Raw genomic sequence first — 288,358 nt, 5'->3', positions numbered from 1 at the left:
CCAAACAGATTGTCCTCCAGCAAGCTAAATCCCAGTCGGGACCTTGGCAACTTCCGTCGACTGACTTTATTGTTGACCTACCTCCCTCAGGGGGTACACTGCCATCATGGTCATGATTGATTCATTTAGCAAGATGGCCTACATTTCCCTCCAGAGAGGTCCTCCTTCAGCTGTGTTTTTAAGGGATATTGTTAGGCTACATGGCCTCCCTCTCACCATCGTGTCCGACCGAGGCATGCAATTTACCTGTTTTTTGGTCCACGCTTTGTAAACGGCTAGCCATCCATCGGGCACTGTCATTGGGATATCATACCCAAAGCTACAAACAGAGAGACTGAATGCCACACTGAGCAGTGCCAAGATGCTTAAGCAACCAGGAACAAGAAAACTGGGCTGACCTTCTCCCCATGGCAGAATTTGCTTACACCACCACCAATACATATAGCCATTGGGATGAGTCCCTTCTTCTCTACTTACGGTTATGACCCTAAACATATACCCGACCCTGGGTTTTCTCCTTCAAAGATACCCTCTGTCGACCGACTCCTAGAAACTTTAACGTGCACCCTCAAGGAGGCTCTTCAGAACCTAGAGACAAGAAAGAAAAACTACAAGACGTGACCGGACAAAAGAAGAAGACAAAATCCCCCTTGGGACATAGGGACTAGGGTCTGGTTGTCTACAAAGTACCTCCACAGATGGGTCCACGCTGGAAAATTCTCCCCTCGCTTTATTGGTCCTTTTCCCATCGTATCCAGGGTGGACCCAGTGGCCTTTTGGCTGAAGTTAACACACACAGATTAAGGAGAATGCACCAGGTATTCCATACCTCCCTTCTCAAGGCAGTACACCTGATCCTTACTCACGTAAGATAACAAGACAAGGAATTCCCAGGAACAGGGAACCTGAAGAATACGAAGTGTCACGACTTGTTGATTCCAGATATAGGAGAGGAACTTTACAGTACCTCGAACATTGGAAGGGATACTCCACTGCAGAAAGAACCTGGGAACCCATTCATAATGTTCATTGCCCCTGGCTTATACATCAGTTCTACAGGCAACATCCCGGCAAGCCGGGGGGACAACTGATGAGGAGGGGTCATACTGTCATGCACCATCCGTGGAGATTGTGGAAACGCTGGCGGCTCCATGGATTGTGCCGCGACGCTTCTTCCTGCAGCTCCTTCTAGCCATCCAGCTTATTTCCAAGATGGCCGCCACTACTACAAACCGGCTTCCTACCTGCCGGTCGGAGCGTTGCAGCCTGTCATTCAGGCTAGACGCTCATAGTTTGCTTCCTTGTTTCCTTTGCTCTTCCTCTGTGCATGTCTTTTCCCCCCCTCTGCGTTCTGTCCTTCACAGAGACGCCACCTGCTGTATCCGTTCTGCTGCTGGCAGTCAGAGTGTCTTTCCTTTCTTGCTTACCTTGTGATTTCGCCGTTTCCCCCTCTCTCCGGTTCCCTCTTCTGGATAGTTTACTCTTGTACTTCGGAAGGCTCTCTGGGCGGTTGTGTATGCCCACATCTGCTTGGGCAATCCTCTTACTCGCTTCCCGGGAGATCTCTTCCATTGCTTTACCTGTGTATGTGTGTCGTTCCATTGGGGGCAGACCTATGGCTCTTCCCACACTACCTGGTTGGACTTCCTCTCCCCGTTTTCTCAAGTGAACACAGGTGCTTCTTCCATCCGGTTTTCGCCTACTGAAGGATCCACACAGCCTCAACAGAATCCCATGTTATTTTCCGCCGAAGGCTTTTTCCATGGTAGGGTTTGGCTCCTCGGAGTCCCCACTGCCTGGCGTGTTATACATCCAGGCAAAGTGGCCTCTGGAGGAGCTCACGCTCATCTCTTCGATAAAAAGGAAAAGAAGGTAAAGAACCCTGAAAAAAGGAGGAGAAAGAAGAAGAGTGAGACTTGAGAGAGTTCTTCAGATCAAGGTGAGGAGGAACAGAGAGAAGGATCCCTTGATTTTGAGAACTGGTGACGCCCGGGACTAGACTTAATTCCCCCCATCTGGACTGGATTTACTAAGTGCTACAGACCTTGTCTTAGGCTCATCTGTAGGTGTACTACCTACATTTCCTACCTGCGTTTACTGGTACTGAAATTGTAAATGGAGATGCACTATTTAATATTCACCAAGGTGATTGTGCATACATCAGAACTGGGTCTAATGGTTGATGCACGCATCTTTCAGTGGGCCTCAGAGTGCAGCAAGGACACCTTCTTGCCCCTGTCTTGTTCTCACTTTATATCAATGGCCTTCTCAATGCCACACTAGCGACTGGCGCTGATGCCCCCAAAACCAGCAATTGCTTTTTTTCTGACTCTGGTTTATGCCGATGACACTGATCTTCGCAAGAACCCCTCATACCTAGCAGTAACTTGTTACGGCATATACCCTATTTATGAATTATCTAGTGTTAATGATCAATGCTGACAAATCGGCCTTAGTGCTCTGCCAAACAGGCAAAAGAGTCAAACGTCCTACAATTTACACCAGTAATTACAAAATTCCTTGGTTATCGGAATTCAACTATCTCAGTGTCCAATTCACATCGAGGCTGAGCAGTAATGCTCACATGGCAAAACAGTGTGCGTAAATGCAACAAACCATTGAAGTTTTCCAATTTATAAAAATCTGCAGGGTTGAAGTAAGGAGGGGCAAATCGAAATGACTTAAGTATTTATTAATTAGCTTTCATAAAGGTATATTTATGTAGTTATTATAAATAAACAGGGGACAAGAAATGTGCGTCTTCACTGCTTTGCTTCTCCTCCAACTGTCCTTTCCCCACGTTCCATGCTCGTCACTCCCATTCTCCTGCACGAGCATCCTCTCGTGCAGATGCACGGCCATTTCACATGTGAAGATACTACAAGGGTCCAACCTGAAAATATTACTTTGGAAGTGAATAGACTCAATGGCATTTGCAAGATTTGGGCTGGATTTATGAAGAATTTCAGATCCTACCCAGCTTAGAATTATGAAGAAAAAGAATTCGGCCGGTCACAATCAACATCAAACTTTGCTGCACAGTTAGAACTAAATAACCATTTTCTTGAAGACAACCGTTCCCTATAACGAGTTTAACAATGGATGCAATTGTGGGACAATGATAAGGCAACTCTGACCCACTTTCGAATTATTCGTTTAGTAAAATCCTTCAACAAGGAGATCCAGTGGATTAAATATATAAGCAGTCTGTTTTTAAGAATAAATGCACGTTAGACATCTTACTAAGGAATGGATTTTACAAAAATGTTAAACATTTTAATCAAGCCCTGAGAGAGACTAACAAACTAAGGAAACAATCTATCTGTATGTTTATAATATTGTCAACTAAGGGGGGCGTGGCCTGCGTGCATGCAGTGAAGTCTGCAATCACCCATGCTCCTGCCCATGATCCTGCTACATCAGATATAATGGCGTTTGACCAGAAAGACCGAAGATATAAATATATGTGAATATAGATGAGCACTTCTGCCGCACTCGACTGCATTTTCAGAAAGAATCGGCACTTGCAACGCAGTAAACGGAGTGTTTGAAAAAGCTCCCTGTGACACTAAGAATGGCAGCCTCCACCGCGACTGTTAGCTGAACACTGCGACAGTGGAACATACAGAGAGCCGTTGGACCTGCTGGATGGGACCGCGCCCTGGAGCCCTTCCGTGAGCTGCCGAGACGCAGCACAGTCGACGCCTCTCCGATCGGAGCACAACGCTGCGTCGGGGCCCCGGTACAGACGAGAACGGGGAGAGAAACCCCGAGCCGCGAACCGGCGGCAGGGAACCACAGCGTAGCGCGGGAGCGTCGGAGGAGCAGCTCGCTCATCAACCACTCCGGCAGTGTAATACACAGAAACGCTGACGCCCGATAAGGGGACCGTTGGGGTCAGTGGAGCTGTGTCACTTGGTCGGGAGACCGTGAACACAGGCAGCGTCCACCCCCAAGAGACACCCATTTGCCGGCTTAAGGGCAGGAGGCAAACCTGTACGAAGGAACAAGCAGGTACCGTGATACGCCGCATGAACCTCTGAGCTTGGCAACTGGGACCGGATCAGTCTAATTCGATCCACGGCAGTGCACCACTCCGGGGCCACCCCGAAATCAGCCTTAATTTGAAAAACGGTGAGTGACTGCGCCTCTTTACACTGAACACTGCCCCTCAGTGCTGGCCATTACAGACTTCATCAGGGCAGTTCACAACTCCGGCCGGATGGGACCACATGAAGCGTGCATTGGCCCGGGAATACTGGGTAGTCACACTTATGCCCAGTGGTAATGCTCCCGCCCCACATACCTGAATCAAATTGCGGAACACTGAAACTCACGCTGGTAGGCAAGAGGCCCATGACGGATCATATAGCCCGTAGGTAAAGACCCCAGATTGGCACTGGAATCTACTTCACAATCACATTGTCCCAGCAGGGGCCTTCCACTGCAGTCCTCTAGTCTCCTACTCTGATCATGACCTAAAGCTTGAGGCTCACTACATAAACCTGGAACTACCATACGGGGCCATGTCACCTCCAAAAAACAGATCAAAAATTGCGACTATGGATGCTTTCCCGACAGCCATGCCGAAGCTGCAATCACAGCAGGAAGTCTCGCCAACGATGGAGCCACCGACCCTAGATACTGCAGGCAATTGCAGCCCTATGAACGTCGATGGAAGATAAAATAGGTGAAATCAGATCAGACATACAGCTAATGAGGCAAGATGCCCGCAACCTGTCGGAAAGGGTGACCAAGACTGAGGCTTCCCTACAAGAAACTGGTGAGGACACGCGCGAGCTGAAAGCAAAAGTTCAAGAACTGGAATCAACTATGGTCAGACTAGTAGCTCGCTCCGAAGATGCAGAAGGACGTGCTCGCCGCAACAATGTCCGAATTCTCGGGATGCCGGAGGAGATGGAGGGCCCGAACCCCACTGAGTTTATTGAAATGATGCTACTTCAAGAAATCGGCGCAGGTAAACTCACCCAAGGGTTCTCGGTGGAACGTGCTCATAGATCTCTCCAGAAACGGCCACCGCCTGGGTCATATCCACGTCCAATAATAGCTAAAATCTTGAACTTCCGCGACAGGGAGGTAATATTGCGGTTCTCAAGAGAAGGCGGAGAGATTAAGAAGAACGATGCTACAATAGTCATATACCCTGACTATACCCCGTGGTACAACGTGCGCGGAACTCCTTCATACCAATAAAAGCGAGATTACGGAAACTCAACCTTAAGTATATGCTATTGTACCCGGCGAGACTTAAAATACTGTACAAAGGGAAGGCAATCTTCCTTGAGACCCCAGCTGCTGCAAATATGTGGCTTGAACACAATAACCTTGCTGATGACACTGAAGAACCCAGGAAAGGAAATAACCGATAAAAGAATAATTGGAACAGCAAAAGAGAGTGACCACGGTATTAAGTAATCATGACATTGTCTGAGAAACCCTACCTAATGCCGCAATGAACAGACATCGCAATTGGGCAGGAGCACAACGGCCCAGGTGCGAGACCATCAACGACCCACCCCACCCGGCACAGTGCAGGCTGAATGCCTTCACACCACCCGTACCGAAAGGCCTGGAGAGGCCCCAGAGGCTCGGGAGCCCCCGAGCGTTGTGAGTTTGAATCAACTGCTGGGGGCAGTTACTTGTTGTTTTCTTTGGTTAAAACATCCGATGAGATGAAAGTTGATAAAGTTGGTAAGTCTCCGAACGATAAAATAAAGATAAGGGATGGGTGGGTTAAATCAGCGACCTTGATGGGTCTGTACTTACAACTGAGGGGACGTTGTGGGGACTTAACCACGTCTACTGAAGGTCCTTATGAGAGGTGGATGGGTCTCAGGCCCCCTGTGAAACCGCCATGGCTGTACAAATCAAGATAATAACATAGAATGTGCGAGGCCTGGGCACCTATCTCCGCAGAAATAGAATTAAATCTTACCTGCACAGGAAAAAAGTAGATATAGCTCTGCTACAGGAGACGCACTGCACAGTCGAATCAGAGGTGAAACTTAAGGAACACTGGGTGGGACAAGGTTTTGGGGCACCCTATTCCAGATTTGCAAGAGGGGTCTACACCTGGATCAACCCCCACGTACCGTTTCAACTCACCAAGGTGGAAAAAGATCCGGGAGGCAGATATGTGGTATTATGGGGGACCTTTGAACAAATGGAAATGTGCATTGTGAACTCGTACTTCCCCAATAATAATATCCCAACGCACTTGAAGGAGCTAAGCACTGAAAAGCTACAATATAGGAACGGCTTCTTTATATGGGGGGGTGATTTCAATTGTGTCCACAACCCGATACTAGATAGGTCCTGGCCTCCATCAAAGGGCCCCTCAACGGCCACCACGTCTCTGAAAGCCATGACCGATGGACTGGACCTAGCAGATGTTTGGCGGGAGCTACACCCAGAGGAAAGAGGTTATTGGTACTTCTCGTCACCACACGCCCTAGTCACTAGGCTAGATTATTTCTTCTTGGGAAGGGAGCACTTATCTCAGGTAGGGGATGCGCTATCTCGGACCATTCTCCACTCCTAATAAAATGGAACCATACTGGCCCAAAGCCTCCCATCCCCATATGGAGGATGCCTGTGGAAACCCTGAGAGACCCGGCATTTAGAGGGGAGTTGCATGAATCCATAGATAACTATATAACAGAGAATACCGGGAGTGTGGAGCTTGTTAGTACACTATGGGATGCCCTAAAAGTAGTAGCACGGGGGGGAAGTCATTGCAAAGGCAGGTGGTATCAGGAAACTATTGCAAAGCGAATTAGACAAGAAGGAACAGGAAATTATGAGAAATGGAAGCAGCCCCCGCAGACACCCCCAAGAGGGAGGAGGAACTCAGAACCCTCAGGGAGAATTGCACTGAAGCATGGAGCAGATTAGCAAAATTCGATTTGGTCACCAGAACTAACAGAGCACACGCAGAAGCAGACAAGCCTGGCCGGCTACTAGCTTGGCTTTGCAAAAAAGAACATCCCAGACACATAACCACTATATTGCGAGATGAGTTTGACAAAACGTATAGTACTCAACAGGGTGTTAACGATACTTTTAAGTGTTACTATGCACAATTATACTCCCACGCAGACCGAGTCCCCCAAGATCGAATATTAGATACACTCGAAGAGATTGGCCTGCCCAAATTAACTCCAACGCATTCCGAAGCACTAGACATGGGCATCACACCGGAGGACATAACTGAAGCTATTAAATCCCTGGTGACAGGTAAGGCTCCTGGCAGTGATGGGCTGCCTCCGGAATTTTACAAAACATATGAACCCTCCCTAACACCCCTATTACTCGAAGTCTTTCTGGAGTTTTATGAAAGAGGGACCCTACCTGATGGCATGAGGGAAACTCTAGTGGTTCCAATGCTCAAGCCTAATAAACCCGCAGATAGATGCAACTCTTACCCCCGCTGGCTATGCTCAACTATGATGTTAAAATACTCACAACAATCCTGGCCAAGAGGCTGTCCAGAGTAATAGGAGACATAATACACACGGACCAAAACGGCTTCATGCCTGGTCGTAACACGACCATGAATCCGCACAGGTTTCAGCATATAATAGCCCAAACTAACACAAGCCAGGAACGCTACGCACTATTGTCCTTGGACGCCATCAAGGCGTGTGATTCTATATATTGGGAGTGGCTAGTGGCAGTTTTGGAAGGCTTCGGCTTTGGCCAGGGGTTCATTAGATGGATTAAAATCCTCTACAACAAACCAAGAGCATGGCTGAAGTCCGGAAGATATGTGTCAGTCATGGGACATCTGCAAGGGAACCAGGCAGGGCTGCCCACTTTCACCCATGCTTTATATATTGGGGCTAGAGCCCAATGCCATTTACTTTAGGCAGCAATTTCTTGACTCAGGCATAAGGATTGGTGGGGTGGATCATATCATTTCGTTGTACGCTGATGACGTGCTGATATATGTCAACAACCCTCTACTTAATATACCAACTATGCTGGAAGTCCTTGACAATTATGCTAAGGTCTCAGGCATACAATTTAGTAAAACCAAGTCCGGTTTGTTTCCCCTAGCAGGCCTGAAAGGTAAGACTGCGGAGGAACTCCCTTCGGTGGGCGTGAAATGGCAGACTTCTTCATTCCGATATCTTGGGATTCAGATAATGCATACCCCAGAGCTGATGCATGAACATAACACAAGGGCGGCGCTACTGGCACTGCGCAAATCCATGGGATTCTGGGCTAAGCTACCTCTATCTATGATGGGCCGGGCTTCCGTAGTTAAAATGATTGTTCTTCCTAGGTTTCTATATGGGTTCCAAAATGTGCTCTTCTATATTACTAAACCCTTCTTTCGATTACTTGACACAATAATCCGGGACTTTTTATGGGGAAGTGGCAGACACTGGGTGGCCCTCTCCACACTGGTTTTACCATACAAACTAGGTGGTATCCAACTACCGGATTTTGAGAAATATTACCTCGCTGCCCAGCTAGGGTGCGTAGCCAAATGGCTAGCAGATGAGACCACTTCAGAGACTCCCCTATTACAGACCATGATCTCTCCGATACGATTAAAAGAACTGATTTGGGCCCCCCTAAACCTGTTAAGCAATGCACCCTTTCTGGCGACTATAGGCAGGAAAATATGGCACAGGACCAACATGGTCATGCAACTGAAGCAACCGTACTCCCCAGGAAATACCATTAATTTCTGGGCTGGATAAGGCTGATACCGATCTAGAGAATATCAGGCTTTGGTAAAGGAAAGGGGTATATACATGGGGTGACCTATATGCGGAAGGAACCTTCCGGGAGTTCTCTATGCTACAGGTGGAAGATAGTATTCCATCTGGCCAATATAAGAAAATTCGAAAAATAGCACAAACAAAATGGGATTCCCGGCCTGAAGAACCGGACACAGACCCCTTCCTAACATTACTCATTTATAATCTGGGTGAAGGCGGGAGGGTGGTGTCCCAATTATACAGCCACCTAATTGACACTCCCAACCCTCGAAGTGCAGAATTAAGGTCTAAATGGGAAATAGTCATGGGGCAGGAGGTGACGGATAAGGAATGGGATAGAGCACTGTCGTTCCCCAGAGAGGTCTCTAGAAACCACAGATTCCGTTTGATACAGATAAATGTATTATACCGCACCTACCTCACCCCGAGCAAACTGGCTAAATTCAATGTCTCAATACAACCAAACTGCACCTGGTGCGGGGCTGATAGCGCTGACCTAATCCACATGTTATGGAACTGTAACAAAACTCAGACCCTCTGGTCAAAAATGAAGCAAACATGCGAAGAGGCGGGTGTGACCAGGTATAATTGGACTCCATCAGAATGCCTTCTGGGAACATACCCCAGACTAGCTAAACTCAAGTACTCAGTTAGACTGATGGACTTAGTGTGCATTATAGCTAAAAGAACTATGGCTATGTCATGGAAAAGTTCACAGGCCCGAGCTCCATGGTGTGGCGTAGAGAACTTGAAAAATGGGCGAGTGCTGAAACAAGACCCTGGGAGGAAAGTGTAGCCAGATCCACTGAGGACTCGAGCATGGCACTAGTTGCATTGGAAAGACACCATGGCTAAACTGTTCCACTCACCGGATGACAAACCCCATTGAACAATTTACCTGGACAGAACCTCTGTTCCACGAAGCGAACTAAGCCACTTGGAACGGGGCCATCAAGAACCCAGATGACTTCAGATCTGGTTTTGCCTCTTCCTCTGCCCCCTTTTTCTTTTCTTTTTTGTCACCACCCAGACACCCACCTTGTCGGTAAATCTGTAGAGCATTATGCATGATAACTCAGGAGACAGTTAATGTTCATTTGTTGTTTAAAAGTTACTGTTTAAATGCTGCGATATAATTGCGAGAAAATCTGTTAATTTGAACTGGCGGAAATAACCACCAGAGCTGGTGTTTTTGTAATCCTAACTAAATGCCAATAAACAAATTTGAAAATAAATAAATAATATTGTCAACTAACTGTATTCAAGGATACTTGACATGGAGTAACTTCGCCCCTGATCTTGCTAACTCTTTATGGACAATCTAGAGGCCAACTCCATTTATCATCCAGAGAATCCATACAAAAACATCTTTTGTTGGTATCGTTATATTGACGATGTTTTTATGGTGTGGAGAGGCTCCATCGCGCATTTGGCCTCCTTTATTGAATGGCTAATCAACAAAATTCACATATCCAATTCACTGGCACCCACAATAAGAATTCCATCGCTTTCCGACTACCATTGCGTTACTTCTTGCACTGGCCTACACTCCTTTTTGACTCCTGTTGTAATTTTTATTGGTGAGTTCTGAGGCGACCCCCAACACATTTTTGGAGGCCCCATCAAGATAACTCAGCCTTTCAACCGAGGTGTCGGAATGCCAGCTGTGCTCCGGCGAAGCACAGGAGTGTCCGCTGGCCAGAACAAAGAGCTCAGGTACAAGGAGGTCCATGGATGCCGAGTTCCCAAAGGTCCACCTGGTCTGACGCTGCCTTCCCTCCGATGGAGTGGTGGTCTTTAAAGGTAGACTCCAAGGTCGAGAAATGGGCATAGGATGCCCCTTCATTATTGGTGGAGGGTGATTGGCCATAGTAGTCTTAAAAGTTAGGTCTGCCGTCCAATAGGGAGCAGGAAGACAGTGGCACACCTGCATTAGAGCAGAGGGTTGTGTAGTAAGTGGCAGACCTTGTTAGACAAGAGTTGCACGTAGTGCAGGCAATTGGTATAGTTGCATCGTTTTCTTTGGGGAAGAATTATTTTAAGGGACATATGCGCACATGTTTTGTCAGAAGCAACAGTTTGCTTTAGTGCTGTGGAAAGTGTTTGTTTTATGTTGCTGTGGAAGAAACAGAATAGCCAGAGCCAAAATAACTTGGAAATAGTTGCAGAGTTGCGTACAACAAGTAAATGATGCAGTCAATTGAGGGGGAAGAGTAACCGCTTTCTCCAACATACTGACATTGGGCATCATTGTTAAGGTGGTGGGCCTGGGGAGAAGGCCATTTCTTAATGAATACAATATAACAAAGCAGGCCTGGGGAGAAGGCCAGTGAGTAAGCTTTGAGTGCAAGGTGAGAAAGGCCGGGGCCTGTGGAGAAGGCCAGAGTGAATGAAAATAGGATGATTGAGTGAAGTGGCAAGTATAAAAATGAGTGAGTGGGACTGAGTGAGAGTGTTACGTTTTAAAATAATAGAGGGAAAGGGGAGAGAAGAATATTTCAATAAAAAGGATTAAGGTGGGGACAATGACGTCCGATTGGATGGATCTCCCACTTAATCACATGTGCAGAAAATTGCACCAATATCATGATAAAATATCCAAGTACCATTTTGAGTGGATACGTGACACATTGGGAAAGTGTTTTAAAGAATGGAAGGGGAGGGTAAGCTTGATAAAGATATTATAGACCGTATGTATTCATACATGTCGGCTACATACAAAGTTGCAAAGCTGAAATAGAGACAGGATATTTTAGGGCTTTGGAAATAGTACAAAGAAAAGGCAAAAGAGACAGAGAAAGGGAAAGAGGAGGAGCAGGGAATTGCACTGCCCCCTCCCTATATGATAAACCCATTACTAAAACCAGCTACTTGTTATACAAAACCTAAACAAATGCCTTAAGACAAGGAAGGAACGCATTAAAAGAAAGAGGAGGGTGACACAAGCGCTATTAACAAGGATAAGAAAGGGAGGAGGAAATATTTAAATGATATAATAAAGAGCGCACTGTAATAACCTGACAGTGTGTTAAAGGAAACAGAAAAGAAAAGGAGAGGATAAAGGAAAACCAGCTGCTGGTTATACAAATCCTAAACGAATGCCTCAAGACAAGGAAGGAACACATATAAAGAAAGAGGAGGGTGACAAGCGCTATTAGCAAGGATAAGAAAGGGAGGAGGAAATATTTAAATGATATAAGAAAAAGCGCGCTGCAACAACTTGACAGTGTGTTAAAGGAAACAGAAAAAGCTATGGAAAAGGAAATAGAGATAGGAAAGGTACATGAGAAGGGAGCCAACAAACGGGGCGGACAGCAGGGCGCATAAAGTTTAAAATGGACAATTGGGGACAGGATTCAGACAATAATGAAACTAATACAGCAGACAAAGGGCACATCATATCAGACTGGGAAGACAGCGGTAACAGTGATTATGGGGATGACCAAACAGACACACGCAATTTGACAGACAGCAGAATGGAAAGGAGAAGAAATGAGAGTGAAGAGGAGGAAAGAGAAGAGTCATTGGATGACTGGGGAAATAGCCTTTGGAGTAGGCAAACGAGAATAGCAGTAGCCAAGAGACTGCAATGTGGCATAAAACGCAGAGCCCGCACACAGATGCCCCTTTTGCAGAAAGCGAGGGGCGAGGCTCACTACATACCATGTCAGACAATGGATAGGGACAATCTGGTTTACAGTTAGCATTCATTAATAGCAGAAGCAAGCAAGTGGATTTATGTTTTTGAAAAAGAGACAGCAGGAATTCCATTGGCTATAGGAGATATAAGAGGTTTATTGGCAGTGTTGGTTGGGGAGAGAAGTGGCAACATATGGCAATAGGCATGATACTGTGTGGTAAAATTGAGCACTAATATACGTGATGGATAACCCTTTAACAACTATCGAGCACATGTATGGAAGGCTCAAAGGCAGCTTTATCCAGATACATCAGATATGGGCTCAATATTAGCTCTCAAAATGAAGCATGATGAGGATCCCGCAGAATACATATGATCCATACAAGAAATGTGGACACAGAAAAATAAAAAGTAATGAGATGAAAAAATACCCTTATTTTACCACATCTAAGTGAGGGGGCTCCCCATAGATGTGCATACTTCATTAGAATATAGTGTAGGAATTGAGGCAAAAGGGTGGCCGCAGATACAGGCAACTATTGTACACTTTTGGAAAATGAAGCAGGACAAGGATAAAGTGACAGTCGATAATGCAACAAAAGCAGAAAACAAATTAGTTCAGATAAAACTGGCAAAAATACATATGGAGGGAGCAGTACTCACAGGGCCAGTTGTCATTCCACAGGCTCAGTAAGGAGGACTTCCAGCGGTCACAGTAATGCCACCAGGAGGTTACATTCAGCAATTACAGATACAGCCAAACACAAGTAGCCTCATTATAAGGCTGCCGGTCCGGAAACAACTTTACCGGTAAGCTTGCCAGTACCATTGTTTCCGGACCAGCAAACTACCGAGTCTGCAAGCGGGTGCATTTCCTGTCAGACGGAAAGGCACCCGCTCGCAGACCTTGACGGATGCACCGGCACTGTTATTAACAGTGCCGGTGCATCCGTCCTCCCCATTCCCATTTGAGTCCTACAGGACTCATATGTAAATGGGGACTAATATTTTCCGGCACCCAGGAATGGGCAATTAACGGGTCTGCCGGGGCTGTAATGCCCTGATAATTGGCCATTCCCAGGCACTGGAAAATTCATGACTCCTGCAGCAGCCGTGCTGGTATTTACCGGCATGGCTACCGCCAGAGTCGTAATGACCCCCAAGGTATTTCCACCCAGGGACAAGTGCAGGTATAAGGTGGGGAAGTGGCAGGAACTAAAGTACAGTGTGCGCACTTCAGGCACCAGTGCCGACACAAATACCAGAAGGGGTAACAATATTGGGACAGAATACTGTGCTCAAATACACAGGAGTGACAGTGGTGGGCGGTAACCCATTTACGTCATCCACAAACACATTTTCCCAATAGGGGTGCCCATGGGGAGTGAGCCTGTGTCCTGTTCTAGCAGTAACTGAAGACCCAGTGGAGGAACCGGAGGTAGCAGTTCAGCTAGGACAGAGGATTTTCCTTTCTTATAGATACTGGAGCAACCAGATCATGCATCAAGGAAGAATGGTTTCCATTATCTAATAAAAGTTTGGACACACAAGGCTTTTCAGGGACAATTTTGAAAGTTCCTCTGACCAAAGATTTACTTACCCTTGGCAATAGGGATACAACATATTGTGGCACCATTGCTGTATTCAAAAGACACTCCCATCAATATTCTGGGGAGGGACCTACTCAGCAAATTGAATGCCACAATTTTCATTTTCAGAGAAAGGGATTGTGTGCACAACACCCGGAATGTATCCAGCCCGGGTGGCAGTACTGACTCAGGCATACTATGCACACAGCACAATGAGAGAGATACCACACAAATGGAGGTGTTTCGGTATGGGGTACATGTGTTGTTGGGATGGTTGCCAGAGATTGAGGGGAAGGTGTTTTGGCTGTCCAACAAATGTTTGTTCAGGCCCCAGTGTTCCTCCTCTGTTAGTTCAGGCACATACACTCTACTATACCTGGAGGAAGTAGTGGTACGGAAAGATAGGATTACACTGGTTGCTACTGATCAGAACAACTTGGAATGGCGCTCAAATTATATATTGATCCCACATTGACAGGAGTACGAGTTGTTTTGTTTGCAACAAAAGACAATGAAGGATAGGTAGTGTTCGAGCTGAGCATATCTTGTCCAGTACACATAAAAGAAAGGGCAGTGCCCCAGATGACTTGGATAACAAAACAGAAAGCACAATATGTGCAGGAAGATTTGGAGAAGGTGACCAAAAGCTTGTGGACAACAGGACCCCATGATGTTATGTTACTTGGCATTTATATAGTGCTCTGTACATCATTGGTATGACCTCAAAGCGCTGGTAGGTTGAACGCCCTCAGGAACCGTATTTCTGGTCAGTTGAGAGAGATAGTGTCATAGGGTGCGTGGGTGCACCAGATGTGTGCAGCTGATGTAATTGCCAGATGGTAGCTGCATCCTAGCGTTAGGTGTTGTGCTGAAGATATCAGTTGGATGTGTGTAGACTGGTGGGTGGACACCCAGACTGGGCTCTGGCTGTGTTAGGCCTGAAAGGATGCATATGTGAGCAACTAGGCCGGAATGTGCTTGGCTAGCTGCGTTCTATTAGGGTGATGAGGTGTTCATGGGGTCGTATTTGTATGTGAACAGCTAAGCCGAATTAATCAGGGGTATAGCTGTGTTCTAGTTGAATGATGGTGTATAGTAGAGAGTAAGCATAGTGAGGTGATATGACGGTTATCTTTAAAGCGCCTGAGATCAGGCACGTGAACAGGATGGCAGGGAACAGAGCGACACACAGAGACAAGGGGGCTGGGCTTAGAGCGACAGGAGGGGGATATGGATATATAGCAACAGCATGGGGAACAGGAAAGCAGGGTACACATTGATACACGTGTGGGGCATGTTACCATTTACATTCGCATTTCTATCCAGCTGCAAATCAGGCTAATGCTCACAGCTCCACTCAAGTGTGGGATATGCCAACGCATGCATTTCGATCTAGAAGCGACTCAGGCTAACCTTCACAATCCTGTCACGGTCTGGTGCAGGCTAATGTTCATAATTCTAATTGAGTGCAGCATTGCCAATATTCATGATCTTGTCCAGGTCTGGCGCAGGCTAATGTTCGCAATTTGGTATACTTAAAGGGGCTGTGGCAGTACGCTTCAAGTTAAAAGAAGGAGCACAATTGCCACGAGTAAAGCAGTACTCATTTTAGCGAGAAGCAGACAAGGGCATTATACGAGACACTGCATTCCCTAGGGCAGCAAGGTATAATATAGGTGAGTTCATCACCTTGCAACACAGCTATCTATCGTTGAAGAAAGCAAATGGAGGGGCATGGTGTTTCATACAGGATTTATCCCCTCTGAACATTATTATTGAGGCAGAGTATCCATTGGGCCCCAACCTCGCAACAATTTTTTACATCATTCTCGCGGAGGCACACTATTTCACAGTGGTAGATTTGAAGAAACCATTTTTCTCCATTGCAAAACATCCAGACTCCAGGTATCTCACCACTTTCACATATTGTGGGACCAGATACGAACAAAAGGGTACTGGGAGGGTCGTAGCATTCTTTACAGAGTAATACAAATGGATTTGAACAATGTACAGTTTGCAAGCACAGTGATACAGTATGTTGACGACTTGCTGGTATGTAGCACAACAGAAGAGGAGTGTAGAAAGGACACTACTGACTTTGCTCTCTGACAAAGTTTACAAAGTGGACAGAGACAAATTACAGTACTGTCAAAAAGAGGGTGTACTTGGGCTGGATTGTGTCGGCAGACAGTAGAAAGATAACACCAGAAAGAGTAGAGTCTATACACAAAACTCCATGATCAAAAACAGTGAAAGAGATGCAGCAGTTTTTGGCCTTGCGCAATTACTCCAGAACTTGGGTTTTTGATTATTCCATATACACGTGACTATTGTTGCAAGCACTAAAAGAAGCACAGAAAAACAAAACACAGAAATTGGAAAGCTGAAATGGGCAAAAGCTTTGATGAGCTAAAACACGAATTAGCACATGCAGCAGTGTTAGCAACACCAAATTACAAAGAAAGGTTTCACCTGTTCTCACATTCAGATGAAAAAGTAATGACAGCAGTACTGACACAGAAAAAAGTAAGGCACACAAGCCACTTGCCTATAAAAGTGGGTAACTGTATGCAGTGATGCAGGGACATTTCCGATGTGAGCAGGATTTGCTGGTGCAGCATTTGCCATTAAGAAGGCTTCCATGATAACTAGGGAGTGCCCAGTAGTTTTGTACATGGAACATGCATTATGTGCAATACTGGACTAAACAAAAGCAACACTGACAACTCAGAGATCTTCAGGGTATGAGGTAATACTACAAAAAAACAGCAATAGAAGTGGTGAGATGCAGGACCATAAACCCACTAGAGTTCATTGCAGAGAAAATAGAGGAAGGGGGATTATGCCCATGACTGCATAGCATGCATAGACAGGAGTGAAGGTAACTCCCTGGTTAAGGAAGAAGTGATCAAAGGGCGGGGGACATTATTTTCATTGACAGAAGTTCCAGCATTGACCAGACCACATGGCATTCAGGTTGCACAGTGGTGGGGCATAGACAAGGAGTACACAAAGGGGAGGCGTTATTAGTATACTCACTGACGAGACTACCAAATCATTACTCTGCACAAGCAGCAGAGCTTGTGGCCTTGATTGAAGCACTAAATGTGTTAGTGGGCCAGGCAGTAAACATCTTTTCTGATTCGGCCTATGCTATTTCCATAATGTACTCAGGGTTAGCAAGATGGCAAATGAGAGGGTTTAAAAGAAGTGATGGCACTCCCATTCAGCATGCAGAAATACTGAGTAAACTACTACAAATGTTACCGCTTCCAGTAGAATTAGCATTAATAAAGTGCAAAGCCCATACAGGAGGGCAAGACTTTATCTCACTAGGAAGAAAAAGAAGCAGCATATCTGCCAGAGGGGTCACCTGTGCTGTCCCATGGCAAAAAAGAAAATCTCTCTCTAATAGCAGTATTAAAAGTGAGCAACCAAAAAGATGCATTGCCAGAAAACTTTAATGCAACCCCAATATTGCAGATAATGGAGTTGCAGGGAGAATCTTCAGATGCTGAGAAAGAATTATGGAAGAGGCAAGGATGTTCTTTGTCCCCCACTGATTTGGTGACATGATAGCACGGGAAAGGTTGCCAATGCTGAGAGAACTCTAACAATTAGTATTGGAACAGCTGCACTACCCTGGCCACGTATCGAAAGAGCATGTGGCTGCAGGGATAAGTGAAGACTGGTTTGTGCCAAAATTGTATGAGTATGTCGCAAAGTTCGGAAATAACTGGATGACTTTCCAGAAATGTCTGCTGCATCACACATTGAGAGTTGTACAGAGAACGCTGCCAGTCACCGGAACACCCCTTTACGGCACTTGCATATCAACTATGTTGATATGCAAGAGAGATGTACGTCTTACAAGTACCTGCTTGTAGTTGCGTGTCCATTCTCACGTTGGCTTGAGGCAGGTCCCTGTACCCATAATGAGGCCCGCTGTGCAGCAAAATTTCTTGTGAGGTGTTCCCGAGGTGGGGGATTCAGATGAAATTTGTTCAGACAATGGTCCACACTTTGCTAATGACTTAATAAAGGAAGTACAACACTCCTCAGTATAAACCATAAACTATGCATGGTTTACCATCCACAAGCCAACTGTTTGGTAGAAAAGATGAATGGGCTGCTTAAGTTGCGATTGGCAAAGATTATGCAAACGCTTGAAAAATCATGAGTGCACCGCTTGTCTCTTGCTTTGTTTGCGCTGAGAAATTTTCCTGGAGGAGATCACCACCTGACTTCTCATGGGATTGTTACAGGGTGGAGAATGCCTACGCCTATTCCGCCGTCACGTTCAATCTCTGATGTACACTCTTCTTCTATTCTGGGGGGGGCTGGTGGGAATTTGATATCTATCTCAAAGAACTTACCAAATCCCTTCAATATATATATTCTTTCAGAGAAGGCCTAAAAACCAATCTGGACAATCATGTGATCCAAAAGGACACTCCACAAGCAGCACTTCTTTATCAACCAAGTTCTTGTAAGAAACCACGTCCAAAAGTGGAAAGAGGAGCGCTTCACTGGCCCACATACTGTCATCTATTCAACACCAACTGCTGTCAAGACTGAAGGTCGGTGAGGATGGGTTCATATCACTGATGTTCGCAAAGACAAGAGCACCGTCTCCCAAAGCACAACAGAATGGGGAGAATCAATGAGCTTTCTTTCAATTTCTATTACAGACATCAGACTAAAATAAAAAAAAAACAACAAAAGAGGGCAATGAAGAAGTCTTTAATGGAAAATATGTAGCAGAGAAAATGAAATGTTCCATTTTTTGAGTCGTGATGTTCAAATGTTTTAGTATAGTATTAAGGCTTTTGCTCTGGTTGATTTTTAAAGAAAAAAGTGAAACACTAAGGAATAAAAAAGAAACAGTGGAGAAAAGAAGTATGGTGAATGTGGAGGGCTTCCACCATGGCACTGAAGAGGAGCATAGTTTATTAACTGGATATGTTTAGTATGATGAGATGATGCGTGTGGAACGAGAGTAAATGGCACATGCTATGTCTGCTCTCTCATTCCACACATAGTGGGAGCGCCCAAGCTCTTCCAACCCCAAGCTGTGTCCTATGAGGAGGCAGGATGGCTAATGCACCTATCACTCTGTAGAAGTAGCAATTTATTCCAGGAGGAAAACGGTAGCTGTTCACTGGGTGGATGAAGGGGAAAACGTGTACCAAGACAATTTTGTGAAATTAACAAAAATGCTTCAAAATAAGGAAACCTGGCATAAAGTAGTGGAGTATGTCACTGAGGGTCCAAAAGAATGGGAATTACAAATGAGTGACCACAAGAGAATATGGTGCACAAGTGGGGAGGGGCAAAGCATACCCTGGTGTCAAACAAGGCCACTGATGAGAATAGTGGGAATAGTATTTTATAAGGACAAGTGGGAGCGGGGGGGATAATGCAGTGTCATGCTGAAGGATTTTGGGGTTTTGAACAAAACGTGGCAGCCAAGGTTAATGATAGCTGCCGAACAATTTGGGGAAAATATGTGCATGCCTTAACCTGGCTACATGAAAAACATCAACCATTTGACATAAAGAGCTTTACACGATTCTCTGTGTTTCAGGTCAAGTGGGTCCATTTGCCTGGGGACTAATTCGGGCTGTTGCAAGGTGGTGAAGAATGCAGCGCTGACACAGGGAACAGCAGCAGTGAAGGATATAAGGTGGGCTGCCGGAACCAAAGCATATGCTCAGCCCTGCACTAGTGGTACCTCGAAATAGCACTACCATGAAGATTGCACTGCAGGGAAAAATGGCGCAGCAAAAAAGAATGAGAAGGAAACAAGAGTGCAGAGAACCTGGCTGCTATCCCGGATGATTTTAGTTTGTTCTCCACGGCTGCTTCCTTCTTTAATTCATTGTTTCTTCCAGGAGTATAGGCTGCAGCAAATTCGAAATGGTTGCAGCTGACTTGATATGAGTTATTACAGCTGGAAAATTCAACAACAAAAGGTGTGAATGCAAATAAAGAAGAGATGAGGGCTTTGCGCTTGGTGGCCCTTCTAAAATCGTTTTTTTGCTAAACCTCCTAACAGCCATCGAAGGAGGTGTTTGCCCCAAACTTGGGACAAGTTGATGTACAGCCATACCTGATGGTGATCCCTCAGATGGAAAATTAAAAGCAGCCATACAAAAGATATGGAAACTCCAGGAAAAAAAATGACACGCAAGGTTAATGGAGTGCAGGGAAAAGACTGGCTAGACAGCATCTATACATGGGTATCCACCTGGCTTTCCAGATTGTTTCGAGTGACTGTCCCTGTGTTGGTTCTCATTCTCATCACCTTCTGTGTCATTAAGAACATTCTTAAAACATATTTTAATATGAAAAAAGGACAGTTGATGTTACCCTTGAGTACTGACAAAAAACAAGAGTAGGAACAAAATAATGGGGAGGAATGAAGAGGAGGATCCTGATGGATGGGTTTTTATGTACCCTGCTGACGTAGAAAATTATAAAGAGTTCTCAATTTAATGTCTAAAGGATGGGGTGTGTATTGGTGGAGGGAGATTTAAAAGGTTGGGAGGGGCTGGGGGAGACATGACAAGATTGGAAAGAATTTGGATAGATAAGGAATTAGTTGCTAAAAAGTAATGGGAGCCCAAAAAAGATGTCGTTATTAATAAATTAATAAAAGGGGAGAATGTAATAAAGATGCAAGTTCAACATGGCATAAAGGATCGCACTTAGCTGCGAGAGTAGCACTGTAAAAGGGAAGGGGGCTCATTCTGAGGCTTGTGAAACAAAACCCTTAAAACAAATTCATAAATACAGGGGCACAGGTAAGTATAATCACACTTAGTGGTGGAACGAAATGGTGTAAATAAGCCTTAAAGGTTTGCTTTTGCAGAACACGTGCGTTAGCTTTTGTGTGCGGAAAAGGCCGCTGTGGCTACTGACTTAACACAGTATGCAATCCCAGGCCAGAACCGAAAGAAGTATAAAATGGTTGTTGTTTTTCGAGGTCATAGATTAGAGCTTGCAGGTTCCACCGACAAGTAATGAATGCATGACCATTCTAGAATTCAAAAATCACTTGTAAAATATGATTTTCTAAAGGAGTCGAAAAGAACCACAGCGGTTTCAAATTTCCCTGTAGTGCATTTTCTCTTGGAAAATGGTTAGAGTGTCCCTGATCTGCAACATTTATGAATCAGTACGACTGTGGTTCAAGGCTCAGAGTACATGGTGGTAAGCGCTTCTCCTGTGAACTGAGATTATGAGTCCAGGGCAGATTATTAAAGTTCTGCTGGTCGTCTCAAGTGTTTGTGCTGTGGGAATTGGGGGTGGATTGTGATGTCACATGTTGTAATTGACAGCGATGTGGGAAGGTTTGTGCACCGAATTACAAAATATAATGTATGTTTTTCTATAAGGTTCTGATGTGCAAGCGCCAATCAGCTCGGTGTGGGGAGATTTGTTGCAATGTTACTGTCATTCAGCTTGATTATTATAAAAGTGTTAGATTTAGGAGTGTTTCTTTGACAGCGCCTTTTCATGCAGTTCTGTTCCACGATCTGTTCGAATAGAACTGTCCGAGCTGCCTAACTGTGTTACTTCTTACACTAGCATACACTCCTTTTTAACTACTTTTGTAATTTTTATTGATAAGTTCCGAGGTGACCACCGACACATTTTTGAGGCCCCAGCAAGATAACTCAGCCTTTCGACCTAGGTGTGGGAATTCCAGCCGACACACGGCTATCATGACAGTAAGTGTTAAGTGGTACCACTGCTGTTACAGGATGTAAGCATGGGTGATGGAAGTCCGTGGGTTCCTATGAACAACCTAAGCACACTTGATGTAAGAGCAATAAAGGAAGCTGTGTAGTAACTTACCTTAAACGTCACAAAGTATCCTTTATAACAAGAAGCCTGATAGGGAGAATTTCCTACCAGAATGTACCCAAGAGGGATGCCAATATCTACCGCATTTGTCACAAAGAAACCCCCAGGGCAAGAAGGGTCCAATACAGGGCTTACCATGGTTATAATTGAGACTGCAGCCCCATCATGTGATCCAGTGCCAAGACAGAGGTCAAGATCAAGACAGGGTTTAAGACAAGCACAGCAAGGTCACTGTTACATAAGTGTGCTGGGAAACTTTTAAACCCGTGAGTGATTTACTGAACACCGTCCTTGATGGATGCCTAGTAGTTTGATACCTAATATAGCAAAATGGACTTGAGACCATAAGTCCTTGACATTAAGCCCTTCCACTGCACTTCCCTCCTGGTGCTTCGATAGACCTGTGTTTTGAGTTTAATACTCTCCCACAGGCCATGCTCCAACCCAATCCGGTTACATTCCAAAATAAGTGTTGAAGCCTAGCTGTTGTGTGCGTCTCTTGTGGTCACCATCTATGGCATCTTATAGGATCACCTATGACCGCAATTTCCATTTCCAGCCTGTTGAGGCTTGCATTCTATTTGTAGTTAATTTCTCTCTTTCTGTAGTTGGTTGTAGTGATCATCCATTTCAGCCTTCAGTGAGAGCAGCTGGAACAGATTGGCACAAAGAAGGAACATTGGCTTTCACCACCACCCTTGCTCAGTTTTTGGAAATAGAACATACACTAATGCATATCTTGATGAGGATTAAAAAAAGAATACATTTCAAAAGTGGAGAAAAAAAATCTTTTTAGTCTAGAATCTAGATTAGATTAAAAAAAAAAAAAAACATTGTTCACATTTCTTTTTTCCAGACTCTGGGTGCGCGACCCCCTGAGGCCGCAGCTCCCCACTTGGAATACCGTTGCTCTAAAAGCAGTTACAGCTGCATGGTCAGGTCAGGTCAAGTGACGTCAGGTCAAGTGGCACAGCGAGTAGAGGGGTTCTAATCCCGGCAGGGCCAAACTCAGCCTTTCATCCTTCCGAGGTCGATAAATGAGCACCACACACCATGGGTAATAATAAGCAGCGCTCAGATACCCAAGGGTTCGCAGCGATATATAAATGTGAAATTATTATTATGGTCCGGATAGGATAGAGTGCCCAATTGCCTGCTATGTAAGGCGGAAAGGCTGCTTCATCCTGAGCCAATAACGCCTTTCTGAATGCCATGAAACAGTTGCAACTAGTGCAACAAGTTGCGGACCCTACCCATGTTAAAGGTCAAACTTTGGACCTCATATTTGTTTCTCCTTCATTCGTGAGAGTTTATTCCATCCTTTAACCTTGTCTGACTATCGGGTGGTTCCCTTTACTATCCAGGCTGCAGGGAGACCAATGCAAGCCTCAAATCACAAAGAAATAATACTACCAAGAAACTGGGTATGAGTGGACCCTGGTTTTGTGTTTTCAGAAACCACACGCCATTACTTTTTGTCACCCCCTGATCCAGGTCCAGCTTTCTCTGCCATATCCAGATCAGCCCTTGCCATGGAATCAGTGACAAATGAGTTAGCCCTTCTTCAGATTTCATCCCACCCACCCCCCCCCTGCCCCTTGGTTTATGCCAGAACTCTGCTTGCTTCCATTGGAGACCCGCCAAGCAGAACACAAATGGAGAAAGCATTACGATGCCTGTTAGGGATAGTTCTCAAAAATGTGCTCATTCCCTTCTACCTTAGAGACCCTTAGCTCTTTTTGCTGGACTTCAGGACTTTTAATTTCTAACCTGGAGAGAGTGAGCCTTTTTTCTCACTCTCTCATGTATTTTTTTATGTTTTTTATGTGATCTGGACTCTGTGTTTCGTTTAACTTTGGAGTCTGACAAACTCCATAGGCATCTTTTACATTGTGACACACAGCACCTTCAGTGCCATGGCACAGGGAAGTCTCTTAGATTTCCCAAAGGTTTAAATTCCTTCTCTTGATGAAACTACTGTTTCCAAGAGCAGTAAAGTGAAATTGACTGTACTTACATTTGTATCTTTCTGGACCCAGCAGACACTATTTTATAATGGGGTGCTGCAGGGGTTACTTAGTATCCCCTTTGTCTAGTTTCTGATGTTATGTTACCCTTTCTACAATTAATGGCTGGTGGCAATGGTTTACTTTTTACTACCATTGTGTGCTTTTACCGCAGGCTGCGTTCGCAGTCACAGTAAGGCACTCATGGGTGCCCATTTAGTCAAAATGGCCCCGGTCTTTTTTTGCCATTTCTTGCTGGAAAGGTCCTTCTTGAGATTTACTCTGCGTGCCAAACTAGGTTTGGTCCCTTTGTTCATTTTGTCTTTGGCAGGATTCACGAGTAAAGCCTGCCTCTGGATCCAGTATGTCTGGCAGGGGCAGGAAGTGAGGCAGGTGCCCGAAACTCCCTGTGCTTAATCCCCTTGGTTAAGGGATGCAACCAAAAGGTGATTGGCTGGCTGGCTGTCCGGCAAGGACAGCGACTCTGCTGTGCAATTGACAACTAGGCGGGAATGAATGGGAGAAACCTGCATAAAAGGTGAGGCTTTTGGCTTGGAAGGCAGAGTCGACCACTGGCTGAAAAAATCCGAAGAAGAACTTGGAAGAGACGCCTGCTGCAACTCCTGGACCGTTGGTTTGCCGGTGAAGCCCTGCTGCTGTACTGAAACGCCAAATCTGTCTCGACTAGAGAAGCCCTGCAAGGACGACTTCTCCCTTAGAGTAGGTGGGGCCAATCAGCTCCAAAGTAAGCCCGTCTGGACATGCTCTCGGAGCTGGCTGTACTTCCACTGCTGCTGGAACCGAAGTGCCAGGGAGAGAAACACCAGATTGTGTGCGTTGCTTTTAAGTCAGACCCGAGCGCCAGGAAGATCCTCTGGACTTCCCTGAAGCAAGACTGACCAAGCCTAAACCACCTCAACAGAGTGCTGGACTCCAGATGTGAGGAAAGTCCAGATTGGTATCCGAGAACCACAGTGTTGCTATTTGTTGTGAAACGCAAGGAGCTGATGAACCGAAGAACCGCTGAATTGAAGTTTGCCATTTGCTGCCACTGACCTTCCAATTGCAGAGCAGGAGTTCCCAGACCTCCTTCCTTTTGTCCCCACAACTGATGCTCAGGAACAACAGGATCTGCAGAGCTGTACAGGAACACAAGCCAGCTGGAACCATTTCTTCTAACCAGAGCTACTCTAAAGTCTAAGAGAACTTACCTGCTGAGTGGCCTTACTTGCTCTCAGTTGAGACCTGTCTTGGTTACCTTGCAGAGTTGCTAAAGTCCATCCAACTGGCTGTGAACGCTCCCCAAAAACGTTTTGAAATAGTAACAAACTTAACCAAGCCTAATGTGAATCCTGGGACGCTCAGCTCACAGCCACTTTGCAACGATCTGTTTTTTTCACTGACAAAATCAGGGGGATTAGGAAAGACATTATGGACAAAGGGATAACTGAACCTAATACTGCTGCATCCTGCAAGATTGGCGGTCCTATATCATCAACCATAAAGGAGACTGTCACCCCTTTTACTGTTTTTACTGCCACCAATGGGACCAAGACGAGCAGGACAGTTGCCAGCCTGAAGTCAGCCTCCCTCTAGATGATATCTCCTTGCACCTGTTAAAGCTAGCTCCACAGAGTCTCTTTGCAATTCTAGCCAAAGCCGTGAATTCTTCTCTGGCTTTCGGTCGAATTCCTGTTAAGTTAAAAGAAGCATTGGTGATCCCTTTGCTGAAAAAGCCATATCTGGACACTTCTGTCTCATCTATCGCCCCATCTCCCTGCTGCATTTCCTCATGAAAGTGTTGGAAGCAGTGTTCACCCCACAGTTGAAGGTGTTTCTGGACTGCTGCCAAATGGGTTTTGGCCCCTTGATGGGGACTGAATCCGATTTGGTGTCAGTGCTTGATGATCTCACTATGATTAAGGATTAAGGCAGCACGGCAGCCCTTATATTAATGGACCTGTCGGACGCTTTCAACACTATTGATCATGAGATCCTATTATCTAGACTAAAAGAGGCACGGTTCTCCGGACCAGTTTTGGACTGATGCTGTGCTTTCCTGACCTTTTTTCAAATGGTTTCTCTCTCCCCCATGGATCGTTCCCAGTCGCTCAGTCCCTCAGGGGTGCCTCAGGGGTCAGCTTGGTCTCCGCTACTGTTCAACCTATATATCCTATCCTTAATGACACTTATTCAGTCATTTGGGTTTTCTCCTATGCATATGATGCACAAATTCTGTTGATCAGGTTGATGTGGGAGCAAGATTAAAAACTTGTCTTGGCGCTATCCGGGGCTGGATGGAAGCCAACTGGCTTAAGTTAAATGGTGGGAAGACTGAGGTCTTGATAGTTGGTCCGACGACGAGCTGGACCTCTGAATTCTGGCCGCCTTCACTTGGACCTCTGCCAGAACCCACCAAAGTGATCCGGAACCCATGCATCAAAATACCCACTTCGTTGACCATGGAGACCCAGATAAACTCAGTATGTGGGCTAGGCTTCCTTAAACTGAAGCAGCTAAAGAAAGTTCTCCCTTTTATTCCTGAGAATGTCCATGCCCCGGTAGTTGCAGCCTGCCTTAATGCAAGCATCGACTGCAACGCCATTTATCTGGCACAAGCATAATTTCTTATCCAAGTCTTCAAGTGCTGCAAAATGCAGTGAAGCAGATTACCTTTGATCAGCATGTCTCTAAGGCATGTCGATCTCTGCACTGGCTGCCAGTTGCAGCCCGATTCAAGGTTAAAGCATCCTGCATGATTCACCAAGCTCTGAGTGGGAAAGGTTGTTTGGCCATTCAGGAGAAGCTACTGAGCTATACTCCGGGTCGCCCCCTGCATCCACAGATGCTGCACTCCTGTGTGTTCCTAAGTACCGAAAGGAGCGAATCAGCAGCATGGCCTTCTCTATTGCAGGGCCTAGGCTCTGGAATCAACAACCACTCCAGCTGCGGCGCACCATGGATTTCGCACTTTAAGCAAAATTTAAAAACCTTTCTATTCTTGTGATTCTCCGCCCTAGTCTCTCCAGTATCTCTCAAATGCGCCATGATGCCTTCAGTGACAGTGAGCTACAGAAGTACTTATTAACCAAAGGGGGACCTACTGCACTTTTTACTATTCTCCCCCGGGCAGTACACCATTAGGCAGAACACTAAGAATAATTCTAGGAGAGTCCGATATCCACCAATGTCGACCAGAACTTTATTTCCTATTGATGCACTGGCCGGGCATGTTGTCTTACTTGTGATGTGTTCTCAAGATTAAATAATCATATGGGAACCCTTTGAATAAAAATAATCCTTTTGGCTGTTAGACAATATTTCAAGTGACGAGGTGCAAATCAATGTCAAATCATAATTTCATATTTTTGGTTTTTATGTATGGTTTTAATGGTATCCAGTAATTTTATTGCAAAACAGAATGGTACATAACAGAGCGGACAAAAACACAGAAAAGATTAAATTTATACAGCGTAGTGGGGTAATGAGTTAAAATGGTTTGGGATGGGTTAGGTTGCTTTAAAGGGGTGGACAAAAGGGGGACTTGGGCAGAGACCCTCCCCACCCCCAAACTAATTTTTAAAAAAATAATCTGTGACTCTGTGTTTTGTTCATAATGAAATTTACCACTAATTGTGGTCAGTAAGATAACATAACCGTTTGTGTCAGTGTTTATTGTGTGTTTTAGGATTACATTTATTACAGTTGAATAAACATGTTTGATATTCTTTCTGTTTCTCACTTACTTTGCTGCTCACAGTTATGGAGTGTTGCATCTGCTACAATTGCATACTGTTTCTAAAATTAAAAGTATTGATGTTCTGTTAGAAGAACCCCACAAGTTGAAGGCATATACGTATTGGATCATAGTTGTGTGATAATACTTACCTAGCGTGCTCAATTGCTAAGAGTATCTTAAAAGCCTAATAAATAACTGTATATTTTGTACTCTTCTGTCTAATTGGAATTATTGGAGTGCTCTCTGTGCGTCTAATAGTAGCCCTAGACCACTCCAACACCCTCCTGAGCGTAAGCCTTACTGCTCTGCTACCCTGTCTTGATTGGATTTGGCTAGACACCAGTGTCTTTCCTGTTCATCATAATAGGTTGGCCTCTCAGAATCCACCACCGGGGTTGATTCTGAAAATCCATCTTAAAAGCAACAAAAACCATTTTGGATGTTCTGCCCAAGTGAGTTCAGACGCAAAAGCTCCTTTGTGTTATGTTATTGTGAATTTGTATAGCACCTTTATAGCATTGGTATGATCTCAAAGCGCTGTGGGTTGAACGCCCTGGGAGGATCTCATTCCAGGTCAGTGGATAAAGTACGGTAGTATATAGTGCATGGGTGCACTCGGTATGTGTGCAGCCAGTGCAGCGTGTAGCTGCATTCTAATGCTAGGCGTGGTGCAGTGGTTATGTGAGGTCAGTGAAATTTGTGCAACAAGACCCTTGACCTCAGGGTCTGCATTCTGGCGGTGGTGGCGCTTGTGTATGAGATTATATGTGCAGCAAGGCCAATCATTTCATGGGGCATAGCTTTCATGGAGGAGAGTAAGTATGTGTGCAGCTAGGCCGAATTGACTGAGGGGTATAGATGCATTCTATTTGTTGGTATAGCGGCAAGAGTGAGCATATTGGTATGTAGGAGTGCCTGTTCCCGATTTCCTTCCAGTGCTCACTGAGCTGACTGTCTATTCTAGAAGAGCATTGGTTCTCAAAGATAAATTCTCTGTCAAATTCCTTGCCTGCTTCGGAGAGTCTACTCATGAGGTGGAACAGTCAGTCTGTTTCAGAAATTCGGCTATATGTGCTAGTGGGCCCATTTTCCAGGTCCTGGGTAGTAGTTTGTGGCAGGTGGAAGCGTATTCCTGTCATAGATTATGGTTTGAGCTGTGGAATCTTATCACATTGTTGTCCCTTCCGACAGTGTTCGAGAGCTCCTCGGATTAGACGGTATAGTGAATTTCTGCAGGAGATAGCAAATCTAACCAAGCATGCGCTGCAGGTGAAGGAGTTAATAGCATCAGTTCTTAGGCATATCCTTATGGTAACCTGGCTTGATCAGAGACCACCCTGTAGACCAGGTGGATTATATGATCTGGCCCAGTTGTAACATTTGATCCCAAGTGCTGTAAGGCTCTGGGCTTGTAGTTCTGTGCATTAATTCCCAGATGTGTCACACACAGGTTGTATTGTATTTTTAGTGTATTTATTTAGTTTATATAACGCTTTACTCCAAAGCGCTGCACATTTTAACAGGATACATAAAACAATTAACATTGTAACAGTAGAAGCAATTTACAATTGTTAATCAGACCAACAAAACAGTAAGTAGAGCAATTAAACTGAAGGGGAGAGTAGTGCAGTAGAACAGAGGGAGCGGGAGGTTAGCCAGGGCAGGTCCAATCCTATTGTTTAAAACATAAGTGCAATTACGCTCTGGACTTGTAGTTCTGCGCATTGATTCATGGATAAGTAAGAGACAGAGGCTGACATCTCCTGGACTGATACACCGTGCATACTGGGAGGAAGATAATGATCAGGCTCAGTCAGGTGGAGTATAAGTGCTGTTAGGACTCACATTGAGATAGGGTACTAGTTTCAAGAGATAGACATCTCATGGTCTTAGAGCGTGGTGCATCTATGGGTGAGGACATTGAGCGAGCCCAATCATAGCCTAAGAGCATAGGTGTTATGCCTAGGGTTTGGAGTTGTGGGGATTAAGATTGTAGCAAAGTTAGGGGTGGCACGGTCAGCATTGTTCTTGCAGTGAAGAGGCATGGTCCCCATCTTGATACAGTTCTGGCCAAATCTGGCCCTTGCTGGTGGGTTGATTGGCCCCCAAAGCAGACCCTTATATGATTCAGAGGAAAGGCCAGGTTTTGAGTGCTTTCCGGAAATCCATGTGGTCTTGGCTGTGTCGAATGTGGGGAGGCAGTGCATTTCAAGGTTTTGGCGCCAGGGTTGAGTAGGCAGATTCTCCGATCCTGGCTGAATTGGAGGTGGGGACCACTAGGAGGAGGGCCGTTCTTGACCTTAGGGTGTGGGTTGGGTGAGAAGGCATAATCCTTTCTTGTAGGTATAAGGGGCTGGCTTTGTGCACTGCTCGGTGAGTAATAAGATTTTGAAGGTAGCCATAGGTCCAATTGGTAGCCAGGCCAGTGTAAAGTACGGTGAGCAGGAGACGTGCGATTCACTTCATCCCAGTGCAAGAAGCAGCCTGGCAGCCACAATTTGGACTCTTTGGAGTTGGTATGCTGGTGTACCCAGGTAGACCGAGTTTGCACAGTCAAGTCTGGACATAACAATGGACATGATTGCAGCTAATCTCTGGTATGCAGTGATTGTATCGAATGCAAAATGAATTAAAAAAATAAATTAAAAAAAAACAATACCAAAATAACTAATCCTGGAAATAACTAAAATTGGGGTTGTGAGAGGAAATAGTGGTTTTGGGGTTGGGAGAAAAGTATTATTAAAAAAGGGGGGCACCTTGGGGGCAGAAGCCCCCCCCCTCAAAAACAACAAAAAAGAAATGATTGCAATTAGTTATTATTTCATTAGTTATAATTGCATGTAACCCAATCTGTTAGGGTAGGAGGGGTAAGGGAAGATGCACACCTTAGAAGTCTTATGGTGGTAGTGAGAGGATTTGGATACATTATTGATGTGGTGAGACAGGGTTAGGTCCGCGTCCATTGTGCACCGAAGGTTTTTGACGGTGGTGGAAGGGGCGGGGGGAGAAGATCAGGGGAAATGCAGAGGGAGGGTGGCCATGGGGAATGTGGTGGGAATAGGGCCGTATTGCCACACACCATCTCTAGTTTTCCTGGGTTCAGAAGGAGATGGTTACTTGTAATCCCATTGGTCAACATCTGCGAGACATGCTGCTAAATCAGGGTTTGATTTGGATATTCTCAGGATGATTTGTGCATCATCGGCATAGTTATAGCAGATGAGGTTGCGAGAGCGGATGATCCCTGGCAGAGGGGGTCATGTAAGGGTGAAGCAATGAGAGGTAGGCACCTGGGGGCACTACAGTGTTCACTGAGTGAGCAGCGGGGAGGAAAGTGATTTGCTGTCTGTTATTGAGGAAAGAGGCAGTCCAGTTGAGTGCTGAATCTCGGATTCCTAGACAGTACAGTCTGTCAAGGAGGATCAAATGGTTAATGGTGTCAAATGTTGCTGAGAGGCACATCCTTCAGAGTCTGCAGAGACTTTGAGGTCATCCCAACTCGAGAAGTGTGGTTTCTGTTCCATGGCACGGATGGAAGCCTGATTGCGCAGGGTCTAGGAGGTTGTTGGATTCTACTAAACAGTTGAGCTGTGAGTGAGGTTGATGAGCTTTGCCAAGAGTAGTTGATTGGTTAGAGAGGGCTGAGGGATGCTTTCTTTAGAAGGGGGGGTCATCAGGCACTGTTTTGAAGGGTTCTGGGAAGATGCCAGAGGTGAGGGAGTTAATTATGGACCTCAACAGTTCTCCTGCACAAGTTGTGGTGAAGATTTCTTTGAGGAGAGGCGGTACACAGCTCTATGTGGGAGCCGGAGGGTCAGCTTCTGGTTAATAGTTTGATGAATTCTTCGCTAGAGATGGGGTTGAACGAGCAGAATGAAGGGATGGAGGATTCTTGAAGTGCCAGTGTTGGGCAGGGGAGGTTGGAAAATTTGGCATTAAGGGTGGCCGTTGTGTGTAGGGCTTTATTGAGGAATTGTTCCAAGAGGGAGATGCAGAGCATTTTTGAAGAGGTGATCAGGGCAGAAGTGCAAGAAGGATTCAGGAATTCCACAACAATTCTTTGGAGCCCTTTGGTGTTGCTGCAGCAGCACATGATTCTTTTATTGTAATATGCTTTTTTGGCCATTCAGATCTCTGATTTGTAGTTTCGGTGATGGTGGACAAACACTGACTTGCTTATAGGGGTTCTGGAGGCTCACCATTTGCGCTCAAGAGAGTGATTTTTGGTTTTGACCGCCTTCAGGTGAGGGGTGAACCATTTGGGGGTTGGTCCTTTGCAGGAGAGAGCGGGGGTCAGGGTAAGCAGTGAGTTATTTAGCCAGGAGCCAAAGGATTTGATGGGTACAGGTCTATCTGTGGCCAGGAATCCAGGGAGGGTGCATAGCATGGCTTCGGTCAGGTAGTATCATAACCCTGAGGGTGGGTCCTCTGGTATCCTGGGTAAAGTTGAGTGTCTACCAGGGGCTGGGTCGTCAAGTTGGTGGGCATGTCAAACCAGATATTCAAATCTCCCAGTAGGGCGAGTGCTGGGTGGTTAACCTGTGTGGTTGCAAGTGAGGCGCAGAGGCTGTTGGCAAAATGTCTGCCATATCCCAGTGGCCTGCAGGTGAGTAAGAAGCAGTGTGAGAGATTGGGCAGCAAATACCGTTGGACTAGAAGGGATTCATTTAGCTGTGCAGGGCTGAATTTCAGTGAGTGATGAAAATGTGAGGTATGTGGAGGATGGCTAGTCTGTTGTGGTAGATGAGCAAGTCGTTGGGAGGGAATGCTTTGTGCGCAATTGGTTTGAAATCGTCTGAGAACCATGTTTCTGTGATGAAGAGGAGATCTGGATTGTCAGAGGTTAGGAGATCAAAGATGCTGTATCTGTTTTTGGACAAGGAGCAGGCACTGAAAAGGAGGCAGGTGACTTTATGGGCAGAAGGGGGCAGGGTTTCCAGGGTTAGGACGACTAGGTTGTTCAGGGTTGCCGGCAGGTGTCATGGCCACTTGCCCAGGATTACAGGAGCTGCACCATCAGGTTGTGGGAGGCAGGAGGGTAGCATGGTTCATGCACATCCCTTTGGGATGTGCATACACAGGGGGCCTGGTTGGACGCAGTCCTGGCGCTTTGGCACCATGCTCATGGAGAAACATAAGCAAGATGCTTTATTATGAGCAGGAGTGCTTTTCAGGAACTTTCCACGTGTGTGCAGTCAGTCCGGGTGTGGCTTTCCATCTTGAGCCGCACGTGCAACTTTCCATCTATAAGCTGGAGTGGCAGAGTGTGGCAAGCAGAACAGAACTAGCGGACGTGGCCTTAAGAGCTCAGCTATAAAAGCCAACCCAACCCCAAGGCGCACGCTTCACGTTAATCTACATTCGCATGCAGCGTAACGCTCACCGCCGCCTGGGATAAAGCAGCACTTATCTTTGGGAATCCAGTCTCCTGCCCAAGCGCTTACCTCCTGCAGTCAGCATTCACCAGCATTCTTCACCGCTGAGCCTGGTGTCCATTCTTCATCCTCCGGCACGCAGGACTTCAGCTCCGGGCACCACAGCACGACATCTTCATCCACAAAGGCGGATCCTGTAAAAGGACAAAAGGCAAGGTTAGACATTACGAACTTTGTTTGAGCTCGCGCTTATCCTTAAAATCTCACTTACCTGCTGCCAGACCGCTGAGGGATCCTCTGCTCCTCATCTGGAGCGGCCTCGTGCTCTGTAGCTTTGCTGGGCCACAATCACACCTATTTGGGGAAAAGATGGGCATTATTACAGAGCTGACAACAGGCTGTGAGAAAGACCATACAAATACTTCAAGACAAAGGGAAACCTGAAAGACACTTACCAGAAAGGCGTGGAATAGTCGCAGCTTGACTGGACACCACGTATGAAGGACCAGTGAAGGAACTCGGTCCTCATCCTAAATTCACCCCTGCCAAAAGTAGCAGGACGGAGAGCTCACCATTAATAATCTACAGGTGAGCCTTAATGGGTCGATGCATGCTCACGCAAACCACACTATGGGAAGAAGGGTTTGAGAGGGAATTCACTCACAGGCCAGCAAACTTACATCCTCTCATATCTACGCAGGAGCAGTGTTCCAATTAATCGCAGCAGCCCACAGCCTATTTGCAGCAGGAGAAAGCAGACAGGAGAATTCTACTTCCTGGGAGGGCTGCAACCGTGCCCCAATGTCCCCGCAGAGACCAGGTGAGTGTAACAGTAGGTTGGCGTAGGCCACAGGGGAGGACGGTGTGGATGGTAGGACCAGGTCAGTCGGAGTGACTGGAAGGGTTGAGGGATTCAGTAGGTGTGAGCGGTGAGGTGGGGGGGGATTGGGAGAGGCAACAGGCAGTGGCCGGCCTTCTCGGGAGAGGCATCAGAACTGAAGTTGGAGGGGGGCGAAGAGTGGAGCGGTTGCAGTGGATGGTGCTGGACTTGGTGCTGTAGGGGATTTGTGCCAAGGAGGCGGTGTGGATGTAATGGGGGAAAGAAAGTGTACAAAGAGTCAAGAGGGGGGGCATGGGTAACTGGGAGGTCCCGACAGAGGGGCCAGCAGAAGTGAGGCGGTTGGAGCATTGCAGGGGTTGTGAGGCATGGATAGTAGAGGGTGAGTGGCAGTCTCTGCCTCTGGAGTTGTGTGTGTTTGGGTGCAAGTAGTATTGGGGGGGCAAAAGGGTACGAGAGATGATTCTGGAAAGGGCAAGACACACCATACTGAGTGGGGGCAGAGGGTTGGGGTGGTGAGGATAAAAGGCAAGGGCATGTTAGTAAGATGGGCTAGTGAGACAGATGTTCAGTTGGTTGGGGTAGAGGTGAAGAGTGGTGCATGTGGGTTGTGGCTGTCAAAATATCACCAGGACTTCTTGGATGTGGGTTTGGGAAGGGAGTGGGACACCTCAGGGATGCAGGCGAGAGATGGCAAGAGTTTAGGGGTGGAGGAAGTGAGTGTGGGTTTATGGTATGGATTCGGGCTGCCCTCTTAAGCATGTTTGACGGAGTGAGATATGCATGGATATCCAACTATGGTGGAGAGGCATGGGAGCAGATTGACTGAGGTGGAGGCAGGGTGGTCGTGATGTTTGGAATGCCAGAGGGCTTCTCTGGTCTGAGCGTTTGAAGCTGGGCAGTGCGGGGAGGTGGGAGCATGAGGGGCAGGGGAGGGGTGACACTTGGTGGACCAGAGAGCTCCTCTGGTCTGAGAGTTGGAGGTTGTGTGGTTAGATGAGGTAGGGTTAGTCATAGAGTAGGTTTTGGGCAGAGGGGTTGGATATAGAGAGGTTGCTCAGCATGCAAGGAGGGTCCATGAACGAGGGTGCAAGAGTAAAGGAGGTAGAGCAGACGGAGCGGATGTGGTGCTGCTTGGTTTGCCAGCGAGTTCCCTCTTGTTCGCAGGTTTGAAAGTCTGTGGTGAGTGGGAGTGTGACTCGGGGCAAGTGTGGTGCTGATGGGCCAGAATTGTGGGGGTGCAGAGGGGTGGTGGTCTTGGTTGTAGTGGTGTCCAGCTCAAGTTTAGATTGGCAGGCATAGTCATGTAAAGGAGCATCGGAGCAAGTGGGAAAGCAGTAGGTAAAATAGTTAGATTTGAAGTATTCAGCTATTGGACAAAGACGTCCCAGCCTAAGACACAGAAGCAAGTAAAGACAGCTAGGTTCGAGTCACCTGTTCAGTGGGGGAAGATGCCAAGACACAGTAGAAGGTAAGAAACAGCTAGATCTGAGACATGTGGCTAGCGACAGAAAACACCCAAATCTAGGGCAAAGCAGCAGATGAAAAGCAGAATGGAGGTATCTGGCTAGTAGGAGATAAAACCCACATTTGACACAGCAGTAGCAAGCAGCTAGAATTCAGATACCTGCATAGTTGGAAAACGCCCAGCTTTAAGACAACAACAGCAGCAGGTATTAAGCAGCTAAATGTGCGATACAAAAGATGGCTGAAAACCTGTGTGTATCAGCACTGGACCCATGAATGATATTTACATCTGGTTGATTCCAATAAATCAAAGGTCAGCATCTCAGTTGAATATTGAGTCTTGATTTAATCAAAGATCATATGAGGAAAGCTTTCCTCAAATGATCTTTCATTAAACCAAGACGTAATATACAACCGACATTCTGGTCTTTGATTTATCCAAGATATATTTTCCTTTAACATATTGTGAACTCCGTCTGTTATGTGTGTAGCTGACCTTTATGACCAGCCCTCTACCCTCCAAAGAATGAAGCCAGACTGATCGGTTACACTATAATTGGAATGTTCAAGCATCAAAAGCCGCAGGAAAATCTAACAGCAGAAAAGCACACTACAATGCCAGTTGAGGGTTATCCAAAATGAAAATTACTGTTTGCATGAGGGAAAATCCTGCCTGGTAAGTGTTGAAGTGATGGTGCTCTCTATAATCCTGTAGCTGCTGGAACTATACCTACCTTTCTTGGAGTTTGACAGGGAAAAATACATTAGATAGTGGTCTGTAGTTTGCCATCTACAGGGGGTCTGCCTGCAAACTCTTTAGAGTGTGGTTACAGATGCAATTTTAAAGAAGCTGGCAGCGATCCCAAAGCAAATTATACATTTAATAAATCTCTAGGCCAATCCAACAGTTGCTGGGACAGGACTACTTGTTTGAAAGTAACCGCTGGATAGAAATGCTTGCAAGGAGCCAGGGCACAGTGTTTTAAAACAGGAAGAGACAAGGTGGACGCTTGAGGGGATGGGAAGTACACATATATTCTGAGGATGTACCCACTGATTACTCACTTACTCAATCTGAATATCTTAACATAAGCTAAATTAACAATCACTGTCCTCTGGGTCATACTGTCCTCATCCAATGACAGTCCTCTCCCTAAGTCCCTCCTCTGGCAGCCATCTTCAGATTTGGTAAGCACATAAAGTGGCAGTAGGACCAAGAAGAGCCACAGAGGGGTCGGATGGAGGGTTAGCATGTGAATCCATGCCAGACCCATGCTGGAGAACAGTAACTTGTTCCTTCTCCAGCATGGGGTCCGGCATAGATTCACATGCTCATGAATAACAAATACATAGCAGTACAATATTACAGAACCACGGGAGGAGGCAATGCTCAACAGAAGCAAACTCTTACCTCTGGAACAGACTTGCCTCAAGCGAACAGGTTGCATAGCACTGCCTGGCCGACTCTGGACTCCTCCCTGGAATCCCAGTTGACGCAGTAGAATCTCGTGAAGGTCTGCGTGGACCTCCACACAGCCGCCCTGCCGATGTCCAGCAGGGGTACACCAGACAGGAACACCATTGTCGCAGCGATCGCTCTGGTGGAGTGGCTCTCAGACAGCAGGGCAGCTGTTGGTTCGCCAACCGATGACAGTGCATGATGCAGCCCGTGAGCCACCTTGAGAGGAAAGCCTTGGACAAGGCTTTCCCATGGTTCACAGGAGCCCTTTGTGCGGGTTACGTAGAACCTCAGGGCACAAGCAACATCCAGCAAGTGCATGACACTTTCAGCCGGTGATTAAGGTTTTGGGGGAAAAAAAACAGGTAACATCAAAGGTTCATTGAGGTGGAATTCCAACCGAACCTTTGGCATGAAAGAGGGGTTCATCTGCAGCACCACCCTAGATTCGGGGAAAGCTCGTCTCTCACCCACCCTTCTGGCGAGGTGATGGCCACAAGGAAAGCGGTTTTCCACCAGAGGGGCCTGATGCATAGGCTCAAAGGGGGCCCCCCCCATGAGCCTCGTCAGAACCACGATGAGTTCCCACACCAGGGCAGGAGCCTTCACTGGCAGGAAGGATCAAAAAAGTTCTTTGAGGCACTCCTTGATGAGACCAGAGTGACAATCTTCCTGGAGACCTGGTGTAACGGGAGATAAGCTGCCAGATGAACATTGATAGAAGCATGTGCCAGCCCGTCCTTGGCCAAGGAGAGCAGGAATAGGAGAACCGCAGGGCCGTGACCCTCAACGGGGTATTCTTCTGCGACCGACGCCATGTAGCAAAGTGCTTCCACTTGTGACTGTAGCACTTCAAAGTCGACAATGGCCTGGCAATGAACTGTGCAGTCTGCAGGTAACGCTTATCCACCAAACTCTATGGCTGCAGGAGCCAAGCCCTCCGTTTCAGCGACCCTGGGTATTGATGCATGATAGCACCTCCTTCTCTGGTGAGCAAATCCGTAACTACTGGCAGCTTGACTGGGATAGACGCTGACATGCTGAAAAGGTCCAGATGACAAATCTGCCACAGCCAAGCTGCGGTGATGAGGATCATCCTGCATCGGCACTGTTCTAGTGTGTTGATGACACATAGCAGGAGAGGCGACGGGGGAAACGCATACAGAAAAGCACCCTCCCCACAGGAAAGGGAACACGTCCCTCATGCTCCATGGTTGGTGGAACTTGCAGGCAAACATCTGGCATTTGCCGACATCACACAGAGGTTGATCTGGGACCTGCCCCACTTGACGATGCGGTCCACCTGGTCCTCCCGAAGTCCTGTGCTTACCTGGAGTGTGGGGGATTGAGTGCCCCTCTGTTTCCTGATGTAGAACATTGTGGTGGTGGTGGTGTCTGGAAAGATCCTCACCACATTGCCCCTCAGAGGCAGAAGGAACGACTTGAGGACCCAGAACACTGCTCGTAGTTCCAGGATGTTGATATGGAGTTTCTCCTACCCCCAAGATAGCAACAGGCCTCTGGCGTGTAGCCATCCTTTGTGGACTCCCCAGCCCTCTAGAGAAGTATCTGGGATGACCATCTCCTGGTATGGAGGGGGTTTGAAATCCTGGGCAATATTGGAGCGAACGCCCCACCACCTTATCACCCGATAGAACTCCTGATCGAGCTGGATCTTGTCTGCAAAGCTTTCGTATGCCTGTACCCAATGAGCGTCCATGAACTCCTGAAGAAGTCTCATCTGTGACCTGCTGAGCCGGATGAGGCAGATGCAGCACGACATCATGCCAAGCAACGACTTGATGGTTCACGCTGTGGCATTCTTCATCGACAACAGCCGCTGCACCTTCCCCTGAATGGCCGCTATCCTCTGCTTCAAGGGCACCTCCAGGCAGGACACTATTATTGAGTCTGGCTCGTAGGAACAGCACGTTCTTGAATGGTGTCAAGCAGGACTTTGGATAAATGATGGAGCATTCTAGATCCATCAGCAGCTGGACAGTCACCTACGTATGACCGATGGCCAACTCTCACGAGCAGGCCATGCATCGAGGTACGGTATACATGTAATCCTCATAGACACAGATGGGCCAACACCGGTGCCAGGCATTTCATGTACCCTCTGGGGGCTGACTTCAAGCCAAAGGGTAGGGCCTTGAATTGATAGTACTGTCTCTGCACTACGAAGCGTAGAAGACTTCGGCTTGTCCTGTGAATGGGGATGTGGAAGAAGGAGTCCTCCAGGTCCAGCAACGTCAAGAAATCCCCTTTTTCCAGTTGGCCGAGCACGTGCTGCAACGTTACCATTCTGAATTTCAGAGACTTGAGGTACTTGTTTAGATGTCGTAGGTCCAGAATGGGCCTGAAGCCCCCCTCCTTTTTCTGACCAAAAACTATCTGGAATAGACTCCAGAGCCCCGAGTCGATGGGGGACTAGCTCTGTCGCCCCTTTTCACAGCATGGCCCACACTTCCTCCAAGAGCTGAGAGATGTGCTGCTCCTGATGGGCCACTGGAGGGATCTGCAGACAACTGTGCAGAAACTTTAAGGTAGGTCCTTGGGCGAGAGTGTCCAGCACCCATCTGTCAGTGGAGATCTTTCCCCACTTGCTGACGAACCTAGTCAGCCAGTCTCCCACCAAGGTGCATGGGTGGGGGCCCGGCGTCCTGGCTGGTTCGTGCTTGCTTCGGCACCAGTGTCCTGCCTTGCGGGTGACAGCAGCGCCATCCCCCTCCACCGTAAGCATAGGAGTGGCCTCTGTAGGCTTCCAGAGTCGTAGATCTGGAAGACTGATGGTAATATTGGGGAGAGACCTTTGGGCGACCTGCTCAACTTTCCTCTGGAGGAGTGACAAGAACAGCAGTGCTGCTGGAGTGTGCTCAGGGAACAGGTCATCTCTGTATCTGCTTTGATGGTCTATAGGGACTCATCGACGACCTTCCCAAAAAGGTTATCCACGTCAAAAGGCATGTCCAGCACCTTCGTCTGGATCTCCTGGTGGAAATGTATGGCCTTCATCCAGCCCTAGCGACAAAGGTAGACACTCTTCCCCATCTGTCAGAACCCTGTGTCGGCAATGTATAGTGCCACAGTGATGATCCAATGCTACCTCCCCCTCCTGGAAAAGAGCGATTGCCTCCATCCACTTGTTGTCAGGGAGGAACTTCAAAATCGGACCCAGCTTGTACCACAGCTCCATGTCGTACCTGGCTAGGATCGTCAGTGCATTGGCCCCCTTGATGGTGGATGTTGCAGTGTAAATCACCTTCCTTCCCATGGTGTCCATTTTCATCCCCTCGCTGTTCAGAGGAACTGAAGACGACAAGGACGGGGTAGACAATGGTTTCCTCACGGCTGCTGAAGCCACCGAATTCGGTGATGGTTGCAAACTCAGGCACTTGGTTCTGATTCCAGCACCCGGTACTTCTTCTCCAGCCTATCCCGTTTGGACAGAGTCATGCAAGGATTCTTCAAGAGGGCCAGGCTCTCCTCCCACACGTCATCCAGAAGGGGCACAGCCATGATTGTTTTCCTCTTGGCCTCACACCTCTGGTACAAGAAACCCTCCTTGGTTTCTTCGGACACAAGCTGGAACAGCTTTGAGGCTCATGCAATGAAACTACCCCAACCTCATCTGGTGGGGACACCCTAGGCTGCAGAGACCCACCACCCTTTGAGACAAGATCGTCATCACTGTGGCCTTATCCGTCCACAACCCTGTGTCTGGGTCTACTGGGGGAGGGCCCAACATGGATGTGGAGGCTGCAATTGGGTCATCAGATGATGCTGCCTCCTCTTTGCTGGCAGCTGATTGGGGCCTGCGAGACCATTGGGACAAGGTCTTGTGGCATCCTCTTCTGAATCTGACACCAAGGTGCGGAGGGTTGACAGAATGTCCAGAGACATCCCTCAGGTGAGATGGTGTGATCAGAACACTAGGCCCAGCGTCATCCATGTCCTCGTGGACCATGTGTAAGGACGCCAGGTCCTCGTCCGTGGACAAAACGTGCCTGGGGCTGATCCAGGGCCCCCGCCTCCCTTTTCCCACACTAAAGGGTCAGAACCGGACCCAGAGACGACATCACCTTCTCCAGCATGCCAGCAGACTTCGCCAAAGTCACATCAGCGGTTTCACACCTCGAGGGCAAGGACACCTTCTGCGCCACAGGGGCTACCTTCACGAGTCGGCCCCCTTCGCCTTGGTAAGAGCAGCCGTCACCAGCTCTATCGTCGAGGAAGACTTATTCTGCGCCAATTGAGTCTTCTTGGGCAGTTTGGCCTTCTCTTCCGTTCGTGGCTTTTTTGGCTTCTCTCACAGTTTAGCCAGGTTGGACGATTTCCTTTTTGAGGAGGAGCTCAATTGCTGCCTGGTAATGGAGGCAGATGATGAGAGCAGCCTGGCCACCGTGGGACCCACTTCCGCAGAGAACCCAGTGGAACCAGACTTGCAGTTATTAGTCTTGTTTTGGGCCCCCACAGATGAGGCACCTTCAAAAGGACTTGGAAGTCTGCTCCTCGGACCGGCGGGTCCTGGGTGAGGCATGACCCTGCTCGGAGCAGAGGACAGAGGCCTTCGCATTCAGCCACAATGCCAGTCTACTGTGCCTTTTCTTCGTTGTCTTCTTGAAGCCCAAGCATATCTCACATTCTCCTTCCTTGTGGTTTGGAATCAGAGGCATTGCAGGTGTTTGTCTTCAACAAACACATTCTCTAGCCTGTACTTGGTGCAGGGCCTGAAGAGGGAATCTTCCTTCCTTCTCCATCATGGTCAGTAGGCCCGATGGCCTTATGGCAAGACAATCTTCGCCATGAGGGGCGCTGCAATACACAGACAACAGTTCCCTGCTGTCAGCAAATGGAGAAAACAGCACACAGGCTCTTTTCGAACAAAAATAGAATCTTTTGCTGAGAAAAACACAAAAAAAAACATAGAAGTAGCTCACAGAGCAAACTCGAGGAAATCCAACACTGAAGTGTGCAGTAGAAATCTAAAGAGGGCTGCAGGAGGAGGGGCTCAGGGAGAGGACTGTCATTGGATGGGGGCAGTATAACGCAGAGGACAGTGATTGGTTTATGGGAGAACAAGTTACATTCTTTCGATGGGATGTTCCTCCGACATATTCCTTATCTTTGATGTTATCCATTCCAGCTTGCTGGCCTCGGAAACATTTTTCAGTAGAGGGTGCTGCGCGTCGACGTCCCTCGAGCTGGTGTCCCTCGACAGCATCCGTATCGGCGCCGACGTCATCGTGCGTATCGATAGACTCACGCAGCGTCCGTTGCTCAGCTCCGTTTTGAAGCTTAAAATTAGCTGTGCATGAATTGGTGCAACTACAAGGGAAGTTTTACTGCGGGGATGGATGGGAGGGGCGATAAGGAATACGTCGGAGGAACATCCCATCGAAAGAACATTACAAGGTAAGAAGTAACTTGTTCTTCGAAGTGATTGTGTCCTCCTACGTATTCCTCATCTTTGATAGACTCCCATAGCAGTGGTGTAAAAGAGGAGGTGGGGGTAAAATTGGAATATTTCCCTTTAAGAATGTACAGAATGTAACAGCTTTCCCAAATCTTGTCTCCTGGCTAGAGGCGGAATCTAAGCTGTAAAGTTTTGTAAAGGTATGTGCGGACGACCATGTGGCAGCCGCAGAAATGTCTCGAATCGGAACCCCTCTTTGGAGAGCCGAAGAGGCTGCAATACCTCTGGTTGAATGAGCCCTAAAACGTTGAGGGGGTTCTTTCCCTGCCAATTTGTAGCATTCTAAAATGGTTAAAATAATCCATCTTGAAATGGTTTGTTTCGCGATTGGCAATCCTAATTTGAGTCCTGCATAACCTACAAACAGTTGGTCTGCTTGCCTTATCCTAGCAAGTCTGCTGATATAAAAACTCACGGCACACCTTGGATCCAGCCTATGTAACCTCTCTTCTTCTTTCCCCGGGTGGGGAGGAGGATAGAATGAAGGTAAAGTTATTTTCTGCGTAATGTGGAATTCAGAAACTACCTTTGGGAGAAAATTAGGCTTCACTTGTAAAACAACCTTGTCTTTATGAAAGGTTGTATGAGGAGGTTTGCAAGATAGAGCTTGTAATTCGCTAACTCTTCTGGCAGATGTTAGAGCAACTAGGAATACTGTTTTAAGAGTGCGAAACCTTAATGAACAAGAATGGAGTGGTTCAAAAGAAGTACCCATCAGAACATTTAAGACTAGATTTAGGTCCCGCAATGGAACTTGCAAAGGCTTGTGGGAGGGGGGGGGGGAGACAGTTAACCCTTTCAGGAATTGGATTACCTGGAGTAATTTGAAATATGAAGGCTCCTCCGCAGTGTGCTTAAAGATTGACAGCGCTGCGAGGTAACCCTTGATCATAGCAACTTGAAGACCTGAATTTGCTAAGTAACACCATTGGTGTACTGCATGAGAAGGGTTTGATATTATTTTCTCTACACCAGCTGCATAATTTGTTCCAACGGCAGCAGTATAAAGTCTTTATTGCTGGCCTTCTAGCTGAAAGCAACACCTCCATGACATCATTCGGGAGATCCCAATCCTTGTATCTCAACCTTTCAGAAACCAAGCGTGAAGGTTGGGGGTTCCGATTTCTGGATGGAAAACCTGACCTCCCTTCTACGAGAGAAGATCCTCCCTTTGCGGAAGACGCATTGGAGGGCAGATGGACATGTCCAGAAGGTCCGGGTACCACGTTCTCCTGGCCCAATCCGGGGCAATTAGGATCATAGTTTTCCGGAATCTTCTCAACCTCCTGATTATTTGAGGAATGAGAGGGACTGGAGGAAATGCGTATAGAAGTGGAATCACCGAGTCTACTACAAACGCGTCCCCTAGAGCACCTCTCAGGGGAAATTCCCTTGAACAGAACTGATTGCACTTCCTGTTGATGCTGGTGGCGCACAGATCCACTTGAGGGGTTCCCCAAAGGGAAAAGATCTCTTGAAGGACTTCCTGAGCTAGCTCCCACTCGTAGGAGTCTGTGCTCTGCCTGCTCAGAGCGTCCGCCGTCAAGTTCTTCTCTCCGGCTAGGTGAACTGCCGATAGAGAGATCCCTCCTTGAATTGCCTAAAACCAGAGCTGCATTGCCTCTCTGCACAGTGGCAGTGACCCTACACCACCTCTTTTGTTGAGGTAGTGCATGGCCAGTGTGTTGTCTGTCATTATCAGGAAATGTTTCCCCTGTACTGATGGCAGAAAGCTTTCAGCGCTAGTCTGTTTATTCTCAGCTCCAACAGGTTGATACATAGTCTGGACTCCAATAGAGACCAACGACCGCTGATGGTCAAGTCATTGGCATGGGCTCCCCACCCTGTGAGTGAGGCATCCGTGACTACTGTTATCTCTGGCCATGGTTGCCAAAACTGTTCTCCTTTCAAAATGTTCTCCCGACAGGCCCACCACTGAAGGTCTTAAGCCACTGTCTGGGACTTGAAGGAGATTTGACATTCTTCCTGAGAATTGCAACCATTGGGTTCTTAGTGCCCACTGGAGGGATCTCATTCTCAAGCGAGCCTCTGGCACTAGGAAGATGCAGGATGCCATGAGGCCTCGCAACCTCAAAAAGTCGAAGGCTGGAAGACGTTGGGCATTTTGAAACTTGGTGACCATCTGCAGAACAACTTAAGTCCTCATCTCTGGTGGCAAGGCTTTCCCCAGGGAAGTGTCCAGGACCGCTCCAATGAACTGGAGTCTCTGTGATGGTATCATCTCTGACTTCTTTAAGTTGAGGGAGAAGCCCAGCTTGTGAAGGAAGTGGCAGACCTAATCTAGCTGGATCTGAGCTTGTTCCGAAGATACTGCTCTGATCAACCAATCGTCCGGGTAGGGGTAGGCGTGGATCCCTTCCCTCCTTAGACTTGACGAAACTACAGACATTAGCTTGGTGAATACCCTTGGGGCAGAGGTCAGCCCAAATGGCAGAACTCGAAATTGATAGTGAGAGTTGCCAATTGCGAACCTCAGGTATTTGCTGTGTTTGAGATGGATTGGCACATGGAAATAAGCATCCTGAAGGTCTAGAGATACCAACCAGTCCTGAAGCTGGAGGGCCTGGAGGATCTGAGAAAGTAAGCATCTTGAACTCGTCTTTCCTAAGGAATTTGTTCAATTCTCTCAAGTCCAAGATGGGCCTCAGTCCTCCGTCCTTCTTTGGTACTAGGAAGTAGGGGGAATACCAACCCTTGTTCCTCTCCGCTACAGGTACCGGCTCTATGGCACCCTTCTCTAGCAGGTCTACAATCTCCTGCATAAGGAGCAGGTCTGGAAACTTCAAAGAGTTGTTACCTGGTGGATGACTGAGGGGTGTGTAGGAAGGGCAGGCAGTAACCTTGGGCAACTGTTTCCAATGCCCAAGCATCTGACGTAATAGCCTGCCATTCTGCCAGATGTTGAGTTAACCTGCCCCCTACAGGTGTCTTGTGAGGGGAGACCTCAGAGGGGTTTATAAGTGGCTGACACAGATGCCGAGGGTAAAGTGGCACCTGCTGCTGCGGCTTTTGTACCTTTGACCTGTCCACCAAGGGTGAATAGTTTCTGGCCCCTTTGAGCTGGCTGTCCTCTGCCTTTTCCGAATGTGGAGTAAAAGCGAAAGGACTTACTCCTCCAGGGGGGATCCTGAGGGACGATTCGGAGTCTGCCGGATTGCAGCTCCAAGAGATTTTGCTGCTGCCTTGGAAGTTTGTAATCTCTCCAGGCTGTCATCAGCCTTCTTACCAAATAAAGAAGTGCCGTCAAAGGTCATGTTCAAAAGTCTGGCTTGTACATATGGAGCAAAACCAGACTTCTGCAACCACGCAAATCTGCAGATTTTGGCACTTGCCGCCACGGCCCTGCTGATACAGTCAGCAGAATCAAAGCCTTGTTGAAGGGATTCGACATTGCATCCTTTCCTTCGCCGATGATGGATAAGAATGCTTCCCTTTCCTCTCCTTCCGGGAGACAGTCAGCCGCAGATGAAGCACACTCCCAAAGTGTATGGCTGAATCTTGCTACCGTGCAAGTGGTGTTAATAGATTTAAGCAGCATGCTATATGCCGAAAAGACCTTCTTCGACATTGCATAAAATCTTTTATCATCAATGTCCTATGGAATAGTAGGGTATGCAGACCTACTATTTGATAAAGGTGCTGCCTGTACAACTAAACTCTATAGAGGTGGATGCTTGCTCAAATATTCTGGATCTGAAGCAGATTCCCTGCATTGCATCGATGTAACCGATTAATGCGTCTAAGGGCCCTTCGACAAAGGCGTCGATGACGCAGATATGTGCGTCGAAGTAACCTTCGATGATGATGACACGGACTTACTGCCTTTACTCGAGGGTTCATGACACCCTGGGGCAGTTTCTCTCGCCGGGTTCAACGACTCGGAGCGTTTTGATTTTTCGGTCTTTTTACCCAGGGTATCACCTTTAGACGTCTGAGGGGGTCGAGGCCACTTTCTCAAAGACGCTAAGCATTTTCTTACGGAATTCCTCCCACTTAGCTGGAGAGCTGTGTTTCGTGGGGCAGGTGACCCTTTCTGGGGAGGTAGAGGAAGAAGAAGAGGGAGATTTACAACGCCTCTTAGAGTGTTCTCGAAGACTGATGGGAACCGCTTCCGAGACCTTGAACGGGAATGTTTCTTGCGACGATGAGGAGACGAATGTCTCGACTCTGCCGAAGAAACTTTCGAGGGAGTAGAAGTTTTAAGAGTCGTACCTCTTTCTAGCTTCCCCTTAAGCTCCTTCAAGGCTTTCGCCGTCATGGACATACAGTCCTCGCATTCCGAACAGTGATGCTGCGATCCCAAGCACCACAAACAGATCCTGTGAGAATCCGTCAACGACATTTTCTTCCCACAGTCACGACACTTTTTGAAACTGGACCATGGGGTCGATGGTTCGGATGAAGAAGCCATCGAATTTAGATGATATCTTCCAAGAATAAGCAGAATCTTCCTGAAGAAAGGAACTGAGCGACACGTTTCCGAGGCCCACGAAGCGCGGAAAAATGGAACTGAGCAATGGACGCTGCACGAGTCTATTTATGCGCACGGCGTCGGTGCCGATCCGAAGGCTGTCGAGGGACACCAACTCGAGGGACGTCGACACGCGCTGCACCCTCTACTGAAAAAATGTCCAAGGCCAGCAAGCTTGGATGGATAACATCAAAGATAAGGAATACGTCGGAGGACACAATCCCTTCGAAATGCAGTTTGTGTAAATAAAGTGAAATTCCTTTTACAGAGGATTCCCAGCTAGACAACAGGGAATATTCCTGAGCATGTGAATCCATGCCAGAAACCATGCTGTAGAACATCACCTTTGCTTTGACTTTTGGCTGATATAATCACATTTCTATAAAATAGGCCGTCTGAGTCATCCCCGGTATGGGGTTCAAGTCCATGGGTGACTGGATCCTGTAAAAGATGGTGTACTTACTGGGTTGCTTTTTCCTTCCTGAATCATCTTTTTGGGAACCATGATGTGACTACCTACACCTCTGAACACGTGACGGGGGGTGGTGGGGTTATTATAGCTACTTCAATCCCCCCCCTCGCCCCTCCACCACCCAGTGGTCAGTCTTACCGGGGGGGCACTAGAGCTCTTTAAGGGGGTTGCCTCTGGCGTTCCCTGGGTGAGTTGAGGTATTCTCTGTGGCATAGAAGTAGTACTTTCTTTTCCCTCCCTATAACTGCAGCTGTGCCCATTTACTTTGTCCTGTTTATTCCTATAAAAAAAAATCTTTGGAACTTCTTTGGAGCCCTGAAATTGAAGCATGTGCCACCAATTGTATGTTTAAAAAAAAAAAATGTTTAAGTCTTACATTCCACTTTTGTCAATGATAAATACTTGGCTACAATGTAGAACGGCAAAGCTTTACAGTACCTATTTTCCATAGTTCCATAGGCATGTAATGTGTTGATAATATCAGATGAATTGTACTGTGAATTTTGTTGGCCTGTGGCATTGTGTTCTGAAGTGCTATCCCCCTAGCTCCTATATTTAGTGCATGATTTGCATTATGTACAATACCATGCCGTGAGGGTTAGATATACAGTGATTGGTTTTATATTGGTACACAGCGCTCTGAATAGAACTACATTATTCTACTGTGTCCAACACCCATCTTTCTTGCCCCCTCCTTACCCTATTTGTATTGTGTCTGTCACCATTTTAGTGTGATGAGTGGGTTAGGGCTCAACTGACCACTATTGTTTTTGATATGTACTTTGTTTATGACTGTGTTCCATTTCACTTCTAGTTCTTGGTTTTACCTAATAGAGATTGTATGTGCCATTTGTTATTAAAGTGTATATTTTCTGTTTGGTTAACTCTGTGAACTAACTATACTTCCCTACCAACCTCCTGGAGTTAAAGGAGTTACTTTGGACTGCTCTGCCACAGCTACCTACTGCAAAAAGGTTCGAATACCGGCCCATCATTAGGTTAGATAGTTACACAGTCAACAGAGGGTTGTGCAAAAATCTCTCAAATACTGAATTTTTACTAATAGAGGCTACAAAACAGGAATTAATAAATGCATTTACCCGAACCCTTCAGTTGGATTTCCAGTATTATGCATTTTATAGAGAAAAGGATGCCAAGCATGCAAGAGGAATGTCAAAAATAGTATTTATATTATTGTGGGCGTGCCCAAGAGCGCACTAAAAGGACCAATGGAGCTGGCAGTGGAAGAGCTACTGAGAGACCTACTGGGAGACCCAGGCTGGTCGGCAATATCCGTGGTCAGGCGAGCACACAGATCATTGGCCCCTCCCCCGTCCCAAGCCAGGTGCCTATCCTAGACCGATCATAGCAAGGCTTATGAACTACAGGGACAGGGATCTGGTACTACAAGAGAAACGAGAACTCAAGATGGGATCCAGCGTGATACAGATATTCCCTCATCTACACCATGGCGGTGCAGCAGGAAAGAAGAACATTTACAGGAGTCAAAAAGATGTTGAGGGAGCAAAAGATCCGCTATGCCATGTGCTACCCAGCTAAAGCGCGGATGCAATATAACAGCAAGACATACTTTTTTACATCCCCCAAAGAAGCAACAACTTTCGTCGAAACAAACATCCCGCTATCTGACAAACAAGCCCCAAGCTGCAGCGGAGGAAATTAGTGACACCACACAAACTCAATCGCAGGCAGAACCGCATTAAGGTCCATGGGTACTATCTTCCCTTCAGCACAGAAAACAACGAACTATGGATATTGCCACCCACCAATGAACAATCCGTAGAGGACCACTAGGACTAAATACACAGACGGAATTCATTATGTACACTTACACTGGTAACGTAACATGTGGTCAGAAGCTAGGGTAGATAGGTGAACGACTTGCTGCCCAGACCCTGGTCCCCACTGAGGTGGCCACTCCCAAATGAGAGTGCATAGTTTAGTGGAATGGGGTAGGGAGGAGAGAAGAGGAGGAACAGGTGTGTAAACATAGTTGAAATTTGGGGAACTATGAGGAGGGGGAGGAATACGGGGGAAAATCTTGGGGAGTTCATGTTAAAACACTGCACAAACAAGCTACAAGTTAGTACAATAATGACATGGAAACTTGGTGTGCAAGAAGGCAATGTGTATGCCTGATAAATAATGGCTGATGGCAAGGTAACATAAAATTACTGAGCTGGAATGAGGGCTAAGCATACCTGTGAAGATGAGGAAGAAAATGGCGTACATGAACAGACAAGGGGCGCAGATCTTATACCTACAAAAAATATTTATTGGAACACCAAGCCCTCGCACTGGGGTGGCTAGAACACCCCTATTACACGTCATACTCCACCAGAGCTCAGGGAGTCATGATTTTAATACATCGATCATTACCATTCACCCACTATAGCACAGATAGTAACCCAGGTGGCAGATGTGGTCATTCACGGTAAGCTAGGCAATGCGGAAATATTATTGCTCAATAGCACACAGCGCATCAGGCATGTGCACTACAGGGAACTAATTGAAGCACTTTACGCTAAATTAAATCATTGGAACCAGCTCCCTATATCACTAAATGGGCCGGCTGGCACTGATCAAAATGATTATACTTCCCAAGTTGTTCATTTCTTTAGCACAGTGCCAGTATGGCCAGGAAGATCCAATCTCACGAAAATACAAGGGGGATTCTCAATGTTTGCGTGGAGGGCACGGGCTAGTTGGAAACGCCTCACCATATGAAAAAGGGGGATTATTGGCCCCCGATTTTGAATTGTACGTGTTATCAGCCCAGACCTCCTATAACACCCTGTACTGGGCTGACGGGGCTCCCACAGCAGCTCATGTGACGCTAGAAACAAATGAGAAAATCCAGCAAACCTTCTACACAAACTAGCCGAAGGGAAAGTGAAGAGTGACAATTAAATGGATCCTTCCCTGGTCACGTGCAGAGCATGGACAAGGTTAAAAGGCTAGCCCAGTTACACTGTGATGCATGACCCGAACATGCCAATATGGGACGCACCCTACCTAAACAGACAAGATGTAAGCCTGGCAGGGCACTGGCAGACAGATGTATGCCTATTCAGGGATTTATTCCATGAACTTAACTTTGTGAGCTGGGAAGACATCTAAGTACCAGTAGGTAATACCTAATTGCAGAAGTTGCAGTACCTGAGACTGCGCTTGGCAATGCAGCAGCATGGGACGGTTTCCCAGAGGAACCCTTAGCACATCCGTCCTTGGGTTATATACTAACAAATAGCGAAATTAAGAAGTCACCCTCGACACTGCATAACTTTTTTTTTTTTTTAAATCACACTGTCTGCCAGGGAAGCCCAAACACCCAATGTGAAAAAGGAATGGGAAAAGGACATGGGGGAACCACACAGACATGCACTGTACACAGATATGCAAGCTGTCAAAACAGATATCCGTTAATTCGAGATATCGTCTAATCCATTATAAAATAATAAACCAGGTACACCTCACCCCCGTCTGTCTCAAATGCATGTATACTGCTGTATCAGGGAAGTGCCCCATATGTGACAGTGAGGAGGCGGGTATATTGAATATTTTGTGGTCATGCCGCAGGCTTGGTGAATATTGGGCGGATGTATGCTCAGCTCTGGAAGAAATGGTAGGACAACCAATAGATTGGAGTCCAGGGATCTGTGCGTTAGGTTTTGTGAGCAAAATGCACCCAATTAAGCAGAAACTGTTAAATATTGGCCTACTCCTAGCTAAGAGGGCACTACTGATGCATTGGAAAAGCAAAGACCCTCCTCTGAAAGATGAACGGATGAGAGCTATGACTTGGGCTAACGATAATGAGGAAGTGTACTCCAGCCTGTTACTGCAAGCAAACCAAAAGACATTTGGGGCAGCTTCAGACAATATCTATTCGATAAAAATGCACATGTAGGTGACCAAGAAGAAATGTCATAAAACATGTATGATAAAAGAAGAGATAACTATCTGTACAACTATGTTATTGAATAATGTAACTGTATACGACAATGTGTGATATCTGTGCAAGTTAAAATAAAAGTTAAAAAAAGAAATTGTATTTATACTGACTTTGCTGTGAAACCAAAGACATGACAGATCTGATGGGGTGGTTTATGTAGCCAAATGGGTCTTTGAACAAAAACATTTTTATTAAAAAAACATTTCCAACAATAAACAATAGGATGATCTAAGTGTTAGTTTGGCACGTTAGCCAAATAACATACTGCAATGAAAAGACTACCTACAAGTATTACCTACAGAATTTCAATTCCCTAATGAATGCTTCATTACAGTCGTTTTCACTCTATACAATTTTACTTTTAACACAAGTACAAGCAAGCCAGTATACTTTGGAATTCAAGACTTTTAACTGGGAATGTCAAACACTGCTTTGTACATAGCTCCATCTGTTGATTTGTTGAGAATGCATTTTCCTGCCATCACACACACATTGCGCAAAAGTGAGAATTGAAAAGAAAGCGTTCATTGTCTACACATTTTGCAATTTCTGTAGGAGAAATGGATTAAAGAAACAGGCAATGAAAATGACACCAAAAGAAAACGTTTACCAAAACCCCCCATGTAAAACAGATATGTAACTAGGTTAAAAATAATTAAACATACCTAATAATATTCAATATGTTTTTTCAAACTCAATAAGATTGGTTTATATTTGACAACAAAGTTTTCATATGCTTTCAAAAGCAGCATCCAAAGACATTGCACATGTAACATTGCACATCTAAGAAAATACTTTTTTCTTTCTAAAAATCAACAATGTTAGGATCAGAACTTGAAGCAGAATTCAAAATGTGCATCGTTTTAACCAGGCTTGATTTTAATCCAGAAAAGATACAGAATTCTTATGAACCACTAGATTTAACAAACATCATTTTGTAATTTCCTTTTTTGTCTTTTGATTTGTCATCTTCACTCAGCTTGCTGGGTCTCTTTTTGTCTGCAGGTTCCTCTTCCTCGGAGTCGGATTCAGACGATGACAAAGACCCACTGTCAGAGTCCTGCGAACTATGTGAGCTTGGAGGGTGTACAGCTTTAACAGCTTCTTCTGGGTGGTCCTCAGACTAAAATGAAAAATTGGATTAGCTTTGGCCAATTCATACAAACAGTGTAAGATCAATAACAGACCACCAAACCCCACACCCAAAATTATCTTTTACAAGAGACCAATTTGTGGTTCTCCCTGAAGGAATGAAATATGTGCTTTTGAAAACAGATTACAATTAATCAAATAAATAGCTTGGATTTGTAAATGTTCTTCTAGGGGAAAAATGTTCACTACTAAAAACGATAACCTTCAAATCCCCACCACACCAAGACCACCAATTAAGCACCCTTTAATCCTAGATTGTAAGTTATAAATAAACACACATCTAAGAACTGTAGGACCCAATATTACATAAAGGGTTATTGTATGGAATACTTTTCACAACAACATGTATTCAATTATGGACAGATTCAATGCAATACCATTTTCAATTATGGAACAAGTCAATCATGTTATATAACTTATGTTAAAGCAGCAGAATTGTCATTTACAAGCAAAAGCATATTTATGGTGACAAAGATTTCTCCTGGTTAACATTTTAGAATTCTTGGTAAAATACAATTGAGACAGGAAAACCTGATAAACATTGACACAATTAACAAACTGGTTCACAGCAGCACCTAATGGGAAACTTAGTTGTACAATTATGCAAACAAGATCGAAATCGAATAATTGTCCACAATTTTTTCATATGCTTTCAAAAGCAGCATCCAAAGACATTGTACATCTAAGAAAATACTTTTTTCTTTCTAAAAATCAACAATGTTAGCATCAGAACTTGAAGCAGAATTCAAAATGTGCATCGTTTTAACCAGGCTTGATTTTAATCGAGAAAAGATACAGAATTCTTATGAACCACTAGATTTAACAAACATCATTTGTGATGGGCGCCATAAGGTGAAAATCTGAATTTCACCTGCAACTGGTTTTACCATTGTTGGAAAGTAGTCAACTACATGGGTTATTGGATTTTATGTCAAAACACAAAGCTCTCATTACACAATAATTATTTCCAACAGCAACAAATTAGCTTCACAATGAAAAGGAAAGCAATATGAGACAAAGAAAAGGCAGTTGAGACATATCTGATGGACACATACGCCTCTTTAAATGCCTCGGTCGATAGTTTCCTAAGAATCTCTGGTTCAGTCCGACTTAAAAAGGTCAAAATTACACGACCCAGGTAATCATTTAAATCTATCTCAAGGAAAATCAATTTCACTGGTTTGTGGGGAGAATTAAAGGAAACTGAATAAGTGCCACCTTTTGCAATGAACACCTAAAAACGTAATATGGAGATTAAGTTAAAGCCCCAAAGGCCTTGGATTAGATTACATTGCAAGACTGTTTTTACCAATGCCAAGGAAAGCAGGTGATGCAAAAAGCACAATTTGAAAATGGGACACCAGCTCTAAAAGTGCAGAGGTTCAGATATAATGGGAATATTATTCAGCTTGAGTGCCAAGAAAAAAACCCAGAGAAAAGCGAGAACATTTAATCACGTGATTTGATAGGAAGTTGCTATGTTATCAGATGCCATACAAATGCACATGTGATTCTCTAAATCTTCCAGAAACTTAGTGCGTGCCATGTAGAACTGCAGAGCAAGCGCCACGTCCAGCCTGCGACGAAAAAACATAGGCAACACCAAAGGTTCTTTGAGGTGGAATACCAACTGAAACTTTGGCATGAAGGAGGGGTGCATCCGCGGCACCACCCTCGTCTTGTGGAAAGTCAGATAAAACTACTTGCAGGACAGGGCCTGGATCTCACCTACCCTCCTGGCAGAAGTCATGAGAAAAATTTTCCACTAAAGAAACTTGAGGGGCTTGATGCATAGGCACAAAGGGCACCTCCGCCCCCATGAGCCTCGTCAGTACCACGTGGAGTTTCCACACCAGGGTGGGTGCCTTCACCGGCGGGAATGATCAAAACAGTCCTTTGAGGAACTCCTTGACTGGACGGTGTGACCAAAGAGAAGACTGTCCCCGAGACCTGGTGTAGCGGGAGATAGCCGTCATATGCACTTCGGCCAAGGCAGAGCTGGCGCACGCCTCCATCAAAGACAAGTACAGATGCAGAAGATCAACCCACTGAGGGTCACAGCCCCTCAGGGGGTTGATCTTCTGCGCCCGGCACCAAGTTGTGAAATGCTTCCACTTGTGCCCGGAGCACTTGTCGACAACGATCTGGCCCTGACCAGGACCTCCCTGCATTCCACCGGTAGCTCATATCCACCGGACTCTAAGGCTGCAGGAGCCAGGCCTTCAGGTTCATCGATATGATCGATTTTTTTTATAACACACTCAATACCCAGAAGTTTCCAAGTGCGGGCCCTGGGAAACGAACCTGTGCATCTCAGTGTTGTCTTGCTTCCAAGGCGAGCACGTTGCCCCTAAGCTATCCTCCCGAGATGTTCCTGGGTCGTGATGGAGGATTGCCCCCCCCCCCACCTTCTCTGGAGAGCAGATCTGCGACCACTGGCAGCTTGACTGGAGGCGACAGGCTGAGAAGGTCTGGGTCCCAAATCTGCCTCTGCCATGCCGGGGCGACGAGGATCATACTGCATCAGCACCATGAGAGTCGATTATGATACGAAGCAGGGGTGGTAACGTGTACAGAACAGGCCTTCCCACAGGAAGGAGAAACTGCCCCCCATGCTCCCTGGCTGGAAAATCTCTGGCATTTGGAGTTTGTCGCCGTCGCAAACAGATCGATCTGGGGTCTACCACACCTGAGGAAGAGGCTGTCCACTTGATCCTGCCGAAGTTCCCACTTGTGGCAATTGCGATTGAATTCTTGACTCCGGCCAGGTGAAAAGGCATGAGTAACATCCCCTAGGCAACAGCCCAGTGCCACAATTACTGCGCTTCTCCGGAGAGCGCTGGGGATCTGGTACCCTCCTGCTTCCCGATGTAGAACATTGCGGTGGTATTGTCCATGAAGACCCTCACCACCTTGCCCTTGAGGGACAGAAGGAACAACTTGAGGGCCCAAAACACTGCTCGCAGTTCCAGGACATTGATTTGGAGATCCCTCTCCTCGGTAGCCACAGGCCTTTGGCGTGGTGACATCCGATGTGGGCTCCCTAGCCCTCCAGGGAAGCGTCTGTGGTGACGTCTCTTGGTATTGTTACTCTAGAAATCCATGCCCCCGGCGATGTTGGCGCGCACTCCTCACCACCTTATCGCTCGACATAACTCCTCATCGAGCACAGTCCTGTCTGCGAAGCTTCCGGACACCTGGACCCACCGAGTGTCCAGGAATTCCTGAAGGGGCCGTATCCCCAACTTCAGAGGCGGATCAGATAGATTCATGACATGGCTAGCAGCGACTTGATGGTCCGTACCGTCTTCAGTGCCAGCTGCCTTTGCCCCTTGCCCATAATGGCTGCTATTCTCTCCTCCGAGGGGGCCACCAGTCAGGAGACCGTGTTGAGCATGGATCACAGGAACAGCATGTCCTGCGATGCAATCTAGCATGACTTTGGATAGTTCACTTAGAATCCCAGATCCGTCAGCAGTCGGATGGTCCTGTGTGTGGTCGATGGCAATTTCCCCTCGACTTGGCCCGGATGAGCCAGTCGAGGTATGGGTACACATGAACCCCTTGCAGAAGTAGATAGGACACCATTGGTGCCAGGCACTTCGTAAACTCCCTGGGCGCCAACTTCAGTCCGAAGGGGAGAGCCTTGAATTGGTAGTGCTATCCTTGTACGAAGCGCAGGAACTTCCGAAGCTTCTCGTAAATGGGGGCGTGGAAGTAGGCGTCTTCTAGATCCAGCAACATCAGGAAATCCCCTTCCTCCAGTTGGCCGAGCACATGTTGCAACGTGACCATCCTGAATTTCCAGGACTTGAGAAAGGAACTTGTTTAGACGCTGCAGGTCGAGAATGGGCCTCCAGCTTTTTTGTTTTTACTAAGAATTATCTGGGGTAGACTCCAGAGCCTTGGAGGCGGTTTGGAACCTTCTCTATCGCCCCTTTTCTTAGCATGGCCCGTACTTCCTGCAGGAGCTGTGGGATGTGCTGCTCCTGCTGGGCCACCAGTGGTATTCGCTGACACCTCTGTTGGAACTCTAGATTGTGTCCGTGGGCGACAGCGTTCAGCACCCATCGGTCGTTCTCCCACTCACGGACAAAGCCCACCAGCCGGCCACCCACTGAGGTGCATGGGTGGCGGCCCGACATCCTGGCCTGTTCAATCCTGCTACGGGGCATGCGTGCCGCCTTGGGAGTGACAATGGCGGCAGGTACCACCTAACTCCTTGCAACGACCTCTATAGACCTTTGGGTCATGGAACGGGAGGGTTGGTGGTAAGAGGATGATCCCCTGCCAAAACCCTTCCACGATATTCTGGATTTCCCTCCTGAGGCACGAAAGGAAGGCCGATGCTACTGAAGCGTGCCTAGGGGCCTGGGCCGTGTCCGACTTGATAGCCTGCAACAACTCTGACAGCCTTCACAAAGAGATTGTCTCCACTGAGCGGCATGTCCAGGACCCTGGTCTGAACTTTGATGAAAATTAGTGACTTTCAACCAGCCACGAAACCGTTCACAGTCTGCTGGAACCCTGTGTCCGTGATATTCAGGGCCACTGATGGCATGGTCCGATGCCACCTCACCCTCCTGGAGAATTTCCAGCGCATCTACCGGCTTGTCATCAGGGAGTAATTCCGGCAGCAGGGCCATCTTGTACCACAGCTCCCTGTCGTACCTGGCCAGGATCGTAAGAGCATTCGCTGCCTTGATCGTCAAGTAGCTAACCTTTCTACCCATGGCACCAACTTCTTCCCCTCGCTGTCCGGAAGAACCAAGGCCGGCGATGGATTTGGGAACTTCTTCCTCGCAGCCGCCGAAACCACCGAGTCCTGGGAGAGCTGCGAACGCAGGCACTTGGGTGCAGACTCCTGCCCTCATCCTAAACGTCATCCAGGAGAGACACTGCTAAAATGGTCTTCCTCTTGACCTCTCGGTGCTGGTAAAGGAAACCCTCCTTTGTCTCTTCTGGCATCAGCTGGAAGAGCTCGGACGTGCTGGCGACCATGGAGTGGAACAATCCCACTTCGTCCGGTGGATAGGTCTTGGTGGCAGGGAGACAGCTGTCGTCCGTGTTAGTCGTCGCTGTGTCTGTCCCCGTATCTCGAGGGGTGGGGGGGGCATGCAAGGCTGTTGATGAGGGGGTGTGGGATGCAGTTTCCTCTTCGCCATCGGGGGGGGCACAGTGCCACACTTGGGGTGCCGTCAGCATCCTTCTCTGGATCTCAGGCACCAGCATTTCGAGAGTGGACAGGCTGTCCAGCGACACGTCCCTACATGTGGGGGGGTGTGGGGTCCGGGGGAGTAGGCTTGCTGGTCCCAACACAGTCAGCTCAGTCGTAGTCACCCCCGCTTGACAATTGCGCTGTCATTGTCCTCAGCGCTTCCGCCGTAGTCGTTCTCCATGTCCTCCAGGACCGTGTGAATGGACACCATGTCCTCTTCTTCCAAAGAAGAAAATATCCATGCCCTGGAGCATGGTAGAGGCCTCCACTGCACCCCACCCCTTTTTGCCTCCTGAGGGATCGGGCTCAGGACTGGTATCCTTTTCTCCGGTGTCTTCTCCACTGACTTGGCTGAAGCCTCCCACCTGGGAGGAAGGTCCACTCTGGGCGTTGCAGGGGCCCCCTGGGTGTTAGCCCCTTTTGCCTTCAAGAGGGCAGCCGCCACCAGCTCGATTGTCAAGGACGACTTCTCCTGGACTACCTAGGCCTTCAGGGGTAGGTCAGCCACCTTACCCTGCGCCTTTGGCTTCTCCAGCTTCTCCTGCAATTTCCCGGGGTTAGCCGCCTTCCTCTTCGAGGAGGAGCTTTAGCGATGGATGCAGATTGTGATGAGTGCGCCCTGCTAGTCGCGGGACCCGCTTGTGCAACAACCCCTACTGAAACAGAATAGCGGTGCTTGGCCTCGTCTTGGGCCCCCATGGATGGAGCGCCCTCAAAGTGCTTACAAGGCCGCTCCTCGGACCGTCCAGTCCTTGGTGAGGCATGCCCCTGCTTGCCGCACAGGCTAGAGGCCTTGGCATTGAGCCACACCGCCAATCTATTATGCCGATCCTTGATGGTGCGTTTGGTGAATCCCAGGCAAATTTCGCAATGCGCTTCCTTGTGGTCCGGATGGAGATAGTAGAGGCCCTGGGAATGTTTGTCCTCCACAAACACATTCCTCAAGCTGCAGCTGGATCAGAGTTTGAAGCGAGAACCTCTGTCCTTCCCCCTCAGACATGGTCCGGCGTGCGGTGTAGGCCCGATGGCCTTCTGGAATCTTCGATGAAAAACTCTTCTTGCCCTTGAGGGGCAGTGGGACGCCGACAAATGGATCCCCGCTTGCCGGTCAAAGGAGTGGAAGAGCACATGGGATCTATTTCACAAAAATAAAAAACTTTTTACCGAAAAAGCGCAAAATGTCAGATAAGCTCACGGACAAAAAAATGAGGACTCCTAATACATGAACACGCAGGAAAAATCTGAAGATGGCTGCCAGAGGAGGGGCTTACGGAGAGGGCAGTCATTGGCTGGGGGCAGTATGACCCAGAGCCCAGTGATTGGTTTAGAGGAGAAAGACCGTTTGTAAGTGAAACTTCCTTTTACAGAGGATTGCCGGCCTGATTGGAAATATTCATGAGCATGTGAATCCAAGCCAGACCTCATGCTGGAGAACTAATTTTCACATAAGATGCAAATGTATAATTTTGTCCATCGTTTGACCCCTTATGCTTTAAATGTCTTCTAGATTCCCATCTGTCAGAACCCTGTGTCTGCGATATCCAAAGCCACTGTGATGGCATGGTCTGATGCCACCCCGCCCTCAGGCATTGGGTCCGCGTAGTGGCTCAGATACACGCATGCGACGGAGCACTCTACAGAATCACCTTTAGTCACAGCCCATCCAGGTCTGCTGGACTACAGCAACTGCCGTACTTTCTGGGCATACCCGGACTAAAACCAGATCATCAGTTACTATCAGAAATCAAGTAATAATACACCACTGCATAAACAGCAGCTTTGGAAACTCTACCCAAGACACAGAGAAGGAATATTAGATCTGATGAAACATCCATCCACAAGGTTTCATCAACGACATCACATTGCTCTTAGCACCAGTGTCCTGAAGAAAGTGCAGAGGACAATACAAACACAAACCAGAATCTTTCCGAGTTAGCCCCGAACAGGAAACACGCAAAAGTGTCGACAGATGAAATATGCTGTCATTGTTTGCAGTACATATCACTTTTTAGCTACCAACATCACTTGTTTAGAGTCAAAATTGTTAGTTCTTTGTGTTGCAAATTAATTTTTCAGTCATGTCTTCTGGCATTTGTTTATATGTTATTTTAATACATAATTAATTTAGAATAAACTTGGTTTTAACAGTGTTCAAAATTGTTAGCCTGTTCATAGATGGCTGAGGAAAATCCAGCTTAGCCTTCTGTGGGCCCTTATCATTACCGGTGTGTTTACCTAGTTTTCCAATTGCTATGGTGAGTTAAAGATTTCATTGTGTTCCAGGTTGAGGGAGATTATATTTACAAAAGTGCATTGTCTGTTGTGAGCCCAATGTAAAAAAGGAACATTTCCCTGCGCTGACAGTGCATTGTAATGTGAATACGTGATATTTCAAAAAAGTACCTTAAGCTCCATCACAGATCTAGTTGACAGAGGTTATAGGTTATAGTATCGAATCAAAAGGGTCGAATGACAAAAGGATCGAGGCAATTCGACTGAAAAAAAGCATTGACTTTTTTGGGGGGGTTCCTCCCCCCCGCCCCTCCCCCCCAAACACCTGTTTTTGGTGTAAAAACACATTTAAGCTAAACTAGAGCAAAAAAAAAAAAAGGATACATTTTCAAAAAAACGGCAATCCTTTTGTTTTCGGTCGAATGCACTCTCACCTTTGGCATTCGATCCTTTTGTTTTTCTAAACTTTAACTGGACACAGACATTAGACCATGGTTCAGAGCGCCCATTTCATGGCCTAATGAGGATATGTTTGATAATGTGTACTCTGTGAAAGCTGTAGTTCTTTAATAAGAAACGTGAGCAAGTTTAATAGTCCTTTCCATTCCCCCTAGAACAGTGCAAAATGGGTGAATGAGTCAAAACAGTGTGCACTCTGAATATATTACTCCTCCAACATAAAACATGCAGAATTCAAATGTAAGCTATTGCAAGCCTATTTTTTTCCAAACTTTATTTTCGGCTTCAGCCATAAAAGCATACACATGAAACTTTAGGACTATACAGGATTCAAGTCAAGACAAAAAAAAAAAAGTTTATTTTCGGTAATACAAAACATACCATAAAAACCACAACAATAATCCACAATTACAGTCATAATTACAAATAAACTACCAACAACATTAAAACCATAAAAACATTGCCAAGATACTCTGTGCATTGTCTCCGAGGAAGTTTTTAATAAGGTTTGTTTGAACCACTGTCAAAAGGACAAAAGTGCCCAACCCACAAACCAAGTCCACCCATAACAAATAATGCAAAGCAGTCTCATAACGACGTCGTCCTTGGCCCTGTAAAACTGGTTTTAACGTATGCTCTCTAATGGATGAGAATACGGGACAAAAGAATAAAATAATTTTAAAAAATGCTAAATCTTCTTTAGCCACCTCACATAACACACGATTGGTTCCATTTCCCCTTGGACCAGGTCACCCACCACCTGTGCTCTCAAGTAAATGCAATTAAAAACACCCTTGTGACAAGTATAAACGGAGAAGGATGCTGAGCCCAAAAACATACTTCTGGAGACATAGGGCCATAATAATCATGCATCTCCTTTTAGCAGGCCTCATGATCTCCAATTACTCTTCGCTCAACACTGCCTTTCATGGTTTTTACGTCATTAGAAGATGTAGGATCTACCGTGTAAAAGCATTGAATCGCACCCACTGCCACCAGTGAGGCTTTAACATACTTGAGCCAGGAGATCTTCAAATGGGTGTTCCTAGGCACCAGATATTTAATTAGCTCATGAGTCAAAATTGCTTTACTATTCACCCAAATTCTCAGCCAGTGACTTACAGGCTGGGATGCGATAAGGTCACTAAGAAACTAGCACCCCAGTTCCTGGTGCACCGCAAAACAGTATTCAAATAATTATCCTTTAATTAACCATCTAACCTACTTCTAAAACTTTCGAAAAGTATCACTCTGGAATGTGATATTCGATACAACACCTAAGCAAAAGCATAAACAGTGACAAATGGCATGCAACATCTTGTCGCCTAGGACGTGTCCACATTATACAGTCATAATTAAACTAACTGGCCTCTAAATGTACATACAACATGCTTTAAAATATACCTTAAAATACCAGACCTACAAAAAATACATAACCCGCGATAAAAATGTCGAACACCAAATTACATAAGGAAAACTTTGCATCCTAGATAACCAACACCCCAGACATGTGGATAAAAGTGGACAATATTCCCACTGTATCTTAACCCCTAATGTTTAAGGTGATAGACCCCCTGTATTTTAGACCCGACTGATACATTATTCCATCACTCCAGGAACTAAAATTGACAACATCATTCAAATTATTAAAAATCTTTCCAATAATTTATACGGAAAGATGCTATATGCAAACATTTAACATATCTTGGGCTCCAGTAATACATACTTCAGGCAATAAAAAAAGCAGTCATTCGATTTACTAATTATTGCATTATAACCCTCAACAGTAAGAAAATAGCAAAATAGATTAGATTACTGTCAATGCAGTTTGTGCATCAATGAAAGATCATATGGGGTAACTGCCTTCTTGTTGAAGCCCCAATACTACACCAAAGAGATCATCATCCACTTGGAGTCTTGCACCCCCTAAAAACACAGAAGCCGGTTGCATCATCAGGCAGTATTTCAACAGATTATGCCATTCTGAGGATAAACACCTGCAACATTTTTTTTTTTATTACCCAATGATTAGAGGCCATACAGAAACGTAATGCTTCACGAGCATTCCTTATTCCCTTGTTCATCAACATTGTATAAAACATCTAGGATGCAATGGTTGGCGTCAGAGGGTAAAATAATGCAAAAATTATTCAAATTGGTAACTACAGTAGGGGCATTTCATGGAACACCCACCCTGGCAGACACAGTAAATGATCGAAAAGGCAAGACCCCCAGCAAATTTTCAGTAACAAGGCCTGGTCATTTGCTCCCAAGTCTGTCCAGGTAAGGCTCAAACCCCATTTCAATTTTCTACTCCAGATATTCTTTCAGTAAATTCCCCCCATTGCAACCCCCCAAGGGGTACCCCTTACCCAATCGCGGTATGCATCTTTTCGCAAACCGTAGCAGCAGGGATTGCTCCAAAAATCAGACAGATGCAAGTTAGTGTTAAGTTGGACTTCTAAAATCAACACCTGTGGGAGGATTTTAGGAGGCCACGCCATTTTTGGTAAGCAGGTAAGACACTAAAAGGCAAGCCAAAACCCAATTAAGGTAGGTGAACGAGCAGTCAAGGCCTAGTCTCAGGAAAATTGAGAGAATGGTCTAGGGCTACAGCGAGTCCACACAGAACAAGAGCAATACATTAAGTTAGTAAGTATATAAAAATACAATTATTTATTATGCCTAGAGGAGCAAACTAGGCATATAAAGAAATTGCAGGTAAGTAATATAAATCAAAAACCATATACAACACACAGTTTAAAGTGCAGAGCCATACGAGCGCCTGGAAACTGCCCCTGGGTGGTAGCGGTGTGTTGTATAAGTAAACATAACATCTGTCCTTTGAGGTTGATATGCATGAACCTATATTCTGAAGATTTTCCCTGTGGACTTGGCTCACTTGTGAGGCATGGGGCTCGTATCGTACAGGGGATAGTGGCATATTCAAATCAATTAACCTTGGCGGGGGGGTGGGGGGTAGATTTCTGTATTAGATGGCCAGCAGTCATTCTGCCAAATACTAATCTACAAAGTTAATTTAACAACTTCCCAGTTTTCATGTGAACTATCAGGGAGTCTTGCAACTGCCACGGTGCCTGTGCAAATTACTGACAAGCAACACTTCCTAGGCCTCAACCAGTGTGAGCATTCATTTTTTAGTTAATGTTCCACTTCCTTGGTTGATGGATTGAGTTGGGAGGAGAAGGGCGGGGGGGCTTTTGTCATACAGACTATGTATTTCCTTAACCCTTCCGTGATTTCTATGCCCCCTTTTTCCCCAAACATTTTCAGGGATATGGAGATCCTGTACAATTCCCATCATGAGGTAAATGTGTGCTTTGTGCAATGGGGATAGCACCAGCTCCCAGAGATGCATCACGGTCTCAAAATCTTTTTTCTGATTGGCTCACTATTTGCACCGTTCAGTGGTGTGTTAATGTGGTGCGAGACATGCATGGTATCAAGAGAGACTCTAATGTTCCTGGGTTGGTACAATGCCTGACTGGCCCCAATTCTAAAGGGATGGTTCCCTTAACTGATGTTTCTAATGGCCGTCGGTGTCCAAAATAAAAGTGTGTCTAAACCTATGCTTGCCCTCACTCTTTACAAAAACGTGACAGGAAGTCTTTAAAAAGTAAAACAGTGGTTCAACAGAAAATTGGAAAGCAAAGTTGCTTTCAGGTGGTCTTCTCACCAGGTGTAGTTTGGTCAATGTCACAAAAACGAGTTCAATCAAAAAGGGCTGTTCATAAGATCTTCTCCACAGAGCCGTTGTAGTGGTTTCAAATACCTTTAGTGTCTTTGGGTTCATTGGGGCTCCCCTTCCCCAAGCTTCAACTTGTTCAAGTTCCAAACACCACAAAAGACATATATAACACCGTTCCTTTTGAAAATTCTCAAGGTTCCCTTTGAACACTCCAAAAAAAACAATAAGTCTCCAACTTGGTTGGGATTCTCTGGGTTCACTTCCCCAAAGCTCAAGCCCCTTTTTCCGACAGTTGAACTTGTCAGGAAGTTATTTATTGATATACATTTGGTTGCACGCCCAAACCCTGGCGTATTTTTACAGGTATTCTTAGAATCTTAGTAGTTGCATATAACATGTACAGGCTTAACAGTCTTAAAGATTACATAGAAATACTTTGTCACAAGGTGGAATGGGTGACCAGTGGTACAGCTTAGAGTTACAAGCATACTTGCATTCTTAGTAGCTGCAGGGTAAAAAAGCAGTTTTTCAGTGAACAGTGGTTCAGTCTTAGTGCGATAGGTGTGGGAGTGACTGTGGGTGAAGGTGCATAGGATTAGGCTGGGTCAGGGGCCAGCCTATGTCAATATGTGCGTCAGTGGTAGGATCAGAATTTGTTAAAGAGACAGGTTTTAAGTACTTACTTGAATTTCAGATGGGATGGCTCACTGCAGATGGATACAAATAAATACAAATAAGCAGGGAGAGAGTTCCAGATCCTGGGGGCTGCTACTGGGAAACTTGAGCTACCTGTTCTTACGTTCTTGAAATGGGGGATGCGTAGGGGCGTATCGGCATTGGATCCGAGTGTTCTGGTTGTGGTTTTGCGGGTGAGACATTGGCTGAGATATATGGGAGCATTACCCGAGATACATTTGTGTGTAAGGGTTTTATGAAGTATTCTGGTTTGTATGGGTAACCAGTGTACCTCTCTCCTGTTTTGTGAAATTTGGTGTCTTTTTTATGCTGAATGCTGAGCGCTTTACTCTGTAGTAGTTGCATTTTATTTATATTTTTCTTTTTAGGTCTCTAGTAGGAGTATATTACAGTAGTCAATTTTGGTCAAAATGAGAGCTCTGGCAAGCATGACAGTTTTGGGGCGAAAGGAACAGTCAGCTCAGTGCAATAAGTTTGGCTGTGTATGCTGTTGATGAGGAAAGGGCACTGATGTGTTTGCACATGGTATGGCTCGAGTCCAGGTAGACTCCTAATGTTTTGACCTGCGATATGGTAATTGGAGTACCATCTATAACTATAGCTGTATATTGCGGGTGGAGTTTGTTTAATCGGGTGGGAGAACCGACTATGAGGATCTCTGTTTTTTCTCCGTTAAGACATAGGCTGTTGGCCGCCATCCAATTCTGGATAATAGAGTACATTTTGTTAATGCTGATGGTATCTTGTTCCAGATTCCCTGTGATTGGGATAAATATTTGTGCATCATCTGTGAAGGTGGTGTATATTACTCTCATTGCGTCTAGTGCTGGAAAAGGGAGTTTTGTGTAGGTATTATAGAGCATTGGGGAGAGACAGGATCCTTGCAGAACTCCCAGTGGGACTGTTCTAGGATCTGCTGCTACATCGCCTATACATTCACCATCATCCTGAATGTGCGGTTGGTGAAAAATGATTTAATCCAAGTGGTTGCTTCCTTTGAAAAGTGAAAGTGATTTGCTAGGTTTAGGCATAATTTATCATGGTCCACTAAATCAAACGCTGCAGAGAGGTGGAGTAGGATGCAAAGCTTTCCTGAGTCTCGGATTGTGTCCATCTGGTTTTTAAAAGCCAGCACGGCTGTCTCCGTGCTGTGTCTGGGGCGAAAGCCCTATTGTCTTTGACCCAGTAGCAGATTATTTTCGAGGTGGCAATGGATTTGGCTATATGCAATTTTGTCGATTTTGAGGAGGAAGGGGACTGTCGTGATTTTTGAGGAGGGGGTTGTTAGGCAGAATTGCATGCAGTACCCTCTGGGACCACCACATACAATTAAGACTACAGGTGTTTGAAAGTTGCATTTAGCCTGCCTTGATAGCTGCATTTAGCCTGCCACTACACAGTATTTTTGAAAATTGCATTTAGCCTGCCACGCCACTGTATTTTTGAAAGTTGCACTGTATTTTTGAAAGTTTTATTTAGCCTGCCACTACACTGTATTTTTGAAAGTTGCATTTAGCCTGCCACTACACTATTTTTGAAAGTTGCATTTAGCCTGCCACTACACAGTATTTTTAAAAATTGTATTTAGCCTGCCACGCCACTGTATTTTTGAAAGTTGCATTTAGCCTGCCACTACACAGTATTTTTGAAAATTGTATTTAGCCTGCCACGCCACTGTATTTTTGAAAGTTGCATTTAGCCTGCCTTGATAACTGCATTTAGCCTGCCACTACACGGCATCTTGATATTGCAACGTGTTTGTCATATTCAGCTATCTACGCGGTATCTAGCTTCTGACTGCTGCAAACTTATCCTAGTTCAGCCCCCCCCCACCTGACCTCCACACACTACCTACAATTAACAAATTGTACCTACCAGGCATCTACTCAGTACTGTTGAGAGTCATTCTCTCCCTTATCAATTCCCTCATTGATCTAAGTTTTACCATTCGTGTGGCCCCCATAGGCATTACTTCTACATCATCCACTATGTCTCACCTCACAACTACTTTGCCCCACCTGTCCAAACCATGCAGCCTCCCGGCCAGAAATACCAGACTACGTGCCAGACTACCTAAATTATACGAGCCTCGAGCCAGAGACACCACCCAGTCTATACTTACTAGCCGCTCCCCAACTATGTTCACGACCACCCTCACTAAGCCTCCTCCTGAAAGACCTAAGCACAATCAAACTAACACCAGGTCCAAGCATAAGGTGCACAACACAGATTCTAATCCCACTCACACTAAAAGTACTGTCTCGCCCATAAGAGGTGCCCTAATCAATGCACGCTCTATAGTAGCCCATGCCACAGATTTAGCAGATCTCATTCTAGCAGAAGACTTAGACTTCATAGCCATTACCGAGTCCTGGCTCCATGCAGCCGCAGGCCCAGCCCTCTCGCTAGCCATCCCTAACGACTACACCATCCTCCGAGCGGATAGAACACAATCTAGAGGTGGCGGCCTGGCCATAAGTGCCAAAACGTACCTCAACATTAGACTTGACTCCTCCAACCACCTCCCATCTTGTGAATCACTCACAGCTAAGTTGCCTACTGCAACCCCCAAACTATATCCATTCATTTGTTCTACAGACCTCCTGGACCCATAGGTTCTTTCGAGGAAGACCTCTCCACTATCTTTACCAACAACCTAAAAAACTCCTCCCAGTGCCTCATCCTAGGGGACTTCAACTTAGGCCTAAACGACCCCAAAGACTATCAGGCCACCTTCATCAATAATACAATATCAGAACTAGGCTTTACCCAAAGAGTGCTCACCCCTACCCACATTAAAGGGAGAACCCTTGACTGGGTAGCTGACTATAACTGTGTAGCCTCCATTTCAGCTAACTCCCCACAACCATGGTCTGACCACCATCTCCTCTCCCTTGCCCTTGAAGCCCAAAGTGTCATCATCAACAATGTGCTAGCCTCAGCTATCCCCACGAGAAGAAAAATATCACAGTGGAAAAATTAATCCCACTCATCTTACCGACTCTGAACCAACTCCCAGCCACCTCCCCCCTTATGACCTTGTAGAATGTTACAACAAAATCATGACCTCAATCCTTGACTCCATTGCACCGTTACAGATTAGAAAATGTAAGCCGAAAAAACACCTGAACTCCTGGTTCTCCCCTCACCTTAAAGCTCTTAGATTCGAGAAACGCAAAAAGGAACAAGTCTGGAGACAATCTCCCACAGACAACAAGTTCACTCTCAATAAAATAACATCCACCTACAAAAAAGAAATCGTAGCCGCCAAACAAGAATCCTACAACCAGAGAATAACAAGCCAACTCCAGCACCAAAGAATTATTCACTATCATTAAAGAACTGGAAACACCTATTCGAACTCCGGACACATGCGTTAAAGACAAACAATGGTGCACCAGTGTCCAAAACGCCCTGTCTAATAAAGTAGCAGGCCTCCAAATTAAAATCAACAAAAAGAAAGATTCCCTAACCAAATTGACAAATTCCTCTAAAACTGCATCTAGGCCCACATCCCAACACTCGAGGCCCAACAACCCTCTTATCCGCTTCAGCTTCTCCAAAGTCTCCACCTTAGAAGTGGAAAAAATAATTCTCAGCCTTAAACCATCAAACTGCAAGGGTGACCCCCCCCCTGCCCTTCACAAATCATCAATGAACCTAAGGCTACTACTGAACTTAAGTATCTATCCTGGAAGGTGGCTTTTTTGATTGCGGTAACCTCTGCAAGACGCTTGGTGAGCTTCAGGCTCTCTGCAGAACATCCGTTCCTACCTTTCCGTAAGGATACAGTGGTGCCTCACACCCACCCTTTGTTCCTTCCAAAAGTGGTTTCGGAATTCCATTTAAACCAGTCTATATCTCTGCCGGTCTTCTTCCGGAATCCGGTCTCTGATGCTGAAAGGGCTCTGCACAACTTAGATGTCAGACAAGCTCTGAAGTTCTACCTCGATAGGACTAGCAAACTGAGACGCTCTTAACTTTTCGTCACATTTGGTGATCCAAATGGGAAAACCTGCCTCAAAGGCATCCATCTCCCGCTGGGTTGCTTCATGTGTTTCCGAGGCCTACAAGGTTCAAGGCCTTAAAACACCTAAAGGCATTCATGCACATCTCATTGATGCAAACTCATTGACCAAGCCGCCTACTCCCAACTAAATGCCTTTGTCGAAGCCAACAATCTCCTAGACCCCGCACAATCAGGTTTCAGAGCCCGTCACGGAACCAAAGCCACCTTAACCTCAATCTGGGATGACCTTAAAATGACAGCAAACTCCTCGGGATGTGCTGCACTAATCCTTCTTGACCTATCTGCCACCTTTGACACAATCAATCACTCAATCCTCCTAGACCGCCTCCACTCCCTAGGAATTTGTGGAACCGCTCTTAAATGGATAGCTTCATTCCTCAAAGATAGGTACCAAATAACGATACTCTCCACCTATACCTCCCAAGCCCGACCAGTCGACACTGGAGTCCCACAAGGAGCATGCCTATCTGCCCTCCTGTTCAATCTCTACCTGATCACCCTCCCTCCAATAATTCCTGTGTTACAACTACGCCGACGACACTCAACTAATTCTAAAACTAATGAACTCAAATCCCAACCTAACCTGGCCTCCTCGACATAGAACTCTGGATGACCCAAAGCCATCTCTTACTAAACCCCTCCAAAACGGAAATCATGGTATGTGGGAACTCCAAGCTTATTCCACATCCACTACCATGGCCATCCGCCATGGGCAGCTCACCAACCTCCTGCAACTCAGTGAAAAATCTTGGATGCACCCTTGACTATGACCCAACACTCTCGCGCCAAGTCAACGTCTCAAAATCCTGCTACTACCACCTTAAAACCCTTCGGTGCATCTTTCCATATTTCTCCTTTCCTAACAGACTCTCTGCGGTCCAATCAATTGTTATATCAAGACTGGACTATGCAAACCCCCTATACCTCGGAATCCACGCCTGCCAACTGAATAAACTTCAAAGGGCACAAAACACAGCAGCCAAAATGCTACTTGCGCTCGGCCCAAGAGACCACATCTCCCCAGCCCTTAAGACGCTGAACTGGCTTCCAGTAGCCCGAAGGTTGACTTTCAAAACCATATGCATCTCCCATGGAGCACTGCATAAAACAGGACCTCAATATCTTCAAGACAAACAAAAACCCTACCACCCCCCCCCCCTCGCACCCTAAACTCAAGCTCAGCTGGCCTCCTAGTCATCAGTGAGGTGAGCTTCACCTCACTGATGATGCCCAACAAGGCTGAAACACGTGTATGGGGTTGCTGATGATACTTGTTCAGAGAGGAATTGCCATAGCATTTCGGTGCTGGACTGCCCTTGTGGGCGGGACAAAGACTGATATGCAAATGGATATTTCCCATCTGTGAAGGTACAGTGAGCAAAAAGCAATGGCTGCAAACTCTCAATGTGGTTAATAACCACTGAACAGGTTATCATGCCTTGTTCTTTCGAGAGAGCGGCGCCTGCTACCTTTTTTTGTATTGGCCTCCTAGTCATACCTAAGACAAACTCAGTCAGATTAGGTGGATCATCATTCTCAGCCTTGGCCCCCACCCTGTGGAACTCACTCCCACCCCACATCCGCCAAACTGAGGATTTAACATCTTTCCGCAAACTGCTGAAAACCTGGCTCTTCCCCTAAAACCAACCGGTACCAAACTAACCCAAACAGACAAACAACACCTCAACGACACCAACCCAACAAACTACCTGATGCGAGAAATTGAAAGCCAATAACCCCAAATATACACTAGAAAGATAAATAGAATTAAACAAGTAAAGTAGATCAAAATAGTGAAGTGGATAATCAGAATAAATCATAGGGAAACAGTAAGGAGATGTAAACTGCTGAAAGGCACATAATGCATGAGGAGGGAACGAAGTGAATGGCGTGGATGAAACAGTTAGAATGGATGAAGCGTGTTGAACAGATGAATGCACTGAGTGAAAGAATGCATGAGTAGAAGAACAGATGACTACATAGATCGAATGAGTGTAAATCGAATGAGTATGTAGATCGGATGAGGGTATAGAATGGATGAACATGTTATGCGGATGAGCTTATAGAGTGGTTGAGTGTGTAGAGCGGATGAGCGTGTAGAACAGATGAATGCACAGTGCGGACGAGTATGGAAGTGCGGACGAGTATGGAAGTGCGGACGAGAGTAGAGAGCAAATGAATTTATGGAACAGGATTACTGCGTAGCGAATGACTAAGGGCCTGATGAGTGCATATTAATGTTGAATGCGGGGAAAGCGCGAATGCATAGAGCGGATGAGTGCGGGGCGCGGATGAGTTGAATGCGTGGAAAGCACGAGTGCATAGAGCGGATGAGTGCGGGGAGCGGATGAGTGCGTAAGGTGGGTGAATGCGAAATACAGGGGCAGACAGGAGTGCATGCGTGGGGCAGACTGGAGCGTGCGGGGCGGACGTGAGCGCGCGGGGCGGACTCGAGTGCATGAGTGCCACGAGCAGACCGGAGTGTGTAGCAGACGGGGACGCATGGAATAAATAAAAGTCCATAGAACGGACTGGAGCGCATAGAACTGCGCGACGTAAATAGTATGGTCTGGAATGCAGGGAACGTTCGAAAGAGCATGTAACCCATCATATCACACCCCACGCTTACTCTCTTCTTGCCAGAACGAACACATACCCCTGATCTCAACCACCACACCTACCGCTAAGAAGCAGCTATTACACAAATACCACACCAGCTGCACACATAACCGGTGCGCACACATGCCGTTGAATCTACCTACTCTCTCTACTGACCTGAACTTCGGTTCCCAAGGGCGTTCAACCTACCAGCGCCTTCAGACCATACCAATGGTATATAAGGCACTATATAAGTGCAAAATAACATAATATCAAAGATGCGGCTAGAGACCTTTCTCCATTCATTATCAAACTTAACACTTCCTTCTCTTCAGGTACCATCCCCAGCAACCTTAAAGAGTCCTGGGTTCTCCCCCTTCTCAAAAAACCCTCTCTTGACCCCTCTATACCCACCAAATATAGGCCTATTACCACGGTGCCTTTCTTGCTCAAAATTCTAGACAAGATAGCATACCTACAAATACAAAAATACCTTGAACAAAACCATCTCCTGGGCATCTGGCAATCAGGCTTTAGACCTCAACATGGGACAGAAACGGCCCTTATCGATCTGAAGGCCCAAATTAACACAGAGACAATGGGAAAGCTGCCTTACTGCTCCTCCTAGACCTCTCGGCAGCATTTGATCTCATAGATCATAAAACTCTATGCAACCATCTGGACTCAGCGGCCCACTTCTCCCATGAAGACATCGGTTGGATCGGGTCATTCCTAAGCAATAGATCTATGCGTGTCTTCTCCACCTCTGCCGCCGCAGACCCCATCCCTATCACTTGTGGAGTCCCTCAGGGATCTTGTGTCTCCCCCACAATGTACAAACGAAGCCCCTGGTTGATGAGCTCGATGGCCTGGGTTTCACCTATACCAACTATGCCGATGATACCCAGATCCTCATCCTGTGGACGGGAGATTATAACCATGATTTGGCCTTGGTGAACAGGGTGTACCTCATCATCATCCAGGCATGGATGGCCTCTTATAGTCTGTGCCTGAATGATGACAAGACTGAACTCCTCATCCTCGGCTCCACTCCCAACATCACCAAACTGGACCACATACACTAGCTTCATCATTGACGGGGACCTAATCACGGTAGCCAAAGAAGTGAAAACTCTAGGAATATACATTGACTCCTCCCTCTCCTTCCACAAACAGGTCAGCTCCATGGCATCTTCCACGGCATACACCTGCAAGTTAAGAGCAGCTAAACCATTCCTATCCTCAGAGCTGCATCACTCTAGCTAGAGCCCTTGTACTATCAAAATTGGACTACTGTAACGCCCTCTACGTAGGAGTCAACAAACAGGTCACCAACAAAATCCATACGTTGCAAAACAATGCTCTCAGAGCAGCACTTAGTATCTCTAAGAGAGAACATATTTCCAATATCACGAGAACTCATAACTGGCTCACCTCTACAGACAAAATCCTGCTAAAAGTAGCCTCCTTAACCCATAAATGCCTCAACAATGCTGCCCCCCGCTACCTAATCGACAGAATTCATAGATACACACCTAACAGACCCACTAGATCCTCAAATGCAAATGTTCTCAGTTCCCAGGTTCAAACGAACCAAAATGGGTTGCAACAGTTTTCAGGTGAAAGCAGCCCGACATTGGAACTCCCTACCGCCCTCCTTAAGGATTTCTCAATCTTATACCCAATTCAGACATAACTACATCCAGTGGTTAAAACTTAACGACTGCTAATTGACCGCCCAACCTACCATGCCACTGTAAACCATGTAAATATGTATATTCTTAAACTGTATATCACTGCCTCTATTGTAACTGATTTTACCTATGTACTCACAGTAAATACTGTACAGCACTGTAACTAAGCTGAGAATATCCTTGTCTGCTCCTGCGCCCTCTTACCCTCGGGTCTGGCGCGCAATATAAATGAATAAACAAACAAGGTGTAAGCAAAACCGACCTTTGGTACAAGTCTGTACTAAACAATTTTTGTTAGGGAGCTGAGCAGCCAGGCTTATCTCAAGAGGGAATGTGAGCAGTAAAAGGATGTTACACAGGGGTATTACAATCAAAGTGATTCAAATAGACACTTACACTCAAGGTTTCTTGGTAAAACACTTATTAATTTATTACAGTCATTTAGAAAACATTCACTAGAAGGAGGTAACTTAATATCATACACAAATACACTTCAATACCAAACCAATAAGTTTGAGTAAATCAGGCTCCGCTGAAATAGGAGCAAAATGGCATTTCAGTTACTTTAAATGGGAATAAAATGGCACAAGTTAATAAAATAGACCACAAATACTTTTTTAGGCAGTGCAAATAGTTTCAGTTCATTAGAGGACTCGATTCAATTCAATAGGACTAGGCCAAAGTCAATGGGCTAGTGTCTTGGATTGGAAAGAGCAGTTCTTGTAGTAAACGGTAAAGTCTTTGTCAAAGTTCTCAGAAGTAGTTTGTACGAAAAAGAATCATATGTTGGGTCACAGGCTGATTAGGCCTGCAAGTTGGGAAAAATTCACGAACTTTCACCGCGAAAGGCAAGTTCTCTCAATCGGGTTGGCACAGTACCTTAATATGAAGAAAAAGATGCAGCCGAAGACGTTGGTTCCTGGCAGTTCCTGCAGATCTCGCTGTTCCGGAGACTCAGTCGTGGGGACAAGAGGGAGGACGTCAGGGGACTACACAGGGACTGGTCAAAAAAACTGGCAAAATGGAAGATCTTCAGTTCGAGTAGCTGTCGTCAAGCACAGAAGCTGGTGTCCTTCCCCCTGGTTAATCCTAACCAGCTCTGAGAATGGTATCCAGGTGGCTTACAAGTCGATTGGTCCCACCAACTCAAAAGGAGGACGTTGTCCTTGAAGGGGCTTCCCTTTCGAGATGAACTTGGCAATTCAGACCTGCAGCAGGGCTTCACCGGGCAAACCAACGGTCCCGGAGTTGCAGCAGCAGTCCTCTTCAAGCTCGTCTTCGGTTCCTTCATTCCAGTGGTCGGCTCTGCTTTCCAGTCCAGGAGACTCGCCTTTTAAAACAGTTTTCTCCCTTTCATTCAAGCCTAGCTGACATTCACCCAGCAGGGTGGCTGTCCTTGCTGAACAGTCAGCGAGCCAATCACACCAGAGTGCATTTGGGTCTCCTAGGAGACAAAGCACAGTGAGTTTCGGGCACCTCCCTCACTTCCTGCCCACCCCAGACACTCAGACGCCAGAGGCGGTCTTCAGTCCTGAAGCCCGCCAAAGGCATGGAAATAAAGGGACCAAACCTGGTTTGGTGCGCAGAGACAAACTTAGAAGGACCTTTCCAAAAAGAACTGGCGAAAAAAGAAGACCAGGACCTGTTTAAACAAAGGGGTTTAAGGAGCCATCTTGAAAAACATGGCTCCTGCGATTTTTAGCTACCGGTGTTCGCGGTCAGGAAAAATCATGGTAGATTGTTCTAAAACCACTGCCATTTCGATAGAAAAGGGTAGCATTTGACTGCTACATGAGTTTCTAGACAAAGGGGATACTAGGTAACCCCTCCAGCAATCTATAGGAAGATAGTGTGAGCTGGGTCTAGGAATTTAAAGAGACTACAGTCAATTTAACCTTACATTTTCTGGGAAACAGTTTATCCTGGAGAAGGTATTTAAACCTTTGCGAAGTCTAAAAAAAACAACAACAAAAAAAAAGACATCCCTGTGTCACTGTACTCATGGTGCTGTGTGACACACATGAAAAGATGCCTATTGAGTTATCTTAAAACTCAAAAATCAAAGAACACAAGAGCAAAACACAAATCAAAATACATGAGAGTGGGAAAGAAGGCTCACACTCTTTCCAGATAATAAATCAAGTCCTCAAAATCCAGCAAAGTTGCTGGGGGTCTCTTAGGTGGAGAGAATTAGAACATTTATAAGAATTCTCCCTAACAGCTGTCACAAAGATAAATATGGGCAATGCCCCATTTGTCGAATAGGTAGTCCACTTGGCTGTGCCGAAGCTTCCACTCGTAGCAAAAGTCAGCAACAGTGCTCTTTACTCCTGCCAGATCAAACAGAATGAGAACATCCCCTGGGCGACGGCCCAGTGCCACAAGTACTGCGCCTCCCTGGAGAGCACCAGGGCTCTGGTACCCCCCCTGCTTCCGGATGTAAAACATTGTGGTGGTATTGTCTGAAGACCCTTACCACTTTGGCCTTGAGGGACAGCAGAAACGACTTGACGGCCCAAAACACCGCCAATAGCTCCAGTAAGTTTATGTGTAGCGCCTTCACTTCCGGTAGCCACAGGCCTCTGGCATGAAGATGTCCGGTGTGGGGTCTGCATCCTTCCAGGGACGCATTAATCGTAACCGTCTCTTGGTATGGGGGGGCTCTGGAAATCCATGCTCATTCGGTGGGGAGGTGACGGGAGGTCCCCCAGCCTGCCGTCATCATCAACCATACCTGCTGTCGCTGTGTCTGCCTCCCTCGGGGTAGAGGGGTCGATGGAGAAGGGGGTGAAGGGTGGCATGGGGGCGTAGGGTGGCTCCTCTTCTTGACCGGCGGTTCCCCATGTGTCAATGGGGCAGCCGGAACTGGAGCCGCGGCAGGAGCTGGAGTCGCAGGAATCCTCTTCTGTATCTCTGACATCAGAGTGTGGAGTGTGGAGAGAATGTCCACTGAAATGTCGCTAGGCGGAATCTGGGGTGCAGGAACGTTGGGCGCTGGGATCTTGTCACCTCCGTGGATGGTATTCCTTTCGTCACCCCGTTAGGCAAAGTTTGTATGCAGTACCCTTTGGGACCACTATACACAACTAGGACTACAGGTGAAAGCAAAACCAACCTTTGGAATAAGTCTGTACTACAAAGTTTTGTGGTAGCACTGCTGAGCAGCCAGGCTTATCTCAAGAGGGAATGTGAGCTGCAAGGGTGTGACACAGAGGTCTATAATTACAAGTATTCAAATAGACTCTTATACTCAAGGTTTATTGGTCAAACACTTATTAAATGATTTCGCAGTCAGTTATAAAACATTCACTAGAAGGAGTCCATCTACATCACACAAAAATATACTTCAGTACTTCACTATATCAGGTTCCGAGGCATTTAAACTACTTTGGAGGAGCAAAATGAAATTCAGAGGATTTGAAGTAGGAGTAAAAAAGAATAAGTTGATAAAAATAATATTACAGTTACTCTTAAACAGTGCTAATAGTTTGAGTTCCCCAGAGGAGTTGATTCAATGCAAAAGGTTAGGCCAAAGTCAATGGGCTAAAGTCTTGTATAGGATAAAGCAGTTCTGGGAGTTAAATGGAAAAGTCTTTGCCAAAGTTCTCAGAAATAGTTAGTAAAAGAAAGATCCATATGTTGGGTCAAACGCTGATTAGGCCTGCAAGTTGCCAAAGTTTCAAGCACATTTGCAGTGAGAGGTAAGTTCTGTTGGTCGGGTTTTCACAGTACCTTACAATGAAGAAAAAGATGCAGCTGAAGACGTCTGTTGGTGGCAGTTCCTGCAGATCTCGCTGTTCCTGAGCCTCAGTCATAGGGACAAGAGGGAGGACGTCCTCCTGCTCTGCAAGGGGACTGGTCGAAAAAGCTGGCAAAAGCAAATCTTCAATTCCGGTAGCTGTAGTCAAGCACAGAAACTGGTGTCCTTCTCCCTGGCTATTCGGTTTCCTGCAGCACTCTGAGGAAAATACAACCAGCTCAGAGAATGGTATCCAGGTGACTTACGAGTTGATCGGTCCCACCAACTCAAAAGGAAGAAGTCGTCCCTGAAGGGGCTTTCCTTTCGAGATGAACTTGGCGATTCAGACCTGCAGCAGGGCTTCACCAGGCAAACCAACGGTCCAGGAGTTGCAGCAGCCGTCCTCTTCGTTTGTCTTCGGTTCTTTCGTTCCAATGGTCGACTCTGCCTTCCAAGCCAAGAGACTCGCCTTTAAACTTTTCTCCCACTCATTCCAGCCTAGATGCCACTCACCCAGAAGGGTGGCTGTCCTTGCCAGACAGGCAGCCTAGCCAATCGCACCAGAGTGCATTTGGGTCTGATAGGAGATTAAGCACAGGGAGTTTCGGGCACCCCCTTCACTTCCTGCCTACCCCAGACACTCGGGCGCCAGAGGCGGTCTTCAGTCCTGAAGCCCACCAAAGGCGTAGGAACAAAGGGACCAAATCTGATTTGGCGCACAGAGAAACTCTAGAAGGACCTTTCCATAAAGAAATGGCGACAAAACAAGAGCGGGACCCGTTTAAACAAAGGAGGCTCAGATGCCATCTTGAATAACATGGCTCACGCAATTTAACACTATACGGTGTTCGCGGTCGGGAAAAATCAAGGTAGTTCGTTGTAAACCACTGTCACCAGCCATTTCGAGAGGAAAGGGTAGTATTTGACTGCTACAGGAGTTTCTAGACATAGGGGATACTAAGTAACCCCTCCAGCACTCTATTGTAAGATAGTGTGTGCTAGGTCTAGGAATTTGGAAAGACTAGTAAGGTCAATTTCACTTTACTTTCTCTGGGAAACAGTAGTTTACGGTTCCATGTGTTAATATCCCCATATGTACGGCAATATTTTTGGTGGGGATAATATGTAGGGATACCATAGTTTATCCCAGAGAAGGCATTTAAACCATGGGACTGCCCTGAGGATGCTGTGTGGCATATGAAAAGATGATGCCTATGGAGTGTTCTAAAACTCCACAATCAAAGAACACAGGAGTAAAACATCAAAATACATGGGAGTGGGGAAAAAAAGGCTCTCACTCTCCTGGTAAAAAAAAAAATCAAGTACTCTAAATCCAGCAAAGTTGCTGGGGGTCTAAGGTGAAGGGAATTAGCACATTTATGAGAATTTACCCCAACACTCCCCCATCGTGGGGCGAGTCTCCGGCATCACCCTCGTTGTCATCGCCCTCCTGAACGGTGTGGACGGAGATGACCTCATCAGCCAAATAAATGTCCGTACCCTGCAGGATTTTGACACCTTCACCGTTCTTCAGGTCCAGAGGAGTCAGTCTTGGGCTGAGGTCTGGCATCCCCTTCTCTGGGGTCTTCTCAGTAGGCATGCTTGAAGCCTCCCCCTCCTGGGAGGAAGCAATACCCCGGCCGTCGCCTGAGCACCCTGCGGGTCCACCGCTATGGCCTACTAAAGCAACGCTACCACCACCTCGAGGGAGGGTGACTGCTTTGCATGATGCACTTGGGCCTTCACGGAAAGGCTTGTCCCTTTATCCGGTTTTTCCTTTTCCTTCCTGGCCATGTCGGACACCTTGTCCTGCTTGGCCTTTTCCTTCGGGGCTTTGTCAGGCCCCTTGTCCACCTTGGCCTTCTTCGCAGGCGGGTGGGACACAGCACTCTGCCTGGCCTTCTACTTCCTTCTCAACTTCCCCAGGGGAGTGGACTTCCTCTTGGACGACGATCCAGAGTGGTGGCTGGAGAGTGATGGAGGTCGCGCACTGCCCGTCGCGGGACCCGCAGTAGCAGCGACCCCTACTGAAGCACTCGCAGAGCTTGGCATTGTGTTGAGCCCCCACGGATGGGGCGCCCTCAAACGACTTAGCAGCCCGCTCAGACTTGCCAGATCTGGGAGAGGCATGACCTTGGGTGGTAACTGGGGTAGAGGCCTTGCACTGCAACAACGTTTGCACCCGCTGGTGTCGATCCCTCAACATGCGCTTCGAGAAGCCACAGCAAAATGCACAGTCTTCCTCCTTGTGCGTCGGGTGCAAAGAATTCCATGTACACATTCCGCAAACTGCACTCAGCAGAGCTTGAAGAGGGATGTGCTGTCCTTCTCGCCCGACTTGATCCATGTGGTGTAAGCTTGAAGAATCTTCTGTTAGCCTCCAAGTAGTAAACTCGACTGAAAAATAGAGTTTGACTTTCAAAAAACGAAACAATGCAGCAAAAGCGCAAAGAGCAAAGCACAAGGACTCCTGAACGTGCAGTAAAAATTTGGCAATGGCTGCCAGAGGAGGGGCTTAGGTAGAGGGCAGTCATTGCCTGTGGGCAGTATGACCGAGAGCTCAGCGATTAGTTCATAGGAAAAAGACAGTTTAGAAACAAAACTGAAACTGTTTTTTCTTTCACAGAGGATTCCCAGCCTGACAACAGGAAATATTCATGAGCATGTGAATCCAAGCCAAACCCCATGCTGGAGAAGAACAAAGATCCACTTGTGGGGTCCCCCAAAGGGCGAAGATCTCCAGGAGAATCTCCTGAGCCAGCTCCCACTCGTGAGCGATCGTGCGCTGCCTGCTCAGTCCGCCATCTCGTTTGTCTCCAGCCAGATGAACTGCCGAGATAGAAACTTCCTGCTGGATGGCCCAGAACCAGAGCTGCATCGTCTCCCTGCACAGAGGAAGTTACCCTGCCCCCCCCCCCCCCCCTTTTGTTGAGGTAGTGAATGGCCACTGTATTGTCCGTCAGAATCAGGACACTCTTCCCTCGCACAGTCGGCAGAAAAGCCTTCAGGGCAAGCTGGATGGCCCTCAGCTCCAACAGATTGATATGGAATCTGTACTCCCGTGAGGGATGAGTCCGTCACGATGGTCACCTCCGGCCAGGGTAGACAAAATGGAGCCCCCCCCCGCATCAGATTGCCTTCAACGGCCCACCACAGAAGGTCCTGGGCGACCGAGGGCGGCACCTGAACAGGGTCAGACATCCTGCCGGAGGACTGCGACCACTGCATCTTGCCCATTGCAGAGATCTCATCCGCAACCTGGCCTCCGGCACCAGAAGCATGCAGGATGCCATGAGGCCGAGCAACCTCAAGAATTCGAACGTCGGGAGACTCTGGGCATGTTGAAACTTGTGCACCATCTGCTGAATGTGATGAGCCCTCACCTGGGGAGGGAAACACTGCCCCAGGGACGTGTCGAGCACTTCTCCGATGTACTGAGCCGCTGAGTTGGCGTCAAGTGGGACTTTAGTTGAGGGAGAAGCCCAGCTTGTGAAGGGGGTGGCAGGTGACCGACAGATGATCCAAGACTTGCTCAGGAGAGCGTGCCCTGATCAACCAATCGTCCAGGTAGGGGTACATGTGAATCCCCCTTTTCTGAGATACGCTGCCACCACCACCATTAGCTTGGTGAAAACCCTTGGGGCGGAGGTCAATCCGAATGGCAGGACCCGAAACTGAAAGTGCGAGTCGCCAATCGCGAACCTCAGGTACCTCCTGTGCTTGGGATGGATCGGCACATGAAAGTAAGCGTCCTTGAGGTCGAGACACCAGCCAGTCCTGCAGTTGAAGGGCCTGGAGGACTTGAGAAAGAGTAACCATCTTGAACTGTCCTTCCTGAGGAGCTGGTTCAAACCGCACAAGTCCATGATGGGTCTCAATCCCCCGTCCTTCTTGGAAATAAAAAAATAAGGGGAATACCATCCCCAGTTCTATGGCACCTTTCTCCAGCATGGATTGTATTTCCTGCGCAAGGAGCGGATCCGGACTCTTCAAAGAGATTCCCTGGTGGATTGTCGCGAGGCCTCTGCCGTAAAGGAAGACAGTAGCCGTGGGCTATGATCTCCAGAACCCACACATCTGAAGTAATGGCACGCCATTCTACAAGATGCTGCGCCAGCCTTCCGCCCGCCCCAACCGGCGAACCATGCTACATGGCCTCATGACTGAGCTGAAGCGACATTGCCCGAGGGTAACGAGGCAACTGCCCGAGCGGCCTTGGCACCTCGATTACCTTGTTTTCCACCTCTGGTAATCCGACGGTTGCCCCTTTGACTTGCAGCTCCCCTCGATCTAGCAAAAGATGAGTAATATCGAAAGGAACCTCCCCTCCATTTTTGTCCCCTATGACGAAAAGGCAGAGGTTGGCGAACTGCAGTGCTCAACGACTTTGCTGCAACTTTGGAGGTCTGCAACCTCTCAAGGCTCTCGTCAGCCTTGCTGCCAAAAAGATGTTCATCAAAGGGCATATTGAGGAGCCGGGCTTGTACATCAGGAGCAAACCCCCAACTTCCGCAACCACGCAAATCTGCGCATTACGGTGCTCGCCGACATGGACCGGCTGACGCAATCTTCCACGTCCAGACCCGACCGAACGGATTCACACATGGCATCCTTGCCATCCTGAACAAGAGCAAGAAAGCCATCCCTTTCCTCCCCTTCAGGAATGTGTTCAGCCGCCAACGAGACAATTCCACAGAGTATGAGTGATACATGCTAAGGCACACAGAGTTGGCTGCCTGTAAAGCCATACCCCCTGAAGAAAACTCTTCACCCAGCCATCAAAAGTTTGTCATCCCTATCAGGAGGGATGGTAGGGTACGACGCCTGTTTTGCCAGGGCCGTAGCCGCCTGCACCACCAAACTCTCCGGAGTGGGGTGCGTAGTCAAGTAGCTGGGGTCGCTACTGGCTGGACGATATTACTTCGGCAAAGACTTGCTCACTGCCGGGAGACACTCCAAAGCAGTCCAAGCCGCTGCCACCCTTCTCTGCAAGGCATATGGAATGGCAGTACCGGGTCAGTTGGTGGAACTTGGTCAAGGATATCCGTCAGGTCATCCTGCAGAAAATCCACTGGTGGCGCAGACCACCCAAAGTATTCCGTTACCCTCGACATAAGGCGCCGGTACGAGGACTCAGCGTGGGTGCCAGGCTCAGGCCTACCGAACTCCACCTCCGGAGAGGTGTCCAAACCACTGGTGTCGTGCAAGGACTGACGCAAGTCTTCAAGCTGGCTATGACCAGACAAAATCTCGTCAGGTACCTCAACAGGAACCAAACCTTCTTCCTCAGACCCTTCTTCCACCTCAGAAATATAATCCAGAGGCTGGAATGGGGGCCCAGAAAAAGGGACAAAGACATTTTTAGACTTCGCCACAGCCTTTCTAGGGGGTTCCACCGTCGATGTTTAGCGTGGCGCCGAAAAAGTCCTCAAGGGCGGAGCCCCGAGCGTGTCCTTAGACCGCCTAGGCGCCGATGGCGTCAACGGCTTCCTCGGAGGCAAAGCCTTGAGAAGAGTCCCTGGACGCCGATGTCTTCTTCGAAGACCTCACAGGCTCCGACGGTCTCGAGGACGTTGAGGACCGGGACCTGGAGCAGGCATGTCTAGAGCGTCCACCTTGTCCGATCGAGCCCTCGAAGGTGCCCGATGATCGCGCTGACCACCCGAGCCCGAAGGCGTGCGAGTGGCGGCTCTAGCACGGTCACAGCCAGCGTCTTTCGATGGTGTGGACGGAAAAATCGCCATCATCTCCTGTCGAAATGAATCCCATTCCGCAGGAGTGGAATGCTTGTTGGGACAAGCAACCCCGCCAATGGGCAGAGCCCTCAGACGGGCAAGGCAACCGATGACGGTGCTTCCGTGAGTGCCTCGAAGAGGCAGAGGAATGGCAGGACCTACTCCGGGACCGAGACCCCCCCCCGGACCGACTACGATGTGGAGAGTCGCCCCTCGAATCGATAGTCGAAAGCCCCGTGGATCTCGACATCGAGGCTTGGCCACCTTACCGACAGAAAGCTTCTTACGCTCCCGCAAGGCCTTCAACACAAGCGACTGGCAGTCAACGCAACCATCCGTGTCGTGGCCCTCACCGAGGCACCGTGGGGTGGAAGAAGCCGAAGACGACATGGATAATCTGCACAACGAACAGGTTTGAAGAACCAAAAGAACAGAACTCCGAAGAACCGAGATCTCCGAAGCGAACACGTTCGTGGAAAAAACGTAACCGAGGCTACGGGCGTCCTACATATAACATCCGGTGACGTCGGCTCGACGGAGGCCCTCGAGGACAGTGTATCGATGTCATCGACGCAGGACGCCAAAAGATTTTCCGAAGCAGCACAGCTGTGGTGATTACCTTTCATAGATATGGAATACGTTGGAGGACCCAATCCCCTCGAACTTCTTGTTCATTCTGCCTGTAACCAGAAGTAGTTACAGCACAGAGATCAGTAAAGTTAAGGTGGTTACAGGAGTTAGGTTACAGGCAGGAACAAACAGAAGGTAATTACATCACGATATTGCAATATAATTCAGGTGGGAACAATGGAGTAGCCTGGCCCCATGTTGTAAGGCGGCAATGTCACAAGGTGTAGTAAGGTCCAGGTGGGCACGTTCGAGGAGTCTAACCCTATGTTGCAGGGCAGCTGTGACACTAAGATGCAGTAAAGAAAAGTGGGCATGGCGGGGCAGCTACATATAGGGATCTGGCACACAGGCACATGCATACAGCAGGGTGGGGGACAGCTGGATACAGGGTTCAGGCACACCGGCACATGCATACAGCAGGGGGACAGCTGGAGACAAGGTTCAGGCATACAGACACATGCATACAGCAGGGGGGAGCAGCTGGATACAGGGTTCAGGCACATGCATACAACAGGGGGACAGCTGGATACAGGGTTCAGGTAGAAGGGGCAGCTGGATACAGGCACATGCATACAGCAGGGGGGAAAGCTGGGTACAGGGTTCAGGCACATGCCTACAGCAGGGGGCAGCTGGCTACAGGGTTCAGGCACATGCCTACAGCAGGGGAGCAGCTGGGTACAGGGTTCAGGCACATGCCTACAGCAGGGGGGCAGCTGGGTACAGGGTTCAGGCACATGCCTACAGCAGGGGGGCAGCTGGGTACAGGGTTCAGGCACATGCCTACAGCAGGGGGGCAGCTGGATACAGGGTTACGCCTAGGAGTGTCCAGGCAGCGGACAGGTGGCAGACAATGGGCCTCATTGTGGGCCTTCAGCGTTTATGGCGGCTCCCGCCTCCCAGTTGGTCCCACTAACCCAAGGGAAGTCGTCCCTTCCGGAGCTTCTCTTGTCAATCAGAAAAAGGAGTTTCCTCACAGAGGCAGGGCTTCCCCTGACAATTCAGAGATCCAGGAGGATGCAGCAAGCTTCGTTCACGGTTTCTTAGTTGGGTGTTCTTCCCAGTGGTCGACTGCCTCTAGTCCCAAAACCCTTGCCCTTTAAGCAGGTTTCTCCCATTCATGCACAGCCTAGGCTGTCAATCACACAGCAGGGTGGCTGTCCTAAAAAGGACAGCCAGCCAATGAAGACTGGTTGCATCCAGGCACTCCTAGAGACAAAGGACAGGGGAGTTTCGGGACACTCCCTCACTTCCTGCCCTTCCAGACACACTGGAGCCAGAGGCAGGTTTCAGGACTGAAGCCCTCCACAAGGCACTCACTCCAGAGTTAAAATTAAAAAAGTCCTAAAGTCCAGCAAGAGAGATGGGGTTCTCCAAGGTTGAAGGGAATTAGCACAAAAATGAGAATTCTCCCCAACACCCTCCAGAACAGGTTCTTTCTTGATCGGATAACAGTCATGGAGTGGGCGGGTGTGCAAAAACTGCGCCTTCTTGCTGCACATATTTACTCTCCCATGAGGAGGTGAATGCAACCCCCACAGAGGCCATACCCACCTTAACAGAACACACACAAATGGTGGAGAAGGTGGAAGGGATCGAAAATGATGACTTGTTTAGCTACCGGTTCACCTGGATACCCACCTGGCTAGCTAATGCATTCAAAATATTAATAGCCATAGTAGTACGGATACTACCGGCTTTCTGCATTCTTAGAATAGCAATAAACAGTTGCAAAAAGGCTGCCAAAGGGGCAGCTGGAATGAAAATAGTAGTAAATGTGGATGCTCACATGTGTAAGTATACCCAAAGAGATGACATAACCCCTGCCCAAGCAATGGAAAGCCCTATCACCCCTCCAGGATCAAAGTGCACTTGTCCTCAGGACCCTCACAATTACACAGAGCACTGGGAATATTGCAATTCCAATGGGGACTGCCATTGAATAACCTGGAGAGTGGACGAATATGTCAGACATGCAGGCACCGTGACGGGGGGGTGGCTAAAGTATGGGTACCCAAAGAAGAAAATGTGGGGGGTTGGAGGGAGAGTACAAGAAGGAGAATGTGATTAAGGGCTAGACCAGAGGGGGAAATGTTGGGAGACAGCTGAACAAGTCATCAATAGCTGCTGCCCCTCACCTGGCCCAATACTGTATAGGTGAAAAACGCTACTAAGGCAACCATACCGCCCATATCCCAGGCAGGTACAACAGGAGATGGATACGATCAAAGGTAAAGATGGCAGGAATAAACAAACGGACAATGAAACAATACAAGTGCATGCATTAGACACAAAGCAAATGTACACTCAAAATGAAGAACGCAAACACTAGGTAATATATTCATTTATATGTGAAGAATATTAACATGGAATCCATACGACAAGAACACTAACCTAAGTAATGTATAAGCTGAACGCAACAAATGACAACTATAGCTCACTAGCACACGCTTCTTAGCAAATAAAATGTTTCAAGGCTTCATGAGAACTCAAAGTGCTGAAATAACAAATCTACAGATCCGTGCAGAGCTTAGACAGTAGCTAGCAACCCAAGCCAAGGTTACCATGAAAAAGGGATAAGAACGTTGCAGTGAAACAGAAGATAACTATTCCCAAGATGCAAGACACATTCTTAGATTAAAAGAACCACCAGCCTTTGTAAGCCAGGTGAAAGCGAAACCTAAGACGACCCTACAATGAATAACTAAGTTTATCCCCAGTGGTAAAAGGAACAATAACGCTCACACTAGCAATATTAGCTAAAATCCCAACGCCGGGTCCTGCTGGTTCAAATGTGTTGAACAGTTAATGAAACAGTCCAATGGAAAAAATACTAGGATTCTGGCTGTCTTGTCTGTTGGGGTGCAGTGAGTCCCAATCCAGGGGCTCGGGGACAAGAGGAGTCCTTTGCTCATACTCCCTAACATGGGTGAGGCAAGCACACAACTTCTGGGGTCCTTACACATGGTGAGGCCCTAGCTACTGCCGTGAATGGCAGAGAGGTATTCTTGCTCTAGCAGCATGTCACTTCTTAGGTTGCTGCAGGTCCCATTCAAGGGACTCGCAAACAAGATGGGTCATGTTCTCGGGCTCCCAAACACAAGGGAAGCTTGCACACAACTGCATGAATCCTTTAACATGCTAATGCCTTGGGTACCAATGTGGATGGCAGTGAGGCAGGTCCTGTTCCAGCAGATCACGCCCAATGGTCCCTGGGGATGGTTAGGGGACAGAGCTTGCCTCTGCCTTTGGAACACCTGCCTTCACCTCACCACTGAAGGACTTTAGAAAAGACTGCTCTTTCAGCAGGTCCAACAACATCTTAAGTGATGATCCAAAGGTGCTTTTAGATGATTCAAAGAAGTGGTGGGAGACCCCTTCTTGTAAAGGCACAAGTCTTCAGGCGATAGAACTAAAGCTAGCCTGCTTTAGGGATACTTTCCCTGCCCTTGAAATGAGTGGACTTTGCTCTTCTGATGTCACACTCAAAGTGCTTTTCTCCAGAGGAAGTGTAGAGGGCAGAAAGGAGAAGGGCACAGGAAAGAGAAAGAGGCAGAGAGATTCAAAATGGTGGAAGTCTCCATCCCTTGAACAGAATTCCCTTGACTTCTTCTCCAACTCTGCCCCCTTCCCTTCTCTGCAAGAACAAAGGCCTTTAGAAATGCAGCACCCTGTGGTGAGGCCTGGCTCTGTGAATGGGTGTGCCTCTTGGTTTCTGTATCCAGGCCAGTTTTCTGTGCAGTGGCTGTCCTAGCGGAAAGGGTGCTACCTGCTCATACAAAGGCACAGCGTGAAGCAATCCCCCCACATCCCCACTACACTTCCAAGGCTACAGTCCGGTCATTGAAAATTTGGGAGGGGGGGGGTTGGGGGGGGTGTTTGGGGCACTTGTCTGGGAGGAATACACAATCCTTCCACAAAGGGTTGGCACGTGCAAAATCAATGTAATGGGACATATCTCAGATGCTGGTCACCATACCCTAACTCAGGCATGGCCTTAGATGTAGTGCCACCAGGACAGGTTTTCCAGCGTTGTGAAGTTTTTAGAACAGGGGTGCATATTTTAAATGCAGCCCCTGCGCTCCAGAGACGTGGATGTCACTGCAGCTGTCAAAAGGGTGCCTGTGACCTCTGAACCTGCTCTGTGCCACTGGTAGAGCAGGTGCTGTGAATCAGAATATTGATGCAGCGGGGTACAAGTATACATTACGCCTCTGGCATGAAGCTTATGACAGGGGACCAGATTATCAGATTTCCCTTTCAGAGAAGGAATTACCCTCCACATGGTATTACTTAGTACCTAGAGCTTTGACACGCTATTTCATAACAGCCACCCTATTCTTGTGAATAGATATAGACACCAGTGTCTCGGCAAACTGAGCCTTTCTTCAGTCACACTCTCCAGTTAAACTAAAGAAGTTTAAGAGTGGTGAAGGGGTCAGCTAAACACACAGAGTACTCTTAATACAAGTTAGGCAGAATGCATTAAAAGAAATCATTTACGCCTTAGAAAAAACCGTAGCAATGTAAAACCACAAGTAAGTTACATACTAATACATTCACAAGCATTATACACACATTCACTTTGGTGTGCTCTGGTAAGGGAACCAACACTTTACTTTTAGAATATAGTTAGATCAGTTTCAGATTACTGTAGGATAGCAAAACAAGTTAAGAACCAGGCAAGTATCATCAGTTAGGGAACGAATATGCTGAAAATATAGTAGCTAGAAACACCATCCAAAGACTTACAAATTAAAGACCTACACCTTAAAAAGTCCTTTCGTAGCTAGAAAAGGGGGGGGGGGGGTGGCACTCTAACAAGTCCCAATGCAGTTCTTTTCAGAATGCTAGGAGTCATTTTAAGAGTCTGAACAAGAGTTGGCAAAGCCAACAGTTTGTAAGGGTCTCAAAGTTAAAAAACACTTTAATATAAAGGCTTAGCAGACAGGGGAAGCCCTAGGGAGGATAATTGACCAGGACTCCTCCACGCACAGTAATGGGAAGTAGGGGTAATGTCTTTATGCTCAGTAAACCCTAAGGGAGGTTACAAAGTTATGTTTACTCACCCCCTGTTTTTCTCGTGCCTTGGTTCAGATAAAGGAAGCACAGGGGTCTTGGCCAAGAGAGATAATTTTTGGCATCAGCTTTTGGGTCTGGCTAGTCAGTGGTTTTATGCTCTGATGGACTGGTTCTTGACACGGGACACCTCTACTGGACTGAAGAAAGGACCACAACTACGGCAACAACCTCAGAACACACCTAGGGTACGAGGCAAGCAGCGATCAGCAATGGCAATTTCGACGAAATGGCAGAAGTCAACCCTTGTGGTGGAAACAAAGAAATTGGTCCTGCTCAACCTCTTCATAGTGGAGAGCTGCAACTGCAGGGGGGTGTTTCTTATTTCGCATAGGTGTCGATCTGCGGCATCCCAAAGCTATACTCTGGATGGTCACCAATACAGCAAGGAAGCCCAAGGAGAAGCTGGACAGCCTTCAAAATCGTCCCGGGACACTTAGAAATGCTTCCAAGTGCAAGGTCCTCAAGCAGCGGGTCAAGACAGGTTTCCATTGGTCCAGGGGTCTAAGCACCTAGGAAAGCCTTCTGGAGATCAGCAAAGGACCAGGGCTTATGGCGGGTTTCCATCGAAGAGCTCCAGGTCTTCAGCTGGGTGCACCTCTCTGTGGGGGTCTTGGATCCTACAATCATCTGAAGAGGGGCTGCAGGAGTCCTCCTTTTCTCCTGGATTCAAGCTGGAGTCACACCCAACCCCACCAATGGTATGGATTTGCAACATTCAAACAGGCAGTGTCTGACCAATTCTGGACAGCCTCTGGTCAACACATCTGCCCATCAACAAACACTTTGGCATTGATGCAGACAGACCAGAAAGTCCCAGCTCCCACATACGGCCACACACACAAACACTATGCTCAGGAAAAGTTTGAGCTTTCCCCGGGAAAGGGCATAACTTACCACCTATGGGAAATCAGACCCAGAAAGCCGGAAGAATGCCAAATAAGATGGTCAAGAGGACAGGTGAACATCTAGTAGAACAGCCATTTTAGAGTTAATGTTACATTATTTGCCATTAAGCTGTAAAATACAAATGTGCAGGAGACTAAACAGAAATGGTAGAAGTATCCGCTGCCACCAGCCCATACTGGACACATCATGTTAGTAACCATAAAGTTACAAGAACAAAGCTACAGGGACACAGTGACCCTACTGCACTTCACTGTAAGGCGATGTGTGCAGGGGAAAAAAACAGAATTTTATAATGCAGAACAGGGTTCTCCTGCACACATCACCATATGGGCTGATAGTTGCATATAAAACAGATGAGCTCAGCAAAGCAAGTGAAGTAAAAAGGCTTCACCTGTCTCTAAAAGTTCAGTACAGGTTAGAGACCATGGCAAAATGTTGGGGTGTCCCATTGACGGCTATGGAAAGAAAGCAGCAAAGAAAATATTTCCTAATAGAGGTCGATTACAAAGTTCGGATATACCTTTCCAGTGGGCAAGAGAAACCAGATAAAGAAATTTAAAAAAAATAAAAAACCACACAAGCATTCAACTTATTTATTTATCTGGGGGCAAGGTGGAAGACTTGGCTTCTGCAGTGGATGCCGAAACCACCAATTCCTCTCCTCAGAAGTAGAGTAGTTGGAAGGTGCGACAAGGCCGAGTGTATGGGTTTGGCCATATTTAGTGGTATGAACAATGGGCAGTGGTCTGCTTGAACTAGGTTGATGATGTACCCAGATTTTGTGGGGGGAGGGAGGTAAGTATGGGAGGATGCCCTGGTCAACATCCACTTAGTCCACGTTGCATGTCTGGAGACAGTCGGATGAGCTAGACTAGGACACAGTCTCTAAACTACAGGTCTTGCAATTAGGGAACTGAGAACGTGTAATCTGGGATACAAAGAATCCATCTCTTCAGAGAACTGGCAACATTATTTACAATGCCTTTAAGGTTGTGGATCTTTGAGATTGAAAAAGAATCTCTGCTGAGAAATTGGATCTCTCAGAAGTCTGTACGAGACACACACTGAATTGTTACAAATGCTCCGGGTTACTTGAACAGAGAGCTTGCACAGTCTGAGGAAAAATGAAATGTCATACACTGATCACAGTGAGCAGAGACCCATTTGAATGTTCAACAGCGTGCAAAACCACCAGATGCAGTGTTAGTTTCCCCACATTGTGCTCAGAAAGAGCTTCTCAGAGGGAACCGGTGCCCAATTAGAACATTCATTTTGTTTGTCCCAAAAGCCGGAAGCCAATATAAACAAACATGGCGTTCATAATATTCTTCTAGAAATTCACTTATTTCCTCATATTCGAGCAGCTCCTGCCCAAAAGGGAAGGTGCATACTTTTCATTGAAAGTATGTTGAAATTTGCAAAGGTACTTTGATCCTGAAGAAGGGGTACATTTTAATGCCTGCTTCTCTCCTTCAGAAGAAGCATTTTGGAAAGGTGATGAAGCCAGCATTGGGGCACCTGGTGTTGCGGCCACTAAGCAAGAAGGTAGTGTAGCAAAATAAATAATGCTCTGCAGGAGTACAGTATGAGTGGTGGCTAGACATCCTATGCACCCCACTCTACTATTAAACCAGCTGTGATCCCAATCAAAGGTGAAAGGGGCACAGCCTGAGATGTGGACCACCTTCACCTCTTTTTGTAACGTTTGCGGAGGACGGACTAAAAAGTTCAGTAGGGGTGCAAGCTTAGAACAGCAGCAACCCAAACAACTTAAAACAAAGAAGATAGAATTATAAGGGGCACTTTGGGAAGATGATCAAGGGGGTTAAGGTAATCAGAATAGGCAACGTCAATGTTCTTGGAAGAAAAAGGTAGAGAACAATGCTTAAGTCACGTTTGCCCTTTAAAAAAAGACCGGGGGGACAGGGCCTCTACACATACTTATTTTATCTTGTTCTTGCAGCTCAACATAATCAAGCCAGGCTTCAAGAAGCTTACAGAGGTGATTTGGCATTCGGTTGGGGAACCGAGTGTCTCGGACCAACACATTTACAAGCAAGGTAGCATGTAGCAGCTTGGGACAGGCAGGCAATGTCTGTGTCAGTATATATGGCAAGCAGTTTGATGCAGGAATTCGGGCCCAGAACTCTTCCTTGACTTCTGGGGAGGTCAAATCCTGGGTCTCCACAGTCCCAGTGAGTCCTTCAGTTATGCACCCACTTCAGGGAGCTTGGAACGCACCTGCAAGGGTTCTTTAACCTCTAGTGAACATGATCCCGGTTCCAATGCAACCAGCAGAGTGGCAGGCCTTGGCCTACATGAGTTCACCCCCATTGTTCCCGGGTGGATGATTAGGAGACCTAGCTTTCCTCTCCCTTGGATGCCTTCTGTCTTTACCTCAAAAAGGTGGAGGATTTTGGAATGGACTCCGCTCCAAATAGAGATCAGTGCAGCCTCCTTCTGGTAATGGCCTGAAGATGAATTCATGGAATAGAGGAATTCCTCTCCTTAAAAAGGCAAAATGTTACAGCGGATTGGTTCAAAGCAAGCTGGAATGTTGTAAACAAGTGTTCTTTGCCTCATGATGCCAGACCCACAGTGCAAGGACTGCAGGAAATGGCAAGTGTGTGGAACCGAAGGAGGTAGAGCGCACCAACATTCATCAAGATGGTCAAACCCCTTTCAGGCTGCCTTTGATTCCTAGCTTCTCCAACTGTCCACTTCACATTGCCTGCTGACTTCAAAAGTACTCCAGTAGTCAGCAAACGGATGCGAGAGTGACGTTTGTAATGCCAGGGCTGCCTTTGAAGCACTAGTTCCAAAGAGATAGCCATTGGGGGAAATTCCTGTGCACTGAAGGAAGGTGTTGGCCTTCTATTGAGGAATCAAATAGGGAGCCTCCTGGCCAGTGTGCCACATGTTCGTGGTGGAGACAGTCAGACCAGACACCAACACACACCAGTCCCGTTTTAGCTGGACCTGCTCAGAGTTGACACTAGTAGGAGAACAAATTGCGGTGGCTGTAGAATTGTGTGCTCTTATCAGTCTCAATACCACAACTAGGCATTCATTTTATGCAAAGATGTACATGCCACCAGACTGACTAAGGCAAACTATTATACTCTGATCAGAGGTGCAGAATATTAAAAAGCCAACTAGTCCTGCAGGAACTGAGGTTCCGTTCCAGCACCTGTTAAGGAAGCACAGGTGACTGACATGCCCTGTGCCACTACAAAAGCTGGGGCTGTGGGTGCCTGCCGGTTGTCTCAGCAATGGCACAGGTGTGCCATTAATTTTGTCATGGAGCATTTATGAAAGGGAGTCTGATAAGCAGCCCTCCACCTCAGCAACAGATTTACCCATATTAGGTTATATTAATAATAATCAAAAAAAGGTAGAGCTTCCACACCCTCCCAGATGGCAATCCGTCACGCAGAGCTGCACAGCAAAGAGGGGTAGCATTACTCTCTGCACCAAAGGTTCACACAGGACACATGGTGACTAGCCAAAGAGGGTTCCTTACAAAGGCACAGCGAGTCCTTGACCAACTCCTGGGCCTTGGCAAAGATGTACAACAATCTGCAGTTTTTCACATTTTTATTGGTTTGTGCTTCATGGGTTTACTTGGATTTTTTGGTGGGTTGGGCTATCTTTCCATTAGAGGCAAAAGGACTTCTACCGCGCTTTTGCAGAGAGGTAAAAACCATGGCGACCCGCTCCCTAACGTGCATAGAGTGGCTTGGCTGGTAGAATCCACAATCATTGGTATCATCATATGGCCCCAATCTTCAAACAGTGCTCAAGAGGGTCAAATACCGACTTGAGCTTCCTCAAATGTTTGCAGAGTTTAAAGCCCAAAATCTTCAGGGGAGACAAATCGCAGATTAAAAAATAAATAAATAAATAAAAAAAATAAAAAAAAAAATAGCTGGTTGAGGTGTTGCAAAGCACAGCATCTGAGCGAATGTAAAAAAGGAAACAGTTCCATGTATACAAACCATGACATTACACCAGGAGTCATGAGGGCCAAAGACACGGAGGGTAGCTGGACAGCGCTCCTTGGAGATTGAACAAGTTTCCAAACCAGACTTTTACAGTCGGGACACTACTAAGCAAACCAAGGAAACCTATTAGAAGTCAATCTGTTTCTGGTTTCAATGAGGACAAAGCGCAGAAAATCTAATTCACAGGGTTGACAAACATGTACATATGTAATCTTCAACCTCTTTTTCCAAGTAACTTTTAAAATTACAGGGTGGTAAATTGTTTCAAGGCGTTAAAAGATGGGCCAGTTTCTTCCCATACTTAAAAGAGAGGTGCTAAGGGGGACGGGGAGGGGGGACATATGCTAGTTGGAGTAGTATGTTTGAGAATTAGTGTGTGAGAAGATGCAAAGGGTTTCAAGCTTTTTCTTCCAGTTCCAGTTCAAGTTTAGAAGGAATTTTAAATAGACAAATGCTTTATGTGGAGATCTGTTCAACCAGTTTGAAATGAAGAAAATGTAATGTACTCCCCCTTCTGACCAATTTGCTCACTTATTGTGAATCAAAACCACTATTTTTATGCTCTGCTCTGGAACCTCAATCACATTTCTAGTACAAGATTAAGTGGTATTGCACTCCTTTTTTCTGCAAGTGGATTACAATTTATGCATCAAAGAAACAAGAACTTTAACAATGGCTGGAGGATTAAGGTAATACCCTTAGCTACTACTTGGACTGTTAGGTCCAAATTTGAACACTAATTGTGGTTACAGTTCACTTTTCTTTGTTTCTTTGCAGTTTTAAAAAGAAATGGAGAAAAGACAGCAAAGTATTTGCTTCAGTGTCTTGAAGCATCAAAATTATAGAGCACAATAGAAAAGTACCCATTTAACCTTACATAAGGTTTCAAGATTGACTAACACCAAACCAAAAAAAAGACAGCATGTGTTAATATATTTATAAGTTTTAGAATCCAAGTTATTACCTCACTGAAACCCAGTCCACAATGTCGGCGATTTCTTCCAGATAATTTGCTGTCCATGCCTTGATGAAACTGATTCTCTAGTTCATCACAAATTTTCTTATCTTCTTCACCTGGAAGTCCAGAGAATTAAGGTAAGGTTGCACTTCATAAACTTTACTGGACAAAATAATCATGTCATTTTGTTCATGAACAAATTCCTTCAATATTTTCTCAAGACAAACGTTGGAATACAGATCCAAACGCGTGTGGGTGTATTACCAACACTTGTATAGCTTAGGACTACGTGGAAACAGCTACATAAGTGGGCAGGACATTACATCCCTTGAACTACCTTAATTTACCACCCACCAGGCACCACCAATCTCCTCTGTTCTTTTACTTTAAATGCTCCCACCAGATATTCCTGCCCCCAAATTGGGCAACCTCACCCTCTGCAATAGGACTTAAGCCCAACTTCACTCCAGTCCCACTACTGATCCCACATAACATTCCAACCCACACCTGAGGCAACTTTCTCAATCTCATTCTTATCTTCCACCCCAGTCTCTTCTGCTCCCATAATTGACCCTTCGCCCACCGACCACTCATGCACATCTAGCTCATGAGCAGCAGAGCACTGTACAGGCTGTGGATAGCCAGCCAGCTTTTGGGCCGACATCTTTTAACAGTAGCGCCAGTGGTGGCTGGTGAATTGTTTAATCGGAGGGGCATAAATATTTCCCCCAATGCTTGGGCATATTTTCCCCCAAATATGCCCAAGCATAGCAAGGGAGCCCAAACGAGGGGGGGGGGGGGGGGGGGGGGGGGGGAAGAGAGGCGGGAAGGCCACTCCCCCGTCCCCCCCCGTGAAGGTTTTTTGAATAATGGGTTAAAATGGTGCATTTTACAACACACAGAGTGAAAAGTTGGGTAAAAAGCAAGACAGTTTCAAATTTGTTTTGTAGGCTACTTCATGAAACAATCCAACATATGCAAGTCAACAACGGTGTACAGGAGCATTTCCCAATACAAGTGTACAGGAGCATTTCCTAATACATTTTCATGAGGCCTTCAACAACAAACCATGCCAGTACAAAAACATGTTTAGGCTGGCTGTGCCTCACACCAGTAATGACACTTCAGGAAAACATGTAAACGCCGATTCTGCCAATATATGGCATTAGTGCCACCTAAAAACATAACCCAGTTGGCGTTGCCATTAAAATTGCCAATTCACAAAATGAAACGTCCAAACTGGATGCACCAAAATGCCAGTTTGGGCATGTAACATACTTGCTTTATCATAGATGCCCAGTAAATAAGGTCATGCCAAAGAAATGGCTAGACTGGCTGCACCAAAATGCTAGTCTAGCCAGGTAATAACAATTCTCATGCCTGCTTTAGCAAAGATGGCAAATAACAAATGTGTGTGAATGCCAGCAGGGCAGGTGGGGGACTGAAGCTGAATAATGGGTACAGCTCCGACAGTCAGAGCCGGTGGGGGACTGAGGCTGAGTGCATGTGTGAGTGGTACGTATGCGAGTGTCGGGGTGGATGGGGGCTGATGCTAAGTGCATGCATGAATGCGAGTGCGCGTGTTAGGGCAGGTGAGGGTCTGAGGCCGAGTATACTGCTTACATCCGTTATATATTCATTATCCTTAAAGACGGCGGTGGAATCTTCTCCAGATTTACGAATAATAAATATAACACTAATGCAAGAACAGTCCTCCCTCACAGAAGGGTCATTCCATACACCCTCAAGACTAGTCCCATAAAACCTTTTGAAATAAATAACCCTAAACAACCGAGCCAATTACTAGCCCACTACAAATCTGCCTGGGTGGGTGAGCCCTTGCCTCACAAGAGACGGATTGTTTGTAGGCCCCCTTTGTGAAAGAGATGCGATTTGAGCCAGTTGGTCAATTTGCCTTGCGAGGAGCATGTGCCACCAGATTTGTGGTGCTTAGCCGCCAGGCAGGCTGGTGTGCTACTCGTGACTGCTTTGACGATATATACAGCTGATATCTTGCCCTGGAGAGGCAGCCAATATAGCCTGCATAGGAAAGGGGGGGGTTGTCACATTTCTGAACACCCGTAAGATTTGTAACAGCATGGTGGACTGCGTTCAAGGGAGCCAAGTGTGTGGCTAGGAGTTCCATCAGGAGGACACCCCCCCCCCTCCACCCCCAACAATCGATGTGCGAGACCACAAGGGCCTGCACTATGATCAGAAGTTCTGCAGCAAGATGAAGGGTTTGATTTTGCAAAGGGTGGAGATTTGGAGCCAGGCCGTTTGGGCCTTCTTGGCTATGTGTTTCTGGAAGGACAGACTTCCGTCAACGGTGAAGGCTTAAGATTTTGCTGACTCATAAGGCGAGGAAGAAATCCTTCTAGGCACATATCATGGAGCTATTGTTGAACAACCTGTTTAGCGGGGGGAATCGATGAGGACAAATTCAGTCTTTGATGGGTTAAGTTTGAGGTAGGCAGACATCAGGACTGAATGATGGCTAGGTAAACAGAGACTGATGGACTTTTACTCATGTAAACAGGTATTAACTGTGTTATTAGCTAGCACATTTGCTATAATTCTTGTTGAATAGAATTTATTTCTGTGTTTTTCTATGTTTTTGTAATGTTTGACTCTCCCCAAACCATGATCTTTGTATGCATTTATAATTTTTTAATTTTAAATGTTGCTGTCAAACATTGTTACAGTTAATGTCATTAATACTGTCCAATTAACAGCCTTGAGAAATACCTTTTCGGCGAAACACGTGTCGGCTGTGATCGGAAGAAAGCAAATAATAAATCCAAGTTTTGAATATGTGCTTAGTGTACTGACATTTGAATATGACGTCAATTTTATAGGCAAGCGCAATTCGCTAGTATGATTAGTTAACAGTTTACTACATACGAGGTCAGATTTAGAGCCTCATAATACGAGCGTTGCAGCACGCCACATCAGATATTTAGTGGTCCCAGAGCACCATTAAGCGGTCTTAACCTATTTTGCATTACAACGGAGTATCATCTGCGTATTGGTGGATGGCTATATTGGGCTCATTAATGAATGCGTCCAGAGGCTCCATCCAACGGTTGAAATGGATCAGTGAGAGGATAGAGACTTGGGGGACTCCGCAGGAGCCAGTTAGAACACAACGCGTTCAGCCGGATGGCCTGATGTCTGCCTAAGAAGTCGGAAGTAAACCAATTTAGGACAGTGCCAGAAAATCCCATCCTATCCGTGAGGAGAATGTATGGTGGACCGTGTCCAATGCAGCCAAGATGTCAAGGAGGATGAGTGGGCAGGGGTCACCCGTATCCATGATTTGAAGGGCATCTGATACCCTCCAGTTGGAGGGATGACAGTGTCAGAAAGCGTGGGTGCAGAGTAGTTGCAGGCATTGTGGGGGCCATTTCATGCAGTGGGGGCCATTTCATGCAGCAGATGGCATCCCTTCCCCCAATGCAGATGTGACTGGTGTGGCAGATGGACACCTGTTGGGAGGAAGCCCAAGAAACCCACAGAGAACAGGACCAGGAAAAGACTACATCTCCCAGCAAGCTTAGCCCCAAGAATTACAGCGCCAGCAGCCCAGGAAACTTTTAAAGAACAATCAGGCACACATGGCCTGCAAACATGCGGGCCAACACCCAAGCCAACGCGCATGCGTGCGCCTCGCAAATCTGTTTGTGCTCGTTCCATCCTTCGAGCTGACTTGATTCGGAAGAGCTCCAGTCTCTGAACCTTATGCGAGGCCAGCCCTCGCCTGAAGCACTTCCTCCAGTCCTGCAGGACAAAAGATAAGTGCTTGTTTAACTCGCATGAGAAAGCGAAGCCTGATTGCATGAAAACGAACCCACATGGGAGGGACCCCGGTGCTTTTCCTGCAGTGACAGTTCAGAGAGCCCCGAGAACCCACAAGCACAATTGTTATTCTCACGTTACTGAAAATTATTTCATGGTGTTAAAAGTGCGGGCTGGGCAACAGCACTGAGTTACCTTGTGGACACTCCTTACCAACAGAAGAACAAGTTACTTCTTACCTTGTAACGTTCTTTCGACGGGATGTTCCTCCGACGTATTCCTCATCTTAGATATATCCTTCCAGCTCTGCTGGCCTCGGAAAAATTTTTCTGTAGAGGGCGCTGCGCGTCGACGTCCCTCGAGTCGATGTCCCTCGACAGCCGCCGTATCGACGCTCGACGTCATCCTGCCCATAAAGGCCGCGCGCAGCGTCCGTTGCTCAGTTCCGTTTTGAAGCCCACAGTATTACTGTCTGGACTAGACTAATCACCCTGAAGGAGCGTAAGCTGCAACAACAAGGGAAGTAGAACTGCAGGGATGGATGGGAGGGTCGATGAGGAATACGTCGGAGGAACATCCCGTCGAAAGAACGTTACAAGGTAAGAAGTAACTTGTTCTTCGAAGGGATTGTGTCCTCCGACGTATTCCTCATCTTAGATAGGCTCCCATAGCAGTATTCTATATTCGGAGGAGGGAGTACTGACTTCACGCTGTCTTCTATTGATGAATAGAATGTAGTACAGCCCTTCCAAACCTAGTCTCTTGACTAGAGGAGGAATCCAGATTGTAAAAACGTGAAAAGGTATGGACAGACGACCATGTGGCGGCCGCACAGATGTCTTTAACCGGCACGCCTCTTTTGAGGGCCGATGAAGCTGCAATACCTCTGGCCGAATGAGCCCTAAGGTTTTGAGGGGGCTCTTTCCCTGCCAGTTTATAACATTCCAGAATGGCTAGAATGATCCATCTGGAAATGGTCTGTTTAGTTATAGGTAACCCCAGCTTGTGACCTGCGTAACCTACAAATAGCTGGTCTGCCTGTCTTATCCTGGTTAGTCTACTAATGTAAAAACTTAAAGCCCTCCTAGGGTCTAGTCTGTGTAACCTCTCTTCCTCTTTCCCCGGGTGAGGAGGAGGATAGAAAGATGGCAGGGTAATCTTCTGAGAGATATGGAACTCAGAAACTACCTTTGGGAGGAAATTAGGCTTCACTTGTAGGACAACCTTGTCTTTGTGAAAGATTGTATGAGGGGGTTTACAAGAAAGAGCTTGTAATTCGCTCACCCTTCTAGCAGATGTAAGTGCTGTTAATAAAACAGTCTTAAGGGTAAGGAATCTTAACGAACAAGAATGGAGAGGTTCGAAAGGTGTACCCATCAGGAAAGTTAGTACTAAGTTTAAATCCCATAGGGGAACTTGGAATGGTCTTGGGGGATAAACATTGGTTAACCCCTTTAGAAACTGTATTACCAAGGGTAATTTGAAATAGGATGGTTCCTCCGCAGTCCGCTTAAAGATAGATAGCGCTGCGAGATAGCCCTTAATGGTACCAACTTGAAGGCCTGAATTTGCCAAATATAGTAAGAAGGACAAAACCATTGGAGTACCACATGAAAATGGGTCGATATTCTGTTCTCTACACCAGCTGCAAAATCTGTTCCAACGGCAGCGGTATAAAGACTTAGTTGCTGGCCTCCTTGCCGAAAGCAACACCTCCATAACATCATCAGGGAGGTCCCAATCCTTGTACCTCAGCCGTTCAGAAGCCAAGCGTGAAGGTTGAGGGTTTTGATGTCCGGATGGAGAACCTGACCTCCCTTCTGAGAGAGAAGATTCTCTCTGAGCGGAAGTCGAATTGGAGGGCAGATGGACAAGTCTAGAAGGTCCGGGTACCACGTTCTCCTGGCCCAATCCGGGGCAATTAGGATCATGGTTCGCCGGAATCTTCTCAACCTCCTGATCATTTGAGGAATGACAGGGACCGGTGGGAACGCGTACAGAAGCGGAAACTCCCAGTCCACTATGAATGCGTCTCCCAGAGCTCCTCTCGGAGGAAATTCCCTTGAGCAGAACAGGTCGCATTTCCTGTTTAGGCTGGTGGCGAACAGGTCTACCTGAGGGGTTCCCCAAAGGGCGAAGATCTCTTGAAGGACTTCCCTGAGCTAGCTCCCACTCGTGGGAGACTGTGTTCTGCCTGCTCAGAGCGTCCGCTGTCAAGTTCTTCTCTCCGGCTAGGTGAACTGCCGATAGAGAGATTCCTTCTTCGATTGCCCAAAACCAGAGCAGCATCGCCTCTCTGCACAGGGGTAGTGATCCTACGCCTCCTCTTTTGTTGAGGTAGTGCATGGCCACCATGTTGTCTGTCATTATCAGGACGTTTTTCCCCTGTACAACCGGCAGGAAAGCCTTCAACGCAAGTCTGATGGCTCTCAGCTCTAACAGGTTGATGTGTAGTCTGGACTCCGATGGAGACCAACGACCGCTGATGGTCAAGTCGTTGGCGTGGGCTCCCCACCCCGTGAGTGAGGCATCCGTGACTACTGTTATCTCCGGCCAGGGTTGCCAAAACTGTTGTCCTGTCAGAATGTTCTCCTGACAGGCCCACCACTGAAGGTCTCGAGCCACCCTGCCGGGAACCTGAAGAAGATCCGTCATTCTCCCTGAGAATTGTGACCACTGAGTCCTCAGTGCCCACTGGAGGGATCTCATTCTCAGGCGAGCCTCTGGCACAAGGAAAATGCAGGATGCCATGAGGCCCAGCAACCTCAAAAAGTCGAAGGCTGGGAGATGTTGGGCATGTTGGAACTTGGTAACCATCTGTAGAATATCTTGAGCCCTCACCTCTGGTGGCGAGGCTTTTCCCAGGGAAGTGTCCAGGATCGCTCCTATGAACTGGAGTCTCTGCGATGGTATCATTTGAGACTTCTTTAAATTGAGGGAGAAGCCCAGTTTGTGAAGGGAGTAGCACACGTGATTTAGCTGGATCTGAGCTTGCTCCGGAGAAACAGCCCTGATCAGCCAATCGTCCAGGTAGGGGTAGACGTGAATCCCTTCCCTCCTTAGACTTGCAGCCACTACCGACATTAACTTGGTGAAAACCCTCGGGGCGGAGGTCAGCCCAAATGGCAGTACTCGAAATTGATAGTGAGAGTTGCCAATTGCGAACCTCAGGTATTTCCTGTGTTTGAGATGGATAGGCACATGGAAATAAGCGTCCTGAAGGTCCAGAGATACCAACCAGTCCTGGAACTGAAGGGCCTGGAGGATCTGAGAAAGAGTGACCATCTTGAATTTGTCTTTTCTGAGGAATTTGTTCAATTCTCGCAAATCCAAGATGGGTCTCAGTCCTCCGTCTTTCTTCGGAATGAGAAAGTAAGGGGAATACCAGCCCTTGTTCCTCTCCGCTACAGGTACCGGTTCTATGGCACCTTTCTCTAGCAGGTCTGAAATTTCCTGCAAGAGGAGCGGATCTGGAACTTTCTGAGAGCTGATCCCCGGTGGATGACTCTGAGGTGTACGTAGGAAAGGCAGGCAGTAACCTTGGCCGACTGTTTCCAATGCCCAAGCATCTGACGCGATAGCCTGCCATACCGTCATATGTTGAGTCAACCTGCCTCCTACAGGTGTCCTGTGAGGGGAGTCCTCAGAGTGGTTTTGGGGCGGCTGATGCAGATGCCGATGGTAAAGAGGCCCCTGCTGTTGCTGCGGCTTTAGAGTATCTACCCCGTCCACCTCGGGTAGTTCTTCTTTGACCCCTTTGAGTCGGTCGTCCTCTACCTCTTCCGAAAGAGGAGCAGAAGCGAAAGGACTTGCCCCTCGCAGAGGTTCCCGTGGGACGAAAAGGAGTCTGTCGGATTGCAGCTCCTAGGGATTTTGCTGCTGCTTTTGAAGTTTGCAGTTTCTCTAAACTGTCATCCGCCTTTTTCCCGAACAAAGAAGAGCCATCAAATGGCATGTTCAAGAGCCTGGCTTGCACATCTGGGGCAAAACCCGACTTTTTCAACCAAGCGAACCGCCTGGTTGATGTACTTGCCGCCATTGCTCTGCTGATACTGTCAGCCGAATCAATGCCCGTCTGGAGGGATTCGCACATAGCGTCTTTGCCGTCCTGTATAATATTCAGGAACGCATCCCTTTCTTCTCCCTCCGGGATGCAGTCAGCCGCTGTAGAAGCACACTCCCAAAGTGTATGGCTGAACCTAGCAAGGGTGCAAGTAGCATTAACAGACTTTAACGCCATGCTACATGCTGAAAAGACTTTCTTTGCCATAGCATCATACTTTTTATCGTCCCTATCCTGTGGGACTGTAGGATAAGCCGTCTTGACATCGGTAGAGGATGCTGCTTGTGCCACCAGACTTTCTGGGGATGGATGTTTAGACAAGAACTCTGGGTCTGTGGAAGATACCCTGTATTTTGCAGACAGTTTTTTATTTACTGCTGGTATTACATCTGGGGTTTCCCAGTTTGTCATGATCTTTCTCTGAAGAGCTTTATGAAAGGGCACCACTGGATCTTCTTGTGGGCCTTTATCAAGAATATCCGTGAGGTCATCTTGCTGAAAAGATTGTGAAGGTGTAGACCACCCCATGAACTCCGTAATCCTGGCCATTAAGGCTCTGTAGGGAGTTTCAGCATGCTCCCCCGGGTCTGGTTTAGCAAAATCCACCTCAGGGGAAGTGTCTAACCCACTTGCCTCATTTAAAGAATCATGAAGATCCTTTAATCTGCGCTCTTCAGAGGAAAATTCCTCTCTAACCGGGGTTACAGGTCCCTGTAACTCAAATGTGTCTTGTTCAGACAAATCACCCTCTTCTAAAATTGAGGATATAGTTCTCAATTGTTCTGAACTCATAAAGGGAGTAAATCCCATTTCCAAGGCAGAGGGTGCCGACGTTGTCATAATTGGCCTCGAGAGTGTCGATGTCGTCGACGTCGAAGGCTTCGAGCGTGGCGTCGAAAACCGAGGTGGAGGCCTCGACAGAATTGGAATTCTACTCGACACTATCGACGCCATCGACGTCGAGGGCCTGGGGATCGTCACTGGATGTGTGGACACCGTGACTTTTCTCGGCGTCGACGCCGGTGTCGAGGCCGGCGTCGAGTCGACAGACCCGTGTGTCGAAGGTCTCCTCGACAACGGCGTCGAAGCCATCGACGGAACCGTCGTCGACTGCGTCGACGGAACCTTCGAGGAAGGTTTGGAGGTCATAGTCCTACTCGAGGGTTCGAGACGCACTCGAGAGGTTTCTTTCGCCGGGTACTGCGACTCGCGGCGTTTTTGACCTTCGGGTCTTTCGACCAGAGCATCGCTCTCGGCAGTCTTCGAGGGGGTCAAGGCCGCGTTCTCGAAGACGCTCATCATATTTTTTCTGAATTCCTCCCATTCAGCCCGGGAACTATGTTTCGTGGGGCAAGGGATTCTTTTTGGCGAAACAGAGGAAGAGGAAGACGGAGAAGGAGATCTTAGACGTCTCCTCTTCGAGTGTTTCGATCTCGAGGAGTGAAGAGACCCACTCCGAGACCTGGAGCGTGAATGGTGACGAGGAGACGAATGTCTCGACTTCGTCGACGAAGAAGAAGCTTTAAAAGTCTTACCTTTCTCCAGCTTCCCCCTACTCTCCTTCAGGGCCTTAGCTGTCATGGACATACAGTCCTCGCACTCCGAACAATGGTGTTCGGCTCCCAAACACCACAGACAATTTCTGTGAGGATCGGTCAACGACATCTTTTTTCCACAATCTCGACATTTTTTGAAGCCGGATCGAGGAGTTGTCGGTTCCGACGAGGAAGCCATCGAGTACGGTATCGAATAACTCGAGGTAAATAGTATTTATTAAACTAAGAACTGAGCAACGGTATTCCGAGGCACCGAGTAGCGCGGAAAAACGGAACTGAGCAACGGACGCTGCGCGCGGCCTTTATGGGCAGGATGACGTCGAGCGTCGATCCGGCGGCTGTCGAGGGACATCGACTCGAGGGACGTCGACGCGCAGCGCCCTCTACAGAAAAAAATTTCCGAGGCCAGCAGAGCTGGAAGGATATATCTAAGATGAGGAATACGTCGGAGGACACAATCCCTTCGAAGGGGCATAACTCAGTGCAGGTTCTTAACGGAGTGCAGCGCCTCAGCAGAAAAATAGTGTGGTATGCAAGTGTGAGTGAGTGTGACTACTGAGTTGCCGAATAGTAAGCAACACAGCAACCAGCAAGAGAGGCTCACAGGACAAGAGCCAAGGAGCACGACTTCCCTTTAACCCCCTTCCCATCCATTGCCTCTCCCTAACCCTCTACCCGGTTTACCCAATTCCCCCAACCTATCCAATCCGTGGACCCTAACCCTCTTTCCAGGTCGCGGCAGCCTGCGTTTTATACAATCCAGGTGCCAAGACCGCCAAGGGGAGGTAGGAGTTAGTGCTGCTTCTGCGCTGGAGAAGCTGAACCGTGACACAGTTTAGGTGTAGTAGTTCAATTTTGTTGAGTACTTGTGCATCAACTACTTTTTCCAAGATTTTTGCAATAAAGGGGAGGTTTGTAGTGGGCTGGTAATTGGCTAGATTGTTTAGGGTCAGTTATTTCAAAAGGTTTTATGGGACCAGCCTTGAGGGTGTATGGGAATGCCCCTTCTGTGAGGGAGGCATCAATGATGCCGAGTAGTGCGTTCAATTTGGGGCCCATCAACTGTTTAATAATGGAGGCTAAGATGATATTGGTAGACTAGGAAGACCATTGTTTTAGGAGATCTTTGGGAGAGGAGAGGATTTGGTCCAGAGGGGCAGTATGCGTGCTGGCGTGCGGGGTGAATGCTGGTTTGTTCTGTCAATTTTCCAGAGTCGCTGGCACCTCGGGGAAGAGGGTGTGGGGGTCGGGTGAGGGTTTGGTACAATGCTTCACTACTTCAAAGAGGGCTTTGTGCCGGTTAGAGGCTGCTGCGATGGAGTACTAAGCAACTTTGGCCTCGGTAATCAGAATCCTACAGTTGGCGCCAAGAGATTTAAGGTTGGTGAGATCTCCACAGTTGTGTTTTTTTTTACACCACTGTTTCTCTAAGGCTAATTGAGAGTTTGTTGGAGGTGAGCTTGGGGGTGTTCCAAGGGATCGATTATTTGGGCTTTAGAGCAACTGTTTTTTGGGGGGGCTCGAGTGTCCACCAGTTTCACAGAGGGAGTTGTTGAACAATTCTAGAAGGACAGAGGCATTCCCTGTAGTGGGTAAGTGTGCTAGTTCATAGACCAGGAAGATTTTTGAATGAGCAGTGTCGAGTGAGGGAGAGTTTAGCTGTATTGTGTGGGTCGTGGTCCATCGACAGTGGAATGGCGGCTTGGTCGGACCAGTCAAACGGGATAGGGTCTGGGCAGGCAATGATGGGGAATGATGTAAAGACTAATTCTACAGAGTTGCCTTTGTTGTGCGTGATTGCACAATTTGCTTAAGGTGCATGGATCAGTTCAGTGTGAAAAGCCGGCTTCAGATGTGGTTGTCGTGAGAGACATTAATCTCAGAAGAACAAGTTACTTTCTTACCTGGTAAAGTTCTTTCGATGAGGTGTTCCTCCGACGTATTCCACATCTATGACAGTAATCACCACAGCTGTGCTGCTTCTGAAAATTTGTCGGCGTATGCGTCCTGCGTTGATGACGTTGATACGCTGTCCCTCGAGGGCCTCCGTCGAGCGCCAACGTCACCGGATGTTATATGTAGGACGCATGACACCCGTAGCCTCAGTTGTAGTTTTTTCCCCCCCGAGAACGTGTGGCACCAATCTTCTGCCAGTATGACTACAGAAAGCCTTGCGGAAACGTAAGCTGCAATCGCATAAGAAATTCTGCAGAGGGGCAGAACCTTCGGAAGAAAAAGACAAACCCCAAGGACAACCCTGTCCTTATGGAACACCGTGAAAGGTGGCTTGGCGGAGAGTGCCTGCAACTCACTCACACTGCGAGCGGAAGTAACCGCAACTAAAAATACAGTCTTAAAGGACAACAGTCTCAATGGACATGAATGTGAGGGCTCAAACGGAGCTCCCATTAGGAACTTTAGAACTAAGTTCCAATCCCATCCCGGCACCTGGAAAGGCGACGGTGGAAACACATTAGCTAGCTCTTTTAGGAACTGAGAAATCAAAGGAATCTTAAAACAAGAACACTCCTCAGACGAGCGCTTAAATATGGACAGCGCCGCCAGGTAACCCTTAATGGTACCCACTTGCAGGCCCTTGTGGGCTAATGAAAGCAAAAAAGACAGAACCACAGGAATTGAACACTGAAAAGGATCCACATTCTGTACCCTGCACCAGTCGCAGAACTTTCTCCAACGGCAACGGTACAGGGATTTTGTTGCGGGCCTTCTGGCCGAAATAAACAGCTCCATCACGTCTTCAGGGAGGTCCCAATCCCTATAACTCAGCCTTTCAGATGCCAAGCATGAAGGCTGAGAGACTTGACCTCTGGATAGAGAACCCGACCCCCCCTCCCATGAGAGCAGATAGTCGCGGTAGGGAAGACTGTGTGGAGGGCAGATGGACATGTCAAGAAGGTCCGGATACTAGTACTACACTCTCCTGGCCCATGCCGGAGCAATGAGGATACTTCGGGAACCGAACCTCTGCAACCTCCGCAACACTTGCGGAATGACGGGGACTGGAGGAAACGCGTACAGCAGTGGAAGGACCACTCCACTACGAACGCGTCCCCTAAGGCTCCTCTTGGAGGAAATTCCCGCAAGCAGAATTTTTCGCACTTCCGGTTTTCACTGGTGGCGAAGCGATCCACTTGTGGGGTCCCCCAAAGCGCTGAAGATCTCCAAAAGAACTTCCTGAGCCAGCTCCCACTCGTGAGAGCCCATGCTCTGCCTGCTCAGAGCGTCCGCCGCCGCGTTTTCGTCTCCAGCCAGATGAACTGCAGAGATTGAAATTTCCTGCTGGATGGCCCAGAACCAGAGCTACATCGCCTCTCTGCACAGTGGGAGAGACCCTGCCAGCCCCCCCTTTTTGTTGAGGTAGTGCATGGCCACTGTATTGTCCGTCATAATCAGGACACTCTTCCGCCACACAGACGGCAGAAAAACCTTCAGGGCTAACCTGACAGCCCTCAGCTCCAACAGATTGATATGGAGTCTGGACTCCGACGGAGACCAACGACCGCTGACTGTCAACTCGTTGGCATGAGCACCCCATCCCGTGAGGGATGCGTCCGTCACGATCGTTACCTCCGGCCAGGGTAGCCAAAATGGAGCCCCCCCTTCATCAGATTGCCTTCGACGGCCCACCACAGAAGATCCTGGGTGACTGATGGCGGCACCTGAACGGGATCTGTCATCCTGTCGGAGGACTGCAACCACTGCATCTTGAGAGCCCACTGCAGAGATCTCATCCGCAGCCTGGCCTCTCAACAAGCGACCTCAAGAACTCTAACGCTGGGAGACTCTGGGCATGTTGAAACTTGTCCACATCTGCAGAATGTGATGAGCCCTCACCTGAGGAGGCGAACACTCCCCCAGGAATGTGTCAAGCACTGCTCCGATGTACTGGAGCCGCTGGGTAGGTGTCAAATGAGACTTCTTTAAGTTGAGGGAGAAGCCCAACTTGTGAAGGGAGTGGCAGGTGACCGACAGATCCAGGGCTTGCTCGGGCGAGCACGCCCTGATCAACCAATCGTCCAGGTAGGGGTAGACGTGAATCCCCCCTTTCCTGAGATACGCTGCCAACACCACCATTAGCTTGGTGAAGACCCTCGGGCGAAGGTCAATCCGAACGGCAGGACCCGAAACTGAAAATGTGAGTCACCAACCGCGAACCTCAGGTACTTCCTGTGCTTGGGATGGCACATGAAAGTAAGCATCCTTGAGGTCGAGACACACCAACCAGTCCTGAAATTGAAGGGCCTGGAGGACTTGAGAGAGAGTAACCATCTTGAACTTGTCTTCCCTGAGGAGCTTGTTCAAACCACCCAAGTCCATGATGGGTCTCAATCCCCAGTCTTTTTTCGGGATCAAAAAATATGGGGGAATACCATCCCTTGTTCCTCTACGCTACAGGCACCAGTTCTATGGCGCCTTCCTCCAGCAGGGATTTGATTTCCTGCGCAAGAAGCGGATCCGGACTCTTCAAAGAGCTTCCCCGGTGGATTGTCATGAGGCCTCTGCCTTAAAGGAAAACAGTAGTCGTGGGCTATGATCTCCAGAACCCACACATCTGAAGTAATAGCACACCATTCTACAAGATGCTGAGCCAGCCTTCCCCCAACCGGCAAACCATGGGACATGGCCTCATGACTGAGCGGAAGCGGCTGCGGCAGTGCCGGAGGGCAAAGAGGCAACTGCCCGAGCGGCTTTGGCACATCGAGTGCCTTGCTTTCCACCTCTGGTACTCCTACGTTGGCCCCTTTGACTGGCAGCTCCCCTCGATCTACCAAAGGAAGAGTAGTATCGAAAGGAACCTCCCCTCCATTGCTGTCCCTAGGACAAAAAGGCGGAGGTTGACGCACTGCAGCGCTCAACTATGTCGCTGCAGCTTTGGAGGTCTGCAACCTCTCAAGGCTCTCGTCAGCCTTGCTGCCAAAAAGATGGTCACCATCAAAGGGCATGTTGAGAAGCCGGGACTGTACATCAGGAGCAAACCCCGAATTCCGCAACCACGCAAACCTGCGCATCACAGTGCTTGCCGCCATGGACCGGCTGACACATTCTGCCACGTCCAGATCCGACTGAACACATTCACACATGGCATCCTTGCCATCCTGCACGAGGGCAAGAAAACTATCCCGTTCCTCCCCTTTGGGAATATGTTCAGCTGCCAAAGATACACAATGCCACAGAGTGTGAGTGAATCTTGCCAAGGCACAAATGGAGTTGGTTGCCTTTAAAGCCATATCCCCAGATGAAAACCCCTTCTTCGCCCAACCATCAAAGCGCTTGTCGTCCCTATCTGGAGGGATCGTAGGGTATGCAGCCTGCTTAGCTGGGGCCGTAGCCGCCTGCACCAAACTCTCCGGAGTGGGTTGCGTAGACAAGTAGATGGGGTCACCACTGGCTGGATGGTATTTTTTCGGTAGCGACTTATTCAATGCCGGGAGACTCTCCGGAGCAGTCCAAGCCGCCGCCGCCCTTCTCTGTAAGGCCATATGAAATGGCAGCACCGGGTCAGTGGGTGGACCCTGGTCCAATATATCTGTCAGGTCATCCTGCAGAAAATCCACAGGTGGAGCAGACCACCCAAGTACTCCGTCACCCTACTCAACGTGCGTACCAGGCTCCGGCCTGCAAAACTCAACCTCTGGGGAGGTGTCCAGACCACTGGCGCCATGCAGGGAGTGATGCCGTCTTCCATCTGGCTATGACCAGACAACAGGTCATCAGGAACCTCAGGAGGTACAAGCCCCTCCTCATCTGACCCTTCTTCCCCCTCCGAGATGTAATCCAAAGGCTGGAATAAATCCCTGGATAAAGGTATAGAAAAAGGCTCAAACAGGCCTCAGTGACTTACTCAGGGCCTTCCTCTGAGGTTCCACGGCCCTCTGGGGCACCTCCGGTACAGCCTCTTCAAAAGGCATCTAGGGCGTCAATGGAATCGGTGTCGAAGTCGAGCGAGGCACCGACGACTTCGACAACGGCTTCGAGGCTGGAGCCCCAAGCGTGTACTTACACGGCCTTGGCACTGATGGCTTCGACTGCTTCCTCAGAGCCAGAGCCTCGAGAGAGTCCCTCAACGGGCACGGCGCCGATGCCTTCTTAGAAGGTCTCACAGGCTCCAACGGTCTCGAGGGCGTCGAGGACTGGGACCTGTACCTGGAACGGCTATGGCGATCAACCTTGTTCGATCTGGACCTCGACAGCTCCCGATGATCGTGCTGACCGCCCAAGCCCGAAGGCGTGCGAGCAGTGGCTTCTCTCGAAGGCGCGGACGGAACGGTGCCCTGCGATTCAAAAATCACCATCATCTCCTTGCGAAACGCATCCCATTCCGCCGGTGATGAATGCTTGTTGGGACAAGCCACCTGCCGTCTGGCGGAGTCCTCGGATGAGGAAGGCGACGCGGTGACAGCGCTTCTGAGGCAGTGGAATGTCGGGACCCACTCTGACAACGAGACCCCCTGGACTTATGACAACGCGGAGAGTCGCCCCTCGAATCGTCAGTTGAAAACCCCGCGGATTTCGACTTCCGGGGCTTGGAAACCCTACCTACAGACAAATTCTTCATCCGCTCCCGCAAGGCCTTCGACATCAAGGACTCGCATTCATTGCAGTTATCGGTGGCGTGGCTCTCGCCGAGGCACCAAAGGCAGACGTTGTGTGGGTCCGTCAAGGACATCTTGGAACCGCAGTCCCGACACTTCTTGAAGCCCGACCGCGGGGTAGAAGTAGACGAAGACATTATTTCACAATACCAAGTTAGAAGAACCGATTCAATAGGAGAAGAACCGAGGCGCACTGAGATTCCGGAGCGAACACGTTCACGGAAAAAACGTAACTGAGGCTACGGGTGTCGTGCGTCCTACATATAACATCCGGTGATGTTGGCGCTCGACGGAGGCCCTCGAGGGACAGCGTATCAACATCATCGACGCAGGAGTCGAAACATTTTCGGTAGCAGCACAGCTGTGGTGATTACTGTCATAGATGTGGAATACGTCGGAGGACACAATCCCCTCGAAAGACATTTTTAGTGTGTGCTAATTTGGCAGGGGAGAGTAAGTTAGAGATGTGGACAATCAAAGTCGCTTCTGTGAGATGATCTGTGGATGAGGTCGAAGGGGAGTAGTTCCTTGTGAGATAAGGGAACCGTCAGGCAGGTGTTTTGTACAAGCTTGTTCTGGAGAGAGGAGATGGAGAATGGCTAATCGTTCCTATGGATGACTGACACTCTGCCTCCATCCCTTCATGACCGGTCAACATGTTAGATGCAGAAGCATTGAGGGAGTACGATGTCTAAAACATGGGGAAAAGGTGTCTGTGGCGTGAGAGACTGCTAAGCGAGTATTGATCAGCAGGAGGGTGAGTGCGCTTGTATGGTCTGTGGGTGTTGGATGGGGCTACAACGATATTGATGAGGTTTGCTAAGGTAGCTTGCCAGGGCTCTCCGGGGCACTTGGCTATTCGAACCCTTGAGAGTAATCTTGCAAATTCCAGCAGTGTTCTTGTAAAAACTGTTGTTCAGTCGCCAAAGCAGGCTATACTGTAAAAAAATGTAAACGCCCATCAGACTGGAGTCCCTTCCTTACGTTTATGAATCACTAAGTCAACATGTCACTCAAACTGACTACCAAGTACCCAGTTTACATGGCATCTGGCCACATTTATTACTTCTGTTCCTAATAGTTTGAGTATGAAGTCAATTACCATACAACTGCTCTGCTCTTATAGTAAGTATGCTAGCCTAAAGAATCCCTGTGGGCTTACCCCTCAATGATACCTTCAATGTATCCATCTGTACACCAACTGGTATATTATTGCAGCTTCTATACTGTGTCCTAACAACCATGTACCAGAGAACTGTGTCCTACATGTACCAGAGAACTGTGTCCTAACAACTATGTACCAGATACATTCTACTTACTAATCAATCAGAGAAATGTAGGTCGCCAGAATCTGTGTGGGAGTAAACTCTCGAGAATCCTATACGGTTTCTGAATTATGCCTCATGTTATTGAAAAATTAAATTGGATTGATAACTGGATTATTTATGGCAATGTGTTTATTCGCAGGATGTTTTTGTGAAGGATTTTCCCTTTGCGGGCTTACCAGACTGATATTTACCATAGTCTGAAGTAGGCATATATATTAACTTGGTCAGTACCAATATATACTCTATTGTTTTTATGGGATAAATCAACAGCATTATTAATAGCGGTTTAGCATGTGTTTTTGTGATGTATGGAACGACACTGGACAATACTGTTGCAGTCTATTTGAGATCAGCAGATTCTATTGATGGTCTCTAGCTGAGATCCGTCTCGATATTATATAGACTAATTCGATATATATGAAAAACAGTCAGTTGTCAGCCTAGAAGACCACTTTTTTACATCTTTACCCCTGAAGAATTTCACAAGAATAAATCAAATATGTTGGAGGAATGAAAGATGTTGGGTTTTGTACGATTGTCTGTGCAGTGTGTCAAACTGTGGCATTGAGAGTCATGTATTATTGTGGGCTCTATCAGTTTTCGAGTTAAGAAGACTGCATTTAGTGACTTACATTGTTCTATTTTTTGTATGTGTCTTAAATGTGGTGGATGTTTTTTGAACGTCATTCATTGCATTAAGTAACAGTATATGTACATCATTTTTGTTGGATTTTAAAGTTGCACGAGTCACTAAGTGTAGAGTTGAAAGTATAACAATTGCTCACTTATGGTTTAGAGTGAGGTGTTTTAAGGCTATAAATATCTAAACTAATAGGGTGATTCTATTCTTTACCCTAGTCATTTGGGTGATCCTTTCTACATCACAAAGGATTTACGTAGCACATACATGACCATGGTGTGTTTGATGAAGTGTACAGTGTAACAGGAATGACCTTGTGGCTTTGTTTCCTGGAGTCCCCCCTTTTTTGTTTGAAATGTATTTTTGTTCAACACACATTTCTGCTTACTCTAGTAAATACAAAACAAATATAAATGTAAAAAGATCTGCTTGGGAAGCATGATCAGGCAACTTAAAGAATGCATCTTGGGGGTAAAAAAACATCTGAACTGACACAAAAGAACCTATGGTAGCATGTGTCCGTGCACATCTCCAACTGAATCAGCTCAAACTTCATTCTAATCTTCGCTCTATTCATCCAGCTGATCACACGCTATCCGTGCACATCTCTAACTAAATCAGCTGTTCCCAAGCCCTCGGCAGCGATCCTGCAGCAACGCTCAGATACATAGGTAAGCCATGTGGCCCCCATCCTCTGCCAGAGGCCCCTTTGCATCGCGTTTGAGTTAGCAAAGCTCATTTTCTTTTCAGTGCACTTAAAATGCAGCCGCATTTTCGAAAAAGCAGGTGTGTTGAAGCATGTGTTTTTTGCAAGCATTTAGCTGCTAACAATTTGTTCAATTTGCAAGACTTTCGTTTACAACTTCAGTAGCCCTCTACCCCTTTCAAGATGGCTGCTGGCTTAGGATTCAGTCTGTGTAGCCTGCCCTGGACCCCGACCAATGGCTACCTCCGATTCATCTGCCAATCGTTGGGACCGGGAAGTAGGAGCCGGCCTATTGTTCAAAGGCCCACTTCTAAGGCCCCAGTCTGCTCCTAGGACGCCCTTTGGGGCCTCCCTGCACCCTAGCACCTTAACTACAATGATGCTGCCACCTCCTGAACCACGGGTTAGTTCCCTCGTTCTGGAATCACTCCTACCACCTTTGACTATCACTGTTCTTTCTGATTGTTTCTCCCATGGTGTCATTGTGATCCGTAGTGCTTCTTAAAACCCTTGCTGACATCTAAATCCCTAGTTGGAAAGTCAAATTTTGCTTTTTGCTTGAAAGTCACATTTTGCTGGCCATTGTGAACTTCACTGTACTTTGCTTGTAAACTGCTGCTTCTCTGTAACTGGTTGGCCCAGGGACCGCACTACTCTTTTGTTCCACACCTACCCGCCTTAGCCCTCCCTGCTTCTCCCTCCTTTCCTCGCTCCACTGTCATGGCGCTTTCTGGTTCTTCTGTCTTTTCCAACTGCTTCTCCATGGACTATCCTTCCCTTCTCACCAAGTCTGGCAGGAAGAAGTTCAAAAAGGATATCTTGGCCTCCAACCCTGGTCTTTCCATCGCCAACACTTACTCCAATGCTTCCTCCAGACAGACTCACCGACATCCTCAGTCGTTCCTTCACCAGATCTATGGACTCTTAACATGATCTCTGTGCTCTGTCCCATCTCCTCCTCTCCCATTAATGGTGGTACTCGCTGGGAAGTACTCATGGCTTCCTTCAAATCCTCCAAAGTCATCATTAAGGTCTACCTTAATGGCACTGTCATGGTCCAGGGCCCTCAGGCCAGTCTCCTCCTCTTTGATAGGTGCTTCCCTTGCCTCACCAATTTCCTCATTTCCTGCTGTTCCCTCTTCCCCCATGGCTACCTTGCCCTCTCTCCTCCTCCGCCCCCTCCTAGGGCTCCTTCTCAGCAGGGCGTACCTCTGATCTGTACCCCTCCGCAGAATGTCTTTAAGACTGGCAACTTTCTTCATCTTGCCACTCTCAACAATCGCTCTGCTGTCAAACACTCCTCCGACATCTGCCACCTCCTTGAAGATCTAGACATTGATGTCCTCAGTCTTACCGAGACATGGTTCACGGCTAGCTCTGCCACAAGCTTTGGCACTCTCCTCTCTGATGGTTACAAGATCCTCTCCGCACCCAGATCCACCCATTTCAGAGAGGGTGCAGACCTGATCTTTCCTGCCCATCATTCCCACTCAGACCTATTCCTCTTTTGAATGCCTTGTCTGTAGGCTCTCTCCCTCTCCTAGCCATTCTCTTACCGCTGCTATCTACCGGCCTCCTGGTCAGGTCACCTAATTTCTCCGAGTGGGCGGACCTCTCCTCCTCCCTCTTGGCCTCCACGACTAACTTCTCCTCAGTGACCTCAATATCCATGTAGACTCTCCTTGTTCCTCCTCTTTACTCTTCCGTGACCTCTGCGACTCCATCTACCCGTCCATCCTCCCCTCTGGCCCACTCACACTGCAGGGCACACTCAATGTTTTGATCCCCTCTGATCTCCCCCTTTCCATCCCTCTGACTACTCCTCTCTCCTGGAGCTATCATTCCCTCCTCTCATCTCATCCTCCCTTCCCCAGGCCACGCCTACCCCAACATTGCCACCTACCTTCTCAGACATCCGGCCCATGAAGTGTATGCCAGTTGAGGCTTTCACCACCATCTTCTCTGCCCCCCCACCCCCCCCACTCTGGCTGACTCACATCCTGACACAGCCCTGTCTCTGCTCTACTCTTCTATTTCTGATACTCTTGATGCTCTTTCCCCGGTCATGAAGATCTTAAGTCCAAAACCAAGTGCAATTCCTGGTATGACTCTGACCTAGCTACACAAACGCAAGAGTAGGGCGGCTGAGAGGAAATGGAGGGCTTCTTGTTGATCCTCTGACAAACTGGCCTGTCGCCTGCTCCAAAGGCAATACCAAGACTCTGTCCTCACCAAGAAGAGAGTCCACATTCAAGCCCATGTCTCTGCGGCTTCTAACAACTCGGCTGAACTCTTTAAAATCTGCAAATAGCTGGCAAACCCGGCTGCGGTCTCTACCCCTCCTGTTGCCTCCCAGGCTCTTTGCAATGCCATTGCCTCTCACTTTATCTCAAAAACCCAGGACATACTGTCCACCCTCTCCTACCCTCATCTCCCCCCTCTCTGTCTGTGCATGCTGACACTCCTTCCGCAACCCCACCGCCCACCGTCTTTCTCTTCCTTTCCTTTTTTCTCCCCTGATGAGGTCTCTAGACGAGTCTGATCTATGAAGGCCTCGTCAAAACAGGTTCATTCCTGTTCCTCTAAAACCATCAAGGACCACATTGATACCCTCGCTCCGGCCCTTGCAGATTTCTGCAACCTCTCCTTTGCCTCAGAATCCTTGCCCTCCTCTCTGAAGCACTCCCTTGTGCATCCTCTTAAGAAACCCACAGATGATCCTGCTTGTCGGGCTAACTATCGCCCAATTTCCATTACTCTTTTCTGGGCAAACTCCTGGAAAAGATGCCCATCTCTCAGCTCAACCTTCATTCGGATTCTGTTGGCTGTCTCCACGACCACCAGTCTGGCTTCAGAGCTGCCAGAAGCTCAGAAACTGCTCTCCTGAACATCCGTGAAGATCTGCTCTCCAACCTTGACTCTAACATTCCCTCTGTCCTCATCCTACTCGATCTCTCTTCTGCATTTAACACAGTCAACCACACCATCCTGCTTAACTGTCTCTGTGATAACCTGAGTATAACCAATCAGGTTCTGGACTGATCGACCCTTCCAGGCGCAACTTGGGTCTTTCCCATCATCTATCTTCCTCTCTACCTGTGGTGTTCCCCAGGGGTCTAACCTCTCGCCCTGTCTTCTCAACCAATGCCTGGCAACTCTTGCCCACTGCATTGCCATTTTCTGCTCCAATTTCAAGTGCTATGCTGACACACATTTTCAGGCTGCCATCGGCCACCTCCACTCCTTCTCACATCTCTCATCACCGATTGCCTAACTGCCATTCAAGTTTGGTGTGCCACCAACGATCTTTGTCTGAATGCCAGCAGGACAGAGGTCCTACTCATCGGCACACCTTCACCCTCCTTTTCCCTGACTCTGGCCAGCCGCCCTTGGCCCTCCTCCTACCCCCAACTGCAAGGCAAAGAATCTGGGGTCATCTTTGACTCCACACTTTCCTTCTCTGCCCACATCTCTGATGGCTCTAAAAAGTCAAACTTCCTACTGCACCTCCTCAGAGGTACTCTGCCTTTCCTCTCCTTCCACCAGAAGATCGCCGTCTCCCAAGCTCTGGTTCTCTCTAGTTTGGACTATTGTAACAGCCTCTTTCTAGTTCTACCTGTCTCTACTCTCCGCCCTCTGCAACTAATCCAGAACAAGACTACGAGACTCGTCCTCTGCCTCAAGCCATGGGATCATCTCTCTCCAGTTCTGAAATCTCTCCATTCGCTCCCAATTGATGCAAGGATTAAATTCAAAACCCTCTCCATCGTCCAAAAGGCTTTCTGGGGCCTGGATCTAAAATACCTTCAGCTATCCCTCTGCAAATACCTCCCCCTTTCGAGCGCTTCGCTACTCTACCTCCAACTCCCTCATGGTCAGTTGTTTTTCAAACAAACAAGCTTGGTGTAGATCTCTGACTTTGGCTGGGGCTTCCCTCTGGAACAGCCTCCCTGCCACTTTGAAACTTCTCTTTTGAGAACCATCTCTGATTCCCGAAGCACCTCAAGACCTTCCTCTTTGCTTCTGCCATGACTCCACCCCTCTCCTCTGCTGATCTGTTCTGTCTCGGCACCGTGCACCTGGTCTACCCTCAGTCTTCCGGGCCCAGGTACCTGCTCACCCTGCCACCCCCCTGCACTGCCTCTGGGCCACCCCTTGCACGGGGTTCTGTATCTGTACCCATACAGTCCCCCCTCCCCTTTTTTGTCTTTCCTGCACTTATCAGACATACCCTGTCTGCTGCCCTAAACCCAGCACTTGCCACTTGCTGGCTGCACTACCACTGTTTACTGTCTTTATTTATTTATAATAAATGCTACGCACTTTACAATTCTACCCCCCATGCACTTGAACGTTCGAGGTCACTGGGAAGAATAAGATCATTGTTTTGTCTACCCTGTCGCCCTCCCTTTCCTGGTCGTGCTCTGCAAAACTTGTGTACGAGCGCAATAGAAATAAAATATCAAGATTAATGTTGGAAAACCCCTCTTAGCAAGAAATTAGAAGAGCTAAAGGCATTGACTTAATATTTCAACAAACATGAGGCAGTAATAGAATGTATCATTACAGAAATTATGTTAGATACATAATTTCTGTGCAACAGTAGATGTTCGAAAATGAATGTGGAGGTTCAGGTGTTCCTTTAGAATTGTATTCATAGTCACAAAATGCAATTTGAAGGCACAGGTTATTGAGCATTATCACGTAAAGTACAGAAGAACTAGTTACTCTTACCTTGTAACGTTCTTTCGATGGGATGTTCCTCCGACGTATTCCTTATCTTAGATAGATATAAATCCTTCAGCTTTGCTGGCCTCGGAAAATTTTTTCGCCAGAGGGCGCTGCGCGTCGATGATCGCCGAGTCGATGACCCTCGACGGCCTCCGTGCCGACGTCGACGTCATCCTGCCTATAAAGGCCGCGCGCAGCGTCCGTTGCTCAGTTCCGTTTTGTAGTCCCCAGTAATGTTTTTGGATTAGACTAATCACCTTGAAGGAGCATAGGCTGCAAACCCACAGGAAGTCATACTGCGGGGATGGATGGGAGGGTCGATAAGGAATACGTCGGAGGAACATCCCATCGAAAGAACGTTACAAGGTAAGAGTAACTAGTTCTTCGAAGGGATTGTGTCCTCCGACGTATTCCTTATCTTAGATAGACTCCCATAGCAGTGGTATTGTGACTGGAGGCGGGAGTAATAAAAGTTATGTTACCCTTCCAGAATGGACCGAGTGTAACACAGCCTTGCCGAATCTAGTTTCTTGACTAGAGGAGGAATCCAGGCTATAGAATTTGGTAAATGTATGTGCGGACGACCATGTGGCAGCCGCACATATATCTCGAATTGGCACCCCTCTTTGAAGGGCTGAGGATGTTGCGATACCCCTGGTAGAATGAGCCCTTAGATTTTGAGGAGGCTCCTTTCCTGCCAATTTGTAGCACTCCAGAATGGCTAAAATAATCCATCTGGAGATGGTTTGTTTTGTTATTGGAAGGCCCAACTTATGTCCTGCATAACCTACAAAGAGTTGGTCTGCTTGTCTGATCTTAGCCAATCTGCTGATATAGAAGCTCAAGGCTCGCTTAGGGTCCAGCCTGTGCAGTCTCTCTTCCTCCTTCCCCGGATGAGGAGGAGGGTAGAAAGAAGGTAATATAATCTTCTGAGTGATGTGAAACTCCGAGACTACCTTCGGGAGGAAGTTAGGCTTCACCTGAAGAACAACTTTGTCCTTGTAAAAGATTGTATGTGGAGGTTTACACGATAAGGCTTGCAACTCGCTAACCCTTCTAGCAGATGTCAATGCTATTAGCAAAACAGTTTTGAGGGTGAGAAGCTTCAATGAACAAGAGTGTAGTGGTTCAAAAGGGGCACCCTTTAGGAAGTTTAAAATTAGGTTTAAATCCCATAAGGGAACTTGAAAAGGTTTCGGGGGATAAACATTAGTTAATCCTTTTAGGTATTGTATTACCAATGGAATTTTGAAGTATGAAGGCTCCTCTGCAGTGCGCTTAAAGATTGATAGCGCTGCGAGATAGCCCTTAATTGTGCCAACCTGTAGGCCTGAATTAGCCAGGTAAAGTAAGAATGACAACACCATAGGTGTACCACAAGAAAAGGGTTCAATATTCTTTTCTCTGCACCAGCTGCAAAATTTGTTCCAACGGCAGCGGTATAGAGTTTTAGTTGCCGGCCTTCTGGCCGAAAGCAACACCTCCATAACATCATCCGGAAGGTCCCAATCCTTGTACCTCAACCTTTCAGACACCAAGCGTGAAGGTTGAGGGTCTTGATGGCTGGATGGAGAACCTGACCTTCCTTCTGCGAGAGAAGATCCTCTCTGTATGGCAGTCGAATTGGAGGGCAGATGGACATGTCTAGAAGGTCCGGGTACCACGTTCTCCTGGCCCAATCCGGGGCAATTAGGATCATGGTCTTCCGAAACCTTCTCAACCTCCTGATCATTTGAGGAATGACAGGGACCGGAGGGAACGCGTACAGAAGTGGGAACTCCCAGTCCACTACGAACGCATCTCCTAGAGCTCCTCTCGGGGGAAATTCCCTTGAGCAAAATCTGTCGCACTTCCTGTTGATACTGGTGGCGAACAGATCCACTTGAGGGGTTCCCCAAAGGGCGAAGATCTCTTGAAGGACTTCCTGAGCTATCTCCCACTCGTGAGAGACTGTGCTCTGCCTGCTCAGAGCGTCCGCTGTCAAGTTCTTCTCTCCGGCTAGGTGAATTGCCGATAGAGAGATTCCTTCCTGAATTGCCCAAAACCAGAGCTGCATCGCCTCTCTGCACAGTGGTAGTGAGCCTACGCCTCCTCTTTTGTTGAGGTAGTGCATGGCCACTGTATTGTCCGTCATTATTAGGACGTTTCTTCCCCGTACAGACGGCAGAAAAGCCTTCAGCGCTAGTCTGATGGCTCTCAGCTCCAACAGGTTGATATGTAGTCTGGACTCCGATGGAGACCAACGACCGCTGATGGTCAAGTCGTTGGCGTGAGCTCCCCACCCCGTGAGTGAGGCATCCGTGACTACTGTTATCTCCGGCCATGGTTGCCAAAACATTTCTCCTTTCAGGATGTTCTCCCGACAGGCCCACCACTGAAGGTCTCGGGCTACTTTGACCGGGATCCGAAGGAGATCTGTCATCCTTCCTGAGAACTGTGACCACTGAGTTCTCAGTGCCCACTGGAGGGATCTCATTCTCAGGCGAGCCTCCGGCACGAGGAATATACAGGATGCCATGAGGCCTAGCAACCTCAGAAAGTCGTAGGCTGGGAGATATTGGGCATTCTGAAATCTGATGACCATCTGCAGAATATCTCGAGCCCTCACCTCTGGTGGCAAGGCTTTTCCCAGGGAAGTGTCCAGGACTGCTCCAATGAATTGGAGTCTCTGTGATGGTATCATCTGTGACTTCTTTAAATTGAGGGAGAAGCCCAGCTTGTGAAGGAAGTGGCAAACATAATCTAGTTGTCTCTGAGCCTGTTCCGAAGATACAGCTCTGATCAACCAATCGTCTAGGTAAGGGTAGACATGAATCCCTTCCCTCCTTAGACTTGCAGCCACAACCGACATTAGCTTGGTAAAGACCCTCGGGGCGGAGGTTAGCCCAAATGGCAGAACTCGAAATTGATAATGAGAGCTGCCAATTGCGAACCTCAGGTATCTCCTGTGCCTGGGATGGATCGGCACATGGAAATAAGCGTCCTGGAGGTCTAGAGATACCAACCAGTCCTGAAGCTGGAGGGCCTGAAGGATCTGAGAGAGAGTCACCATCTTGAACTTGTCCTTTCGGAGGAATTTGTTCAATTCCCGTAAGTCTAAGATGGGTCTCAGTCCTCCGTCCTTCTTCGGTATTATGAAGTAGGGGGAGTACCAACCCTTGTTCCTTTCCGCTACAGGTACCAGTTCTATGGCACCTTTCTCTAGCAGGTCTAAAACCTCCTGCAAGAGGAGCGGATCTGGAAGCTTCAAAGGGTTGTTCCCCGGTGGATGACTCTGAGGGATATGTAGGAAGGGCAGGCAGTAACCTTGGGCTACTGTCTCCAGAGCCCAAGCATCTGACGTAATAGCCTGCCATTCCGTCAGATGGTGAGTTAACCTGCCCCCTACTGGTGTTCTGTGAGGGGAGACCTCAGAGTGGTTTTGAAGCGGCTGATGCAGTTGCCGAAGGTAAAGTGGCTCCTGCTCCTGCGGGTGCGGCTTTCTTTCCCCTACCCCGTCCACCACGGGTAAATCTTCCTTGGCCTCTTTGAGCCGGTCGTCCCCTGCCCCTTCCATATGAGGAATAGTAACGAAAGGACCGTCCTCTCCACGATGATCCCGAAGGACGAAAGGTATTCTGACGGATAGCAGCTCCCAATGACTTGGCTGCTGCCTTGGACGTTTGCAGTTTCTCCAAACTGTCATCCGCCTTCTTTCCAAAGAGGGTAGAACCGTCAAAGGGCATATTCAAAAGCCTGGTCTGCACGTCAGAGGCAAAACCAGACTTCCTCAACCACGCATGCCTGCGGATTGTGGTACTTGCCGCCATGGCCCTGCTGATACTGTCAGCAGAATCTAGGCCAGTTTGTAGGGTCTCGCACATCGCATCTTTACCATCCCTGATGATGTTTAAAAATGCGTCCCTTTCCTCTCCTTCTTGGAGGCAGTCAGCCGCTGATGAAGCGCACTCCCAAAGGGTGTGGCTGAACCTAGCGAGCGTACAGGTCGCGTTAATAGACTTTAACGCCATGCTACAGGCAGAAAAAACCTTCTTAGCCATGGCATCATATTTTTTGTCATCCCTATCCTGCGGAGCAGTGGGGTATGCAGATGTGCTGCCTGATGAGGTTGCAGCCTGTACAACCAAGCTCTCAGGAGTAGGGTGTTTTGACAAATATTCAGGGTCAGAACTAGCCACCCTGTATTTTGTTGACAGTTTTTTATTTACTGCCGGGATAATTTCTGGCGTTTCCCAGTTTGTCAAAATCCTTCTCTGTAGAGCAGAGTGAAATGGAACCACAGGATCCTCCTGTGGGCCCTTGTCCAGTATGTCAGTGAGGTCATCCTGCTGAAAGGCAGGAGAAGGTGCAGACCAACCCATAAATTCTATGATTCTAGACATCAGAGCTCTATATGGAGTCTCCGCATGTTCTCCTGGGTCTGGTTTGATAAATTCTGCTTCAGGAGAAGTGTCCAAGCCACTAGCTTCCTGAAGTGCATCCTGAAGATTTTTTAATCTTCCTTCCTCAGAGGCGAAAGTCTCTGGCTCTGGTGATGTGGTCCTCTGTAAATCAATATCTTGGTCTGAATCCTCCCTTTCCTCAAAAATCGAGGTTAAAGGGGGATACATTGGTTTTTGGAATGGTATAAACCCCATTTCCAATGCAGAAGGAGCCATCATCACAGGCCTTGAAAACGTCGATGTCGTCGACACCGACGTGAAAGTACTCGAAGGCGCCGTGAAAAGCGTCGAGAAATGTGTACTAGGCCTCGAAGAACTCGAAAGGATCGGAGTCTTGCTCGAGAACGACGTCGACGTTCTCGGCGTCGAGTCGGAGGTCTTTTGTCTAACCGTTGGCTGTGGAGTAGCCGTGGTTCTTTCCTTCACCGGCGTCGATATCGGCGTCGACGTCGGCGTCGACTCGATCGACTGATGCGCCGATGAATCCTTCGACAACGGCGTCGATGGCGCCGACCTCTGTTTCGAAGGAGTTTTCGACGATGGCGTCGATGATGCTTTATCTCCCGATGGCTCGAGGCGCTTTCGGGTTGACTTTTCCGCCGGGTACTGCGACTCGCGGCGTTTAGATTTTTTGGGTTTTTTACCCGGGGTATCACCCTCAGCTGTCTTCGAGGGGGACGAGGCCGCTTTCTCGAAGACGCTTAGCATCTTTTTCCTGAATTCCTCCCACTCAGCTTGCGAGCTGCGTTTTGTGGGGCAATGAACTCTCTCAGGAGAACTCGACGAAGATGACGAAGGGGATCTCCTACGTCTCTTCTTCGAGTGTCTCGATGTCGACGAGTGGTGGGAGCCACTTCGTGATCTAGATCGAGAGTGTTTTTTATGGTGAGGAGACGAACGTCTCGACTCTACCGAAGAAGCTTTCGAGGAAGTTAAAGTTGACCTACCTCTCTCGAGCTTCCCCCTACGCTCCTTCAAGGCTTTCGCCGTCATGGAAAGGCATTCCTCACACTCCGAACTCTGGTGCGTGATTCCCAGACACCACAAACAGACCCTGTGAGGGTCCGTCAACGACATTTTCTTCCCGCAGTCTCGGCACTTTTTGAAACCGGACCGAGGGGTCGTCGGGTCGGAGGAGGATGCCATCGATATCGAGGTAAATAGTAGTTATTATATACGTTATCTTGACGAGAACTGAGCAACGGTGTTCCGAGGCACAACGAAGCGCGGAAAAACGGAACTGAGCAACGGACGCTGCGCGCGGCCTTTATAGGCAGGATGACGTCGACGTCGGCACGGAGGCCGTCGAGGGTCATCGACTCGGCGATCATCGACGCGCAGCGCCCTCTGGCGAAAAAATTTTCCGAGGCCAGCAAAGCTGAAGGATTTATATCTATCTAAGATAAGGAATACGTCGGAGGACACAATCCCTTCGAATAATGCTTCTGATGGATCTTTAGGTCCAGAGAATTTGGACTATTAAGTTTTTCCATTGTTGATCTGTTAGCAGTGGCTAATCATCAGTAAGTCTTTTGATTGTTACCAGATGTTTACAATGTTGAAGAGGATCGACCTTGAAAGAATTGCACCATAACCAAAGATAACCAAAAGCTATAATTAGACATAATTTGCCCAGAAGTTAAACCAGAATGTAATTCTTTGGATGGACAATACTGACAATGTGGAGCCTAGAAAGGGCACGAACTGGAAGAAAATAAACGGTTTCACTTTCACTTAAAAACTGTATTTCTCCTCTAAACCAATCACTGTCCTCTGGGTCATACTGCCCCCATCCAATGACAGTCCTCTTCCTAAGCCCTGCCTCTGGCAGTAATCTTCAGATTTGGTAAGCGAGTAAAGTGGCAGTATGACCAAGAAGCGCCGCAGAGGGGCCAGAGAGAGGGTTCGCATCTGAATCCCTGCCAGACCCATGCTGGAGAACAATAGTTACAGGTAGGTAACTTAAACCTTCTCCAGCATGGGGTCTGGCATGGATTCACAGGATCATGAATAACAAATACACCGCAGTACAACATTACACAACCACAGGCGGTGGCAAGGCTCAACAGAAGCAATTGACTCTTACCTCTGGAACAGAATCACCTCAAGCAAACGGGTTGCATAGCACTGTTTGGCCGACTCTGTACTCCTCCCTAGAATCCATGTTGACGCAGTAGAACATCGTGAAGGTGTGCATGGTCCTCCACCTAGCAGCCCTGCAGATGTCTAGCAGGGTAACACCAGACAGGAATGCCGTTGTTGCAGCGATCGCTCTGGTGGAGTAGGCTCTCGGACGGCCGGGCAGCCGTCGGTTCGACAACCGATGACAGTGCGTGATGCAGCCGGAGAGCCACCTTGAGATGGAAGCCTTGGACAGGGCCTTCCCATGGTTCACAGGACCAAAGTTCATTAACAGTTGCGACGTCTTCCGAAAACTCTTCGTGTGTCACGTAGAACTTCAGGACACAAGCAACGTCCAGCGAGTGCAAGGCCCTTCGCTTGTGAAGGTTTCGGGAAGAAAACAGGTGTTAGGGAGAATTTTCATTTTAGTACCTCTCACCTTAGAGACCCCCAGCTCTGTTGCTGAACTTTGGTACTTTGCACTTTTAATCCTATGTGTTTTCTGTGTTTCTTTTGGTTTTGGAGTCTGAAACTCCATAGGCATCATCTTTTTACATTGCGACACAGGGAAGTCCTTTAGATCACCCAAATATTTAAATACCTTCTCTTGGATAAACTGTTTCCAAGAACAGTGAAGTGAAATTGAGTTTACTTACATTTGTAACTGTCTAGACCCAGCACACACTATTTTACAATAGGGTGCTGGAGGGGTTACGGAGTATCCCCTTTGTCTGGGTTCTCATGTAACATTTTAGGTTACCCTTTCTACAATCAGTGGCTGGTGGCAGTTTACTTTTTTCTACCATTGAGTGTTCATACCGCAGGCTGCAATTGCAGCTGCAGTAAAGCACCCCTGGGTGCCCATTTTGTCAAAATGGCCCTGGTCTTTTTTCACCTATTTATTGTTGGAAAAATCCTTCTTGAGATTTACTCTGGGCGCCAAACCTGGTCTGGTCCCTTTTTTAGTTTTCTCTTTGGCTGGATTCACTGGTGAAGCCCACTTCTGGCTCCAGCGTGTCTGGCAGGGCAGGAAGCAAGGGAGGTTCCCGAAACTCCAGGTGCTTAGTCTCCTTGGAATGCACCCAGAGGTGATGGGCTGGCTGGCTTGCTGTCCTTGGAGGACAGCTACCCTGCTGTGTGAGTGACAGCTAGGCTGCAAATGAATGGAAGAGATTTTCATAAAATGCTAGGTCTTTTGCAAGAAAGACAGTCGACCACAGGACGAAGGAATCCAAAGAACAACTTGGAAGAGAAGCTTACTGCAACTCCTGGACTGGTTTGCCCGGTGATGCCCTGCTGCAGCTCCGAATTCGCCTCGACTAGAGAAGCCCTGCAAAGGACGACTTCTCCCCTTGGGTTGGTGGGACCAATCGACCCCCAAAATGAACTCATCTGGAAATCCTCGTTACTAGCTGTAATTCCATTTGCAGCTGCAGGAACAGAGTCTCAGGGAGAGGAACACCGGAATAGAGTGCATCATTTTTAAGTCTGACCCGAGCTCCAGGAATATCCTCCGGACTCCCTCGAAGCAGGACTAACCAAGCCTGAGCCACCTCAACAGAGTGCTGGACCCCAGAAGCAGAAAAAGCCCGCAAGGTAGCAGAGAACCGCAGTGGTGCTATTCGCAAGAAGCTGATGCCACTGATCTGAAGTTTGCCCTTTGCTGCCGCTGACCTTCGAATCATAGTGCAGGAGTCCCCCGACGTCCTCCCTCTTGTCCCCATGAAAGAGGCCCAGGAACAAAAGGATCTGCCATACTACAACAGGAACAGAAGCCAGATGGAACCAATTTCTTCAGACCTAAGGTACTGTAAACTAAGGGGCACTTACCTCTTGTTTTGTACCTTGCTAGCTCTCAGTTCAGACTTTCAAACTTCTGGCATTTGGAGTTTGCCACCATCGCAAACAGACAGATATGAGGTCTGCTGCAATTGACGAACAGGAGGTCCACCTGATCCTGATGAAGCTCCAGCTCCTGGCAGGAGCGCAGTTCCCTGCAGAGGTAGTCTGTGATGTGTTCTGGACTCCTGGCAGGTGAAGAGAGACGAGGAACATCCCCTGTCTGACGGCCCAGTGCCACAAGACCTGCACTTCCTTGGAGAGCGCTGGGGATTGAGGGCACCCTTGCTTCGTGATATAGAACATGGTGGTGGCGTTGTTCATGACGATCCTCAGCACGGTAGAAACAACTTGAGGGCCCAGAACACTGCCCGTAGGTCCAGAATGTTGATATGCAGACCTCCGGTATGCACTCCCCAACCCTCCAGGGAGGCGTCCGTGGTGTCCGTCTCCCTGTAGGAGGGGTTTGGAAATACCATGCCTTTTGCGATGTTGGAGCAGACGCCACACCATCGCCCATTGACACTCTTCGTTGAGAGGGATCTCGTCCGTGAAGCCTCCGGACACCTGTATACGAGTGTCCAGGAATTCCTGTAGGGGTCGCATCTGCAACCTGCACGGACGATGTAGCTGCAGGACGACATCATGCCCAGCAGCAACTTGATGGCCCGCACCGTGGCTGTCTTGGTCGACGACAGCCGTTACACCTTCTCTTGAAGGTCTGCTAGCCTCTCCTCCGAGGGCAACACCACCTGTACAGCATAGAGAACCCTTCTGAAAACCTGCTCCAGTTTCCCCTGGAGGAGCAAAAAGACTAGCAGTGCTGTTAAGAGTGCCGCCGGAACGGGCCTTCTCCATCTTGATGGCCTGGAGGGACTTGTCAACTGCCTTCCCAAACAGATTTTCCCCATCGAAGGGCATGTCCAGCACCTTTGCTTTGCTTTGACATCCTGACAGAAATGAGTGGCCTTCATCCATCCATGTCAACAAAAGGCAGAAACTGTTCCCCATTTGACGGAACCCTGTGTCGGTGATGTCCACTGTTACTGAGATGGCGTAATCCGACAACACCTTCCCTTCCTGGAAGAGCGCTAGGGCTTAAATCTTCTTATCGTCATAGAGGAACTCCAGAATCGGACCTAGCTTATACCACAATTCCTTGTCATACCTGGCCAGGATTGCCAGCGCATTGACTGCCTTGATTGTGGACGATGCTGCATAAAATCACCTTTTTCCCCATGGCGTCCTTCCGGAGGGACCGAAGAAGAGGCTGGGTCAGCCGACTGTTTCATCGCAGCCGCTGACACCGAGTCCGCGATGGTTGCAATCTCAGGCACTTGGGTGCAGAGTCCGGCACTCTATACTTCTTCTGCAGCCTATCCCGCTTAAATGGAGCAGTGCAAGGGTTTGTCTTGGGGGCCAGTCCCTCTTCCCAAATATATTCCAGAAAGGGTACCAACATGATAGTCTTCCTCTTGGCCTCACATCTTTAATACAAGAAGCCCGCTTTGTTTCCTTGGGCACAAGCTGAAATAGCTCGGAGGCCCTATCGATCATGGAGTGGAACAAACCCACCTCATCCGGTTAGGACACCCTATGTGGGGGATGAGGTGGGTTAGCTCACGCACAGAGACAGGCATTCTCTGTGCGTGAGCTACGCTGCCACGGCACCCAAAGTGGGATGAGCCCCCACTAGTGGTCCCCCATCCCCCGTGGTAATAAATTGGAGTAATGCTGTCGGAAGGCCCCCCCCCACCCAGTGGGGAAAATCAGCAGAGAATTCACAGAGAAATCATCTTTTGAAGATACGGGCCACCGAACCCGGCAAACCGAAACCAATCTGCTTGCCCTCACCGCAGTCTGAAGGGGGGAGCGGAGCAGACTCTGCCAGCCGCGGTCACCGTTGGACACAGGAGGGCTGAGGCGGGTGGCGCACGGTGGCCTGCCGCGGCTGCCGCACTCGGCCTCTGCTCACTGCGGTGCTTGTAGGAAGCGCACCTTGAAGAGGGACCCAACCGCCCCCAGCCCCATTGGAGCCAGGGACACAGAATTCAAAACAGAGCACTGCAGAGAGCACACTGTGAAGACCCATAGCCCTCACCCAATAGGCATCAGAGCACGCGGCCTCCCCTATCCCACAAAATTCACAGGCAATAGCACAGAGCCCTCAGCGCCCCGCTGTAACGTGAACTAAAAGGGGAAACAGCTGTCTCTTGTGGAGCAGAATGTCCCAAAGCAGGTGGGGAACCCCGAAAACAAGAGTAAAAATCCTTCCGTACTACTCCCTACCTCACACTTACCTACCTGACCCTGCTGCTTCCCAGGAAGCCCATCAACGATAGTGTACCCAGACACACCATCACAGAGACAAAATCCCATAAACAAGGTGAAGGGCTACTGAGGATATAGCTGCTTCAAAACCAAGTGCGGGGGAAGGCCGCTACAGCCATATATGAAGCTGAACAATATAGTCTAAACCACCAAACACCAACAGCTACATCACATGCCGAGAGAAAACACCCATACACTCTAACAGCACCTATCCTAGCTTTGGAGCCCAGGTAACACGCAGCAATGCATAACGCAAAGCAACTTTCTATAGACATTCCAACCCCATCTGAATCACAGGTGAAGATGTCCAGTTAAAGATCCCGAGCCATAACTAGGCCCTGGAATCAATCCGAAATCACCTTTTGATAAGCCCATCCAACACAACCTCGCAATCTAGCTTCGCCTAGTGCAAGTGGAATTGAATGTGGGTCCTGAGATCAAAGAGACACTAGGTACTGTTCCTGCCTCCAGGCATTTGAGCACATAATGGAACACCTCCCAAATAAATACTGCTGTGCACAAAGCAGAGCGGAACCAAGGGACCAAGCCAGCAGAATGCGGGGAGACACGACGCTTCCCCTGCAAGACCCATAATACTGGCCCAGATCCTAACACCCATCTTTGGCCCACCCCATAGCACCAACGTCACCCCCCGAGGTCACATGAGCGTAAAACAGAAACTAGCTCCATTCGCCCACACCTCTTTGCCTACCGAGACCAGTGACCTCAACATGGCAACCACGGACACTATGGCAAGTGAATCAGCGGCCACCAAAGGGGACATTTCTGCTCTACTAGTAGAAATAAAGAATATGTGGGGCCAGCATTGGAAGTAAAATAGACAAATCACACCGCCTGGATAGCGTGGAAAAAAGGCTTGAAGGTCTAGAGAATAACCAAGCTTCTATAGACACCCTGGAGGCACTCGATGACGGAACTAGAATAACGCGAAGACGACTTCAAACTTCAAGCTCGACGACTTGGAAAACCAGGAAAGACGGAACACTACAAATTTTCGGGATCCCGGAACGAGAAGGGGAGAGAGAGCGACCTGAGGAAACCCTACATGACATTATCAAACTCCTAGTTGCCGACGATGCAATTGATGAACCCAAAACGCAGAAAATACACAGAGCTGGAGGCCCCCCGGGTGGACCAAGATCTGTACTCGCCTGATTCCACTGCTTTCAGAATAAAACCAGGGTCTTTGAAAGCTAGAAGCAGCGAGACGATCACTCTGGGAGGTGCCCAGATCTCAATATACCAAAATCTATCTTTTATGACACTTGCACTCCGGCGGATGTGCGGACCTCTTACAAAGCATCTGAAAGAAAGAATATACGATACAGGTGAAGCTATCCCTTCTTCCTCTCCTTTGATTACGAAGGCAACAAAATGAAGTTGAGTTCGGAAAAAGAAATCAAGGCATGCATCTCCGACCTAATGACCCTGCACAGAAGACGACAACCGGGAAGAACCAAGACGAGAAGACAGAGGATGGCGCATACATTGTCCCAGGAGAAAACATGTGAAAGGCTTGCGGAAATACCGAAGAGGTAACGCCTCCCTGGAGGGAGACAACTGACCATCCACAAACTTGGTAAGATGGCAATTATTCCAATGTAAAAGAAAGTGGCCTGATTGGAGAAACATGTTTAGAACCACAACAAGGTCAGGACACTGACATGAGGGGGGAGGGCAGATGGGGCTCAATTAAGATGTTATATTAAGTAAAGGGGCGTGAAGTAAGGTCCCCACAAGTGGTTCGATGCAGGACCAGTGTTACCATCTGGGTTCGATCGAACGCCACCAACTTGGGAAGGGAGGGGGGGACAGAAGAAGGGAAAAGGTTGCAGCAACATCTGTGATAGTTCGAAACACTGGGACTCAATGAGCAAACAATCTACTGGTCATGAAATATAAATTATTACCCAACAAGAACTAATTATGGCATCATCTGATGATCGAATGGGAAGGGACTACTTTAGGGTAGGGACACTTAATGTGAAAGGCCTGAACTCACCAACCAAGAGGTCACTGGTAGCTAGAGAGTTCCGATGATCCAAAACTGATATCCTACGTCTACAGGAGACAAAGTATGGTGAGGGGGAGGCACAACACATCGGGAAACGGGTAGGAATAGAGTTCTGGGGCTCTTGGCCACTTAGGAAAGGAGGTGTGGGAATCCTGATTAAGAAAGGAATTAACTTTGAGGTGGACAAGATGTGGTCCGATGAAGGAGGGCGCGTTCTACTGTTAACGGGAAAGATTGCAAAAGTAAATGGAACGATTGCTGCAATATACTCCCTCAAAACCAGACAGCCCAGATTTCTTGAGAAAACAATTCCCAAAAATAATGTTAGAAGCATCAGGACACATTCTAAGAGGTGATTTTAACAGACCCGCCCAAAGATTGGAAACCTATAGAGGCGACCGCACTGAATTATTAGACAAGATGGACATGTACGAAATGAAGGATGTGTGGAGGATCATGTACCCCAACGATAGAGGCTACACTTTCTACTCTAGCCCGCACAACACATTCACCCGAATCGACTACATATACCTGACAAAAGATCTCCTTGATACCGCAACGCACTCAGGAATAATCCCGATAACATGGTCAGATCACGATATGGTCCTGGTAGACGTTAAATGGGAAGACCTACCTGTCACGGGAGGGAAATGGCGGTGTAACGAGAGTCTCTGGAAAGATGCAGTTTTTAAGACAGAAATGGAGACTGAAATTAATGAATATCTCGAACTGAACAATAATGGTGAGGTATCCAAGCAAATAATCTGGTAAACTGGGAAAGCCACTTGGAGGAGCATATTAATACGATAAGGGTCCTCTAAGAAAAGGGAGCAACAGATCATCGAACACAGACTCAGAACTGAAATATGTCAGTTCGAAAGGGATACAAGAACGAACCCGGGGGTAGATTCTGATAAAATGAACAAAGCACAGCAGGAAAAGGAGGAATTACGACTGCTGAAACATGAACAAAGAATGTGTAAGCTTCACAGAAATTTTACGAAAAAGGGGACAAAGCCGACGCACTTAGCCGCCAGACTTCGAGAACAGAGGGCAAAGCGAAAAGTAAAAGAAATAATTGAAGACAACCCCGCCACGATTCACACTCCCCACACCATCCCAGAATGTTTTGCCAACTTCGAGACCCTATATACCTCTGAAACGAACCCTGATCAATCGGACAGAGATCTCTACCTGTCCTCAATCAACATGCCCAAAATATCAACCCCAGAATCCGAGCTGCTAGACTCCCCAATATCTGAACAAGATGCAATAAAGAGGTTAACCATAGGAAAATCCCCGGGGGAAGATGGCTACACAGCACGCAGCTAACACCATTTATAACAGAACTATTTAAAAGCTACTAGAGACGGGGGAAGCCCCAGACACCTTTACAAGAGCACCGATTACGGTGATTCCCAAAGAAGGGAGACCCCAAATATTGTGGATCATACGGCCCCATCTTCCTACTCAACCTTGATGCTAAAATTTACACTAGAGTATTAGCTGCCAGACTAGAGATACTGATGCCCCATCTCATACACTTTGACCAAGTTGGGTTCATATTGGGAAGGCAGGGGGCGGACACTATGCGCAAAACACTCCACCTCGTCCATACATCTCATACTCGATGACCCTGCCCTTCCATCGATAGACGCAGAGAAAGCCTTTGACAGAGTAGAGTGGTAATTCTTGAGGGCGGTCCTGCGAAAGGTAGGAATAGGGCCGAGGTTTAGGAAAGGAATACAGGCGGTATACACAGCCCCCAAAGCGTCAATATTTGTAAACAGGGAATACTCCAGATGGTTCGAATTAGAACGCAGAACCCGGCAGGGTTGCCCCCTCTAAGCAATTCTCTTTGCACTTTCTCTAGAATCCCTGGCCCAAAAAATGAGAACAGACCCCATTGTAGAAGGTATACGGCTGGGAGCAACGGAATATAAAATGGCACCCTACGCAGATTATATACTGCTACACATAACTAATCCTTCCGTATCCATCCCCTGTGCCCTTCATCTATTAGAAGAATATGGTCAACTTTCTGGGTATAAGGTGAACAGAACTAAATCTATACTATTCCCCCTACAGGGATCGAAAGAGGAAAACAAAAGCAAATTCCTCCCACTCGGGCTAAAGACTGAGCATTCCACATTGAAATATTTAGGCATACAGATCACCAAAACCCTGGCTGACCTATATGAAGCTAACTTCCCTCCCCTCCTCCAACGATTCTCTGCTGACCTGAACAGGTGGAACAAGCTCACGATCCCCTGGTTAGGACAAATCAACGCTATTAAAATGGTATGTCTCCCCGGTTCCTGTACCCCTTTCAAATGCTACCTCTTGAGATACCAAAGGGGTTTTTTCTTGAGGCCAAAAAAAATTATGGTGAGGTTCCTTTGGCAGGGGAAGAAGGCGAGAATTTCATATAACACTAACACTTCCCAAAGACAAAGGTGGAGTCGGGATCCCGGACTTAAAAAAATATTATGAAGCCACCCAATTATGCATCCTAATCCCTCACCTATGTGAGCACAAAAACCCCCAATGGATCCACATGGACAACCATTACTTATCACCAAGTACGGCATCAGAGTGGCTATGGGCCCCCGCAAAAAAAGCTTCAACGCAGACTCAAAGGCTATCCAATACTAAGCACCATATGGAGCATATGGCGAACAGGTAAAGGGATGCACAAGATAACCACCTGGCCATCCCCGCTCAGCCATTTATGGTCCCCCGGCATAAACAAACATACCCAACATAGGAAGATTCCAATCTTGGTATGAGGCAGGCCTGGAAAGGGCGGGGCAATTGCAGAAAAAAAGACTTTCATCCCACTCCCGGAACTGACCGAGGCCCTGGGAATAGGCCCACTGTCCACCTTCCAATACATACAGATAAAAGGTGTCCTAACGAAATCTGAATGGAAGGATAAACTGAAAAGAGACCTTACCCCCTTTGAAAAACTTCTAGATTCAAAGACGGAAATGAAGGGCCCGATATCAGCAATGTACAAAGAACTAATAGAAGCAGGAGATGGTTCCACAGAACTCCTGATCGTTAGATGGGAAAGAGACATAGGAGATGAGATATGCCCGGAAAAGTGAGAAACAATGTGTAAAGCGGCATCCAAGACATCCATATCGAGCCAGTATAAACTACATGCCATTAAGCTTCTACATAGATGGCAATATGATCCACTCAGGCTCTCCAAAATATTTCAAACAGTGAATCCAAGATGCTGGAGGGAATGTGAAAAGGTAGCCGAGTACTGGCACATGTGGTGGGCTTGCCCGTACATAAAGGTATTCTGGGATGGATGAGGTCCTGGGTTGGATCAAAGAAATAGATGGTATACAAAGGGTTGCCGACCCTCACTTGATTCTATTCAGATTGGAGAAAAACGAAGACGACTGGATCAGAATTAAAGGACTGCCCCCCCCCCCCCCCCCCCCCAACTAATGCTAGCGGCTCGTGCCTTACTAGTAATAAAATGGAAATCCACAACGGTCCCGAGAAAAAATGAATGGATTAATGTAGCATCCAACAACTGCACAATGGAAATGATCACAGCTTCTCTGCACAAAAAAGCATCACAATTCGAGGCCCTATGGATGGACTTCACAAATAAACACCTTTCAAACACCTCAAAGTCCCAATCCGATGAACCCCCAAGAACTTAATGTAATTCGAAGGAACAAAAGGATGAAGCAGCGAGACAATTAAGGCCTGCCAGTTAATCCCCATAACAGTAGAACTATGGCCACCTTTTCCCACACACACACAGAAAGCTCGTAGGATGTTTGCTCGACCAATGGAGGGGGGAGCTGGGAGGGGGGCGGGTGAGGGGAAAGTTATGTTAATTGTTACAACCAGAGAATGGTAGCATGTTTAATGATGTATGCAAGTATGACAAAGCTAAAAGCTCTGCTCTCATAATGTAACCATGAGCTCGTAATTACATACTATATAATGTGAATTATTGTGTTCAAAAATCAATAAAACCAAATTAAAAAAAAAAAGAATATCCAAGGAAATGTCCCTCGGCTGAGAAGGCAGAACAGGAAAACTAGGCCCTGAGCCCTAGTCGTCCTCATGGACCGTATGCAAGGACTCCTACTGTTCGTCGTTCGTGGACAAGACCTCCATAGTTTCACTGGCAACTGGGGAGATCCGTTTCGGGGCATCCTCACGCCCCCTCCTTTTTCCTCCCTGAGGGCTTTGACCTGGGACCTGGGCCGGTTTCTCCCCTTCTGGCGTGCCTGCAGACTGGACAGTCTCTGTGGTGGTGTTGCGCCTTGGGGGCAGTGACACTTTCTGCGCTGTGGAAGCTACCCTCAGATCAGCGTAGTAGTAGTAGTAGTAGTCAGAGCCGCCAACAAGGTCTTCACCTGTGCAGGTTGAGCCTGCTTGGGCTGCGCGGACTTCATCTCCACTGTCCCAAGCTTTGCTGATTTCTCCCGTAGCTTAGCCGGGGTAGACTACTTCCTCTTTGAAGAGGAGCTTGATGGAAGGCTGGCAATGGAGGCGGAAGGTGATGCTGATCGCACCCCATCCACTTTGGAACCCGATTCACTGGCCAACCCGGTGTACTCGGACTTGCGGATCTTGGCCTCATCTTGGGGCCCCAAAGATGAGGCTCCCTCAAAGGACTTAGAAGACCGCTCCTTGTACCGGCCAGTCCTGGACGAGGCATGACCCTGCTCGCAGCACAGATCAGAGGCCTTGTTTGTGTTAAGCCATGCTGCCAGCCTACTATGCTTGTCCTTTGTCTTTTTCTTATAGAAACCGAGGCACATCTCGCACTATACTTCCTTAAGTCCGGGTGCAGGCAATAGAGGCAATGTAGGTTCTTGTCCTCCACAAGCATTCCGTAGCCGGCAATTATGCAGGGCCTGAAGAGGGACCTTCCCTCTTTCTCCTCTGTCATGGTTGGAGGGCGCGAAGTAGGCCCAAGATGGGCTTCTAGAATCTTCACCCTTGAGTTGAACGGGTCCCTGCTGTCAGCAGATGCAGAAAAGAGTCACAGGCTCTTCAACACAAAAAGGAACAAGTTACTTACCTGTAACTGTTCTCTAGCATGGGTCTGGCATGGATTCACATGCTCATGAATATTCCCTGTCTTCAGGCTTGGAATCCTTGGTCAAGAAAAAATATCAGTTTCGTTTCTGATCTGTCTTTCTTAGTAGTAACCAATCACTGGTCCCTGGGTCATACTGCCCCCAGCCAATGACTGCCCTCTCCCTAAGCCCCTCCCCTGGCAGCCATCCTCAGATTTGGTAGCACGTAAAGTGGCAGTAGGACCAAGTGAAGAGCCGCAGAGGGTGTAGGAGGGAGGGTTTGCATGTGAATCTATGCTAGACCCATGCTGGAGAACAATAGTTACAGGTAAGTAACTTGTTCCTTCTCCAGCTGGGGTCTGGCATGGATTCACATGCTCATGAATATAAGAATACATAGCAGTACACACATGCACAACCACGGGAGGTGGCAAGCCTCAACATTAAGCATTACATAAACTCAAACATTAAGCAACTCTTACCTCCTCACCAGGCCCACCTTCAGGCGAACAGGTTGCGCAGCACTGCTTGGCCGACTCTGGACCCCTCCCTGGAATCCCGGTCGACGCAGTAGAATCTCGTGAAGGTGTGCGTCGACCTCCACGTAGCAGCCCTGCAGATGTCCAGCGGGGGCACACCGGACAAGAATGCTGTGGTAGCAGCGATCGCTCTGGTTGAATGGGCTCTCGGACGGCCGGGCAACGGTCGGTTTGCCAACCGATGACAGTGCATGATGCAGCCGGAGAGCCATCTTGAAATGGAAGCCTTTGAGAGGGCCTTCCCTTGATTCACAGGTCCAAAGTTCACAAAAAGCTGTGATGGCTTCCGAAAACTCTTTGTGCGGTCCACGTAGAACTTCAGCGCTCTAGCTATATCCAGCGAGTGCAAAGTCCTCTTGGCCGGCGACTAAGGCGACGGGAAGAAAGCTGGCAACACCAAGGGCTCGTTGAGGTGGAAGTCTGACGGCACCTTGGGCATGAAGGAGGGGTGCGTCCTCAGCACCACCTTCGTCTCGTGGAAAGTAAAGTATGGAGGCTTGCAGGATAGTGCCTGGATCACTCCCACTCGTCGTGCGGAGGTGATGGCCACAAGGAATGCTGTTTTCCACGACAGAAATTTCAACGGTGCCGAATGCAGCGGCTCTAATAGTGGCCCCATGAGCCTGGTGAGCACCACGTTGAGCTCCCACGCCGGGGCCGGAGCCTTCACCGACGGGAACGATCAGAAGAGTCCCTTCATAAATTCCTTCACCAGGCGATGAGACCACAGAGATGACCTTCCCGAAGTTCTGAGACCACAGAGATGACCTTCCCGAAGTTCTGGTGTAACGGAAAATAGCTGCAAGATGGATCTTGATGGAAGCGTGAGCAAGTCCCGCCTTGGCCAGTGATTGCAGGTACGGCAGCACGAGAGGCCGTAATTCGCAGAGGGTTAATCTTCTGTGCACGGCACGAGACAAAGAACCTCTTCCACTTGTGTCTGTAGCACTTTAGAGTTGAGGACGCCCTGGCCTTTGCAAGCACCTCCTTGCAGTCCGCCAGGATATTGTATCCTCCAAACTCTAGTGCTGCAGGAGCCAGGCCTGCAAGTTCAGCGAATCCGGGTCGTGATGGAGGATGGCGCCTCCTTCTCTGTAGAGAAGACCTGTGTCCGTCGACAGTCTGACTGGGGGGGAGGGGAGAGCTGACAAGTCCAGAAGGTCCGGGAACCAGATCGGTCTCGGCCACGCCGGTGCGACGAGGATCACCCTGCACCGGGACCTCTTGAGTTGGTTGAGGAGTCGGAGCAGCAACGGAGGGAACGCATACAGGAACAGGCCGTTCCAGGGGAACAAAGCATCGCCCATGCTCCTCGGCTGGGGAAACCTGTTGGCAAACCTCTGGCACTTGGGGTTCGTCGCCGTCACAAACAGGTCGATCTGGGGTTTGCCTCGTTGGAAAAGTCGATCCACTTGATCCTGATGCAGCTCCCACTCCTGGCACGAGCGCAGCTCCCTGCTGAGTGAGTCGGCGATGACGTTCTTTGTTCCTGCTAGATGGAAGGGCACCAGAAACATCCCCTAGTCGACGGCCCAGTGCCACAGATCCTGAGCCTCCTTGGACAGGGCTGAGGATCTGGTGCCTCCCTTCTTCCGGATGTAGAACATCGTGGTGGTGTTGTTGGTGAAGATCCTCACCACCTTGCCCTTGAGGGACAGGAGAAACAACCTGAGGGCATAGAACACCGCTTGGAGTTCCAGGATGTTGATGTGGAGTGACCTCTCCTCCAGGATCCAAAGGCCTCTCGCGTGCAGATCTCCGGTGTGCGCTCCCCATCCCTCCAGGGAGGCGTCAGTCGTCACCGTCTCCTGATGTACCGGGGTCTGAAAGTCCTTGTCCGCTGCGAGATGCGTGCAGGTGCCCCACCATCGAATCGCTTGGTGGAAAACCTTGAGCGGGATCCTGTCTTCGAAGCTGCCCGTCGTTTGTATCCAACGGGCGTCAAGGAACTCTTCTAGAGGACGCATCCGTAGCCTGCACAGGCGCACCAGGTAGATGCATGAGGACATAATTCCGAGCAGGGACTTGATGGATCTCACCCTGGCCACGCCCGTGGCCAGCAGGCGCTACACCTTGCCCAAGATGGCCTTCATCCTCTCCTCCGACGGTGAGGCCAATCGCGCCACTGTATCGAGCTTGGCTCCCTGAAACAGTGCGACCTGCGACGGCATCAGGTGGGATTTCGAGTAGTTGATGGAGCCCAGATCCGTGAGAAGTTGGACGGTCTCTGCTGTATGTTCGACGGCGAGTTCTCTTGTCCTTGCACGGATGAGCCAATCATCCAGGTAGGGGTAGATGTGGATCCCCCTCGCAGGCACAGCCGTGCCGCCACTGGTGCCAGGCACTTGGTAAACACCCTGGGTGCCGACTTCAGCCCGAATGGCAGGGCCTTGAATTGGTAGTGCCGCCCTTGGACTACGAATCAGAGAAACTTTCGGTGTCCTTTTAGAATGGGGATGTGGAAGTAAGCATCCTCCAAGTCCAGCGACAATAGGAAGTCGCCCTCCTCCAGCTTTCCCTGCATGTGCTGGAGGGTGACCATCCTGAACTTTTGTGCCTTGATGTATTTGTTTAGCCGCCGCAGGTCCAGGATAGGGCGCCAACTTGCCTGTCTTCTTTCTGACGAGGAAGTACCTTGAGTATGCAACAGAGCCCCGGAGCCTCTTCGGGACGAGCTCAATGGCACCCTTCTTGAGCATCGCCCTTACTTCTAACAGCAGTTGATGGACGTGATTTTCCTTCCTGGCCACGGGAGGAATGCAGGGGCACTTTCTTTGAAATTCGAGAGTGTGCCCGTGGGCCAGGGCATCCAGCACCCAACGGTCGGTGGAGATGGACTCCCACACGCTGACAAACTCCGCCAGCCAGCCTCCCACCGGGGTGCTCCGGTGGGGGCCCGACGCTACAGCCGGTGCAGTCCTGCTTGGAGGCGGCCTTGCCGCCTTGGCCTCCTTGACGACGACATCCTCCTGACTTGCCGTGTCCTCTGTAGGCCTCCTGCAACAAGCAGCGGGCCGCCTGGCGGTACCTCGAGGAGCCACCGCCGCATCCCTTGTAGACACCATGTCTGCATCCGGCATTCCGAAAGGGCGGCCGTCGTTGCTGCAACACTCCCAAAGCCCGAGCCGTCTCCGTGTTGGTCTTGATGGCCTGAAGTGACTCATCCACTGTTTTTCCAAACAGGTTGTTCCCGTCGAAGGGCATGTCTAAAACTCTGGTTTGCACGTCCTGGCGGAAATCAGTTGCCTTGACCCATCCCCGTCGTCGAAGGCAAACACTGTTGCCCAACTGGCGGAATCCGGTGTCAGCAATATCCGTGGCGGTGTGTTCCGACGCCACCTCACCTTCCTGTAGGATCTCCAGGGCTTCCGACCTCTTGTCGTCCGGTAGGAAGTCCAGCAGGGGAGCGATCTTGTACCACAGCTCCCTGTCGTAGCGGGCCACAATAGCTAGGGCGTTGGCCGCCTTAATTGTTGTCGCCACAGACAAGATGACTCGTCGTCCCATGAAGTCCAGCTTCTTTCACTCGCTGTCAGGTGGGGAGGTCGAAATTGAGGATGATGCCCCTGCCGCCGCCTTCTTGGCCGCCGCCGAGACGACCGAATCTGGGGTCGGCTGTGCCCTAAGGCACAAAGGGGTGGAATCGGGGACCCGGTACTACTTCTCGTACCGATCCCTCTAGGCAGGCGTCGTGGATGGGTTCTTCAGGAGAGCAAGTCCCTCCTCCCAGATATCGTCAATCAATGGTACCTGCGAGGACCGTCTTCCTCTTGGCCTTGCGCCTCTGATAGAGGAAACCTTCCTTCTTCTGTTCCTCAGGGCATAGCTGAAAAAGCTTGGATGCCCTGGCAATCATGGCGTGGAAGGTGCCAATTTTGTCGGGCCGCAAGGCCCGAGGGGGTGGTGATGAAAGGCCCATCCCGTCGTGGCCGTATCCGTTCGTGTCATCCCTAGGATCAGGGGAAGGAGATGAAGGCTGAGCGGGCCGCGAGGGCTGGAAGGGCGGGGGGGGGATGAACTCTCCCGATGGGCCCGGTTCTGCTGGGTCATCCGTTGGGGTGAGGGGGCAATCTTGTCCTCATCTCAGTGCATAAGGTTTGGATTGCCATCAAAATGGCCACCGAGTTGTCCCGAGTCATGGGCACTGGCTGCGACTGGCGCGATGGTTGCTGCTCCTCCACGGGAGTCTCATCGACGCCACTGTCGCCCTCTTCGTCTGCCTCCTCGAGGTTCCCCCCGTGGGATCGGACCTCCTCAAACTTCTTGTTGAGGACTTTCACGACTTCAACCAGGCCTCCGCCCCCCTCTTTTTCCACCGGGGTCTTATCGGTGGGCTGAAAAGAGGATTCCCTCCGTGGTGGCAGGGAAACTCTGGGCCCCGAGGTCGCCTCCACTGGTGTAGCCTCCACAGGCTTCGCAAGGGCAACCGCGACTCCCTCGGGTGCGCTTGAGGCCTTCACCTTGGGGGAGGGTCACCGCCTTGCTCCCCCTCTGCTGTCTTCAAGATCGACCGGGGCTTCTCCAGAAGCTTACCCGGGTTCTCAGATTTTCTCTTCCCCGAGCCAGAGCGTTGGCTCGTGGTTGATGGCGTTGGTGAAAGCGCACCCTGCCTGGCAGCCGAGGAGCCCGACCCTTTGGCGCTCCCGGTGCCCGCGGACTCGCGGTGCTTTGCCTTCTGTTGGGCCCCCGTCGCCGGAGCACCCTCAACGGACTTAGAAGACCACTCGGACCTCTTCTTCTCACCTGCTGGGCTCTTTCCTTCCAGCCAGTTGGCGAGGCGGATACGCCGATCCTTCATGGTCCGTTCCGACATGTTCTTGCAAAACGCACAGTCCTTCTCCACGTGTTTTGTCTTCATGAAGGCAGTAGAGACATCTCGAATGCTCGTCCTCCTTGAAAACATTCTGTAATCTGCATCCAGGGCAGTTCCTGAACAGCTTCAATCCGGGTGTCGAGCTTCCCTTGTCCTGGGCCATGTCCGCTGAGGTAGGCCTCAGATCTTCTGGAATCCTTCAAGAAGCGTAGCTCGACGAAACTTTGCCCTTGAGGGGTGTAGAAAATTCCGAAACGGGTCCCCGTTGATCAGAAGTGGAAACGGTGCGGCTTGAGGCTCGATTGACCGAAAAAAATGAGATTAAACTCTTTGAAAAATCGCAAAACGCAGTAAAAACTCGAGAGCTAAAGCACGGGGACTCCCAACACTTGAACGTGCGGTAAAAATCTGAGGATGGCTGCCAGGGGAGGGTAGTCTGGCTGGGGGCAGTATGACCCAGAGACCATTGATTGGTATTACTAAGAAAGATCAGAAACGAAACGGATACTGATTTTTCTTTACCGAGGATTCCCAGCCTGACGGGGAATATTCATGAGCATGTGAATCCATGCCACACCCCATGCCGGAGAATTTAACTTTTTCCTTCGAAAAACGTACAAATAGCTCAGAGAGCAACTCAAGGACTCCCAACACTGAAGCGTTAGGTAAAAATCTGAAGATGGCTGCCAGAGGTGGGGCTTAGGGAGAGGACTGTCATTGGATGGGGCAGTATGACCCCAGAGGACAGCGATTGGTTTAGAGGAGAAATACAGTTAAGTGAAACGGTTTTCTTTTACTGAGGATTCCCAGCCTGAAGACGGGGAATATTCATGAGCATGTGAATCCATGCCAGACCCCATGCTGGAGAAATGAAACTCACCTTAAATAACAATTTGAATGTACAAATAACAGAGCATACTATTAGTTTTAATGCTCAATAATGGCAACAATTCCGATTTTAATAACCCAACTTTGCGGTATATCTGCTTTTAAGCCCACGTTAAAATGATAACCTTAGGGTAATGACAATCTCACTTGGGTTAAAATACTTGCCCGCTCAGTCTTTGTCTCTTCAGCATCTTTGTATCTCGTCGATTTTGTGGTCTGTCTCGACTTCAACTCCCTTATCCAAAACCTCACAACCAACGGTAATCCACACCCTACCAGGGACTCCCAATCATCATCAAGAAATGATGTACGCAAAGCTTGGAAGTTCCCGTAGATCGAGTACTCAAAGGGTAAGTTGGTCCTGAAAGTATTGTTCTAAATCTTAGTTATTTCTTCATGACCCAAGACTTCAAACTTTTCTCACAAGTACCCTTTCTAATTCTAGGAGGTGGCAAGGGAACTGTATAATACATATTGCACCTCAAGTGTTCTACCACGCTGTAGCAAGTCTTAAAATGCATACTTGTCACTAGACATTGGCAAGTGAGAATGGTCTCTTGGCTAGTAAGGAATTGTGTGCATGTGGAGAACTGAGGGGGTGAACAACATTTTGTACATAGCTAGTCGCCTGAAATTTTAAATGGTTACTCCTGGGCTATAGGATTACAAGTGCTATGGCAGACATATGAAGGCAGTGATTACTCCAAGTAAAGACATCCTAGTGCTAAAGACATAACCCGTTGCCCTACTTTGTGAAGTGCCATCCGAAAGGCACACTTCTGTAGCAAATTACCAAAAGGCTCATCAGATGCGATGCAGCCAGTATGGCTGTCCACTCGCTAGCGAAGATCTTTCTACAACAGCCTCAAGGATCACTCAATACATGTGAAGTCATAAAGGTCCATCCATTAAGCGCTCAGCCCTGAAGATGGAGCTGTACTCTGAAATGCATTGGCTATGAGCCCTTACTGCGGAGGAAGCTGTTTGCCTCTATTTTTGACACATTCTGTTTGATTAAATATTCTTTCGTAAGACGAGCCCCAAGTACTGGATATTACTTTTACTACATTACGAGTGGTTAAGAGGAGAAGAACAATTAAGCAGAACTTTAATGAATGGTTCTCGGAATGCTTTTTCGGAAAACCTGTTGCAGCTTTGTTTACTAGAGCAGTTTGTGACCATCTGGTTTACTGGGTAGTTTCACCCAGTCCTTTTTTGCATATTTTTTGGATCCCTGTATCACCGGATTTTTTTCCACAAGATAACTCCTACAGAAAACGTGTTTACATTCAATTCAACTGGTAATTGAACAAGATCAGAATAGATTAACTATTGCGCTGCCCACCTTTTTCCTCTCAGACCAAGTGTGTGGGGATGGGGGCAGGAGGGGGGGTGGACTCACGAAAGAGAAATATAGATAACGTTATTGGGCAATAAAATGAGGGTGAAACAAGCCCAAACATGGGTTTTGATCAATGCATCCCCAGTCATTTTTTCTTATGAGAATACAAACAGCATCGTGAAGATGCAATATTTGTGCTGTTAGAGGCTGAGGATGGGTCAAAATAGAACATTGATTAGATATCTGTAAAAAGACATCCAGGGTACAGTGAATTTTAGAGAGAACAATCTGTGTGTGAAGGATTGCCATCTGGCGTTGGTAGGGAAGCCCTCCCTTTTTTGATTTGTAGTAATAAAATGCAGGTAATCCATCTCAGAAAGGATAGTCTGCTAATCAGACCCCACCCGTTTTCATCAAACAAAATGCCAAAAGCATAGAGCATACCTGTTCCCTGCTGCTTCAGTATCTTGATCTGCAGCCCATGCTCTCCCTTGGCACAGAGTAGATTCAGAGGTCAAAAGGTACCCCATTTGACGGCTGCTGAGACAGCAAAGTCACTGCAGTGCAGACACTGCATTTCAATCTGCACCTCTGCTCCAAAACCACATCATTTGAAATAATATCAACCAAGTGGCAGGATAATCTGAAAATATAGCCCATACCTAGGAGATTTTGGTATTTTTCCTGTTAGTTAACTTGAATATTAAAAGCCACAACTGATGTGTAGCATACAAACGTCAACCCTATGAGCACCAATGTGAATTGCAGACACCTGCCTGTCCGCATTCCAGTGAATTGGAGAAAAAAAAGACAGGATGCCTGCATCTGCCGATATTCGGAGAGGTTGGTTAACTGCTCCCTGCCAGGTTCGGTGACTAAACAGGAGATCTACTGGGAACCATGGCTTCAAAGGGGCATGACAAAGGGCTGGCTCACAATAGGGGGTTGCAAATCAAAGGGCAGTTGAAGTGCAGGGCTAGACAATGAGTAGGGTTTAAGGAGAAAGGATTCCTCAATCGATTTTATGTGGGCTTCTCTTTCTTCTACACTTCTTGTACAGCAAATCACTTTGGGTATGATGCAACAAGGCACTTGTTAACTTAACGAGGATCAGGTGTCTTAAAGCAGGCTTGTACTTAACCAATCCCCTTTGGCTTGTTGCCTGTATAAGGAATGGGCCTGCCCTCCTTTCTTTGATTTATTTGGGACCTTAGAACATCAAGAAGAATTCATTTGGACCTCTTTTGGGAGAGTTGACTTTCCACGCACCTCCCCCCAGTAAGGTGAAGGACTGCTCCAAAGCACAGGCAAGCTCTTCTCCCTATCCAATGCCAGGACACTCTGAGGGTGATCTGCTGCTGGAGCAAGACCTGCCACTCTGCCAGCTACACTGGTACCCAAAACCTCACTGGAGTTGAAAGAACAATAATGAGAGCATGGACTCATTTTACCCCCGAGACAATGGATTGGAACTTGCATCAACTGAAGCAACTGTATTTCTGTATTTCAACTGCGCCAGGCTGCATATAACCATTGTGGACTGTGTTCAAATGCATTCAAATCAAAAGGAACCCACGGTGCTGATTTGGCACTTCTAACTGCTGTTGCTGCCCCCTCAGACCAGTTTAACGCAGCACCACATCAGCTGAGCGCATCGATTCACCCAGCTCCAACAAGAACCTGGTTTGACCCACTCACACAAGTTAAGAAGCCTGGCTCGATGCAGTTAAACTGCCAAGGACTGAAAGGTACTGTTGACGGTCCCAGACTCCATAGTGCATTTGTTGGGAGCCCCATTCCTCCTCCACCCCCCAAAAGACCTACGTTTTTTACAACATTGAAGTGATGCATTGACCCCCCCCCCCCACACCCCCTGTTAATTATCCAGTCCTTGCATTATTAGATTCTGCAATTATCAGTCTTCATTCACAGGTGTTTTGTTGTTAGCGTTTTCTAGTACAGTTGTTACTGCTTATTAGTGTGTACTATACAGATTTGTACACACCCTTGTTTCGACATTTCTTTATTTTGGGCTGCTGGAGTATTGCTGTTAGTACTGCTACAGTCCCACATTCACACCCCTCTTATGGCATGTGCTTGGGCCACCACAAAAGGCAAAGGGCGTATATCTCTGGACTGTGCTCATTTCATCTTTATGATTGGGATCACTGTTTTGTAGACGTGGGAGGGCTGAGTAAGCAGTTTAGCGACTACTCATCCTCCTACTGTAATCTGGTCATCACACTATGGCTTACCTTGGGAAATTCTGTGTGAGCTATGCCAGCTACATAAGGCAAGAGAACCCCCTGGTTCCTTGCAAAAGAATTGTTGCACCTTTGTTCGTCATCACCTGGCTGGAGATTGCTACACATGGAGAGCGCAACAGAAGCTTGGTAAGGCAGCCCCAGGCGCAGAGTTTATACAGTTGAGAGAAACAGCTGCTAACTCGGGCTCTAGCATATTTACAATTCAATGTTTAAATCAGATAACCTTAGATACAAAAATGGCGCTTCAACTATGAAAAATTCGTGACAGTGTTATTAATCATTGCTCTAAGATTTGAGAGGGTTGCTTTTCATTGCTTAACTGCTAGTGTAAGACCAGCAAATTTCCCCACTGCCAACAATCGGGAGAAGGTATATTATATAGATCTTATTCCTGACAGACGCAGCAATGAATGGAGGTACATCCGATGTACTTCTTGGAACTGTAGACATGGCAACACCACATAGGTTTCCGAACGATCAATCCGTTTCCTAATTTGGGGTCTTAGCTTAATGTGCTCAGATCATATTTACACGAATGAAGCTTCAGATTGCCTTAATACACCGCTCTATAAATGCCACTATACCTTAGACGGCTAGCATTTTAGATCGCTGCTTTTCGGAGCAATTGAAGGACTTTAAATTGCTCAATCTCCTCAAGTCTCTTGACCACTCGGTGTCAAAGGATGTTGTAATTAGATCAAACCAGACTATGCTTGTTAAGAAAGACTAGACTTGTTCAAGTCATCGAGCCACACTTCAGATCAACTTTTATGGTGGTATTGGGAAAAGCAAAAAACTGCACCAGAAAAAACAACGTCTTTCACAATACCATTTATGGTCGGCAAAGGGAACTAGAGATACATACAGCAATGCATTGCTCCAATAAACCACTGGTACCCCCACTGTCACCCAAGACACTCCTCTAACTGAACCACCCCCAACCCATGTTGATGAAAGTTCATCCTGTGCACAATTAAGTAAAATCAAATAGAAGAAAAAAAAGGAGCAAAACAAGGGGTAACAAAAGCTTTAGTAGTTCCCTTTTCTTAATTAGATGCTGCCATCCAGTGTATACGAAATGAAGTGCAGCCGATTATGTTGGTTTTATTTTGGAGAGCATTCGGATTAAAAGAACGTTAAACAGTGCAGCGGAAGTTCTGCATTAGGTAGGGACATGCAAAATAGGTTAAATGAAGCATAGTACTCTTTATATTCTAAAAGGTGGTGCGGTGGTAGGATGGGGGAGGGCCCGCTTTAACAAAAACATTAAACCAATCCAAGCAATATGCGATTGATTTCACTGCTTTAGGGTGCATTTTTTTGTTCATACGCACACATTCAAGAAATATCACGCGCGGTAATATGTGCTGCACACCCTCCAAAACAACACAACAAGTGGAGATTGGATGCAAAGAAAGTCTCCATGGATGTTCTTAATCACGGAAGCAGGACTTAACCGCCTGGATGGATGACAGACAGACAGACTCTCTGTCTGTCACACACCCACACACACACACACACACACACACACCCACACCCACCCACCCTCTGCAGAACGCCCTGTTTCAACGTGTAGCAAGGAGAGAGTTGTTATTTTAGGGATTGTATTCCCAACTGAGAGGGGATTTCAAAATCAAGGCCATCAATGAGCTGAAGGGGGTGAGGAGAGAGTTATTAAAGACATAGATGGGTGCCAAAGAACGCGTGTATTACATGGCAGGACACATCTAGAATTTCTCAGACTTCCATAGATGCCCTTTTGGCAATTTGCTAGAGGAAATAACTAACGGTTAATGTTATGTCGCTTGTATTTATACCATGCACCATTGCCATTTACAGTCTCCATGTGCCCTGGAGGATCTGAAGAGGGGGGTCGGGGAGTGAGGTTGAGGCTAGTAGGGAAGCGGAAAAACGAAAGCTAGATTTGCAGCTGTGCAGATGCTTGCAGTTCCTAACAGGGTGCTATGTTCGGGTCTGTTTCAAGGTGACCTGTGTTGAGGGCAATGGTGTGCAAGCTGCAGCTCTCCAGAAGTCCAGCTTGCCCACCACTGGAAACGAGGGCATTTTCGTCCAGATACGAGTCTTGTGTGCCCCTCGCACATTGCCAGGGGTTTCAGCCAAAACACTTGGGGTACAAGCACAACATTCGCCAACATAGAATTTATACCATCTGCAGAATAAAGCAATGATCTCTCCCCACAGGACACAAGATAGAAACCCGGACAGTGGCCATTAAGGATTGGGACCTTCTGTCGAATATTTTCAGGCCATACAGATCAACAGACTATTTGAAAAACATGTTTATAAGTGATGAAATAATGTCATGGTTCAGAATATCTACCAAGTGATTCGGGGAAATGTCAGTAGGGAAAGATTTTGGGCATAGCTGCGATGGTCAGAACATGGTCAGCAAATAGCAAAGGGATTTCACAGATGAATGTTACTGTACAAGGTTTGTGCTAAGGGTGGGCAAGCTGAGGTGTAAGGTGTTAGGAATGATTTTCTATACTCATCCTGGTGGACAGATGTATAGAAGGCCAACCTATATTGTGACAGGAACAACTCTGGGAAGCTGTAGCCAAACCAGTTTAGCTAGCAGTGACAGGCGGTCTAGGCTGAGTTCTTGTAACGCTCACCTGATTCCCGTAGAGGCGCCGGTCTTGACTGGGCGTATACCGTATCTTAAAAGGTGATGTGCAACACACGGCTGGCTCTTTGGGCTGGACCTCTGTGCACTGTATGTCTGACTTGAAGGGTGAGATGTCTGCAGATAGAAAATATGGGATTAAGGAACTGGGTTATTGAATGTCTCTCTTCTTCCCTTTCTCTTCTCCTGTAGAACCCTAAAGGTTAACGCTCTCACCTTAGGTAAGTGAACGCCATGCTCTCCATCTGCCTCGGGGCAGGGTGCTGTAACCAGTTTCTTCACTGGATAAGGGGAGCAGGCCTCTTGACTTCAGAGGACTGCTGTCTGTCGTTTACTGCACGAACGGTAAGTTTCGAGTAACTCTAATGTCTTTAAAGTCTTTAGTAACGATGTTTCTTGTTTTGCAGGGTTCCGGCGATGGCGGATGACGGGCTGAAGTGAGTTGAAGATGGAGCCCGTGTGATGAATAGAAGCGCCTGGAAGCACGTAAGTAAGCGCTTGTTGCCTGCTTCACGATGCGCTCTGTCTTTTTATTTTGCAGGTACAAGTTCGGAGCGGCTGCCGGGTGCCGGAATACCCACTGGGTTAGATGTGGAAAGGAGTAATGGCACGCGAGTATTAAAGTTCCCCAATGTCTTTAAACGCACCTTGTTTTGTCTTTCAGATGCGGGATGCAGCGCCGAAGGCCTCCGGAGCGCACGAAGAGTAGGTAAGCCTTTGTCCTTCAGATGCCGGAATGCACCGCGAGGCGTTGGTGACAGCCGATGGACCAGGTAAGTGAAGAGCTGTCACTGAAGACCGTAATGCTAACCTGTTCTTTCTTTGTCTTTACAGGTGCTGCTGAAGACTGGATTCCAGGATGGTAAGCCTTTGTTCCCTTAGGCCCAGGATCAGAAGCAGAAGACACAATGAGCGTTCTGCTGCAGAGAATGCAGAATAACGCAAAGCAAGATTCATCCATCGGGTGTGGTTTAAATAGCCTCCTGTAGTGCTTAGGTGTCTCCTTCCACAGCCACGCCTAGTAAGAAAAGAGTTCCTGCTTTCCAGAAGAGTTGCAGTGTTCTGAATCTAGGGAGTGGCTCCTGCCCCACCCAACAGGAAAAGTAGTTCCAAACAGAAGAGGATCAGAGGCTCAACTGGCAGGCAAGTAAGCAGCATGGTCTGCTGCAGGTAAGTCCACCCAAGCATTATGAGCCCGGCGCTTCCAGCGCTGGGACTGGGTATATTTATGAGCCTGGTGCCACTGGCGCCAGGACTGGGTCCAAAAGGTCCCAATTGGGACTGGTTGGCACTTGGAACCTGGGTTATGGATCTGCTTCCAAGGGAGTTGGGAAAACCCTGACCTTTTGGAAGCAGAGATCATGACAGTTCTTCAGAGGGTGTGAGCTTGTTAAGGGTCCAGAATGAGGTCACACAATGCGAATCCCAGATTACACTGTATAAAAACACAGTTATTTAATCATGGCCAAAACACTGGGGAAAAATTACTACAAACAGTAAGATGTATCACACAACACTATCAAACTAAATACAAATATACATTCACTTGGTTATAAGGCATAATACATATCAAACTCCTGCAAAAGAAAGGTTACACAAGTATTATGCACAAAAAGGTCCACAGAGATGATCACCATCTAAAATTGTCCAGCCCAAAGTTGCCTGGGGTCTTGTGCCCAATAGTTTAGGTTATAGCTCCACAGAACTTAGGATGCAGGGGAAAAAAAGCAGGTAGTGTCTCTGGGGTCCAGTGAAGGGTTCTTGGGGTTCAAGGTAGACTAATGCCCAAAAGTAGCCCCAACAGTCGGATGTCTTGCACAAGCAAACATAGGCAAAACCAAAAGTACATACGCTTTCTTAAAAGCCCATTGACTTATAATCGGAGCATAGGGGTAGGTTAGCAACTGTAACTTAGCCCCCCCCCCCATACTCCGATTCTTCCCCAGACTTGGCAGAACAAAGGAAGAGTGTCCAAAGTTGCTATTCCCGTCAAAAGCCCCAGTCCTAGATTCCCAAGGGTTGCTGTTTCGAGCCGATCTCCGGTTGGTGTCTTACTGTTGAAAGGACTCTTGGTCAAAGAATGCAGAAAAACTCGATGCAGCACCCCTCTCAGGACTGGGCTCAGGTCAGGGATCAATTTTCAGACGGTGGTCACTGCACACAGCGACGCAAAAGGACTCGGCAGCCGTTGTCAGACTTTCCCTTCTATCTCGGGTCCCCTTGATGGTAGGACGACAACATTCCACAGGAGGAAGGTTTGCAAGGCCAGTTGAGGATCCCCCAAGTTTCAGGTCGAAACTCAGTACAGTAACACTGACAGCACGTTAGCCCAAATACAAAGATGGTCAGCCACAGGATGGTTCCAGGGCGCTTCTGAAGGCTTCCTTTGTCAGGGCACCAATCAGATGTCAGGAATGGATGGTCCCTCCACTCCAAGGCTTGTAGCTGCTTCACAGGACTACTAAAGATCAAGAGCAAGACAGGGCTCCTCATGACAGCAGCAGAAGTTGGTTGCTAGGCCTCCTTCAGTCAGGTCTCTTCGCGGGTCTCACAGTTGGATAGGATATTTGGCTCCTTCAGGTTTCTCCAGGATCTCTGAAGTATGGGTGCAGGGGCCCTCATCTTATCCTAAAAGCCAGGTAAGAGCTGTAACTCCCACTAGCAGGACTAGCGCGCGCGTGCGCACACAAACACACACATACACATACACATACACACACCACCACCACCCCCCCCACCCCCACCCTCTTAGGCCAGGAAGAATGCTAAATGACAAGATGGCAAAAGAACAGGCGAAAAATCTCGTGGCAGAGCCATGTTTGACCAGTAGCCACAGTTAGTAGCCAAACGCAGTAAATGCAGTTATAGTTAAAACGAAATTCCCCAAAAGTGGAAAAAAGTCACTGCTGCCACCAGCCTATCCTTTTAGCACACCTACAGTAACCAAAAATCAACAGTGTTAGTCTAGGGCAAAACAAAAATTCACCCAATTGTACTCCAGTGTAAGCTGCATTGTACAACCCTTGCCTTGTCATGCTCTGAAATACTTGTGTATGAGCGCGAAAGAAATAAAATATCAACATCAATGATAAAAAGTTACCACAAGTGATACAAAAGTAACCAAAGTAGTAACATAGTAACTCAACTAAGGGAAACAATGTTTCCCAGTACTGATAGCCTGAAGGACATATCAGTTTCCCCATAACACGAGCAAATGCCAGTGCAATGAAGCTTAAGGCTTCACTGTACTGCAAAAAGTATAGGTCAGAATTGAAAATAAATGCAAAAGGTTTGGGGGATCCATAAAGATGGAAGGAAAGGTGCAGTTAAGTGAAATCTTTCCTAACACACGCCCCCCCCCCTCTAAGGGACAGGGAACTAATCCACCCCTGGATGGGTCCCCTGTTCCAGACTGTTATCCCTGTTGGACAGCCCATCAACATTGCTACATTTGGGATCTGGCCTATGCCCAATATTAAAGTTCAAGGCCTACAGACTCATGAACCACCTGAGCCACTTTGGATTCTCCCCCTTAACATCCATCAACCACTTCAAAGGCTTAGGGGGGGCATACACAGTGAAGTGAGTCCCATGAAGGCAGGACATCAACATCCTAAGGCACCATACAATGGAGAAATGACTTCTCCACCTGGGGCCAACTGAGTAATCCACTAAATTGGTAGCTGATTAGACATAGGAGGTTCCTCGCCTTTGCCATTAAGCTGTGAAAGTATTCCAACTATCCCAGTGTCATAGGCATCTGTCTGCACTATGAAAGGCCTCTTCCAAACAGGTGCCCTTAAATCAGGGGCCTGACCTATGGATTCTTTCAGGCCAGTACAGACCTTCTCACACTCGGGGGTCCATAAGAATTCTTTAGGTCCCCTATGAGCAGTGAGGGCAGTCAGCTATATTTCTATTAACTGTCACTTTGCTCCTGTATTTTCCAGTGAGGCACAGGAAAGTCTTCACTTGAGCTTGGGTAGTGGGGGGTTCCCAGTTCTGTAGATTAAGTACTTAACTGACAAGAGGTTGCATCTTGTCCCCACATACACCAACTTCATGCATGAGGAAGGCCAATGGCTCCTGTTCAGTTTGACACTTGGCTGTCTTCCTGTACAAGTTGGCCTGATGAAGATCCTGATGTCCAGTTTCTTGAGTCAGCCCCAGGTGTTGAATCTGCCATGTCATCCAGAACTGCATTGCCGGGATCCTTTTTCCCCATTCAGAACAGGGGCTACGCTCTGTTGACAGGTGCCAGTTGCAGCCACAAATCCAGAAGTCCATACAATGAAGTAGGGCACTGAAAAGGCAGAAACTGCTGTCTCCTCCTCAGCACAGACTGCAAGGGATATGTTGCCATACCCTGCAGAGAGATCAGAACAGCAACTGCACTTTTCAATATAGATCTGATTCACTAAGGGGTTACCTCTCCGTGAAGAGTGTGCTTCTGTCCTCTAGTGTCCATACAGAATCCAAAACCGGCTTTACTTGTATACCCCCCCCCCCCAGTTCCTCCCTCACAACTAGAATGCTCATACACTTTATTCCAACACCGGGTGGATCTCACACCAACTGTCAGAACTTTCTCTTGGTTCCGAGCCACCACAACACCCAATCTTGGTGGGTTAACTTACTCCCAGAATACAGTCTGGTTTACATCATCCTGTTATAAAGGGCGTCTGTGACATCAAGTGGGCAGATTGCCTCAGCAAACTCTCCAGTTCACCTTACCGATTTGGGGTCAGGTGAGGAGACACTAAGTCACCCTCACTGAAGCCATTAGAAGGGCTGCTTTGGCACAGAGCAGGGAGACACGCATAATTCTCTGGCTCCCACTCTATAGCCATAAGCAGGGCTCCAATTGTATCCCTCAAGATAAAATTCTCCATACTATTCCCAGGAAACTGTATGGCAAACTGGCCAGGTTCACCAAAGCTTTGTGAAGAGTTTACCTCACCAAGTTGTGAAACCTGGCAAGGCCCAGACCACTGGCAGGTAGTCAGGGATTTCACAGGAGAAGGTCCAACCTCCTTCTCTGGGGCACACTGAGATCTCTCACAGACCATCCTTTGGATAACAGCTCAGTGACACTTGATGGGTCACTTCACCATCCTTCCACTGGGTCTGACCACTACTGAACCATAGCAGAGGAGCTACCTCTGTAGCCGCGTCATTCAGTAGGGTATCAATGACTGACTTGGCAGTCATTCCCTGTGGGTTAGCAGAAGGCCATATGGGATTGTGATTAGCAATCACCAATTGCAACCTATTGTCTGAGGTCTCCAGAGTCAAAGGGCTAATAAAATTAGGCCTGGTCTCTGGTAGCAAGGAGTTCACTCCTTAAAGTGAACTCTTGAGTAATTAAATTCTTGTCTCACTCATGTCAACCTGGTGACAGAGTCAGCCTCCTACAGTGGTTCCCCTCTGGGAACCATGATGGTTTCCTTGTCTGTTGGCCCATACTTCTCGGTCTCCTAGGACTCTCCTCTACCTGCATACTAGGCTGCCGAGGAGGCCCACAGGATTCAAGGTTTTCTGGGGGGCCCCTCTTCCAAATTAGGAATGGAGACACTTCCAGCTACCTCAACATCAGTTGTAGGTAAGGCAGGGGGAATATTCTCCTTCCCTCTGCCTCCGTTTCTGACTCCTCTGGCCATGGGTTTCCCCTTAGGCCTGTGCTCTTAGGCTTGGCTAAATTGAGACGGTGCTTGGAGGGTCTGGCAATGGCCTATCAGGACCTACGTTTTGAAGGCTCAATGCACCCAGCACTATTCTAGGAACCACTCTCCTCATATTGAGAGATGCTCTGACCATTCCTCTATTCACAGCTTGAATGACAGGTGCTATTGGAACATTAAGAGGGGGCCTACCAGGCAACTGAGTATCCCCCACAGGAACTCTGGCAAGAACCTGTGGGTTTACCATGAACAAAGCTACTTCAGTAGGACTGGGCCCAGTGTTCCTAACAGTAGAGGTATTTACACCTACCTGAGCACTATCCTCAACAGAATGATCACTATGCAATAGGACTAGGATGGGAGCCAATGCTCCAGCACTACTAGTTTCCAAGGAACTTTGACTAACTTCAGACTCTTCCTCTGAGGGAATGCAGTCTAAAGGGAGGGACACCCTTGCCATCTCTTCTTCCTCATATCAAGAGAAGGCCACACTGGCAGAGTGGACCCCAAATCTTACCCTTACATTTGGGGCCCCCCTTCCTGTGGTCACTTGCTCCACAAGTGTAACAAGTCCCACTGGCACTTGACACATAGGGAGGCTTAGTGTAACCACACACGTTTGGGTTAGTCCCACTACCCTGACCTGATTCTGATGACCTCCCCTTATTTAACATTTTGTGGGCCTTCTTGAACAGTTCTCAGTACCCCCACCCTCATTTCCCTCCTCCTGCTTACCTGAAGCAGTCTTGTCCTTATGGGACACTATGTGAAACCCACAAGTAAGCTGTAAGGGCTAGCCTCTTTGGATAGAACTCTGCTGAGTCAGCCAAATGCTGCTTAAGCTCTGGGGAACAAGAGGCAAAACTATGTTCAAGCATGACCAAATTGACCATGCCCTCAAAGGTGGTTACCCAATAGCCTTCTATCCAGCCACACAAGTTCTTCAAAGAATCAGCAACAAAACCTACATAAGTCATACATTCTTTTCTTTATGGTGGGATATTTTTCCTTATACCTCTGTGTGTGGGAACCTTTTTCCACATCCACAGAATCATTTACTCTTTTTATGGGTGTCATTTTTTAGAGTCTCCATAGTGTATTTTTAATGTTAAGTGCCTGTTGTTGCTGGGTTGCCCTAGGGGCTCCCCTTTTAACTTTCTCTGCCTAACTTAGAGGGAACTACAGTTCCCAAGGGTAGAACGGATCTTTGAATCCCTTTTACATTTTATTTGGTGAAATCACCACACCCAACCTTATGTGGAGTGCTGGGGAGATACAAAGTATCCCCTTTCACAATTCTGTTACAGGGATAAGCTTACCTTCAATGACTAGTGGCAATAATAGCTTGTATACATTTGGTGCACCTTTACTGCAGGCTGTGTTCAAAGCTGCAGTAAATGCACCAAAGGGGTGCTCATTTAACCAAAATGGCCCAGTCCTCCTTTTTCGCCATTTTAGTGTGGTCCTTTCTTGTTCCTTCCCTTGACATCCAGGGTGGGAAATTCCTTTGTGCGATTTTCATCTTCGGCGGGAGTCCCCTGCACTCCCTGCCCAGGCTCCAGTCTGTCTGTGAATGTAGGAAGCGAGGGAGGAGTGTCTTTCTCCTTGCTTGAATGGGGACAAATCCCAGTGGGGTGCTGGCTGTCCCTATTGAACTACCACACCACCCCTTGTAAAATGCAGAAGTTGTGTTGTAATTCCTGTTAAATACTGCGAACATGGAAGCTAAAGACAAGTCGACCACTGGAACCAAAACTGAAGAGGACAATGAAGGAAATCGGCTGAGACTATTTCCAGCGACCGGAGAGCCTGCTGTGTAACCTGAGCCTGCTGTAGCCCTTCCTTCCAATCGACCTAAGGATTCTGAAAATGTCAACCCAGAGCCTGGTGAGACCCACTAGACTCAAGACCACCTGCATTTTAAGCCATCCCACGCCGTGCTGAGAACCCCTGCAACCACTCTGGAGAGATCATGGAGAAACCTGAAGAAGCCAAGGAGACTATCCAGCTGTGAGACCCGTGAGGAGACCGAGACCCGTCTGAAGGAGGCCTGGCAACAAACCTATGCTGCTGACCTGGTAGAGCCCCGTCTGGCTATTAATCTTTAACAGTCCTGCGAAGGAGCTGCGACCCAGGGAGTGGAGGGAACATCCATTGCAGACGTCTGCTCGGTACCCTGCAAAGAAGAGCCTTCGGAAGTGTCCCATGACTACCATGTGGCTGACCAGCTCAGAGTTTCAGCTACCGTGCTGCTGATGCCGCCTTTCCGAGGGGAGGCCTGGAACTTGGGGGCTCCTCAGCTTGTCCTACAAGACTTACCTCCGCCAAATGTCAAAGTCTTTGCGTCAAGGGGTCCCGAGATAGGAGGGAAAGTCTGATGTTGAAAAGTGAGTCCCTTTGCGTTGGTGTGCCGCAGTGACCACGGGTCGAGTCCAGTCGTGAGGGGGGTCCTGCATCATGTTTTGCTGCATTTTTCCTCCGAGTCCTTGCACCAGCGAAAGACACTGACCAGAGATCTGCTCGAACCTGCAACCCCTGCGAAACTAGGGCAGAGGCTGACGGCGGGAAAAGCGACCTTGGACGTTCTTCCATCGATCTGCCAAGTTATGTGAAGAATCTGAGTACGGGATGAATTACAGTGGTTCTTACCTACCCCTAAACTCCCTTTAAAAGTTTTGCTAACTTTTCTAAAACTTGTACAATACTTTGGCTTTGCCATTGCTTGCTCATGCAAGCCTTCCGAAAGTTGGGGACACTTTAGTTAGTTAGAATAACTTGTTCTCTAACCCTTGGAATCGTTCACTGAGACCCTCCATTCATTTTTTACAGCTTTACAAACTGTCGGAGCCTTTACTGAACTTTTGGGCATAAGGCCCCAGACAACTTATGGAAGGACTTTTGAAGCTAGGAATAATTCTCTGTGGACCGGTGGTGCATAAACTATTCTACGCTTTCCTTTGCAGGGGATTGAACGGGGTTATGCCCAGTCTAGTGACTGTATACATATTTTATTATTAGTGTTGTGTGATAACTGTCAGTAGTCATTTCTCATAGTATTGTTTGGCCATAAATAAATAACTATTTTTATACTTACTAAGTGTAATTTGTGACTCCCATTGTGGACCCTTTACAAGCTCACCACCTCTTGAGACTTAGTCTAGACCACTCGTCACTGCTTCTTTGAACTGGTTTGGATACAGCACCCAGAGTTGTCCCTGTCACAATATAGGTTGGCCCTCTATACATCATGTCCACCAGGCCGGACTATAGACAATCAGTACCAACAATCATCAGACTTTTAATGAGGCCCATTGTAGCCCTAGACCACTCTCACGCTTCCTGAGACTAAGACGTGAGCACCCTGATACCTCAACTTTTTTTTTTAAAAACACCTTTTTATTGTTTTACAGAACATAATTAAGACAGCAGGTCTTATACAACCAACCGACTCATACATTCTGACTGCAACAGTTTGGCGAATCCCATCAGATACGGGAGCCATCATTCGAGTCCTTAGAAACATTGGAAAGTTGTTGCGACCATGACAGTAGTTATGCCACATACGGATCCCAAACATTTTTCGATTTTGCAGAGGTATGCGAAGTGGCACAGTATCCGGCTTCCACATCATGACAATACAAAATATGCAATGGAGGACAGCCCCTACCCAATACCATGGCAGCAAGCCTTCTCTGTGCGAGAACCAATAGGGGGCTCAGTAGGCGCCTGGCATGTCCTGAAGCTTCCTTTGTGTATCCCAACAATGCAACCAATGGGGTCGGAGCGACAGCCTCACCAATGATCTCACTAATCGTGAGAAAGACTAGTATCCAAAATCATTGTGCACTCGGGGGGCCATGCCACGACAGATGCAGAAGCGTGGCTGGAGCCAAACCACATTGTAGAGGTCTCCGGGGAACACATTTATGCAGATCCACAGGGGTAAAGTAGAACTGGTGCAAGAATTTAAATTGAATCTACTATCAAGTGCAACTCCTTTAGTCTGGGCACAGCAATAGCGCCCCACATCAGGAGTAGGGACACCCCCCGTAAGGATTCCACCCACAAGAATCTTCCACCCAGCACAACATACCAATTTTCCCATACAGTCCAAAAAACAACTTCCCACTGTTCTCAGCAATGAAGTCCATGCAAAGGGGGTTGGGGGGGAAACCTTACAGTGGGAAAGTAGGGGAACCAATCCTTCAGCTTGTTCTGAAGCCAACAGTACATGAACGCATCCCAATGCCGAAGTGCCACTCAGACGCTTACCCTCATCAACATCAAAGAAATGACCTTGAGGAAAGATGTCTTGCCAGCAGGAGCTACCCAATTTAGACATGCATTGCGTGAACACCGTTTCACTAGTCAACAGGATCCCGGGACATGTGTGACAGCAGAAGGGGGGGGCGGGTAGGTAAAGCACCTCATGCTGCAACTTCCGCTCAATTCGTCGCCATGCCTTACACGTGATCTCAACCATGTTCTTAGCTTTTCCTATACATTGTGGAGAGGTCAATATCATGTTGGGTGTCCTGACCCACGTTTGAGCTATCATGCTGCAACATTTGGTGCTGTGGGCTTAGAAAATCCAAGATGACCAAAAAGCCCACATGTGCGCCAGAATCCAGGAGAACCACGCAGTTTGTGCGCACACCAAAATGGTTACCTAACTTGCCACCCACCAGGGTAAAGAAAGATCTTTGTTAACAAAATCCACTGTTACTGATGTTGAAAAGTTGCCGAAATCGTGGCTCATCGGACCACTTTAAAGATTCAACCCTTTTGTGGGGTTCCACAACCATTTTACTGTAAGGAGCCCCATCAAAACAATGTTAAGCAAGGATTATTTACTACCATGTAAGAACCATTCCTGTTTGGAATGCATTAATCCAAGAAAGATCCCAAAAATGGATGCAGTACCAACAAAATCCTCAAGGCGGCGCTAGCGGTCTAAACTCTGACAGGAGAACTGAGTGCAGTTGCTGACAAAGGAATTTGACTCGGCTGACTTCAAAGGCTGCATTTTAATCAAAAATTAGCCACCTGCTGTTCCCAGAGGCCAGAAGCCTGGGAAACCCTCTCACCTCAAGAGATTCACACCACAGCCCAGGATATCGCATGGTCATAATAACCAAATGCAAAGTGACCCCCTGGTCTGCTGACCACAGCCTCCTGGAGACCACACAATAGGCTCTTGCACTTGAATAGAATGTCGATTTTGACTGTTTCCTGTCAACAAAGGCCTGCCTGCCAGCAGAGGCATGGTCACTGACCCACCCAAGTCTTGGAGGCGGACTCCAACACTCTGAGAACTGAATTGAAAGCAAAATATATATTTTACAGAAACACTGATAACTTTGTAATCAAATGACAGGAATGTATAACTTTGGAGAGCCTTAATTTAAAAAATGTACCTTCGATTCAAGCCCAAACTCCAATTTGTGTGATGTTCTGGGGCAAAACCCCGCTATTTATTGACACCACATACTCTGTGTTTAAGCTAGAGATATGGGAATTTACTGGAGTAGGTATGGACAGCCTGTGTATGTGTGTGTAACTTTTAATGAAGAACCAAGGTTGCATAACCCACTAAAATCGAAAATAAGTTGCCATTTTTGAATGCAAGCCCTCAGGAAGAGCAGAGTTTGAACAGAGTATACCTCGTCTGATATGTGATGGGTGCATGTAATTTTAAACAACTGTGTATCTGTGCAATATGTATTTGAATCAAATATAGATTTGTGGGCAAACTGACCAGGGGAGGATCCTCTGACCCATAAAACCTACAGCATCACTCTGACTCACATTTCCTTCCCCCAATCATGGGGGTAGAAAGGGGCAGGCTTAGCTAGGCCCAGGCACACACCCACTTTCAAAACACATAAAAAGAGACTGCTGCGACAGGTAGAGACATTCAATTCCATTTGCTGCAGAGCATGCTGACCGACGACTTCACATCCAGAGATCCTACACTTAGACTTCCAAGCTAAACAGAGACTACAGAACTTTGAACCAAGAAGGCCCACTGCAAGCAAAAGTATTTGTCAGCAGGCCCAAAAATCATTTGCAGACTATTCACAGCCGGACCCAGCTGTTGATTCTGGACAGAAACCCTGTGCCAGAAAGATCCAGAAACAGTGCTGTACCCAGAGAAAGCAGCGCAGTATCCAGAACCAGAGGCCAGAGATCCAGAGTGACCCAGACCGCTGTTAGCAGAACCAGAGAGCTGACCCAGATCACTGTGAAGTGCCGAGACCAGAACCGGAGTATAGTCCAAAACCTGACCAGATCCGTGGCGAGGCCGATTTCAAAATATATTGTGAGTACCTAGCAGAACTGTGCAGAACCAATCTCTTAGTTAAAATAATCTAATCCAAACTATTTTAATCTAACCAGAACTGCCTCCTAACTGTCACCTGTCACCTGTCATTTGTAAAGCTGCACCACTGTCATTTGTCAATTCTGCAGCTGCAAAGCTGTAACCTGTCGCTTTGAACTTTTAAAATTTCAAATCCGAAAAACTACCTTTATTTAATCGTCCGTATCTCTGGAACCGTTTGGGCTAGGAACTTGGTTTAACTTTCCTCTGAAAGCTTAGAATCTTACCTTTCCAGCAAGCCTAGAACCGACTTCCTACTCCTTATAGTGCCTCCGTAATCACGATTCACGCATTCGTAAATTTTGCCGCGATTTCAGCTGATTTCTCTCACGTGTGAAAAGCGGCAGCTTCCTTGCTTTACTTTGCCAAAAACTCGTTTAACCTGCTAGTTACTCCTAGAGCATTGTTAAAGTGATCCTGAACTCATATAAAGTAGCTATCACTCACCCTGAACCTCCTGAAGGGAATTAAAAGCATTTTCAGCATATTTCTCACTGCATTGTCACCATATTCAATGCATTTTGTATAAGCTGCTGAGGGGGAATTGAACTGAATTCTATTTGATTACATTCCTAAGAACTGTGTGCTCTCATCTTCATCTCCTTATATTGCATAAAGGGGGGGGGGTGAATTGTCCAAGAAAGTGATTACATTGTCTTTTGCTGAAATCCTATCAAGTTATTTTCTGCACAGCATTTTCATTCCACATTGCATCTATTTGAAACCATAAAAGTATTGTTGCTATCTTATCCATCCTATACCCACTCATCATTGATTATAAAGAAGTGTGCTAGTGCCAGACTATCCATTATTGATTACTGCTCAGATTAAGTGTGATATTCAATTATTAATTCATTATAAAAATGTGATATATATATATATATACACATATATACATATACATATATATATATACACACTTTCTTTTTTTTTTTCAAATAAACCTTTTAAACTTGCAAAACAGAACTACTTCTTGGCTCAGTGGGGTCAGGGGGATTCCAAGAGAGGGGTGTTATATAGGGGTAGTCATCCATAACTCATGAACTGGACATAAAGATATATCAATAAGGGTTTCCATTCAGTATCCCAGACTAGGCATTGACTTAGCTGTAGTGTTGAATTGAATCCTCTTACAAGCACTGCCCTAAGCAGCGCAGGTGGCCTTTCAATCTGAACGTGTGACCCATCAGAGACCGGTTCATAGCAGTAGGACACAAATGACTCCTGTGCTGCAGTATAAATTTCGAAATCTGGAAGCGCCAGCCCACCCCTCACAAGTGGTGCAATCAGCATTTCCCAACAAATGCGAGGGTGTTTGCCATGCCAGATAAAACTCATAACCATGGCTTTCACCTTCCTGAAAAGAGGGAACATTAAAAAAACAGAAAACGGGGGAGAATAATAATTTTTCTGCGAGATATTCAGACAGACAACAGAAGGTGCTTCCATCGGTGCAGCATCAGCCTGGCCTGTGCAAATGTAACCCCATGGTTCTTCCAGTACAGAATCTCTGGTGTTCACATTATTTCCACTCCCAAATATTCTGTACTCTACTCATGCCACTGGAAGCCCATACCATCGCAATATCTCCCAAGACTATCGGTTTAAGGGAACATCACTTACCTCATAGGGTTGATATTAAGACTTGAATAAGACCTGAACTCTAGCACATCCACCATAATGGCCACTAAGTTTACCTTCGGGTCAGTGAAATAAAATCATGTCATCGGTGTATAAAGAAAATCACTAAATGGTGCGGAAATGGACTAACCCCTGTGTGGATGCGTTTCTATAAAATTAATTCAGCGAGAAGTTCTACAGCCAAGGGAAAATAAAAAGGGGGAGGAAGAGGAGGCATCCCAGTCTCGTTCCCCTCCCCATCACAATAGGGTCCACTAAGTGACTATTCACATGGAGACGCGGTACAGGAGCAGTATAGAGCAGGGTAAACAGTGACAAACACCTCGCCCACCCACATTCGTCAGAGTAATGAAAACAGGGTCACTCCACAGAATCAAATGCCTTATCAGCGTCAAGAAGGGCTGCAGTCACTGTCGACTGATGATCCATTGCAGACAACAGACCAGACACACTACGTAACCCAAACGAGGTGGACCGACCTGGGATAAAGCCTACCTGGTCCGATTTAACACACTTCGACATTAGTGGGGCAAGCCTAGCAGCGAGAACACAGACCAATATTGTGTCATCCAAATTGATAAGGGGAAATCGGTATATATGAGGAGCATTCCTCAGACTCGTTCCAAGGCTTCAGTAGTAAGTTAACAGCCTCCTGCAACGATACAGGGAGACAACCATCAGATAGTGCTTGCTCATACATATTTAACAGGTGAGGCAACAGAATCGCAGCAAACGCCTTATAAAAATCTCCAGAATACCCATCAGGGACAGGCACCTTCCCCGATGGGAGAGCTTTGATGGCGTTATGGATCTCTTGAGCAGTGGCTGCCAGGGCTTCTCATCCAGTCCCTCTCCCCCGGAGTGAACCAATATAGGCCAACCTGGTTAAGATGATCAGCCAGGTCTAACTGACACACAGTGGCTTTAAGTCAACTAGAGCCCCAGCAATGTCATCAGTGTAAAATAGAGTCCCCTCACCCTGTTCCTAATCGCTGTAATATGGGATCTGGGAGTTTCAACTTTTACACCTCGGGCCAGCAACCTGCCTGGATGCTACCCCTCACTATACTGACAAACTGATTTGTGTATGTAGAAACATCACTACCCTCACTGTAGTCTCTGTGAACCTCCCAAGCGCTTTATTTGCAATGCAGGGTTAGTTGGAAACTCCCTGTCCGATTTAATGATGCGTAGGAGGTTCAGCCAGTACAGTTCTTGAGAACTCCTGCTTCCTTGGCAATACATACCCTGTGAATGACCCATTTAAAGGCCTCCGAAAGGATATCACCAACCCAACATTGTCCTGAAAAAAGTTGGCCATATGGCCTCTAATGGATTCGCAGAACACCCTCTCGAAGGCTATAATTCTTTAAAAAAAAAAAAAAAAACAGTTGACTGCACCTCGCGCCGTGCCCGGAATGAAATGGACACCACTGCGACCACAGGTGCATGATCCGATAGTGTATGCACCAGGATAGTACATCTGTCATCCAACCAAAACCCCTCCCTGAAACCAGTCTATAATCCAAGTTGGACGTGGAATGGTGGAGGGGATCTAAACGTGTAACCACAGACGTCGATGCCGGTCTCTCCACACATGCACGAGGTCGCTAGTAAAACAAAGTGTAGCCTTAGATCTTTTCTGGGCACCTCCCCCCCCCAATCGATCCAGAGGAAGTACTGCATTAAAATCTCCTGCCCAGACAACACGGACCTGACTTTTCCAGAGGTGCGTTTCAATAAAATCCAATGTGTTCAGGGTATCCGTGTTGGGACCATAGTTGGGAGGAAGGATAGCACAGGGGCAACAAGTTTGTCTTGGAAGCAAGAACAACCTGGTACAACACTGGTTCGAATCCCGATTCCGTGCTTAGAAACCACTTGCTGGTATTGCACGCATTATAAATGAAAAATAAAACAAATTATACGAAAGTGATGGCCTAGCGCTGTACCACCCCAGAGAGAATCGAAAGCCCTCCCTTCGGTGTCCATGTCCGAAAAGCGAAACCCAACAGATACCCGGATTACTATGTAGACACCCTCTAGTAATGCGAGAAGGAAGAAGAGTACCTGTGTCAGCCTAAGAGCTTGGCAAATCTAGCTTCATTTAAAGGGGGACCGGTGTGTCTCATGCGAAAAGGCCACAGCAACATGATGCCTTTGCATGTATAATAGCACTGTTCTAGTTTTGGAAGGACAGTTAAGGCCACGGACGTTCCAAGACATCCACTTTATCCCACAGCTAGCCAGGAGGGGCCCAGAAAACAGCATCTCCCAGCATCACACAGCTTTTCCATAGATGCAGTGGAAACTTGAGGATCTACGTGATCACCATTGCCTAATGTAGTAGTGAGTGAACCGCCCCAAGGCTCAGAGTCAGCATGCCATGCGGTCTAAAACGGTAAAAGCCATAAGGGCCACTTTCAACATACAAAACCCCATACCTGCCACCCACAGCCCCACAAGCAACCACGAAGTGCCCGTTTAACTCCCGCCCCATCAACACAGCCACCCCTTGTGCCCTTCCAGGAGGCTCAGAAAACTTAGAAAGACCTGCCAACCCCTCATAGTAGTGCAGCAGTAGCAGGAACAGCAAACTTAAGGGGATTACCAGCCAGCCCCCCCCCCCCAATCTGCCCACCCCAGTCCACACTGGCAACCCCAACCCACCAGTTAACAACTGTTAGGTAACATTTTCATATTAATGATAAATCCTCCTGACCCGTGTTAACCCCAGAACTTTGATTTTAATGGAGGATTATTTTTCTTTATACCCCTGAGTGGGAACCTTTTCCCACCCTCACAGAATCTTTTACTCTTTTTATGGGTGTCATTTTTAAGACTCTCCATAGTGTCTTTTGAAAAGGTATCCTCTAACAACTGTTTGGCAATAAGTGCCTATTGTAGCTGGGTTGCCCTTGGGGCAACCCTTTTAACTTTCTCTGGCTAGCCTTGAGAGAACAACAGTTGCCAAGGGTAGAAGGGATCTTTGGATCCCTTTTACATGTTATTTGATGAAACCAGCACACCGCACCTTATGTGGAGTGCTGAGGAGATGCAATGTATCCCCTTTCACACTAAAACTAACAATTCTGTTACAGGGACAAGCTTACCCTCAATGGCTGGTGGCAGTAATACCTTTTATTAAACTTGGTGCACATTAACCACAGGATGTGTGCACAGCCAGGGTAAAGGCACCCATGGGTGCTCATTTTACCAAAACGAGCTAGTCTTGTTTTTTTGCCATTTTAGTGTCCTTGTCCGGACATCCAGGGCAAGAAATTCCTTTGTGTGATTTTACTCGTTGGCAGGATTCCCGTGGACTCCAAGCCCAGGCTCCAGATTGTCTGTGAAGGCAGGAAGCGAGGGAGGAGTCCAAAACTCTGCAGCCCTTTGTCTTCCAGCCTGAGTGAAAGATTCTAGTTTAAACTGGAAGGCTGGCTGTCCTGAAAGGATTGCCAACCCCCCCCCGCCCCAAGTTTGAATGTTGCAAGGTGGTTTGATTGGCTGGATTCCTGTATAAGAGCCAGAACCTGGTAGCTGAAGAGGTAGTCGACCACTAGAACCAAAACCGAAAAGGATAAAGGAAAAGCGGCTGAGATGATTTCCAGCTACGGGAGATCCTGCCGTGTAACCAGAGCCTGCAGTAGCCCTTCCTTCCGATCGACCTGGGGACTCCAAAACAGCGACCCCAACACAAAGCCTAGTGAGACCCACTAGACTCAAGAAGGCCTGCAGTTTAAGCCATCCCATGCCGTGCTCCGACCATGCAGGGCTGCAATACCCAAATACCCTGGGACCTTGAGCCATTGTGCGGGGCAGTCTTCTGAATTCCGAATCTCGCTGAACCTCTGTGTGCATCCTGCTGGATTTCCAGAGACACGATTCCAGTCCAAAAAGTCCCCTCACCAGAGTGCTAGACCTTTGTAACAACAATATTCGGTCTTCTTCTGTGCTCCTGAAAAGGCACCAAATCCACAGAACCGCATCCAGCTGCGAGGAAAACCTTGCCTAGAGCCTTCTACGTTGATCCCTGCTGCAAAGTCCCTTCTAAGGTCCTGTTTTCAGTCACACGAAAGGGAATCCACCAACTGGGTTTTTGGCTGCAGATCCTGAAGTCTTCCTGCTGCAAAATAATCTTCTGTGCTGATGTACTGCGCTGGCTTGAGCATTTACTTACCTCTTGTGAATCATGTGTAGTTTGGGGTGTTTTCTGTGATAGGGAGGCCTCTCGTCCAGTTCAACCAGGCCCACTGCTGGAATCCTCCTAAGGGATCTTCTATGAAGCCGTTAGGGAGAATTCTCAAAAATGTGCTAATTCCCTTCACCCTAGAGATCCCCAGCAACTTTGCTGGATTTTGAGGACTTGATTTTTTTACCTGGAAAGAGTGTGAGCCTTTTTTCACACACTTTCGTGTATTTTGATGTGCGTTTTACTCTTGGATTATGGAGTTTTAGATAACTCCATAGGCATCATCTTTTCATGTGTGTTACACAGCACCCTCAGTGCAGTGACATAGGGATGTCTTTTAGACATCCAAAAGGTTTAAATACCTTCTCTGGGATGAACTCCTGTTTCCCAGAGAATGTATGGTTAAATTGACTTTACTAGTCTCTTTAAATTCCTAGACCCAGCACACACCATCTTCCTATAGAGTGCTGGAGGGGACTCATGTAGCAGTCATATGCTACCGTTTTTCAATCGAAATTGCTGGTGCAGTGGATTTACAAAGAACCATCATGATTTTTCCCGACCGAAAACACCAGTAGCTAAAAATCGCAGGAGCCATGTTTTTCAAGATGGTGCCTTAAGCCCCTTTGTTTAAACCGGTCCCATCTTTTTTCGCCATTTCTTTTGGGAAAGGTCCTTCTAGTGTTTGTCTCTGCGCGCTAAACCAGGTTTGGTCCCTTTCTTTCTATGCCTTTGGCGGGCTTCAGGACTGAAGAACGCCTCTGGTGTCTGGGGTGGGCAGGAAGTGAGGGACGAGCCCGAAACTCCATGTGCTTAGACTCCTAGGAGACCCAAATGCACTCTGGCGTGATTGGCTCGCCGACTGTCCGGCAAGGACAGCCACCATGCTGGGCGAGTGGCAGCTAGGCTGGAATGAACGGGAGAAAACTGTTTAAAAGGCGAGTCTCTTGGACTGGAACAAAAGAACCGAAGATGAGCTGCAAGAGGACGGCTGCTGCAACTCCTGGACCGTTGGTTTGCCTGATGAAGCCCTGCTGCATACCGAATTACCAAGTTCATCTCGACAGAGAAGCCCCTTCAAGGACGACTTCTTCCTGTGAGTTGGTTGGACCAATCAACTTGTAAGCCACCTGGATAGCATCCGTCCCAGTACCTAAAATGATTTAGAGATCACAAGTAAAGGGATGGGATTCCTTGAGCTACCTGGGTGTGTGAATGCCTGAAAACTTAGATGGTTGGGTTAGGGATTACAAAGTGCACTCCTTTGAAGGAATGAGAAATGTATTTGTACTAGAAGCTATGTTCAATTCCTGCACCCCTGAGCTGAGACAGCACTTGGCTGACTCCAAGGAACTCGATTCCAGGAGGCTAGCTCAGGCTGCTGACTTATGGGTAGCCAACAGGGCCACTCATAAGGATTCTGGGGCAATTCAGAAAAAGGATGTGGGGAAGAGACCCAAGAAAGATGGTACAGAAAGTTCTAATCCTACACACCAAAAGGAGGACCACAAACACCATAAGGGTAAATATCAAGGGAAGCCACACAGGTCTAGTAACATCTCTGGGGCCAAACCAGAGGGAGGTTACCAGAAACCCCCAGTCCAGAAAAGCATTGTTAAAATGTGTGGTTTGTGGGTCTAGTGACCATGTGAAAGGTGATCCCAGATTCAAGGGTAACCCTTCAGGGCTCCACACTGTCTCCTTAGCCTTCATCCCAGAGGAAGAAGCTCCAATGACAGGTGCTCACTTTCACTTACTAGCTGAAGAGCCCATTGGAGTTCAAGCTAGTGTTTGTTTCCTTGGGTCTGTGGGGAACAAAAGAATATAGAGGTGTAGAATACCATACCTGATAACACCAAAGAATATTATAAGGACAGTATACTTTTAGATGGCCAGGAGACTCCTGCCATTAGAAACACTGGAGCCACCATTACAGAGGTTGAAAGTTTTTTCAAACCGGAGGATGAAGCCAAGGCAACCAAAGGCCCCACTAAACTTGCTGGAGGCCCCATCCAAATGGTTCCCATTTTGCCAACCCTTATTCAGTGCAATAATATGACTGTACAAATGCCTGTTAATGTGCAATCTGAAGTACCAGGGAGGGCCCTTTTGGGTAATAAACCTCTTTGAGTAGTCTCCAGTACCCCCAGCCCTCCCAAGTAAGAAGAAGCGGGAGCTGGCAACATTGGCCAGAGAGGCAACCTGGAGAGACTCTCAGTTTGAGATCAAGTAGCAATCCAGTAGTCCAACCCTACAAGCAGGCCAACCTTCGACTTCTAGGAAGAAAAAGACCAAGGAGCAATCCAGAGTCTCTTGGAAGAAAAAGGGTCTCGCCCCCAAACCTGCACTCAAAAGAAGGACTGACCCCAGAGGAAAGTCCCAGGTCACCTCCAGCGACCCCACCTCCAGCTGAGGCTGAGTTGGTGGTTAAACAAACTCCTGAAGAAACAGCTGCTGGCGGAGATCCTTCACTGCTTGGAAGATCTGGATCCTAGAGACCATCCTGAGCTGCAGACCTTGCTTGCAGAAGGAGGGCCCTCTAGTGCAGATTTCAGCAGAGGACAAAGAGTGTTCCTCTCTAGAAGGTCCAAGACCACAGACAGCTTCCCAGCTGGAAGGGCAAGTGCCAGGGAAGCAAAGATCCTACTGGGAGGATGGCCTCTTCTACAGTGAGCCTACAGAGTCCACCCCAGGGGATATCAGGAGACTGGTAGTCCCCCAGGAAACTCGACAACTAGCACAGGAGATCCCTCTGGGTGGTCACTTGAGCTCCAAGAAGACCAAAGATGCTTTCTCTGTACTTCTACTGGCCCACGTCAGGGCCAGAGCCTTCACCGGCGGAAACAAGCAGAATAGTCCTTTGACGAATTCCTTGACCAATCGGTGCGACCACAAGGAGGATCGTCCTGGGGATCTGGTGTAGTGGGAGATAGCCGCCAGATGAACCTTGATGGAGTCGTGGTCCAGTCCTGATTTGGCCAATGACAGCAAATATGGAAGTACCGGAGGAGCTGAGGATCCGCCTCCGTGGCCTTAGAGAGTGACGCCACCACCACCTCGATCGAAGGCGGGGCCTTCGTCGGGTGCACTTGGGCCTTCACGGTCAGGACCGGTCCCTTGTCCTGCTTGGTCTTCTCCTTAAGGCGAGGGTCAGAGCTCCAATCGCCTTGGCCTTCTCCGACAGGTCGGTCTTGGACTTCTCCTTGGCCATCTCCAGGGCCACCTTGAGTTTGCCCGGATGGTCCGACTTCCTCTTTGTTAGGCAAGATTGTTTGCAGTACCCTTTGGGTGCACACAACAACCTCCTCGTGACTACCGCAAATAGCAACACAGTGGTTTCTGGCTGTCGAGATGGATTTTCCTTGCTTCGGGGTCCTGCACTATGTTTGGGGGGGGGGGGGGGCTCAGGTTCAGTCAGTCCTGCTTCCTGGGACTCGGAGGATCTTCCTGGAGCTCTTGGCCAACTTAAAAGCGGTGTTCTTGTCCATGGCTATTTGGTTTCAGCAGCAACTCTGGAAATGCAACCAGCTCCAAGAGAATGTCCAGGTGGCTTACTTTGGAGTTGATTGGTCCCAATAACTCAAGGGGAGAAGCCATCCTTGCAGGGGCTACTCCGTCGGTACACAATTTTGGATTTTCAGCACAGCAGCAGGGCTTCACCAGGCAAACTAACAGTCCAAGAGTTGCAGCAGGCGTCCTCTTCAAGTTCTTCTTCGGTTCCTTCATCCAGTGGTCGACTGCCTTCCAATCCAAAAGCTTCGCCTTTTATTCAGTTCTCTCCCATTTAATCGAGCCTAGCTGTCAGTCACCCAGCAGAGTGGCTGTCCTTGCCGGACAGTCAGCCGGCCAATCACTACAGAGTGCATTTGGGTCTCCTAGGAGACCAAGCACAGGAAGTTTCGGGCACCTCCCTCACTTCCTGCCTACCCCAGAAACGATGGAGCCAGAGGCGGGCTTCACTTGTGAATGCCGCCAAAGGCAAAGCGTACAAACGGACCAAACCTGGTTTGGCGCGCAAAGTAAATCTCAAGAAGGACCTTTCCACAAAGAAAGGGCAAAAAAGACGACCAGGGCCATTTTGAGAAAAATGGCACACTTGGGTGCTTTACTGCAGCTGCAAACGCAGCCCGCGGTAAATGCACACCACAGCATTTAAAAGTAAACCACTGCCGCCAGCCATTCAGTGAGGAAAGGCTAACAAAGATGTTACATGAGAAGCTAGACAAAGGGGATACTAAGTAACCCCTCCAGCATCCTATTGTAAGATAGCGTGTGCTGGGTCTAGAAAGAAAGTTACAAATGTAAGTAAAGTCACTTTCACTTTACTGCTCTAGGAAACAGTAGTTTATCCCAGAGAAGGTATTTAAACCTTGGGGAAACCTGAAATACTTCTCTGGGCCACTGCACTGAAGGTGCTGTGTGATACAATGTAAAAGATGTCGTCTATGGAGTTTGACAGACTGCGCAACCAAAAGAAACAGTTCAAAAATCTGATTAAAATACACAAGAGAGTGTGGAAAAAGGGTCTCACTCTCTCCAGGTTTAAAAAAATTAAGTCCTCAAAATCCAGCAAAGTTGCTGGGGTCGCCAAGGTTGAGGAAATTAGCACATTTCTGAGAATTCTCCCCAACACTCTTGGACAATGATCCTGAGCGCTGACTGGAGACTGAAGTCACTGGAGACGTCAGACGCGCACTGGCCGCCCAGGAGCCCGCAGCAATGGCACTCCCAGTGGCAGTGGACTTGCGGTACTTAGCCTTGTGTTAGGCACCCGTGAGAGGGGCGCCCTCAAAGACTTAGAACCCTGCTCAGCTTTCCCAGATGGGGAGAGGCATGCCCTGGGAACCACCCGATGCAGAGGCCTTGGCCTGCAGCCACTCGTTCAGCCGCTCACGCCGATCCTTCAACGTGCGTGCCGAAAATGCATGGCAAAACGCACAATCTTCCTGCTTGTGCGTAGGGTGCAGGCAGTAAAGGCACTGAGAAGGTTTGCCGTCTGAGAAAACATTCTGCAAGCCGCAGTCGGAGCAAAGCTTGAACAGGGGGGTGGAATCCTTCTCGTCCGACATGATCCACATGGCATAGGCCTTCAAGAATCTTCTGGAAGCCTCCACGAAGAACTTGATGAAATCCGCCCTTGAGGGGCGCTGAAGAAACAAAAACGGGTTCCCGTTAATCAGAAGGTTGATGGAGCACAAGGCTAGATTGACCGAAAAATAAAGTAAACTTCCAAAAAGCAAAAAAATGCAGTAAAAGCCTGAGGAGCTCAGCACGAGGACTGCCAACACTTGAACCTGCGGTACAAATCTGAAGATGGCTGTCAGAGAAGGGGCTTAGGTAGAGAACAGTTATTGGCTAGGAGCAGTATGACCCAGAGCTCAGTGATTGGCTGTTAGGAGAAAGTACAGAAATGAAACAAACTGATTTTTTCTTTTACTGAGGATTCCCAGCCCGACGATGTGGAATATTCATGAGCATGTGAATCCATGCCAGACCCCATGCTGGAGAAGAGGATGGTACAGAGGATGGCTGAAGCTTCAGAAAACGTGAAGGCTGGCCAAGTCGAGCAATGGCGTGATCAGAAATCTAACATGGTGCAGTTTACTCCAGAGCAGCTAGCTCTAGTTAGGGTTCCTACAGGGAAGAGGGCCTTACAGGACACATGGATTGGACCCTTCAAAGTTGCAGACAAACTTGGAGAGGTTATTTAGTGGACTTGTGCAACTAATCGTTTGAAGGCCTATGTCTAGACGAGGACTAGGAGCTTTGCTTCTGGCCTCTGATCAAGAGGAGGAGAGTGAGCCTCTCCCTGATCTCCTCAGGGGACACCTTTCCTATGCAACAATTAAAGGAGTTAAAATCTCTTCAGATCGGACTCTGTAGCAACAGGAGGAGTGCACATCTGTTGACTTAGTCTGCCTCACTTGAGACCAGGCTTCACCCCCTTGGGGCCAGCATATTCTAACCAACTAGTCTCCCTGTCAAAAGTGGGGGCTACAGAATGGCGGATCAAGTAAGATCTCATATAAAGGAAGAGGTCAACAAGATGCTTGACCTTGGGGTTATTGAGCCATCTACCAGTCCATGTACAAGCTGCACAGGACTGGCCCACCCCCACTATTCAGACCCACCCAAGTGAGAGCCATTCTAGGTCTCACTGGGTACTACCAAAATTCTATTGAGAACTATGGCACCATAGCTTCTGCCCAGTTTGCCATCTCTTCCCCAAAGTTTCCTAAGAAGATCAGAAGGAATGAAGAGCATGCCAAGGCATTTGAAGGGCTAAAAAAAGCCCTCTGCAAAGCTCCATTCTTGAGAGCTCCCGACCACAACCAAACCTTTATTGTACAGACAGATGCATCAAATACAGGGGTAGGGGCAGTCTTGAGCCAACTGGATGAGCAAGGCAGGGAACACCCTATTTGTTTCATCAGTAGAAAACTGAACGTCCGAGAAACAAGGTGGGCAACAATAGAAAGTGGATGTTTTGCTACTGTGTGGTCTTTGAAGAAGTTTAGGCCATACTTGTATGGTTCTACTTTCCTAATTCAAACAGACCACCAATCCTTGTGATGGTATGAAAATTAAGGGGGAAAATCTAAAACTGCTCAGATGGTCTATCAGCCTCCAAGGGTTTTATTTTACATTGAGCGCAAGTCTGGATGTAATCATCAAAATGCTGATGGTCTCTCCAGGAAGTATGAATGACTGGAACAAGAGCATCATCGAGGAGTGGATTAAATCCTTCCGTCTCTTAGTCTGGGGGGCAGGGACGAGTGTTAAGGAGAATTTTCAGCTTCTGTGCAGAGACCCCCCAGCCCTTTGCTGGAATCTGGGAATTTGATTTCAACCTCCTGAGGGATTGGACCTTTTTGCCATTTGCTCATGCCTTTTCCCTCCAAGATTTTGTGTTCCTTCTGTTGTAATGGAGTCTGGTAAATTCAGACTCCATATAGGCATCTGCTTGTATATAGTGACACACAAACAACCTTTGTGCAGTGCCACTGAGGAGTTCCTTGGACTCCTCTAAATGTTTAAATATATTTTCTTGTGTGAACAACAGGTCAAAAATAGTAGGACAACGTTTGTCTTACCTTTTTGTCCAGCACACACCTTATGTGGAGTGCTGGGGGTGGGGAGGTTACATAGTAACTCCTTACCCCACTTCTCATGTAACGTTTTGTTACACCAAGTTGAATGGCTGCTGGTATATTTTTTTAACTACCTTTTGTGCCATGCACCTGCAGGCTGATGGCTCAGCTGCAGTACAGCACCCATGGGTGACCAAAATGGCCCCAGTCTTCTTTTTTCGCCATTTCTCATTTGTTAGCTCCTTCTGGGCTTTTACTCCGTTTAGATCAGGATTGACATCTGTGTGTTGCCTTTGGCGGGCTTCAGCCCTGAAGCCTGCCCAGGCTCCAGTGTGTCTGGGAAGGCAGGAAGTGAGGAAGGAGCCCCGAGACTTCATTGGCCTTTGTAGGCATGCCTAGTGCTGTGAAAAAAGGATTTCACATATAAGGCAAGGGTTTTGGGACTACAGGAAGAGTCGACCACTGGAACATCAAATGCAATCCAAAGACGAAGAGACAGACACCAGAAGCACCTTCCAGGTCTGCAAAACCATCGGTGAAGCCTTGCAGCTGTGCTGACCCAGTTTTCCCATCGACAGGGAAGCTCTGCCAAGGACGACTTCCTCCCTTAGGTTGGCGGGGGACCAACTAGCCTCAAGACCTGCTTCGTTCTAGGCCAACCCCCGATTCACTGACTTTCCTGGGCTACAATTTCCTAATACCAAGGGGTACCTGGACGACCGACAAGTGCAACGTCTTCCTAAGAACGAATCCGCCCAAAAACTTTGAGGCATCTTCAAGGTCCTCCAGAAGCAAGAATTGTTCATCCAGAGTCCCCTCACCAGAGTCCAGAACTGATGGACCAAAGAACTCCAACCAGAGCTGTTTGTTCTTTCTTGGGGCTAAGAAAAAAGCACCAAAACCACAGAGCCGGTGAAACGTGTGGAATCCATTGCTGCAGAACCCCTCTCGAGAGTGCTGCCACAGAATCCTGCCAGAGGTCCTTCCTTTCGTCACCACGACCAAGGTCCAGGAACAACTGTGCGTTTGCTTGTCTACTGATATGATAGGTTATTTATAACATGCTTAATACCCAGAGGTTTCCAAGCGCAGACCCAGGGATCAAACCTGTGTTGCTCCGTGTCGTCTTGCTTCCAAGGCGAGCATTTTGCCCCCGAGCCACCCTCCCAAGACTGGTCTCTACTAATTTTATTGTACCTATACAGCTCACAGTAGCCCTTCTAAGATGAGCCTGGCTGCTCTGCTCAGCCACTATACCGACTTGAGTAGTACAGGCCTATGTTAAAAGATGGGTTACTAATACCAAGCAAATCAGTCTTGTAAAGTCCCACACCAGTAAAACTCTATACAATCTTACCTAACACACTTGTATGCCCTTGTACACAATATCTCCCAGTTCCTGTGATAGGAGAGCAAAATCCCTGTCTCGATAGTTAAGCAGACGAGCTATGATGGGGTCGGGCCGGAGCTTCAGGACAGGCCTCCTTCTACTAGGGATACGATGGGCCCTCTCAACGACAAAGAACGATGAAGGCATTCTGCTCTAGAGTTTCTTGAAGGATAGTTTCCACAAGGAATTCCATGGGGCCAGATGCATCGGTTTCTGGTATACCAATAGTTCTAATGTCATTCCTTCGGGATCGCAATTCAAGGTCTTCCTGCTTGTCAGCGATGTCCTGGATGGCCTTTCGCAGATGCCGAGGATTCATATTCAACAGAAAACAAGCAGTGTTCGGCCTCATCTGCTTGTTCAGCCTGACTTGCATATGATCAACTTTGCAGGTCAGCGTGTCCAATTTAGAGTAAATAGCCTGAATTCTGGTTTGCAGTTGGGCAAACATTTCTTTGACATCCTACATGGCTTTGGACAGTCGGAAGGGTCCAACTTTTCTGCAGTCTTTGCCGCAGATGTCCTCACCTGATTATTATTGGCCGAGACCCTGAACTGTAGAGTGGACGGACGCCTCTCCAGTTTGCCCATCTCACCACCGTAATAAATATAGAAGAAACCAGCCATATGGCTTCACTCAAAGCAGCCAAAGCAGTGCCCGAGTCCAGGATCAAGTCGGTTGTCTGTGCCTGCAGTTGTAATTCCAGATGCCCAGAGTAGGCAGCAGCCAGATGATCACCTGGGCCTAGGATAGCCCATATGAGGCAGTGCTTAGGGGGCCACCAGCAAGCCAGTGATAAAAACTCTGCAGGTCCAAGCAACAAGGCCACGCCTTTGCCCGCTCCACCAGACCAGGAGTTTCAACCCCTCCAAGTTATATGCAAACTGTGGGCAGCATGAGGGTCCATTAATGGTGGCACCCGGTGGGAGGCCCTTCGGGACCCCTTCCACGCCTTTAAGGTAATCATTAATGTCTACCTGAATAACACTGTCCTGGTCCAAGGCCCTCAGGCCACCCTTCTCTTTGATGGAGGCTTCCCGCGCCCCTCTTCCTTCTCCTGCTGTGCCCTCTCGCACCTCTCCGGCTTCCTTGCCTTCCACCTCAGCCTCCTCCTTGGCTACCTTGCCCTCTCCTCCTTCCTCTTCTGCCCCCCCTCAGGCTCCTTCTATAACTCCGCAGGGCGTACCTCCGATTTGTACCCCTCCCTGGAAGTCTTTCAAGGTTGGCAAACTTCTCCATAGTGCCACTCAACTCTCGCTCAGCTGTCAAACACTCCTCTGACATCTGCCACCTCCTGAAGTACTCAACTTCGATGTCCTAGGTCTCAGAGACATGGTTCACAGCTGTAACGCTTACCTGACTCTGCGGGGACACCACTCTTTATAATGTAACTTTCTTCTCTGAGTGCGTTGTTCTAACCCTTAGTTTTTATTTCCCGGAATCTTAAGCTCCAATAGACTAGGAATCTATGAGGAAACACAAGAACATAGATAAATGTAACTTTCCCAAGGTAACTTGCACTAACTAATCTTCCTATCTATCTTCCCCTTCAATCTCTCTACTCTTACCTTTGAGTGGTATATTGTGGGCTATCCATCCTGCTTCTGCGCAGGGGCGCTTGTCCTGAAGATGGAAGGGGGTGGCAATTAGGATCTTACTGTAGAAGGGTGATTGGAGGGAAGGCAAATAGGCACAGGAAGGAACCAAATAGCCACTGTATAATAATCACCTATCACACTGGAGTGACTCCTAAACCCTTGGACTGAATTGAAACAGGACCCTGAGGTGATGTGTACGAATGACAATAAACCTGAGGAGAACTGTAACAGGGGTTCAATATGGAATGGTACAGAATTTCCTAATGACGTTGTCCAAATATAAACAATGACAAAATGAACGGAGAGAATTATTTAACTATTGCGAGTTCAATGAAGTGTCACAAGTTAAAGGTATTTCACAGAGAAGACATAGCAACAGGAACCCTGAGGCAAGAGTCTGCGTGTTACTAGTGACAGACTCCTCACAAACGTTTTGAGTGCCGGAGCCCCGACACTCGACACCTGACTGGAACTGATCAAGGCGCCATGCGCACTATCCACCACAATAAATATACCAGAGACAATACTGGCGGAAAGCGCGAGCACAGCTAAGCGTTGCCGCTAACTTACTTCAATTAGAAAGATTCGCCACAAACGTGTAACAAACACCAAAGGCAAGTAGAGCAAGGGGCAAGGTAAGGAATGCTATGAATAACGGAAGCACGGAACCAGGAACTATGAACCATGAAGAAAGAACGGGGTTCTGAGGAGAATCTTGACAGGATCCGCGGTAAGCGTCCTTTGAAAACAAAACAGACGCGAAGCGCGGAACGCTAAGGGGGAGGGGCTTAAATACTGAAGGCGTGACAACTAGACTGCACAGCCCCCATACCAGGAATTTCACCGGGGGCCATGTTTGAAGGATAAGGAAGTGTCAAACTACATAGCCAAGGACCTACCTTCCCTGAGCCCAGGATCTATATGCAGTTAGCCAAGACATTTTAGTAGATTTTGTGAGGGGAAACCCGGTGGTCATGACAGTACTCCCCCCCACAAAGCCCCTCCAAGACTGGAACTCCCCCTGCCAGGTTTGCACGGGTTATTTACGTGAAAGGCCTTTAACAACCTAGGGGCGTGAAGGTTTTCAACAGGTTCCCATGTTCTGTCCTGAGGACCATAGCCTTTCCAATCCACTAAGTAGTACAGTTTATTACGCACAATCTTTGAGTCCAGGATGGCCTTGACTTCATACTCCAACTGATCATTCTCCACTTCCACGGGAGCTGGCGCCTCTTGGATTCGGGTGTTTGGATAGACTGGTTTCAAAAGAAACACGTGAAACACAGAGGGGATCTTCATGGTTTTTGGAAGGATGAGCTTCATGGCTACAGGATTGATCATCTTCTCAATGGCAAAAGGTCCCAGGAATCGCGGAAGGAATTTTCGTGATCCTTTAAGGCCAAATTCCGAGTGGATAACCACACCAAATCCCCCACTTTATACTCTGGAGCATCGCATCTTTTGCTGTCCGCAAATTTCTTCTGGGACTCTTTAGCCAAAGATAAGTGTTCCTTTGCTTGAGCAATGGATGTTGTGATTTTTTCATGCAGACATTTAACCGCTGGCATTTCCAAAGGTTCTGGTGGGCTGATGTACGAGGATGCCGGCCGTGTAGGGTATAAAAAGGACTCAATCCAGTGGAGGCATGCACTGAGTTATTATATGCATATTCCGCAACCCATAAAACATTTAACCAGGTGTCTTCGAGTTGATGTAGCATGCATCTGATATACTGTTCCAGAGTTTGGTTGGTTCGCTCAGTTTGGCCATCAGTTTGGGGATGATGGCTCGTGGACAGGCGTACATCAATCTTTGCCAATTCACAACACTTCTTCCAAAATTTAGAAACAAATTGACTTCCCCGATCTGAAACCACTATTGTGGGGAAACCATGCAATTTCACAATATTCTCCAGAAAGGTTCTTGCCAGAACAGCCGCTGTGGGAAGACCTTTCAATGCGATAAAATGCGCCATCTTTGAGAATAAGTCCACTACCACTAAAATGGTATCACAACCTCCACAATTTGGTAAATCTGTGATGAAGTCCATCGAAATTGTGTGCCAGGGAACAGGGGGCACACTCAGAGGTTGGAGAAGACCAGCTGGTTTCCTTTTTTGAGTCTTATTTTGAGCACAGTTGCCACATGTTCTCAAATACTGAATGGCATCTTTTCTCCAAGTTGGCCACCAATACGATCTCTTCACTTTATTCAAGGTTTTCGTGATTCCGGGATGACCTTCCAACAGGGTTCCATGATAATTAGCCATTACTTGTTCTTGCAGTTTTGGTGTGGGTGAGTACAGACGTTCCTGATAGAAAGGTAAGTCATCCAAAATCGTGAAACGTTCCCCCTTCGATTCCCACCTTGCCAACTCATCTTTAGTCATGCTGGTTTTAATCTCATTTCGTAGTTCTTCAAATGTTGAATCAGCAGTGTCCATTACTCCAAGTACCTTCTCCCCAGAAACGATTTCCACTGGGTTCACAGGTACATAAGCTCCATCACCTTTTCCGATACGGGATAAGGCATCCGCCTTACCATTTCCCACTCCTGGTCTGAAGGTAATGATGAAATCATATTCGGCAAAAAAGAGGGCCCATCGCAACTGCCTCGAGGATTGTGCCTTTGCAGAGCGCAAATATTGCAAGTTGCGATGGTCAGTAAAAATGGTCACAGTGTGTCTTGCTCCGAGCAGATGGTGCCTCCATTCTTTGAGTGCGCTCTTTATAGCCAAAAGCTCTTTATCTGTGATGGTATAATTCAGTTCAGCAGCAGAGAATTTCTTAGACCAAAAGGCCACTGGGTGCAGTTCTTGGGTGTTAGGATTGCGCTGAGACAAAACTGCTCCCATGGCAACATTTGAAGCATCCGTTTCAACCACAAATGGAAGGTCAGGTCTTGGATGTTGGAGAACAGGTGCGGTGGTGAATCTCTTTCAATTTTTTAAAGGCTTCATCAACTTCCTTAGTCCAATCAAATTTTCTATTTTTCCTGAGTAACAAGGTAATGGGATGAACCAGGCGAGAAAAATCAGAAACAAATCGCCTATACAAATTGGCAAAATCAAGAAAGCTCTGAATTCCTTTGACTGAAGTAGGGGCGGGCCAAGACGTAATGGCATCAACCTTTCTGTTGTCCATCTGAATGCCTCGTGCAGACAGGATAAAACCCAAAAACTCCACTTCCGGGACATGGAACTGACATTTCTCTAATTTAACGTACAAAGAGTTATCCTTCAGAATTTGCAGCACTGATGTTACATCCTTCACATGATCCGAATGGTTTGCGGAGAAGATGAGAATGTCATCCACATAAACCACCACACAGATGTCTAAATATTCTCCAAGGATGTCATTCATAAATGACTGAAAGGCTGCTGGAGCATTACAAAGCCCAAAGGGCATAACCTGATATTCAAAGAGCCCAAACCGCGTTCGAAAGGCAGTTTTCCACTCCTCCCCCTCCTTAATACGGATAAGATGATAGGTGCCTCTCAAATCAAGCTTGGTGAATACTCGTGCCCGTTTCACCTGCTCCAGTAAAGTTGAAATAAGGGGGAGAGGATATCGATTCTTCCCAGTAATTTGGTTTAGGGCTCTGTAATCTATACATGTTCTTAAATCACCTTCTTTCTTGGGCACAAAAAAAAGAGGGGATGCCGCTGGTGACTTGGATGGCCTGATAAAACCATTAGCTAAATACTGGTCCAAATAAGACTTCAAGTGCGCATTCTCTTTTTCTGTGAGAGCATAAATTCTACTGCACGGAAGTTGAGCTCCTGGAATGAGGTCAATATGGCAGTCATAAGGTCTATGTGGAGGTAATACTTCAGCCTGTTTTTCTTCTTGAAATATTTCCTGGAATCTTTGATATTCTCCTGGCAATGAACCCATTAGACTCAAGGTAGATTGAGTAGATGCATCAGGCTGTCTTGTAATTTTGGAACCTTCAGTTGAGAAACACACGCTCAGACACTTGGTGGGGAAGGTCAGGGTCCGGGCGCACCAATCGATGATCGGGTTATGCTTCTCCAGCCAAGGTATCCCCAAGAGGATTCGGAATTGTGGAGCTCGAATTAGGTCAAAAGAGATCCTCTCCTTGTGTCCTTCCTGGCACAGCATAGTGAGTGGGTTGGTGCACTGTGTAACAGGTCCTGACACCAATGGTGTGCCATCAACCCCAGAAACATTCTCGGCTTCCAACTTGTTCCTCAAAGAGAATCCCAATTTGCTTGCCAGATGCTGATCCATATAATTGCCAACTGCCCCACAGTCAATGTATGCCATTAAGGCATGTCTTTCGGTGGGAGTTTCAGGATTAAAAAGGATTAAAAAGGACAATAGGAAACACAAAGTGTGAGGTCGCTGCAACCTTTTCCATGCTCGACAAGCGGACCTCTAGACTTGTCGGGCACTGGAGTTTTCCACCATCTGTTCTTTTTTGTCCTGATTAACTCCTCCTAGGGGTTTCCGAGCAGGTTTCACTGGGCACTCTTTCAAAAAATGACCAGCCTTGCCACAATAAAGACACAACTGCAGTTGTCGTCTCTTTTCTCGCTCAGCTTGAGATATTGGGCCTCGGATTCCACCCAACTGCATTGGTTCTGAATAAGCATCCACTCCGGGCTTAACCACTGGTTCTCTGGGACGGATCAGAAGGGGCCGATTGTCTTGACGAGCACGATCTGTTCTCCTGTCCTGAAGACGATGATCCAATTGGATTGTTAAATCTATGAAATCTGTAATACCTTCTGGTGGGTTTACTACTTGAGCCAAAACATCTTTCAGTTCACTGCGTAGACCACGATAGAACAGTGTTGTTCTCTTTTCTGTAGGCCAATTGGTTTCTGCCACCAGTCTATTAAAAGTAGCAACGTATGCAATGAGCTCCTGGTTACCTTGCTTTAAGGACAGCAACTCATTGTCCAGAGCTTGTCCCTGTGTGTGACGAGCAAATAGTTTCTCTAATTCTCGTTGAAATTCTGTGAAGTTTTGTAATACTGGATCATCCCTATTTACCAAGGGAATGGACCAATCCGCAGCAACACCTCCCAGATAGGACAACACAAAGGCTACCTTAGATTGGTCATTTGGAAAAACTCCTGGCCTACACAGAAAGTGTAATCTGCACTGATTTAGAAACACTGCAAACCTTTTTGGGTCCCCTGTAAAGCGCTCCGGAGGAGCCAAAGGTATATTCCCTGGAATGACCACTTGAACAGGAACTGGGGGCGACGCAGAGGAAGAAGCCCGACCACTTCCATGGGGTAAAGGCACCTGCCCTGCTTGCTTCTGCAGCAGTTGACGAGCCAGTTCTTCAGTTCTTTCTCTATTTATTCCTAGTTCTCTTCTAAGAGCACTAGTTTCTGACCTGGCTGCAGGGACTTCGGTTCTTAATTCACCCAATAATTGGGTGAGTTGATCTATCTCAGAAGATCCCATGATGTCCAGGCAGAGTACTTTTCAGTATGGCGGCTTCGCGTTCTGTAACGCTTACCTGACTCTGCGGGGACACCACTCTTTATAATGTAACTTTCTTCTCTGAGTGCGTTGTTCTAACCCTTAGTTTTTATTTCCCGAAATCTTAAGCTCCAATAGACTAGGAATCTATGAGGAAACACAAGAACATAGATAAATGTAACTTTCCCAAGGTAACTTGCACTAACTAAATGTCCTATCTATCTTCCCCTTCAATCTCTCTACTCTTACCTTTGAGTGGTATATTGTGGGCTATCCATCCTGCTTCTGCGCAGGGGCGCTTGTCCTGAAGATGGAAGGGGGTGGCAATTAGGATCTTACTGTAGAAGGGTGATTGGAGGGAAGGCAAATAGGCACAGGAAGGAACCAAATAGCCACTGTATAATAACCACCTATCACACTGGAGTGACTCCTAAACCCTTGGACTGAATTGAAACAGGACCCTGAGGTGATGTGTACAAATGACAATAAACCTGAGGAGAACTGTAACAGGGGTTCAATATGGAATGGTACAGAATTTCCTAATGACGTTGTCCAAATATAAACAATGACAAAATGAACGGAGAGAATTATTTAACTATTGCGAGTTCAATGAAGTGTCACAAGTTAAAGGTATTTCACAGAGAAGACATAGCAACAGGAACCCTGAGGCAAGAGTCTGCGTGTTACTAGTGACAGACTCCTCACAAACGTTTTGAGTGCCGGAGCCCCGACACTCGACACCTGACTGGAACTGATCAAGGCGCCATGCGCACTATCCACCACAATAAATATACCAGAGACAATACTGGCGGAAAGCGCGAGCACAGCTAAGCGTTGCCGCTAACTTACTTCAATTAGAAAGATTCGCCCCAAACGTGTAACGAACACCAAAGGCAAGTAGAGCAAGGGGCAAGGTAAGGAATGCTATGAATAACGGAACCAGGAACTATGAACCATGAAGAAAGAACGGGGTTCTGAGGAGAATCTTGACAGGATCCGCGGTAAGCGTCCTTTGAAAACAAAACAGACGCGAAGCGCGGAACGCTAAGGGGGAGGGGCTTAAATACTGAAGGCGTGACAACAACTAGACTGCACAGCCCCCATACCAGGAATTTCACCGGGGGCCATGTTTGAAGGATAAGGAAGTGTCAAACTACATAGCCAAGGACCTACCTTCCCTGAGCCCAGGATCTATATGCAGTTAGCCAAGACATTTTAGTAGATTTTGTGAGGGAAAACCCGGTGGTCATGACAACAGCCAGCTCTGTCACAAGCTTCGACACTCTCCTCCCTGATGGCTGCAAGATCCTCTCCATGCCCAAATCCAACCATCATGGTGGAGTTGTAGCCTTGATCTTCCCGGAGGGGATTCCTGCCTCTGCGATTCCTATGCAGGCCTGCTCCTCCTTCGAATGCTTTGTCTGCATCTCTCCTGGCCACTATCTCACCATTGCTACTATCGTCCACCTGGTCAGACTACCTCTTTCCTCTCCGAGTGGGCTGACCTCTCCTCTTCCCTCCTAGCCTTGACCACTAAACTCCTCCTCCTTGGCGACCTCAACATCCATCTGGATGCTTTCTGTCCCTCTGGACTCTCGCGACCTCTGCGACTTTCTCTCCTTCTATTCTTCGCTCTGGCCCTACTCACTCTGCAGGGCACACACTGGATGTTCGCATCTCCTCTGACCTCACCCTCTCTGAGCCTCTCACCACTCCCCTCTCCTGGAGCAATCACTTCACCTTTCCTCCCCTCTCTCCCCCTATACTCAGCAGGCCAAGCCAGCTCCAGCACTGCCACCTACCTTTTCGGTCATCCGGCCCATGAAGCGCGTGTCAGTGGAGGTTTTTGCTGCCACTTTCTCTCCCCCTCCTCCACCTCTGGCTGACTCTCATCCCGACACAGCCCTTTCCAAGCTCCAATCTGCCATCACTGATAATCTCGATGTTCTTGCCCCGGTCAGGAGGATCTGCTTGAAGCCCAAAGCCAAGTACATCTCTTGGTACGACTCTGACCTCGTCCCTGAAACGCAAGTGTAGGGTGGCTCAGAGGAAATGGCGGGCATCTTGAGCATCATGCCTGCCGTCTGCTCCAAAGGTGATAACGCCTCTCTGTCCGCACTACGAAGAGTCCACATCCAAGCCCGCATCTCTGCGGCATCAAACAACTCGGCCGAACTCTTTAAAATCTGCAGGGAGCTAGCCTATCCTGCTGCAGTCTCTACATGTCATGGCCACAGGCACCAGAACAGAAAAACCACACCATCTGGTGATGGGGGCAATGGGTCACTTGACTCACTTGTGTCCCTTTGGGACCTATAAACACAGGGGCCCTGGATGGACTCAGTCCTGGCGCCTTTAGCGCCAGGCTCATATAGAGATGTGAGCAGGAACACTATTTCAGTGCAGGATTGCTTTTATTTTACAAGAACTTTCCAGGAGCTGAAAGCCTTTATTCCAGAGAACATCCTCATGTGCTGACTCATCGAGTGGCAGGCAGGCTGAACCTGGTGGGCGTGGCTTCAGAAGCTCAGCTACATAAGCTGCTCCATCCTTAGGGCCGGCGCTTTGCGTTACTGTGCACTCGCGTGCAACGTGACGCTCGCCGTCGCTTGGACCATTTTACTTACCTTTGAAACCAGGCATTCTCCTGCATACTCACCTCCAGGAAACCGGTGCTTCATCTGCAGATTCATCTCCTGACATCCAGTGATCTTGATCCCGATGCCGCAAAACCGCACTCCACATCCACGAACTCTGACCGTGTGAAGAAGAAAGACAAGGTTAGAACATCCGTCCTAGGGCCGCGCCGCATTTGAACCCCGCGCGCCCCCTAGTTAACTTACCAGCTACTGTACCGCTGCAGCTTAGTTCCTCATTCCCACCGGCTGTTGCCTCGGGCTCCGCAGCTTCTGCCGGGCCGGCAACATCACCTGAAAGGGAAGAAAGCAAAAGAGCAAACATCAAAAGTGTAACGGACAGCAATACAAGACTTTACAATACAACAAAAACAGACGATGAAAGACAAAGGCAAACACGAACACTTACCTGAAGTATAATGGCTTAGTTGCAGCAGGACTGGACTACCACGTGCAAGGGACCAGTGAGGGAACTCGGTCCAGATCATACAAGTGCCCCTGCCAGAAGCAGCAGGACTGAGTGCCAGCCAAAACTAATCAACAGATGATCTTTCAAGGGACAGCGCATCCCACGGGAACCACGGTTTGGGAGAAGGGGCCTGGAAGGGGATCAGGCGCACAAGCTGGTATACTCATGCTCCCTATTCTCCACAGAGGAGCAGTCCCGAGCAGCATCGCCTATTACCACCAGTCACCACATGAGCGCAGAGGGCAAAGTCGGACCCGAGCAACCTCACCCCCGGGAGGGCTGCAACCGTGCCCCAAACATCAGGTGAGCATAACACTACACTTCTACTGTCCCCTCCCAGGCCCTCTGCACGGCCCTGGCTTTTATGATATATTTTATTTATATCGCGCTCATACACAAATGTTTCAGAGCGCGACCAAGAAAGAGGAGGGGAACAAGGGAGAACAAAAATAATTATCTTACTAGGCCCAGTGACATTAAGAATACGCAAGTGCATGAAAAAGGGGGGAAGAGCGTGGAAGGGCAGAAGTGGAAAGTGCGGAACAGAGGAGAGAACATAATTATTAGTACCCGGCGAGGGCACAATCAGAATGAAAGCCATTCTGATTGGCCCTCGCCGAGTCATTACCAGGCCGGGAATCCCTTTGTCCGGATTCCACGGCCTTTGTCCCTAGCGGGGGCGTGGCAACCCATCAGCCAATGAGGATGCTCGAAGTGGGGCCATCCCCGCTCCGAGCCTCCCCACAGCTGAGAGACTACCTTCGCCCCCCGCCAGGGACAGAGGTAAGGCTTTTTTTTCCTCCCCTTTCCTCCCTCCTCCCACCTCCCTGCCCTCCCCACCCCACTTACCTTCGATGCCTTGGTCCCCGGCGGGGGACGATGGCAGCCTCCTGCCATGTGGAGACTCAGAGCGGGGCCATCCCCGCTCCGAGCCTCCACACGGCTGGAGGCTTCCATCTTCCCCCGCCGGGGACCCAGGTACGTTTATTTTTTTTCATTTTTTCCCCACCCTTCCCCTCCCTTCCACCCTCCCAACTGCACTTACCTTCTTTTTTTTCGGGAGCGGACGGGCTGGAAATGGTCACCATGGAAAGGGAAAACTGACTGTTTTCCCTTTCCCAGCAGCCATTTTCTTTGTCTTTTTTTTTTCTTCTTTTTTTTTTCGAAACACTGCAATGTTTCGGGACAAAAAAAAAAAAAGTTTAGTGCCCAAGTCACGCAGTTTTTGCAGGCCGGGGTACTAATAGCTATATGACCCTCACGACGGGGGCCATTACCGACTCAGGTAATGCCCCAGGGCCTTTGTTGGGACCCGGGGCATTAACTGAGTTGGTAATGCCCCCGCCCTTGGGGGGGGTAATTGCTTTAATAAGTGAAATGTGGTAGTGCAGCCAAAAAGTGGTAATGCAAGATTAGTCAGGGTATATCTAACAAGTGCAGAAGAATAATGGGGGACTGTATGGGTACAGATACAAATCCCAGTGCAAGGGGTGGCCCGGAGGCAGTGCAGGAGGGTGGCAGGGTGAGCAGGTACCCGGGCCCGAAGGACAGAGGGTGGCCAGGTGCACAGTGCAGAGAGAGAAAGCAGATCAGCAAGGGTGAAGAGAGGCAAAGGCAGAAGCGAAGAGGAAGGTCTTGAGGTGCTTCCGGTACCGTAGATTGTTCTCCTGAAGTTTTAAGGTGGCAGAGAGGCAGTTCCAAATGGAGGCCCCAGCCGAAGACAAATCTACCCCCAGCTCGTTTCTTTGAAAAACGAATGACCCTGAGGGAGTTAGAAGAGGAGCAAAGGGCTTGAGAGGTAAGGTATTTACAGGGGGATAGTTGAAGGTATTTTGGACCCAGGCCCCGAAAGCCTTGTGGACAATGCAAAGGGTTTTAAATTGAATCCTTGCATCCACTGGGAGCCAATGACTCACACTCCCGACACAGCCCTCTTCCATCTCCAACACTCTGGTGGTCCTCATCCCTGTAACGATAATCCGTCTGAAGCCTACCTCCAAGTGCAACTCTTGCTACGACTCAGACCTCGCCGCCCTAAAACAGAAGTGCAGGGTTTTGGGCACATCCTCTGACAAACTGGCCTGCCGTTTGCTCAAAAGGCAATACAGACTCTCTGTCCGCATCGAAGCCCGCGTCTCTGCAGCCTTTTAAAGGAATGGTTTGGTCAGAAAATATTATTGGCCAAAAAGATGGGCAATAATAAAAAAAAAATATTTTAGATATTTGTTTTAAGTCCCTATGGAAAGTTTCGAGCAAATGAAGCTCAAACTTTAAAATTACAATCACTAGGGGGCATCCATTTTGTGATTGCAGGCAGCCTCCTCGGCTCTGCATTTGTGGCTCGGAGGAGCCTGAGAAACTTAGAAAGAAAAACCGCAGCGTTTTTGAAACACAACAACGTTGTATTTTTGTTCGCGGTGGCTTCAGCTTGGAGCCCATGGGGATTTCACAAAATGGATGCCCCCTAGTGCTTGCAATTTTAAAGTTTGCGCTTCATTTGCTCGAAACTTTCCATAGGGACTTAAAAAAATATATATTTTAGATATTTGTTTTATTATTGGCCATCTTTTTGGCCAATAATATTTCTGAACGAACTATTCTTTAACACAGCCAAACTCTTTATTTATTTGCATTTATAAAGCGCACACAGCCCAGGGGCATTGAGGCGCTGTTACAAGAATAGGTCTTAGTTGCAGAACATAGAGAGGCAGTTGGGTTACATTAGCCCACAAAATACCATTGTCTTCGTTACATTACTTAGGTAAGTGGCTTGGTTACATTAGCCCTTGCCTAAGTTACAGTATGCAGGATTGATTACACGTGTGTGGTAAGGTAGCAGGGTTACATGTTGAGCTGCATTCAAACATAGGTTACAGTTGTTTTAAGAACACCCATAGTTCAAGTCAATAGGATGTTCTACATTGAACAGGTATCAGTGGAGGGTAGGGCCTTAACAGCTGTGTGTGCAGTTTTAGGCAAACAATCTAGTATGGATTGCTTTGCGGAAGGCAAGATGAGAGGGTTCAACTCTGAAGGCATGAGGCAGGGTGCTCCAATGCCTGGAGGCAATGAAGGGGAAGCTCACCACCATACCACCCCCCCCCCCCCACCTCTAGCACATTTAATTCTTGGGACAGGCAGCAGATTGGCATACGGTGTGCTTGTGTGTCTTACGGCAAGTGGCAGGATGACTGAGAAATATGGAGCTGTGGTATGATGGATGCATTTGTGCGTAATGGCGAGCGTTTTGAACAAGATGCGCTGGCGGACAGGCAGCCAGTGCGCTTGTTGTCTGGCTGCTGAGATATGGAGATGCCCAGTGCTGCGCGCTGTGTGTTATTTTTAATAGTTTGTAGTTTCTGTAGATTTGTTGCTGAGGTTCCTGCATAGAGGACATTACAATAATCCAGACTTGAGCCTATGAGGGCTTGCGCAATTGTCAGTTTGTGGTGGAGGGGAACGGTCTGGAGGAGTCGAGTTTGGAGTAGTAGGCTGCAGACGCAGCGACTGCGCCAACATAGTTATGTTAGTATCCAAGTAGAGTCCCAGTTTTTTGACTGATGGGAGACACGGATGGTGATGTTGTCGATGGTGAATGATAGGTACTGGTCATAAAGTATGATGTGTGAGTCAGTGGGGGCCAACAGTAGTAATTCCGTCTTGTCCCCGTTCAGGCAATGCCAGTTTTCATCCATTCGTGTGTGGATGGTGGCATAGATGGAGTGGAGTATTGGAGTCAACCTCGTAGTTGCCGGAGAGAGGAATGAGGACTTAGTATCGTCAGCATAGTTGGTGTACATGATGCCGAGCGAGTCAAGTAAGTTGAATAAGGAAATAGTGAAAATGTTTTATAGCGTGGGGCATAGGCAGGAGCCCTGTGGGACTCCAAATAAGATGGTGTCTGGATTTGCAGCAGCCTGGTCTGAGAAAACACGCATAGCTCTTCCTTGTAGGAAAGAGGCGATCCAGATGATTGTGTTAGGTGAGAAGAAGGCTGAGGGGTGTTGACAGAGTAGTTTGTAATCCACAAGGTCAAATGCTGCCGATGGGTCTAGAAGGAGTAGGGCAGGTTTACCTGTCTCTGAGATCGTCAATTTGATTTTTAAGGTCCAGTAGGGCATCCTCAGTTACGTGACCAGGATGGAATCCGGATTGTGGAGCGCTTAGAATATTAGATTCTAGGAATTGCAGGTATGATGCCTCGTCAAGAATTTTAAGTACGAAGTGCACTGTGGTTATAGGTCCATAGTTATTGTAATTGGATAGGTCCAGCAAGTTTTTATTTTTGTATTTTTTTAAACAGAGTCGAACCATGCTTCTTTTAGGCTGGGAGGAACCGATCCGGATGCAAAGGAGGCGTTGATGAACGCTGTGATGAAAGGTATGAACAGGTCTTCACTCCCCTTCATAAGGGAGGCTGGGCAGACATCCCCTTTGCACATGGAGGGTTTAATGTTCATGATCGCAGCTACTTCCGTCTCATTGATATCTCTGAACGAGAAAAGTGTTGTGTTGGAGGCCTGGTGGTGAGGAGTGGGTGTTTAGGCAGTATTGGAGTGAAGTGGATTCGCTCAGATTTTGTTCTGAAGAATGTCAAGCTTGTGGAGCACAGCTGCTTGTATGTCAGCGCACCAAGCTTCATTTTTTAAGATAGCTTTGGGGGGTGAAGGGGAGGAGGAGTTTCTAGCTCCCTAAAGATTGTTATTGCTATTGTTATTTTGCATTTATATAGCGCCTTATATACCATTGGTATGGTCTGAAGGCGCTGCTAGGTTGAACGTCCTTGGGAACCGAAGTTCAGATCAGTAGAGGGGGTAGAGAGAGTTAAAGGTGCGTGTGAGCACCGGGTATGTGTGCAGCTCGTGCGGGATCAATGTAATAGCTGCCTCTTAGCGGTAGGGGCTGTGGTTGAGAGATCAGGAGTAGGTGTTCGTTCTGGCAGGATTTATCCAGACCGGATGTGGCTGCGTTAGGCCTGAGGAGAACACCTGGCTGGGGGGGGGGGGGGGGGGTGTAACCAGCAGTGTTTACTTAGAATGATGTGGAGTGAGCAGTAGATGTTGGTATGAGAACAGTTATACCGAATGGTGTCATAGTATCTCTGTGTTCTAGTTGAGTGATGTAAAGGAGAGTGTAAGCATGGTGGTGGGATACGTGCCCTTTCAAATGTCTACGTGCTCACCCCTCTACACGCTCATGTGCTCCCAGCACTCATGTTTAAGCACTCGTGTTTTTCACGCATTCTGCAGCAATATCAAGTTATATATTCATCTCTTCACTCCTCCGCTCTGTCCACTCATCCGTTCTATCGACTCATCTGTATTATTGACTCATCCGTTTCATCCGCTCTATCCACTCATCCGCTCTGTACATTCATCTGTTCCAGCGATCTACACACTCTCCGCACTTCCATATTCACCCGATATCCACATTCATGTGCTCTACATACTCATCCGCTCCACATACTCATCCGTTCAACACATCGGTTTACGCTCATCCGTTCTGGACATTCCTCTGTTTTACGTACTCTTGCGTTCTACACGCTTCTCTGTATTTGCGCACTCATCCGCGCTACACGGTCATCCGTTCTACACAACCAGCCGCTCTACACACTCATCCACTCAACATGTTCATCCATTCCATACACTCATCCGATCTACATATTCACTCGATTTCCATACTCATTCGAACTATATAGGTATTTGTTCTTCCACTCATGCATTCTTCAACTCGGAGCATTCATTTGTTCCACCTGTTTTATCCATTCTAACTAATTTCGTTCACACTGCATGCATTCTGTCCATTTCTGGAGTTTAAATCTCTTAACTGTTTCCGTATGATTTACTCTTATTAGCCATTTCATTGCTTTGATCTACTTTATTCGTTTAATTCTGTTTGTCCTTCAAGTTTATGTTAGGGGTCATTAGCTGTCAGTTTCTCCCATCAGGTGGCTTGATGGATTGGAGTCAATGAGTTGCTGTTGGTTTGTTTGGGTTAGTTTGGTACGGGTTGGTTTTAGGGGGAAGAGCCAAGTTTTCAGCAGTTTGCGGAAAGACGTTAAATCCTCAGTGTAGCAGCAAAATGTCGGGTGAAGGGTGTTGCTGCGCCGCTTGTTCCAATGTGGCCCATAGTTGGTTGCTTTGAAGGCCCGCCTTAGAGATCCACCTAATCTGTGCGTTTCGGAGGCCCAGGTGGCCGTTCCTAAATGCCGCCCTTGCTCTTACTGCTGCCCTGGACACAAAGGAATGTCCCACGACCCATACCTGGGTGGTTTCTGTGGAGACATGAGAGGTCTATTTAGCATTAGGCAAGGTAGCACCAAGGGTACCGCTGCGTCCCACCATACGCTTCGTCCCACCGCCCCCCTCCCACCACCACGAGGCCTGCATCGTCCGGTTAACGAACGTGAAGTTTAAATTTGTCCGAGTCCCATCTCCCAATCTTTTTAACCATGTCCTCCCCTAAACCCTCCCTGCTCGCTGTTGTCGCTGCGCCTATACGGAATGAATGAGTGGAGTATTGTCCCTGGTTGACACCGGATCTTGCCAGGGTTGCGGCTAAGATCCTTCTGAATTGGAACTGCATGAGGGGCACTCCATCCTCATGCGTGAACAGGTAGCCCGGTCCCCCGCCCCTAGCCACTAGGTACGCTGCCATGTTTGACACTGGGCAGAAAGCTTCCTGCCCCAGTTTGGCCAAAGCCAGTTCGCAGCCCTTTGCCCTCTGGTCTGTCTTGAATAGCCTTACCATGACGTATAGATGGAAAATATGTCGATTCTTGTACTAAAAGAGCTTTTTTGTATTCATTGGACAGTTTGTTAAATTTGAGTTTGTCCAAGGCAAGTTGGTTGGTTTGCCACTTTGATATGGCTGCATGCTTTCTAGAGTGAACCATGTGTTGGCGTGTTTGGTCAGTTTGGCTTTGCGGAGGACAGTTAGAGGGCAACGCCATCAATCGCTTCAGAGAGAATGGTATTGAGGGAGAGGGTAAGGGCATTTGGATCTTTGGAAAAAAGGGGCCAATAAGGCTGGGACACTGAGGTAGGGGGCTAACCTTTCTAAGGAGGCGGCGTGCGCTTCAGTGAGGCAGAGGGGAAAGGTATGGCAATAGCTTTTTGGAGCTCAGGTGTGTAGAGGGTGAAGAGGATGAGGTGGTGGTGGTGGTGGTCAGTCCATGGGATGGGAGAGTTGGCTATGATAACTGGTGGGCAGTTATGTGCTATCCAGTCGATAGTGCGGCCCTTGTTATGGGTTGGATTAGAATTGGGGTGCGAGAAGCCTAGTGTTTCCAGTGCTTTTGGTAGGGTTTCAGCTGGGGTGTCATTAGGATCATGTAGTTTTAGGTTGAGATCACCTGCTAGGATGACCTTGGAAGAGGTTTTGAGGCTAGGATGACCTTGGAAGAGGTTTTGAGGTTGTCTGATAGGAGGTGTGTGATGGTGGAGTGGCAGTCAGCTAGTGGCCCATGGGGGCTGATGGTGCAATTGTGTGATGTAGTGCTTTTTAGTGATAGGAGATCACAGTTGCATATTTTTGAATGGTCAATCTTTCTAATGGCGATGGAGTCTTTGGCTAGGAGTGCAACCCTGCCTCCCTTCGTGAGAGGGCGGTCCTGGCGGAAGATGGTATATCCCATGGGGAGTGCTAGAGCAAGGGCATGGCCAGATGCTTCATGCAGCCAAGTTTCAGTAACGGCACGTAGGTCCAAGTTGTGGGTAGTGATCATGTCATGTATGTCTGCTGCATGGGCTCAGAGGGAGCGGGTGTTAATGAGGGCGAAATTAAGGGAGGGGTTATGAGGGTTGAGGGGTTATGGCGGGTAGCAGTGTTGACAGAACTGGTGCATGATGGCATAATGTTGTGCACGGTATGGGGAGTGGTGTTCGTGCTTGTAGCATTATCATTTTGTGTGGACATAGCAAGGAAAAAGAGTCTGGTAGAGAGGCTGGGAGCAAAGGTGCTTTAGTAAATAGGAACAGCAGCAGTGCAAACCGTAGGAGACAATGCGTGTTTGGTAGTGACTGAAGTGAGAGGCAGCAGGACTGGAGGTCATGGTGGTAGGGCAATGTGGGCTTGTAATATGCGTTTCCTGCCTGTGGCTCATGGGTGTGGTGGGCTTCTTCAATGTTAGATGATCTGGAAAGGCAAGCGGTCTGGGGTCCTGTGGTCTGAGCGGGCTCCAGGCAGTCAGTCTGGGTGTGTGAAGGACTAAAGCCTTGTAGTTCATAGCTCTAGAGCAAAGCCTGTAATTGTGTCAGGAAGTGCTCATGGGTCGTGTGAGGTGTAGAGGTGCAAAGGTACGTGTTCGTAAGTGCCTATTGCGGTGAAACAAGGGGGCATAGTGTGCCTTTGGGGAACACATACTGATTGTTAGTGGAGTGTAGGCGGGGTAACCTGTACTGATGTCTTGCCACCAGAGAATGGTGTGCTGCCTGGGCTGTGTTTGAAGATTAGGTCAGGGAGTAAGGTATGTAGTGTGCTGTCACGGTGAGTTAGAAGGATAGTACAATAGGTAGTGTGTGACAGGGGAATGCAGCCTAGACAAGGGTGGTCACGACTTAGGTTAACTACAGGCTTTTAGTGCGCATGGAGAATGCACCGCATTAAGGACACAAGATCAATTTTCAAGGAAAATGCACTGCAGTAAAAATACAATATCAATATTCAAAATGCATCGCTGTGAGCATAGGGAAAAAGGCTGGTTGGTGGTGGCAAGGATTGGTGTTGTAGCCAGGAGAGGAGAAGTGGTATTACAGTGTGATCACTGTGTGCAGCCCTAGTATGATTGATAGCAATGCTTAGACGTTGGAGGAGAACAAATGAAAGCACCTTGAAGGCATAGGTGGCAGGGAATATGAATACGATGCTGTGGCTGAATAAATATGGCTCAGTCTGTGAGCTGATGCACCGAGTGATTTTGAGCATGGAGATGTTGTGGCGCCTACAGAGACATCCTGCAGCTCGAGCAAAATCTAGTTTGTGTCATTGCGATTTACGGCAGTTCATCAGTTCGATTCTTACAAGTCGTGGGTGTCGGGACATGCTAGTAAGGCGGGCATGCAAGTCATCTGTACCTCGCAGCGCATTAACTTACCGGAGCTGTAAGAGGTAGCAGGGCATCGAGTGTGGCTGCTCCCGGCTCAGACAGGGGCCTGGAGTGTGGGCCTTAGGTGGGGGGCCAGCGTTCGCCTGCCGGCTCCCTGATTTGACAGCTTAAGCAAAAGCTGTCCAAAGGAATACTCAGAGCTGCACAAGAGTGAATACTCTGGTTTTAACATAGCGGGGGCCATTTTGGAGAGCATCTCGTCCTCAAGATTCAATGGAGGTGATCACAACTTGTGATGTTGGGTTTGAGAATAAAGGCTTCGTGGTCAATCCGGCATGCAGCGCGGTGGTTCTGCGACAAAAGCGAAGGTCAACTAAATATTGAAAAATAAAAGTGCAGATGTTTTCAGAACCACCCATAAAATCTGCAAGGAGCTGGCCAATCCATCTGCGGTTTCTACCTCTCCTGTTCCCTCCCAGGCCCTCCGTACAGCTCTGGCTTCTCACTTCACCACTAAAACTCAGGACATCTTGTCCTTCCTCTAGCTCTGGCCGCCCTCTGGCCGCCTCTCCGTCTTCTCCTCCTTTCTCCTTTTTCTCTCCGACAACACCAGACGATGTTTCGAGACAAGTCCGATCTATGAAAGTGACGTCCAAACAGGTGCTTCCCTGCTCCTCCAGAGCCATCAAGGAACACATTGACACCCTCTCTCCAGTCATGGCCGATTTCTGCAATAATTATTTCGCCACCGGATCCTTCCGCTCCCTCCTCGAGCACTCCCTTGTGCACCCAGGTCTTAAAATGCCTTCTGCCGATCCTAACTGTATGGCAACTATGGCACGATCTCCATCATTCCTTCCCTGGGCAAACTCTCGAAAAAGCTGGCCATCGCCCAGCTTACTCTCCGTACTGAATCTGGCGGTTATCTCCATTACCATCAGTCTGGCTTCAGAGCAGCCAGAGGCACGGAACCTGCTCTCCTGAACACCAGTGAAGATCTGCTCACTATTCTGGACTCTAGCTTTCCTTCTGTGCTCATCCTCCTTGACATTTCCTCTGCCGTCGACACGGTCAATCACGCCATCCTGATCAAACGACTGAGAACCTGGGCATCATAGGTAAGGCCCTGGACTGGTTGACCTTCCTCCTGGACCCAACCTCCCAGGTCCACCTTGGGTCCTTTCTCTCCACCACCCCCCCCCCCACCATGCGGTGTTCCCCAGGGCTCTATCCTCTCTCCCTGGCTCTTCAATGTCCACTTTGCCCCTTTGGCCCACCTGATCTCTACCTTCTGCTCCAACTTTGTGTTCTGCAGATGCCACTCTGCTCTCTTTCAGGCTCCCCTCAGCCTCCTCTCTCGCTTGCTCATTCCTGACTGTTTATCCACTATTCTGGATTGGTGTGCCTCCAATGATCTCTGCCTTAATGCCAGCAAGACCAAGACCCTTCTCATTGGGACCCCTGCTCCAGCTTTCCCTCTCACTCTGCCCGCGCTCAATGAGCCCTCTTCCTTCGCCTTCCTGTGAGGCTAAAAACCTTGGTGTCATCTTCGACTCCACTCTCTCCTCCTCTCCTCACAGACTTTGCTAGGGAGGCCCACTGCCAGCTGCACCTACTCAGGAGGTATTCCTCATTTTCTCACTTTCCCCCAGAAGAGGTCTCCAGAGCCCTGGTTCTCTCGAGGCTGGACTACTGCAAAAGCCTATTTCTCAATCTGCCTTCCTCTACTCTCCTCCCTCTGCAACTAATCCAGAACAGGACTGCAAGACTTGTCCTCTGCCTCAAGGCCAGGGTATCTCGCCAGCCCCCAAATTCTCTCCACTGGTTCCCGGTAGCTGCAAGGATGAAGTTGAAGACCCCCTGCATCATCCACAAGGCTTTCTGGGGCTGGGACCCACACTACATCCTACTTTCTCTTCCAAAATACCTTCCATTTCAAGCCCTTTGCTCAGCTACCTCAAACGCTGAGGGTCATATGCTTCTCCAGGCAAAGAGTGGGGATAGATCTCTCTCCTTTGCAGGTGCCTCCTTCTGGAAGGGGCTCCCTGACACCCTGAAGCTTGAGCCGGACCACCTCAAGTTCCGGAAGCAACTCAAGACCTTCCTTTTCTCCTCTGCTTTCTTTCCCTCTCCCTCCCCTGCTGACCTACCAGTCTACTGTGCTGATTGGTTGCTTGGCTACCCTGACAGTCTACCAAGTTCCTCCATAATCAGTCTCCCCTGAACTGCCTCTGGTGTACTTAGGGGCTGTAACCGTTCACCCACAGTCCCCCTGCCTCCTTGCACTTACCCAGAGCCGTGCTGCCCTGGGTGCGCTTACTCAGAGCAATGCTGCCCAGATTGCACTTCGCCCCTTCCCTCTCACTTTCCCCTCCTCCCTTCCCCTGCACTTTACATTGTCGCTTATCCATAGGATAGGTACAATACACAGATTAGAGTTCCAAAGACAGAGCCCATAAGAATGAATGAGTGAGAAAAGGCTTCAGTCATTCAGGATTTTAGAAAAAGATCCAGAAGTCCAGCAAAAAGTGGGGGGGGGGGGGGGGGGGGGGGGGGGGGGGTCTCACTGGGATAGGGGATGAAGCATGACAATGATAAATCTCCTTAACACTCGTCACCCACAGACTAGGGATAAGAGGATCTAATCCACTGCTAGATGGCTCTCTTGATCCAGTCGGTCATACCTTCTGGAGATAACATCAGCATTCTTATGTTGGGTACCTGACCTGTGCTCAATAGTGGTCAAAGCATTGTATGCGTATGGACCACCTGAGCAATTTTGGGCCTTCTCCGTCCATCTGCATCAGCCACCTTAGGTTGGTGGTCAGTTTGAATCCTGAAAGTAGTCTGAATTTCTACAGGGCCCACACACAAAAAAAAAAGACTTCATGTTCAATTGTGGCCCACTTTGTTTCCCTCTCTCAATTTTCTTCCAATGAAGAAAATGGGATTCTCCCTGCCATTGCTATCAAATGGACTCAAGACTGCTCCTATTCCTGTTTTGGAAGATCAGTCTGGACTAAGAAGGCCAGCGTATAACCTGAAACTCAGCACTGGAGCTTTACAGAGGGCATCTTTCAGCCGCTGGAAGGCTTTTTCACAATCCCCATTCCAATTGACAGTTTTAGGGTACTTGGGAGAGGATGTGGATATTCAGAGGAGAAGCTATGGTCCCATAGTTTTCAATTAAGTTCCTGTAATAACCAGTAAATCCTAAAAAAGGCTCTTGAGTTTGAGTAGTTGGGGTGGCCCAGTCTTGTACAGACTGTACTTTACTCGATAAGGGCTTAATCTCCCCTCCTCCTACCGCATGACCAAGGTAGACCACTTTACTCTGACCAACCTGACATTTACTTGCTTTGATGGTCAGATTGGCCTGTTGAAGGGCCTGCAACACATGTCCCAAGTAGGGCTGAACTCTGCAATGTCATCCAACCATGCCATGCAGAAGTTCTCTAACCCGTTCAGAACATGGTTAACCATTCTCTGGAATGTGGCAGGTGCATTCTTTAATCCAACGGGCATGACCTTGAACTGGTACAAGCCTTCTAGGGTTGAGAATGCATATAAGCCAATAACCACTTGCTAGGTCAAAAGTACTGAGGAGTTTTTGCTGAGCCCAGTTTATACACCAGTTAATTAGTCCTTGGCAAGGGATGGGCATCAGTTTTTGTAACTGCATTCAATGCGCTATGTCCACACAGAATCCAAGTTCCTGCCTTTCGTACTAACGCAACTGAGCTGGCCCATGGACTTGTAGAATGTTCCATCACCCCAAGGTCAAGCATCTTGTTGATATGCGATTCTCCACATTATCGGACATCCTGTAGCCCCTGTTTTTTACAGGCACACCATCACCAATGTCACGGTCATGTTGGCCCCAAGGGGTCAAGCCTGGCATAAGTGAGTACCGAGGGGCAATGTGAGTTAACAAATCTTTGCACCCCTGCTGTTGCTGCATTGTCAGATTAGCAGAGTGTTTTACCTCTTCTACGGACCCATCTGAAGGGTGTTCCCATAGAATATCTGGGAGAGGTTCACTCTTCTTGATCAGAAGCTAAGAGCAAAACTCCCATCTCTGGTCTGGAAATATACCCCTTCAGACGGGGTCTCCTTGGGGTTGCGTTGCCATGTCTACCAAATAGTTAACCTCTCAAGATTGTGGGAGGGTCTTGTCCATTGGTCCTGCAAGACCTGCGGTCTTACTGGAACAGTTATTTGAACTTGTTAGTATGGAGGAACCTCCACCATGTTTGACTTCTGGCCAGGTCAATGCTTGACCAGCTTTCAAATTCTCAGAAGCTTCAGTCATCATCTGTGCCATCCTCTGTGTGAGGCCTAGCACATAGTAAGTACTCCTTACTGGCTTTAGGGAAGGAACACTCTCCAGACACTCCTTTATTAGGGTCAAAAGATCTCCGACAGAATGGCCATAAAGTATCTCAAAGGGACTAAAGCCCACTCCAGCTTGAGGAACTGCTCTATAGGCAAAAAGAAGGCGTGGCAGAAGAAAGTCCCACTTTATTCTAAGTTGTTCTTCCAAAGCTCCAATCATGCTCTTCATTGTTCTATTAAACCTCTATACTAACCAATTTGTCTGAGGGTTTTAGGCAGTTAGAACGTGTAGGTGACCCCACAGGTTTTCCACATGGCTTGCATGTAGTGGGACATACAATCCGACCCCAATGTCAGATAAAACCTCCTTAGGAATTCATACTCTAGTAAAAATACCAAGTAGGGCTGTAGCCAATGCCCGAGCAGTAACAGTTCACATTGCAATAGCTTCAGGGTACCTAGTGGCATGGTCCACTACAACCAATATAAATCGGTTGCCTGAAGAATTTGGAGGGTCTAGGGGATCGACCAACAAGGTCAATCCCCACCCTCTCAAAAGGAACTCCAACAACTGGAAGAGGCACTAAAAAAGGTACCACATTCGTAGCTCCACTTTTACTAGCTAACTGGCAAGTGTGGAAACTCCTACATGGTTTCTCAATTTCTGCACCCATCTTGGCCTGGTTAAAGTACAATATCATCATCTCCTTGGTCCTCAATACTTAAAATGACCTGCCAACTGTAGGAATTTAGATCTCAGTGATTGGGTACCCCCAGCCTCCTGAGTTCCCATGGAATAGACTCCATAAACTCACTGTATATTAGTCCATCCTCCAAGTACAGCCTATGCTTCCCAGTGTCTTGCCCTTCACTCTGGGAAGCTGCCTGCTGACGCCATCTTCTATAGAGGGATTCTCTGTCTCCTACTGAAGTCTGTCCTTGAGGGTCCACCTTCTGCAAGCAAAGTCTGCAGCTCAGGATGGTCTCTTGGATCCAGATCTTCCAGACAGGGTTGAATAGCCTCCTCCTCCTCTGACTCATCAGAAGAGGGGTCTTCTGGGTATTTATCTGACAGCAACTCAGCTTCAGCTGGTGGTGGGGTCACAAGTGTGACCTCTAGGTTTTCTAAAGGAACCTTTTTCCTTGTGGATGTTGTGGGCTTGGGGCCCTGCTTTCCTTTGGAGACTCTGGGTTTCCCCCTTGGTCTTAGTTGGAAGGTCTCTTAAGGTTACCTCCCTCGCTTTCCTGGTTAGTTGGACTTTGGCGTTTCATTGCCCAAGAGTACACTACCTGGCACTTCAGACTGAACACTCACAGTGATCCTAACAGTCATGTCATTATGATAGGATACACAATATGTCAGAAGTGCAGGGAGGGGGGAGAAATCGGGCAGAGAAGTGCAGGTAATCAAAGCTGCAGCCAACGGGTGGCTCATAAGTGCAGAGAGGGGACTGTAAGGTTACAGATACAGACCACAAGTGCTGGGGGAGCCAAGAGGCAGTGTCAGGTGCAACTTGACAGTCAGGGATCTGGACCCAAATTCAGAGGGGGGCCAGGTGACCAGTGTGTGGAGCAGATGGGCCATCAGCAGGGGAGAGAAGAACAAGTTACTTTCTTACCTGGTAACGTTCTTTCGATGGGATGTACCTCCGACGTATTCCACATCTATGACAGTAATCGCCACAGCTGTGCTGCTTTGGAAAAATGTTTCGGCGTCGGTGTCCTACATCGATACGCTGTCCCTCAAGGGCCTCCGTCGAGCCAACATCAGTGGGTGTTATATATAAGACGCACGGGGCCTCTAGCCTCAGTTGTAGTTGCAGAACAGGACCGTTGTGATGGGGTGGTAATTATTAGGTACCGATGGGTCAAGCAAGGATTTTCTTTAGTAAAGCGAGAACCCAAGATTCTTTTAGGCTGGCTGGGACTTCGCTTGATGAGGAGGCATTGATCAATCTAGTAATGAACGGTATTAGGGCTTGCACGCAATCTCTGCAGATGTTAGCAGGGCAGATGTCCCCTTTACATCTACAGGGTTTGAGCTTCCCAAGTATATTGGCTGTTTCTACCAGACACTTCACTAAAGTGGAAGGAAGGTGCGATTTGGTAATTCGGGGAAAGGTGTGGGGTCGCAGTGGTGATAAGGGATGCTATTTTCTGTTGTAGGGAGGTTATTTTGGATCACATAGCACTTTGGATATTTATGCACCAGGTCTCATCTTTGGTGATAGTAGTGGGGGTGGAAGGAGTTCATAATTCTCAAAGGATTCTGAAACTTTCTTGGGAGTTTGAACTGGTATTCATCATTCTCGTGTTATATGCTGTTGCTTTAGCTGCAATAATGACCTGTTTATATTCTTTGTCAATCATGTTAAAGGATGCTTACAACTTATCTGTTGGGTTCTTTTTCCAGATGGCTTTGTCTCAGTCCCAAGGCCTGTAGGTCATGGTAAATCTGGAGTTGAGGTGACCAGCTGGTTTGGCTCTCCTGGCCATTAATGGGCCCACCAAATGTACTGCCTTGGTCAGGGTGTTCAAGTAAATATCTGCTATGGTCTTTGGGTCTGCAGAGTCTAGGTTCCCAGATAGGAATGATGTAAGATGAGCCGAGATTGAGTCTTTGATCATTTTGCGGGTGCTACGTGATAAGGTAGGAGGCAAGGCTGGTGGGGCAGGTGGCTGCTGTGCCAGGACCGGGAAGGTGAAGGTCGAGATGTGGTGATCTAGCAGCGTGAGCTGGAGCCGATAGAGATCTGGCTATTGAGATCCTCTACCCAGTTCAAGGTTCTATCCTTATTGTGGGTTGGGCCTGAGACCCAATGAGTAAAGTCGAGGTAGAAGAGTGCGTTAGCGACAGATGCAGTGGAGGAGTCTAAAGAGTTGTTAAGGCCGAGGTTTAGGTCCCCCTAGTAGTACAGTTTTTGAGGTTGGTTTGAGATTTGTTCCTACCCTATGCACAAGTTCTTCCTCAAAGGAGGCAGATTGGCCAGACGGTTGGTAGATCTGAATGGTCAAAGAGTCCAATGGGGAAGTCGAGAGTTTGACCGCGAGGAGCTCCGTTTCCTTCCATAGAGCTGTTAGCAAGTTTGATGTTAAGGGAGTCTCTGCAGATCAGCGCAGAGCCTCCACCTCTGGAGTCCACTCTGTCATTTCTATGTTTGGTGAAGCCATCGGGGAATGCTAGTGACAAAGCTGGCCGTGATGCTTGATGGAGCAAAGTTTCAGTTATGGCTAGCAGGTCTAAGTCTTGGGCAGTGATCAGATCATGTAGGTCTAGGGAGTGGGCAGGGAGTGATCTCGCATTGAGCAGGGCTCCATTTTGGATGGATGGGTGCAAGCTTATATGCAGGTAGGTTGTAGATGCTGGTGAAGCCGGGGATCCAACCTTTATAGCATGGACGCTGGGTGCTGTGCTAGTGCGGGCATTGTGGGTTGCTGTCTGTGTGGTTACTCTTCTGGGGTCGGAGAGGTTATTGGCGGGGGCCCGGCTACAGTCGGTTGCTAAGTATGGCTGGCTGTGTTTAGGTTTACCAGTGGTGACCCTGGTAAACTGAGGATGAGTTGTTGGAGGGTCAATGGGATGCGGTCCGGGGTGCCTTTCAGGCTTAATGTAAGGGGTTTGGGTCTGAGCCGTGATCTCATGCCTAGGTATGCATTTCTATTTAGGGTGGATACAGGCAAGAAGTGGGGATTGAGCTGGCAAGCCTAGTGTCTAGTCTTCTGTTCCTCGCTAAGATGGCAAGTGGAGATGTGGTGGAGAGCCCTTCTATCAGACTGTTGCGATTGTGCTATTGGGGGGTCTGTGGCTGGCTGCGATCGATTAGGGATCCTCGAAGTATGCCTGGTGGAGTTGGGGTGGGGCTGAGAGTCTGGTTTGGGGTAGCAGCAGGGGTTGGGCTTATTATGTGACTGGGTCCACTTGGCGCAAGACCGTGGGGCAGCGCGGCCTGGCAGGCAGCTTTCCTGGTTTTAATAAGACTGTGGCTTTGGATGGGCTCAGGAGGTGTCAAATGTGGCCGCAACTCGATAGTCTCCCTAGGGGTGGTATAATGTAGAAGGAACTCATGCGGAGGGACTCTTCACCCCCCCCCCCCGCTCCCCAACCCTCACCTCTGGGTTAAGGGCACCCCCCCAACCCTCTCCTCTGGGGATAAGGGCAATAAATTGGGGTACAGCACAATTAATGTTGCTACTCCCCAATATTCCTTAGCCCTCCCCAATGGCCGCAGCCACTACATTGAGAGCAAAGTATTGTAACATAGGGACTAAGACCTAAAGTACTAGGACAAGGAAGAACACAGGAGACAAAGATCATGAACTGTGAGACCACTGGTAGGATGTGGCCCCAAGAAGGCGTGAGATCAGTCCCGAAGCAACAAAGAAGGTGGTCTTGTGCAATCCACATAAGAGAAACTGGATCCAAAGAAAAAACATTAATAAAAGGACTGTTCAAGGAGAGAAGCCCCGCCACAGACTAGAACGCAACCACAACAAGAAGCACAGTAGTGGCAGGACCGCATTTCGAATCCAGGAAGACGCAGCAGAGCCAGAAGAGAGAAGCCCACAGAGCCAGGGCAGGGGGCCCCGGTCCCAAGAAGTCTTGCCAACGTATCAAGCCCCGTAAGAAGTACATGAAAACCGAAGAGGACCCAGGATGGACACAGAGGCTACGGTGGCTACAGTGGCTTTTCCCTGTCCCAGAATTATCAAGGACATTAATGGGCATAACCAGAGAAGGGTCTGAGACACTACCAGTAAGCAAGAAAGCATAAGAGTAAATCTTCCTCAGCGCAGTCGTAGTGAGGAAACCACAGGCCCCCAGAGAAGGGTCGGGAACCGTAACAGTGAGAAAGAGCGGTGTTAAGTAATACCAGGAGAAAGGTAACTGTGATAAAGACGCCAGGGGAAGGGAGTCATTCCCCCTGGCCTTGTGGTAAACTGAGTGGGCCGAGACTTGTACTAGAGACACCAGGGGTAGGAGGGTCCTTCCCCTGGTTCTATTGGGAACTACATAACTGTACACCAGGAGAAGGGAGTCATTCTCCAGGACATTGGATAATGAGTGGGTGAAGCCTACAAGCCACGGGAATAGAGTCATCCCTCCCAGTATTTTCCATTGAGAAAGAACAATTGGACACTGGTTAAGAAACAGGAAAATGGAGCCTTTCTCCTGAAGAAGAAACTTCTGTTAGTTTGTTGTTTTAGTGTGAGGGTTAGAGCAGGATTTGACACAGGATGGTGCAACTTTGATTTGACGGACATTCTGACTATTCCTTTAGTTTCAATTCGAGGCAGGGAAACCCCTCAGAGAGAGAGAGGGAGGGAGGGACAGTGAGGTCTTTCATTTGAGAAATAAAAAAGTTTATAATCAAAACCATGCCACCTTTGTGTCAGCTTCCTTCTTCGACACTCTTACAATACTTAGTGATGAACAATTAGAACCTACACAAAATCTCTGGGCATCACGAAGACAAAAAACAGTTTTAGAAAAGTCATGTATTGAATGTGCACAACATAACATATATACTAACCTGTTCGGAGGTGGGACGTTGATTTATGGTCACCTATAATGAGACGTCCAGTGTGTTCTTTCTATGGGCCAGAAAAACCAAAGTTGCGTTATGAGAGAACTAGGATTATTAGTAATAACACTTCCAAATTCATAAATTAGCTCAAGAGCAACACAAGGACTACATTTAACCGGGATACTTAATGCCTGCTTTTTAAAGTTATTTCACAGAGCATGGCCCATTCATAATTTTTAATTCTTAAAATAGGTATCGGTTTTAGGCACTTAACCGTACATTTTTTTGTAATTAATGTTCATCGTTCACGTATTGCCCATGCTTTCTGGTCGGACAGGTGGGGGAGGGTGCAGCAGAATCAAGAACAAAGCTACACAGGAGCAAATTAGTTTCGTTTGCAAGGCTTCCATTTTTTACATGCTTTCTTTGGCAATATTCCAATAAATTGGTAATCTACAGAAAGCAAAAACAAACAAAAAAACCTAAATAACAATAAAGTCACAGACCTAGAAACAAAAAAGGTAACCACTTCCTTCTCCCAAACCAACATCCAAAAAAGCATTCAGCATTCTAATATATATATATATATATATATATATATATATATATATATATATATATACACATATATAAATATACACACACTACTTACCAATGCCCTTCCACTGAATCACGTCTCAATCACAAAACCAGGTATTACCATTTCTAGTATTAGTCACGTTCAGAAATAAAAGACTATTGTATGCCAAACTAAGTTATAACAACATTAAAAGGAAAACGGGCTCCTCGGACATGAAAAGACAAATGAATCCAAAAATGATCATTTCTCTATTGGGTCTTCCAAAAACCTCATTGCCCCAAAGCCTTACCAAACCTTCACTAAAAACCAATTGAACTGCTTGAAACTACCTTGGGTTGTTAGCATTTGAAATACGTACAACCATACGCAATGAGTTATGTGCGTTGTCTGCTGGGGGATTTATTATTTTTAAAAAGAAACAACTTGGTTTAAAGTTTACCACCCCCTTCATGGTGCTATCTGCGTACATTATTATAAACAGTGGTTTCTAGATTGTGTGATAATCGGCTTGAATGGTGCACAATGACAAAAGTTTGTTCTGCTTGCTCAGGTTGATGAATGGATTATAGAAACTACAGCATGTTTTCCATTTTGCAACATGAAATCGGAGTGCCATTTTTTTTAAAAAAGGGAGCACAAGCCTGAAATTAGGAGCATACAAAGACATCATGAAGTGTAATTTAAAGTCAGTTACCAACAAAAAATAAAATAAAAAACACATTAAAAACTGGAATACTGAACACATGCAATTTTTTTTAATGGGAAGAAATCGGCCATCAGCTTCTTGCTTGGATCACAACAGCGGATATTACACTTCGACAATAGAGGCACTTTTACTCATCACAGTGCATCAAGTTGAATTCAGTTGTATTTTCTTAATCCTGCGTTTGCTTGTACAAACCTTATGTATACTCCATCGTGATCTAAAAATAAAAAAGCGGCATCCAGACAAGTGAAAACTAAGAAACCTATTATGAGGGGGAGAAAAGAAAAAGTATTTTCACTAAAAAGGCAGGTAAACTTTTCTTAAACATCTGCAGAAAATCTGGATTTGTGGCCAACATATTACAGGGTTTACGAAGAAGCAAACAATGGGGTGAGCCTATTTCTTAAAGTTCAAACGAAGCACTCAGATGCCCCAGCCCAAGGCCTTCAAAATAAGTTGAAACGTCATTCATGTTATATGCCCGTGATATTTTAGAATGGAACTGCATTCAAGCTTCTGATGTGCTGTAATTCACATGCTCAACGAAAATAAATAGTGCCCTGGGAAACCCTACAGTTGAGAGCAGGAAGGGGGTGCGGGGAGGCACAGAAAGTAACCAATATATTTTTTACATTATAAATGTCATGTTGCACTGAAAGTGTGTACCCAGGACTAGTGTGTTGCTACCTTTTGAGGACTTATATTGCCAAGTAATTCTATTTAGTAACAGATTCGTTTGGCAATGAAAAGTCACAGACTACTGCCGTAAACTACTTTTGGACAATAAACAAACACGAAAGCAAGGGCACTGTAGTACTTTGCTTAGGTCTGCAGTCAAAAGGATTCATCCAGCGCGATCCAAAAGCAGCACAAATATACCAAATAGTTGAAATGTATTCATTCGAAGATAGGACAACCATTTATTGGCAAAGCTCGGACCTGCAGTGCACATTGTTCTGCAGAAAACAGATTTCATCGATGCAGCTTCTGACGAGGACCAAAAGTGCTGAGATAAAGAAGGCATTTCCATTGCTATTAGCACTTAAAAGCACACACAAAAATAAATAAAATACATAAATAAATATCAGAAAGGCAGCTCATTCAAGTTTCCCCATTATGATATAGGAGAATATCTGGCTATAGGAATTGCGTTTTTTGGGGTGAGCAAAGAAGAACTGTGCCACTTTATTCATTGCTGTGCTTCCTTATATGAGATTACAGGATATGCACATTGTACAGCTTTTGTTAATTTGAAGATGCTGCAAAGGTATATGCGCTGGATGAACTGTGGCAGGCCTAAAGGTTATGTAACGAAGGTGGCAACTCAAACAATTGTGGTAGGCCTTGAAGAAAATCTGTGTCTTTTCCTTGTCTGTGTCTAATATCTACATTACCCAAGTTCATATTTAAAAAGGTAAATGCATTCAAAATGGCCTGCATAAAGACTCCAAGCTCCAGATTAGCTGTAGACATGCTTTGATGAAAATGCATCAGGATTCAAGATGGCCGGTTATCATAGATTGAATCAGATCACGGTTTCAGATCACAGTTTCGAATTGTGAAAACAAACCCTACCGATTCCACCACATATCGGCAACCATCACCATTCCCAAATAAGAGCACTTTATAGGTTTTACTCCCCCCCCCTCCTCCACAATAAAATAAATGGTAAGATTAACTACTATCTGCACTGCTGCATTGAGGGGCCCAGATTTAGCAGCAGATGCCACTCAGACGATCTCTACCACTATTTGATCTGAAGAGGGCTTAGAAGATTTTTTTTTTTAAGTGTGTATTTATTTTCACATTTTATTTATGGTAAATACTGCATTACCTGTTGCTGTCTCACTTACATCACTATGCCCCAAAGAGATTTCAAAATGCTTTTCAGAAGGACTGGCCCTTTAACAGGATGTCATGATAAAATGCACTCAACATCCATAAGGATGTTGAGAGAAACGTGCATGCTCCGGACAGTAATGTATTTGGCACCAAGTTTGTTTTTTTTAAAAACATTGCTTTATTAAACAAAAACAGGTGCAAACCATTAGTTTAGACACCTCTTTCTTTGAGCATCCTCACCAGGGAAGATTCTGAACTTCTGACTTACTTACCATATCTGGTAACGTTCTTTTGATGGGATGTTCCTCCAGCGTATTCCACATCTATGAGAGGTAATGTCCACAGCTGTGCTGCTTCAGAACATTTTCGGCAGTGGGCGTCCTGCGTCGATCAGTTGTCCCTCGAAGGCCTCCTTCGAGGGTTGACATCACTGGATGTTATATATAGGATGCATGGTGCCCGCAGCTTCAGTTACAGTTTTTTCCCAGAACGTGTGGCACCAATCTCCTGCCAGTATGACTGCAGAAAGCCTTACGGAAAAGCAAGCTGCAATCTCATAGGAAATTCAGTAGAGGGGCTGGCTGGGAGGGCGATGTGGAATACATCGGAGGAACGTCCCATCAAAAGAACGTTACCAGCTATGGTAAGTAACTTGTTCAAGGGGATTGCGTCCTCCGACGTATTCCACATCTATGACCGACTCCCAAAGCAGTACCAATTTATGGAGGTGGGAAAAGTATTTACAATTTTAGAATGCCCAATCAAATGGCTGTATAAAGGACTGCCTTAGCAAAGGCCAAATAGTGTATCACAAAAGTATGGACAGAGGCCCATGTGGCTGCTTTGCAAATATTGCGAATAGGAACGCCCCTCTGTAGAGCAGTGGAGGCAGCCACACCCCTAGCAGAGTGAGCCCGTAAGCCTACTGGAGGGTCCTTTCCCACCAAACGGTAACACTCAGATAGTCAAAATGATCCATCTGGACAAGGTCTGCTTGGAAACAGCCTGACCCAAGCGCCTTCCAGCATAACCAACGAAGAGCTGATCGTCCACTCTGACCCGGGACATCCGTGAGAGAAACTCAAAGGTCTCCTAGGATCCAACCTATGGAGCCTCTCCTCTTCCTTACCAGGATGTGGAGGAGGATAAAACGTCGGAAGAATCACCTTCTAGCTCAAATGGAATTCCAACACAACCTTTGGAAGAAAAGAAGGCCGCACCCGCAGGACAACCCTGTCCTTATGGAAAACAGTAAAAAGGTGGCTTGGCAGAAAGTGCCTGCAACTCACTCCGCGTGCGGAACCGCAACTAAAAAGTGTTTTAAAAGGACAACAGTCACAATGGACAATAATATAAGGGCTCAAACGGAGCTCCCATTATGAACTTTAAAACCAAATTCAAATCCCATCCCGGCACCGGGAAAGCCGACGGTGGAAACACATTAGTTAGCCCTTTTAGAGACTGGGAAATCAAAAGGGATCTTAAAATAAGAACATTCCTCCGACGAGCGCTTAAATATGGACAGCGCCGCCAGGTAACCCTTAATGGTACCCACTTGCAGGCCCTTGTGGGCTAAAGTAAGCAAAAAAGACAAAACCAAAGGAATGGAACATGGGAAAAGATCAAAATTCTGTATCCTGCACCAGTCACAGAACTTTCTCCAACGGTACAAGGATTTCGTTGCAGGCCTTCTGGCCGACTCCATCACGTCTTCGGGGAGGTCCCAATCCTTATACCTCAATCTTTCAGATACCAAGCATGAAGGCTGAGAGACTTGACCTCTGGATGGAGAACCCGACCCCCCCCCCCCCCCCGTGAGAGCAGATCATCTCGGTAGGGAAGACGGCGTGGAGGGCAGATGGACATGTCTAGAAGGTCCGGGTACCACGCTCAACTGGCCCATGCCGGAGCAATGAGGATCATTCGGGAACGTAACCTCCACAACACCTGCGGATTGACGGGGACTGGAGGAAACACGTACAGCAGTGGGAAGGACCACTCCACTACGAAAGTGTCCCCTAAGGCTCCTCTTGGGGGAAATTCCTGCGAGCAGAATCTCTTGCACTTCCGATTTACACTGGTGGCGAATATATCCACTTGTGGGGTTCCCCAAAGGGCGAAGATCTCCAAAAGAACTTCCTGAGCCAGCTCCCACTCGTGAGAGACTGTGCTCTGCCTGTTCAGAGCGTCCGCTGCCACGTTTTCGTCTCCGGCCAGATGAACTGCAGAGATCGACATTTCCTGCTGGATGGCCCACAACCAGAGCCGCATCGCCTCCCTGCACAATGGGAGTGACCCTGCCCCCCCCCCCCCTTTTGTTGAGGTAGGGCATGGCCACTGTATTGTCTTTCATAATCAGGACATTCTTACCCCACACAGACGGCAGAAAAGCCTTCAGGGCTAGCCCGACGGCCCTCAGCTCTAACAGATTGATGTGGAGTCTGGACTCCAGAGACCAACGTCCGCTGGCTGTCAATTCGTTGGCATGAGCGCCCCAATCTGTGAGGGATGCGTCCGTCACGATCATCACCTCCGGCCATGGTTGCCAAAATGGTGCTCCCTTCCTCAGATTGCCTTTGTCGGCCCACCATAGATGATCCTGGGTGACCAAGGTCGGAATCTGAACAGGATCCGACATCCTGCCGGAGAACTGCGAACACTGCATCTTGAGAGCCCACTGCAGAGATCTCATCCGCAGCCTGGCCTCTGGCACCAGGAAAATGCAGGCTGCCATGAGGCCGAGCAACCCCAAGAATTCAAACGCCGGGAGACACTGAGCACGTTGAAACTTGTCCACCATCTGCAGAATGTGATGAGCCCTCACCTGGGGAGGCTAACACTGCCCCAGGGATGTGTCGAGCACTGCTCTGATGTATTGGAGCCGCTGGGTAGGTGTCAAATGTGACTTCTTTAAATTGAGGGAGAAGCCCAGCTTGTGAAGGGAGTGGCAGGTGACAGACAGATGATCCAGGGCTTGCTCGGGAGAGTGTGGCCTGATCAACCAATCGTCCAGGTAGGGGTAGATGTGAATCCCCCCCCCCCTTTCCTGAGATACGCTGCCACCACAATCAGCTTGGTGAAGACCCTCGGGGCGGAGGTCAATCCGAACGGCAGGATCTGAAACTGAAAGTGCGAGTCACCAGCCGCAAACCTCAGGTACTTTCTGTGCTTGGGATAAATCGGCACATGAAAGTAAGCATCCTGTAGGTCCAGAGACACCAACCAATCCTGAAGTTGATGGGCCTGGAGGACTTGAGAAAGAGTATCCATCTTGAACTTGTCCTTCCTGAGAAGTTCAACCAACGCAAGTCCATGATGGGTCTCAATCCCCTCCCCCCCCCCCCCCCCGTCTTTCTTTGGAATGAAAAAATAAGGGAAATACCATCCCTTGTTCCTATCCGCTACAGGCACCAGTTCTATGGCACCTTTCTACAGCAGGGATAGGATTTCCTGCACAGGGAGCGGATCCGGACGCTTCAAAGAGCTTCCCCAGTGGATTGTGGTGAGGCCTCTGCCGGAAGGGAAGACAGTAGCCATGGGCTATGCTCTCGAGAACCCACACATCTGAAATAATGGCCCGCCATTCTCCAAGATGCTGCACAAGTCTGCCCCCAACAGACGAACATGGACATGGCCTCATGACTGAGCAGGCACAGCTGTGGCAGTGCCTGAGGGCAAAGAGGCAACTGCCTGAGCGGCTTTGGCACCCCGAGTACCTTGTTTTCCACCCCGGCTCAGGCCGGCCAAACTCCACCTGCGGAGAGGTGTCAGGCCACTAGCTTTATGCAATGACTGACTAAGCCCAGACAAAAGGTCATCAGGGACATCAGGAGGCACAGCCATCTCCTCATCAGACAGTTCCTCAACCTCTGAAATATCCTGTAAAGGTTGGAAAAATTCCAATCTAGGAAGAGGAACAGAATAGGGCTCAAAAACAGGCCTTGCAGACTTACTGAGAGCCTTCCTCGGAGGTTCCACAGCCCCCAGGGGCAACTCTGGCAAATCTTCCATAAACGGCATCAAGGGAATCGGCGTCAAGAACTTCTTGGAGGGCAGAGCCCCCGAGAGAGTCCCTCGACGGACACAGCGCAGATGGCGCCGACACCTTTGAAGGCTTCACAGGTTCCAACGGTCTCGATGGCGTTGAGGACCGGGATCTGGCATGGCTATGGCGATCTCCATTGTCCGAGCGGGACCTCGACGGTTCCCGATGAGCGCTCCGCCCGCCCGAGCCCAAAGGCGTGGGAGTGGTGGACTGAGCCCATTCCTTGCCAGAAGGTGCGGATGGAACTGTGCCTTGTGACTCTAAAATCGCTAACATCTGCCGGCGCAACAAATCCCATTCCGCCGGCGACGAAGACTTGGTGGGACAAGTCAACCGTCTGGCGGAGTCCTCCCCCGACGGGGAAGGCGACCGGTGACGACGCTTCCTAGAATGCCTAGACGAGGCAGAGGAATGGCGGGAACCACTCCTAGGCCGAGACCCCCTGGATTTTCGCCGACGTGGAGAGTCGCCCCTCGAGTCATCGGTCGAAAGCCCAGCGGACTTAATTTATGGGACTTAGACGCCCTACCTACGTTCAATTACTTCTTACGTTCCCGTAAGGCCTTATACATCAGGTACTGGCAATCCTCGCAGTCGTCGGTGGCGTGACTTTCGCCGAGGCACCAGAGGCAGATGTTGTGCGGGTCCGTGATGGACATCTTCGAACCGCAGTCCTGACATTTTTTAAAGCCCGACTTCGGGGTAGTAGAAGACGAAGACATCACTTTCGAAGAGAAGAATCGAGCATGCCGAGATTCCAAAACAAACACGTTTGCGGAAAAAACAGAACTGAGGCTACAGGCGCCGTGCGTCCTATATATAACATCTGGTGACATCAACCCTCGACGGAGGCCCTCAAGGGACAACGGATCGATGCCATCGACGCAGGACACCCTCTACTGAAAATTGTCCGAAGCAGCACAGCTGTGGACATTACCTGTCATAGATGTGGAATACGTTGGAGGACACAATCCCCTCGAAAGGTCTGACCTCTTCAACACAATGTTTACAGCAACATTTCATCAGCATGAATTGTCATGAGCTTATCCCAAATTGGTCACCGGAATCACTTAAAATACAGCTGACCCCAAATCAATCCGAAGACAGTGGAAAACCGGGTGATCCGTAGTTCAGTCGATTTTATCCCCCCAGACCTGCTTATTTGCATCAAAACAAATTAGGAGGTCTTGCTTTCCAATTCTGTACTTCTGATACAAAGAAGAAATGAGAAGCTCGTACTCTATGTTTAACCTATTACTTCTAAAAGCATTTCTTTTGCAGTAACGGAGGACCCAACTCTGCATAAGCAACGTACCAGTCACGTTTACTCGCTAAAAACAGGATACTCCAAAAAGAATAAAGGAGTAAAATTCGATGCCCAAACAAAAATTGGGATTCAACTGGCATATAAGAGCCTGCCCCCCAGACCCAGTTTTCAACCATGCAGTTCCACGCAGAACTCTAGATAAGATCATGAGGTAGAAGCATATTACTGTCCATTTTGGAAGTACAAACTTCTTTTGCATTGAAATGCAGTAATTTGTGAAGTGAGTAAAAAGTATTTGAAATAAAAAAAAATTAAACACAAAAACACAAACACTCACGCACATTGAAAGATTCCTTCTTCGGCTTCAAGTTCCTCTCGAGATCAGGCTGCAATAATATAGATCTTTTTCCTGCGACACTGATTTGCTGGTACTACTGATTCGAACATTTCTGTGGACATGTGTGGCTGGAAGCACATGACAGCATTCCTTGTGCCCACAGTTTCCTACTTTTTTAATGGGGAGCATTTGTACTCCTTCCATGTTGGGTGAATTTGCCCGTTTTCAGGGATAAAAAAACGGATCTGGTACGCAATTTATCTGTAGAGCTGATCTCCACAGACATGTTTTAAATCAGTGGTAGCAGCAGAGCAGTCACAAGAAGGAACTACTGGTTTTACTGCATGATCTGCAGAGGAAATGTAAGTTAAAAAAAATGCAGCTTTCAATTTACATTAAATTTACACAATGAACAACTTCAATATATGTGTTTGAGATCAAATACAGATTGCTGTTTTAATCCCTAAACAATAATTTTACTTCAAATGACTCCCACTTCCAAATCTCACCAGAAATCCTGGGAGAACCACAACAAGGCTCCATTTTCCACTCCACAATGGTGCCCACCCAACTGTCAATGTATGCTTTAGACTCTCGCATCCCCCAAACTACTTATTTACCTTACACATTGGTGCGTGCCTGTATCGGTTTACTTCAACATTTGGTCCTTGCTTTTTCTATGCAGCCCTGCTCTCGTCGGTTCCTTATAGTGTCTTTTCCCGGCTCACCACCATTCACTACAACCCTTTTTAACACCCATGTTTTCATTTTGTATATCTCGTGTCATCCCACATTGCTCATCTCAGCACCACTCTAGATCTTACTCCAAATGCATGAAGTTTGCTTACACGTCGAGCACATTTCGCCAGTAGTTTCAGAAATGAAAAACTAGGTTGCCAAAATGTACAGCTGGATGAAGACTAATGTGGGCAGAGGTTTGCATTCAAAACGACTGTTTGGCTGCTTGTTGAGGACGGTACGGGCAATAGTGTTCCATCTTAGACAATCCTGAATTCATGATCAATAGTAAATACAAATTAATCCTCATTCCATTAAAGAACACTAACATTTTGTTTAAAAAAAATGCACATTTCATAATCATCTAGGAAAGCAACATTCTTGATTGCACTCCTCAAGGTTTGAGGGCACAACTGATTTACGACTTGTCCAAGTATCACTTGTGGTGAAAGACTGTTCACTGAGCACATTTGAAAATCCTAGGATTGCAAAGAAAGGCTATGTATTTGAGGCACTGTAGATGTCACAACAGGTTTCTATGCTGTCACGTCAGAGTTGTGAGCATTTTGCCCTTCATCACTGTTCACATACACATCACATACACACTCACCAGACTGGGTCGAGAGTAACCTTCATACTAGAGGTGGCAGAGGTAGGTGGCACATTGAGACAAATAATGAGTTCTCACCACAAACTTGCATATTCTTGAGGTATCAGAAAAATGTGTACAAGTCAGGGTCCCGAGCGGTGGCGGAGAGGATTTGGGCCAGTGCTCATCTGACATTGGAACCTTGTATGTTGCGGGGCCTGCGCTGTAAGTATTTCAGCTTTGGTGGAGAAGATTATAGGACTTAACCAAAGTACATGTTACGAGTGACAAACAATGGGGTGCCCGCATCTGCAGACACTATGCTCCCTTGCTTCAGTAAAACCTTGTTTAGCAACCTCTACATTAATCATGCGGTACACTGGGAGCTAGTGGTGCGTTACAGTGCATTTTGTAGCTTCATGCTTTTTCCAAAAATCTTGCTGTATGGCTTCACTAATTACGATCAGCCGATGACATTTGGGAAAAGAGGCATACATTGCATTGCTTTAGTGCCTGCAACAAGCAAATAGCAGATCAGAATGATGAGGAAGGAGTACTGTACTAGAAAATGTGTGCAGTTCACCCAAGCAATTGTCAAAGACTGTTCAAAGAATTTGGTGAGCATAATCCCCGGGACAAGCAACCACTGGTGCAGTGAACATCATTCCCATCCTCAAGTTCAATAGGACGCAGTGGACTGTCTACACAGGAAGGAAGGTTCCACATCCCAGAGACAAGGTTCTATGCCAAAGCCAGGCACCTCCGATAAAGCATGATAGAAACTCACACGTAGACAATAAATGGTTAGTCTGAGAAAAAAAAAATGAAAAATAAAAATAAATAAAAGTGTTTCTAGCTTCCCAATTCACATGGATTTTTGTATCCATTTCTCAAGTCAGTGAGCTGAATCTCTCCCGCCCTTGGACAGATTTCCGCCATTACAAAAGAACAATTGGAGGTGATTTTAAAGGAAGTCTCAGCAGAGCAGCAGAATATGGCTAGTCTAAAAGAAACCTGTATACAGACTGTTGTGAGAAAAATCTTTTACACCTTTTTTGTACCTTTCATTTTGTAAAGGAGTCTTACCTTTCCAGCGCCCATAAGTCTCAAGAATTTTTGCTTTCTCTCTTCGTTGCCTAAATCTGCCTGGGTCCATGTGCTTGAACCATCCTGCAAGAAAAAAATACAAGGTCAAAATAAAAGCACTGAGTTGAGAAACTTAATCTCCTCTTAGGCCCAGACCCCCACAAAATGTGTTGCATCTTTCGATTAATCTGTAAAAGGTTTGCGTTTAAAACAACAACAAAGAAACAAATATTTTAGCTAGTTTAAAAAGATTTAAAACAAACACCATGCATATGAAGCACAACTACAGCAATAAGCCACATTACCAGCCCCCTAACCCCACCTCTCGCCAAGCACGTTTCCCCTAAGGCGCAGGCAATGGCATTAAGGGATCCCTACAACAAGAGAAATGCACCACGAATATCAGAAGGTTTGACAGGGAGACTACAAGGGGGTGCAGACGACATGGCTGCATGAACCTTCGTCGTCCTTAGAATTCACAAAAGGAATGGCAGCACCTGAAAGCTAATCCAACTAATTTCAACTACAGAGTGCGGAAAAACAAGGAGAAGCGGTCGTACACCAGTCAGCCCTGCCCCAATACAAACCGGTAGGGTGAAACAGGCAGACACACTCTCCTCCCCCCCATCCCCCCTGAGATGCCTCAGCACTACGGCAGTCGGAGGGAGGGGGGGGGGGCTTAATCCACCCTCACGCGTCCCTCAACAAGGGACGAAACAACAACAACAACCGTAGACCCGGCGCAGGCACTACCAGCAAGTGTGGACATTCGGTGATGGGAGGGGCCTCAATCCGAGCCAGCATTGTGGCAGGGCTCGCACCAACGAAGAAAAGTACCCTCTGCGCCCCAGAAGCCTGCCATTAGGACGGCACACCCTCACGGAACACAGAGCAGCCAGCCCAGGAGGAGTGTGACGATTCCCCGGCAACCACGTGCTTGGCATCAGTGCTAGAAGGCACAGTAAGCTGCGCAGAGGAACGTGTAAGGGGAGCTGCAACAGGGGCATATTGATCACACAGATAAGCATTGCACGCAGGGAAACTGCCAGATCACACATGTCCAAAGGCAGTGACACAACTCGGCTCCACTGAATAATCCCTCAAGACATGAGCACTGCCATCTCAGAATTGAAGCCGGGATCGGCACCAGGCAGGAAGGCTACACCCCAGCCTTTTACAAGTCTTCTAGTGGGGCCATTTCACCCTGACACGCCTCTTTAACGACATCATGGAATCTGGGCCAGCCTCCGAATCAGTCACTGAGGCGCGCATATTTGTCTTGACGAAATAAGGGAGGGACAAGCAAGAGCACGGCTCCTATAGGCGGATCTCCCTGATCAATGTCGATGCAGAGATGTATGCAAGTGTCCTGGCCGACAGGTTGAGCACAGCGTTGCCAAGACTCATACACAGCAACTAAGTTGGCTATGTGAAAGGGCGGCAAGGATCAGAAAATATCTGCAAGACACTAAACCTAATTGAGTCATTAACTGCCCAAGACAAAGATGCCACCCTAGTCTCAATCGACGCCGGGAAGGCATTTGACATGGTTGAGTGGCCATTTATGGTGGCAGTGTTACAAAAGGCAGGCCTGGGTGAACACTGGATAAGAGGTTCACAGACTGTACAGAAATACAAAAGCAAAAAGGTGGTGGTTAACAGGCTAGCATCTCACCCCTTCACCCTTAGTCGAGGGACCAGAAAGGCATGTCCACTGCCACCCCTATAATTCACATTAGTCATGGACCACTAGCACACAAGATCAGAGAGAACGCTGCAATAAGCAGCCTTACTGAGGTTGGAAAGGAGTATAAACTGGCGTTTTCACAGACAACATCTTGGTATACCTGACCTGGTCCATTCTAGCCCTCCTAGCGACGATAACAGAATATGGGTGCCATTCAGGCTTTTGCATCAACCTAAATAAAACAGATTCTCTACCCCTGCAAGACACCTCCTCCTGATAGCCCACTAAATAGTTGTGAAGTAAGGCAAAAACACAAAGACATTCGATACTTGGTGGTAACCATAACGAAACAGCTCAAAGATCTATATCAAGCCAACTTCACTCCACTATGGGCCACAGTGAGAAAAGACATCCAAAAATGGCCGAAACTGCAACTCTCCTGGGCGGCTGCCCACGATAAAAATGAATGTTCTCCCAGGATTTATTTTTCTATTTCAATCACTGCCAATAGACCACCTGCGGGAATCCGGGGAGAAGCAATGGGTGCACCTGGAGAACAGACAACTTCTCGCCGGTTACACTACGGGAATGCTTGTGGGTCCCTCAAAAACTACAACCAAGAAGAGTATGTGAACACCCAATGCTCACAGTTGCGTGGTCCCTTGGAAAAATAAATCGGCGCTCTGTTAACAAGGGGTCATTTAGCCACACCGCACATTCACATCCCATGTTTCTTTTATTTTGTCTAAGTGGTAGGGCCAGTTTAGTAGATGGTTTTGGACAGGGGACTATTTTTCTTTTGACGAGCACCTTTTAGCGTGATAGGAAGGGAACTCCCCTTTGAGCAATAGAGTTCGTATGGCTTTAGACTTTTAAGATGAATAAAGATACGTGAGAAGTGGGTCCTCTGGCCCGAGTCCTCCTTCCGGCTTGCCACACTTCTTTCTCTAGATCACTTTGGGTGCACCCGATTAACAGCAGCCTTGCTTATGCAAACGTTAGGGTGAAACAAGTGTTGGTTGTCCTTTTGGAACAAATTGAATTAATTTTCCAGAAAACTGATGAATGATTAATCTTTTGTTTATTGAGACAATCAAAAATAAACTATCTTTAAATACTTGCATTCGAACTTCAGGAAGAGGAGCAAGTGCAGTCCAAATAAAAAACTGCTTATTTACCCAAGGCAGTCCTGAGCCTTATTCAGGAAGACACACCAAGCCCATATTCCATTTAGTCAATTTTGTTCCACACATTTGTATTGCCTTATGGAGGTTGCCTTATCTTTTTAATTTTCTACATATTCATAGCAACTAGAACTGTGAAGACATGTGCCCAAGTTCCAGACCGGTTTCAAATCCCAGCTTCAACATTTACCTAAAATCTGTGGAGCTTTATTCGCTGACATATTGGCCAAAATTAGAAATCCAAGCAATTCGGTTCACACTGTGCCACTATTTCAAAAACACACAACAGGAATTTGCAAAGCCAACAGTTCTGGCTTTTGCATAAGCATTTTCCAGATACTGACACAATGGTACTACTTAGGCATAAGATAGCAACAGCTGGAAAATGGTGCAATTATCTGGGCATACGATAACAGTTCGATAGCAGTAACAAACGCCTATTTATTAATACACAAGCCAAAACTGTTGGTGCCGTCAATGCTGGTTATTAACAGGACTTCAGTCCAAAGGACAAGTGGCTGAAGGTACAATTGGTTAACATGTTTTTAGTACACCAGTAGCGCATTTATAGCTGCAATTAAGCTATTAACTCTCATAAGGTTGTTGTTTGGAAATACCACTGGCAGGGCAAGGTTTGATGTTATGGCTTTATAGAGCAAGATCTTAAATCTCAGGAGAATGTGTTTTGGGAGAGGAGGAAAGTCATGAGTGAGAATGGCCATAGGGATAATCATGGCAGTGGGCAGTCAATGGGGATTTGAGGGGGGCGGTTGATAAACGAACAAAACACTTCAGCTCCCTGCCATGCTATCTGTACTCCAATGAAATTGCCAAAATGAACAGACGCACCCAACTCATGATATTGATCCGGCGACAATAAAAGTCACTTTGACTGTTCATACACTTCTCATCCCATGTATTGGTCTCTTGGCAAATTACTGTTATTTAACTTTCCATAATGCATTCAAATATTTGTATTTTATTATATTTTATATAGCGCCGTAAACCAAAGCTCTACACATTTAAGAACAGGGCACGGTACAAAATAATTATTGGTAAACATCAATTTTCTGGTAGCAGGCAATCAGGGGCTACGAGAAAGAGGAGTTTTCAGAGAGACAAAAGAGGATAATCAGTGACAGAACGGAGAGAAAGTGGGAGAGCATTCCAATGTAAAGGAGCAAGAAGCTGAAAAGATCGGAACCATGATGGGCATATGGAGGACGGGGTACATTCACTCTAAAGTGACAGGAAGAGCGAAGGGAACAAGGAGTATAGAAAGCAAAGATAGTCAGGTGCTAGCTGATAGAGGAATTTCAAGACCAAGCAAAGAAAATTTAAGTTGGGAGTGAAAGGGTAGCCAGCCAAGTGAGGCAAGTTAAGAAGAGATAGAATCACGATAAAGAAGACAGAGTAGACAAACAGAATTATATATTGATTTCAAGGAAGCGAGGCGAGAGCACAGGAGACCAACAAAAAGAAAAAAGTGTTAGAGCAGTAGAAGAGTCAAGAAAAGATTAGAGAAGAAATAAGTTTAATAGCTTGAAAAGTAAGAAAAGGACAAACTAAATGTTATAAAGATGGAAACAGGAACGAGAGGTAAGAGAAATGTGGCAAGCAAAAGAAAGATTAGAATCGAAGTAGAGGCCGAGATTACGAGCTGTGGGGGAAATGGAGAGACTTGAGGGAGGAAAGAATGAAAGGAGGTGGTGGATGAGGGGGAGGAGTATTAGCAGGGAAGAATAGAACCTCATTCTTCCCTGCATTTAGAGTGAGAAAATGAGACGCCATCCAAGATTTGATAGCGGGAAGACAGGCTGTAAGAGTGTGGTGAATTTCAGGAGTGAAGGACGAAAAGGATGGAAAAGGTTGTGTATCAGCAGCATAGAAGTGATGACAAAGACCAAAGGAGGAGATTCTAGCAGCAAGTTGAGAAGTGTAGAGGGAGAAAAGAAAAGGGACACAAGACCGATCCTTGGGGAACACCGTGCTCAAGGGGGATAGGTGAGGAGATCTTGCCAGCCCAGGAGACGGAAACATTTCTATTAGATAAGAGGAGGAGAAACAGGAAATAACAGAACCACTAAGACCGAACGAAGGAAAAAAAGATTCCAGAAGCAAAGAACGATACAGTGTCAAAAGCAGCAGACAAGTCGAGAAGAATAAGAAAAAGTTGTTTAGAATAGCGATCTGTGAGAATGGAATTAAGCACACAGATCAGAGCAGTCTCAGTAGAGTGACGAGGATGGAAACCAGACTGAAAGCAAGGAAGAAGAGATAGATCAGTGACAAAGGATGAGATCTGAGAGTACAACAGACGCTCTAAGAGTTTAGAAAGATAAGCTAAGAGGGAGATGGGATGGAAATTAGAAACAATCTAATGTCACTTTGTATTCCAAGGGCAGAGTCAAACATCGGCTTTGTCACGGAAGAGAGTGGGGCCCTAAAGCCCTGCCAAATTATTCTACGTTACAGGAGCCAGCTCTCTGCAAGGATGCTGAACTGGGATACAGATGAAGAAGGGATGTTGCAGTAAAAACCCGTTCACCCCCTCACCTATGAATGCAAAGTGTTAACAGGCAGCAGCAAGGAACAGATGTTAGGGAAAATAAAGCTTGTGTGGCCCTTATCAATGTATATTCCCTATGACGCAGCCACAGCCCTCGCTACTAGGCTCGAGGATATGCACTGAACAAGGATTAATATCTCTATTCTATGCAAAACTAAACACCCTCAACAATGCCCCCCCCCCCGGACGAAGTGACAACTACCCATAGATACAGATGCCTGACGAACTAGAGTGTTGGGAGTGGGTGATCGAGAAAGAGGGTGAGCAGGTAACCAGAGACAAAAAGGGCATGTGGAGGGAGAGGAAGGAAATCAGGAGGATATTAGGAACATACCAAATGGAATCCTTTGCCTTTTGCTTTCAAGATTACAAGGAGTTGAAGAGTGTTAAGAGACCAGTATGGTATACAGAAGCAATGGCCACAGGGAAGGCAGGAAATGACATGTGCATGCACTTAATGGTCTTGTGGTCGATAATCATTCTAGATGTCCATTGTGGTTGCCATTTTAGGAGGAGATTCCACGTGACAGGTGCGCCATTTATACAAACTTGAGCAGCTTTCGCCTTCTGGGAGGTTCATCGAAGTGAAACCAACAAAAGCTACAAAAAGGCAGAATGCATCAGATTTCTTAAACAAAAGCTCCTGGGTAAAAAAAGGGGCCCAAGTAACATGCAGTCCAACTAGCCACCCTATGCTGTAAACTGTAATCCAGATTTGCGAAAGTAGGAGGGGGAACAATATTGTATTTATCGTGATATGGTCTGCATTAAATCTTTCACAAACAAATGAATGTAAAACGCATAAGAACGTTTCTGCTATAATAGAAAATAGCTGAAAAACGTGAATATTTAAAAAATAGTCCAATTAATAAATGTATAAACGATCATAATTCACATGAAAGGTTTCAGAGTTGAGACATACTGTGCAACTCAATAATATGGAAAAGCCTTTTCCAAATGTCACCAATACTGATTACAAGGGAAACAAAGTTCACTTATAATAATTTGTACCAAAAGTATTGTTCCCCCAAGTGTTAAGTGCGATGAACAAAGTGACCACAATAATGTTCTTTTAGTGAACATATAGAAGGACATTCTATACAAAAAAGCGAGTCAAAGTCTCCAGAGTCCTCCTGCCTTTAATATTGCAGAATACCCCTTCTGGCCCACATCTTTGCAAACGTATACAATTCCATACAGCCAAGTGTATTAAAGCAAAACGTTGCTAAACATTCACTTACCCGTGACCAAGCAATTGTTCTATGTAGGGTTGTGAAATATCAGTCTTAGGTATGGTTTTAACATAATAGCTCACCATCATAAGCTTCCTTAAGCCATTTAGACTAGATCATCAATAGATATTATGCAAGTTCATTTTATGCAGAAAGTTTAATCTCCTCACAGGCCAGGATCACAGGCAACAACAACCCTCCCAACAATTTGCAATATACTTCAACAATCTGTGATGTCTCTCAATTAGGGCTCCATTTGGATCAGGTAGCAACGTCAAAGGACCAGCATCACAAAAAAAAATGTAAACTTTTTTTTTTAACTTGGCAACACAGGTACAGGTGAGCAACACACAGGGCATGTATAATCAAAACAAGGCAGGCAGCACAGGTACACAGAGCAAATACAAAGATCAGTTTATACACGGGGGTTAAATCCAAGGTAAGTGCAGGGGTAAGAAGTAAGCTATGCAGGAGTCAGAAGGGGAGGGGTGAGAAGAGGGAGGTGGAGATGCGGGGGTCTGAGTCCGTGTCAGGAGGGGACATAAATGAACGAAACTTTAACCAGATATCTCTAGGCCTAAGAGTGGGCGGGTTGTTGTACCGGCCAGGATTCCATGGTGTCCGAAGCCCATGTGACCGCCCTGAGCCACTGTGCGTGTGTGGGTGTGGTGGGCCGGAGCCAACAGAATAGGATAGAGCGCACTGCTAGTAGCATACAGAGGCCAGCCAGTTTCCGGGAGTCCCGGTGGAGCTCTGGGAAGTCATGAAAGGCACTTCATCGGGGACGGGGCGATGGGGTGTTCAAGGACCGCTGACATAGTGGAGCGTACTGCACCCCAGAATTGAGTAAGGCGGGGACAGGTCCAGAGCATGTGAATATAGTCAGCGTGGTCGTAACCGCACCTGGGGCATCTCGGGGAAAGATCATTCGAAATGCAATGCATTCTGGTGGGGGTGTAGTGGTACCTATGGAGTATCTTGAATTGGATCAATTTGAAGCGGGAGTTGAAGGAAACCCCATGGATGCGCGAACACAGGTGGGCCCACCGTTCGTCGGTCATCTCAAGAGCAAGGTCGGCCTCCCAGGAACATTTTAATTTGGAAAGCGTGGGGGGCGATCTGGTCTGTATCAAGGCATACAGCCTGGAGAGTTTGCCCCTCATAGGGGAGGGTGAGGAGAGTTCCGTAATGGCAGGCTCATCAGGTGGTAACGCTGGGAAGCTCGGGTATTTGTGTTTAAGGATTTTCCGGAGGGATGAGTATTGGAGCCAAACGGAAGGTCTTTGCCTCAAGGATGAAGGGAGGTCAGGCCACTCTGAAATTGCCCTGATCAAATACACCCTGGAGCAATTCATATCCCGCCTCAGCCCACCGGTGAACAATAGAGGGAGGGACCCGTGGGACCTCTGGGAGGAAGTTCCAAAGTGGCAAATTACTGTGAAAGGGGTGGGTGACGTCCAATAGTTGCCACGATTTTGGATAGGGCCAGTGACGTACAGGTCACCGGGTCAAGTGAATCAGACACCATCGGGATGGGCATAATCACCAGGGAGTGGATGTCACGGTCGTTTAGTGATGAGTCTGACATGGGGTGCTGGGGGGATGGGGTCGGATGTGTTGAACCAGTATGCGGTATATTGGAGTTGCGCCACCAGCCAGTAATTAAGGAAATCAGGGGGCCCGAAGCTGCCAGCCTCCATTGGGGCAGTTGGGTCTGAGTTTAAGCCGGACCGCGCCCGAGTGCCAGAGGAAGGTGTTAAGGGTACGAGTCAGCGCCTGGAAGAACCCACTACCCAGCCACAGTGGGATGTTGGCAAAACTGTATAGGAGCTGGGGCAGCACCACCATCTTCAGAATCCCTATTCTGCCTGCCAGTGAGAGCGGGAGTTTGCTCCAACCTTGTGAATTTACTGTGAGATTTGTGAGATATTTTTGGTAGTTCTCCTCAAAGACCAGTTCAGTCTGATATGACACCACGATGCCCAGGTAGGTAAAGACAGATTGGGCCCATGTGAATCCCAAGGTATCAGTGGGAGGGGGTGTACTGGCAGTGAGTGGAAACAGGGTGGATTTAGAGCAATTCACTTTGAGGCCTGAGATTCGGCCAAAGAGGACAACATCCTCCAAGATCAGGGCTAGATTAGTATCCAGGAAGCGGGTGAAAAGGAGGGCGTCGTCGGCGTATAGGGAAACTATGTCCGATGAACCGGCGATACGCAGGCCCCTGTGTGCATGACATTGGCGAAGCATGTCCGCAAATGGCACCATCACCCCGGCGAAGATTAAGGGGGAAAAAGGGACAGTCCTGTCTCGTACCTCTAGCTATGTGGAAGAGGGGAGAGCATCAGTCTTCGGTACGAACTCTGGCCACAGGATTGAAGTAGAGTAACCTGACCCAAGAACGGAAGGTGGGGCCGAATTTACATTTATCAAGCACCCGCCAAAGGTACTTCCACGAGACGGTGTCGAAAGCTTTTTGCATATCGAGTGTCGGGGCCACTACGTGGACATCTGGGCGCACCCTACTTATAATATTGACGAGGCGCCTCAGGTTCAGGGAGGTGGATCGTCCAGGAATAAATCCCGCCTGATCAGGGTGAATGAGGTGCAGCATGTAGGGTGCGAGACGGAAGGCAAGTAGTTTGGCATAGATCTTAACATCGCAGTTGATGAATGAAAGAGGGCGGTAGGAGCCGCATTGAGTGGGGGGGGGGGGGGGGGGGTTTACCAGGTTTTAGCGAAATGGTTATTATAGCTTCACGGAGCGAGGGGTGGAACGGACCCACTTCCAGGGACTCCTCCCAGAGGGCCACCAAGTGTGGAAGCAGGAGCGATTTCAAATGTTTGTAAAATTCGACGGGGATTCCATCCGAACCCACGGATTTACCCGAGGAAAGCGAGTCTATAGCTTCCGAGAACTCCTCAGGTGTGAATGGAGTCTCAAGGGAGCCAATAGTCGCAGGGGAAAAGGACGAGAGGGGGAGATTATCTAAGTATGCGTCGATTTCCGATGTCGTGGCACTGTCTGCTTGGGCATATAGTGATTCATAGAAGGAGAGGAATTAGGAATTAATATCTTGGGGTGAAGTAGCCAGGGTTCCGTCAGGTCTTTCTATCCGGGGGATGGGAGGGGCGCAAAATTCTCAGCGAAGGAGTCTAGCCAGGAGGCGGCTCGGGCGTTCACCCTCACCATATTTCCTCGCAAGGCCCGGACTGTCCAAGAACCTCAGTTTGCGGTCCGCGAGGGAACGGAAAGTATCCAGTTCTACCACGATTGACGGAAGGATTTCGGGAGTTTGGTGTAGCGCGCATTGGGCTTCCAGTGTAGACAAAGTGGCCTCACATTCGGCAATTTCCCTTCGGATAATTTTAAGGATACCGTGTTCCTTGGAGAGAGCAATACCTCTGATATAGACTTTAAAGGACTCCCAAAGGGTGGCCTGCGAGGACACCGAGTTGGTGTTGATCTCGGAGAACTCCTCGATCGCTGACTCCAACTCTGAGCTGAAAACAGAGTCGAGAAGGGAGTGTGGTTTCATTGTCCAGTGTCTGGTCCGACCACAGTCTGGACCCCAGCACATGGTGATGGTCACCGGTGAGTGGTCAGAAAGGGTTCTGGGTAGAATCGCAAGGGAAGATACACTCCTTATGAGTATATCAGACACCAGCCACCTGTCAATTCGGGAATAGGATTTGTGCACCGAGGAGTAGAAGGAGTAAGAGCGAGAGAGTCGGGATAAAGGAGCCTCCACGCATCTACAAGGGCCAGGCGGGGGAGAGACGAAAGTGTAAAGTAGGCAGCTTTAGTAAGCTGACGGGGTCAAGAGCCTGACCTGTCAAGGTCTACGTTGAATATTGTGTTGAAATCACCTCCCCAAAAGATTGGTAACAACGGGAAACTATCAAGGAGAGACGTGAGGTGTAGAAAAAAGTCTGGATCATCAATGTTGGGCCGTAAATATTTAGCAGGACTACCTCTTTGCTTTGCAAGACACCATGGGGTAGTACGTATCTGCCTTGGGGGTCGATCAACGTGGCTATGGGGCTAAACTTAAGGGTCCTGTGAATCAGGGTCATAACCCCACGGCATTGGGTGGAGTAGTTGGTATAATATCTTTGAGGACCCCATATTTTAGCAAACTTTTCACAGAACTCAGTACGGGCATGCGTCTCTTGTAGGAACAGAACTTTAACCCCATGGCGCTCGGCCTGGAGATGTAGTAGTCTAATTTTCTTGTGGTTCCCCAGCCCCCGCACATTCCAGCTCATAAATGTCAAGGTGTCTTCACTCAATGGGTCCGGGGCAGCCATTGGGAGTTGCAAGTAAATGGAGGGGTGCCCCCCGTGGACCGTGCACAGCCTGGTTAGGTCTGCAATACCATCGGTTCCATGACGCCCAGTACTCTACCCTAACTGCGTGTGCCAAGTCTTTTTTAACATATAACCCAGAACCCCCCACCCACATCCCTCCCCCAAACAGAGGAATGACAACCCCATAACCAAACAACCAAATCCAAACCAATGGCATCAACGCCTGGGGGACCTGTGAGCTGGCCTGGCGGCGATGCTCCGAACCGGGAGGCAATATGAGGATATCATGGTGCCTAGTGATGGTATAGAGTATCACCCGGGCAGGGATCTCTCCGGATTAGCAAGGCACGGTAGCACCATAGGGAGACAGCCTGTATAAATCCGGGATGAGTGGTTTCTCTATCGGATCATGGCGGTGCGTGGGTACAACAATACGTAATAAGGGCATGTCATGGTGCTAGGTGAATTCTGGAACGGTTCTCAAGATCATCTGCCCAACAATTAGTCTATGTTGTAGTAAATCAATATCGCAGTACATGAGCACAAGCGATAGGGAACAAAACATTAACAATATATGTTGCAACTGGGGTCAGCCAGGGAAATGTTCATCAATGAACCGGGAGGCCTTCTCCGGAATCGTGAAGAAGTACACCCGGTTTGCATGTTCAATTCTCAATTTGGCGGGATATAGCATGGCATATTTGACATGCAAGTCTCGCAGCCTCCTCTTCACTGCCAGGAAGCTTTTGCGCTCACACTGGACCACCACCGAGAAGTCAGGGTATAGGTGGATCCTGGCCGCACCCAAAAGAAGTTCTCCCTTGGCCCTCACCGCCCTGAGGAGGGCGTCGCGATCACGGAAATTTAGGACTCTGGCTATGATAGGCCGTGGTGGTGCGCCCGGTCTTGGTTTTACCATGAGCGTGCGGTGGGCTCTCCCGACTGCAAACTGCGGTGACAGTTTTGGGGAATCCAGCAGTCTTAATAGCATGCCCTCTACGTAGTCCTCAATGGGTTCCTTTATACCATCCTCCGGTACACCGATAATGCAGAGGTTGTTGCGTCTCGAGCGAGACTCGAGGTCCTCGTTTTTCTTTTCCACCTCAGTGACACGGGCTGAGAGCGTGGAGACCTCCGCCCGGAGGGAAGTCAAGCCGTCCTCGGTGGTGCTCACTCGAGTCTCGTTTTCGGCCACCCGACCGTCGGTCCTCTCCATATGTGCCTTGAGAGAGGATATTGTGCCGTTCATGTCGTCCAGTTTGCTATGGAGTGTAGTGAACCCTTCCCGGATGAACTCAATCATTTTCTGGGAATCAGGCCGTTCCGGCATTGGTGAAGTGGATGGTTCCTGACCCGACGTCTCCGCCACCGGTCCCACCAGGGTCTTTGTAAACATGTTAATAGAGGATTGTTTCTTTCCAGCTCCCTTTGTCATGATGCCGCTAAAGGGTGGGCCTAGGCCCAGAAGGTGGCCGGGGCTCCGGGGCTGGCCGAGGGAGCTGACAAGGCACCGGAGAGGGGACAATCAGGCTGTCCTGGGTGTCATGGACGCTCAGAGGGCCTCAATGTCAAGGTAGAATGTAGTGTCGCAGATTGAAAAAAGGGGGGCTGATCATGACAGATCAAGTGCCGAGGAGGGCTCCCCGGCCAGTAGGTGCACGTGGGACGAAGTAGTCAGTGGATGAGCCCACTGGTGCAGACGGCCCCAAATGTCCCGTGAGAGGGCTGGGGCCCGAGGTTCAGTATTCCGCAGCCGAGATGAAAGGGGCTGAGGCCTTGGGTGCTGGTGTAGTAGAGCGGATTGCCGGCACAGTCCCTGTGTCGAACATTGGGGCGGCCAACCACCCAGTTTAGTAGGCGCCGAGGGCAGCAGGGGCACCAGGAGTCCTGACTTGGTAGTGTAGGCGGTGTGGGAGGCCACAAATTGCAGTGCATTCAGGTGGGACCGGGGGTCCAGCAAACGGGTGGCTTGATGAGGGGAGGCAACCCAGGGAACCGGGGGCAATGGGCGCAGCTCCGCAGAGAAGATCTCCCGTTAATGTTGCGGGAGAGGAGGCAAGTTCCGTGGCCGGGGGCCGACCCGGGGCAGGCGCGCCAGCACCCGGAGGGTGGTAGGAAGGAGGGAGCCCAGTCTCTGTGTCCATCCAGTCCCCCAAGCAGTATCCGTCGTTTGCCTTGGGGGCAGGAGCCCAGTGCAATAAGCAGGAGGGAGGCAGGCAATGAAATCTGAAGGCCACCGCAGCGCACGCCCAAGCAACGGGGGTCCAGATGGAAGCCCGGGTCAATTAGCACTACAAGGCAGGCGTGAGAGTGGCTGGGGCCCAGAGCGACTCACCGTGGCAGCTCGAGGCAGGGACGTCTGGAGGGCTGGCCTGCAACGAGATCCCCGGTTGTAGAAGGCAGCACGCCGCCCAGGGAGGGGCGGCGGAGCAGTCCGCTCTGAATCTCAATGACGGCCCCCAGGTCACAGTGGGGAGGCCGAGGGCACAGCGAAAGTCGCCGGGGTCCCGCAACAGTCAGGGGAGGGCGGCACAGCGCCCCTCCCCTACAGCAGGCATCAAGCCGCAGGTCACAGGCACGATCCCCTGGAGCCAAGAGCGGGGCTGGGGGGGCGCGAGCTCCCGGCCCGCTTCCAGAAGGCTGTAGCTCCGCAGCGGGGTTGAGTTAAAGGGCGGCGTTCAGGCAGCACACGCCCGACACCTCCAGCAGCCCGAGTGGTTGGTCGACTATTGGTGTTATGCAGGCAGCGAGGCAGGATTGCGAGAGGAGGGTGCCTCACAGAGCGAAGCATCAGGTGGCCAGCTTCTTCGAGCGCAACAGCGCCCCCCCACAAAATGTTATTAACACGATTTTAGCAAAGGTTAAACCAAGCTCTAATCTATGGGCAGCGGATAGAGTGTAGTAGTTTCAATAATTACATTGAGACCTTTCTTCCTAATGTCTCGAATTCATCCCAATTGTTACCCTTACCAGGTTCCACCCATATACCAAAAATGTTCTACATTTTCTACATGTAGATAAAATTTGGAAGTGGGAGTATTTTACGCCCTATTTTTTTTTAAAGTTGGGAGTAAAATGATATTTTTTAAAGGAGTAAAAATGTAAGTTGAATTCCCAACGTGAGTATCTTATGAGAGAGTACAAATAGTTTTGTTTTTGTAATAAATATTTCTTTGAACCTAGTTATTCATGCACATTGAAAAATACATGTTTATTTCTTCTGACCAGGCAGTTGTAATAGTTGTTTCTTCCTGTTGTACTACATGCACTACTGGTCCAAGCATATCCATGGTGTTGCGAGTATTTTTACTTGCCATTTTTTGGGGCGTGGGGGGTTATTTGCCTATTTTTAGTGAGTAAAAGTGGCCGGTATACCCCTTATCTGTAGGGCTGGTAGCCAGTTAAATTTACCATATCTGCTGATATATATATTTTTGCTTTTGCGGCTAGTAACGATGTTAAATCGGTTCAATTCCTTGAATACAGAGGTTTTATTCATAATTGTATAACCTAGAAATTCCATTTCAGAGACTCCCTCCAATGGAAGGTCACAACATCCAAAAAAGCAACATTTTAAGTTTTTCTTTATTAGCAATTCGCACCATGTTTTTATTTTAAAATGGTAAGATTAATTTAATCTGTGCGCATGTTATTGCCTTGTCAAATGAACACTAAAGCTCAATGAGGATTACATCACATACATCTGCAAACACAAACCAGGCCAGACTTAAGTGACCAATTAAACAAGCATAATGTGGGGTGAAATATAGCCCCTGAATGCTAGAAATCTAAGAGGCCAGAGTCATTTGTAAATGCCCACTGAACCATAAAGGCCAGCACAGAAATGGTGATGTCAGACATAAGGCCTATTGAACCAAACAGGCCTAAAATCTAAAAGGAAAGAAAGTGGGCCTAAATCAAAAGTGCAAAAATATGTGCAAAGCATTTCAGCAAGGAAATTGACATATGGCTGATAGTGTTATGTTATTTTGCATTTATATAGCGCCTTATATACCATTGGTATGGTCTGAAGGTGCTGGTAGGTTGAACGCCCTTGGGAACCGAAGTTCGGGTCAGTAGAGAGTCGAGAGAGTCCAAAGGTGCGTGTGCGCACCAGGTATGTGTGCAGCTGGTGCAGAATTCGTGTAGTAGCTGCTTCATAGCGGTAGCTGTGGTGGTTGAGAGATCAGGATTATGTGTTCGCTCTGGCAGGATTTATCCAGACCGAGTGTGGCTGCGTTAGACCTGAGGAGAACGCCTGACTGGGGGGGTGTAACCAGCAGTGTTTACATAGAGTGATGGGCAGTGAGCGGGAGATGTTGATATGAGAACAGTTATACCGAATGGTGTCATAGTATCTCTGTGTTCTAGTTGAGTGGTGGTGTAAAGAAGAGTGTGGGGTGTGGTATGATGGGATATATGCTCTTTCAAATGCTCCCTGCATTCCAAGGCATATAACGTACGTTACGCAATTCTATGCGATCAAGTCCGTTCTATGCACTTTTATTCGTTTCAGGTGTTCGAGATCAGGCGTTTCACTCATCCACTCTGTGCGCTCATCCGTTCTGTACGCACATCCGCTCTCTGCACTCATCCAATCTATACACTCATCTAGACTGCACACTCATCCCCTCCTACACACTCATCCCCTCCTACACACTCATCCGGTCCTCAGACTCATCCTAATCTACACACTCATCCGGTCCTCCCACTCATCGGGTCCACAAACTACTTGTCCGCTCGATATACTACTCATGCGCTCCGCACACTCAACAGGTCTAAACGCTCATCCGGTCTAAACGCTCATCCGGTCTAAACGCTCATTCGTTCTGTATAGTCATCAGTTCTACGCACGTTCATTGTCATTATCAATCATTATCTCCATTTCTGAAGTATAGATCTCCTTACTTTCCCAGTGGTTTATTCATATTATCTACTTCACTGTTTTGATCTACTTTACTTGTTTAGTTCTGTTTGTCTTTCTAGTTTACATTCGAGTTTATTAGCTGTCAATTTCTCGCATCCGGTAATTTGTTGGGTCGGTGTCATTGTGATGCTGTTAGTTTGGAAACCGGTTGGTTTTAGGGGAAGAGCCAGGTTTTCAGTAGTTTGCGGAAGGACGCTAGATCCTCAGTTAGGCGGATGTGGGGTGGGAGCGAGTTCCACAGGATTGGGGCCAGGGCTGAGAATGATGATACGCCTAACCTGACTGAGTTGGTTTTAGGAATTACTAGGAGGCCGGCTGAGCTTGGTCTTAGGGTGCGAGTGGGATGATAAGGTTTTAGTTTGTCTTGAAGATATTGAGGTCCAGTTTTATGCAGTGCTCGATGGGAGAGGCATAAGGTTTTGAAAGCCACCCTACGGGCTACAGGAAGCCAGTTATTCAATTCATGGAGAGCTGCATGTATACATAAAGAAATGGCAGTGCATACATTATCTTCAATTGAATACCACATTGTGCTCCAAGCAGCTAAAGTGAAACAAAGCTCATTGCATGTACAAGAAATACAAGATTTTCCAATTTGGTTTTCCCCCCTCATCCAAATGACAGCATGCAGAGAAAATCCTCACTAGACTTTCATAGTTTGAACATGGTTTCTCATATAACTGCCCTATACATATGGACAATCCAGAATTGATAGTCATGTATTTTGAAACTGTGAAAGCCTTCGAAGACGTCATGGAAAATGCAATTGTGTGGGAGTTTAAAAGACATTTGTTTGCAGGGGACACAAGCTGGCAATTTCTCCAGAGATGAAATTTAACCTCCAAGACCTTTCCTCTGCTGCCCTGAAGAGAGGGGCCTGGGTGTCATCAACCAGACAATTACTTAAAAATATAACAAAATCAACACTGCTTAGATGTAAACCACGAAAAGGACTGATAAGCCCATGTCTCTTCTTTAAGCACAAGTGAGCTGGAGGTCACAACTCCCATAAAAGTAACCATTAAGAGTTGCTATCAGGGTCTCCCTCACAGCCCTGGAAGGGGGAAGCCAACATAAACATGAGCCAGGCTCTGCCTAGTAACATGTTTAATGGAAAATGAAACCAAGTGAATTTAAAAAAAAAACTGCAGTTTAAGTGAATGGAAAAACACATTTTGCATAAAAAAGACAGTGTGTGCTACAACGGCCATTCCAGACTTTTAAGTGATAGTAACCCCCTTGTAACCATGCTAACTGGATTTGTGTGTGATAAATTAACTGAAGTTATTAATGAAAATGTTATTTGGGCCTTCCCTTGACTCCGAGAGATTTGAAAGTTGGTATGAGCATGAGGGAAATAATTAACATGAGGAATATAAAGGGGCATATTGTTCACCGATATGGCTCCTGAGTAAATAAAGAAAACCCATATCTCTGCATATGAAGGGCGTGCAGACTTCAGACTAGCATCATCTGATTAGACTTAAAATGTAGTTCATAAAAATATATTCATACATGTAAAGATTTAAAAATTTAGGGTACTTGACATGCTGAGAGATTGTGTTTTAAAACATGCCTAGCCCACCTGTCAAAGTAAGATGACAAAGCTTTCTCCAACAGCTGTCCTGACTCCCCCCCCCACCCCCCATTTCCTTGGCCTATTAGCACACAGGTGGGTAGAAAATTTTAAAAAAAAAAAAAAAACAACCAATCCCCGTCACAGGAATCATGACAAGTTTGTGATGTCATCCACCCTATCAGTAGACCAGTTTGCATTAGAACTGGGACTTGCCACTTATCCTGTTTGTTGGTGTAGATCCCTAGAATATTTAATTAAATTAATTGTTTTGGTTCTTTTATTATCTGTGTGTTTTAGGTTGTACTTTTATGGCCTTATGGCTGAAATAAAGTGATTGACTGGCTAATAAAACAACGCAAAAGTTACTTGATTTGATCAACATTGTCATATAGCTCCATTCATGAACACACACCAATGTATCCCTTTTAACCAACCAGGAACCCGGAAGCAAACAATTTGAAACAACATTCAGACATGGGGGGTTAAAGATTTTTAAGAGATTTTGGAATATGATTTTATACCATGAATATCAAATGAATCCCACTTTATATAATGTATTCCCCCTTAAATGTGAGTAAAAAGAAGTCACGAAAAATAAAATCATTTTTGTAAGCAACAACAACACTTGTGTAGTCAATAGTAGTACATTTCTTTACGCAGAGAAAAATCAACACCCAAACATTAACTAAACTCATTTGCAATTCAATTGCAAAGTTTCTAAATTACAAAAAGGAGAAAAGTAAATGATAAAACACAATTAATGTACACAACCACCCAACTACCAAATCAAGCAAACACATCTATAACTCATAGGATCCTGGCGGTATGGGTTTAACGGCGCCGTTAAACCTATACCGCCCTATTGCGAGGTTCCCTCGTGGGACCCGCTCTGTACATCTGGTCAGACCAGACTTCCTTTGCGGGTCCCGCGAGGGGACCAGGGAGCTAACAACGGGCCAGTTATTAATGGGCCCGTTGTTCGCTCCCTCCCTATTCCCATTGAGCCCTTTGGGGGCTCGAATGGGGATGGTCTGGGTTCCCTGAATGGGGAAATACCAGGCCCTCCAAGGTCGGAATGGCCCGGTATTTCCCCATTCAGGGAACCCAGACCAGAGTTTGGAGGCAGCCATGCCCTTAAGGGAATGGCTACCTCCAAACTCCTAATGAGGCAGGCCCATAGTGTCAACCTGGAGTCGTAAGAAGCCAATCAAGTTGCGCGGATTGCAGGCTCAAGCCGTGGTAAATTCCCACATTCTGAGCAAGCCTGTGACTGCTCTGCTCCTCTACAGGGCTGCCTCCCAAACTGGTTAATTTTAACTGTAAATACCACTGGCTGCAGGAAAGGCTTGCAAGACATGGCCGCCTGGAACTTCGAATGTTAATGCAAAGTACCATTTCAGGATAATAATTTTCCTTAGACCAATAAAAGGGATACAATCTTGGACGTTGTGTTATTGTCTACTTCAAAATAATATATACATTAAAGTTTCAGATGGCAAACAGCAAGTTGGCAAACATATTTAACCCTTGCATGAGGCCTCATTACGACCTTGGCGGAATGAGTTTAATGGCGCCGGTAAAGGTGCCGGCGCCGTTAAACCCATTCTGCCCTATGACGAGGTCCCCTTGCGGGACCCGCTCTGGACGTCTGGTCAGACCAGACTTCCTTTGTGGGTCCCGCGAGAGGACTGGCATTTTAACAACAGGCCCATCATTAACAGGCCCGTTGTTAACATGCTCCCCATTCCCACTGAGCCCTATGGGGGCTCGAATGGGGATGGTCCGGGTTCCCTGAATGGGGAAATACCGGGCCCTCCAAAGTCTGAACAAAATTACCTTCCCCAAGTGGACGAGCCCGCTGGACTCATGAAAGGGGCCAAGGTGTGGGATGTGGCAACCTCGTCAGACGAAGCGGCATTGCTGCAGCCGGAGACAATGGACTCCCCTGGCACAGAGGTGTGAAATCCTCCAACACCTCTCCTCAGCTTAAACTGCCTAAGATCAAAAGGGAGTTATAGCAACCCCATGTGTCAGGATTTTGGGAACAAAGCCAGCTCACTTGATTCAAGAGACTTTTCTATGAAGACATTTATTACGTAATCTAAAGAAGCAGTAATGTTAAATTTTGACAGCTTGAATGTAATTTGTGCGCCATGAAAATAAGACATTGTGGATCGTCCTAGCATGTGGGAACGCAAACTCCAGTAAAATGACATTTCTGGGGAAAAAAGAAAATCGTACATGACACTTATGACAGCTAAATGCAAATATGCCCAACGCGGTTAGGCTCATGTGTAGGGTGTTTGATTAAATAGTTTATCGAAATTTTGAAAGAAGGCCAGGAAACCAAAGCAATTTGGACAGACATGTCCCTTGTGAAATATGGAATCTGCCCATGTAATTTTCCTGATGATGACATTTGTAAATATAAGTATTTTGCTCTGTAACTGATTTTGGCAAAAGTAACTTTAGTAGAACAAAGCACAATGAAAAAACACACTGAGTCACTTCCTTCAGTCCAATCTGCTTACAGGGAAGCAGTGACACTTATAGGCCGACCTATACAATTTAGGAGGTACATCTAGCTTAGTTCTGCCCAACATCCAAAGATCCAGACATTCCACATTCACCCTGCAAGATTCCAGATTCCAGTGCCAGGCCAGGGGTAGCCGATATCAAATCCAGGCAGAACCTCTTACCCAGGCTGAACCTCTAATCCAGAATTAAACCCTACACAAATCCCAATAATTCAGGGGAAAATGGGAGAAGGCTGCCAAACCCTGTTGGGATTATCCAGCGACAAGACCTGCTTTGCCCAGCTGATGCACCCCGCTGCCCAAGAGACCAGACCCTGGTTGCCCCGCTGTGTCCCTAGAGGAGAGCCCAGCTGTTGCCCAAGTGACCAGATCTGTGTCCCGTGTCCAGAGGCCCGGCTGGCTGCCCAAACTATTCCATTCAAGTGCTTGTTGTAAGTATTTCCCTTCCCCAGTAACCAAAAAACTGCATCCCTTGCTTTGTTACCTTGTGTGTTCAATACCATAGAAATCCTATAAATATCCTAGCAAAATCCTTAAAATTTACAGAATCCTCGGTGTCTCCTGTCCTTAGGAAAATCGGTGTTAATCTCCATGTGTTAGCGCCATTCTCTCCAAATCATTTCAGTCCGCTATATAAGTCCTTAGTACTATTTGGAATAAATTACCATTCAGCGTGAAGGGGTTAAAATTGCAAATTAACCTTCCCGGGCAGCGTTCCCCTTTTCTAGCCACTAAAATATATCTCAGTAAAACTTTTCATTTTCCTTTTTTCCCTGTGCAACTGCTTTCATTTTAAAAAGCAGACTTTTCCTTTCCCTTTAATAATCCCATACGGTCATCTATCAGAATCACCCTTTCACATCATACCTGCTATGCGCCTTTGTACCTGAGCTTTAAAACCGCATTCCGATTTTGTCAGCAACTCATTTTCCAAGCTGTTTTGCTATTTTAAACCGGTGTAACGTAGCAATTGCAATTTTGCCACGTGTGATTCTCGCTGCACTGCTCTTACTTCCAAAGTCGAGTTTCTACACTGTATGCACGTGGTTTAGTACATTGCCTTGTAGCTAGTCAGTTTTCTTGCCTCATTAGTACAGCCACATACATGCTTGCCTTATTCATTCAAAAATCACCATTCAGTAATTCCAAGTGGAATTTTGCTAATTTTTCAAGGGAGCTTACTCCGATTTTGGCCTCCCAATCTGATTTTTGCATAGTAAACCAGACTCCTTGCTACTCCTCTCCACCGACACAACATTTGGTTAACAGAGGGTTGAGGGGGTGCTGCAGGGGGAATGCTCAACTGTGGTGCCATTTAAAAGCACTACTCAAAAAGTAATCTTGCTTTCTTTCTATTGTGCATTGTATATCTTATATTAGAAGGTTTAACTAAGTGTATTCTATCACTTTACTGTGTAATTATCACCACCCTGGTGATTGCTGCCCTATATTGAATGCGTTTGATTTTTATTCAAAATTAAAATAAATATTTCGTATTACATATTGGCCTGGTTCATGGTCCATTGCACCCTGGGGTGTACGTTAGGGGGGGTGCGAGACGGGTTGGCTGCCTTCTCAAAGCTGAATCCAAATTCATAAAATTAAAAGCGTTTTGATTGTGTGCTGCATCCCTGGCCAGTATAAAGAGTCCTGGTCTAGAGTGTGACACCTCTTTAAAATTCTTATCAATACAAGATATAAAGCGTACGGGGCCATAAGAATTTGACCAAAAAAAAAAAAAAAACCATGAGCATCTTTTGTAGAAGTTAGATTTGCAGAACGCTATGTACAAGCTCCTCATTCCCCAGTGGTAGCTCCTGCTCAATGGCTAATGTTGGATACCCAGGAGCTACTTTAAGATCCTGCTTATCCAATCTTAATTTCGATCCCTGTGGGTGGCATGTAAAGATTGAACTAAAGCCATGCTTCTTTTGAACCCCACAAAGGACCCCCCCCCAAATTCCCTCAGCACACGTTCATGAGAATCGGTGCTATACTTCAAGTTTATTTTAATTGCCATCGCCAGACCACATGTGGGCTTACCCATGGCACTTTTGATGGCTGTTTTAGTTCAATTTATGAAACCATCAAAAAAGATATCTTCCGTGGCCCACCAGGGACGTCAATTCACCAAAATGCCTGAGCTAGTAAAAATGCCATCATACAACTGATATCTTAGGAAGTGACATCAAGCAACCTTTGACCCCGATTGTGTAAGTTGCCCTTTAACCGTGGTGCATCACTGGAAGTGGCTCACAGGTGTTAAAACAAATCATAAAATACCAAATAGGTACTAAGCAGACACGACTAGATACCAACCACCTTTTAACTCGCTGCCTTCATAAGTTGTGGATGGGATCATACTACAGCGGTAGCCTCAATAGAACCAACATAGGCCAGGGGCAAAGACATATATGGGCCACATAGAAGGCATGGCCATAATACAAAAGAAGTCCCACATTCTCGGTTGCTCCCAAAACTTAGTAAGCATAATGTAGCCTGGATATGCAGATAACGCCATCTTAAGAATTTTGTAGCCTTACAACCCATCTAAGTTGCAATTGTACATGTTCAGTTGTCTATATCGTATGCTAAGTGCAGCCGCATAAGCTCAATAATTCCATCCAAAGTCTGAATACCTCATACAGCCGGCATGGTTATCATAGGTTATGGAGAGCCTTACATGTCTAACTGCTCCCAACATTGCTGTCGTCTTATCTGAAGTGCACTCTCAAATACTCCATTCAATTGTCAGTGAATGCCTTTTATAAATAGTAGAAGACACCATAGGTGCAGCTTTGCATGCAATTGCTGCCATCATATACCAGGAGCAAACTCAACGTCCCAAAAATACCACATTGTTCGCAATAAGCATGGTAACTTCACCATGATTTACAGCCTCAGATATACAGTTACTGCTTTCATGTGCCTAGCATAGTCTCAAATGCCCCAGTAATAATTAGGTTGAAAGAGGAAGATGAAAAAGGCGCAGAGTGGACAACTATTTCAGAGTTACAGATAAGACGGGGCAAGAGAAAAAGAAAAGTTGACTGGTGCAGCGGCAGGTGGGAGGGAGGAGAAACAAGAGAGGAAAGAAATAGAACCAGGGGGGAAACAAAGGAGCCAGTGGAGGGTGGATGTATGGTCTTCAGAGGGCTTGGTAAAATGGTAGGAGGAAATAAAAAGCATGAGCAGCAAAAGGCACATCCCCATTCCTTCCAGGTCATCTCTTGAGTAATTTACACTTCACTTTTTAACTTCGTCCATCTACCTTCGCAGCAAACAAGCACAACCCTCGCTAAAACAATTTTGATGTAATTCCCTTATTCATCTACAATGCCTTATTTCCCCTCACCCCCACTAGACATGTGCACATTACATGTACAAATGAAACTCTATTGAATATAAAAGATTACCATGAAAACCCTTCCCTCCATTCTTCACATCCATCTTAGCACTGGGTGTAGATAAGGAAAATGACAGGGACAGTGGGGTGACAGGGCATGTTCTGCCCTAGGCGAAAGGCCATTTTTCTTTTATATAACTTAGGGGGTCATTACGACCCTGGTGGTAGGGGGTTAACGGGGCCGGTAGAGCTGCCTGCCCCGTTAACCCCCTACTGCCTCATTACGAGATCTCCTCGTGGGACCCGCTAAGGACGCCTGGTTTTACCAGGTGTCATTAGCGGGTCCCGCGATCAGACCAGGATGCAAACAACGGGCCCGTCATTAACGGGCCCGTTGTTTGCATCCTCCCCATTCCCATTGAGCCCTATGGGGGCTCGAATGGGGATGTACAGGGTCTGGGTTCCTGGAATGGGGAAATACCGGGCCCTCCAAGGTCGGAATGGCCCGGTATTTCCCCATTCCATGAACCCGGACGCGGTACCCGGAATGGGGGTAGCCATGCTGCAAATAGTGGCATGGCTACCTCCAGGGTCGTAATGACCCCCTAAGTGTTAATCTCCCGTTTGTACCTCTACCCTAAAAGGCTGCTAAATTGTTATCTGTCCTGGGAGGCCAGAGTTTTAATCCGAGATTCTCCACTTGAGCAAACTGTGCAAACTGTGCAAATCTGGGAAAATCACGTATCACTTGTCCTAAGCTCCCATCCGGCACCTGGCAAAAGTGCAAGCATGCATACAACTCTCACCTCTCTATCACATACAGATCAACGCTCTGGGCCATCTTAATGCATTTGGAACTTGGACCCTGCAAAGATCTCTGAAGCAGATGCAATTAATGAACCTCGAAGTCTGCTATAAAAGTTCATTTCAAGATCTAAATGAGCCAAAATGCCTTTGTCACTTGCCTAACCCCGTCCCCCTTAATTATAGATGCCCCTCAGCCCCATAACGTTTGGCCATAAATCAAATCAATGGAAGCGCTTACAGAGTAGGAGAATGTTTAAACCCACCATTGAAACATGTTTTACCAAAAGTACAGTTATGTTGCGTTTCCGCTGTAAGGGGGGAAAAAATATATCGCTTTATGCTTATCTTTATATGCATTTCATTTCTGAAGAACATGTTTGGGATCCAGTATGAACAAAACATTCATTCATACCTGGGCAAAGAATAGTTTTCGGGACGGGAATTGCATGCAATCCATACATTGGACCATGTTGATTCAGTGCACGGGCTCAAATTATTCGTTTTTCATAAAGGAGAGGCAGTCCTCACCTCATACAGCACAACGTCCCCGTCATTTGCCCCCCCGGCCCCTGTAACACATGACCACTTTAGGCGGTCTTGCATATTGCATGCTGGCATATAAAGTTACATTTTCCCCCCATTTAAAGTATATGACTGCAAGCCCCCAGCATGCAATGCACAAACCCAGGCTGCCTGAAGGTGTCACAAATGACACTGAGCCACTTGGCAGCTATGAGGCAATGTCCAGAGCTGCCAGCATACAATCATGAGCACATTAAGACCCAGGCCAGCATGTGGTTTGGGTACATTGGGAAATTGTGCAAACTGTGCAGCTCATGGAGGCAAGACGAGTACAAAGAAAGTGCACTACTGCCGAAATACAGAGTAGCCCACCCACTGCCTACAGCCAGTCCTGTGGTTTGAAAGCATTGAAAATAGTTGGTGTATCCATAACACCATTCTATGGTATAATTTATAAATGTTTAAAACATAATTTTTATCACCTACCTGGCAGTAAAGGCACCCAATGACACAATTCAGACTAGCCAATATCCATGCTCCAGAGCCGTGCAATATGAAAGATCTTACTTGGGACTCCAGCCTGCACGTGTTGGCCGGGGCAAGCAAATGGATACATTCCTGCTGGGTTTAGGGCCGGTGCAAGGATATTTGCCACCCTAGGCGAAAGGTCATTTTACCGGCCAACACCTAACCAAGACCATGGCCAGCGCAACCTGCATGTAGTGCGTTAGAAAACTCCCTCCTGTTAAGCATCCCTGACATATCAGAACAAGCACATGCTTCCTTCCTGCATGGGCCTCAGCACAGCAGTGTAAGCTTCCCTTGCATCAGACAAACTCCAGTGGGCGTCAGTATTTCAGACTTTCTTTAAAGGCCTAAGTGCACTGACCTCACATAGAGCAGATTCAGCATAGGTGTCCGCAGCGCAAGCATCTGTGCTACACCAGGTCTGGCAAGGGAGTCATAAGTGCAAGCTTCCCTTTGACAAGGGCTTAAGAAGTTAAAGCTGCCCTCACTTTGAATAGGTACAAAGCAGGTTCTTACACGAGGGCCAGCCCTGTGCTACAGATAATCAGCTGTGTGTGGACGGCCATCAGTCTCAGTCGTGTCGTGCACTGCTCTGTGACTGAGAGCAAGCAAGTGTTGGAGAAAAACAGCATGCTCTATTGCCACAATTCTGTACAATTCAGATAGCGATACTAGAAACACGAGCAGTGTGTAGCTTATTTGATGTTTTGCGATGATGCACGGGGAGATACCCCCAAGGACAGCTATGAATGAAAAGCAAGCACAACCATGAATGAAGAGCAGGCACAATATGAAAGATAAAGCCACACACTCATAGCAGCATGGGACAGGTGCACAGTGTTTGGGCGAGTGTTTGCATCTCTGCTTTGCCGTGCTGTCCTGGCGTCCAGTGACTCTCAGAGTCCATTTACTCTGTTTGCCAAAGGAAAGGAGGAGCATACGACTCAAAACACCTGCCACAAGCAGAGCGTGGCAGAGTGTTTGGCTGGAGTGGAACGGCGCACTGCATTCAACCGATCGAGATTTGGTCGCTTGAACATCCTCAATTGCGACCGTAACTGTGCATCAGGGAATCGCAACATCACCTGAGGAAAACGTTCAAAGTGCGATCAGGTCCACACCTCCAACCTGTACCCTAGATGCTGCAAACTACTTTGCCGCTAATGGAAACAGATATGGACTACGAAACAGAACTAGGAGGACTGACAAACCATGAGCCCCAAAAGGAGGCGAGTGACCTCCGTATGATCTATCCATGTCCGTTCAACTCTGTAAATGTGGTTATTGCTGCGAGTACTGTGACTTAGATGGAAGCACTCCATGTAAAGGGCCCCGACTTCCCCCGACGTCGCGAGTCTACAAACTCAAAACAAGTTGGTAGATACCAACCCGAATGAAATTATTATAGAGTATTCGAACGGCTTAACAAGTTCAGTTCAAGAAGAAGGATCCCAATGCACTACAGAAAAAACCTCGACAGCCGATCTTCAGGGTGACTGTCCTGGGAATGCTTTTAGCACTGTGGACCAGCCGATAGGCTCCCCAAAAAGCACTGCACCCTGCCCCATTACCCCCATCGCCCCCGCCAAGTTTAGACAAGTCGATCGTTACCTGGTCAGCCTTGCCGGTTACTTCTCTGCCGACAGAGTAAGGCTCAAAAGATCTTCCTGGGGTCCTTATCGGTGAGGGGCCGGGGGAGGAAGACACTAATTAGAAGCAGTGGCTGACGCCAGAAGCAAGTTCAAAGCACGGACTGTGCACCCCAGAAAGCAATCTGCTTTTCCTTATCAGCACCCTGAAAGGAATATTTGGAAGCTGAGAGGGCTCTTCCGTTTTGACTCTGCACAAGGCACTGGTTTTTCATATCAGGGCACATTACCATTGTATAACGGCACTATGAAATTTAGGGGTAATCAAGGAGCCGAAATCCCTGATCAGCTACTGCTAGAAAGTGCCTCACTAGCAGAGAAAGAGGGGAAATATCCATAACTAAACAATGGGTCTCAGGGAGTTACACAGTGTGAGAACAAATGGTGCTATTGTAACAACCCCTAAAGTGTACAACTCTAACTCACAAAGATTTAACAAAGGCAGATCATCAATTGATCTAGCCCCCCACCCCCAAGGATTGGTGGGACAAGAAAATCCCAAAACAAATAAACTGGTCCCCCAGAATGACTGACGTGGGGGGAAGCCTCCACCCAAACTCATCAGGAGGAAGGAATGGGTATTTGAAACCAAACTGAAGCTCATGTGGGATTACATACGGATTTTACAACTATCACCATGCCGACAGCTATATTAGCTCCATTTGTGAAGCTATATGAACAAGTCGGTGAAAAGCTAAAGGACCAAACCACAATGTTGGCCATGTTAACGTCAAAAATAATCTTCAATGAAGCTTTTATTACAGCAATACAGAAAGATATGGACTCAAGTACTGGAAAAGTGGCAGCACTGCTCCACACAATTTTGGATCCACTGATTAAAGAAAAACAATCTCGACGAATGTCAAGCCTCTTTGATAACCCGGATCTTCAAGATGTGGCTTTAAAAACCCCTAATAACCTATGCGAGGGGGATCTGAATAAACTACTGAGGATTATGCTGTAAACCTTCTGAGCCGGGCAGTGAAACTATTGAAAGCACAGATCAAATTGGTCCAGGCATCTCGGAAGGAGAATGTAGAGTGGACTTATCTAGATCACCCACTAAAAAAATATCACAGCCGGCCGGGAAGCTAGGACCACAGGAAGACGATTATGTACCGATTGAGAAATTTGCAAGTAAAAAAAGCTCTACAGGAAACAGACCTCCTGACTTTACTGAGGAGTTAGGAGACAGGCCTGATCAACCACGGAAACATTCCAAACAATTACACTCAACTTACACCAACTCAAAAACAGGACAAGGATCAAAGAGCATCAAGGAAGTTGATTAAAAAAAAAACTGACCACAGAAAAAAGGGATTAACAACAAATCCTGATGCTGAGAAGATTCGGTTGATGGAGAACACTAAGAATCAGAAACCATTATACAAACAGAGGAAATGTAGTACGAAAATGTATTCTTAACATCATGGTACCTCCTAACAAAAATACTGTCAATTCAGATGGGAATCCTAAACCTTTACTGCTAAAAGTGCATACCATACATCTACAGCCAGCGGCAGTAACAGGATACGAATCAGAAAAGAAGGATAATGTGGAAATGGATAGTCCATCGATAGATCTGATGTACCTACGTACTCCATCTCAGACCACACTACGGATGATGAAAGTCAACGTGGATGAAGACCAGGTAAACGAGGATGAACAAAAAGACTATACGGATAAAGCTCAAAAGCCAGAATGGTTCAAAGGATTGATAGGCCCAAATCCTTTAATTGAAAGTTTCAGAGACCCTAGAAGAACAAGAAAGGACGCAGAGATCAGATACATTCAGAAAAACTCTTGTGTAAACTGGCAAAGGGATGAGAATATATCTACTGGTAAAGATCAGGATGATAGTTCCAAGTCCAAGTGGGTGGTCACAAATGACCAAAATAAAATTAAGGAAGTGCACAAATCTGCTCCCCAATAATAACCCCCACGAAGGAGGCAGCTCCAGTGATTATGTATGAAATGAAGGCCAAAACCTCAAGGGAAAAAACATATTGAATATTAGACTATTGCACCACGTACCCACTTTAAGACCTTTCACATTGGACGACTTGGCAATGGTTGAATTCTTCTACAAGAATCAAACATATAGAGTGATCATTTACCCAACTGTTAAAACAGGAAGCTACCCTCCTTAAGACCATTGGGATTTGAGCTACCTGAAGAAAGGATCATAATTGGATCGCCAAAGAAATCACAACTACATCAAAGAGAAGATCATAAACACTTGCGATACCCAAGGGTAGATAACCACTACGCATGATCAAATAAAAGAGAAAACAGATGGAGATCAAACTGTAGGAGGAATGACCAAAAAACAGTGACCAACCAACAAGAAGATCTTGGGTTAGAAACCAAAGGAACAGAAGAAAACTGGAAAGGGTGGTTGAGACTGGGTGTGGAAAAGATCAAAATGCCGTAGATTCCGCAATCCGTCATTTCCAAACCCCTCACTGTGGCAAGTTGGAACAAGAGGGGTTGTTTGCATCTATTTTCCAAAAGGGGCGATAATATCTAAGTCCATGACATAATGTGCCTGCAGGAGACCTGGTTGAGAACTTTGCCACTAATGGAGGGTTATTTGTCTTATTTGAACCCTGCCATTAATGGAATTAAGAGCAGGCCTATGTCGGGTCTTTCAATATTAATCAAAGATCAATTACAATTTACAAAAGTGGAACTATTAACCCGGACTCCGCTAATTCAAATACTGGTGGGAAAAATGGGGCTGAATGATTCCAACAAGGAAAATCTTTATTGGAATCTGGCAAGTATGGCAAGACTTAATTTCCCAGTTCAGGTGGCGGATTGGATAGATAGATGTAGAATGAAATGGACTAATTCCTGGATTTTGATATGCTGCGATTTAAACGCTGTACGTATAGACAAACAAGGAGAGATTATTAACAACCCTATTAGAGCGACTGCAGTGGAAAGAAGGACTAATTTGGAAGAAGACCGTCTACTCAAAAGATCTGATAATACTAAATGGGAATACCCCTGGAGACATTCCGGCTAGAATCACAAAGAAAGGCCGGTGGTCAACTGCTGGCTTATATCTGCATCTCTAGATTGATGGCATCAGCAACAAACACCATGAAGGTTGAATCTATGGGGGCCAGTGATCATAATCTACTATCTTTGACACTGACCCCGGTGGCGCAATACAACAGCCAAATCTATCCTATTAATTTGGATGTCAGACAGGGGAGAAACAGAGTCAAAATCACTCTGTACAAACCAGACGCCTGTCAGAGCGGTTAAAATTATCCATTATGCATTAGCAATTAAAGGAGGAACCTCAGAGACTGGACAACTTAGGTCTATTTAACATGTTTGAGGTGAAGAATGGGGAAATACCAAACCACGAATCTCCCATAAGCATGTTTACGACCAGATGTTGGTACAAAAAAAAAAGATCTTGAAACAGAAAATTGCAACTTTAAAGATCACTACCTCAATGATTTCAAGGCATAAGATCCGTCGACAACTGGTTGCGATTGTATAAAAAAAGTTCTCTTGAGAAAAGATGCAGAGAATACGGCAGAGATGTGGGCTATAATAAATCAGCTAAATACCCTGCACGAGCCCTTAACTTTGTACTCTATACCGGTCGCCTCATGGATGACTCACTTCACTAACTTTTATGACCCAGACCATGAGCTAGAGTCGAGTCCACCCCGAGAACGAACAAATTGGTACTTGATTGAAACCAATGCAGCTGCAATCTCGGAGAACATCCATAAGTCTTCCAGCTCACAAGCCCTGGGGCAAGATGGCTTAAGTAATGCTATCTTAAAGCAGGATATATTACAATGGGCCAAATTTCTATCAATTTTGTTTACCTATATTCTTAAATCCCAGAAGATTCAGAGTTCTTGGAAAACATCAACCATCATCCCAGTTTATAAAAAGGGAATCCGGTCTGACCCCACCAACTATCGTCCCATCGCCCCGTTAGATGTCGCTGGGAAGATCTGTGCCCCCGATATTGAAACCTCTACTTAAATGGTCTACAACATCAGACCATAGGGACATCTGGCAGTCAGGATTTGTGAAGGGGATGGGTAAAACATTAAACATCTTTATCATAAATCTTCTAAAAGCGCGTACTGAAAGGAACAAAGATAAGATTTATTTTGCGTTCAACGATCTGATGCAAGCGTTCGACACAGTTACTCACCTGATGTTGTGCAATAAATTACACCAGTGGCGCTGCCCAAACAACTTGTTGGCTCCGATTAAAGATTTATACTCAGACGTCAATAAAAGTAAGATTGAATTTGGCAGGCCTTCGAACCAAAGCGGTGTGTACAAACAAGGACCTAAAGCAAGGCTGCCCTTTGGTCCCAGAACTTTTTAATATTTTCATTTGTGATGTTGACCAAGCTTTCACTGATACCAGATGTTTCCCGCCAAACATAGCCAACATTAAGATCGAAAGACTTCTCTATGCTGACGATCTGGTCCTTTTGAACCAGACCCCTGTGGGTCTGCAGAGGCAAATGGACGCTTTACATCGAGTTAAATGGGTTGTCAATAAATCCGAAAAAGTCAAATGATATTGCAATTAGGACTTCAGAAAGGTCAACGAGGGAAAATGCTGATGGAATGGCACCTTTTGGGTGCGAAAATACCAGTTGTGAATTCACTTACTTGCCTGGGAGTTTGTTTGAACACCAGTTCTATTGACACTCCCAGATATGAATCCCTCATCAGAAAAGCACGGAATTTGGCAGGACAAGGGAGGATACTCCTTAAAATGATCCCATTGATTGCATTTTAAAATCGATCAAAAGTGACACCAATTTTGACATACAGTGCCGAAACCTCCCTCAACTTCAAAATCTTAAAACAGGTGAAGAATTGAGGGAGTGTTTTGGAAGAAGGTTTTGGGGATCCCGAAAAGTACACCAATACAAGTGGTCTGCATGGAGTTGGGTCCTCCCTTAAGGAGATGGCTACCTGGAAGTCCTTGGCGTTCTTGAGGAAATGCATTGAAGACCGATCAAAAGGCGGTTTTACGTGTTTGAAGAAAGCTCCAAGCGAACGAACGGAGCCTGCTTGGACAGAATGGGAAGCAAATTACAAAACACTACCATTGAATTTGGTTGAATCTGAACAAACCCTTATTACTAACCCTAATAAGATCAAAAAGAAACTGTACATTCAGGACTGGATTTGTACACAGGATGAAAGACAAAAATACAAATCCTATGGAAAACCATTGGAAGAAAGTCGCAGTTTAAATACCATCCCTAAATATCTGCAATCTTATCCAGACTGTTTTTTTTAGATTTGGTTTAAAATGTATTCCCCACCAATGAAACCTTAAGGCAGAGGAAGTCTGAAGTACATTCATTGATGTACAGATTGTGTCAGGCGATGGATCTACAGAAACTTTAAAGCATCTGGTGATGGAATGTTCAGCCATTGAACATCAGAGAGCAATCCTAATGACGGAAGTGATCACCAAATACGGTCATACACCAGAAGATGATGATGGAAAATTCAGCTGTCGGGAGAAAAAAAAATTGTCATAACGTTCCCATTGGTTACATTTTTAATTGTTATTTTTCAAAGGATTTTAATACCCAAGTAGTGGACCGACACGTGAAAGTGCTCCGTTTGCTTTTCTTTTCAGCCTCTTCTTGATTAATTGTGGTTAAAGGTTGTCTATTTGTATAACCATGTATTAACCAATAAAAATAAAAAAAAAACATGTTTGCACCCAACTCTACACTTGCAACTGCTAAAATGTCTCTGAATACAGTGGCCCTCATTACGACCCTGGCGGATTTTTTCCGCCATCGGCGGACTTTTCCGCCATGGCGCAAAGTCCCTTTACGCCATGGCGGATGGCGGACTTACCGCCCCATTCCGAGGTCGGCGGGGCGGTAAGTCCCCATTGACCCATTTACCCTTCCCCATTCCCATTTCGGCCCCATAGGGCTCAATGGGAGTGGGGAAGGTGTTAATTACGCCACCGTACACTACGGTGGCGTAATTAACACCGAGGTCCCATAGCGCCATGGATTTTTACGCCCGCAAAAAGCGGGCGGAAAAGTGACCATGGCGCTCTGGGAACTCGTAGTTGGCGGTAAGGGGTCGGCGCAGCTAACGCTGGCGTAAACCCCTTACCGCCAGGGTCGTAATGAGGGCCAGTGTCCTCTATCAGGAAATCCTCTAATCCTCTCAATCCCATCCAGGTCTTCACTCTTCAGTGCCTAAATTGATATGCCAACACTGAGACGAGCAGTATTCAATATTTACAATTTGTTAGTGTGGTGAACCAGAAGGAGTTGGACAAGTTTGTGACATGTCTGAAATGGGTGTATGTATGGATATAAAGCAAAATATAATAGATAGTATGTGTCTGTTATTTTGGATTAGCCCTCGGGTGTAAATGATAGGCAGGAAATGTTTGTGGTCACTGCTAGAGATTATATTTCCCTTAGTGTGTATGTTTGTATGTTGGACAGAAAGTTGTGGGTGTTTATTCTGTGACAAAACAAAGTTTGCTTAAAGTGCAGTCAGCACGATTCATACAACCCATAAACGTGGTAATGCACCTGCTAAAGACATCTGCGTAAGAGTGCAGTGGTTAAAAGCAACTATTGCAAAGATCATTGGGTAATCCCCTTTAACCAGCACTTCCCCCTCAGGAACCCTTCCCTGACCAGCCTACTTAATCTGGTCCACATGACTCGCACTAGTCTATCCCCATTCCCCTGGCACTTGCCTTCTTGGCTCCCATAGCACTTGCCTGGCCCCTCCACTTCCCCTTTCCCTCTCCCCCCCCCATCCCCATGCATCCTTCCAGACCTGCCCCCCCCCCCTTTTACTTCCTATTCTGCACTTTCACGGTCCAAATGTCACAAGACCCGTTATTGTTTTGCTCCTTGTCCCCGCACCACCGACTTGTGGCACCTGGAAGCTCCTTGGCTGTATAGGAGCCATACAAATGTACAAGAAATAAAAAACCTGAGGGCCACAAGTCTGAATTCTGATGCAAAGCACTGTAAAATGGTCTGCCTGAACTTGCTTGAGAACCCTGTGGACAGCCTGCAGGACACAGGTACAAATCTTGTTAAAGTAGCTTGGCACAGTAATTCAACTCACACAGCCGTGTTGTGTGTGCAATCTGCAGGTCACATGATTGAATTGTGGTGGGTCTAGCTCAGCCTTTCCTAATCCCACATTCAGTACAATAAGACTCATTGTGTCGTGTGGGAATCTACATTTTCTGAAATATTGCATGAATTTATAAAGTAAAGAAGTCAAGAATTATCCTTCCTCTAGCCCAGTATAGAGGATATTTAGCTTGGGGTCACTTTGCGAGAATGTTCTACTTTCGCCAGAAACTGGCGACAGAAGATATAAAATTTCGAACTCTGGGCTGGAACAGCAGCAGAGAGGCTATATCATGGGTATAAAGAAAGAATAAAAATGCTTCCCAAAACATAAAACTTAAAACAGGCGTTACCTTTGATAAGTAATCGTCATGAATAAACAATGGGAAGGTATTCGTTGGAGGACGGTCAAATAAGTGACACATTTGTGGGAAAAGACATGAACCATTTGAATATTCAGAGACGTGTGCAACCTGTAGCTCCCATATTGGTTTAATGTATTTAGGCATCTGCGGCAGAACTGCAAGGTCACTCGTTAGAAAAAGACTAAGCATTCATCTTCCCAAAAACGATAAATTAGTACCATTGATTGTTCATAATAATGCTATAGTCGTAGGGCTGCAGCAGATGGACTGAGGCAGATAGAACTAATCTTTATTTTGCTGAAGGTATTCACATGCATTCATTCCCCTGTCAATTAAGAAAATTGAATTCTAAAGGTAAACCATGAAAATCGATTATAAAATATACCAACCTACTGAGTTAAAGAAAAGGTAAATGTTGTTTAGAAAGCCCAACATTTATAATCTGCATCATTTTATGTGACCCTGAATGATAACAGCTCACACACACACACACTTATAGCAGATACATTAGCCCACTGAGCTAACATGCCAATCTCTAACTCGCAGAGGGTTGGAGGGGATTCATAGGAAAGGGTAAGCAAGTCAAAGCAATAGAAGAAGATATACAACAAAGGGTAAGAAGAGTAAGAGATCGAATACCACAGTATTTTCTTTAAAACTACTTGCGAGTGCCAATCCAGATCCACGGAAATGCCAGGTTAGGCTACTACCATTTTGATTTTGCCATCCCATTTATTGATAAAAGCATGATACCTCAGTTGCAAATCTAATGCAGACAGCCATCAGCAAAATTAATTTTCTGTTCCTTATCACTAACGGAGCATGTAGATTTTTAATCAAGCAGTAACATCAAGCTTTGTGCTGCAAAGGACTAATGGCCTGATTCACAGAAGCATTTTATAATGGTGCAATCCCATTGGAAAACGCTCGGTGAATCAGGCCCCAAGTGTTTTTTCAAATTGATCTTTACGAGAGTAAATGGCTTAATTGCTTCTGTAAATGGATCCAAGTGTGCCTCCAGCCACTTTTCACTGAAGTCCTGTTAAAAAAAAGCATGGACTAAGCCAACCATTTTGACTTGTGTTTAGGTAGGAATTTGACAGGCTTATGCCCAGATAAGCATACCATTTTCACGCTGTTGCCTTCTTCTGGTCGGTAGGACCATTATGGCAGTGCTTGGCAAATACCTAGCCCAGGCATGCACAAAGCCCACTTTTATTTTAGCCAAAAAACACCGACTTTAAATAACCTCAATGTATTTACATCAAAATAAACGCTGAGTCGGTTCTGTATTACTGGAAGCTGCAATATGCAGGGGGAACAGGGATGGTTGAAGCAAGTGCTTAACGCTCCGAGCTGTACTATTTTACCAGACTTTGCGTTTCTTCAGATACATGCCATCCAATCTATCAGAAGAATACACTGGGGTTTCCTATTTTTAGTCATCTGAAAATACATCCTTCAATAGGCCTACTCCGATGCATAAACCCCAGTAAACTTCACATTCAACTGGGAAAACCACAACAGCCGTTCCTTCCAGGTGCAAGGCAAGCTGCCCCTCTTTACAATTCCACAGGCGACCTTTAAGCCTGTAGTGGAAAAATAAGCACACATGTTGAATCTCGCTCTGCTTTCTATGCTCCGGGATAGCGTGGACCTGTATGCAGAGCAAAGCCCGAGCTTTGAATGCATGAGCTGTGTGCATTCCTAAAATAAAGCAGCTAGGCACTACTCCCCAAGCCCCAGTGAGAAAACAGCAGTCTGGCTGCCATTTTGGTAGTGTTACTGGTGTCTTAAAGTCCGATGCCGGTGCATCTTGGTGCTCCTTCATAGGGCTCCATAAATTCATATGTGTTCTCAGAGCGCTGCATAGAGCCTGGACTGAAATGTGTGCAATGCTGAAAGTGACACGCAAAAAAAAAAAAAAAAAAAAAAAAAAAAAGTCAAAATGTTTTTTTTTTTTAAACCACGAGCATTGGCAACGTCAATAGTTATGACCTTTGTGGAGGCATGGGATAGGCACAGCTATAATTGCCTACCTGTAACGGTATACCGTTAAAGATACCATGAACCACTTAATTGAACAATAATAACCGTCACATTGTTTATACCGGTATACTGTTAAATGTGCTTTTCTATCTGATTTGTAAAGGCTGCAGTAAGCAAGTGTTGCGCAGTCTTGGTCTTGCACTGAGGGATGTGCCGTCTGCAAAGTAGTTTCAGTTGGAGCAGTTTTTAATGCCATTCCATAAACCACACGTGCCTGACACAAACAATATGTTAGCAATAGGAAGAATAAATACAGTACTAAGAAGGAAAAGGGTTTACTTTGGGTTGGCAACTTTGCGGTTTATATATTTATAATGGATAATGTTTGCTAAACATATGACAATGGGGGATTTCCCTGGCTCTATCATTTAATTTACATACAAGTCACACTGCGAAATTCAATCATCTCTGTGGGTATTCCCTGCTGCCATACCAATGGGTAACATATCCGATTACTGAACACGTTTTGGCCCACAAGTAAACTAAAGGCGTGTGATAAATCTGACAATATATGACCTTTTAGAAAATATGTTAAGATTAGATAACTTCACCTGCTATACCGTCATTTGGCAAGAAGGTTATCGTACCGTGATAAAACTAATACCGTGACACCCCTACTGGCCATATGATGGCAACAGGAAACAGTGGGAATACCTGGGCCAAAATGTCAGTGCCTGCTGCCTGGCAAATACCTTTTAAATTCCCGTTCATCAGCCAAAACTGTTGGCTTGGCCAATACTGGTTATATCCCAGGAGAGCAAATATGATCACACAGTCAACGCGTTACGAGGTATGGGAAGAACGAGTTTGCCGCAACATAAAAGGCGATCCATTTTGGAGGTGGGTTTGTAAGCTGTGTAGTGAACAGATTATGTTTAATTTTCCTAAAAGTAATTTGAATGGGTGAGTGCCATGGTTTTATCATTGAGAATGTGTTTGCAAAAAAATGAGCCTCCTTGAACTTCATTGAACAACATTAAGACCCATTGTACAAAAGATGTAGAAGCAGGATGTTACTTGTCTGCGATCACTGAACACATTTTTGTGAGTTCTGTTTTTGGCTGAAAATGCAGCGAGGGCACGTTTAAAGTGACACAGCCGGTTAGTGAAGACTGATGCTCCCATGGGAAATATTTGCATGCAGGCAGACAACCTTTTTGTTTGTGGACATTCGTAGGGCTGATAATTACCACGAGACAGGTTTATTGGCCTCTGAATAACAGGAGAAAGATGTAGCCGCAATCTGATGACCACATAAAAGCTACGCTTCTTTAGTTTCCAGTCACAGGGTAGCAACACCCACTTATTTTGTGATGTATCCAAATTAAAATGCACAGAATTAAACTTAAGATCCTAAAGTGAGGGGTACCTGTGGCCAAAGAGGTGTGCGGATGTGCTGAGAAGAAAATTTACAGTTGTGTTTAGAAGGCAGGATGGTGGTGTGACTGTCTGAAATAACTTTTAACAGATTTGTCTTTCTTGCTGGGTCAGCACAAGCGAAGGTTTGCTGCAGTGCACACGTTCATAATGATGTGTAGCACGACCAGTCAACCGTTGAGGACTCTGCACAGGCTCTGAATGGCAATCTGAGAAGCAACTGCTATTTCTGGACCTGGTGGGTCTGACATGCCACCACTGTGTCTGCGCTCACTCTCAGGACAGCAGAATGTATCGATTTTATTCTTCTATCCTAGGGCCCATGAAACAGGGTGCCTTCCTAATTGTAATTTACAAACTTAAAAAGAAGCTCTGGCCCTGCGTGTTGTAACAAAATGAAGTGATGAAGGGATTCTTTTTTTTCTTAAAGTAAAAGGTAAACTGCTAAAGCCAACTGCAGGACCGAGCCTTAATATTCCATTTGTTGCACAGGCTCCCCAGGGGCGTCATTGGCACTGCAGCAACAACACACACTGGTCTTGTGTGCAACACAATGAGTTATTGTAATTAGAAAGTGTGTGTAAAGTACTTAATGCCACCCTAAAATTGAGCACTGTGAGCAAATGTGTCAACCCCCCTGCCCCCCTTCATGGCTTGCACCGGCCTTCGCTGGATTACCAAACAATCCAAGCACCGAGAGAAAAGGCTAGATTCCTTGTGTTCCTTGGCCAGGGGTTGCAAAGGCAGTGCCAGGGGTCACAGGGAAGTCACCAGGGGTCAGGCTGCAACCCCCAAATGACTTACCTGTGGCTCATACCACTTGAAAATAGCTATTTCATTGATTCCAATTACCAAAGCAATTTCCTGATTGGATTTGAAGATGTTCATGCCCTTGGAATTCCAAAACAGTAAGTGGACATGTTCAAACACTATGTTATGGTTGGTGCGGTTGTTTGGATTGTAACGTGGAAGGCAACCCATGCCTGCCATAGTCTACTGGGTCTTCAGATTTTAACAGGCTGTTAGTCAACATGCACCACTCGGGTACCCCACTTAAATATGATTTCACTGTAAATGTAGCATTGCTTTACCATTGGGCTCAGCGATTAGACTATGCTTAAATTTGTGAGGAATTTTGATTTAAACGTTTGGACCGGTTGTCTATTTATACAAATTGTTTCAACAACATATATCATAACCCAAAGAAACAAAAGATTCAGCGTCTCCCAAAAAAGGTCTTGCAATCGTTTACTAATTTTACAGTAATCTTAACGTCGGTGAGATTATGATATTCCAGAAATTGAAGTAATGCTGTCATAGGAGTTAATGATCCTAAACTTTGGAATTGCATGTATGAGTTGCATGGGCCAAGTTTTATGGAAGAAGGGTTAGTTTAAGCACGGTTTCAATTCCCAACACCAAGTTTGGTTTTCCACCAAACGCCTCTCCATTTATATATTTTCTGTGGTGGTGAAATTAAAGCTCTAATAATCCACTTTGCCCAGATAGGTAACTGTTTTTAAATTACCAACCACAGACGGCATAAAAGATGCCCCTTGATGACCCATAGCCATGTCTTATTCAAGCATCTCCTGACGTTTATGAGAGTTGTCTATGGAAGCATCTTCTAGAACTTAGTTTGAAGCCAGTGCAGTTAGCTGAATAGGTGTGGCTCCATCGCCCTCGCCCATGCTACAGATTGTTCAGTGGTACCTTTGTTGGTACCATCTAGATAAACTGGGTTGTCCAACTCCAGGCCTTGACGGCCAGAATCCTGACACGTTTTCAGGATATCCCCAATATTCATAGGGGAAAATGCGCATCCATTTAGAATCATTGTGGGCAGATTTCTCATTCACATTAATGAGGGGTATCCCGAAATTCCGACATGTTAAAATACATGACGACAAATACTTTATTGGGTGATCTCTTGGCAATGTACACCCATCTGCTCTTTGGTTACCCCCATTAATTGGTCAGACCATGATGCAATCATTCTTGATTTGGCACAATCTCAGTCAACTATATGGGTTAAATTCGAAGGGCCCTTGTCTTTTGCTAGAAACACTCCCTTACTGCCAGTTTGTTTAGGCCTCTCTTTCAGAATATTGATGGCATTCAGATCAGTGCAGTTCAGATAACATTATTGCTACTTACAAGGTCAACATTGTGGATATCTGCAACTCTGTAGCCCTGCTGATGTCCAATATCATTAGATAAAGACATAGGGGCAATAAATGGTTTTCTGCTAGACTGGCAGCTTTTAAGACGATAAGGAGCAACGGACCCAGATGGAAAAGAAATCCTTATAAGGAAAATAGCCTACAACAAATTAGCCACGTACAAAACTGCCATCATCAAATCCAAGAAATGTTTTCTCGCTCAATTAATAATGCTTCCAACTCATCTAAGGAACTCTTTCAAGTATTGAACAATTGCAAAATCCATGCATGGTTCGAAACTTAAGGGCGAGGGGGCTATTTAGCTCCTGCTTGCAGCCTAGAAGAGCCTGATTAGCTCGACACCAAGAGCCATCAGGAGCTCCTTTCGGACCCCTGGCCAAGTGATACTGAACAAACACACCCATGTGTATTTAACTCTGGGGCAATCTATAAATAAGCACTGGGACACTTACATACAGCATTTAAAACATAAGGAGGGAAGTTATAAATAATGGACAAAAATGATACACTTGCATTTCATGCTGAAGTCAGATTGGCAGAACGCTATGGCCTAGCTCCTCGATCCCTAGTGCGCACTCGTGGTCACTGCTGGCTGCCCAGGAGCTGCCTCTAGCTCCTGCTTACCTAATCTCAAATTCGATTCATGGCCATGTACCACTTAGCTGAATCCATGCTCTCTTCCATTATGGCCCATCAAAATCCAAACCTGTTTTGAAAAGCAGGGGTTGTATTTGCTCCTAGTCGCTCACAGCACATATTTCTACCAGTACCTATTCTGCTGCCACCAATTGTCATGGTAGGGATTTACACTCTAGTAAGACAGGACCCACTTGACCCACATATTGGGCTCCCCTAGTGATAACTTTCTACCTGGCAGCACTGACCCCCGTATGGTAACAAAGAACCCAGGTGCGTATGGTTCAGGCAAACATTTGACCGTTTCAGCTGCAGAGGAAAGAAAACAAGGAGAATTACTACAAGTCTAAGTCCTGATCCACCCACCCTCTACTGTGCCAGATATATAACTTAAATGACTGTAGTCCAGATCAACTGGGCAGGGGGGTAAACAGTCCATAGGTCAGATAAACACCCAACGAAAATCAGCGTGCAAAATAAAAAAATTAAAAAAAGCAGCACTACCAGCACATAGCAGTACACTATCCAAGCAAGAACAAGGTAGAATTGAGAAGAGGGGAAATCCAGAATCAGGTGCACAAGGAATCTAAAAAGGAAAATGTCACTCACATAGGACACTTACTGCGTTTGACAAGCGCAGCAGGTATCTGCTGTTCAACCTTTAACAGGCGAATGACGGGCACAGCTCTAGTGATTCTGGTCCTGCTACCATTATTGAGAAATGTGCAGACACATTATGACCTGTGATCAGTAGTCATCACTGTGTCCTTTAAAGATAGCATTGTCCCAGATTATGTTAAACCAGCATGGCCATGCCTCTACCTTAGATCCTGACAATTGTCAGTTATTGTCACATTACTGACTCACCTTCACTGAAAATCCTGGATCAAATTACTGCTTCACAACAGCAATTGCATCAACTCCTCGGGGGATCATCAATCGAGCTTTCTCCTTGGTGGACTCCTCCAGATTCGGGTCCAGGGGCATGTAGGTGCCGTGATGTCATTGGATCTCTCTGCCGCATTTGATACCATAGATCACACTGCTCTGAACGTTGAGAAGTGGCCTTCGCTTCTAAATATTTGGTAAAACGGCTTGCTTTTCTTCTGAGGAAGCAAACACCATCGCTCTTGCATGCCACCTATTATTATCAATAGCTATGTGAAACCCTGACATAATTTATCAACAAATCTAGGCGTTTCAGAGTTCAAAATTGCTGAGAGCTATTTACCTGCTGCTTCTAACCTAGGAGAGCCTGGTTAGCTTAGAAACAACAGTTACCAGGAGCTACTTTTGGCTCCAGGGGCATACTAGTGCCTTTCAAACATGCACATGTGACATTGACTGAGTGTTTGAGAGAATCAGGTCACATTTCGGACCCCTTTTATATATAAAGGATAATGCATAATGAGCGAAATGTGTGCATTTTATGTGGAAATTAGATTTGCAATGCTCTGTATACTCACTCCTGGTTCCCCAGCAGTAGCTCCTGCCTACTGTGTGATGCCCGATACCCAAGAGCTGGCTTTAGCTCCCGCTCATCATATCTCAATTTCGAATCATATGCTTACTTCCAAAATTATGGGGATGACAGATCTGGATGGAGAGTGTCATTCTAATATTATGCAGATTCCAACTGTTTTTAGCTGTATGGAACAAAGCATGGCACAGAATCGATTGGGTTTGAACCAATGAGAAACAGATTGTGCTAGTAGCCTCCCTAACCATTCTTACAAAATTTGTCAATTTACCCCGACTTTACACTTGCAGGTTTTCCTATCAAAGTTCAGACCAAAGTCAAAACACTTGGTATGGACTCGATGCCTCCCTTTCTATGGTTGCTCACATAAATCAAGTCTTGAAGAAAACCCATTACTATTTAATGTTACCTATAAAAAAAAGTGAGACATACCTCTTAACTGAACAACATTGTGCTACCATGGCGTGCGCTATTGTGGGTTCACACTATTTTTTTCATTCCTTTTATGCCGGTTCTCCAGTGTCATCCATTCACATACTTTTAGAAGTCTAAGGCCAGAGTGGTCACCCGTATGTCCAGATTTAGACACATCTCCCCTATACTTAGGACATTTGACAGGCTACCCTCCGTTTGTGGTCCTCTGAGCACACTGCCCGAGGTGCGAGCCACATTAGAAGGTCTTTCTCTGCAAGCCTTGTGGCATTTAAAAGATGCCACCACCCTTTTGTATTATTAAGAGAATCCCTGTGGTCACCAGCATCGGCCACCTTGCTCACCGATTGGCTTCCTGTAATATTTATCAGCCTATGGTGGAACGGCAGGCTTTAGCCGGCCCACCCCTCAAAAGGCCCACTTTCCAAGGCCCTGTCTGCTCACCACTCGTTGACGTGGAGGCTGAAACTTTATGGACGTATGGAAAAATTGAGCTTCTACGTTTCTCTGAGGTCAGTTCCGCCGGCAAATTCCATCGATCCTCGTCCCTCACACCTGGGACTGACCCTCTCACTCTACCCAATCTGGACTCAAATTTATTTAGCTGTGCCCAATTGCTGAGTGTGCTGCCTCACCATGTATTGCCTGAAATTCGAATCTAGTTGTGGCCTAGACCAGTGTGCGCTGTTTCACCTTGTACTGCTTGAAATACAAACTTAGCTGTACCCAATGGCTGCCTCTACTTCCACCTCCTGCCCCCCTTAGATCCCTCCCCTATATCCTTGCACTCCCCTCTATATCCTCCTTGTATTGCTGATGCATAGTCCCACCTTCTGTTTTCAACACTCCCTCATTCCATCCTCCTCTCCCCTTCACCCTACTTGCCCATCCCTTGTACCTTAAAACTTCTCAGCTTCTCGGTGTGTAGCAACGAGGCCTTCCTACACTCTTCTCGTCCCTCCCCCACTCCCCCACCACTGTATTCTGTTGCACCGCTATTTAATTGTTTGATTAGCATGGTATAGTATACGATGCCCAATACAGCCCCCCGTAACATAAGGTTAGGCTTTGCCAATCTAATCATACCTACATGTTACCTGATGTCGCCTCCTGTAACACGAAATGAGGCTTGCTAGCCTGTGTGTACACACCTTGTTCATGCCTGTAACTATGTGTATTCTTGCACCATGAACTTTGTAAGTAGCGCCTAGATGCCCGAGGACTTTGCTGAAATAAATGCTAAAATAAATAAAGTGTACAATCACATTTAAATTGCACACACAGCCCTTTTTGGGTCCACTCCATTTTAAATATCCGTTTAAGTGATGTCACTTAGTGCAGCCCAATGATACACTGCCCTTAATTATGTATATCCATCGTATTGAGCGGTGCAGGGCTTTTGATGGATCCAGCGTGGTTCTTTGGGCAAAGCTCTGGAACAGTCTCTCCCTGGTTTTCTTTGCATCACCGATAATCTCAGATTATATTTCGCAGAGAGCTGAAAACTAATTTCTTCCCTACTCTCCACTACTCATCCCTGCTATCTTCCAGATGCTTAGATGAGTGGGCCATGCACTTAGAAACCTTTTAGGAAATACTGCCTTTTTTCCGATAGCAAGATCAAATATTATTACTAGCATGCTGAACATTAAGGGCCCGATTCACAGAACTTTTCTTAATGGGATTGCGCCATTCTAAAATTCTTCTGTGAATCAGGCCCCAAGTATTCATGTCTCCCGTTTCAAATATCCGCAGTGATATTTTATGCACATTACCGTACAAAAATAGGCTATTGCACGTTCTTCTGCTTTTGTTTTAGTTTGCCTTTCTGGAATATTCCCTTCATGAATTCCAACACCCCTGGATGGGGCAAATCTCTGAAAAGCGTATTAACTCCACCAGTCAATCCTTTATGGGATCGCAATCTATAGCATTTTCATTCGACAAGGTGACATTACAAAAGACATCACTCTAATTTCCAGAACTTACTGCGAGACTTGTCCTTGGCCTCAAGCCAAGGGACCGTATCTCTCCAGGACTGAAATCACTACACTGGCTCCCAGTGGCAGCGAGGATTAAGTTCAAAACCCTCTGCATTGTCCACAAGGCCTTCTGGGGCCTTGGGCCAAAATACCTTCAACTCTCTCTTCCTAAATATCTTCCTTCTCGAGCTCTTCACTCATCCACCTCCAACTACCTCAGGGTCATCCGCTTCTCCAAGCAACGAGCTGGGGGGTAGATCTCTCTCCGCAGCAGGGGCCTCCCTCTGGAACAGCCTTCCTGCCTCCCTGAAACTTGAGGAGAACCATCTCCGGTTCCGGAAGCACCTCAAAACCTTCCTCTTTGCCTCCGCTTTCTCTCCCCTCTCTCCCCTGCTAAAAATCACTGAACCTGCAACTGGGCCACTCACCGATCTCGGTCCTTGGCCCAGCCACTCTTCCCTGCACTGCCTACCTGCACTACGGGACTGTCTCTGTATCCTACAGCCCCTTCTCCCGGCACTTACCTTGCACTTGCCACCAGCTGGCCCTATTATTTATCTTGTATTCTTCTAACCATGTACTGCACTTTTTGCACTTGCCACCAGCTGGCCTCCTTATTTATCTGTATTCTACTAACCATGTACTGCACTTTCCCCTCTCCCCTTCCCCTGCACTTTTTCCCAGTCCCCCTACCCTTGCACTTGCACGATCTGAATGACACCTGGCCTAGTCGGATCGTTGTCTGTCTCCCCTTGTTCCCCCCCCTGCCTCGTCGCGCCTTGAAACACTTGTGTGTAGGCGCGTTACAAATGCCATATCATATCATCATATCCAACGTTGCTTGAGTATTTCGGAATAGACGAGGTCGTCTATGCTAAGCAACATTCGCACCCAGGATGTTAGTCTTCAAGCAAAGGGCCCAGGAGTTGAACACAAAAAATAAATAAATATACACAAAATACAAAAGAGAGAAGAGGGAGTGCATATTAGGGTTAGAAAACTGGGTGGATTGCACCTTAAAGATTAACAGCAATTGTTTGGCGTTCTAGGTATCCAGATGCAATATTGTGTGCGTTTCATTTGTTGTGAAAAACTAGCGTACAACAAGTATTACAAAAGCCAACAGTTTTGCCTTGTGTATATTGAAAACATTTTCTTTGTTGCTGGGTATTAACACTGAATGCCCAGGAACACACAATTGCATGACACGGCTGCCATCGTGTACCAGGTTTTGCCATACTGCGACATTCAAAGCTGTCACATAGCGACACAATCACATTTTTTACAGATGCTTGGAAAATTGTTAGATTTTTACAATCAGATGCCAGTAAATAAAAATTGGCTAGGTATTTTGATAACTTGTCCATCTACAAAAGCATCGTAGGATAGAACAGCCTGCCACCAGTTGCGAAATGTTGGCATTATATGCCCAGACACATCCCAGAAAACAGCAGTTATGTGCCCAGATACTCATGCCATTTTCCAGATATTGGCATCACACACCTAGGTTTTCAAACCATATGCCAGGTTCTGCAATTATAGGTCAATGTACTCGCACCATTTGGCAGATATCATGATTTTCCTAAATAGTCACCTGCATGTATGTATGAACCTAGCTGGGAAGCAATTGAACATAGAGGACATACCCAGGTGGTCAGAGATAGTGTATAAGGTGGCAGAGGCAAGAAAACCTCTGCGGGAACACAATTAGAGTGAACATGTTGTGATACATAGTATGTTTCTTTAAAACTGCTAATGAGACCTATGGCTTAGCCTTAGACAACGTCTTGACAAGTTGTTCAAAGGCAGCGTCTGCCTAATTGGAGAATTCTTTGCTCATTACAAATACTCAGTCTCAAGCCTCTGAGAAAGAACAGTATTTCTTACGTGTGTACATTTAAAAGCACACGTTTGAAACGTAAGACCACATAATAGATGAATGCACCTACTCAAGAGATCTATGTGAACCACCGTGCCACTTTTTCAGTTCCTGGCGACGATACCTTTCACTCGACAAGCGGAGCTAGAAGTCACCTCACATCGCCCTGTTTGATTCAAAACACAAATGACTCATCAACATCGACCCTCACCTTATGCTCCTCAACTTTTCTGTATTTCAGGTGGGAGTAGAGAGAGACGACAGCGGGATATCGACGCCAAAGGACACCGCCGTGTGTTTTAAATCAAGGGCACAATTGGTAGCAAACATGCCGGCTCTTGGAGTGGCACTGGCTGATCCGTGCGCCCCGATTTTTTTTTTATTTTAAATGCCCTTTACCCTCTTCTACCAGGTTTAAAGCCTGCTCTGCCCCTTAGTCATCTCACTTCTGGAAATGCAAATAAAGGTGATGGGGATGAAGGGGCCAGGACCCCCAGCCCCCCAATTAAAGAACCGTCTTTGCAGTCATCTGCCAAAAAAGTACATCTACCCCTTTACCTTCAATTTAGTTTCTCGCGAAAAAAAAAAAAATATATAGGATTACAAAGCCTCTTACATTCAACATGCATTCAATTAGGGTTTGCCAGTAGTATTAGAAGGCGGGTTTCCGGTTTGCTTCTGCCCACAAATAGCCCTCGCGCATGCTCTCAGGCATTGTTTGTAAACCCTAAATGTGCTTCTTTTTTGGGCTTACTGGTTCGGAAAAGCAACGCCAAATGTACCTAAATAAGAATACATGCAGACATTGAGAAATCACAAACACGCGCAAGTCCTCGCATAATTCTCCGTGCTCCTGAAACCATCCCCATGTGTCCACTATAATTCTCCGTGTTCCTCTAACCTTCCCTGTGCGTCCACTTCGCAGTCACTTGCCCTGTAATCACTGCACCGTTAAGCTTCCCTCACCTCGTCGCTATGACCGTCGGGGCTGGCTCTCCTTTTGGAGCCGCGACTGTAACCATCGGCGGAGCTCATGCTGGCTGGTGCGACACGTTCGCCTTATCTATGAACCGTCCACGTTATGTCTTCTTAGGGTGCACGAACTCTGCTCTGCAGCAACACTGAACCCACTCGGCGGAAGTGTGGAACTAGAGCTTCCGGGTGAAGCTCGGTAAGCGAACTACAGAAGCAGATGCACCGAGCGGTTTCGCTTCTGCTGTTTACACATGTGCACGATGTACATTACATTAACGTTTAGTCAAAGAGACAAATATTATGTTCACTTCTTGTAACAGCTGCAAAGACCCTCCCTTATTTTTCTTCACACTCCTTCGCTCACCAAGCATGATAAAAGTACTTGCACAGGACAACTTTTTAAACTTTCTATAGAATGAGATTGGCGGCTGTTCCTGTCATTGTGACCACCTGCAAATAGTTACTATACACATTTTTGACAAAGGTCGAATTTACCAACGCCAGAAATGCCAATTTCAACACTAGGTGTTGCCCCCGTCCTTCACCCCAATAATAAAAAACGTTTTTTTCCTGGTTTTCATTTTTAGTTTTGGCTTTTAGGTGGCGCTGAAATTGCTTCCCATGAGCCAAAACTACTGTCATGGGAAGTGAAGAGGAGTAAGATGTGAGGAGACACACTCATCCTGTTTGGTTATTTACTTACCATTTACGACTCACAGCCATTCGATTACGTTTGACCATTGCCACCCACTACTTGACCCTCCCTGCACAAAGCACATGCCCTGGACAGGCCCAGGCTTAGCGCCCTGGGCAGAGTTGGCACCCCCATCTCCGTGCGCCCCTGGTCAACAGGGGTGAGGAGGGGGCGATGAGGGGAGTGCCACATTTTTTTCTAACTCCCTGCTCCGGCACCTAGCAGTTAATCACTGGAATAGGACGCTCATGCGCATGAGCGCCCCATTCCAATTAAAACCGCCTCGCTCCCGCCTCGCTCCCGCAGCAGGGAGATAATCCTCTGAATACCTATTGTTATTAAATGCACCCGACCCGCCCATCCCTAAGGCCGGCCCTGCCTCTGGGATCTCTTTGAGCAGCCTTTCTAAAGGTTATGGATTATTTACAGATATAAACCGGCTCCTGATGTATTAACATGTTCTTAAGCAAGTGTGTCTTGGGTCACTTGATTTATAAGCAGTATGTGTCTTCTTGGGATGAAAGTCTATTAAAAACAAGCATTGGGAAAGTTACCGTTTTGCCTTTTGTGTAGACGTGGCATAGTCATTTGCCAGGCACTCCCATAATGGTGCTACCCGACATAAGATGATGACAGCTGGAAAGTGTCACATTTTACATATGTTCTGAGTTTGGAGCAGTATACGGAGAGCAGAACCTCATATTGTTGGACAGGTATGCAGCCTTGTCTTGTTACAGGTGTACATTCCCTATGATGAAAGCATTGTATTTTCAACATCGTTTTGTTTAATGGTGTGATAAGATAAGACCAACAATTATACATGTTTTATCGCTATCCCCAACTACAAGGTGTACAATCTAGTGAACAAGCTGCAGGTATCATGGTCATAAGTTCCAAAAACGCACAAAACAGGGCCCTTAGCAGTAATAGGCTCACAGTGGAAGAACACCACCAGTAGAAAATAGGTAAGCACTAAGCACCTATTGCCGGTTACACAAAAGCATCAGCAATATTTACCACCTAAAAATAAATGAACAAGGCCAGGCAATTTTATTGAATGCATACAATAATTAACAATGAGAGAGTATAGACTGTATTTCTCTATTGAAAAAAAACCTGTCCCCTTTCCCATTTTTGAAAATAAGACTAGCAGAATGATGTCCAAGACTAGAGTGTATAGAGTTGATTTCAAGTTCCTACAAATAGAACGCCTAGTAGCCACCTGATCTGCAATGTATCCTTTTGGTAACCTGTTATGTTTTAATAAGATTAATTTCTCCATGGTTGAATATTTCCATGTGATTATTAATGTTTACATCCATATAGGGTACAGCGACAAACTCTGTTGAATAGATACAAGTTGATCCTTTTGAGACACCTAATGTAAAATTTAAATGTTTTCTTTCTTTATGGAAATTGTATGAAAATTAATTTATGCCCCTGATGAAGAATGATACATACTCGAAACGCATTGGGTCAGTTGCAACAAATAAAAGAAAATTGTTTCTAAACATTTTTTTTTTTTTTTTGTTTTTTTTTTTTAAACCGTTGTTTTATTAGTTCGATCAACAAACTTTTACAACATTTATAAAAATATAAGTTCTTTTCATATTACATAAAATATTTCATTTTTCATTTTTTAACAATTAGACAGAGTTAATCTGCAAACTCTCGTGTCTACAATATGGTAGGAAAGTTTTTAAGAACAGTTTTCATATATAACGAGACAAACTGAATATACTAATGTCTTCTTAAAACTTTCAACACAATTTTACAATATTTTGAGTAGATATTGCTAGTGTGGTGGGGGGGTTGCAGTCATGTTTAAGTTTTCGTATACAGAGCATAACATTCAAAAAATTGCTAGGGATTACAATATCAAACAAATTCAGAAGTTGTCAAATGATATATGTGCTACATTTGAAACTGCCTTCTATGTATGAGGTTACATATTGTTAAGTTTATATATTGTTTTGAAAAATAGGATGGTCTGTTCAGTTCCCTCCACTTACATTGGAGATTCTGACACTAGACTAATCCCAACAAATACTTCTTTAGGCCTAGGCCATAAAAAAGTGTGCAGGGGATGCATGTTTCCTAATTAGTTTTTTTTGTTTGTATTTTTCCCAGCCTAGATACCAAGGCTGAGTACTTCTCCCCTGCACCTCAAATACCCCAAATTGAGCAGTAAATACATCAACAAAACCTAGACACAAACTAAACTGCATCATTGAAAAGGTGCGCTTGGTGTTCTTTTTCTCTTAATTAAGTTCAAGAGAGCACCGAAAGCAGCAGCAATGGGCCCTGGTGGTCCAATTTTGTCCAATGGACTTGAAATACGACTTGAAGCAATTCGATGAAAAACAAAGGAATCCTTGCAGATCTGTCTCTCAGGTTTCAGTGACTCCCAGTTCAAGGGCTCAGGGACAAGATAGGTCCTTGTTCTCCTTCTCACAAGCACAGGGGAGGCTGGCAAACACCTACAGAGGTCCTTCACCTCCAGTGAGGTCCTGGGTAACAGTGTAGCTGGCAGAGAGGCATGTCTTTCTCCAGTAGCAGATAACCCCCAATGTACCTTGGGGATGGTTAGAGAGCAGAGCTTGAAAACCGCAGATGTGTTCACCATGCACCCCTCTTTAAAATATTTGTAAATTTGAGTAGATCTTAAATAGCACAATTATGCTTTTAGAACATTTAAGGTGCAGGGAAGAAAACAGTCAACCCTGGCATATGGGTTGTGAAATATACGAAAACAAAGTAAGTTCCTAATGGAGGAACTCCCGTCCCCTGCACACTTTCACAAGCTCAGGATGAGCCAAACTGTTAATATAACTTGAATACACCCAGAGAGTGTATAGAAATTTTACAGTACTTATTAATTTGTATAAAACACAAGAACTTTGTTTTGTATTCAATGAAGAACCTCAACACATCAATTGAAGATATTTTCAGTTTCTTTAATTTTCAATAATTCATAGATGGCCCAACGCGTTTCGAGAAATTCATCTCTTCTTCAGGGGCATATGCAACAAAATTTATCACATCTAAAGGGAAATTTCAATTTCAAAAAAACATATAATTACCCATATGGTAACTTGTTCTCCAAGGCATTCATGGTTAAATATATACTGTTCACATATATTCGCTGATAAAATTCCAACAGTGTATAGAGTACTTCTATGAATTATTGAAAATTAAAGAAACTGAAAATATCTTCAATTGATGTGTTGAGGTTCTTAATTGAATACAAAACAAAGTTCTTGTGTTTTATACAAATTAATAAGTACTGTAAAATGTCTATACACTCTCTGGGTGTATTCAAGTTATATTAACAGTTTGGCTCATCCTGAGCTTGTGAAAGTGTGCAGGGGACGGGAGTTCCTCCTTTAGGAACTTACTTTGTTTTAGAGAGCAGAGCTTGCCTGTGTCTTGGATTACCTTCCTTCACCGCTCAACTGGAGGTCTTTTGGAAAGGAATACTTTCCCAACAGGATCCAAGCAAATTCTTCTTGAAGTGTTGAAGTCCAGAGATGAATCAGAGAAAGAGTGCGAGACACCTATTTTATTGGCAATAGTCCACAGGGGAATGGACAAAAGCCAGCCTGCTTGAAGGGGCCCAATCCCTGTCACTGAGACGAGTGGTATTTGCCATCTAACATCCTACCCAAAAGTGCTTTGCGCTAAAGGAAGTGGGGGAGACAGGAAGGAAAGTGAGGCACAAAGAGAAGCAGTATGGTGGGACACTTAGCTACTTGTGCTGAGCGCCCTCTGCACTCACCCCGCCCCTTAACAGACCCATAGCATCAAAGTCACTTTGGTATGCAGCACACTGATGTGAGGCTAGACTTTCTGTGTTAGTCGTGCCCTTTGATTCTTGTTTCCCAGGACAACCCCTGCTGAGGGCTTCCTGGGCTGAAGATAATTGTTACCTGAATTTACAAATGATCAAAAGCGAGTGTGAGAAACCTAGGGGTACTCTCCCAGGTGGATCCCAAGAATTCTCTATTCAGGTGGCCAGGGGAGGGCCAGCGCTCTTGGATCCCAACCCTGGGGGTGGACGAGTGAGGGAGTATCACCTGAGTAGGGTAGTCTGGGGTTGTGGCCATGGGGATACCGCAGGTGAGGCGCTGTATCCCGAGGGGCAGTAGGCGAGGAAGAGGAGATCCCGGAACACTTTGTGGGGTATGCAGGTCCCATTGTCCCTTATCCAAGAGGGAGACAAGGGTATCACACCAGTAAAAAACCCGGCAAGGGGGTGGGCAAGATAAGACATGACTCTATCCCTAACACCTATTTGTCTTCCTCTAGTTTCGATCCTAGGTATTACTAGAAAAACGGTACTCTCATAGAGACAGACAAGCGAGGGAGGATCACCTGAGTGGAGGGTTACTGGGGATTGGGAGGAGAATACCAGAGGGCGAGACATGGTAGTCCCCCTTTCCCAATTATACACCAACCCACTCTCCCTCAGCCTTAATGGGTTATTTCCAATCACCCCTCGTATCCCCCTCCCCATTTCCAATAAGTACTGGGACGAGGAAGAGTTGATTGGGAGAAATTAGGATTACCCATAGAAACAACATATGAATACAAAGTGAGGCCGACCATGTAACACCTTTGAATTGTCCCACTAATAGTCAGGCAAGGTCAGACACTTTATTCTGACTATTCACACCTGACTCCACTTGACTGTTTACACCAGTATAAAAGGTATGGTTCTGCCCAAGACTATGATTGTGGTTTCCATTTCCTTTTAACCACACTTTCTCCTTTAAGAAGACCCCCCTATCACATTTGGTTTAAGAGTGAGGGCAAGCATAGGTTTGGATACATATAAACTTTGGTTTTGAACTTCCGGACATTGACGGCCCTTAGAAGCATCAGTTTAGGTAAGGCCAGGTAGGCATTACACCAACCCTACAAAGTTTGATAATACAGGATTTCAAACTGTTATTTTTGAGTCTGTGTCCCTCTTGATACCATACCTGTCTCGCACAAGACATAGCCATTCAGTTGTCTAGTACTGTAGAGCTGACAAGGACAGGCTATCTGACCAGATTACACATAACCCTTCCACAGCTGAGCTGTGCTCCCATGCTGACATGTGCATGATATACATGAGACGTGGCTCTTTATAATTATGTAAACCCTTCACCACCATACTTACTACACTGGTTATGACTTATATTTGCAGATTAACCTGCCACCAAGGTAGGGGTTTATCATAATCGTATGGAATTTAGAACAGAGGTGTGAACTTAAATGCAACCTCTGCACTGCACTGACATGGCTGTCACAGCAGCTTTCAAACAGGGCACCTGTGACATCTGAACCCGCTCCTTGCCACTGGAGAGCAGGAGCTGCAGACCAGAAGACTGATGCTGCAGGGCACAGGAATATTTTAAGCTTTTTATATGGTGTTTATGAAAGGGGTCTCATTAGCAGATCACCCTATTTTGGATGGAATTACCCACATCATTTTTATTAATTAATACAATTTTAAAAAAAGTCAGAGCGACTACACCCTTGCCAGAGGACAATTCCTCACCCATGTAGCATCAGGTGCCTCTGCATTTTATATTGGACTGGCCCTGCGATTTCACACATACAAAGGCCCTTCTCCTTGCTTTCATTGGTCCCATTGAACTTTGTGTGCCATAAGGGGGATGTCAAATGGAACTAGCCCTCTCCCTTGTAAGTTACCAAATTCACTGAGCGGCAATATTGATTTCATTAAGGCACATTTTAAAATAAATATTTAATGGTTAGTACGAGTAATAATTAGTAACAATAATAATTCAACAATATGTCTGCCTGAAAACATATTATTACAATTCTGGTGTGATTTACAATGAGTGTTCAGTGAGTCCAAATGGCACTGTTTTTAGGTTCTATCTTTAATAGCATTAAACATGTATAACTATCCATATGCGGTTGTCTTTATTTCAATTAAATTCTCCCTCCTTTGTTCAGCATCCAATAGGTGAAATGATTTAGTCAAAAGAACATCTGTAGGATCTCTGATGTTTCTAGAGTTTTGTTTTGGTTTGGGGCGAGTGGGTTACTTTTATGTCCTTGGGAAAATCACATGTCAATGTGGGATTTTAGAGTTCTTAACCAACAGGTGTGTGAGGAAACACATTTTGAGAAATCTCCCCTCTATCTTGATAGTCTAGTCTCCAAATGCTCATCATCCCCTTTTCTTTAAATTGTGCTTCCTCGTAGAATTCCGCACGAATCTCACTCTGGGTATTCCCTTTGTGATTCTGTCATCCAAGGGCCTCTGCATACCCATGGGTCACTCCTAAACTGGAAGAATGGTAATTATTGATACTGTGAGAGAGAGGTAGAAAGCAGGCTTTATTATAAGTCATGGATATAGCAGATACATTTGCTTTCTATGCTACTGTAGCCCTTGGCTTCTGGGCCAGGGAGTGCTACTTCCCTGCCCATGCCAGGGACAGTCACCATGGGAACCCCCAGCCTCCAGGCCAGCTGGACAGGTCGGGGCACTGCACCTGTAAAATAAAATCACTGTTAAATAGGAGATGGGCTACACCCTGAGTTCATAAATTACTTCAATTGGACACAGACACCGAAATTGAATTATTTAAGGATCCTAACAGGGACCCCTCTTTATTTATAAAAAAAATCACTTAAACCTTTTATCCTAATTTTTTACTTCTAAATATGCTCTGACATGAGTCCCTACTAAACAGGGATCGCCTTTGTCAGCCCAACCTTCTTTGGAGGGATCCCAGGGAGACCGATATGGTTGGACTGATGCAATAGACGCCCTGCCTAAAGCTGCTACCACCCACTGATGCATGAGGCTAGAGGATGGTCTCTGTGGTTGGTCCCAACCCTGAGGCCTCAGGCAGGCCACCACTTCCCTCACTACCTCACATCAGGGTTCTCAACCCGTATACATTCTTGTACATAACAGTATATTCTTATCCTACTTAACATTCCCCATAAAAGCCTACTACTTAACATTTATATTCTATCCTAATATTGCAATTTCTTTTTATTTTTTTATTTGTGTATGTTCAAAAAGAACTTTACAAAAGAAGTTGAAAGTTGAAATCACAGTAACTACACAGGGTGGGACCCTCAAACATTAATATACAAATGGCATATAAAGACACACAGCTCATATATTACATTATGGGACAATAGAGGTTACTACTGTAGTCAGCCACCCGATTACAGTATCTTCAGGGGTCTGTCTTTGTTGTGGTGCGCTGTTGTTTTGGTGGATCCGTCCTTGTGGAGGATCTTCCCCCAAAGACATGGAGAATGCGGGGCAGGAAGGTCTGCCCTCGGATGACAAATTGGGCATAGCTTTTAAAGTTCTGTCTTCTGGGTGGCCCGATCCACCATGTGGGGCCACCCAATCTCACTGTGCATGGCACACGCAGAGAACTGTCTCTGGCCGGCCACCTGCTCGGTTGGGGGCTCACCAGTCATCACCGCTGCGACCCACGCCACAGTTCCATATTCAGGGCAGGCCTGTGCCCTGGCGAGCCACCCACCTGACAGCTGCACCAAATGTTATTTTTGGCCAGAGTGCCTACTTGCTCACCACCGCACCTACAGTGCCATTTTAACTTCAGGCGGTACCCCCATTGTCATGGTGACACAACCATATTCACCGCCGCACCCGCAGTGCTTTCAGCTACTTTGTGGCCCTCTGCATAGCGTGGGAAGGACTTTGTGGCCCTCTGCATTGCAGGGGGCAGGCCGCCCTCTTCTCTTCATCTGGACTGCTTTGACACGGCAGCTCTGGCCTTTTTGTTCACCCAGGCAGCCACAACGAGGCAGCCCTGGAATTCACCGCCCCACGCGCTTCAACTGTGCTGATTTATGGGGCAGCCTGGGACCTCACTTTACCCAGTGTGATGAATCTCGCAACATCGTCACTAATTCTCTGGAGTCAAGCTTTTCTTACGTGGCTAGGGAATGTCAGAAGCTACCGGACTCTGACCTTGGGGGTGGCTATCTGCAAGAGGACCACATAGGGAAGGGAGAACTCCAGAAATGCAGGAAAACACTGAATCAAAATAAACCTTGAGATTCTTAATGACACCCATGTTCCTTTGCAACATGCCTGCATGGCTTATTGTGACGCAGATAAAAAATTCCCACCTTTTCTTGACCAACAACCTTATTTACCTTCCCCCCTTTTTTAGTACTGAGACGAGGAAGAGGGATGGAACAATGAGGATGGCCAGAAGCGGTAAGCAAACGCTGCATTCTAGTCTTTGGAAAGTGTTAATTTATGCCGGGAAGTTTAACACACACAAATGAACAGAATACGAGTGAGATGCAGAGACTGCAGCAGAGCCTAACTTGTGCTGACTCTGGTTGGAACACCAGAGGCAAGCACACTTTGGAAGGCAGCATGGTGTCTGACGAGAACGGCATGCAGAGAGACCGGGTCAAGAAAAACTCACCGCTTTCTTGCTATAGGCAGCTGCAGCCACCAGAAGCAAAGGACGATAGTGGGAGCCAAAAGGCTAATAGGAGGCACCCCCAGTCAGTGAACTGAAGGAGAAGAAGAATGAAGGATGCAAGGAATGCCAGAGCTGCACAGAAAGCCCAGAAAGAGTGAGTGGGTTACTGGAGCAGTTGAGCAAGAGTGTCACATGTTAACAAAATGTACAGTGCGCCCATCCACCCAAGGGAGTCTTGGCACGAAGGCCGGGCACAGAGGATAAGCTACTGTACAACTAAAAGAGATGGCCTAGAACAGAAGGGTTTTAAGAAGTCGATGAAAAAGGAAATGGTTTTCAGTACGTCTCAAAGATATAGGTAACTTATCCCAAAGTTTGGCAGCGGAGACTGAAAAGGCTCGGTCACCAACCCTGGAGAGATGAAACATAGGTATCACCATTAGGTGCAATTTTTCAGAGTGAACCAAGTGACCAAAATTGTAGTGATTACATTCACTTTGCAGAGAGTCCGCTCCTAGGTGGTAGAGAGCTTTGTGGACTAGACACAGGGACTTAAATCCAACCCTTTTGGCCACAGGGACCAAGTGCAAGGAACGGAACACAGGGCTAATGTGAGATCCATAGGGTATGGACATAGCTAACCTGGCTGTCCGCTTTTGGAAGAGCTGCAGCCGATGTATGAGCCCAAGAGGTTGAGCCAGGACAGAGCGTTGCAGTAATCAATCCAAATGATCACCACTGAGGCAACCACACATGGGCGCAGGTGAGCAGGAAGAAAAGGCAACACCTTGCACAGCACCCGCAGTGAAAAGTGTCCCGCTTTGCATACTGCACTCACCTGAGTGGCCATAGAGGGTAGGCAGAAAGATAGACTCCCAAATTCTTAACTGCTAGGACAGGGAAAGGTAGATCACCCAAAGTCGTGTTCCAGAAAGATGGGGACCACAGAGAAGGATCCGGAGGAGAACCCACCACCTGAATCTCCATCTTGTCCCTGTTGAGCTTAAGCCAATTGCGGTCTAGCCATTCTCCCAGGGCCCTCAGGCACTCACACAACCACAACGAACACTTCAGTCTGGTCGGGACCTAAACACAACAGGATCTGAGTGTCATCAGTGTAGGAGTAGCACCGAAAGCCATGCTAGCGGATGAGCGCAACCAGTAGCTGGATATAGATATTAAACAACATTGGTGACAAGGCAGAGCCTTGGGGAAGACCACAAGAAAGGGAGTTGACAGAAGGCCTAAGGGAGGAACCGAGAGAGATTGGCCCCTTTCAAAAAAGATGAAAACCAGGCTAGGACTGTCCCAGAGAGGCCTGCCACCATCATGTGGAACAATAGGATGGAGTGGTCGACAGTGTCAAAAGCTGCAGAAAGATCAAATAATATCAGCACATCCACTCCACCCTGGTCAACTAGCATGGTAAAGTTGTCAACTACCGAGACCAGGACACTCTCTGAAAGGGGTAAAAAAGCAACGAAGATTCAAGAATTGAGGAAAGGAGAGGGGAAATCAAAGATTCAAGAAGTTTCATGAGAAATGGGAGAAGATAAATAGGGCAATAATTGGCCAGAAGAGAAACATCCAACAAGGGCTTTTTAACAAGAGGATTTTAGCACCTAGATGCATTTGGGCTACGTGCACTTTATAAATGTTCAAATAAATAAACAGTGGCTTGTTGGAGCTCTTTAGGAATAGAGCCGAGTTGGCAGGATTGATTGACTGCCAGCGTAAATCAGGGAGTAATGATGGGCAGAATATCTTTAAGAACCTTAAGGGGAACAGGGTCTGAAGGGGATACTGATTTGAGTTGACTGGCTGCCGTAAAAACAGCTTCAGCTGAAAACTCAGGAAAAAAGGACCACACCTGGGCACTGATTGCCTCCGGATCATTGAACTTTGGGTAAACAAAGCAAGCGGTGTTAGTTTCTATCACTCTCCGGATATTTGTTATTTTTGTAGTGAAAAACTCAGACAACAGATCACAGTGAGATATAGTGACAACCACCCTAGGAGTGAAACAAGCAGTCGAGGGGAAGGACTTAACTACAGAGAAGAGTTCCTTGGACTGATTAAGAGCTGATTCCACTTTGTGCGTGAAGAATGTGTGTTTAGCAGTCTGAATAGCCGCATGCTATACATGTAAAGACTGTAGGGGGGTTTCGGCACTCCTGCCCTCTATATGGCAGTGTAGAAGCACAGAGCACCCCAGCCAGGATTCTCTATAGGGTAGCTATGGAAGAACAATCAATGCTTATACTCTTTGGAAATGATGCAGGCTGGTTATTAAGTACAGTGTAGTCCCTAAGCCCTCACAAAGGAATGTCCACACACTATGTTATGTGATAACATAGTTCTTACCAAAGACACAGTTCTGTGTGAGGATCCTCCCACCTGGGCAACCTGTAAATAAAGCGTATTAACAAGCCTAGTCCATATATGTTTAAAATGGTCTTGTTTCCTGCAAAAATATTCTACTGCCCCAATGTACCTGAGTTTAGCAGAGTTCTTCGACAAGTGGTTGACGGATTCCTCTTGAGTGGCCTCCCTTTAAGGGAAGAGCCACGGATGGTCGAGATTCCTCGAAGAAAAGGTGAACAATGTCGTCAAGGCAGCAGCTTCGAACTTTGCGGTGCTCGTCGAAGATCGGTCATGGACATCCTGTGAAGATGAGGCATGCGGTGTACCTCGATGATGAGAGTTCAATGCCGCCAAGAGTACTTGATGAAGAACATAGGCCCGGCATTGGGTGTTGGGTGTCGGCATTGGCGTCGACTATCGGGACTCAACGACAGCTGGCTTTCGAATCTTCATTGTTGTATTTGTGGACTTCGGATGGCGGGAAACACGCAGGCAGATTCTCCTCAGGTCCCGAGAACCTCGCCATTCTCCGGCAGGACAAAGCGGTCGACAGTGATGGCAATGGAGTCCTTAGTGTCTTTGGCAATGGAGCATTGCAGTGCCGGTCGACGAGGTTACAGCGGTCCTCTGAACCTCAGTCGGCGATGACCATCGATGACGGCCTTGACGTCCTGGTGCTTACTTCAATGTTTCTCGGCGGACCCCGTCTCCAGTCAACAGCTGTTTGGGACTGACTACCAGGGTGCCTTGATGAAGATAAACTTGTGCACGATATTCCCTCATAGCTCGGCAAGAGGTCTCCTAGCCAGATCCTCTCTCGGGTCAGTTCCTGGAGACATGACAGCTTTCAGATTGCGTTGAAGGACAGCAGCAGCAAAGCCTTCTACTTCCAGCTGGCTTTCAAGGTTAACCATCAAGTTTCGACTCCAGCTTCTGAACACCTGTAGTAAGTGAGAGGTCCCCAGATATACTATTCTGTCTCTTATTCACACTGCTGAGCCAGGCCAATCATTCAGAAGGGCATTCAGCAGGCAGGCAGCCAATCAGGTTCACCGTGCATTCAGGCCATTCTCTTGCATCCAGACACTCACAACAAGGAATGTGGATTGGGACAAGAACCCGCCTTTCAGCACACTGCACTGCATTCATACCAGTTTCGGGCAGGTCTGTCTCATTAATTGTGTCACACACCAGAAACCAGACACCCATAACATGAAATGTATATTGGTCACACACTCCATTCACCCAGGTCCCACCCACAGGGTCTACCCACAACATACAGTCACTCAGAAGGCTCCAGTTGTTACGCTCACCTGGTATCCACAGGGCGCCACTATCAGGCTCGGGCTGTAGTGGTTCCAATTCCTGATCCCCCTGCTCCCAATCCTCCTCCTCACCTGGTTTGGATTCCGATTTTGCTCCGAACCTCTTCCTCCACAGTGTTTTTTCTTTGCTGTGCAGATAAGGCCGGCCGCGAGAGGAAGCCACCCTGAACCCGTTATTAGGAGGTCCAGGAGGGGCCCTCCTTCCGCAGCAGGCCGGTCCGAGGAAAAAGCCTTACGGCATAAAAAACCCCTGTCTCGTTGGATGGTAAAGGAGAACTGTAGGAATCCGAGGGAGTAGTTGCTTGGTCGTTCCAGCGGGCGTGCACTGGGCGGAAATAAGGTACGTTGAAGTATTCAGCATAGAAATGCGGAGATCAGGAGGGGGGGACAGACAGAAGGGAAGAAGGGAGCACTAGAGCAGCATTAGCAAGGCGGGAAGCAGGAAGGGTGGAAGGGAAGCAAGAGCTTAGAGGAAAAAACAGCGTGTTAACCCGAAAGCCTAAACGCGAAGGGTTGCAACGCGTCGGCTTCCGGGTTGAACGCCAAGAAATGGCCTTGCAACGGCGTTCTCCGAAAGAAAACTAGACCGTCACAGTACGGTGGATGGGAACGTGACGGCAATCTCAATGGCGGCTCATGCGCCAACGGGGCCACAACCGCCAGCTTCCTCGGTTCGTGACAGTATACCCCCCTCCCAAACCTATACCACCAGGTTTACCCGGATGGAGTCTATGGAAGCGTCGGGTGAGTATAGGAGCGGGAATGTGGGAGACAGGCTCCCAGGAATCCTCAGAACGAGGATAACCTTTCCAAGACACCAGATACTCCAGTCGGCCCTTTCTGTATCTGGAATCTATTATGGCCGATACCTCATACTCTTCTGGGGAGGATGGCACTAAATCCGGTATCCCTTTCTGTGTAATAGAAGGGGTGTCCGGATCTACCGGACGAAGGAGGGAGGAATGAAATACTGGGTGTATGCGATGCATACTTTTGGGAAGCAGCAGTTTAAATGACACGGGGTTAACCCTCTTGGCAATCTTGAAAGGTCCCAAATACCTAGGAGATAATTTGGATGGGTGGAGCCACCGAGGGAGGAACTTAGTAGATAGCCATACTCTATCCCCTTCCTTCCAAGTGGGACAGGGGTTACGAGAACGATCCGCCTGTCCCTTGTATCTCCTTCGAGATAGAAGTAAATTCTGCTGAGCCACCTTGTGGGCTAAGGTTATGTCAGCCAAAATGGATTCTATAGTTGGAATGGTGGAAGGGGGATTATGAACAGGAAGTATGCCACGAGGATGTAATCCGTAAGTGCAGAAAAAAGGGCTAAGCCCTGTGGCAGTATGTATGGCATTATTGTAAGCGAATTCTGCTGTTGATAATAAGGCAACCCAGTTATCCTGCAAGCTATTAGTATAACACCTGAGATATTGTTCCAGAGAGGCATTGAGTCTTTCGGTTTGGCCATTAGTTTGAGGGTGGAAACCAGAGGAGAGGGCCCGCTCAATACCTAATCGCTGACATAAGGCCCCCCAGAAACGAGAAGTAAACTGACTCCCTCGATCAGATATTATCTTGTCTGGCAGCCCGTGTAACCTGAATATCTCCTTGAGAAACACTTCTGCCATCACCGATGCAGATGGGACTCCTGGAAGCGGAGTGAAGTGAGCCAGTTTCGAGAAAGAATCCACCGTAACCATCAAACAAGAGAACCCCTGGGACGGAGGTAAGTCGACTATGAAGTCTGTTGAAACCTGAGACCATGGACGAACAGGCGCCTCTGATTGCACTAGCAAGCCGAAAGGTTTGTGAGTGGAATATTTACTCTTGGCACAAACCTGACAGGTACGGCAATATTTCTTAACGTCTTGAGTGAGAGAGGGCCAAAAGAAAGAACGGGATATCAGGTCAATGGTACCTCGTATACCTCTGTGCCCAGAAATAGCATGGTCATGACCCCATTTCAGGATCTTTTGTTGGAAAGGCTTCGAAGGGATGCATAATCTTCGGTCAATGAATAAAAGACCCTCAGACCATCTAGCAAGTCTCCGCAGGTTGAGAGGCACCCTATTTTCCAGCTCCGGGGTAGTAATCGCTTTGACATCCTGGAGGAAGGAGGTAATGATTCCCACCAACCGGTTACGGGGAAACATGTACTCCAACGGTGGAGCCAACTGAGTGGCAGGTGAGTCTCTTCTGGACAGGGCGTCTGCTAGACTGTTTTGGGTGCCAGGAATATACGTGATGGAGAAGTCATATTGGCTAAAAAAATGGGCCCAGCGTGCCTGTCTGGAATTGACACACTCCATGTTCCTGAGCACCTGTAAGTTCTTATGGTCGGTGCGCAGTATAACCCGATGGGCACTTCCTTGTAACAGATGTCTCCATTCTTCACACGCTGTTTTAAGGGCCAACAATTCCTTTTCTATTACTGAGTAATTTCTTTGGCTTGCTGACAGGGTCTTTGAGAGATAGGCTACAGGGTGTTCCTCTCCATCCTTGGATTGTAACAGTACGGCTCCCAAAGCATTTGCAGAGGCATCAGCTTCTACTATAAAAGGTTGAGTCTGGTCTGGCTGAAGCAAGACAGGGGCAGTACAGAACATCTTCTTCAATCTCTGGAATGCTAGGTTGGCTTGGTCTGTCCATGTAAAGTTTCTGGCCTCTTTCTTGAGCAGAGCTGTGATTGGTAGAACAACTTGGGAAAATTTATCGATAAACTTCCTGTAAAAATTTGCCAGACCCAAAAACCTTTGTACATCCTTCTGGGAGGATGGAGCGGGCCATTCCAAGATGGCCGTCACCTTCCTGGGATCCATTGATATGCCTTCTTGGGAGAGGATGTAACCTAAGTAAGGGACAGAGGAGGCCTTGAATACACACTTCTCGGGTTTGACCAGGAGGTGTTGGGATTGAAGACGTAGAAGGACCATCTTCAAATGCTGGGCATGTTCTTGGGGAGACGGTGAAAATACCAAGATGTCATCGAGGTAAACTATTGTGTTCACGTACAACAGATCGGAAAACAGGCGGTCCATAAACCGTTGAAAAATTGCCGGGGCATTGACCAACCCAAAAGGCATGACCTTGTACTCAAATAAACCAAAGGGTGTTCTGAATGCGGTCTTCCATTCATCCCCTCTTCTTATGCGTAGAAGATGGTAGGCACTCCGTAGATCTAATTTCGAAAAGATGGTGGCTCCTTGAACGGCCTCCAATATGTCGGAAATTAAGGGCATGGGATAGCGGTCACGAACGGTGACCCTATTGAGGCCCCTATAATCTATACAAGGCCGTAGCTCAGCTGAATCCCTCTTCGGTATGAAAAAAAGAGGGGCACCGGCTGGGGATTTCGAAGGTTGGATGAGCCCATTGGTAAGATGAGAATCCAGGTAGGTGCGTAGGACCTTCTTTTCTGTGATGGATAAAGAAAACATGCGGCCGAAGGGCACCAATGCATCTGGTACCAACTCTATGGCACAATCCTCCGGACGATGTGGGGGTAATTCCAAAACCGGATTGTTACTGAATACTTCCCGGAATTCAGCCAACTCAGTGGGTATAGTACAAATGTCACAGACTTCCTTGCGTTCGGAAGTCAAAATCTGCACCGTCTCTTTTGGAATACGTGACAAACAACTCTGTCTACAGTATTCCGACTCAAAGGCCATGGTGTTTCGGGTCCAATCGATGACTGGATTGTGTTTCCTAAGCCAGGGGATCCCCAGGATGATGGGGAAATGGGCGGCCCGAATGAGATCGAACTGTAATTGTTCCATGTGTTGGAGTATAAGCACCTTGAGAAGTTCAGTAGAGTGGGTTATGGGACCTGAAGACAAGGGTGATCCGTCCACACCTTCCACTTTTTGTATGTCTTCACGTTTCTGTAGGGCGAGTCCTTGTTGGTGTGCCCACTGGGTGTCCATGAACATGCCTGCAGCACCGCTATCCAAAAGGGCCATGGTATGAAGTACTGAGGTGGGAGATTCCAGTCGGATGGCCACTACCATGAGACGCGAGTCCATGGTGTCTGGGGGTGAAGAGATGGTTACCGTGACATAGGGACTTGGGGTTAGACCTCGGAGACTCGTCCCCATTAGTTCCGAGGTAGGTCGTTTCCCGTCTTCCTGGGGGGTACATCCGGACAGCTACGAAGCAGGTGTGTATTTGAACCACAATACATACAGAGGCCCGACTCTCTTCTTCTTCTTCTCTCATCTGAAGTTAAGGGCGCTCGAGCTGCCCCTATCTGCATTGGTTCTTCCCTTTGACTTCGGGATGGCAACATAGGCAAGGAGGAGGCACCAGGAGTGTAGGGCACGGGAGGCTTATGCTTTCTTCGTTCCACCCTTCGTTCATTCAGCCTGTAATCGATCTGGAGCACAAGAGACATCAGATCCGACAGGGTGGTAGGTCGGACTATGCGGGCTAGTTCGTCCTTGATCTCCTCCTTGAGACCACGACGAAATATGGTATATTGCGCCCGTTCTGGCCAACCTGCTTCAGTAGCAAGTCTCTTGAAAGTTGAAATGTACGTAAGTAGATCACTAGAGCCTTGTTGAACGTCTAGGAGTTCTTCTGCGGCTACATGCGTGATCTCGGTCTGCTCAAAGGTTTGTCTAAGCCGATTCAAGAAAGCCCCGTAATCATGTGTGACGGGATCATTGTTTAAGACTTGCGGGGTTGCCCAGGCTAGGGCATTTCCAGTCATGTTGGATACCATAAATCCGACTTTGGTATGATCTGAAGAAAAGGTCTGGGGGCGGAATGCAAAATAAATGGAGCATGCTTCCATATATTCTTTTAACTTCTTGGGGTTCCCATCATATTTGCCTGAAGACAGGATCATAGGGGATAAGTCCATCTCACGCAACTCTCGTGTAGCGATCATCTGTCTTAAGGCAGTGTTGTCCGCTTTAACATTCTGTAGTTCAACATTCATAGCCTGAACCGCATTAATGAGTTCTTGGATCTGTTCGGGAGTGGCCATTGCTACACTTAGGCGTTGCAAACTATCAGGCTCGGGCTGTAGTGGTTCCAATTCCTGATCCCCCTGCTCCCAATCCTCCTCCTCACCTGGTTTGGATTCCGATTTTGCTCCGAACCTCTTCCTCCACAGTGTTTTTTCTTTGCTGTGCAGATAAGGCCGGCCGCGAGAGGAAGCCACCCTGAACCCGTTATTAGGAGGTCCAGGAGGGGCCCTCCTTCCGCAGCAGGCCGGTCCGGGGAAAAAGCCTTACGGCATAAAAAACCCCTGTCTCGTTGGATGGTAAAGGAGAACTGTAGGAATCCGAGGGAGTAGTTGCTTGGTCGTTCCAGCGGGCGTGCACTGGGCGGAAATAAGGTACGTTGAAGTATTCAGCATAGAAATGCGGAGATCAGGAGGGGGGGACAGACAGAAGGGAAGAAGGGAGCACTAGAGCAGCATTAGCAAGGCGGGAAGCAGGAAGGGTGGAAGGGAAGCAAGAGCTTAGAGGAAAAAACAGCGTGTTAACCCGAAAGCCTAAACGCGAAGGGTTGCAACGCGTCGGCTTCCGGGTTGAACGCCAAGAAATGGCCTTGCAACGGCGTTCTCCGAAAGAAAACTAGACCGTCACAGTACGGTGGATGGGAACGTGACGGCAATCTCAATGGCGGCTCATGCGCCAACGGGGCCACAACCGCCAGCTTCCTCGGTTCGTGACAGCCACACGATACTGGATGGAGGTCTAAGTGCTATCCCTGACCCCTCTCTGCTTGGTTATGTGCCAGACGTTGGGTAGCGCCTATAACAGGAGAATGTAGGGTTAAAATACTGGCTCTGTGATGGGTGGACTTCCACCTCCCTCTGGTCCAAAGTTCCTCCATTGGGGTTATTACTCACCTTAGGTTTTTGTGCGTTGAACGCTCCGTCCTGCATCTCTGTGCAGGGGCACGTGGTTGATGCGGGCGTTCCGTGGACCTAGTTGCTTCACTGGTCTGTGTGCCCTTATGTTGGGTCCAGACCAGCTGTGACTCTGACTCAGCTTGCTGTCTTCCAGGTGAGTTATAATGTCTTTTCCATCTTTATTTTGTCTCTTTCTTTCCCTCTGTTTTCTCTGTCTTCTCTGCGTCTTGCTCCACTATGCTGTTCCCCAACAATGTCTCTTTTTGTTTTCACAGGGATGGTTGCGATCTCGGAGTTGCCGCGCTGATGGTGAAGACCACGGTGAGTTATTGATACACGGAGCGCTGCACTGTTTATTAGTGTTAATTGCTAACCTGTGTTCTCTTCCCTTCTTTGTACAGGTTGCAGTGATGTTCCGGAGTGATGAGCGATCGAAGCGCTGCTTTCCCAGGTAAGTGCTTTGTTAATGCTGACTTTGTTCCTTCTCCCTTGCAGGTTGCGGTGAAACCCGGAGATGGGCGAGGTAAGAGAAGCGCAAGGTGCTGCCAGGAGTCGCTGCTTGCCAAGGTAAGAATTGTTATTAATGCTGTCCTTGTTTCTTTTCCTTTGCAGGTTGCGGTGAACTCCGGAGATGGGCGAGGTAAGCGAAGCGCAGGATGGATTCAAGACCAGTTACTTCACAGGTAAGTGTTCTTGCTTGCTAATGCTGTTCTTGTTCTTCCAGGTTATTAACGGAATCCAGATCTAGGGCTTCAGGATCGGGCCACCAGAGAAGCAGATGAGCAGGAGCTGGACACGGTGAGCGTTACGCTGCAGGAGTGCAGAATAACGCGAAGCATGTTCTGCTGTTTGGGTGTGGTTTAAATAGCCCAGTTAAAGTAGTTACAGGCCAAGTAGTTCCAGGCCCAGCCACACCCAAAACACTAGACCGCATGGCTTGGTTCTAAAGAACTGAACTGTGTAATAGGCATCCATGTTGGATTAAGGTCCAAAACTGGTATTGGTTTATTCCTGATAATGAGCCTGGCACGAAAGGCGCCAGGACTGAATCCATCTATGTTTCTGATGGAGTTTTAAGGCCCTTGGGGCCAGTGTGAAGGGTTTTAGCCCCAGTGCTGCCAGGGGGCTGTTATACCTGAGGGGGTCAGGGGCATGGATTGTGACACCAGCCAGTCTGGTCTGGACTTCCCCACAATACCATACATGGAACTTCCACCCAACAGCCAGTCATGGGAAGGGACAGTGTCAGGGCTTCCCAGGACTTCGGGAAAACAAGGTAACAGGCAATAGAAAGCAAGAGGCCACAGGGCCCATCTTGTTTCTTATCAGGAATCAACTGATTCCAATAGCAGGGCCAGGGTGTACCAAAACGAAGGATACTCAGAGCACCTGTCAAATTGAGCATAGAGCTGCCACCAGCCCATGCCCTGCTCTGTGGGCCACACACAGGTGCCCAAAAACAATCACTAGGGGTACAGGGTGGTACCCCCACCCACGGGTGCCATAAGTGTATCCCAATGGTCTGTTAATCACAACCAAAAAGAGGAAGAGCTATACAGCCAGAAGTCCCACATGGACTCCTGTGCAGAAAAAAACACAGAACACACATGGAAAAGGTGTACAGGACAAGGACAGGGAGGTCTACAAAATCAGCTGCTTCCTGCATCATTTGGGATAAAAAGAGAGATCCACTAGCGTGGCAGTTTTACATTTATCATTGACAAATGAACCCATACGGGCAAGGTCTGCTAAACAACAATTGCGTTTAAGTACAACAGCGGGGGTCGGAATCGTGGGAGAACACCTACAATCCACCTCGAATTATATTAAATAGTGGTCTGACAACAGTACTTGCTGAGCTTGGGCAACAATAAAAGATGACTATGTGGAGAAAAATAAGGTCAAGAATGCCACCCAGCACGTGGGTTCTTTCATGCACAAACTGATGAAGACCAAGGTCATTCAAAGCGACAAAGAAGTTAGCCAACGTAGGAGCTTTTCGGACATTGTACCTGATGTTAAAATCACCCAAAATTATTAAATTTGTCAATCACAATATCAGCGATGCCGCCAATTCCACCAAAGGAGTGAGAAAAGCAGTGTAGGGGCCAGGTGGCCTATAAACAATAAGAAAGTAAGTAGAGGTTTCAGCTTCCAGGTGCTCTAATAAGGCTTCCAATTTGAGACTGTGCTCAAAGGGAACTACAGAAAGCTTTAGCGAGGATTTAAACAGGATAGCTATCCCTCCTCCTCCGGGGTGGGTAGCAATGCGGTGAAAATGGAGTATGCTATATCCATCAGGAAGCGCTTCCCCAAGTGTCGGGATGAGATATCTGATAGCCACATCTGAGTGAGGGACATGACCTCTGGGGAATCATATCATTAACAGCGCAAGAAAGCCCAATTAAAGTTATTGGAGGAATTGATACAAACAGTTTTAAGAAAGGATCGGTGACCCAAATCTTTGTAAAGCTTTGAGCTAAAATATGGCGCTGGTGTGCAGTGCATTCTTGTGCCCCCAGAGCCATAATGGATATTTGCTCCATATCTCAGTGAAAACTGCACTTGCTATGAACTGTACACAAAGTTAAAGCATCATTAGCATTATTTTACTGGAAAACATGTTTTCAACATTATTTGTTGCTTATGTTGGTTTGCATTGCTCATCCAAGGACACTGGGTGCGATAAAACGGCGATCCGTAGTTGCAGGCTGGTACCTGATAAGGTTGCCATGGATACTGTCAAAGTTGAGGATGAGTTACAGAGTTGTTTTCTTTGCTGTTTTGAAAAAGGGAAGAGCTCTGCTCCTTGAGGGTACTGTAGGTCACTCCGGCCAGGGGCAAGTGGTAAACCACCAATGTGCAGAGGCTCAAGCCGGCCAGTTCGAGAAAATGCAACCACACCTTTGCAGAGGGCTTATAATGCGGTACTCTGGAAAGGTCCGACAGAAATCAAAGACCTCAGCCGGAGGGGGGACTTTTCGCTCCAGACCTGTTGGTTTATGTGCTGTCTGCCTTACTGTTTACGGGGCATTCCAGCCACTTCTGGCAAGATAAAGATGATTAATGAAGTTGCACCAACAGTGATGTATTCTTTTTAGATTACTTTCTTTTCTGTTATTTACTTCTGTTGCAGTTTATTCATTTATGTATGCCTTTTATGAATAAATAGCCATATAAGAGCTAACTTATTGTTACGCTCACCTGATCTCCACAGGGGCGCCAAACGGAGCTGGATGATCTGGTGGTGAGTGGTGTCTTGTACTCCCCTCTGATACGAAAGCAGGCTTGCATAGAAAGGTAAATCACAGGTTACCCAACCATCTGGATGAGGGCAGCTCCCGCCTCCTGTGGCGTCCTCTTGCACCCGCATGCTATATCTCACCTTTGAGTTACGAATAGCGGGCTCTCCGTCCTGCCACTGTTCGCAGGGGTGAGTCGTAGTTCTAGGATCTAGTTACTTCACTGATCCTATTGAAAGTTACAGACAACTGTGACTCTATGGTAAGTCTTATTCCAAAGATATGGATTATAAGTCAGAATGAGGCCTTCCCACTGCTCTGCTAACCTGATGTCTTCTTTCTGTTTTACAGATGCGGCAGTCCCGGAGCGGCGATCGGAAGATGAAGCGGAGATCGAGTGATGACGTTCCGATGATTCGCTGGTAAGTATTAGTGCGGCGCTGAACTGCGATGAAGAGCGTGTGGTCTGCAAGGCTAATCTGATGTTCTTTCCTTTTCAGTTCTGAAGAATCGTGGACTCCCGAGCGGCCGCGATGAAGAGACTGGTAAGTATCTTGTTCTGCTTTTCTTTCTCACTCTTCTTTGCAGGTAGCTCAAGACCACTGGACGGGCGTGGCTGATGGCTGGCCTGGAGCTGCAGACACTGTGAGCGTTACGCTGCAGGAGTGCAGAATAACGCAAAGCGTGTTCTGTATGAAGGGTGTGGCTTATATAGTCTTCTGAAAGTAGTTCCAGCAACCACACCCAAGCAAATAGTCCCACGGCAAATAATCCCTTCACCCTGCCTCATATTGGTTCGCACATGCCTCGCTGGGTCTGAAACGTGCCATGTTGGTGATGGCAGTATGAGCCTGGCGCCAACGCCGCCAGGACCGAGTCCAGGAAGCCCCTGCAAGATTCCTTGGGGCCTTCAAGGCCCCCATGGGACCCAACGCCTTGGGCAGGGTGGTCTGTACCTGATGTTTGGGGGTGTGGACCATGACAGCACTCCCCCCCAAGGCCCCTCCCAAGGGGGGTTTGTCACACTGGTTCGGGTTTGGTCGGGTAGTTTCGATGGAAACGGTTCACTAGGCGTGGTGCATGAACAAAGTCACTTGGTTCCCATGACCTTTCTTGGGGACCATAGCCTTTCCAATCAACTAGGTAGAAAAGTTTTGATTTGACCCACTTTGAGTCTATAATGTCTTTGACCTCGAATTCTGGTTCCCCATTTACCACAACAGGTTTTGGCGGTTTCGTTATCCGAGTTCCTGGTTGTACTGGTTTCAACAGGGAGACGTGAAATACGGGATGGACTCGCATGTTCGGGGGTAGCTCCAGTTTTACTGCCACAGGGTTGATGATGGCCTTGATGGTGTATTTTCCCAAATACCTGGGGTTAAACTTGTGGGTTCCTTTTAGTGGTATATGTCTGGAGGCTAACCAAACCTCCTCTCCAATCTGGTATTTTGGAGCTTTACTCCTATGTTGATCTGCAAATTTCCTGAACCTTTCCTTAGCTTGCCTCAGATGTTCTGTTGCTCTTTTGAAAGCTTGGGTGATGGTTGCATGTAGGCTGCTTACGGCAGGCATTTCTAAATGTTGAGGTGGGTCGAGTTCTGAGGTTCGTGGATGCATTCCATAAATTGTATAGAATGGAGTTTGCCCCGTTTCGGAATGCAACGAGTTATTGTAGGCATACTCAGTAATCCATAAAATGTCTTTCCAATTGCTTTCAGTTTGATGTAACATGCTCCTTAGGTATTGTTCCAGAGTTTGGTTGGTTCTTTCGGTTAGACCGTCTGTTTGGGGATGGTGGCTGGTCGAAAGTCTTACGTCAATCTGGGCCAACTGACAACATTTTCTCCAAAATTGAGAGATAAACTGACTACCCCGATCTGAGACTAAGACGGAGGGGAATCCATGTATCTGAACAATTTGTTCTAGGAATTCTTTTGCCATGATTGAAACGGAGGGCAAACCTTTTAACAGAATTAAATGGGCCATTTTAGAAAACAGGTCCGCCACCACCAATATGGTGTTGAAACCATTACAGAGGGGCAGATCCATGATGAAATCAAGAGACAACGTATGCAAGGGTGTAGGTGGTACATCTAGAGGCTGAAGTAGACTGGGTGGTTTCTTTTTCTGGGCCTTGTTCTGAGCACAAATGCCGCACGAAAGCACAAATTGTTTGATATCCTTACGCCATGTCGGCCACCAAAAATGTCTCTTGATCTTGGCTTTGGTGTTTGCAATTCCAGGGTGACCTTCTACCAATGACCCATGATAATTTGAGATGACCTGTTTTTGAATCTCCTTACTAGGCAAGTAGAGACGTCCTTAGAAATAAGGTAAATGATTGACAACTGAATGGTGTTTACTTTTGGTCGACCAGTCTTGTAAGGCCTTGGAATCGAGGAGGCATGGAATTTCCTTGTGGATGTCGTCCAGGGTCAATGTGGTAGTGATTCCAAGGATTCTCCCTCCCAGGATGATGGGTACCGGATCCGGATTTGAATATGCTTCTTCCATCCCTATGCGAGACAGCGCATCAGCTTTGCCGTTTCGGCAACCAGGTCGGTAAGTGATCACGAAATCGTATTCTGCAAAAAATAGTGCCCATCGGAGCTGACGAGAAGACTGAGCCTTGGCCAACTTTAGGTATTGTACATTTCGGTGATCTGTAATCACAGTAATGGTGTGTCTGGCCCCTAGGAGATAATGCTGCCAAGCCTTGAATGCTGCCTTGATGGCCAGCAGCTCTTTATCGGTTACGGCATAGTTCAGTTCTGGTGCTGTGAATTTTCGCGACCAAAAGGCCACTGGGTGAAGTTGACCTGTCTGCGGATCTTTCTGGGAAAGAACTGCTCCCATCGCCAAACTAGAAGCATCAGTTTCTACTACGTATGGGAGATCCGGGCGAGGGTGTTTTAGGACTGGAGCTGAGGTGAATTTTCCTTTTAAGTCTTGGAAGGCCTTTTTCGCTTCGTCCGACCAATGGAAGCGGTTGTTCTTTTGTAATAAGGATGTGATGGGATGCACCAATTGTGAAAAGCCGGGGATGAATCTGCGATAGAAGTTTGCAAATCCAAGCATACTCTGAACTCCTTTAATTGAAGTTGGAGAGGGCCATTTGAGGATAGCGTCCACCTTCCTTGAGTCCATACGAACACCACATGGAGTTAGAAAAAAACCAAGAAATTCGACCTCTGTAACGTGGAAGAAACATGTTTCCAATTTAGCATACAACTTATGTTGCCAGAGTTTTTCAAGTACGGCGCGGACGTGTTTCACATGATCCTGCTTAGAAGCTGAGTACACTAGGATATCGTCAATATATACGACGGCACAAACATCGATCAGCTCTCGAAGGACATCGTTCATAAAATATTGAAAGGCTGCTGGGGCATTACAAAGCCCAAAGGGCATCACTTGATATTTGAAGAGCCCATACTTAGTGCCGGAAGGCGGTCTTCCATTCGTCCCCCTTTTTAACTCTTACGAGATGGTACGCCGCTCTAAGATCCAACTTAGTGTACATTTGAGCTTCTTTTACTTGGTCCAGCAGTTCTGGGATTAGAGGCAGGGGATATTGGTTTTTAATTTTCACCTGGTTTAATGCGCGGTAGTCTATACAAGTCCTTAGATCTCCTTCCTTTTTGGGGACTAAGAATAAGGGCGAAGCCGCTGGAGATTTGGATGGACGAATGAAGCCGTTAGCCAGGTACTGGTCCAGATATTGTTTTAGTTAAAGATTTTCAGGTTCTGTGAGTGCGTAGATTCTACTGCATGGGATCTAAGCTCCAGGTATTAAGTCGATCTGGCAATCATACGGTCTATGGGGTGGTAAGGTGTTGGCTTAGTCCTTCTGAAAGACATCCTGAAAGTCCTGGTATTCCTGAGGTAGTCGGTTTGTCGGACTTGTGACTGTTGCAATTGCCTTGGATTCTTTTGGGTGGCAGGCGTGAGCACAATTTGCGAAGGTCAACCTCTTCTCTTGCCAGTCTGTACAAGGATTATGTGTTTCTAACCACGGCATACCCAGGATCACTTGAAATTGGGGGGGCCTTAATTAAGTCAAACACAAGGGTTTCTCGATGTCCGTCTTGGCACAACAGTGTCATCTCCCTCGTCGAGTGCGTTACAGGACCATAAGAGATCTCTGTTCCATCGCCGGTGGTGACCAGATCAGTTGTTGCCTTTGAGCAAAGAGATAGACTCATCCTTGAAGCCAATTCCTGATCCATATAATTACCTATAACTCCACTGTCGATGTAAGCTCTGACCGCATGCATACGAGACGGGTGCTGGTGGCCGATTAGGATGATTGGCGAGGCTAGATGTGAGGTCTGGGTACCCTTCTTCTCACTCGACAAGCAGACCTCTACGCTTATGGGGCAGGGTAGTTTTCTGACTCAGGTTCAGTGCTAACCTTGTCAGCAACCCCGACTGCTTTCTTGGGTGGTTTCACTGGACAGTCTCGGAGGAAATGGCCTACCGTGCCGCAATATAGGCACAACTGTTGTTGTCTTCTCTTATCCCTTTCGGACTTACATAGCGGTCCTCACACACCTCCGATTTGCATGGGTTCCGACGTGTCTGTAGTCTTGGCGGTGGTATCTTTAGGACGCACAAACACTCGACTCT

General features: G+C 47.1%; 1 protein-coding gene across 1 annotated transcript; it reads right to left on the bottom strand.

Moving 5' to 3' along the window:
* Nucleotides 1-51,326: 51,326 nt before the first annotated feature.
* Nucleotides 51,327-261,950, bottom strand: C11H11orf58 (chromosome 11 C11orf58 homolog). The gene is made up of 5 exons (XM_069623762.1): nucleotides 261,771-261,950; nucleotides 214,399-214,482; nucleotides 203,215-203,275; nucleotides 94,003-94,112; nucleotides 51,327-52,280 (listed from the first exon to the last, which is right to left on the bottom strand). Exons 1-5 carry the CDS (start codon nucleotides 261,837-261,839, stop codon nucleotides 52,062-52,064), a joined length of 543 nt encoding a protein of 180 aa, XP_069479863.1. The 5' UTR covers nucleotides 261,840-261,950; the 3' UTR covers nucleotides 51,327-52,061.
* Nucleotides 261,951-288,358: the final 26,408 nt, after the last annotated feature.

This window comes from Ambystoma mexicanum, chromosome 11 (assembly GCF_040938575.1).
Source record: "Ambystoma mexicanum isolate Mex_15411 chromosome 11, UKY_AmexF1_1, whole genome shotgun sequence".
Lineage (NCBI taxonomy): Eukaryota > Metazoa > Chordata > Amphibia > Caudata > Ambystomatidae > Ambystoma > Ambystoma mexicanum.
The sequence above is the reverse complement of the archived record's forward strand: the minus strand, read 5'-3'. Positions and strand labels throughout refer to the sequence as shown.

Bases quoted from the DNA above. Each gene is read 5' to 3' on its own strand.
- C11H11orf58 (XM_069623762.1), bottom strand. From the start codon at position 261,839: ATGAGCTCCGCCGATGGTTACAGTCGCGGCTCCAAAAGGAGAGCCAGC. The intron at 214,483-261,770 runs GTGAGGGAAGCT...TTTTTCTTGCAG, and splicing joins CCGACGGTCATAGCGACGAG to GATGGTTCAAGCACATGGAC. The intron at 203,276-214,398 runs GTAAGACTCCTT...TCTGGCCCATAG, and splicing joins GACTTATGGGCGCTGGAAAG to AAAGAACACACTGGACGTCT.